We start from the raw sequence: 288,358 nt of genomic DNA, 5'->3' as shown, positions 1-288,358 counted from the left end.
CACGGGTCTATATTTAGAGGACTGGGAAATTCTGTCCCTATTAAAGCCAGGCAAAGTACGATCTAGCAGCTCTTCTCAGAAAATATGCTCCGTAAGATCTGATTTCTTTTTGGATTTTACGTGAGTTTATTGTATTAGGTGAAAACAAACAACAGCTTTTTCTTTCTGTTTGTGTATCCACATGCCCTTTACATGGTATCTGAATGATGGAGGAGTCTGGGCTGTGTTGTCCCCTCCCTGACAAGAAGCTCCAGTGCTACCAAGGTGCAGTCACAACAAGAAGACATAACAGAGAGGAACATATGCAGGATGGAACTGTGTGCCTAGGGTGAAACATGAAACCAAACAGGGCATCAACAGATGAAACCATCCATCCAGTTCAGCAGCTGCTTCTAATCGGTGGTGGCATGCTGCAGATCGCTGTTGCTGTCTGGCTACTGATACAGAGCTCCTTTGCAGAAGGTGCTGATGTGAAATCAGCCTGTGAGACATGGCTCGAGGACAAAGGTCGAAGGAATGCAAATTTTATGGAAAAGCCTGATTTGGACACGATGGGGCCTGATAAGCACTAAGCAAGGATTTTATACGCTACGCTTTGCGTCCAGCTCTGAAAAATGCACTGTTGCTTACCTCTCATTTGTATGCAGAGTGCTCTGCTCTGTGCTGCACTTCTCGGCCCTTACTCCCTTAAATGCAGATCCAGCTTCCCTTCTGGTCATTCCAGCTGAAAACATTAGCAAGGGAGGTCTGCATTAACACTCGGTATCTGCTGCCAGTCTCCACCTGGTGTACGACCATGCCCATGCCCCTTTCTTGCTCCTCCAGCAAGCTCTGGCTGCCGTCCCGCACTGCTTCCCTGCCCGCCTGTGAGGAGGCTCCTCTCCCCCTGCTGCAGTGCCCTCACCCGCAGGGCTGCTGCTCCTTGCCCTTGCTCTGCACCTCTCCTGCAATCTGCTCTACTCACACCTCCCTGCACATTGAGGGCAACAGGAAAAGCCCTGCCATTGACCAGACATCAAAACATATCCCCTGTATCAGAAACGAGGATGTTGAACAACCAAAATATTTCGTGATATTCTGCCTGTGTTTCACAGCTCTGCTCCTTCATAGAAACATCACAGAAAGGTTTGGGTTGGAAAGGACCTTATAGATCATCTAGTTCCAACCCACCTGCCACGGTCAGGGACACCTTCCATGCAATCAGGTTGCACAAAGCCCCATCCAGCCTGGCCTTGAACACTTCCCCCGGCACAGGGGCATCCACAGCTTCTCTGGGCAGCCTGTGCCAGTGCCTTACCACCCTCACAGTGAAGTGTTTCTTTCTTATGTCTCATCTAAATTTACCGTCTTTCATTTTGAAGCCATTAACCCTTTTTCTGTCACTACATGCCCTTGTAAGAAGTCCCTGTCCAGCTTTCTTGCAGGCCCCTTCAGGTACTGCAAGGTTGCAGCAAAGTCTCCCTGGAGCCTTCTCTTCACGAGGCTGAACAGCCCCAATTCTCTCAGCCTTTTCTCATAGGAGAGGTGTTCCAGCCCTCGGAACATTTTTGTGGCCCTCCTCTGGACCCGCTCAAACAGGTCCATATCTTTCCTGTGCTGAGGGCTCCAGAGCTGGATGCAGGACTCTGGGTAGGGTCTCACCAGAGCAGAGCAGAGGGACAGAATTACCTCTCTTGACCTGCTGGTCATGATTCTTTTGATACAGCCCAGGATATGGTTGACTTTCTGGGCTGTGAGCGCACATTGCTCTGTCATTTTGAGTTTCTCATCAACCAGCACCCCCAAGTCCTCCTCAGGGCTACTCTCAACCGCTTCATCCCCCAGTTTGTATTTGTGCTTGGGATTTCCCTTACCTGTGTGCAGGACCTCGCACTTGGCTTTGCTGAACTTCATGACGTTTGCGTGGGCCCACCTCTCAAGCCTGTCAAGATCCCTCTGGATGACATCCCTTCCTTCCAGCGTGTTGACCTCGCCACTCAGCTTGGTGTCACTGTCAAACTTACTGAGTGTGTACTCAATCCCACCGTCCATGCCACCAACAAAGATGTTAAACAGCACTGGTCCCAGTACTGACCCCTGCAGAATGCCACTCATCACTGGTCTCCACTTGGACACCGAGCCACTGATGGCAACTCTTTGAGTGCAATCATCCAGCCAATTCCTTACCCACCAAGTGGTCTGTCCATGAAATCCATGTCCTTCCAATTTAGAGACAAGGATGTCATGCGGGACATTGTCACATGCTTTGCTCATCAAGTCCAGGTAGATGACATCTGCTGCTCTTCCCCTATCCACCAATACAGTAACCCCATTGTAGAAGGCCACCGAATTTGTCAGACGTGATTCACCCTTAGTGAAGTGATATTGTCTGTCACCAATCACCTCTTTATTTTCCATGTGCCTTAGCATAGTTTCCAGGAGGATCTGCTCTATGATCTTGCCAGGCACAGAGGTGAGACTGACTGGCCCTTGGTCTTCCTTTTTACTCTTTTTAAAAATGGGAGTTATGTTTCCCCTTTTCCAGTCAGTAGGAACTTCACCAGACTGCCATGACTGCTCAAATATGATGGATAGTGGCTTAGCAACTTCATCCGCCAGTTCCCTCAGGGCCCTCAGATGCATCCTTGGCCGCGGGTGTTTTACCAGCCATTACCCTGTCCGCAGATTGCAACAGGTATGTGCTTACGTGTGTACTTTAACAGCTCAGTGTTTAATTTGGTTTAGTAAGCAAATATGCTCATCCTGTTTTAAATTAAAAACTTGGCTCAAAAAAAGTTAACTGCATGAATATAGCAAAATCTTACACAGTATTCCAGGGCGCTCTACCTGCAGCACGAAGATGAAGAGCATGTACACTAAACAGATGAAGTACTGGCTCACCATCGGGCTGCGAGGGGCAGCAGGGAGTGGTCATGGCATGGGCTGCACATGGTGGGACGCTCCCCAGGCTGGCACTGCACCCAATGCACCGCAATGTTTTTGCCAGTGTTCTCAGAGCAAGCCTAAAGTGACTGACAATAAAAAAGTTGCAGGTGAGGCTGGTGTGACACGGAGTAGTGGTAAGAGATGGGCAGCCATTTAGAGCAACCTGGAGCATTTGGGTCTGTTCAGGGAGAATTATTTTCCCTTGCTCCTGTGCAGGACTGACCTTTGAGGCTGGCTGTGAGGCTGAAAGCATGGTCAGCCCACATGGCTGAGGTAGCTGCATCTGCTTGGAGCAGGCTTGGGAAGGCCAGGTGGGTATTCACTGTGCTGCGAGTCCTGTCTACCTCCTGGATGCTGCAGAGCGTGGAAAGATAACATCACGTGGATGCTATCAAGCAGGTGGGATGGCCTGGGTTTCATCCTAGAAGGTGCCATCAAGAAGAAATTTTTGCTGAGATGCTGCAGGAGCAGAGAGGATTTGTAGACAACCAGCATTTAATACCCATTTGAGTTGTCCGTGAGGGAAACACGGAAGTGAGATGGTGGTGATATGGAATACTTCACGACTGAACAGGGCCACGGTTCTCACACCAAACCCACAGGATGGGAGACTGCAGCAGGCACTCAAGAAAGCATTGTGGTGACACAGGGGTTCAGTGTCACCCTGTCTGAGACGCTTTGAGAAAAAATGCATTTTCTGTGTGCCTCAAGAGAGGTAATAAGCAACACTGGGCCCATGATTTTATCTCTGTATGCACAGCATGGGGAGACCACACTGAGGACCCTGGAATGGTTCAGGGGAGGGATTTAGGTGACTAGAAGCAAACACATCCGTCTGAGCTCTCCGGCCTTCCTGTTAGTCATTAGAGGTGCTTTTGGGGAGTGACACATTGCATCCTAACGTGGGCTTTATACAGGATGTAGAAAGACTGCTGAAGACATAGAAAAGATTCCAAAAAAGGATGTAATGTATAGAGAAAATGCCGAAATATGTGAGATTCAAAGGGTTCAGACTGCCGGAAATAAAACTGAAACATCATTTGATTGTGATGTGGAAAACCTTGAGAGGAACAAAATACCAGTTAGTAGATGGCTTTGTAAGCTCAAGGCAGAGGAAGGTATAATGAGATCCAGTGGCTGGGTGCTGAAGATGGAAAATGTAAGTGATGAAAAATAATGCACTAATATTAACTTGGCAGGAGTAACTATTACAGCAGGTGGTCAGGGAAGGAGCCTGCTCTCTGCCTCCTGAGGACTCCCAGCAACAGGAGCACGCTTCTCTGGAAGACAGCCTTTGACTGTGGCCAAGCACGATTGTTAGGCTCAAGGAGGAACACAGGAATATCGCGTAGTAGCTGTGACGCCTGCGGTGAGGTGAGGGAACCCGCTGTTCCTTAAGGGGCTTAAACTCTGTGGAACAATGAGCGAAATGATTAGAACTCAATTCGTCTTGCAGCAGCCATCGACTGTTTTTTGAAAGTCCCCAATTTAGATGTGCGCGTCAAGCAGAGCGGCATTCAAAAAGGCTGGTTAGTTACACTGCACTGAGCTGGACTCCTATGGGAGTTACATAAATGCAAAATCTAGTTATTAAATTAAATCAGTCCCACCGAGGTGTCAATAGACAGAGTGGTCCAGTTTTTCAAAAGGAAGACTTGCTGTCAGAGCTGCCATTTTCCAGTAAAAATAACTGTCATGTGCCAAGTATGCCTTTTGCAGACACTCGTCCAAAAAATACCTGCTCATATGAAATAATGGTTTGAGTGGGAGATGTAGAAATTAGGGCAGCCTAATCAGAGGTAAGCTGAAATCCGGGTTACCATACCATATTCCAGGTTAAGATAAAAAACAGGTGTTTTCTGAGACATGAATACAACATTTTTAGCATGCAGCTGACGCAGAGGATGCTGGTGTTCTACAAACATTTGTAGCCTGTTTGTGGTGCCTCTCCTACCCCTGCCTGCTGTCCCCAGCCCTGAGACTCTCTGTGCAGAGGTCTGTGCCATGCCTTGCGAGGGAGGTCGGCAGGGATTTACAGGAAGGACACAGAAACACTCACAGCATCTGAGACTTTACATTTGCAGTCTCAGCCTCACCTCAGCATTAACCTGTACCCTAGTTGAATAAACTAATTTCAGCTTTATGCCAGTGGTTCCTCTGCAAGACGAAATCCAGATAAGGACTTAAATTGTGTATATGAAGAGACAAATCCATGCATTCAGACATTCATTTTATGCTTGCCTTAGTTTTCCCACTGACAAGATGTATGCAATAATTTAACAAATAAATATCTAAATTTGTAGGGCCATAATGAACTAACTCTTTTGAAACTGGCTGAGACTCTCTGGTGAAAAGCTACGTTTTCTGTTTATGTTTTAAAGAAAATCAGCTAAAGTTTTTGGGTGACCCAAGCCGCAAGTTCAGAAAATAATCTGCCAGTGTTATGCTGAACTGATCTATTAGTATGGGTGCCAAGAGGCACTCTGCTCATAAGTTACACAGAGAAAGAATGACTTCACATGCTGATGCCCTCTCTGCATTGTGTCCTACAAATGGAGTCAGAACAGCATCTTGCAGTCTTGCTTGGATGCTTGCAATTGTAGACAATTAGACATACACAATGCAGAATTACAGCAGAAATCTGCACTAAATCCTCATCCTTGCCACCTGAGAAAAGGGTGGGTTTTGAAAGAAGATCCCAAATCATCACTGAGCGCAGCAGCCCCTGGAAGATGCAATATCTTCATGCTGAATCATATTATTTCCATATGGGTTCACCTCAATTTGAAAGAACATTTTAAGAAGACAGAACAGTTCCTCAGTAATTACAGATACACCAGCTTAACTTACAAACTCCTATAAATCTGATGATGCATGGTAATAGTGGTATTTAATCATGGTTGTGATATCAGATTTCTACTGCTTCAGTACACTTGGTGCCTTTCATTGCTAAATTCATCCTAAGCACCTTTCCTTTTTCAAAGATGGACGAAAGAAAAAATTATCTGAGACTTGACTGTCTGGAACTGCACCATGATGCAGGTTTCCTTCTCCTGGGTGAGTGAAATTGTTGTGTCAAAAGCTCTGTATTTTCCAACAGCTTTGCATTTTAGGAAATGCTGAAGAGAGGTATTTTAGAAAATACAAAGCGAAGGGAAGGGAAGGGAAGGGAAGGGAAGGGAAGGGAAGGGAAGGGAAGGGAAGGGAAGGGAAGGGAAGGGAAGGGAAGGGAAGGGAAGGGAAGGGAAGGGAAGGGAAGGGAAGGGAAGGGAAGGGAAGGGAAGGGAAGGGAAGGGAAGGGGAGGGAGTTGAGGGGAGGGGAAGGGAGGGGAAGGGAGGGGAGGAGAGGGGAGAGGAGGGGAGGAGAGGGGAGAGGAGAAGAGAAGAGAAGAGAAGAGAAGAGAAGAGAAGAGAAGAGAAGAGAAGAGAAGAGAAGAGAAGAGAAGAGAAGAGAAGAGAAGAGAAGAGAAGAGAAGAGAAGAGAAGAGAAGAGAAGAGAAGAGAAGAGAAGAGAAGGCAAAGAAGCCACTTTGACTGACAACTGCTAAGGAACTTAGACTGCTCATAAAATGCCAAGCTTGGCTGTACAAAAACATAGACTCTCTGACTGCAGCGATCCAGAAGGGAGTTAGCCATTCTTAGATACCCTTGAGAATCTGGGCCTGAAATTCTGATTTGAGAAACAAAAAAATGAAAACTCAGACTTTCTTTTGCATCGGCTTGCCCATGGGGGAACCACCAGATGCACTTTTGAGAGTAACAGAGGGCAGGCAGATCTCTCAGCACTAAGTGAGAGCCATAAGTCAATCACATCTGTTTTTGATGTTGTAGTTATTCAACACATTCTTCAAATTATTCACCAATTCCCCCCAAATAGATCAAATTAAAATCTCTAAATCTCAAGCCCTAAATACGTTTGTTTTTAAAAAACCATCTATCATCACCACGCAGAGTTCCTCTCCCTCCTCCAAGCAACAATTGCTTTAGCAAGAGGTGTAATCAGGCAAAGTGTACATGGCAGTGCTGTCCATGATGAAAACATTAGCTAGCTCCGAGTGCCCACAGAGCCCTGCTGGGGCCATGGGCAATGCTGGGCCTCAGACAGGTAAGCCTGATGGTCGGGTGAGTTTGGGTCTCCAGGATGCACAGGGAGCTCCAGGACCAGGCAGGAGGCAGGAGCAGGAGCGGGTAGTTGCATGTGTGGCTCATCCCTGGGGTGCCTGCTGCTCCCCCAGACCTGCTCCAGGCAAACTCATCCCTGGCATGGTGTCGAGGGGAGCCTGGTCATAGCTGTATGTCCGCACGGCTCCTGCGCCCATTGCCAGATGCAGGAGTCAGAGGTCTCTACCCACACCCTTGCGCTGGAGTTGGGGTAGTGAAACCTTGCTAGGAGCAATAGGAACAACAAAGGAAAATATCATGTACCTGAGAAATTAGCTACAAGGTCTGAAATATTTTGAATACAATTAAATTTCACTTGGAGCTTTCCCTCACATCAGCCAAGCCAGCTACTAAATATCTTTTACATGAACCTTAGGAAGATTTGATGCTATAAACCAATAAATCCAAATATTATAATATTTTTCCCCCCATGCTCAGTATGAACATCTTATCCATTGTGCTGCACCCACCGCAAGCTATTTCTGCCTTAGTGTTTTTGTCCAGTGCCCTAAACTACTGCAATCCATCTACTACTTAAATTTCCTTTAATGGATTGTAAGAAGTTCTCTGTGCAGCATGCTGAGTGAGTGATCAGAAGAATTGGATTTTTTCCTACCTTTTCAACATTTTCATGCATTATCTTTAGTGACTCATGTGCTTCATTTTTTTCCAGGTGTGCTTCAGGGGAAAATGAAAATAACCCACCTCCAGCATACACTCAGCATCTCAGGAGAAACTGTAAGTTTTTGTTACTATTCTAAACAAGTGGAAGATCCACTTAGAGCCGTTCTTGTTCCCTGTATCCTCTGGGCAGGAAGTCTCTTCTCAGACTGTTAATGGCTTGCTATTTTTTTCCTATGGAAAAACAATAAACAAACAAACAAACAAAGGACCATCATCAGCAAAGCTGTTCATATTACAGGTTCGGTTGCCAGAGGAAATATATAGATTTTCATACAAAATTTTCTCTGTAAACCTATAGGTAATTACATAGATTTTCATTCCTGTCAGCATAGCCATTTGCAGATCTGCGTTAAACAATGAATTTCAATGCTGGTGCTATAAAAGTGTCAGTCAGCAGCTCTGTTGCTTCTGGGTCTGATGGTAACAGATTGACTAAGAAATCTGGACACGTTCATTTTGCCAAGGGATCGTGTGCTGCTGGAGGTAATGCACATCAGATGAGATGTCACACTCTCAGAAGAAGTGCAGAGGCGTTAAGACAAGCCAAATTCTGGGCTGTTTATATCCTCCTTTACCAATCAGGATGTCAGGATGGGGACTGAATTTATAAATACTGGAACGGGGTTTGTTGCATGACAGAAGCTCCTGGAGAAAAGAAATAGGTTAGACTTTTTGCCTTGTTATGTCCAAAAAAACCCTGATTATCTGTGTTCACAGTTAAAATTAAATAAATATATCTGGACATGGAACGACAGAGAGATTTCAGAAAAAAAGTTCTTCAAATATCACATGCTGAGGATTGTGAGGAGGAAAGCAGAAAAGAGCAGCCAGCTCCGTTTTGTGCTGCACAGTTTTCTAAATGGTTTAGAACAGCCCTGTGAAATTTTGCAAGTGCTTTAGAAACAACTGTCTCCAATTAGCACTAGTTCTTGGCTCACATTTGAAAGCTGGTTTCAGGTCAGTGGTAACTTCCCTGAAGAAGGAGTGAGGGGGAAAAAAATCTCTGCTGGGGAATTAGTGAGAGCCAGAGACATTGCTGTGATTTCATTGCAGCTGTGGAGGCGCGAGTAGAGCAGGGAGGGAGGACTGTGGCGGGATGTTGTTTTGGGTTTAACTGTGGAGAGCGTGTGTAGCAGCGAGAACATACAGTCTAAAGTGCATCTTGTTAGCTTTTTGCTTTTCACTCTTTTTACCTATCATGATTTGACTAATCCTTTAAATATATTTTGTGTTCATTTCTCAAATAACCAGCAGACATATGGTGCTAATGAGAACTAGAGTGGGTTTGTTTTTTTAATGAACAAGAGCAGCTGGTAAGCAGAATATAAAATTAAAAATGGAGGGAAAAAAATAAGCCCAGGGGGATAGATACGGTTATTAATCTCAGCAGAATTCCTCAGCTTGCTCTTCTGATGAGAAGAATCAGGTGGAATGGGACACTGGTGACCTTGAGACAAGTATGTGACAGCCTGTTGGACTAGGTGAAAGCTCACAGCTTTCTTTAAATGAAACCCACTTCATTTTCTGCTATTTAAAATGTCTTCCTAACCAACACGGAAGAATAAGAGAGAGTTCCTGGGATGCACTGACTGAGAGGCTGGAAAGGCAGTCACTTTCCTAACACAAACCACCGTTCTGCCCAGTAGACCAGAGTTTCTGCTGCACTACAATGCTATTTTTTTTTAATCAAGCTTATTTCATTTAATGACTTGAGGCAGACAGAGCCCAACTAATGGCTTTTGTGCTAACTTACCTTCACTGTGAAATATATACTTTTCAAGATAGCTGTGAATCACTGTGCCCCTTCCACTCAACAGAACTTGTCCGCAATGCATTAAAGCCTGTTCCTGCTAGAAACCTCCTGCTCACATGTTTACCGTCAGCCTACAGTCAAGGTACCTCATACACTCTCCTAGACAACACCCGAGTCAGGACTAAGGTTACTACAGACATGACTCATCCTGCGATGCAGGGAGCCCCAGGTTTTTGGGTGCCCTGAGCACTTTTGGCTGCACTGATGGGGTTGTCCCCATCTATCAGACCCTGCAGTCTTTGTCAGACAAACCCGCTATGTTTGTAGGTGTGGCTAAGCATGAAGACAAGTCAGGTTGTCCTCTGGTCTTTGCACATGTCTGGCCATAAAAGATAGAAATTATCTGGCCTGGTTTTAGGTGTCCATATGTGAGCCAGTCCATAGGTTTCTCCTGTAGTCGAAGGACAGAGAAAAGAGGTGTGACTTGTCTCCACCTGATACAGACATGATACCCTGTACGGGCTAGTAGCTTTAGAAATCTTTCCCTACTGTGGACACATCAAGGACAAAGGAAGGTCCCACCGCTCCGTGTGCTTACTGGACTACCCTTCTATCCCAGTAACTGTGGGGCAGAATGATTGTGGTCCCGCTTCCCTTCTCCCCTAGGCGGGCTGAGGACATTTAGCAATGCTGGTGGCACTTTCAGAGGACAGTACCGGTCCTTTCGTTGCTGGGAATGGTGAGGAAGGACAGCCATGGTCAAGTCAATCCTTTAGGTGACCTTTATTTGAAAGGATCCAGTTCATATCCACTGAGACCCAGTTCATGATATAAATTAAAGTGCAGAAAAGGGGTGGCTGCAATGTGTGTTCTTGATCTGAACTGAAGCACCAGTGTAGATGCACCTTAAGAGCATTTAACAGACTGCAGCATGAGCACTACCCGTTGCTTGCTTCTGTGGCTCTATCGATCTCACAGTTCTTGTGCTGAGAGATAGTGATGATTTACACTACACAAAAGCAGCCTTCTTTCCAAAAAGCATCTTCTTTGGCAAGTTCCTAATCCCTCTAACTTGGTCCTGTTCATGACTTTAATTTCTGGAGTCAAATGGATGCTGCAGTAAAGTGGCTGCTCTGAGAAGGAGTCCGTGCCATGTCTTTTCCTCCTTGAACAGTGCAGGCACCTTTTCTTCCTCTGAGGTTCACTGAAGGTTGATGTTTCTTATTATTTTAGTAAAATGTACCTTTTTCTAGCTGCCAGGGCAGCAGACCAGTCATTGTAACAAAGGATTGTGATTTCTTTACAAGGAAATAAGAATCTGGCTATATGGGAGAAAGCCCTTGTTTGAACATGTTATTTGCACCAGCAGCAGAGAGCATCCTCACAGCTGAATGACAGTAAGTGGATTTTTCTGTTTAGCGAAATATAAAAAAATATCTCTAGATGAGCTGGATGAGTAATGGAAGTGCTCAAGCCCTCTAGGGACACTCTTGCTGTCATGCAGAATCGGGCTCCTTCTGCATCTGGGAAAGGAAAAATTGAAAAGATAACAGTGGGACAAGATTGCTGCTGGTAACAGCAGTGAAGAATGAGTGCAGCTGTGCTGGGTTTTGCCCCCTGCATGGTAACAACCTTTCTAGGAACAAAGAGATGCTGTGTGCCATGGGATTTGATGGAAAAGCAGGGGGTGTGAAACTTCAGGGGCATAGCTGAAGATGCTAGGTTCAGAGAGGGAAGGAAACTATTCCAAATCCATTTGCTTCTTATGTCGACCTGGAAAGCCTTTGGTGGACATAAGCATCAGGCATGCTGTGGCAGCCCAGCTTTGTGCCTAGAAAATATGCTCGGCACCAGCAGTCTCTTCAAGAAAAGGCTCCACATGGCACTCTCACACCAGGGCTGCAAAGTACTATTTGCACTGTGTGTGCTGCGAGATTCCTGCTAGCCCATTGTGGAGGATGCAGATTTTTCAAGATCTGGCTAAGGCAGCTCTATCTTATTCACTGCCCTATGGTGATTATAACGATATTTTTTGCTGCATACTGTGCTGAGAGAGAAAGTGTGCCTGAGTGTCGCACAGTGCAACGCAACACGGTGCTCCCTCCCACCTCTCCCAGACCCCCCATCAATCTCTCTGCAGGGAGAAAAAAAGCTCACGTAAAAGGGATGTTTACAGTGATGTTATTCAAATGAGCAACGTACAAATAAAATGATATTTAGGCATTGCCTTTGCTTCTCTATAAGTTTCTCCAGGCAAAATTACCCACAATGGTACTTAAGCCTCCTCGGGGAGTCCATAGCTGTTGGCAGTATTTTCTTTCCTGCCTGCTACAGACTAAGGAGAAAAAAATATTCCTTACTCTACTAGCAAAGTCCACAAACTTGCTGAGGCCTAGATGTGAACCACTTGTCTTAACAAAAGCCAGAAGGAAGAAGAAACCTGAAAAGCAGCAAAAATCATGCAAAGGGAGACATTTACAATTGTACAAAGTTCATCCCCCTGATTCAAATATTTCCATAACTTATTACAAAATTCAGCATTTGTAAGTAAGAATAAACACTCACTGTATTGAACAGTTTCTGGATAACATGTTTGTGCAGAACAGAAATATTCTAGGGCCAAAAATCAATACTCAGAGGGGACTGCATGGCTCAAACTATGGGTGAGTATATGGAGGCTGCTATGAAGATCTTAGCACTTTGAAATTCACACAGGTCAGCAGAAATGGAAATTAATTTCCTACTAATGCCTTTTCTGAGGCCATTAGCTAGAACCTGCCCTGTTAATATGACCTCTCTTTCCAATTTGAAGAGGGCAAATGCTTGTATTTCGTGTTTACGGGGTGTTTGTCACTGGAGCAAAAAGCAGTCTTAGCTACTAGACTGAAAAAACCCCTAGCCACAGAAACAGAAACAGTTCCTCCATGGCAGAGCAATTGCATACTGATGGCAGAAATGGAAAGGAAATGTGCACAGCAATGAATCACCCACTGGAGAACAGTGTCAAGTGTAGTCAAACTTCTGTGAGCTTAAGCGGGTACAGGGTTTGGTCTGCTTTGTGTGAGGGTCAAAGGAGTAAATGAGACGTGTCACAAAGCATGATCAGGAGAGAGGTTGCCTATTTTGATTTCGTATCCACTTTGATGTGGGGGACCCAGAAAAGGTCTCCAGCCTCACCACTTAAGCAAAGGACAGCACAGGCATTGAGTGTAGGTGACTGATTTGATTGATTATGGGATAGAAAGGCAGGAGAATAATACTGACAAAAGGGGTTTTAAGGAAATTAGATGATCCCAGAAGAGCTTCACTTTTTCTGATTAAAAACCCAAGTGCTGCTGAGCAGGGACCTACCCCAAATCGCATAGTCATTGTTCCAGCGTAGTCAGAGGTTGAACTCTTCAAAGAAAAAAACCCTCCATTAAACCCAGACTGTAGATTTGATGACAATTGTAATCTATCAGCCACTGACAGTTTCAGCTGGAGCCAGGGGATTTTATCTAATCCTAATTGGAAGCTGACAGGTGGTCAGCAGGTCTGTCTTTGCCTGCTGGAGAAAAGCTCCATTCTGTCCTGTTGCAGAATGATTAATTCACCCCCTCCCTCCACCCAAAACAATACCTTCTGCTCAGAAGACCAGATGGAAAGTGTTGGTTGGGAGCAAATCCTTAGATCTGCAGGTCAGCTATGTTATTGTCCGGGCAAGTTAGAAAAGCCAGAAACAGCAGAATTACAGAAGTGACCCAGCGGGCGATGTTTTGGGAGGAAGCCCATTGCAGGAGGGCTGGCCAGCTGTCAGCCCCCGTGACCTGGAGTACTGTTGGGAATGGGAAGGATGAAAGATCCCGCTCCGAGTTGCCCAGCTCCAGTGGGAAGATGTCCGTGCCAGGCACAGCTGAGCTTGCAGGAGGTGGGTAAGGTCACTGGCACGTCCTGGTCTGACGTGAGTGACCATGTCATTAGTTGTGAGGCACATGTACTGCAGAGCACAGAAACCTGTGAGACTGTACAAGACCTCGCTAGAGTATTTTCCTTCTCCTATGGAGACTCAAGCTCGTACTTTCAGACCCAACAAGAGATTTTTACACATTGGGTCACTTGGTTTCTCTATAAATAGATGAGTATAAACATATTGAACTCTCTTCATGTGCCCCACTCAGGAGAATACCACAACCAGACACTTCCAGGATCTATAAAGATTTAGAGATAGCAGTTGCTGTTTCTCTTTGCCTGCTGGGAAGGTGCTTACATTTCTGTAGCGCTCTTGTTGCCTCGAGCCTGACCTGACCGAGACAGTGGGCAGTCTATTCTGTAGCTGTTACTTGAGCCTCTTCATAGGGCTTTGTCGTTTACTTTTGCACACAGGAACTTCAAATCTTAGTGACCTACTTTCAGCTCTGTTTATCTGCAGCGGACGAGGAGTGGCCCATACCCCTTGTGCTTCTGCTCTTCTCTGGCTGGGATGAAGTCCGGCAGGCGTGCTGCGGTGCAAGGGGCTGTGCTCCCCGAGGGACCCCCGGCTGGCTGGCAGCTCCCCTCTTCTCCTGGGGGGAGCTGGCACCGCCGCCACCACAGCACGGTTCCCTGGCAAAGCACAGCCTGTACAGGGTGAGGCTAACATCAGCTGGCTGCAGGAGTTCCTTTCCTGAGCACTGAGGAAAAAATACCTTCCTTTCTTTGCAAGCTGACTGTATGTGCTGTAGATTATATCCATCATATTCTTGTCTGTATTACCTGCATTAATCTAGTACAGCGTGGGATGAAAATGTGCCCCTGAGACTAAACATGTACGTAACTTTAACTACCAGCTGCCAGCACGGATGTAAAGTTATCTCTTCAAACTACGCATAAAACCCTGTGGATAGTGACATTAAGTAGCTATCGTGTATGCAATGCAGGCATTACATTTGTGTTAGTGTGTTGACACATCATTATATTTCTCAACAACGTAAATTAGATCAATGATATGAAATTTTGTCTTGAGAGCATGAGGATTTCTCATGGTTCTGGGAACCAGCGTTAAGACAGACTGTAAAATGGGGTGTAAATATTATAATGGTGAGTTATTCCTTCCTGCTTGCTAAGAAGCAACAGACATCACTGGTAGAAGCCAGCACATCCCATATGGATTACTTGCATTATATTTTAACAACTGCTTCATGTACTGATTTCTTTCAGTTCATAGGGACCAAAGATAATGTTGCAAATACTCAAAGGAAAACTTACTTTTCGTAAACAGCAGCCATGGCTAACCATCTCCTCAGCTGCCTCCTTTATCCTGCTCTTGCTGTGAAGACACCCATGCTGGATCTTCATTTTCTTTGTTGTTTTTTCTTTTTTCTGCCACCAGTTTTGATATCCCTGTGAACATGTCCAATAAATCTTGACACACTTGTTTCAGGGTCTAGCTGTGTGGCTCCCTGTGCTATAGGTGCCTACGAGGATGGGTTCCCTGTGTCCTTCAGATTGCTGCACAGATGGTGTGTGCTGCCTGAGTCATTGTGGTACAACCTTGGGCCTGCAGAACCCTTCCTCCTCCTCAACCCCAAGAGCTGAGGGCACCATTTTGTCTGTAGCACCACAGCCTTTATCAGGAAAGAGGACTGGAATCCGGGAGAACTGCAGCCACCAGGCCACGTCACCGTTTTTGGGCACCACCTCTCCCTGCTAGTGCTGTCTTCAGCCCATCTACTCCAATAAGCCAACAGGTATCCCGACTGACTTACTATAAAACACCCCGCAGAAAGGACATTTCCACATGAAGGCTGAACAAGCAAATATAGAACTTAATACTCCACAGGATCCCTTCTTCCCCATGCAGATACCTACTTGTTTTCCCCTCTTCTTGTTTTCAGAGGCATACTTAAATTCGAAAATAATTAGGGCTAGGCCTCCTGAGACCTCGTCCTGCAAAGTCACTGTTATGGATATTCATAGTCTCAGTGGCTTCCAAGTTGCTGGACGTTGGCATCTGCTTGGCCTGTGTCCCACCTCCCAGTCAGGGGAAGGGGTGGGTGAGCACGACTGTGCCCTGATTTTCATATGGAGAAAGCCTGACTGCAACAGCAGGGCACAATGCTGGGTGCTCTGTGCTCACACAGGAAGCAACTGGGCAGTATCATAGAATTATAAAATGGTTTGGGTTGGAGGGACCTTTAAAGGTCATCTAGTCCAATCCCCCTGCAATGACCAGGGACATATTCAACTAGGCCAGGTTGCTCAGGGCCCCGTCCAACCTGGCCTTGAATGTTTACAAGGATGGGGCATCTAGCGCCTCTCTGGGCAACCTGTGCCAATGATTCACCACCCCTGTTGTAAAAAGTTTCTTCCTTATATCCAGTCTAAATCTGCTCTCCTTTAGTCTAAAACCATTACCCCTTGTCCTATTGCATCAGGCCCTGCTAAAAAGTTTGTCCCCATCTTTCTTATAAACCCCCTTTAAGTACTGAAAGGCTGCTATAAAGTCTCCACAGAGCCTTCTCTTCTCCAGGCTGAACAGCCTCAACTCTCTCAGCCTTTCCTCCTAGGAGAGGTGCTCCATCCCTCTGATTATTTTCTCATTGTCTCCTTACATATATTTAATAACATATACATTTAGCATTAGTTGCTGTTCATTAAGTATTACTGATACCTGATCCAACCTTCTGCATACTGCAGGAGTCATCATCCTGCTTTGCACCCAGCAGTTTGTGTTTGATCACAGTAAGACTTGTATATTTTCACAAAGAATGTTACAAAAAGTCATGCAGTCTTCATGTGAAACCACAAAGGGGGAGAGAACATATCATTTTCCTCCTTTGTTTGTCCTGTTGGTTAACCATCTTTGTTTTTATAATTGTATGCTTTATTTCTAATTTAAATTACTCTGACTTTAGTTTCTAGCTGCTGCAACTCATTTTTTCTCTGCAAGACAAAGAAGGCATGTGCCAATGAACATCTTCTCTGCAGTCAGGTCATGCTCCAGGCTCCTCCTTTGATAAGGGAACTACAATGACTGCTTTAAGCCTTATGAGGTATTTTCCCTAGCCCTCAAAGTATTCTAATTAATCTTTTTAAAAAATCTCTGATTTTTTTTCAGATCCTTGGGTTGAGCAAATTCTTCCAGTAGCAATTTCTGTGAATGGAAGTAAGCTGAGCTGCAACTGCTGCCTGCTTCCCTGTGCTGCTCCTGTCACACGCAGTGAGACCTCGCTGCTCTCCAGCTTGTCCACTTTGACTCTTTGTCCCTTGTGTTTCAGAAATCATGAAGACTGCATCTCTTGCTCCTAGATACAGACCTTTATGTCTGACTGATTCCGACACTAAATTTTGTATTTCACTTGCTGATAGTTTAAGGTAAAACCAGACAAATAGCTGGAGGATAATGCCTCAAAATCCAGGTTTCTCTTCATGTCCTCTACCCCTTTTACTAAGCTGCAAAGGCTCCTCTTTGTTCATTTGCTTTCTGATTCTTCACCTCTGCCCTCAAAACTGGGAGGACATAGTCACAAAGAGGAGTAAGAAGTGATTGTGTGGCAGCCCTGATACCATTACAGGAATTTGGGTACTCGGGCAAGCGGGGATGCAGTCCAAACTCACCCAGTCCAAGGAGGGATTGAATTTGTGTCTTCCCCTTCTTGCGTGATTGCTCTGACCACCAGCCTTTTCTATCACCTTCAGCTTAAAAATGAGGACTGAGGCAGTGTCATGTACCCAACAGAAAGGTGACAACCTGGGAGCAGAAGCCTGTTTCTCAAGCACCCTGGAAGAGAGGCAACAGGCTTAAATCTGTTTCAGACCAGACCTTAGCATCTGCAAAGAAAACATGGGCTTTCCAAACCCCTATTGCAGGTGCTTTCCTCTCCTCATTCTCTGCAGAGGAGTCTCGGGAGGTGAGTCCAGGTGCGTAACCTGACCCAGGCAGCCAGTGGTGCTATTTAAGCCCTTTCACGCAGCTGAAATCAAGATTCCCGGTTTAACACCTGATTCCTTCTGTAAAACAGACCTGGCAATGTTTCCCCACCGCAAAGGAATGTTGTGTTGAAAGATGTGCAGATATGGTGGGGTGAGTGGCAGCTATGTTTCTTGAACAGAATTTCCTTCATATATGGAGAACTTATCAGCAACAATATCAAATTGTACTTAAATCCCCACAAAGCAGCAAGTATCTTCTCACTTAATACCATTATTGGTGGTAATAAATCCTTAATTAATGGTAAGTATAACTGCAAATCCAACACTAAATTCTCCTCTTATGTGCATCTGTGTAGCTCTGGGGAGTAAAATGGTAGTTTAGTGCTGTGAATGAACAAAATTTGGCTCATAGTTATTTCAGCTTGGGTTTGAAATGTCTTCTTTGATCTTTTGTTAGTTATTTCTTTGAGAGACAGGCAACCGCTCCAGAGGTGAAACTGGAAGGACACATGAGTGAACAAATAGTAGCCAATGGCACGCAGAATTCAAGCATTCATGCATGAAAGTATAACCATTGTGCACACTGCCATGTCTCATAAACACCTTTGGATAGAACTGCTAAGGCAGGTCACAGCAAACTCTGACAGCTGATCCATTTATATTGTGTGCTTTTTGCTTAAAAAACCTGGACTTGTATAATTTGATTGCATAACGCAACAGAGCTCTGAAGTTTTGGTTGCCGGACTGTGTTTTAGCAAAAACGACACAAAGAGAATGCAGACCTGATTTCTAGATCATAGGACATAAATGCATCAGATTCCAGCTGTGGATGTAGATTTTTTCTCCTAATGACCAGCTATCAGGAGAGGCTCAACAGGAACACCTTTCCTTTGAGTGCCAGCCGACATTTGGTTTCCGTGCCCTTATAGGTCTATGGAAATTAATATTTAATCTAGACAGTTAATATCAATGCATGAAATACTGGTTCCCTGTCTCTCTTTTAAAAACATTTTCTAGTGTTGTTCACATTTCTGACTCAGCCAAGCTCTTCTCAATGAGAAGCTAAAAGGAATCTGCACTGAATTAACGGGTCAGAAGCAGTCTGTAAGGTGTACACTAGAACTGTGATGTACACTGGGGCTGGTTATCAAAACCAGGTGAATGTGTGCCTGTTGTAAATGGGATTGCTTATAAGAATATGACTGGCCTGAATTAAGAAGTTTTATTTTATTTCAGGCACTGCAAGTTTTGTAGAAGAAAATGTTCAGATTCTTTCCATCATAGTTAAATGAAGCGTGTTGCTTGTATAGCTGCATTATTCTTTTCTTTGGAAGCAAAAAAATTAGATATTCTTGAGCATTTCCTTTACCTTCCAAACAGTACAATTGGACATTTAATGACCTGTAGACTATGGCCCACGACAAGGAAACAGTCACTGACACCTAAAATTTATAAGAATGCTTCTAACAGAAAAGCAGAATAGAAAGTTCCAGGTTTTATTTTGGATGTCTTGTAATTCTAGAATATCGATCTCACCATTTATGGTCTGTCTGGCTCTTCACTCCTGATAATTTCCTAAGTGCACACAGGGGCAGAGCTAAACGAAAGTAAAAGTCATTCCAAACAAAGAGATATTTGCCTTCAGCATTGCTTTTTCTTCTCCAAAATGAAAGCATTTAGTGAAAAATTCTCATTAATGCAAAGACAATACTTCTGTTTATCACTTGTCATCCAGATAAGAATTTCTTCAGCCCATTCCTACTGAAAGCCAGAAGAGTATATAAGGGTCACTGGATGCATATTGCTATTTCTGCTGTGTTAGTGGGACCAGATGGACCTTTGATCTGTTCTAGTGTGGAAGTTCTTGTATTTTTATTTAATCTAACGATGTATTGAACAGAAGACGAATTGTGGGGGGTTTTATTAGTTCTGCAGACTGAGGAGTGTATGTCCCTGCAGTTACATCTTTATACCTTCCATGAAACATGAACAAGAAATTGCTGTAGCATACTTTGCAACTGCAGCTAGCCTCACAGTCACAGGCCCTGGTTCTCATGGGGGACTTCAACCACCCTGACATCAGCTGGGAAGACCACGCAGCTAGGCAGGCGCAATCCAGGAGGTTCCTACAGAGCATCGATGATAACTTTCTGATGCAAGTGGTGGAGGAACCAACAAGGAAAGGCACTCTGTTGGACCTTGTATTAACAAAAAAGGAGGGACTGGTGGAGGATGTGAAGGTCAGAGGTAGACTCGGCTGCAGTGACCATGAAATGGTTGAGTTCAGGATCCTGCGTGGAGAAAGCAGGGTGATAAGTAGGATCAAAACCTTGGACCTCAGGAGGGCTGACTTTGGCCTCTTCAAGGAGCTACTGGGAAGAATCCCGTGGGCCAGGGCTCTCGAAGGCAGGGGGGTCCAAGAGTGCTGGTCGCTGTTTAAACGTCACTTCCTTCACGCTCAGGAGTGGTGTATCCCCCTGAACAAGACATCGAGCAAAGGAAGCAGGAGACCTGCATGGTTGAACAAGGAGCTTCTAGCGGAGATCAGGTGGAAGAGAAAGATAGATGGAATGTGGAAAGAGGGGCAGGCCACTTGTGAAGAATACAGGAATGTGGTCAGAGCATGCAGGGATGCGACGAGGAAGGCCAAGGCCCACCTGGAATTGAAGCTGGCAAGGGACGTCAAAAACAACAAGAAGGGCTTCTTCAGCTACATCAGCAGCAAAAGGAAGGCTAGGGACAATGTGGGGCCACTGCTGAATGAGGCGGGTGTCCTGGTGACAGAGGATGCAGAGAAGGCAGAGCTACTGAATGCCTTCTTTGCTTCAGTCTTCAGTGCCAAGGCAGGACCTCAGGAATCCCTGGCTCCGGAGGTAAGAGAAGAAGTTTACAGAGAGGATGACTTTCCCTTGGTCGAGGAGGACCGTGTGAGGGATCGCTTAAGTGTTCTGAATGCCCACAAATCCATGGGCCCCGGTGGAATGCACCCACGAGTGCTGAGGGAGCTGGCGGATGTCATTGCTGAGCCACTCTCCATCATCTTTGAGAGGTCCTGGAGGACAGGAGAGGTGCCCGAGGACTGGAGAAAGGCCAGTGTCACTCCAATCTTGAAAAAGGGCAAGAAGGAGGACCTAGGAAACTACAGGCCGGTCAGCCTCACCTCCATCCCGGGAAAGGGGATGGAGCAGCTCATCCTGGAGGTCATCATCAAGCAAGTGGAGGAAAAGAAGGTTATCAGGAGTAGTCAGCATGGATTCACTAAGGGGAAATCATGCCTGACCAATCTGATAGCTTTCTACGATGACATGACTGGCTGGGTAGATGAGGGGAGAGCTGTGGATGTTGTCTACCTAGACTTCAGCAAGGCTTTCGACACAGTCTCCCATAACATCCTCCTAGGGAAGCTCAGGAAGTGTGGGCTGGATGAGTGGACAGTGAGGTGGATTGAGAACTGGCTGAATGGCAGAGCTCAGAGGGTTGTCATCAGCGGCGCTGAGTCTAGTTGGAAGCCTGTAACTAGTGGTGTCCCCCAGGGGTCAGTACTGGTCCCAGTCTTGTTTAACTTCTTCATCAATGACCTGGATGAAGAGTTAGAGTGTACCCTCAGCAAGTTTGCTGATGACACAAAACTAGGAGGTGTGGTAGACACACCAGAAGTCTGTGCTGCCATTCAGCGTGACCTGGATAGGCTGGGAAGCTGAGCAGAGAGGAACCTGATGAAGTTCAACAAGGGCAAGTGCAGGGTCCTGCACCTGGAGAGGAACAACCCCATGCACCAGTACAGGCTTGGGGCGGACCCGTTGGAGAGCAGCTCTGCAGAGAGGGACCTGGGTGTCCTATGAGGAGAGGTTGAGGGAGGTGGGCTTGTTCAGCCTGAAGAAGAGAAGGCTGAGAGGGGACCTAATAAATGCTTATAAATATCTTAAGGGTGGGTGTCAGGAGGATGGGGCCAGACTCTTTTCAGTGGTGTCCAGGGACAGGACAAGGGGCAACGGGCACAAACTGAAGCATAGAAAGTTCCATCTGAATATGAGGAAGAACTTCTTCACTCTGAGGGTGACGGAGCACTGGAACAGGTTGCCCAGGGAGGTTGTGGAGTCTCCTTCTCTGGAGATATTCAAGACCTGCCTGGACAAGGTCCTATGCAGCCTGCTGTAGGTGACCTTGCTTTGGCAGGGGAGTTGGACTAGATGACCCACAGAGTTCCCTTCCAACCCCGAACATTCTGTGATTCTGTGATTCTATGATTCTTTGATTCTGTGATTCTGTGATTCTGTGTAAAGAACTTATATGCATGTCCTTTGTACCTTATATAAAAACAAGAACATCTATGCCTGACAAGAGCATTTGGTTTTTGTACCCGTTAGTCACTTCATCATTTTCCTCCCATTGTGTCATGCAGAGAGTGTGGCTGGTATCACCTGACCTACATGGTCAATCGCACAGTCCAAAAATCCATTGGCACATATCACAGATGATCAGCCGGCTAAAAATGACTCAGAAGTAATGGATTATATGGATTGCTTTACAAAACCACAAACTGAGATAAGGGCCAGATTCATCAGGAACATTTACTTATTGGTGTTGAAAAATCAACTGGGGATTTTTGTGTTTTAAAATCATCATGCCTGTGGAAATCTGCCCCACCTACTGTATTTGGGTCACAGCAAACTGGATCCATATTCTCTTTACTTTTTCCTCATTTGATTGGACCGTAGCTAATTTGCTCCTTTTGGCTTCTCTGCCCGAAATAGACTCTTTGACTCCTTCTCATGAGATGAGGGTTTGCAGCCCAGCAGCCCCAGACCGCCTGTACTGAAGCTGTCTCTTCAGATTGATAGCATAGCATTTTAAATCAATTTTTTTTCCAAGACATTCCACCATGAGCCGTTTGAATTTACAATTTTCTCTCCAGGGACAGCCGCATAAGAGCAAACTCTGCCCAGCTTCATGAGATCTTTGAAAAAAACAGCCCTACTTTCAACTCAGAGTTGTACAGATTGAGACTCTGGTATAAAACACCTGTAGATAATTCAGACCCTTATTTCTCTCCTTGTTCATGAGTCCTCTGGGGAACACAATTCACTTCTGCACAAGGCTTCTCCTTCAAGTCACACGCGTGTCTCTTGCAGCCCATCTCCTTGCTCCTTAGCTGTTTCTACAGTGAAAATGACCTAATTTCTGCAAAAGTGGATCCCTCAGCTCTTCTCTGCTACTCAAGCTTCCTTGACAAGTTCAAGACCCTACAAGTTACTATTTGTTGAGGACTCCTTTGATTTGTCTCATCAAGCGACCAGGCCCTTACCAGGACAATCAGTTAGTCATTGAATAGTTAGAGACAAACCCACCCATGGGATTATACCCTGAACCATGGCTTTTTTTGCGGCAGTCTCCAAAATTCATTGGTCCTCTGCTGGTCCTAGCTATGTGCAATCCCTTCTTCTGCCATTCTGAGGATTTGCCTCTGTGTGAAGCACCCAATGGAGAACACATGGCATCCCCTGAAGATGTTACAGCTGTAAAATGCCCAGAATTCAGAAAACTGTTTAGTTTTTGTAACTTTAGTGCACTATGTGTAGACCCACAGTGTGTTTTAAGCAGCTGATTAAGACCCAGTACTTCAAGACTGGTCAAAGTACGAATTTGTTTAAAGCTCGGTGTTTCTGAGGAGGAATAGCAGCACTTATCAATTTTCAATCTCTGTGACAGTTTTCAGTGAAATCAGTGTGAGTGTGGCTTTGGCTTTTCCTAATCTGCCTTCACTCCTCCTTCAGCAAACACATGCTAAGAGCAACTCAGGTGGGTCTTGATACAACATTTATTTTTCTTCATTTACTTGTAACAGGACCAATGGCTCTAACTTTCTGGATTTGCTCATGACTACCAAAATTTGCTCTGTGAAAGGAAAGATCTGGCCAAAAGACACCTTTCCACCTTCCCACTGGCAACCTTGGTCACCAGATACCCGCGTGTTTTGCATATGCCAGGTTAATTTGTTGTAGAAGTACCACTTTGCTTCTAAATCCTGAGCGAATACCAGTTTCTTTTACTAAACAGGCATATTTCTCCCATGCTTCAGCCTCAGCCTTGGGCAAATGCTAAATAGATAAATAAATAAATAAATACTTAAAAAAAAAAAAACATGCGGAAAAGTAAACAGTGTAGGAATGGGTGTCATTCCCCAGCAATCTTAGCTTTTTCATACCACACAGACTTTCCTGTTTTTTTCCCAAGTCAACTGTCAGAACTATTTCAGACAGATGCCCTAGTAACCTTTGATATTCCCTACAGATGTTTCCTTGTCATAAAGAATCCAAAAGCTGTACTCTCAAAGAAATCAGAAATCTTGTTTTCTGCAAAAGCTCACTTCTTGATCTTCTCCAAGGGAATAGAGTATAACTGTAAGTCTATTCCAGATACAGCAAAGGGCAGCCACTGTGACTAGAAGGTACCACATAAAATAAACTTATTTTCTGTACCACCTAATTTTATTTCTGTATCAGTATATTTATAAATCCTTCTTTGTTAGTATCTGAACAATGTAAAAAGTGAATAAAAGTGACATAAGCTCTATCTTGTTCTTGTCACATTCGACTCCGGGAAAAATGTGTGAGACATCATGGTTCACCCAATGAAAGATGAACAAGAGACTTGGATTCGCTTGGATGTCTGCCAGTGGACATAGTTTGATTCACTTTGGACAACTCACATAAACAACTTCCTTCTTGCAGCAAGTGCTTTGAGACTGCTGATAACCACAAAGTGGTCAGGACCTCAGCTATGCACCTCTTCTGAAGGGCGGTCGCTGGTGCCACATGGTAACTTCAAATGCTGTGTGGAAGCATTGGTTCATAGTGCCACCTACAGAGTCAACACTTCCACTTGATGATGAGTTAAAGGCACAACACATGGATTGCCTCTCTTTCCTTTCTTTTTTAGGACTCTAACTTCATTTAACATTATCAAGAAGTCCTGAAACAAAGCCCTCAAACTTGAAGTGTTAAATTAACAAAGATTTTCAAGAGAGCAATGATACAGTGCACCTGGGTATTTTAAGCATCTATCTTCAATCTAGGCTGTGCTGAGAACATTCCTACTCTGGAAAGAAGAATAAAACTGAGCAAAAATTGAAGGTGGAAGGAAGGAAGATCTAGGACGTTAATAAAAGGATAAATCTTAAGAGTGATGTGCAGACATTGAAAGACAATCCAGCAACGTGCTCTCGCAGCCCAACCATATCCTGGGCTCCATCAAAAGTAGCATGGCCATCAGGTCGACGAAGGGGATTCTGCCCCTGTACTCCCATACCTGGAGTACTGTGTTCAGCTCTGAAGCTGGACTCCTCTCCTACGAGGAAAGGCTGAGACAGTTGGAGTTGTTCAGCCTGGAGAAGAGAAGGCTCCAGGGAGATCTTATTGTGGCGTTTCAGTACCTGAAGGGGCCTGCAAGAAAGCTGGACACGGACTTCTTACAAGGGCATGTAGTGATAGAACAAGGGGTAATGGCTTCAAACTGAAGGAGGGTAGATTTAGATTAGACATAAGGAAGACATTCTTTACTATGAGGGTGAAGAGGCAATGTCACAGGATGCCCAGAGAAGCTGTGGATGCCCCCTCCCTGGAAGTGTTCAATGCCAGGTTGGATGGGGCTTTGAGCAGCCTGGTCTGGTGGAAGGCTTCCCTGCCCATGAAAGGGGGGTTCGAACTAGATGATTTTTAATGTCCCTTCCAACTCAAACCATTCTATGATTCTATGACATACAAAAATGCGTGTAACTTATTAGGTCTTGTTTTGGTTAGGCCTGGATAAATACCAGATAAATACCACAAAAACCACTCTATCACTCCCCATCCTCAGCTGGACAGGGGAGAGGAAATGTGATGAAAGGCTTAAGGGTCGAGACAAGGACTGGGAGAGATCACTCACCAATTGCTGTCACGGACAAAACAATTTGAACTTGGAGACAAAAGGAAGTTTAATTCATCACCAATCGAATCAGAGTAGGATAATGAGAGAATAAACTAAATCTTAAAACACCTTCCCCCCACCCTTCTTCCCAGGCTCAACTTCACTCACGTTTCTGTCCTTCCTCCCCCTGAGCAGCACAGGTGGATGGGGAATGGGGGTTACGGTCAGTTCATCACACGTTATCTCTGCCGCTCCATCCTCCTCAGGGGGAGAACTCCTCACACTCTGATCCTGCTCCAGTGTGAGGTCCCTCTCACAGGAGACAGTTCTCCACAAACTTCTCCAACGTGAGTCCTTCCCATGGGCTGCAGCTCTTCACAAACTGCCCCAGCGTGGGTCCCTTCCACGGGGTGCAGTCCTTCAAGAACAGGCTTCTCCAGCATGAGACCCCCACGGGGTCACAAGTCCTGCCAGCAAACCTGCTCCAGCTTGGGCTTCTCTCTTCATGGGTCCGCAGGTCCTGCCAGGAGCCCACTCCAGCATGGGTTCCCCACGGGGTCACAGCCTCTTTCAGGCATCCACCTGCTCCGGCGTGGGGTCCCTTCCATGGGCTGCAGGTGGAGATCTGCTCCACCATGGACCTCCATGGGCTGCAGGGGGACAGCCTGCCTTACCATGGTCCTCATCACAGGCTGCAAGGGAAGACTCTCTGCTCTGGTATCTCAAGCACCTCCTCCCTCTCCTTCTTCACTGACCTTGGTGTCTGCAGAGTTGTTTCTCTCACATTGTCTCACTCCTCTCTCTCTACTGCCATTTTCTCCCTGCAGTTTTTTTTTCCTCTTCTTAAATATGTTGTCACAGAGGCTGATTGGGTAGGCCTTGGCCAGAAGTGGGTCCGTCTTAGAGCCGACTGGCACTGTCTTTATCAGACATGGGGGAAGCTTGTGGCAGCTTCTCACAGAAGCTACCGCTATAGCCCCCACGCTACCAAAACCTTGCCATGCAAACCCGTAACAGGCCCAAAAATATGGAATTTACTTTCTATATTGAAGGCAATCTTAATTTTAAAAATATAAACTTGATATCCATCTGTCTCAAGGACATTTGCTAACTTCTAGTGCTTATGAATGTACAGAGCCCTGGGAAAACTAATTGACTACCTCTAAAGAGGACTAGCTGAAAACAACTACATGTGGAGTCATAGCATATAAGAGCTTGAGAGTCCCTGTTCCACCAAATGTTAGAGTTGAAGAACATTTTAACGTGATTGTGGAAGATCTAGCGGTGAATTAATCAGTGTATGACTGCTTCCCCCACAGAGTGTAGTACTTGAGTGGGAAACTATTTAAAACAGGCAGAATAAAATAGATGTTATCAGTGTGACTGTCATTCTGTTCGGTTTGGGGAATCTTACTGTTCTCTAAGGAAAGACAAATGACATTGCTTGACTCACACTGTGCTGGTACGGGGTGGTATGTTCAAATTACTGGAAACACATGTTGTATTGGACAGATAGCAGGGAGAAGGAAGAGCTCCCTTAATTAACATCCCACTTTCTTAGGTAGGTATTGGTACAAGCTGGGCTGAAAATGTCTGAAATAGGAAACAAAGAGCAAAGAACTGGGAGAGATAACTTTCTCATCCCCTCTGTGAGTAGCTACAAGCTACCTTTCTACTGGGTTATCAATTCTTGCACCTTTTATGTGTGACATTTGTAATAATAAAGGCCAAGATCAGTTCCTTTGTGGTGACCTACTTGGCTTAATATATGACAAAATGCAAAATCAAAACACAGAAGGAAAGGTGGAATTAAAAAATCTCCTGTGATTCCTATAAAATGGAGTGCAGTTGTATATCTCTTCTCATGTTTGCCCTTTAGTTTTTGATGCTCTTTAGATTTATGGTGGAGTGCTGAGTGAAAATGATAAATGGGATATAGATACTGGAAAATTGAAATGTTGCTTTTCAGACTGCATAATATGAGCAGCCACTCAGTCAGTGGAAGCAATTCCAGGTTTAAATGATGCTACACCTTTTCTTTCATGCCTTTTCCTGAGATACTATCTTACCATGAGATACTTGCTCTGTATTTATGTCTATATGTTAAAGAAAATATCTTTCTGCCTGGTAGTAAGGTCTGCTGAGCTTGTATTTGACTTGACGTGGAAACACGCACTTTGACCTTTCACCAATGAAAGTGGCACCTTACTTTTATACACCATTCCTAGTAGAACTGCAAAAAGTGTTTAAAAGAGCCTTTTCGTATTAAAAGGGTGTGCAAAAGTACATAAAGGGTCTCAGTTTTGTCCTGGCTAAAAATGAGGCATTACACTATGGGAAATGTCACCCAAATAATTCATATGTTTGAAACCTATCAGTCATCTTATTCTCATCACTAAAGACAAACAAACATAAACACACTTAAGCAGTGTATTTTCTTCCTGATAATATATGGGATAGATTGGAGAGAAGTTGCTAAACTACCCTGTTTGGATTTTGGATTGTAACTTTTCCTGTTTCTTTAGTACATAAGCTAACAATTGTAGACAGATACCTAACTGTGATTTTTTTCTTGGACAGTCCTACATCGGGTAGCATTCGTGTGAAAAATTGGCCACCCTCTCAAGTCTCCCCTAGCACCCCAGCCTAGCTACAGGGAAAAGGCTTTCCATATCTGCAGTCTGATTTGCCATGGCTGGCCAGCAACAGGACAAGAACTGTTACAAACTAAACTCACCAGGAGCAGCTGAGAGACCACACCTTGGAGACTTGCAGGTGTAAACATGATTGGTGTAAAAGTGACTGGTGTGAAGGTGACCAGTGCAAGGTGATTTGTGCAAACTAATCACCCCAGATCGACTTGGATATAAAAGGACACTCTTTGAGACTGGGTGTGGGTGTGCGCCCACCACCCACTACTGAGAGACTGCTGCAGAGTCATCAGTGAAGGACCCACGGGAAGCCGAGGGATCCAGTGTGGTGACTATCCCTCTTTCCTTTTCCAGTACTAATTCTCTCTCTCTCTCTTCTCTCTTTTCTCTTTGTTTCCTTCCTTCTTCCTCTCCTTCATGCTGCTTATGTTAGACCATCACTTCCAGAGCTGTTGTGAATAAAGGTTGGTTGGTTACCATCATTGTGCCTCGGCTGTGCTTTGTCCGAACTCAAGGATCATGAATCTATTTTATTATCAGTTGGAGTTCAGGAGGGAGTACTCTATCCGCAGGTGGGTAGAGCACTCCGTTGTGTTCTGTGGGCGGGCTCCGAGAGGGGCTGATGGAATTTTGGTTTCACAGGCGGGCTCCGTGAGGGGCTGACTGCGTAGTTTTCCAAGTTAATGTTGTATGACTGTGTGTGAATGAGATGTACAAACAAGTATGAAGCGAATGTGGAGTTCTGATCCACTGTTCTGCTCTCCCACGAGGGAAGCAGTTGGAGACAAATGAAGCGTAAGAAAGGAGTGACTGTTGATCTTTTAATTAATTATCACTTTGTTGTTCAAAACCAAATATTGGAACCCGACACCTGGGACGTCTAAAATGGTAGCTGGCATCTATGTTTAGGCCTTTATCTCATTTGATTATAGAGAGAGAGTGCAGTCAAAAAGTAGAAACAGACATCTTTATCGAGGACAGTCTTTTGTGTGATCACCCTTGAAGAAGTCCAAACACATGGAGTTTCTTTCTTGTCGTTTCAGTGACTGTTTAAAACACTGATCATCTCTCCCGATTATCTCTATTTGCTAGACCTTCCCCTCTACACTGCCCTGGTGAGGCCTCATCTAGAGTACTGTGTCCAGTTCTGGGCTCCCCAGTTCAAGAAAGATGAAGAGCTACTGGAGAGAGTCCAGCGGAGGGCTACGAGGATGATGAGGGGACTGGAACATCTCCCCTACGAGGAGAGGTTGAGGGAACTGGGCTTGTTCAGTCTGAAGAAGAGAAGGCTGCGAGGGGACCTTATAAATGCCTACAAATATCTGAAGGGTGGGTGTCAGGAGGATGGGGCCAAGCTCTTTTCAGTGGTGCCCAGTGACAGGACAAGGGGCAATGGGCACAAACTGAGGCACAGGAAGTTCCGTCTGAACATGAGGAAGAACCTCTTCCCTCTGAGGGTGACGGAGCACTGGAACAGGCTGCCCAGGGAGGTTGTGGAGTCTCCTTCTCTGGAGATATTCATGACCCGCCTGGACAAGGTCCTGTGCAGCTTGCTGTAGGTGACCCTGCTTCGGCAGGAGGGTTGGACTAGATGACCCACAGAGGTCCCTTCCAACCCCTACTATTCTGTGATTCTGTGATTCTGTGACCTGGTAACATCTGCTGGTCTTGATGCTGCAGTGAAAATCTGATTGCTCTTACTGAGATGGAGCCTGTTATATAAAGTGTGCTGAGGGGCAGACATGAACTGTGTTGGGTTGTGGACAGCCAGTAGGTGGAACACCTTGGCAAAGTGATGTGGAAAGGTACCTGGGAAGGCTGGAGAAGCCAACTTTATTCCTGTCAAAAAGCGGTAGAGACCCAACTGCCATGGGCCAGAGGAGACTGACTCAAGACAAGTGCCTGAGTAAACGTAAGTCTGCACATGGGTACAGCTATAGTACAGGCATAGAAGTGATACAGGAGACCCTTTGTTTTCCCTAATGGGCTCAGTTTATCAAGACATTTCAGACCAGGTTGTGATAGATCATGTCTGTTAACATCATCAGAATTGCATCCTATATAAAATTCAGCAGCAGACAGTATTTCTTTCTGTATCAAGGAATGGCTTTCACTTATGGAATTGCTTACTGCATAGATCTTTTGCTCGTGGTGAAGGAGGCAGAAGGGATCACGCTGAGAGAGATTCAATCTGCCTTTTCCCCTTGACAGGCTCTCACTACCAGACCATAAGCTCAGTTGCGAAAATTACTTTCCATTGCTCTCTGCAGATGTATACCTCTCTATAGGAAACCACTGCAACTTAATTGGATCAAAACCTTGAAGAATGAACGTAAGGATGGCTTTGTTGTTAAATAGTCAGCTCATTAATACAGAGAGGAGTCCTGAGTTATGGTTTTTCTGGACTAAGGCATGTTTGTGCAATTTACCTAGTAACTGGGTAAATGCAGTAACTGAGTAAATGCATACTAATGTAATATAAACTAAAAACTCCCTGGTGCAAAGGTCAGAACTCACATTCCTCCAGTCCTAGGTTAACTCCCCTGAAGCTTTGGAGTTATGGAAATAAAAATTGGAAATGAAATTCAAACATATGTCATGTAGGAATGGAGTGCCCTGATATGACAAGGATGGCCATGACTTGGAGTGAGGCTTGAGCCTGGACTCAAGTCTCCCTTCTGTTTGAGCCAGAACACAGTTGCAGTGAAGGTCAACCACATCCTTAGGACATGTTATAAGTGTCAGAATCGGGGGTGGATTTTTCTCATCTGTTCTGGTGAGGCTGTTCAAATTTATGTCAGTACTTAAATGCTTCTGGGGTCAGAGAACAAACAAGAACATCCAAATCTCTAAACTTCATAGATAGGGCACTCAGACTGTGGGAAAGGGAATAGTAACTTGTATTCACCCTCTATTCCAAGGGATCTGTCTATACACAAGACAGAACATCCCACAACATCTGTTGTTGAACAACCCATAACGTCTGTCTTCAGAAAGCTGATTCTCAGTGTAGCTTTTTCTCACAATTCATGATTGAAGAAGCCTGGTGCTAATCTCAGCCAACAAGAAAGAGTTGGATCAGTTATTCAGATAATAATATCCCAAATTTCCTGTGCGTTGTAGATTCCAAAGGTCCTGAAATGTGAGGGTGTTTGTGAAAATACAGGCATTATGAAAGGATGCTTTTCCTTTTTTGAAAAAAAAGTCCCAACTATTAAATCTCAGCTAGTGGTCAGTTACTAACACATTCCTGAAAACCTGAAATGTTTAATTTAAAAAATGCCATTTCCATAATACTGTAATTTCCAAAATATTTTCTTTCATTTTTAGGGAAAAGAGGGCATGTAGAGGGGAGGAAAATGTGAAGAAAATTCCACCCCACCCTAAGGCTGCATAAGTCCATGTAGATGAAACCACAAAACTGCAATTTTGTTAAGTAACCTACTTATAGCCCTCCTTCTTCCCTCCCTTCCTCACTGAAGCTAAAGAACTGCACAGACTTATAGACAATGTTAGAAGATTATAATCAGAAATGCCAAACTAGACCTAAAAATACTGACATGAATTGCAATTAGTGCTTAATGGATTCCTCTTCTTTGCCTTGAGGTTTACTTTTGTGAGTTTCTTTACAAAGAACTTCTCTTTGCTGGGACTGAGTTGACCAACGGCTCTTCAGATCCCTTAAGAGCAGCCCCAGCACTTAAGCTGATAGAGAATTTTCATTATCTCTCTCTCAAAATACCATGGTGATGAGCACTGGGGAAATGACTATTAATCATTTGTCAGCAGCAGCAATAGAATTTGGTTTTTTTTCCAGGCATTTAACCATACGATGACAAAAACACCAAAGTACCTGGAAAGACTGCTCAGTCTTTCACACTGTTTCTCCCATGAATGTCTTGTGTGGTCACTGCTCTGACACAGTAAAATTTGCTCACTGGTGGCAGTTGTGCCTGTGTGCAAGGTGGGTTAGGACTAAGAAGTGTTGACGTTGGTGTGAGGATGGTACCTGTGGAATGAGTGTGGCATGACCTCTGCTTTCCAGGGGAAGACAGGAGGAGACCAGCTGGATGGCTGGAGGACAGTAGGGATGAATTGTTTGGGAGACCATTGGCAATACAAATCCTAAGCAGAGGACTAAACCTCCTCCAAAACAAAGAGGGGGAAAAAAAGGCAATTTGAATACCAGAGGAAGCCAGTGATAAAGGCTGATGTTAACATGGCAATTCTTAGTAAACTTGAAAGAAGTATGGCAGGGATGAAGGGGGGGAAGGAAAGACCTGAGAAGAATGACCAACTGTATCCTACAACAGTTATCTTCACAACTTTCAGTTTGGAGGGCTGGCACCCCTACAGCTTCACCCAAATCCCTGTCTGGACTCCATTTCTCATGCATCAACACAGTCTCCCCCCTCTGCTCATGAGAATAGCCGAGTTCCTTGTGATTCATGACCTCCCTGGTCCACCCATATATAATATACCTGCAAATATCCCTGAGCTGGTGATATTTCTCAGGTTATTTTCCACCATGAAACTTTCAAAAATTACATATTTCTTGTGTGACTTGATTTTCTTCAAAACTCGATCAAACCTTTGTAGAGAAGACTGAGGTAGAGCTGCACTGAGTAAAACTGCATGCTCTGTCCAGACCACGTAATTGGTAGGAATAGGGATTTCTGCAGTGGTAGTTCACTGAGCTCATGAGGAGAAGGATGTATACCCAAACTGCTCTCCTAATATATTTCTGGCCACTTGGAGCACCAAGCCAAGACATTTCTTGAAAATGATTTTTTGTTCAGAAATTATTATTTCCTACAGGCAGAAGAGTAACTCCTTTTAGTAGCAGCCCTTACTGTTGTTTCACATGAATGGTCTTCTGCTCATGTTTCCTTGAGGGCCTGCAGAATTGTAAGCATCTCCATTGGATATTTCTGAGTGGGATGCAACACCTCTCATGTCCCCTGAGCAGCAGCACTGTGACACAGTCAGAAAAAATAGCACTCTAGGGAAAGCCGAGAGGCCATCTGCTCCAGCCTCCTGCCCCAATGCATGTCTAGCTGTGCCTAAACACCACCTGGCTGCTGGACTTCCAACCTACCTTTAAAAATCTTCCCTTAAGGACACCCGAGAGTCTCCCTAGATAGCCTGTTCCAGTGCTTAACTAGACTTAAGCATTCCTCATCTTGCTTTAGCAAGAGAGCCTGCCCACTCTCCCATCTACCCAGGCATGGTGGAGCAGCCCTTGGTGCTGGCACCTAGCGCTGGGTTTCCAGCCATAGCTGCTTGACCAGTCATGGTTTTGTGATATGGGAGTCTAAGGCTTTTAAAATGACAGTTCAAAGACTCCTAGTCTTCCTCTCTGAACAAATTAGCAGTCCAAGTGAGTTGCTTAGCTGCCGTGAGCTCTGTCACCTCATTCCAGCATGGATGACTAAGGAAGGAGTAAGGCAAAAATGTGTACATACGAGAACACATTTGTGCCCTAATGTAGGCATGAGCTCACTGTGATTTCCAGCCCATGAGCAGCCACTCACATTGGGTCAAGATGCATTAACACTATTATTAACCATGGTGCTTTGTCTTTTCTGCGTTTGCATGGGAATGATCTGCAAGTTTAACGTCAGACCCTCTCTCTCACATGGGCTGAGCTCACCTTGTTGCAGACCTGACTAATGCCAGGCTTGTCAGTGACTGCAAGGCATTACTTTTTTCCTTTTTTCAGCTCCTTGCTGTCTTTAAACTTGATCCTTACAGCAAATCATTCACTTATGCCAAATTACCAGTAAATTAATTTATATGCAGACATCATAAATCACCTTTTACAGTATTTTATTAGTCAAAATATGATTAATTAGGTTTGAGTTCTTTTATTTCCGAATAGCTTAAATCCTTATGAACTAAAATTTAAATAATTATAGCCTTCTTAGAATATTTTTAAGATCTATCAAGTATAAAGTTGAATTTTCAATGCCTCATTTAGCATGCTGCAAAAAGGAAAAAGAAAGATATTAAAATATTTTGTACTGGAGGTTTAGAATTGAAAAGAGAGACCTAGAATTCTGATTACTAATTAAGTTCACATTTAATGCAAATAAAACACGCAGGGTTGTAAGAAAGTTTGACAAAAATAAGCCTACAGAGATCCATACTTTTTGTGCTATAATTATATCAGTATTTTTATATTATTATAGTTATTATCTTGCCAATACCCATGACAAAAAACCACTATTAAGTCCTCTGAAGTTGATAGTGGTTGTGTATGTATGTCTGTGTATGTGTAAAAATGTGAAGAGCTGTAAAAATATTGAACCATGTTCTGATTTCACGTAGTCCCAAATCCTTCAACCACTTGACTGTAGCTACTGCAGCACAAGTTTCACCCTGTGTCTGCGAGCAATTCAACAGAGGAGAGCTTGAAAAGAACCTCACTCAAGTCATGCACGGCTACTTACCCTTCAGCTTGCAGGACTTCCACTGAAGTCATCTGCCAAGAGCAGGCAGGAGAATTATCAGTTGCAAACCCAAAGCCTGATATACATATTGAGTGCTGTAGTACTGTAAGGACGTTGGCTTGGCTTACAGCCTTCCACCCACCAACTGTGAGCAATGTGTCTTCTGAGAGACACATCTCTTGGCTGCAGGAAATGAGCAAGAGAGAATGAGGCTGGAAGAGCAAAGTCTGATATTGCTCACCGTTCCTTGCTTGCAAAACGTGTGCAAGCATGGGCTGGTGAAGCCTGGGGATTGCAAAAACAGCCTAGCCATATCCTAGCTGATTCCAACAGTGGTCTTCCAAGGTTACCTTGATTCAGCTGAGGTAAGAACTGACACCAGTGTATCTTATGTGTTGCTATTCAACAGTCTCCATCATTCTTGTTCTTGTTGAACTTGTTAACACAGAAATGTTGAATTTACTGAAGAGGATAATATTGATTCTGAGGCAAGCCACGTCACCATTTTTCAGAATGGACTAACAGCAATTCTTAGCAAATACACTTGGATTTTCCTAGAAAGGCCATTTATCTACTCCCATTTAGGTGGCAATATTAAAGTTCTTACTGACAATATCATCATGCTTTTACAAAGAAGCAATGACATGAATTAGGGATGAGGAAAACCTAAACAGCATGAGTTGAATAGTGTTGATCAATTATTTGAACTGAAGTTAAAGTCTAACTGGAATCTGGAGATTAATTTGGAAATGGTATATGTATTCTATTTTCAGGCACATTTATGCATTTGAAGTATGAATAAACATAGGCCAATCAAGAGGGAAAGCAGAGGATTGGGGAAGATGACTCTTTATGATGTTATAATGTTAGTATTATGCTTTCAGAATGAAGCTTCCATATAGTGTATGCAAACCTGGTGGGATTTAATTAAAGACTTTGTACATTCAGGTCAAGCCAGGTTTGATTTACAGAAGATCTTCAACAGTTTCAGGCTTCATTTACCAAAATTGCAGAAGCAACTCCACCTTTGCAAACTCACTCTATCAGTTAGATGAAGAAGCCAGCCAAGCTCTTTCTGCACATCAGGAAAGCAGGGAAGACGCATAGCGAGGAGCCAATCAGAGTTAAAGGAACACAGTGTTCAATATTTCTGTTGCTTTTAAAATGTAATTTCTTGGCAGCTAGGTCTCTAGAAGTAATTTACAAAATAAGCAAGACTATGCTAATGGACAGTAATATTCCAGTTCTTTCAGTGATGAGGGCTGTCCTTTAGAGCCTGCACGTACTTTTATGCCTGTTTTGCAAAAAAAAGGGAGAGAGTTCAGAAAGCTCTGAGTAAGCAATGGGAGAAGCGGTGCCTACAACAGAGTGTTTGCCTAGTCTGCTTTTCACTAATGGCCCAGAAACAGCAGTTCAGACTATGTCCTGGGAATAATCCTTTCATGGGATATGGGAATAGATGTTTTTTAAAGTATCTCAGCTCCTGCTTACCTATGGCTTTCTGCAAATCTTCTGTCCTCCATACTTAGGCCCTTCTCTGTTTTGTCTCAGGTGCTTAGAGTTTGGTGGGAAGAAGTGTGTGGAAGATGCTGAGCCAGCTGGTTGGGTAGGCTGGAGCTGCAGTGTTGTAGTAGCCATATATGTGTTTTCCTGGGCTGTGTTTGCCAGCTCAGGGAATTGGCATTGCCTTTAGGAGGGCTTTGTGGCCATACACTGGTCCTGGAGAGCATGGAGAGAGCAGTCTAGATCACAGCTGTGGTACAGACACTCAAAATTGGATTAGTTTCCAAATAAAAGCATCTAAATGAATCTCAGCTGGTACTAGGTGCCTATGTTTGGATGAATCAATTGTCCTAGAGTGATTTAGAGTGTGATTCAGTTCCCTGAACACAGGCAATTCAAATAACTGAAGAGAAATCTACAAGGCCAACAGGTTCATCGTATCCTTGTAGCAATGGGTAGTGAAGGGGTAACTCACTCCAAATGAGCAGGTCTTGTTTGGTTGTGGGGGAAGTCCTTGCACAGGCTCTGTCCCTGCTGCTGCTATAATTATAGACATAGGGCATGCCAGCCTGCCTAAGAATGAGAGTCATCCTTACCCCCCAGAGGGGCTGTCCTGTCTCAGGGCAGGAGCTCCAGGGGCTTTATGGAGCTACCATGAACCCAAAAGCCGTATTTCTGCACTTTGCTCATTTCCCTCTGGACTATGTGCTCTTGCATAGTGTGCTCTACCCTTCTGCCTTCACGCATGTCCCTTCTAAGTCTCCATATGTCCCTAGCTTGTGGTCACTCCTGGCCCTTACAACAACACCACAACTAACTGTGTGCCCATAAGGGACATCACCTAAACCTGATGATCTGACATAACACATTAAAAATATCAGTACAACTTGACCAGGAGGTAGACTAAAGCCTTGTGGGATATCAGAGGAGATAGCATTTTGGCATAGACTATGTATTACAGTTAGCCACAGATTCAAAATAAGTAATAGTGTGAGCAGAAGGATAGAGGAAAGCTGACTTCTCACAAATCTGTGCTCTTTAGTAATGAACAAGCCCCAGCGCTCCCATCTCCTCGGTCAAGGCACCAGCAAAGTCTCCCTGCTTTACCAAACTGCCTTTCCCATGACATCTTTGTGCCCATTCCATTTCCTATGTGCCTAAAATTGGCCAATGGTTTCAGAGGTCGCTGGGGAGACTTAGGGAGATTCAAACCCTCATGGACACAGTGCAATAGTATATGCCACACCTTCCTTGAAAACAAGGGTAATAAAAGTGTTATTGCTCTAACAAGCAAGGCTCTCAGATAGGTTTCCAGAAGGAATATTCTAGTTTAAGACTTTTTCTTTCTTAGTGCTCACATGAACGATTCCTGCAGCATGGTCTGTTTCCCAAGGTGCGAGAATTCCTGGCAGCTTATTGTTCTAAATGTGTTTGCTACAGCCTGCTACCCACCTGCTATTAAGATTTACTCGGAAGGAGAGACCAACCCTCATAGCATGTCTGCTCACTCATCCATCTGTTTCAAACACTGCTCAGGGGATGAACACTTGAGGTGTTGGGCTTTCTGGTCTTGGGAAACCCAGAATAAACTATCTTTGTCCAAGTAATGTGCTTGGAAACAACATTCCTGGTCTTGCAGCAGTAGTAAACAGAAAATAAGGGTGTAAGACATATTGGAGTCACATGTAGCTAGCAGTTCGTTGATACCTTCCCTTTGAAATCATAGAATCATAGAAACAATAAAGTTTGGAAAAGATCTCTAAGATCATCAGGTCCAACCGTCAATTCAACAACACCATGCCTACTAAACCATATCCTGAAGTGCCATATCTACACATTTTTTACACCTCCAGGGATGGGGACTCAACCACCTCCCTGGACAGCCTGTTCCAATGCCTGACCACTCTTTCAGTAAAGAAATTTTTCCTCATACCTAATCTAAACCTCCCCGATGCAACTCGAGGCCATTGCCTCTTGTCCTATCGCTAGTTACCTGGGAGAAGAGACCAACACCTGCCTCATTACAACCTCCTCTCAGGTACCTGTAGAGAGCAATAAGGTCCCCCCTCAGCCTCCTCTTCTCCAGACTAAACAGCCCCAGTTCCCTCAGCCACTCCTCGTAAGACACGTTCTCTAGACCCCTCACCAGCCTCCTTGCCCTTCTCTGGACATGCTCCAGCACCTCAATGTCCTTCTTGTAGTGAGGGGCCCAAAACTGAACACAATACTCCAGGTGTGGCCTCACCAGTGCTGAGTATGGGGGCACGATCACCTCCCTACTCCTGCTGGCCACACTATTCCTGATACAAGCCAGGATGCCGTTGGCCTTCTTGTCCACCTGGGCACACTGCTGGCTCATGTTCAGCCGGCTGTCGAGCAACACCCCAAGGTCCTTTTCTGCCAGGCATCTTTCCAGCCACTCCTCCCCAAGCCTGTTGCATGGAGTTGTTGTGACTCAGTGCAGGACCCGGCATTTGGCCTTGTTGAACCTCATACAGTTGACCTCGGCCCATCCATCCAGTCTGTCCAGATCTCTCTGCAGAGCCTTCCTACCCTCAAGCAGATCGACACTTCCACCCATCTTGGTGTCATCTGCAGATTTACTGAGGGAGCACTCAATCCCCTCATCAAGATCATTGATAAAGATGTTAAACAAGACCGGACCCAAAACTGAGCCCTGGGGAATACGACTTGTGCCCGGCTGCCAGATAGATTTAACTCCATTCACCACCTTTCTTTGGACTTGGCCATTCAGCCAGTTTTTTATCCAGAGAAGAGTACACCCATCCAAACCATGAGCAGCATCCACAGGGTCTGTCTTCTAGTCTGATTTAATGAATCCACTCGAAGAGCCAGTGCCTGCCTGTCCATGAGGGCAGGTGGCCTTCTGTTGCACTGCCACTTTGGCCCATGACGTCTTTTCTCCTCTGTCTAAGCACCTCCTGCCCCAAGACTTCCTTTATGAAATGTTATTGCAGGGTGAATTAGCCACAGAGCAAATTCCCCACTGGTACCAGAGCTCTTCTCCTCTAGCACAGCAAGCATGTCCCCTCTTTGCTGTCATCCAGGTTTTGCTCACTTGTCAGCACAAAAGTCAGATAACAGCAGATGTCTGGGTACTTAAAACACCCACACATCAGAGAAAGGTGCCATTCTGGAGGCTAATCCATGGCTGCAGTCTCCATACGAGGAAAATTAGACTGAGAGGTGAATGCATGGTGCCATGCTGTCACTCATAAAGCACATTTTCCACCTGAAGGCCTCCTGGGGGGATCTTCACCAAAGCTATTAGCAGCAGAAAGGCACTGGCATTGCTTTGTCTCACCAAGATTGTCAGCACTTTTGGGTGGCAGGGTGGCTTGCCCCGCTCCCTGCAGACCTTGGCAGGCAGAGCCCTCCTTCCCCTGCCTCGGCAGCCTCTCTGCACCAGTGGACAGGGGCAAAGAGCCTAGGGTGATGGCAGGGAGCAGGGGAGTGACAGCAGGACTGCAGGACTTTGGGCAGGCAGCAGAGTCTGAGGTGGGAGGAGAGGGCAGGTGCGAGGGGGAGAGAAAATGAGCACAGGGAAGCCTGGGGGGATGCGACTGTGAAGAGGAACCACGCATGAGGAGGGAAAGGTGAACAGCTGGAAGGGAAAACCATGCTGGAGAGAACATTTCATTGCTTTTTGCCCAGGGAAAAAGAGCTCCCCTGGCACAGAGCAAAACTGGAACAAGCGTAACGAGGAGCAGCTTGTGTGTGGTGCTGACCCAGCCTGTGGCGCGGCCATGACCACCCGCTGGCTGGACCCTGTTCGGTCTCGTACTCTGTCAAATGAGATTTTAACTGTTTAGAGCAAGCCAGTGAATCATTAAAGGTTACCTGGGGGCTTTTCACACCCAGCTGTATGTACCGCACAGGGAAGAGCTCTGCTTTCACCTGGCATGCCCTTTCTCAAAAGCATGGCATCATCCTAATGCGTGGTTGTGAGCTGCAGGATATCTCCCTGAATATTAATGTCTCACTCAGTATTAATATACTTGCACTTCTTAGGTCATTGCCAGTAGAGTTTGCTGATTGCTGGTGGTGGCAGGTTTGCTTTTTTTTTTAATAATTCCATGACAGAAAACTAATACAGGTGAAAGCTGCTGTGCAGAAAGCAGCCACGCACAAAGGGGGAAAAAAATGGCATCTCTTCCCGGGGCCAGGGAGTTTCCCTGTATTCCTTGTGCTGCTGCTGGGCTCACAGCTCTCTGCTGTTTTTTTAACTGCTGCAGGCAAAAGCAAGATCAATCTGCTTTAGGTGTATGTTTTGTTGTCAGTATTCTGTGCTCTGTCACTCTCAAACACAGGGGACACTCACCCGGAGACAAACAGACGATGGCAATTCATGGTGTGCCAGATGGGAGTGTGTGATTCAATACTGAGTGGAACTGCTAACTAGAAAGGCCATCGAACAGCACAGTACCTACATTTTCCATATGATTACAGTCTGAGATCTCTGTCAGCCACAGATACCCACAAGCGTGACATCACTTGCATTTTAGAGCACTTCTCTGTCCAAGCAGGTACCATTTTACACCTGAGCAACAAAGGCAATAAAGCCTTAGCTGGGAACGTTATCTGGCACAATAGGAATAGCAGTAGATACACTAAGAGAAAATTATAGAAAAAATCCCAGGAAAATATTATTTCACCCTTCCAGTTCCTTTCAAGCTCTGTGGAAATAAAAGTATTGCTGTCAGTCAGTGGCTGGGGTTTTGTTTCTGATTCTTCCCTGCCCCTGGTCTGGAAAGTAAGACTCTTCTTTCCTCCTGAGGAGTAGCACTTCTATTTCCTGTTCTCCTGGCACCAATCTCCACTGATTTAATCTTACACAACTTGTCATGCAGCCAAATACTCCCATAGTCAGATTTTGTCCTCTTACTCATCAACCCTGCCTTCCCTTGTCTGTAAGTATTCCCTTGTTCCCATTGACACGAAGGCTGCTGCAGAACAAAGACTTGCTTCTTTAGATGTTTTTCTCTGCAGCTCCACGAAGGCTTCTTTGTGTGAGGGGAAATACCTGGCAGGATGGCTAACGTGAGCTAGGGATAAGGGCTGTTCCCCGACACAGCACCTTAGCTCAGGTGCTGGCATCCACCTGTGCTGAAGAAAGGGAAAGTAGCACCCTTTTCTCCCTTTATTTGCTAGTCTTTTGCTTGTATCCTTACCTGCGATCACCTGATACACCCTGCATCACCAGGATAAAAGAGTAAATGGCTCTTTCTCAGCTTAGTGGAAAACCTAGCAAAGAGCGTCTCTGCAACCAGAGAGATCTGTGGAGCTGCCTGGGAGAAGAGAAAAAAGATGGGACACTGAGGAATGACCTGTTTTGCCAGGCTGTGGTGGAGGTCACAGGGCCGGGAGCTATTCCAGCCTCAGCTGGCTATCCCCAGTGCCCCCAGCCCATGCACCACAGTGGGAGTCTGGCCAAGAGCAGCTCCTGGCGACTTCATCCCCCTGCCCACCTGCCCTGGGCAGTGTTGAGGGGCGATGGCAGTAACACCATGTGGAGGTCTCGGACTCCTTGAGAGCTCCTTTTCACCACAGGAAGGAACTTGTGCTGTGTCTTTTCGAAGCACATGAAATCAGCAGAAGAGAGCAGAAAATCTTGTCCCAGTAGCTGGCTGTGATACCCTGACTTTTCTAAAACAAGCTGTGTGGACCTCGGGCTGGCAAGACTGAATGGTGATGGTGATATTTTGCTCCAGAGATGCTACTTCCCACCATTTATTATCTGACGACAAAGCAGCCTCAGATCAGTTACTGATCTGCTTTAAAGCATTGTCATTACCAAGTGGTAACATTTGGACAAAAGGCTTTTTTCCCCAGTAGTTGTTAGATCTATAAAACAGTGAGGCCGCTGCTGCTCGAGTACCTTACACTTCAGTAAGCACAAACTGTAGCCGAGCACGGCAGCACTCCGACAGCCCTCCCTTTCATCTTGTTCATCAGCCTCTGTATTCAAGTGTCGCTGCTGAAATGCAACATCTACCAGTGGTCAAAATATTTTTCAATATTTTGTATTCTTAAAAAATGTCTTTGTTTTCACTCACACAGGATCTATACAGGATTGTGTGTCTATATATTGAGAGAGGAAATCTTATCCTCTCTCACTATCGACCACACTAATTCTGTGCATTTGTAGCGCTTAGATTAAACTCATTACAGGTGAATTATAGAGGCTTGGGTATTTATATTTGCATTGATCTGTAACATCTTCTCAGGCATTGCACTAATTTTTCAGATTCTACTTTAGTATCTGACTGCAGTAAATATAACTTCGTATTACCTAATAAACACACTTAATACAATCTATTTGGTAGAGGGGACCAAAATCCAGTCTGTGAACTGCAATAAGAATCCACAGAGGAGCTCTCACCATCTTCATGAGGGATGCATATAAAGATGAAGAAAAGGATCTTGTCTTTGCATAGTGGTTGAGGGCAGGATCATCTCATCTCATCTAATTGTAGCTACCTATGCTATAAGCATATACAATGAAACGAGTCACCCTAGGTTCCTTTCAGAGTCCATCGAGAGAAGTAAGTATTTTCAAGAAGTGATTCACTTGACCTATTTGTAGCCACCTATTTTCAGACTAACTGATTGCCCCCTCCCCCCCAGAGGTGCCTATTTCTGTGCATTGACTGTAAAGAGCAGTGAAGGTACTAGCTCAAAGGTAAATGCCTACATTGCAGGTTTTTGCTTTTGGCCAAATGAATAAGAGGATATTTAGATTTTATATTTACTTATTATTGGCTCAGACCCTCACATTATAGTAATGGGTGGTTTTGGGGCAATATGCCCACACCAAGGACTGCTCTGTTTCTGCCTGTTTAGTATCTGCCTTCCACATCTTTGTTTTCTATTTCTCTTTTCTTTTCCTCATCTTTGTATGACTCTTCCTTTTCTCTGCAGCAATTTCCAGTTGCTTCTTATTTTATTTCCTGAAATTGTTTTCAACAAAATAGCTAATACAAGTCCTTAAAATATTGTCAAGACTTTGAAGGTAGAATGCCAGTAGGAGTAAAGGGAAGCGGGGCAGTTCATAACTCTCAGAACTCCTGTGTTGGTCAGGTTTATGAGGTTACCTTCCCAGGCAGGAGGGATGGAAATATACACCGTAAAATAAAAGCTTAAACTGTTCATAGCCTGAGTGAGTTCTTTACGTTACACTAAATGTGCTGCATTCAGACAAGTGTATTCCAGGGAAGAGCTGCTTGGTGTGTTTGTGTGATAATGTTATATTCTCAGTTGTAGAACATCACATTTTGCTCTTGCATTTTTACAGTTGCCATAGTTTGGCTATGTTTATTCATTTCCCCTTTGCTGATCTGACTGATGAGGTTACCCTGGCCTTGCTGAAACCCCCGGGAGTCGATTCTGGACCTAGATTTTAGCTGCTCACTGCTTAGAGAGGACATATGCTTTTAAACTCTATGGGTATGGGCCACATCGTGCCTTGTGCTGTGATTTTCCTGACTGCTGAGGACTCTGGTCTGTGTGCTAGATAAGAGAGGGCAGAGGACACAGCAGAGGGAAGAGGATTTAGTGGGAACACATTTCATCAGATAAGCAGGGTGTGCCACAGCTGTGGTTCCTTTAGCCAGCGCAGGGCCATTTTACTAATGTAACTTGCAATCTCCTTCTCTTCTCAGGAAAGGTGAGATCTGAAAAAATTTCCTTTTCTGTCGAAATCAGTAATGCTGTCCCTGTAGGATCCTATACAGACATTACAGTCGTGGGTCTCACATTGCTGGGCAGCCCTCCTGGGAGAGGCGTGCAGTGTACAGGGTGTGAAATCGCCTGATAGACTCAAAGGTTCAGAAAAGCTGCTGAGCAGGGACGGGCAGAAGTCCCGCCGTTTTCCCTACCTCCCCCAGAGATACCCCTCCTTTCTCTCTGCTGCACTGTGCCTGGCAGCGTGAACCAGCCAGCAGGACATCTGCGGGCTGCAGCACCCATCAGGGCCTGGGCGGGTGGCTGGAAGGTGCTGGGTGCTGGGGCAGGCATGGCCGTGCTTGAGTCCCAGGAGGGCCAGGGAAGTGGGGACAATGGTACATCTCCCGCTGAGACCTGGCTCCAAACTGTCCCCAGCCCTGGGCCGCGATGCTGAGGTGAGCAGCCATGCTCCCTGACATTTTGGGAGTGGGGTCTCCTCTCTCCACCAACTCTACTCACTTCTCCAGGACCAATGATGAATATTGCTGCCTCTGTCTTTTTTCTTGCAATCATAGTGGATTGTTGCTCTTCTCATTTCCTCCAAGATTATGCAAAACCTCCACAGCATTACGATGTTTATCGCCTCACCTTTAAAAATCCTGTTGTTTTCATGTTTATGGTTCAGCTGTTCCCAGTAGAGCCTGATTTTCCTTCTGTTAGTCATCTTCATTTTCTTACTAGGAAAAAAAGCACTCAAGCCTCATAAATTCCAGTCCTCTAAAATAATAAAACTCTATTATTAGTATTTTCTTCAATGTAGAGCCTTATACATGCATTATGCACATTGTTCTCTCATCAACAGTAAAAGAACCCAAAAGATTCCAGAAGAAGAAAGGAAGAACACAAATCTTGTGGCCCTTTCTAAGCCAAATTCTCTTTTTATGTCAAAGAAACTTAAGGAAGAGCGTAAGAGCTGTAATGTTGATCGAAGTTTACTGTGACCTAGTTCTTGCCCAGAATTTGTTAGTAAAGTTAAGTTTTATACCACTAGATTTCTGAATGTGGGATTACAAACAGCTACTCAGCTTCTGGTCAGGCCCATAAAAGATGATGGGTTGTTTACAGGAAGTAGAGATTTCCTTGGAGTGACTTCTTATCTCATGTAAAGTCAGAATCTGGCATCTTCTGACAAAATCCAAAGAAGACATCAGAGGTTAACTCGAGATTGGCAAGTTTTCACTGGAAGAACTTTCTCCTTTGATAAGTCACGTACCTATATGTGAATCCTTTACCTATCCATTTCTAATTTGCCCCTTTTAACATCAAGTCTGTCTCTCTGTCTGTCTCTAACACCTGTGTTTCTGCTTTACCAAAGCTAAAATTTTGCTCAGCACAGAGACCCCTCACATGACCTTTCACACTATTTAAGATTCAATTACTCTGAAAAGTCTCTTCCCAGATATGGCTCAAGTGTTCACAGAATCACAGAATCACAGAATGGTAGGGGTTGGAAGGGACCTCTGTGGGTCATCTAGTCCAAGCCCCCTGCTGAAGCAGGGTCACCTACAGCAGGCTGCACAGGATCTTGTCCAGGCAGGTCTTGAATATCTCCAGAGAAGGAGACTCCACAACATCCCTGGGCAGCCTGTTCCAGTGCTCTGTCACCCTCAGAGGGAAGAAGTTCTTCCTCATGTTCAGACGGAACTTCCTGTGCTTCAATTTGTGCCCATTGCCCCTTGTCCTGTCGCTGGGCACCACTGAAAACAGTTTGGCCCCATCCTCCTGACATCCACCCTTCAGAAATTTATAAGCATTTATTAGGTGCCCTTGCAGCCTTTTATTCAGGCTGAACAAGCCCAGCTCCCTCAGTCTCTCCTCGTAGGAGAGATGCTCCAGTCCCCTCACCATCCTTGCAGCCCTCCGCTGGACTCTCTCCAGTAGCTCCTAATCTTCAGATTATGAAGAAATTGATTTGCTTGACAGTAACCAGTACACTTGCCTTACTAATAGGAGAATAAGAACTTTTGTTTCTGTTTTATATATCTGTACACTTATACAAGTGTGCTTGAACAGAAATGTTACTTTTTTAATATTGAATGATCTATATGTACACTTCTTATAAATAAAGGGGAGAAGAACAGAGCAGGAGAGGATGGGAAAGAAGAGAACAATGAATTTTGAGACTTGAAGCGTTTAAGAAATACTGGCAGCAGTGGACAGGGGGGAAGCTGCCATGGACAGTAGCACAGCGTTTCCATTACGTATTCCTGGATTTCTTTAAAAAAGTTGTTTACTTAGGAACTTGTTGGTTATAGCAGTTTTCGAACAACTCAGGTTCTTGATATTGATACAAATGGCAATAAAATCAGTGTTTCTCATTCATGTCTTTATAATTTGTCTTAATGTGATTCACTTTCCTCTTTCATTGTCAAATCTTGACTGCATTAAGACATTTTAATGCTTCTGTGGTCAACAAAAATTAATTTAATTAATATGATGAACTGCATAGGTTAACACTGCTATGCCATTAACTTTTTCCTGTTTTTCACCTGCATGAGTTCAAGTTGCTTCTCAAAATCTGGGGAAGTGTTCAGCATTTGAGGCAGTACAGATGTTTTCAATGTTAACCTGCTTCTTTCTGCTGCAAAGCATTTGCGTTGCATTGAGTTTGTATCCAACCAACAAGGAAATTGCTTTTTAACATTTTTGACACCTTGTTTGTGTTGAGTCATGCAAAGCATTAAACTATTGTCAGTGGATGGAAAATACAACACTCTTTGAAGACAAACCTCGTGCAAGAAGGAAAAACAATGTGGTCAATCTGAAATGATATAGGAGGCACACGTTTCACTTCATGGTGAAAACAGGGCGTGATATTTTTCAGGAGCTTTTTATTGTGCACAGATTAGTACTAAAAATAGCTCTAATCAACTATGTTAGCACTCTCAACTTTTTGTAATCAAATTCTCATTGCTTTACAGAAGGTATTTTAAACTTCTGTGGTTTAGCTTTCCTTTAGCAGAAAACGTTGGTAGCTAGAGTTTATTTTTACATTGCTACAAGCAGTCAGATTCCTATTATCGTGGTATGTACCTTGCCTGTGGATTTTTTTTTCCTTAAAGAAGATTTTGAGACTAACTTACCCAGGGCCAGATTCAGAGAAGTCCTGAGGATCCTCTGCAAGGTGCTGAGGATTCCAAGCAGTATCAGTACAGATGAAAATTACTGGATTTGGCTCGTGGTGCTTTTAAATCCACCATAAAATCGTGGTTGTTTTTGTTCAAGCTTATTCCCATTACAGACATTTGCTCTGTAATTGCTTGCAAATCACCTTGAGAAGTTTGGAATGAAATGTGCTACGAAAATGAAATATTGATGTTATGGCAAACACATGGCAACACCCCCAAGTGTGTGATTCCCTCACAGGAGCCTACCTTTGTCAGACCTTTTTGCATAAAATATGTTGACGTGAAAGAGGACTTGAGAATCAGTTCAGAATTTTTCACAGAGAAAAGGAATTAGCTTTTTTCCCTATATCCTATATTCGCCTTTTTCTGTTGTTTGTCTCCTCCATCTCACCCCACAATAGAACATTGTAGACACAGTCCAACCCAAATTCTGAAGCTGAAATTACATATATATATATTTGTTTCCAGTTGTGTTACCATTATAAAACGTATTTATTTAAACACTCTGAGTGTACAGCTTTTTCCATTAGTATTCACACTACTCTCTGCACAGAAATATTCCTCTGGGAACTGATGATCTGTTTTGCAAAGAACACGAGAAACCTTGGAACATGAAATGGTGATATCCTGATGCCGAGTAACATCAACAAGACTGAAAGTGCTCTGAGTAGCACAAGTGCTCATATTTGAAAGTTGTATTGCTTCACCAAAACAAAGTGACAGGAACTAAATGACAGGAAAATAATTTACCTTGGTATTTACCCGTAGCCTTGTTCTAAGGAGCCAAGTGAAAACGAAAAATGATGTAAAAAGAGCAATTAAGTTTTCAAGGACTAAAGACACAAGAGAAGAATGGAACAGAGAAGTAGATTCTGAACTGATGCTGAAACTTAAGTGACCATATTTTACAACCGTTGTAAAATTTTTTCTAGAATATTAGGATGCTTTCACACAAGTAGCCAGAGCATTAGCAGGTAAGATAGCTGAACATCTGGAAAGGTTCCTGGACACTGCTAAGTTCTTAAAACTGCTATACAACACTAAGCAGAGACAGGCTGAATTTCATTCTGAAGCTGCAACTGGTGAAAGAGGCCAGGACAATCATGCTGGCATTCTAAGGAGTTATGCATGTTTAGAAACCTGCTTGCAGAAATTGCTTTCACAGCAGAATTATTTGCCATCTCTGGGTGAAATAGATTTTATTACAATAGATTTTATCTAGAAGCTCAATAGGATCTTTCATTTGGACAACATTTTGGCTGACTCTGTGTTCAGTGAATAATATCCTGTAGGTAGATATTGTAGATATTTTTTATTTGCTCCGGTACTATCTTAATGGTTTCTTATTACCTACATCTATAGGTATGAGCACCTGCCCCCCTCTCTCTCTCTCCTGTTGCTGAAACATATAAGTAAAACCTCTTTATTCCTTTTTGTGCTTCATGGGAGCAAGTCCTTGCAGACAAATTGTTAATCAGTTCATCCATTACAGGATGTAAAGAAGCTTTGAAGAAAGTGTGTTTCCACTCGTTATACAATACGAGGTCTCAGTTTTAAACAAGTCTGAGTAAAATATTGTGTATTTCCTGCCATTAAGATAAAAAAGAAAAAGATAATCTAATCAGACCAGATGCCAGTGTGAGTTAACCTTAGTCCAGCTGGTGAGAGAACATTAATGACAGTGATTTATATTTTGGAATTTTTAAATTGGAAAACATCTGGTAGAAGATGCCAATTTGTGAAGTGATGAACTGTAATAAAAGCGTAACATTTGTGGAAAGGACCAGCTTGCTCAGATGACACTGAAGAAGATGCAGTATAACACCATGTACTAGGTACACCGGCTTGGCCTCTTTTGGTAGAACCTGCTGTCATGCTCCCAGCCAGGTCCTGGATGAGCTAGTCAAGAAAAATCTCCTCATACAAGCTCTGCTGCAGCTGGATGTCTCCCAGATGCTGTGCAGCCCTGCTTGCCTTGGCAAACTACTCCTCCATCAGGTCAGGTTCAAGCCTGGTAAAACCTGATCAGCACCTTGTCACTGCCCTTATCTTCCCAGGACCTACCTCCTACCTCCCTGCCTTTGCTTCCAGAGCTGCTTCGACACTCTCCTGGACCATTCCCAGCCAATGAACATCACAGGGCTGCCCGGGAACTGTTCTGTGCTGTGCCAGAGATGCCCAGGGGAATGTCTAGCAGCAAGCCAGAGCATGGGGATGGGAGGACAGCCCTGTCTCACCGCATCAGCTCTGCCTTCCCGCAGCAGAGGAGGCAGGCCTAGCAGCTGTCTGGGAAAATGTGGGGCTTCTGGTTTAATTCAGTCCCTAGGACTGAGGACACAAGAAGCTTTTAAAGTCCTTGCTGTCTTGGATTCTTGTGCTGTATGAAGCGTGCGGGGAGCTGCTCCAGAAATCTGGAAAAATGTCTGTTTGATCCTCCACTACGATGCACAGGATGCCTGAAAGCAAACTGGCTTTAATCTCATATGTAGCTACCATTATATTTTCTTTGAATTAGCCTGGTTTATGACATTGACAGCCTTACAAAAACTGCTTATAGTGGGAAGTCTATCCAGGATAAATATGGTTGCAAGAGTGAAAACAAAGCGGCTTCTGTAGAGAGCTGTTCTCCTATAAATAGTGGCTTGACTCAGCTGCCGAGAGTGCTGGGGTGAGGTAGCTCTAGACCAGCATCTAGATGCCCATCAGCATCTTCTTGTTTTGATGTTTTAATAAATTTGGATGGGGTTTATAGGTAACTCTGAGGCAGAACTCATGGGGCCTCAGTTACCTGTTAAATACTCAGGACACATAAGAAGTGCTGATCAAGAAGAGGTTCAATTTACCTCACGCAGTGTTGAATTCAGTAAATCTGTCTCTCTGTGAAAGCCAAATGAAAATAAGAGGTTTTGAGTGCTCTGTTATATTTTTTCTTTTACAATTGATAAATTTTTAAGCCTGAATTTTTACCCAGCTGTGTGTTCCTTCTAGACAATTAGTTGAAGCTGTATGCCATCAGAAGCTCTCCCCGAGACCTGCAATCTCAGTTTGATCTAATCATCTGAGTAAAAGCACTGCTATTTGGGCAGTCCTGTTTCTGTTCAATCCCTCAGCAGCTTCCTCTGCCATTTTTTTTGTAAAATATGGTGATGTCAGTGTTACACATCTCCTTCCACAGCCCTGACATCTTGTTTTGATCCTTCTTTGGCAAGCCGATATAGTGAAATCCCTGGAATTACGAATGGATCTGATGCTGGCCTTTCATGTTTCAAGCGAATTGATTCTGAATAAAGTTGTCTTGAAGTTAGATTAGGCAACAGTTCTGCTATTGATCTGCTGTGTAGTGTGAGACTCATGATATCAGTCACCGGTGCTTTGCCTTTCTCATCTACAAGAACAAAACTCTTAAAAGTGTGCTGAGGGTCACTGATTAAAGACATTTTACAAGCACTAAAACCCAGATTCTGCTGGCTTCATTATCCGTGCAACATGATGGACTCAAACCTCACCTGATTACTAGAACACCAACCTTGGCTGACACGACTCTGCTGTATCTTACACATAAACTTTATTTCTGAGTAGCTGAAACATAAAATTGATCTGTTCTTTAAGCCAGTCGTAATTCAACAGATCTTTAATGACAAATGGCAGAATGCCCCAGCCATCCTTCTAGGCAATACTCCAGATGGAAGCCGTTGGATAAAGAACAGGAAGGTTTGGCAGAATGTGAAAAAAGAATAAATTTGCTACACATCACTCATTTTGCCTGACTGCAATAAAGTAATTGTAATAGAATGTTGTCACAGGATAATGGTCTCCTGCTGCTTTAGAAATGCTTTGCAAAGCAGATGTTTACTTTCTCTGTGGGAGACATTGATCCCGGGACAACAGCCTTTTCTATTAAAGGAAAATTAAGTACTTCTAGGTCCAGCGGTACTATAAAAAGTTTATTATAAAAAGCCATACAATGTAATAGGTGAAATGACATGAACTATATATGTGATGTGTGTGATATATGCGAGTAATCCCTAAGTGGGATTAATTCAAATAGCTTCTTCCAGCAGCTCGGTGACTAACGTTTTCTCAATGAATGCAGATAGGACAATGCAATGCACTATGATAAAGTTGTTTTTGTTACTTTAATCTTCCAAGGCTCTGTGCACTGCAGAAAAACAACATTTGTAAATAAAAATAATAACATCAAAACTGCAGCATACAATGTCTGATGAGAAATGATTAGTTAATAACAAATAGATAAAAATCACGAATAAATAACAATAAAGTAACATGTTGTCATTAATGGAAATTAAAGACCACGCATTTGGGCAGGGCTGAACTCGGTATTGTGAGTTTTCCTTACTAGAACCAAGGCAAAAATTTGAAAACAGATAAAAATTTATAAAACATTTGTGCATTTCAAAATAATTTTCTTAGAAGAGCAATGATACATTAGGGATTGTAAAAGAATTCAAAATATTCATGTTTTTCTCTGAACTGTCCGCAGTACATGTGGGATACATAAATTGCACACTGTTGTAGCACGACAGAAGTGTTACATAGGCACTGTTTTGGTGAACCTTATACATTTTACAGACACTTCTGCTATTCATCCAATACTAAGCCAACTGCGAATTTGGGCTGATGAGAAATGTATGAAAGAAGAACGTTTGTTCTCTTACGTGCTGTAACTGTCTATGTCTATCTGCTGTCACAGGCATTTGACTGTCAGATGAAGCAACCCTCTGTGGTATTTAGCTTTTGCCAAGGTAGTATCTGGATCAGGAGGAATAAAATGAGACTAATTAACCAGGGACTGAAAGACTTGTTGGCTTACCAGCCTCACCCTCAGGACCTGCATCGTCTTGGATCTTCTGCTGTCCATTTCTATTTCGCTCAAGACATCTTGTGATGATCCTTGGTACTTTTCCAGCTGGTGCCTCTATCCAGTTCCATGTATTTTGTATCATGAAACCCAGAGTTGCAGATGCAGACTACCAACATCTTTGTGACTGGTCCAGGCAGGTATCAGGCTTGCTTTCACAAGTTTTATAGGTTGTCGCAGAGCAGAATAGCCAGTGAATAGCGACACTGAGCCCAGGTTCACTCAAAGAGCTTCTTCAGCTGCAGCAGCAAATGACTTGCAGTCCTAACTGCATGTTTCACTCCAAGTGGCAAGCTTCATTATCCAGCTGCTGAAGGAAAATGTCTTTAACATTCTTGAGAAGAGTTGGTTTGGTGTACGAGTGCATTCAGTTGTAATAATCCTGACCTCAGGAACAGTCACTGAAGCACAGAATTTCCCTTCCCACTTCATGGTCACCACATTACACACAGAAAAGGAATAGGGCCATGAGGGGCATGAAGAAAGGAGTTTTTAATGCTGCAAGGGTAACTCAAGAGTGCTGTCAAATGCTAATGACAAGTTGCATTGGGAAGTGCTACTTTAAACTTTAAGAAAAAGAGGAAACTGAAGACATAAAAAGTGTCAGTTTTGTCATCTTGAAACCATTTTTTCCTACTGCTGAACGAAATGCAAATATGCCCACAAGCAAGTTGCTTACCCTGCAGCTGAAGTACTGCACGTGGAACCAGTTGACACTTCGGAATTTTAGCAGTTTAGACTTATAAATATGTATTTGCATTTTCCGTGTTAAACTATGTGGCTCTTACCCAGTTTTCACTGTCACAGCATCAGCCAGGCAACCAGTGGAAGTTTGCTGTGCTGAGGACTGTATCATAAGGTGTAGAAGAAGAAAGTTTCTTTAATGCAAACTGAAGCATGTGAAGAAAGTTCACACCTTAACACAAAGTACCCCATGCTAGGGACAGTGTTTAGCACCAAAGGACACCTTCCAGACCCCTTAACTCCTGACTCTCCTCAACGGCAGGAGCTTGGCCTGAGGGCAGGCAGGGGCTTGTGCAGCAAGTCTCAAAGAATCTATTAAGATGAGGATTTCTTTAGCGGGCAGAAGGAAAAGGTAACTGTCTCGTCTCTCTGCACTCAGATGCTGATGAATATTCTTATTCCCTAGAGGAGGAAAGACAGAGGAGGACAACGGATCTGGAAGTTCACGTGTGAGTTAACTCTCAGGTGAAGTCATGTCTGATTCCTGCCCTAGAGCTGCTGAGGGCATCACCAGGACTGCAAAATGTCTCTGCATCCCAAGTGTAATATTTAATAAGGCAACAGGAGGTAGTATGGACCACTCTGGCTTTGTTATACATCCTTTCAAGCCACAGGATTCAAGCCCCAGAAATTTTAATAGTATGGCAATGTGAAAGGAGATTCATGGCTTCTCTTGCTCCATATGTGTTTTTCTAGGGGAAAAAAAAAAGGAAATAGAAACTGGGTGAGCCCAGAGAAACAGGGATGATGACACTGGAAGCAATGCCCTGGCAAGGGCTGTCGTGCCGTAGTTAAAAGCAGCGTGCCCAGCCACAGAACCGTGCCCCTTCCGAAAGCAGGCACACGGTTTGTGCTGCCCAGGGCCGTGCTCAGCAGCTCCCTCACACCTGTGGAAATCTTCCCAGTCTCTCCGGTGGGTTCTTGCTTAGGCTGCACCCACACATCTAACAGGGTAAGGTTCTAAAAGACGTGTTCTATCGGTAGGGTCAACAGAACCACGATAGGTTCTAATACAGCGGGAAGGCAGGACGAAAGCTGTCTTAAAACCGTTGCCTTTTGAAAGTTTTGCTTAAAAGAAGGCAAAGTAACGACAAGCTGTCTTCCTCGACGGCAGGACGCACTGCGATAGCCGAGACCGCGCTTCCCGGCGAGGCGGGGTGACCGCTGCTGCCGTGCGGCTCTCGGGGTGTCCTTACACCGACCGACCGGGCAGGGAGAGCCGGGCGGGAGGCACCCCGCGCCCTCCGCCCCGCTCCTCTGCCCCCTCGCCAGGCTGCGGCGCAGGGCCGGCCGCCGGGACCGCATCCAGTCTCTCCGTCACCGGACACGACCCGCACCGCCAGCCCCGCCGCCTGCACACAGGCGGGAGGAACCTCCTCCTCCCGGGGCCGGCGGCCGGCTCCAGCCCCCAGCCGCCCCCCCCGCCCCGGGAGCTGTCCAGCACCGAGGCGCCCGGACGGCGGCGGCGCGGGGCCGGGGCCGGGGCCGAGCGGCCGCACCGGGAGGGCCCCGGGGAGACCCCAGCCCCCGCACGGGGTCAGCCGCTCCCCGCGGAGCCGTGCGGAGGTACCGGCCCCGCTCCCCCCGCTCCCCCCTCGCCCGGCTCCGAAGCGCAGGGGGCACAGCGGAGCGCGCCCTGCCCGCACCGGCCCCCCCCCCCCGCGCCCGGCAGCGGCGAGGTGGCGGCGTCCCCCCGGCGCGGGGCAGCGGGGCCAGGAGGCGGCTGCGGGCCTCGGCGAGCGGGGCGGGGGAAGGCGGGAGGAGGAGGAGGAGGGGGAAAGGGCTCCAAACAACACGTGATTCCCGCGGAGCAGCGAGGGAGCCGGGGGAGGGGAGAGGGAGGGCGGGCGGCCGAGGCGGGGGGGTGGCAGCCGCCGCCGCCGCCGCTTTAAAGCCTCCCGGCGCGGCGCCGCGCAGCACCCGCGCTCCCCGGCCGGGCGCGGCTCAGCGCGGAGCCGGGCAGCGGCGCCGAGGGGCAGGCAGGGCCTCGGCGCCTCCGCCGCCTCCCGCCCAGGGGCACCCGCGGCCATGCCAGGCGGCCGCCCCCGCCCGCCGCCGCCGCCGGCCGCCCCTCGCTGAGCCGAGCCGCCGCCGCCGCCGCCCCCACGGCACCATGTCCCGGCGCAAGATCTCCTCGGAGTCCTTCAGCTCGCTGGGCTCGGACTGCCCGGAGACCAGCCCCGAGGAGGAGGGCGAGTGTCCCCTGTCCCGCCTCTGCTGGAACGGCAGCCGCAGCCCCCCCGGCCCCGCCGAGCCCCCCTCCGCCGCCGCCGCCAGCGCCGGTGCGCGCCGCGCTCCCCGCCGCCGCCGGGTCAACCTGGACTCGCTGGGCGAGAGCATCCGCCGGCTGACGGCCCCCGCGGTGAGTGACGGCACCCCCGCCCGCCGCGCAGACACCAGCGGCTCCGCGGGGCCGGGACCGGGCCGGGGAGGAGGCGGCGGCGGTGCCCGCGGGGCCGCCGGAGCCCCCCGCCCCGCCGTGCCCGCCCCGCTGCGGGGCCGGCTGCGGGAGCGCGGGTCTCGGCGGCCCGGCGCTGGCGGGCGGGTCGGGAGGCAGCGGTACGCGCGTTTCGGCCGGGTCCCTCTCCCAGTTAAAATCCTGAGGTGCTGGTCGCTGTCTGGTGCCAGCAGCGGGGTGTTCTGCGTGAGGAGTTGCGCCCGTGTGGTGCGCGGCGGGCGCGTCCTGCCTGGGGCGCAGGGGAGGCGACAGGGCTCTTCCCTGCCGAACGAGGTAAAAATAGAGAAAGTTTCCGCTTTCTGTTCAGAAATATTTCGGCAACAGACTTCCCCGCGCCTCCCAGGTGCGCCGGCATTCCCGAGAGATCAGTTTATCTCCGAAGCGTGCTTCGCAGTCCGTGCCTCGGGGTAGCCACTCCTGTAGGTGGGAGTCACCGAAGCGCGGTGTGCGCCAAAATGAGCGGCGAATTTGGGCAGAGCCCGTAGCGCGGGTACCGCGTTGTAAGGCTGCGGTCAGTGGCTCGGGAGTTCCGGCAGACTCGTGTGGAGTGGAAAGGTTCTTCTCCAGCCTTGCTGTTGCGAGCGTGCCGCGCTCCAGTAAATACCTCTGGGACCATAGCTACGCTTTCCTCCCAGAGTTTCAGCTGCGACCGACTGCTCCTTTGGTCTCTGAGATATTTTAACGTGCTAAGGTCTGAAACATTAACTGCAACAAGTAGTCTGAATCTGTAAGACAACTGTATCGGCCGTTCTGGCATTGGGTCATCTTTTTGCACATTGTTATCCAGCTTTGGAAATTACTGACGAGTCTCATCACCGTCAGCTGTCAGGTTGCTTTGGTTTTAATACGCTCTCTGCTGTTCGATGTTTCTTGACCTGGCTGGGTGGGAGCAGACACGCTGCTTGATGGGAGAAGTTAGCGCTGCCTCACAGAGCTTGTAGCCGTTCAGTTTCGGTTAAGACTTTGCTTTCCCATTGATTTTTTTTTTGCCCCCTCTCCACTGAGAATCTGGGCTTGTAATGCCGACAGTAATAGATGATATCTCAGGTGACCTGTCTTGTTTTAGTACAAAAAAAAAAAAAGTAGCTATTTAATTTGATAATAGCACAATGGTATAATTAGAGCATGTGTTACCCAGAATATTTGAAGTATTCTGAAGTAGCTCAGTGCAGTATTTTTAGATCACCTTAGTATTTGTATTTTCTCAGCTTTGACTGTTACCTCCTATATTGACTTGCTACAAAAGACAATTACAGTTTTACAGCTTTGATCAGTTGAATTTGTTTTTAAAATAAGCATGTTCTTTTAATTAAGAGATGAGGGAACTTTGATGGATCTTATAGTCCTCTTTCCATCCTGCTCTCAGAGCAATTTCATTTGCGAACGCACAAATTTCATCCAGCCTGGTTTTCATGTCCCAAACAACAGCTTCCATGGCTTCCTGGGGAGATAACTGTAGCAACCCTTATTGCTGAAAAACTATAGTTTTTTTTAAATTTTAATATGTGATACTTATTGCTTAACATTTCCCTTTTTATCTTGGCTTCGTAACTAGTGCTTCACTCCCATCTTACACGTTTTGGCATAAATTAATGAGATTAAGTCTAAAAAGTCATGTTGCCACAATTATGCTATAAGAAGAGAATCAGGTCCCCTGTCTTTTTATTTTTCACTCTGAGAAGTCACTGTTCAGGTGCGTTGTTATTTTGGTGCTTTCTTTTCTTATTGAGAATCTGTTCCGTGATACTGAATAGATGCCTTCTTGCAACAAGTCAGGTTGCCATATGTCTAACACTTTGATTATTTTCACACATCTGCTAATACGAATCAGGAATAACTTTTATTAGAAGTAAAAAAAAAATACTTTGCCAGTAAAGCTGGTGTCAGATAGGACTCATTTCCATTGTCCGTAAAATTAAAAGGCAAGTCTGAAGGGTGCATTGACATATGTTCTTTCCGAACAAAAAGCTTTAACGCTTTTCTTATAGACGTAGATATATCTTCACTCCATGATACTGTAGGTACGAGTCTCTGTTAAGTGAATAATCATATATTTACGTACATACGAGTGTGTGTGAATGTGTACACTGTATATATTGCCTGCAGTGGCTTAATGTTTTCCTTTCCAACATGAATACAGCAGCAATTTGTCCCCACCCTGATGCTGAACACTTTCAAAGTTGAAGGATGCTACAGGTTCCCGACGTTTCTACTTAGCCTCAATTTTGTGCTTTCCTTTGGTGACGGCTAGGACTGAAATACAGAGTAAAGTATTTTTTTTGTGTTTTCACTGAGGAAAAAAATCTGTGTGTGTGTTTAATACTGCTGTGGCATGCAGAGAAACCCCTGAGGTGATGTTGTTTGGATGTGACAGTAGCAGGGGCTGCCAAGAGCTGCTCTGGGGCTGTGGAGATCCTGGAGCTGAGCAGGAAGGAGCATCCAAGGGCTGAAGGAGCTGAGCAAGAGCTCTGTCCGTGAGGCAGAGCGGCAAGAAGGCTGTGCAAGCAGGCTAGGTCCTATGAGTGGTAATGGAAAAATGTGTGTGAAAATAGTATCTCCTGTGCAATGTATTCCTGAGTTAGTGCAACTGTACTAACTGTCAGTGGAAAGAGATTCTGTAAATTAAAATGCAGTAATTGAGTACTTGAGATATTTTATACTAAAATACAGTGAAAAGAAGGTACTGCATTTTGTATCGCTTCTAACCTTGGTCTCAAGTTTAGCTGAGTGTGCCTTTGCACAAATACTGCTTTTTGTGGACCTGTGGGAAAAATGAAAAAGTGAACATTCCTGTGTTGCAGCGTTTAATCCAACCCCTTCTGCTTGCTCCTGGAGAACAGCTTCTAGTACCTTCCGGCACACATGATTTTCCAACTTTTCTCTTAAACGTGCTTTTAGAGACTTTTCCTGCAGCTGTTATACTAGAGGATGTAGGGGCCAGATCCTCAATCAGCACAGGGTCATTTTATGTTCCTGTGGGTTCGGGCATGTTTCCCAACATGTCTGGATGGCTGAAGGATGGACGCTGTTCATCTGGAACTTGCTTCCCCCAAACCCTCTCTTTTAACAACCAGAAGCAGGAAGATGATAGGGCTCGACTCCCACCAAAACAGCTGCATATTTTGGAGAAAAGTATGCGATGATGAGGAAGACGAGCAGACCTCCATCCATACCCTGCCATTGGCATTCATGAGTAGGGTGTGCTGGCGAAGGTCAGGGGAGCGGGGTGCACCAGGGAGGCAGAGCAGTGGCGATGCGAGAAGAGAGGCAGCTTCTTGTCACAGCTGCGCTCAGCGAACAACTGTGCGTATACTAAACAGCACTTCAAGCTGCTGCCCTGTTGCCCCCCGAAGTGCTGCTTTGCTGAGTACGCAGGAGCACTGGCAGCAGGAGGGCTGAGGCTCTCCCAGCAGCCAGGCACAGCCGAGCGCCGTGGACCTAAGAGCCGGGGGACCGTGCCCCGCTGGGGCTCTGCTCAGCGCCTGAGCATGAAGGTGATGTTTTGTGGGACCAAACTTAGCTGCTCAGTGCAATAAACCCTGGGCATTGCACACATGCAGCTCTTGTGACTCCTTTATCTCACGAGATCATGGCCAACAGTGCTCTGTGCTTACTGTCCCACGTCTGGCTCTCGCAGCCCTCACTCCTGTGATGTCCCCACAAAGCTGAGCCCGTAATTGTGTAGGCAGCTCCTATCCACTCTAATGTGTCGATGTTCCTGACTGGACACAGGTGTCCCTTTTGTCCTCCTTTTGAAGCACCATCAAAGGGTCTTTGGTTACCTACTCTATCAGAGAGATTTGGAGCTAGATCTGGCTGCTGTCAAAACGAATAGGTGCTCTTCCCAATGGGCTGAGTTCCAGTTTTTGGAGATAAATACTAAAATGCTAGGAACCTAGCAGGCACATTGATTTATCACCTTGTTTTTAAGAAATCAACTGCAATAATTACATGTACGTCACAAGCAAATTTAACAATATATTTTTCTCCTGATTCCAGCTTTGTTGTTGTGTTACATTTTAAAGGATGAATTTTACACCCACAATAATGTCAATTTTGGTTAATTATAACTAGAGATGATGATACTATATGCTATTAATTATCAATATATATTTTTCTGCCTTTAAGAGCTCTGCTATATGGGAATGATATCCTGGCACCAGTGCACAAAATTTTATTCTGTAGAAATGCCGTTTAGTGTCTTACTGAATTCCAGTTCCTTGCAGCCATTTTCACATTTGCTCCAGTTCTATCTTGACTTGTATCCAATCCAGGCTGAAAATAGAATCAAAATCGGAAAAAAAAATTGTCACTGATTTGAAAAGTCAAATAGTCTGCTCCCATCTAAGGGGCATGGACTGCCCTGAAGGAGCTGAGAGTGACTGGGCATGCATTCAGAGGAGACTGCGTACCCCCAAGCGCTGTACTGATCTTTCTGGAAAGAGAATTACAGCATGACACAGCATCAAACTGACTTACGTTTCCGTTTGATTTTATTTTCTGAATGGCCTATGTAATGCGTCTCTTGAACTATAAGCATTATTAAGTGAAAATCACTTCTGTTGTACTTTTCTGTTCATTCAGAATTATTCCTGGTATTCTTTAAAGGCCCAGCTGAAGGCACATTAAATTAAGAACGTTTTTTTCCTGTTTAAGTTAGGAAGCTACTACTGGCTGCTGCCAAGTATTTGGAATTTAAGAGTTGTCTTTTCGAGTAGAGCCTTTTTCCTGAAAGTGGGAGAAAAGTGAAACTGAAGACTGTTATTTAGGCTATTACTTATGTCACAGAACTGCTGTGGCTTCAAATTGCTTAATTGCAAGTGAATCCTCCAGTGAGTGGAGGTAGGGTTTTGGCGGAGAAGTTGCAATACAGCAGGTGAAATTGAAACTGGCTCCATCATGAACTTTTACCATTTAGTCTCAAGGAATAGCTACTCTTTTTAGTAGCAATAACAAGTTGTTACCACTAGCAGGAGAGGTAAGAAGCTGATTTTTACATGAGATTTTGAAAAAATTTTGCACAAGTACTCTGAGCGCCTTATGACTCACATTAACCCATCAGGTATGTATAAGCTCTACTGTTGTAAGAATAATTTATGCCTATCTTTCTGAATGAAGTAAGATAATGTCAAATGATATCCATATCGTCGGTGTGATGAGCTTATTCACTTAATAGCTCAGGCTGGATGAGCTTTAGGTGAGTAACATCCTCCTCAGGAATAAAGGTGTGCAGGAAAAAAAAGCACGAAAGTGGTGAAGAAAGGCACATCCCATGAGAAACCACTAATTTCTAATTCCAACAGGCAACAGGATTAATTTTTTTAAGGTATAATAAAATCAGACTTTTGCCTGGTATCTTTTAACTTAACAGAGAGAAAAGCCATTTATACGGAAGGTCACATGAGCAGTCTGTAGCCAGTCAGTCTGCTGTTTCATAGTGTGGAACAGAGCTGAGATGTCTTCAATAGGAACATTCTGGAAAATATTATTAATATGAGAATCACGGTGGGTATTGTTGGTTTGTTTTATTCAGTAGTTCAACACCTCATGCAAGGGAACTTCAGCCTGAGCCAACAAAATATAAAAAAAAATCAGTATAGCTGCACCTGAGCCTGCAGCATTGTGTTGACCTTGATGAATTTTTATTTAGGGTGAGTTTGGATATTTGACGTCTAGTAATTAGACTGATTGTGCTTTCTTAATGTTTGTATAGTTCCAGCCTGAAATTTTGACTTCCCTACAGTGCTTGGAAAGGAAATGTGTCTCAGAAACATTCATACATTGCAGGCGTCTTTGCTGCCTGGAAGCAGAGAGCATATCTCCGCTGGGGATCAGGGCTGCCCACAGGCAGATCTCAGCTGCTGGCCAACAGACCAGAGCGGAGCAGCGGAGCAGCGCTGGTGTTAATCCCACCAAATTGATCTCAATTGTTTTGCACTTCTCTGGCTCTCCCCTGGACAAAGTGCCCAGATGCAAAAAATAGAGAAAGAGGTTGTGAAGTACAAGGAAACGTTATGATCACCGGTATATGCCCCTGAGCAGCAGTGTGCAGTCATGGCTACATCTGAATGAGGGTGAATGTCCTTCATTTCCAACCGCTTGAGCAGAGACGGTTAGGACTTCACAGCAGTTACTTAGAATGTTAACACAGAGAGAAGTCCTCTCTTCCCTTCTACCTCTTGTGCTAATACTAAGGCTGTTGTAAAATACTTTCAGTAGAATAAATCATTCCATCTCATATCCAAATTCTTTCTAAATGTGTCTGCTTGCTAACTCTCAAACTCAGTTTCAAAATGAAGACAAGAAAAATCTGTGGTTTGTCTATAGGTCTCAAAGGGATAAGCATCCTTGCAGCTCTGCGTATAAAATTAGGTCCAGTTATACTGAGGAAATTGGGTTTATTCTATCCCAGCAGAAGAAATTCATTGAGAAAGACTGATGTGCAAAGACTTTCGTTTCCTATCTGTCTGCTGGAGTAGCACTGATGATTTTATGTAGTATATGTGAGTTGCATTAAGAGATGAACAGGTAGCGTTAGCGGTAGATCACCTGTTGTATTCTCACCTACTGAATACTTTCTTTCTGCAGCACAGAATGTATCTTCTATCCATTCCAGACATGGCTGAAATTCCAAGACGAACAAAGGGATGCTAGCCAGTATTATAATGGATAGTACCCTGAGATACTTATCCTTCACTGTCGAGGAGTTAGACTGGATGATCTAATAGGCAATTTCCATCCGTAATGTCTGTGATTCTTCTAACTGAAAGGCAGCTTGGGATGCGGCAGTTACAATTTCTAATTATTATTTAGCTCTGCTTTATTTCTTCAGAGTGTTTGCATTGTTGTTGCCATGAAATAGTATGGAGTAAAATTCTTAGTCTGAATGTTATTTATTAAATCAGGGCATTTTATGTGATGCGGACAAGTATTTCTCTGTGAATAGTAATCCAGTTTGCATGAACTGTGGAGCAGAATGGTCTCAGGTTTAGGTGCAAGGTGGTGCTGAGCTCAGGCGCTGGGCTCGTGCCTGGTCCTGGCAGGATCATCGTGAGCTGTTGCAAGGCAGCTTGTTTTGCCTTCAGCTGTCAGTCATCCCACTCTGGATCCCCAGACAGTCACCTCCTGGGGATTCTGCATCTTCCCGTCTTGATACCAAATCTGGTGGTAGTCATGGAGGTCTGCAAGCATTTGGTGCCTTTGTCTAAAGCACAGACCTCTGGAATCACGAAGCTGGTTTTCATGAAGAAAAAACACATTTTTAGCTTGTACAATTACAGAGAAAAAAATGGGTGCACCCTAAAGATTCAGAAGCTAGAGAGTAAAAATTTTTTTTCCTGATTATGTAATCCAAAGCACTATTAAACCCTGAAAGATTTTTTTTTTTTTTTTAATTTTCAAATAGTTGCTTATGTTTGGCCCTCTGCTTCTCTGTTTCTTATTTCTGTCTGTGCCCTTTCATTCCATTTTTTGGCTACTGGGAAGGGGACAGGGAGGGATCCTGGCTGTGCAAGACCTGCAAGGACCTGTTAGGGAGCCTTCCTCCTTTCTACGTCATCAGTAAATTGTGGGATGCCAAAGGAGCCTTTCTTTTAGTTTTCAGTTCTTCTTTTCCCTAGCTGCAGCAATTTCAGTGCTTATCTCCCCACTTCTGGCATTTGGGAATGCTGATAAATGTTTGTCTTCAGCTGGAGCCTTGAATCTGTGTTTATGGCCTCTTTAACATCAGTATTCTGGTGACCAGAAGGACAGGGAAAGAACAGTTTTCCACTGCTTTCATGATCATGGGGTAAATATTAAAAAAACCCAGACTGGATGTGAAAATTACTTTTTTCCTGTTTGTTTCCTTCCAGATGGGCCAGGTGCATGCCTGCTCATGTGTTCTTAAGAGATCTGTAATCACCTATGCACAAAGACTTGACTAAAATTGGTTCTGAAACATGAAAAAAGAAGTGTTTTTCATTAATGAACGATCACCAGCAGTGAGGCCGACAATTAAAGTCATACACATCTGCTGAGTTACTGATTGAACACTCCAAATCTGAAGCATGTAAAACTTTCAACATCAAAGTGCTGATTTGGCTGAGGTCTGTGGTAGCTTGCCTCTGCCGTGTGCAGAAGTGCAGATTCCTCTAGGAAGGACTTCGCAGCTCCCCAGGGCACGAGAGTCTGGAGGAGCCCCCTGACCCGACAGACTTCCTTGAAGAAATTCTGATAGAAGCAAAGTGGTTTCTAGCTGAGCCTATTATGCTCTTCAGTGCTTCAACTTTCATGTTTAAAATTTTAAGCACTCAAGTTTTTTAAGAGCATGACTGCTGAAGCACTTCTGAGGCTCAGCTAGAAGCCACTTAGCTTTTGCCAGGAGGAATCTTTGAAGCATTGTTAGGGTTAAGCAGAAACTATACCTGGCTGCTCTCTTTGCTTGGACCTCCCTGTTTCCACACAGTCCCTGTCTTCTCTAATTCTGTCTGGTTGTCTCAGGATGCAGAAGGAATCACATGGAGAATTTGAAACTGCATTCATATAAATTTAGACCGAGTCATTTGGGATACTGTGTGCAGTTCTGTCACCTCAGGGTGGGGTTTGTCTGTCCTTAAACATTTAAAAGATGTCGAAGTCTAAAGCAATCACTCACTATCTTTTCTAGACAGAAGAAAGAAATAAGTATTTCTAAAGACTGAGTCCTCAGGCATGTATCAGATGCCAACTGTAGGATGAAATGAATCACTTTGGGTGCCTACAGTTGGGCAGATGAGCCCTACTGTTTATTTCTGAAGGTGTTGCAATCAATTGAAAGACATTTCAGAGGCAACAGAAAATGGCTAGGGAATAGGCTAAAGTCTCTTTCCTCTGAGAGGAGATTGGATAGCTTACATTTGATTGCCTTAGGAAAGACATTTATAACAAGGGATGCAATTAAAGTGGAAGTCCTCTCCCCTTTGCCTCCAAAACCGGAGGCAATGAAGTTAAAAGAAGGCAAAATTAAATTCAGAAAAAAAGTGCAATTTTGGACACAATCTTTAAACTGGAATTCTTTTTCAAAGGAAGTTGTCTGAGATAAAAACCATGGAATACTTAAAAATCATTTAGACAAATGTCTCCATAAAGATTTTCTCCAGTTAGTCTTAAAAGTGCTTTTGAAGAGTGATTACTCCTCTAGCTTCAGGTCTTGAACCAGCTTCGCACTACTAGAGAGCCAAGTGAGGTCTAGCAAGAAGGGCAGATTTCTCTACAAGTGCATCCTGCAAACAGTGGTGGCTGGCAGAGTCACAGCAGCTGTCATGGCAGGGCTGCTGTGGCCAGGATCGCTGCCTGCTGCTGTACAACGGCAGTGGGCTTTGGTTGCAGCGCTGGGTTGCCAGATGGAAGAGCTGTAGGAGACAGTGAGCAGGCTGTATGCATCAGGCAGGATGGACAGGTCTTTCCAGAGGCGCCTGCAGAGCCAGGAACCTGGGCCTGGTGTTGCAAGGATGGAGGGGAAAATAGAGATAACCCTTGAGGGTCAAGGGTGGAAACTCCTCAGGTGGAGGAGGCTGGAGGTTTGTTACTTCTGACAACACAAGTAAGGCCCCTTTTCCACTTAAGGTTCAGCAGTTACAGAGCAGATACAGTGCCCTGGGAAAAGGTGGGATGAGGCATCAGAGCCAGCTGAGCCTCAACCCTTAGAGGCTTCAAGAAAAGGAGGATGGTAGGTGTCAGAAGCTCTCTCCTGAGGAGACAGAGGCACACATCTGCCAGCCTGCCTTGCTGCCTCAGGAGGTTTGCTGCTTGCTAAGAGCCTGGACATGGTGTTGCAAAGAGGCTGCCAAAGCTCTTTTGTCTGTTGGACTATGACCCCTGCTGCTCATCCATGTAGGCACCAACCATACAACCCGGGGACACCTTGAGTATATCAGGGGTGACTACACAGCTCTGAGTGCAAAGGGTGTGGGTGCCGAACTGGTGTCTCAATCCTGCTGGTGAGGGGAAAGTCTCTGGTTGGAGCGGACACGTCTAGTGAGGACAGCCCCTGGCTGTGCGGCTGGTGTTGCTGGCAGGGCTGGGGTCTCCATGGTGCACTCTCTGAGGAGCAAGGATTGCTGCGCACGAATGGCATTCACCTGACAAAGTGAGGTGAGGATGTCTTTGCTAACAGGCTTCACAACCTTGTGAGGAGGGCTTTGAACTATGCTTGTCAGGGAGGGGGTATCATTCTCTGAAGGGAAGGGGGAGCGGTGAAGAAGTATCATAGGAGCAACAAGATGGAAGAGGCTCTTATGCTCACCTCATGAAAGCACCACAACCGGGAGCCCATCTCAAGTGCCTGTGCCCAAATGCAGTCAGCATGGGGAGCAACCAGGTGGCATTAGACAGTCCACTGAGCTTGGACCTCCTGTGGGATTGCACACATCCTTGTGTGGAATGGCTTTCAGGATGGGTGTGCTGCACGAGATGGACACAGGCTCTTCAGGAAGGACAGGCTGGGAAGGTGAGGAGCAGGAGCTTCACTCTATGCAAAGATGTGACAGCAGTGTGTAGGCAGTTGCCTTTGGACGGACCAAGCTGGCCCAGAATGTGAGGGTGAGGAACAGAGGGCAGATGAGCAGGGGTGGTGTGGTGGTACATCTGCTACACACTGGCTGATCAAGAAGTGAAAGCAGAGGAAACCTTTAGACAGGTGGATGAAGCCTCAAAATGGCAGGTCTTCGTACTCATGGGGGACTTCAGCCAACCCAAAATCTACTAGAAGGGCAATAGGTCTGAGCACAAGCAATGCAGGAGATTTTTTTGGAGTGTGCTGAAAACAATTTCTTAATGCAGGTGATCAATGAACTGACAAGGGGGGGGATACTCTGCTGGAGCTATTGTGCACAAACAAGGAAGAACTGGTTGAAGGTATGAAGGCTGAGGGCAGCCCTGGGTACAGTGATTATGAGGTGCTGGAGTTCAAAACACTGAGAGAAGTGGGAAAGACAAATAAGTGGAATCACAACCTCACACTTCCGGAGAGAGGATTTTGGCTTCTTCATAGATCGTCTTGGCAGGATCCAGTGGGCAACTAGCCTGTGGGTTAAATCGACACAAGAAGCTTTGACCTTCTGACCCTTTGACAGCCTCCTCAAAGTGTAAGAACAGTTCATTATGATATGCAGAAAGTCAAGCAAGCATGGAAGAAGGATAGTATGGTTGAACAGGGACCTCAGCACAGAGCTCAAATGCAAAAAGAAGCTGGAAGCAGGGATGGGATGCCCTGGAGGGCTATTGACGCATTACCTGAGTATGCAGGGATGGAGACAGGAAAGTCTCCCAGTTATGGCAATCAGGGTAGGTACTCGATGACTAAAAAAAGGCAAATGTCGCACTCAGCATCAAGAAGGACAAGGAGGATCCAGGGAACTACAGACCAGTCAGCCTGACCTCAGTACTTGGGCAGGTTATGGAGCAAATCCTTCTGGAAGTCTTTTCTTAGCACAAAAAATGTGATCTCTTCTACCTTATATTTCACCATTCCAGATGGAGCTTGCATATGAACTGATATGACAATTCTTGGATTAATTTACAGTTAACAATAGTAATACTGACATTTCTTAATTTGAGTTGCCCTGAGAAACGTGAACTGATGTGATTATTCCTTTTGGAATGCGTACCAAATATTAGTAAATCATTGTAATAAAAATAAATTGTTAAAATTTACTATTTTAGGTAATAATTGCTATTTTACATTCATATTAAATCTTTCATTCTAAGTGGTCATGAAGCTTTTAAACCTCTGCAGTACAGAAGTGGCACTGGGTACCTGCATGACATAGATATACATTGTGGTAGAAGAGGTTTATTGTTACAGACTATCTCCCCGAATGGCAGAAGCTGTGTTTCGTGGAGATGCTACTAGAAGAAGGTTTAGCTGTTTTGCCTCCATCCAGTCTTGCCACTGGATGCAGAATAGAGGTGGAAATGTTTTCCTGCCCACTCTCTCTCTCTCACAGGCACTGCATGGTCAGTAGTGGAAGAAGTGGCGCACCGTGCTGCCCTTGTAGGTAGCTGTAGGCTGGTGTCGTATCTCTTCTCTCCATTTTGTTTAGTCATGGCCATAGTTACAGAATTACGTCTATAGGAAAATGACATTCCCCAGTGATGAAAGACAGCAAACTGAGACGGTGAGCACAATGGCTTTTTAACCATGCATGGTGACATGCCGTAATAATTCTTGTCAGAAATGAAGAAAGACTTTGTGACTCCTCAGGTCAGTTTTCATACTGGCTATGAGCACATTACACAGAGCTCTGTTCATGACCAGTGTTTTAACCATAAATCCTGGGTTTTGTCTGTACTTAATTTCTAAGATTTTTTAGGAGATGCCAGGGAAAATGAGTACGAGTTCATGGGATTGTATAAAATTTTCTGACAACGGCTAGGCAGATGATTTAGCTTTCAGAAGAGAGAGTTAACAGTACATGAGCTTTTTTTTTTTTCCCTTTTTCCATTCAGTACTGCAGGAGGAGGGAGGTGTATTGATGAAATAAGTTCAGGACTTGGAGATTTCTTATATGGTCACATCCTGAAGTATTCAGAAGGATTTTTCCCTGGGTAAGGAGCACAACATCTGTGTGTTAGGCGTAAGAAAGCCAAAGCCAATCCATGGAGGACTGCTCAGGTGTCATAAGCTGCAAAACTTCCTGAGAAGATAAAAAGCTGCTTTCGTTCATCTCTGCTGTGATACCAGGCATTGCTGCCTTCCATACACTTGCTGTGAAAACACTTTTGGAGAACCGGAAGGGTGATTTAATTTAACAATCAGACATTTCTACCATTCCCCACTTCATGTCAAAGGAGGTTGCTGGTGGAGTACGGGTCTTCTGTGTGTAAGGAGTGAGGCTGAGGGAAACACTCTGGAGGTGGGAGGTGGCAGCTGTCTGGACCTCTTTGCTTGAAGCCATTTTGCTTTGCCTAGTTGCTAGAGTGGGAAAATACATCTTTTCTGTATGAGAAGAATGGATTTTTCTGCCTGCTGAGCGTGGAAGGCCTCTAAATCTCTGTGAGAATATGCTACGCAATATATTTGTAGCCCATCAGGCCTAAAGAGTTCAACACCTGCTGTACCAATGAGAATGTTTTTTGTATATGTGATGGTTTCATTTATTGTGTTTTGCAAAAGAACATATAACTTTTAATGCCTTTTAGCACAGTAAACTTAGCTCCCACATAGTAGAAATTACCTGATACAGAATTAAAAAAAAAACCCCTTCTTTCAAGGTTTACGTCTATTTTGAGCTTATTTTTGTATAAGTGTATGCATTTCTCCACATTTGTATTCAAAAGGGTAGACACATTCTTATAGTTTGGTATTAAAAAAGAAATTTTTACAATTGCAAAAACCTAGTGTAGTTTGGTATAGACTTTTTCATGCCTGCCGTCATCAAAACAGATACCTCCTTCTGCAAACTCATGGGCAGCAGTAGGAAGAAAATGCAGCTCTTGAACTGCTAAATCTGTACAGCATTAAGCAAAATCTGAGACTTTCAAAGATGATGGTGGTTTTAGAATGCAGTTCCTCCAATTAAGGGACATTGGAACTATTACTTTCCAAAACAATTAGATGTCTTTTCCAGAAGGTAGGGAAATACCAAATATCTCTAAAATATGAGTGTTTGCTACTGCAAGCCTGATCAAAATATCCCTGTGTGCTGCTGATGCAGAAGGAAGTCTTATAAATCCCAGTTGTGTACCTTTGACTGGCCTCTGGCACCAGGACAGAATGGACAGGTGAAAAACCTCAGATTTGGTACAAACCAGTCATTATGGAAGAATGATGTTTTGCCATAAGTGACTTGGAAAATTCCAAAGACAGTGACGTGGACTCCACCTTTGCTTTATTTACCCAAAGTGTTCTCATCAATTAATTCAAAATAATAGAATAGCAGCAACAGCAGTAGTAGTGAGGAAAATAAACATAAATATGTACATGTGTATTTTGGTGAACACTGTAGTATTAGTAATAAAGCTAATAAACATATACACTTACGTAGTTTGGTGAACTGCTGTTAAAATGAAATAGCATATAAACTCTTGAAACATATGATTTTCTTTTGACGAATTTGAGTTTCCTGCTAATTTTAAAGATGACTGTAGAGTCATAGCTTGTCAGGAAAGTAAGACAAAATAAATTGTGTCTTTATAATATTCTTTAGTACAAAATGCTCTAAGGAGCATACAAAGTTTAAAAACCCAATGCCTTCTTCTGGTGATACTTTAACCACAAAATAATAGCATTTTCTTGCAACTATTTTAAATTAAGTATTTCAAAATAATGTGATAAGTAGTGGGTGATATCTTTTTTGAGAGCTAGTAGTGAAGTGGCTCCTTTGCTATGCACAACTAGTCTTGTAAGCAGTATTAATTATGACACATTATAAAATTCCTTCCTATTTAAATGGTGAAGTAAGATATAAGGAATGGATAATATTTCATAGCCATTGCTATGATGGGCACCTAGCAGGTAGGAGATGAGTAGGAGTAAAACTGGTGAAAAATAGTGTGTTAAAAGAGAATGTTAATTAAACTGTACTTTCCTAATCTTATGATTTTTTTTTTATTATTATTCTTCCATAGCCTCAGACCATTCGGCAAACTCTTCAAAGGACACTGCAGTATTTTGAGCACCAAGTTATTGGGTAAGTGTTAATCTGAGGTAGTGCAAGGTACACGGTAATGTTTTTTGCTATGCTTCCCAAGTCACAGCCTTGTTTGACAAGTGTCTTGATTTTTCTCACAAATTCTTAGAGATGCTCTGAAGTAACTATATGTACTACGGACATTAATGATAAACAGATGTCCTGCTTCCATGCTATTCCATCACAGTATGACTACTCCGTTAGCAGTAATGTTTCCTATATAAGGAGAACAGGGAATCTTTTTGGGAAAGTATAAGATCTATTCCAATTTGCTTTTCACAGAGCCAAGAATGCTGGCAAAGTTATTTATGCTATGACCTGAGGTCCAAATCTTGCATCTTGCATCAGTGCTTGTTACATACACACACTGTTACATACTTGCAGGTTTTTGCAGAAGCAGAGCTGAAAGTGACCTCCTAAGAGTTCATTGCGAAACTTAATAGATCTCTGAGGAATGAAGAGAAAGTAATAGCGACTATCATCATGAAAACCTAAGACATTCTCCCACTGATTAAAATAATGCCCTTTCAAACTTTTCCTTACCTGCACTAGTATTTTCCTTAGCTGTGCAAGTATTTTATTGTCGCAGATGACTTACTTTTCCTAAGAGAGTCATAATACAATGACTGCATGTCTATAGCCATTAAATGGCTGTGCCATATGACAAATGAAAGATGCTTTCTTCTGAATTTAATTACACAGATGTAAGGGAAATTTTTTTCAAGCTGTGTTGAGGGTCTTTTTAGAATTTATGACATAGTTTCCAAGCTGGGTGCACTGGAGGGAATTGTCCTTGCCTATTTCTCAACATTTGGTTGAAATTCAGAGGGAGCGCTAGCTTGGCGAGGGATACGTGCAGTACCAGCAGTGTGACTGGCCCTGAGGGCAGCGACGGGGCCAGGCTCGGCAGGTAGCTGTGATGTCCGCCGCGGGGCGGGCAGGGGGAAGAAGCCTTCTGGCTGCTGATTTTTTCAGTTGCTGAAAAAATTGCTTGAAGTCTCATGTTAGGAGACTTCAGAGGATGAGACAGTGCCTTGAGGAAAACATGTGCAAATAATAATGCCACTTTTTATTTATGGCCACATGTGGCTTAGATGTGCTTTTTTTTAACAGACAAAGTTTAAAACAAGGACACTCTGAAAACCTGTCGTTCCTGTGACTTGTGGTACACCGAGTCAGTTTTTTGAACATCAGTATGAGTTTGTTGAAGTACCATCTGTCTCAAGCGGATGTCCTATGATTGTCCTGCCCCATGATGTCTACTGTCAGTGCACACTGTGGTGGGCTGCCAGACCCCCACCCAGCCGCTCCGCTCTCTCGCTTCGCCCCCTCAACAGGACGGGGTGGAAATAGGATGAACAAAGTGGGTCGAGATAAAAGATGCTCGTGACTCCTCTACCTCCTTTTGCCCCAAGCAGCACAGAGGGATGGGAGTGGAGGTTGTGGCCAGTCCATCACAGCTCCTCTCGGCTGCTCCTTCCTCCTCACGCTTTTCCCCTGCTCTTTGTGGGCTGTCCATGGGCTGCAGCTTCCTTCAGGGCATGTCTCGCTCCACTGTGGTCCTCCATGGACACCCTGCTTCCCCATGGTCTTCTCCATGGGCTGCAGGGGAATTTCCGCTGCAGGGAAATTTCCACTGCAGCATCTGGAGCATCTGCTCCCCCTTTGCTGACCTTGATGTTCGCAGGGCTGTTTCTCTCACTCCTCCTCACCCCTCACACGACCATGAGGTGTTTTGCCCTTTCTCCAATACATTTTTCCAGAGGTACCACCCACTTGGCTGCAGGGCGCAGCCATGCCCTGCTGTGGGAGCGTCCGAGCCGACTGGAACCGGCTGTGGAGTCGTCTTCTCACAGCGTCCCCAGCCCTCCCCCGCCAGCACCTGGGTGCTGACACCCAACATAATATAAATGTTCATTAAATCTCCCGTCCCAGGCAAGATAAGAGGTGAGCAGCGGCTGCGGTGTCATTCAGGGAGTCGGTGACACTGGCTGGTGGTGGGGTTGGGCCGTGACTGGGTTCTGGGCTGGTGCATGGCCTGGCATCGCTGGAGACCTGGAAAGCCACAGAGAGCATGCAGCTCACTGTGTGCACCAGCAGCCCCTTCCAGTGGGGCTTCCTTGTCTAGTATGAACCCACTCTTCCCAACGTGCTTTACTCCACGTGGAGAACCAGCTTCCCTCTTGGGGGTAACCTGGTGTGCGGCTCTGAGTCCTCTGCAGTCCTTTTCCACAGGTGCTGGGATTTTGCAGGCACTAAGCAGATGCAGAGTCCAATCCCTAAAACAGCTATTCGTGATTTATGAAGTATAAACAAAGTACGAAAGCATAACAAAGCTATTAATGAAATACTCATTAGATGAGCTTTTCTCTGCGCCTTGACATAAATCGTGTATTTTGCCAAGTCTGTTATCACTCTGCTGCAATATTTTCTTCACTTGTATTCCCCCTTCTGTCGTCATTATCACCAGCATAAAGCTTTGTTTTAAACATAGTTTGAGCTTCTGTTTTGTTTCTGTTGCGTTAAGAAAAAACAATCCAGCAAAGCTAAATCAAATAGAATAATTTAGGTGGTAGCTGTTTTCTTGCTGGTCGGACCATAGCTCTGTGCATTTCGTCATTGATGGGATCCTTTTAAAGTTTTCTTTAACAGGTTATAGCACAAACTTAAATCTTGATAACATAATGAGTTGCAGCTGGACATCCTTCTTACTGCTGAGATCTTTTCAGAAGATAATCCACAGAGAAAGCTAGGTTTTATACTTGCAGTGCTAATGTAATGTGCTGTGGAAGATTTGTTCTTCTTATTAGATACTCACCATTGCCTCATAAACATCTTGCTTGGAGTTTACTGTACAACTTTGTTATAGACAACACCCCAGTGGGAATGATGTATAAGAGTTACGTCTGATACCCTTTCTTATGCCTCAGCCCTTTGGTACTATTTTTTTTCTTATGTCTTCATTTTCATTACAGTTAATACTCCAGATGCTGGTATAGTACTTGAGATACCCAGGCTACTAATGCGGTGTCATCTATGTGTCATAATGCATGAGTGGAAAGAGGGTGATGGAGGGGAGAAGAGGGAAGAGACAAAGGAGGCTAAAGGCATCCTTTACCACCACTTCTGAAAGGCACTTGTCAACCTTGCATTTGTATAAGGATATACTATAATGTTTTTATTTTTTTTACTGTAGTTACAGGGATGCAGAGAAGAACTTTCACAATATATCAAAAAGATGCTCCTACACAGACTGCTCTGGCAATGAAGAAACTGAAGATGTCTCAGGAATTCTCCAGTGTACGGCTAATGTACTTGGTATGTATTTTTTCAAGGGAATTTGTTTCCGTTAGTTGGAAGGAAAGTTTACTGACCATTTTAATACCAACAATGAACTAAGGAATTTTTGCTCCAACAAAGGATGTAGGCAGCTACATATCAGTGCACTGTTACTACATTTGTCTTCTTTTCTAAATATATTTTGCGCCTTTGAGACAATGCAGACTGATTTTTCAGTGGAGTCAGTGGAGGTGTGTTGTGTAATACTCAGGTTGATGCCAGTGATTAGAGAAGTTTCAGAGGATTTGAGTCCAAATGGACTTGCATCTGTGCAGGCCTTGGTCTTGGAATTATCTCAAGTGGTTTCATAGGGGTTCTACAGAACAACAGATACCTTTATCGTCTATGGGCCTGGTGTATAGAGGGTCTGAGAAACACAGAACAGGATGTACGTGAGACATGCAACATTCTGGAAACTTCGATTCATATTGAAGAATGCTTGCTGCAGTAAACCTACAGGAATGTTACACGTCAAGATGGTGTCATCCATCTCTGAAGTGCAATTGTCTTAATAGGTGTCAAAATTTAGATAGCTGACTATTTGCATCTGTTCATGTGATTTATCCAGCTTATTCTCCTTCCCAGGTTGTTGGTAAGCTTTACTGCTTTTTAGTCAGACCTGTGCTGTGATATAAATCTATCATAAAAGGGAAAAAAAAAAGGTGCAGATCTTAACACTAAGAACTTAATATTTTGACTGGGAGTTTTTAACTATTTCACTTCTGTGAAACTGATGATCTTCCTTGTTTTAGAGTAAACGTTACAGATTGAGCTTTAACCATTGGGCAGTTGTCTGCATTTTACAGGGAACTGTAAGGGTGAATTAGTAGCTGCTTTTAAAGATAATTGTTTTAAAGCAGTAATTCCTGATATATGTGTGATAGTCATCTGCGGTGTAGCAAAGCTGATGTTACACAGCTCTACTTCCAAGACAGTAACAACTGACAATAACTCTTGAAGTATGTTCTAAGACATGAAGTGTTCTTATATATCAATTATATGCAATTATGCCATCTACTAGCAAGAAAGTAATACCAAAGTGGTCATGTTGGTTGGTGTGAGTTTATTATGTGTATTTGGGCTCAGACCTGAGGTCAAGTAACCACAGCTCACCCACTTGCAGCACAGTGGCTGAACTGTTGCAGCTGTCCATGTTCCTGCTGCTATCTGGCATTGGCTGTGGAGCACTGTCATTTGCCATCTGCTGCTTGCATGGAAGTCTGCAAATGGAGAGTTGTTGCAGTCATTTCTCTGTGGGAAAGGCCTTGGGGGGTGGCCAGCAAGAGGGACATGGGCCATCGGCGAGTCCTGGCAGCAAAGGTGGCCGGTGGCAGCCTGGGCTGTGTGAACAGGAGCAGAGATACAAATTGAAGGGACTCATTATCCTCTTCTACTCAGTACTTGTTAGACGATATCTGGATTACTGAGTCCAATGTTGGGAGCCCAAAACCACAGGGAAGTTGATAGACTGGAGGAACCTCTGTTGAGGACACCAAGATGATGGGGTCTGGAGCATCTGCCCTGTGAGGAGAGGCTGGGGTAGCTGGGCTTGCTCAGCCTGGAGCAGAGATGGCTTCTCCGAGGCTGTACTTTTTCTAATGTCTAAACCCTCCTTGCTCTTCCGTTGGAGGTCTCAATATACTGCTGAAGTTGGAATGGTAGGCACAAAGGATGGCATTCTGGTTCATAATAAGTTCCCTTTGAGCTGGTGATGTAAAGGATAAACTTGTGACATTTTTGTGGGGTTATGCAGTTAGAGAGGCTTCCTTCAACAACACTGAAATCTGACCTTGTATGATAATACAAGATATGATTTACCTTCCATGTCAGGCAAATATGGGAAGGTGATATTATGCCCACATTGTGGTCTGGACCATTGTATCCTGCTGCCTTAAAATCCTTCTGAATGTGTATGCATTGTATGTCTGTCTTTTCTATCTCAGACTGTTAAACAGACTTGGTATGCCCAGTGAAACAGCTAACATTCTAGTTGAGAGATGACTGTGTTTCACTGACATTAAAAACATTTTTTTTGTGTGTCAGGTGCCTTATTCTGCAAGATGCTAGGCGCTGTCAGGGAGGTGCCTTTAACTGCTGCTGGGAAGAGATGGTACTTGGCACTTTTGGTTATGGAGAAAATTTAGAACAAATTAAATTGTAAATATGTCCAGTATTAGTTAGAACATTTTTTTTTGTTTGCTTTTTTTAGTAGTTGAGTGCAAACTCTCAGAAAAAAATGCCGTGAGTGATAAGGCAGGACTCATGCAAAATAAGGAGTTCTCATGTTATCATGTGCATACTAATATTATAAAAAAACCCCAAATTAGATATTCAGTACTTATTTCACCCTGACACAAATTATGTGGTTTGAGAAATAGTAATGAATACTTTTTCATCTTCAGAGCGCTTTTAAATCGATGTGTTAGTCCTGGTCTGTTAGCACCGCTGAGCAATGTGCGGCCGGTTTCCTCAGTGGTGTCTTCACAGTGTACGTGTGTCAGGGGCAGATAGGATTGTTGGGATTGCAGTCTACGGGTAAAGTCTAGATGTTAGTGTACTGGGGAATTATTAAAGTGGACTTTGTTGAAAGTAAGTGTGCAGAGACTTAGTCTTGGAAAAGCTCATCTTTTGAAGAATGAATGTGAGTTCATAGAATAAAAAGAATTTCAGTGTGAGTAAAACACTGAGATAATTTAAAAGCAGTACTTCTTTCCTTCTTCTTATCTGAGACAGGGACATAAGAGAATGAGCAGTAAAACCAGATTCTTCACTTTAACTATAGCTCCTATCACAACAGGTAACTAATTAATGGAGGCTGTGTAATTAATTCCCACATATGCAGTTATTTTTCTGGTCGAATAACGGTTAGTGAGAGCCGCTTCTGTGCAAGAAGGATGTAAGCACTGGGGTGTGTACCTAGAGCAATTGGCATTGCTGAGACAGGAGATGAGAATGAATTTGACCATGATGGAGACTGGAGAAGCTGTTGAACCAGATCTGTCTTTCACTTTATTTGTATGAGCGGTAACAGGGACTTGCTGTCTAGGGCTGGAAGAAAGGTGCTTGGAAGCAACCTTCTGCTCTCTTACCTTAGATAATGCCAACACAATTCACCTCTCCTGACCCTCTAACTGCCTCTAGAATAGTCATTTGGCATCCCTTATTCAGCAGAAGACAGCAAATGCTGAGATCATTAGTCAGCTTGGAAGACTGTGAGCAGATGCTTTGCGCCGTGGTCCTGGTGCTTACACTGCTCACAGCAAAATGCTGACTGCAAGCTGTACGCTCAGCTCGGTGCATGTGATTTTTCTTGTATGAATACTGGAATTTTCCTCCTGTCAAGTCTGTACTAAAATGTAACACCATCTTCCTGCAATGGAAGGACTTGATTCTTCTCATCTCCTCGCTGAGTTGCTCTTGCTAAAAGTCTAGACATCAATAGAGCTGTTCCTGCTTTAATCCAGTGTAATTAAGGGAGCCGGGTCCACCACGTTCACATGCTGTAAACCATGTTTGATACCAGATCAATGGCACAGCTTTCCTTTGTGGTGACAGCTTCTGAGGCTGGACTATTTAATTTAGCTTTGTATCCTTTTCAAAATAGTCCAGGCAGCATTATGATGGACTCTGCTTTCTTTAATTGTGGGTGCACACTTTCACAGTGTCCTTCATAAGCATATCATCCAAAGGAAAAACAAGTGACAATATATTAAAGTTGGGAAAAAGAGAAGAGAAATCCTAGCTTCTAAAGGGAGCCTTTAGAAAGTTCCTAGTTGAAAATAAAATATTGCAAAGAATAAGCACTTGTATGTTTTATCCTGTTGACGCAGATAATGCTTTTAGCTGGCTAGCTCAACAGTGTTCAGAGCAGACTTGTGTTGTTAGTTTGAACTTATTTTAGAAATAAGGACAAGAAAAAGATTCATATGATGAAGTATACTATGTGGATGACTCCCCCATTTCTTTATTAGGTGACTATAAATTTATGCTGAGGTATGTTAGAGAGAAAGATTGTATTTGGAAAGATTTCTTATTTGACCTTGGATGAGTTTTTATTCTTTCTGTGCCTCAGTTTCCCGTCTGTAAATGTAGATAAAAGGTTTTGGTTTTTTTTTAATCCTTTAAACCATATGTCAGTGCTGTTCAGATTTTAACCTTCTCAAAGCAAAGACATTTTCATACCGTTTGTACATTCAGCATTTTGAGAATGACAGCCAAATCTTGCTTGAGACTGCTTTTAATTTAAAATAATTTAAAATAACTTGATTTCAATTGAGATGAGAGTGGCTACTTTGACTGAATTGCAGCTAGTCAGAATAAAGCAGCAGACTTCCTGGTAGTTCCAAATTAGAACTTTGGCAACAGGAAAATAAGGATGAAAACTTTTTTTAACTGTTAGCCTGTAATTTCTGCTGTAAAGAATTTATCTGAGGACATAAAGCCTTCATGACCTGTCTCCTGTTTATCTAGTGGGCAGATATTCCGAGCAGGTCTGTGCTACTGAGCTTTACAAAACAGCAAAGAAATGCCTAGCTTTCATTTTTCAACCCTATAGTGTACTTCTGATATACCACATGATGTTTTGCACATCCTAAATGCACAGACTAGATAAAAATTGTATAGCATTCACCTCATATCCTCCAAACACTCTTTTCAAACACTGCACACAATCACTGTAGTCTTTGTGGACGTGAGCTGTTTTTCACTCTTACTTTAATCCTTCACAAAACAAAGAAAGGGACTTTCATGAAGGGAGTTACCTGTTTTCTTTTAAATGCCATGGGTATTTCCCTTGGAGCCTCTTTGCATCTTGCTAAGGAACTCTGTAATCTGGCATAATTTTGATCATAAAACTAATGAAAAGTAACTTAAATTCATAAATATCTATAAAAAAATCGTTTGTACAAAATTTGCAAAGCAGAAGTAGATGTTCTTACCCAGTCGTTAACAACATGGAAGAATGTTGTCTTTGAAAGCCTATTTTAGACTACAATATCTAAATTGTATGAACTGCAGCACCACGCAAGGTACAGTGCATAAATAACATTTGCAACACCTTGGGTACACAGCATGAAGTTACAAATGCATTTGTATCAGATAGTTGTTTCAACAAGGAGGCCTGGAGCAATAATTGTATCTGCCTGACTTTCTGTTGCTTAAGATACAGAAAAACATTCTTCTCCATTTTTTTATTCAAGAAATTAATTTATACAGTAGAATTCTTTTTCATCGGCTATAAAGTTTTGACTCCTAAAATTTCACTACAATTACCTCATTTTCCTTAAAAAATGCTCAGCACATGTCACTGCTGCTAAGTCAGCTCTGCATGTGGACTTAAATGTTTTGCAAGAATTTTTCCTGGTGAGCATTCTTAATTTATGGGTTAATGATAATGCTCGTGCTATTGATTTTGCTTCTGAGAGTGGTGTGAGAACTTTGCTTCTCTGTCATTTCTAAGTGAGTATCTTTCTGGGCATCTTCCATTTGGAGGATGATATCCCACAGTGTTGAGGATTCCCAAATCCCCCAGTGATAAGTTATGGGGAATCCCAGCCCAAAGCCCTGTCCCGCCAGAGAGGTAAATCATGCTTCTGGATTCAGCCTCCCCAGGACACTGAGGAGGAGGTGGAATCCATCATTGGTGTAGGGGTTTAGACAGCTCTTGTTCTGGGTGGCATTTGCTTGTCACCACTGAAGAAGAGATGTGCTGTAGGCTGCTTTATACAGAGCAAATCACTTCATGCCTAAATATGTCTTGCAGGGTTGTTCCTTCGTTTAGTGCAAAGGGCATAATCCTATAAAAGTCATTTGTTCTCTGTACATTTGTCAAAGAGGAAGATCTGTGTTTCCTTTATGAAACTAAGAAAATCTCAACTCTTACCCGTATTCTGTAGTTAAAGAGGAATAAATTCGGAATTGTTCTGGTGACTATTAAATAATAACAGTCAATCATTGTTGAGAAATACTACATCTGAAGAGGCAGGAAATGTGCTGGAAAGCAGATATCAGGACAGATCTTAGCCTACAGTGAGATTAGACCAGGTGATGTAATGGAAAAGATGGACAAGGTTTCGCAGACTGACTGCTTGTCAGGTGTCTGAAAACTGTAAATGCTTATATATTTAAAGTACATAAATTACTATCACTTTCCTTTTCCTTTGAGCTAAGAACTGCAGAAAGTCATTAGGATGCAACTAATTTAGGATACACAGCCTAATTTATAATTAAAGTTGTTGGTTTACAAATGTGTAAAAGGAAATGTTCCATGGCCCAGAGGACTGGCAATGCTAATGGATTTAAATAATACTTGGAACTCTGTCCTGGGGGGTCTAAGCTAATACACACAGGACTTCTATTATTTAGCAGATGTTACAGTGCACTGGTGATACAAAAGTAATGTAAACAAAAATCACATAATTCATGTGATTTCAAAACTGAGATGAATACATCTAAATTAGGAAAGGACAACTGTTTATATCAAATGGCCTTAGACATCCCACTATTCTCTGATCAGAGCTATTTATTATTAGAAGGCAGATGAACTACCAGTATTTAGTGAGCTGTTTGGAGTTATGATGTACAATAACATCTTGTAGAAGTATATTTATAAAGTAGAAGACATTCCAGGCATGATTCATTGGCTAAATGTAGGTGTTTGCCATTATTTTAGATGCTGTGGGGTATCTTGTGCGGCCTCTGTCAAACCTTCAGAAGTGTGTAGGTCTCCCTTAAGTCCCATATCCTGGCAGGTGTAACTACCTGTTAGCCCTTTTGTAGATGTCTTGATGCCTTATGAAGACTCAAGTAGCATTAGATTTCTATACTTAGTCAGCTGAATTGAGCCCTTTATGTATGTGAGGAATTATGAAAGATGATTTTGCATTTCATAGGAAAAGCTTTTATATTTCATTACAATTTTATTCTCTTCAGGAAGTGAAGTTCTGCTCGCTGTGTCAATTCAAAGACATATATGCTTAGTTTTAATGCAAAAGCAAATTAAAAAACTCTGTTCTTATTGCTGCTTGATCTCTAGAGTTAACATGAAGCAAACTGGATCTGCCTTATTTTTAGGAATCATGAACCCTAGTCACTGTAGTTTTCATGTAATAAACCCTGTGCAAATCTACGAAGTGCGGTTTTGAAGATGTGATGGGGGACACAAAATGATAGTCTTGCTTCAGACAGCTTGGCTTTGCCTGTGGAATTGGCTGCTACTGAAAGTGCTAAAAGGGGAAAAAACCAGAAGTTTGCTTGTTCCCAATAGGTCAGCTGAGCTTCCTGTCAGTAGTTTGGAGCAGAATCTTTTACACATCTGCTGAGCACAGGTTATTAGGTCCTCACCAAGAGGTGGTAATTACAGTATTTCTAAGCATCATTTGTCAGAGGAGACTCTCGCTTTAACGAGGAAAGAAAATGCCTCATTAAAATTGTATAAAACAAGTATTATAGGTGAACAAGTGTGAGGAACTCTTTTTAAGAGCAATTCTCATTTTTATTTTATGAAATCTTGAAAGATATGCAGGCCCTGCATGGCACTGGAAGAGAAATGTAGTACAAATTTTACAGTTGTGTCAAACCATATATAAAGGCATAAAATTATGTTATTGTATTTATATAAAAACCACAAAAAATGCTAATATAGAAATACTGTCTGTATTCCTGAGATGATATAAATTCACCGTCAGAATGATGTAAGATCAAAGTCCTTTATACAGTAATTAGATCCTGTATAGGCTCACTTACAAGCCAAATGATTCATCTGATATGCCTTCAGCATTAGCCTGTACACATCAAAACCTTTTTTATTGAGAGAATAAATGTTGCTTTCCATACCATCTTAAATTATGCTTTGGAATTCTGAGCTGCCACCTGGCTTTCTGTCCAAAAGACTGTTTAAGGAAAAGATACTATTCATGCCAAGAATCTGCTAATCCAAAAATATTTGAGAGATAATTGCTATAATTGAAGGTGGCAAATTCTGCTGCTGTCCGCAGTATGAGTTCTGGAATTGCATATTGGATTGTCCCATCTCCTTAATATTTAGCATTTACAGATTCTTAATGGGTATCCCAGAACAAAAGGTATTTTTCTATGCCAAAGGAATCAGATGCTAGCCATTCTACAAACATTGTCGCCATGATTTACTTTAAGGAAGAACTGGATGGCTTGTAACTGCTTCTGCCTGCTCTACAAATTAATAGATTACTTTGCTGTTTTTGCCACATCGTTCACCTTCTGTTTGTTTCTGAAGAGCCTATGATTTGTGATTTTCTTTATGATAACAGATTCCTATCTCATTTCTCCACTTAGTAATGTGCAAAATACTTAGAAATACTGTATTGATTCCTTGATATTTTGTAGTGGGTTTGCAGTTTACAGGAACTGTTGAAAAGAAAATGAAGAAGGACCTTTTACTAGCCTGTTATTACAGAATGAAGTAATCTATTTCTGCTCCACTTCAGTGAAATACTTAATTTGTGCTTTGAGCCTATGCTTAAAGACTTCGGTAATTTTGAATCTGGCTCACAAGTATAGGATCTCTTCTCTAAGTGTCTTGGAGACTCATTTTCGAAGGATAATAACAGACATACGTAGTACTTATATAGCATTTTTGTCATAGATCCTGAAGTGCTTTGTGATGGAGGCCCATACCAGTATCTGCATTCTGTGGTTGCTTTCCTCAGTTTCTTTCTACAATGTGCATATTTAATTTCTCTCTGATATGGACTAGAATAAAAATGACCATTGTAAGAAAAAGCAACAACAACAACAAAACCTACTAAGGAAAAAAACTTATTAGAGTTAAGGCATGTGATTTGTCCTCTTGAAGAAGTGGATTAAGTGGCAGGAACACAGCAGATCACTTTCCAAGAGGAAAGTAAATTGAGACTGATGTATTTTTTAGAATTTCATTTGGTATATTGGTAGAAGGTTGGTAAATAGCAGAAGCTCAAAATAAAAAATGGCTTCACTTGGGCAACAGCAGAGAGTGTTGGGATGAATTCTGGCTTATTGTGTATCACTAATGTTCAGTGAAGTGTCTTGGTGAAGGAGGAAGCAGTTCTGTGCCACCTGGACACTATCAAGTCTATGGGGCTGGATGGGATCTACCCAAGAGTGCTGAGGGAACTGGCAGAGGAGCTGGCCAAGCCACTCTCCATCAGCTATCAGCAGTCATGGCTAACGGGAGGTCCCAGATGACTGGAGGATCACCAGTGTAACACCCATCTACAAGAAGGGCTGGAAGGAGCATCCCGGGAACTACAGGCCTGTCAGCCTGACCTTGGTACTGGGGAAGATTATGGAGTAATTCATCCTGAGTGCGCTCACCGGGTATGTGAAGGACAACCAGGGGATCAGGCCCAGCCAGCATGGGTTCATGAAAGGCAGGTCCTGCTTGACCAACCTGATCTCCTTCTATGACCAGGTGACACGCCTAGTGAATGAGGGAAAGGCTGTGGATGTCATCTACCTGGACTTTAGTAAGGCCTTTGACACTGTTCCCCACAGCATCCTCCTGGAGAAACTGACTGCCCATGGTTTGGATGGGTATACTCTTCACTGGATAAAGAACTGGCTGAATGGCTGAGCGCAGAGAGTGGTGGTGAATGGAGTTCAATCCAGCTGGCGGCCGGGCACAAGTGGTGTTCCCCAGGGCTCAGTTTTGGGTCTGGTCTTGTTTAACATCTTTATCAATGATCTGGATGAGCGGATTGAGTGCTCCCTCAGTAAGTTTGCAGATGACACTAAGCTGGGCGGGAGTGTCAGTCTGCTTGAGGGTGGGAAGTCTCTGCAGAGGGATCTGGACAAACTGGATTGATGGGCCGAGGTCAGTTGAATGAGTTTCAACAAGACCAAAGGCCGGGTCCTGCACTGGGTCACAACAACCCCATGCAACGCTACAGGGTTGGGGAGGAGTGGCTGGAAAGCTGCCCAGTGGAAAAGAACCTGGAGATGTTGGTGGACAGCCACCTGAACATGAGCCAGCAGTGTGCCCAGGTGGCCAAGAAGACCAATGGCATCCTGGCTTGTATCAGGAATAGTGTGGCCAGCAGGATTAGGGAGGTGATCATGCCCCTGTACTCGGCACTGGTGAGGCTGCACCTGGAGTTGTGTGTTCAGGTTTGGGCCCCTCACTACAAGAAGGACATTGAGGTGCTGGAGTGTGTCCAGAGAAGGGCAAGGAGGCTGGTGAGGGGTCTAGAGAACGTGTCTTACGAGGAGTGGCTGAGGGAACTGGGGCTGTTTAGTCTGGAGAAGAGGAGGCTGAGGGGGAACCTTATTGCTCTCTACAGGTACCTGAAAGGAGGTTGCAGTGAGGCCGGTGTTGGTCTCTTCTCCCAGATAACTAGCCATAGGACAAGAGGCAACGGCTTCAAGTTGTGTCAGGGGAGGTTTAGATTAGATATTAGGAAAAATTTCTTTACTGAAAGAGTGGTCGGGCATTGGAATAGGCTGCCCAGGGAGGTGGTTGAGTCACCATCCCTGGAGGTGTTCAAAAAGCGTGTAGATGTGTCACTTGGGATATGGTTTAGCAGGCATGATGGTGTTGGGTGGATGGTTGGACTTGATGATCTTAGAGGTCTTTTCCAACCTATGATTCTATGATTCTGTTCATCATTTGTTTCACTAGGAGAGGCATGAATAAGTCAGTAAAAATACAGATTAAGTATTTTGTGCAACTTCATACAAGCACATCACTGAAGCCAAGAGCTTTGTAGAAATACAAAAAAATCAGTTTGTGTGTGTTTGTGTAATAGGAATTTAGAGAAATATTTTTGTGTTAAAGAAAAACCGTCACTCTTCAAGCCAAAATTGACCTCTTGTCGTTGAGGCTTAGGAAGAAAATTCCCCAATAGGTACATTATAATTGTTTGTTTTAGAAGGTTGTTTGACTTTGTATAATATTCTCAGTATCTCATAGTGTCTTTTATTAGAGAGAAAATTCCCAACTAAGACAGACTAGCAGTTTGGTCAAGCTTGGGCATATCCATTTTTCTGTTCTGAGATAATGTAATTTTCTGCTGGTACTGTGTGTAAGTCAACTCGAAGCTAAAATGTTTTTAAAAGTAGTGGCACATCCTCAAGCCAGGTCATAGACCTGAATTTCATAGCATAATTCGTGTTGCCTAGGGTCAGTACGTTGTGTCCACATTGAACAGCCAGTCCTCCAGGGCGGATGACAAGACCAATTGAAGGCAATCATCAAAACCTGAGGCTGACTACTAAGATACAACTCCAGTTAACGGTAATGAGACGAGGCTTACATATGTAGCAGTAAAGTATACAAGTCTTCAGCTCTGCATACCCTGTTTTCAGTTAATGGTGCCAGGGCAACTGCCTGCTTTGCTGTAATTGTCATACACGTTAGAGATAGCTCATCTATGCTGTCGTTTTGGGCAGCTTTGTGGGATGTTACATGGTTCTGTAACTGTATTTGGCCATTTGCACAAATAGCCATGGGGTTGCTGATACTGTCCTGTTCCCGTACGTTCAGGGCCTCTGCAGTGCTACAGCCTTGGGTGCCCCTGTGAGACTGCTCACATTTACACACACACTTCTTCTAAAGCTACTCACAGTTCACTCTACAGAACAATGAGATTTTAAAGTCTGCATATGTGTTTCTGTATACATATAGAATCACAGAATCACAGAATGGTAGGGGTTGGAAGGGACCTCTTTGGGTCATCTATTCCAACCCTCCTGCTGAAGCAGGGTCACCTACAGTAGGCTGTAGAGGAATATCTAATTATGACAATGTTATTCGCACGAGTTAAAATTTAATTCTTTTTGGGTTGTGGTGAGTATTTTTGTGGAAGATGTGACAATACTATGTTATGCAGACGTAGTGGTAATGAGTCAGGAATTGGCACACTGTCCTCTGAGTCAGGATATTAGGGGGCATTGTGTACCAGAGGTACTTTCTTTGGCTTAGCCTCAGATCTGACCATCTGTGGTCATAAAAGATCCTGGGAATATTTTTGTAATAACCTAGTTTAGTGACCAAATTTGATTATGAGTAATGGCATTTGAATGAACTTTCCAAGATTATTGCTATTACTTCTTTCATAAAATATGCTCTATCATGTTGTTATGTTGTCCTGTTTATATATGTAATTTTATGTTTTTTGATCTGCTATTAATCACATCCAAGGTCAAAAAAAACCAATCATGGCAGATAGCTTGCAAAGCTGTGGAACACTCAAATCCCTTGTGAATATTGATCGTTGAAACTATGCCTGTGTACATAGGCAGTTCAGACGGTGCCTTGAGATGATCAAAGGTTATTGTCTGCAAACAACAGATGCATGACCTCTTCTGCCCCGTTATACTTTTTGGGCATGAAAGTCACTAATCACACTGTTTGTCAGAATTTAAAAGCCTACAGGCAATCTAGACAAACAATGAGAAGTTGTGGTCCACTGGGATCGGATGAATGTTATAAAGCATGCTGAATGCATATTAAAATAAAGGGCCTGCTGTGCTCCGAGGAAATTAATAACTGCCCTTAATTTTCTGTTAGAATTCAAGATAAATTTTAAGGTGTTTGACTAGTTGACTGAAATGTGATTTGATTTGATTTCAGTACACTGGAGGAACTTTAATTAGTTAATACAGATAATTCCTAGACTAATTTCCTTTGAAAACACTTGCTGGATATTTGTAATTTGCATACAGCTGATTCGTACTTCTCTTTTTTTTTGTTACAGGTTAGAACAATACAGATATTTCTGATTAATGTTCTAAGTCAAATATGTGATATAGGGATTAAAGACATATGAAACTTAACAGAGCATGTCTTCCCTAAAATAAGACAGAGGAAAATGTTTAATAACCATCTCAAAATTTTTTTTTCTGGGTTATCCTTAAAATGGTAAATAACAAACTGGAGTAGTATTTGATATTTATATCCAGGAGCTTCTGTCACTGATATTTTTTCATCCCTTCAGCAATATCAGCCTTATCACCTCTGTAAATCAAAACCTTTTGCATTTCTGTGATGGAGACCTGAAATGACATTGTGAGATATCACAGAGTTGTCCCACCTGCTAGCAGTTTAGATCACTCTTAAGAGGCGGGGGTTTTTTTAAAGATCGGTGAGTGTAGAAGCCTGGAATAGAAAGGCTTTTCTTTCCTTTGCAAGCCACAAACAAGAAGTAATTATTTCTTTGTTATCTTCTGGCAGTGCCCAATAGCTATAATGAGAAATGTATTTTGTCTGAAAACAACCCCAAAACCCACAACCCTCCTCCCCCAGCTACTAAAGTGTCATCTGACTGCAGGGCTTTACGCTGCTTATTGAAAGCCAAAAGCCTGGCTTTGAGTCCAGTGGCTTGTTCTTCAGGCTGGTTAGAGCTGGACCCCTCACAGCGGCAGTGAACAGAGGGGCAGTAGAAGCAGAAGCCTCCGTTGGTGGTTGGGTCGACAAAGGAAGGGATGCATCTGTGGCTGGGTGCATTCACATGGCAGACTGCATGCGACGTGCAGAAGTCAAGGAAATTATAACGTGTTCTGGCTTCCTGCAGGAAAAAGGAGATAGGCAAGTGTAAATCCCACAAGTGGCTGGCTGGGACAGCGAGCTGAAAGCATGAGACCCTAAAATGACAGGCAAAAATGACTTCTAGGGCTATTCACAGCCACCAGAGGAAACAGGAGTCCTAGGGTAGGTATCCAGTGAAGAAGCCACCCTCACTGACTTGGAAGAATACTGGGCAGACAGAGAACAAAGGGAAAATGTGATGCCTTAGTGATACTATGTTGTTGATATCAGTGTCTTATTGTCCTTTAGGTTTGAAGTTTGAGGAAATGCAAGAAAAGTTTGGGGAGGAATTCTTCAATGTCTGCTTTGATGAGAATGAAAGAGTTCTTCGAGCTGTAGGTGGGACCCTTCAAGACTTCTTCAATGGCTTTGATGCTTTGCTGGAGCACATTAGGACTTCATTTGGAAGACAAGCCACCCTGGAATCCCCTTCTTTCCTATGCAAAGAGCTCCCTGAAGGCAATCTCATGCTTCATTACTTTCACCCACATCAGATTGTGGGATTCGCAATGATGGGAATGATAAAGGCAGCAGCAAAGAAGATTTACCGCTTGGAAGTGGAAGTAGAACAGGTCACTAATGATAAGTTATGCTCAGAGGGGACGAACCCGGGTAACTGCAGCTGTCTGACTTTCCTTATCAAAGAACACGAAAATGCAAATATCACAAAAACACTTCCGCCGGGAACTTCCCAGTCTCCGTTAGACCTGAGGATTAGCATTAGCACCTTCTGCAGAGCTTTCCCCTTTCACCTGATGTTTGATCCAAACATGCTGGTTCTCCAGCTTGGAGAAGGTCTTAGGAAGCAGCTCAGATGTGACACTCATAAAACTCTGAAATTCCAAGACTGCTTCCACATAGTATCTCCTAAAATCAGTGCCACATTTGAACGAGTTCTCCTGAGATTATCTACTCCCTTTGTCATTCGGACCAAACTTGAGGATTCTGGCTCTGAAAATAAAGATAAGGTAAGGACATTAATTTTCAAGGATGTGTGTATGTGTGTGCGATGGGACAGGATTATTTATTCAGACAGAAGCAGCTCAAGTCCTGTGTACTCTGGACAGCTCAACTCTGCCTTGCAAAGAGGGGCGAAGCTGTATTCCCCAGCCAAGCGCATATTTTCCAAAATTATTTATTAGCTTTGCCTGTGATGTAGCAAATGGTGCCATTGCCATTCAGAAAATTCTGCGTTGTGGAGCTGAATAATGCATCTTAAATCAAAAGGTTGAGGAATTTTACAAAATGCCCAGATCTAATCCTGAATTTCACTCTAGCTATATTATGATAACAATAATAGTTATTAAGCCATTTACTAGGGAATAGCTTTCAGTATGTTTTCTGAAAGACTCTCACTGCAGGGTTCACGCTGCCACTTTGTTATGTCCTGCTTCCCTACTTTGAAACGCTGCTTTCCTTTGTTTCTTCTTATCTCTCACCCTGCAATCAAAGGAACCAGAGGTGTAAGTGGTATCAAGTATTGCTCATGCCAGTTTTAATGCGTTCTAGTCATTTAAATAGGCACTTGTCCTCCTACGCTGCCTCTTCCCTCAGTGTTTTAGAACAGAGCTACCTTAACTAGTGAGCGCTGTGTTGGGTTCAGTGCATCCCAGGTGAGTTAGGTGACAACGTGCCTTCTATATTGGACCTCTCCAGAGGCTGGGTGGAGTTTGTCTCATTGCATATCCTCGAATTATGGGAAAGCTTTTTGGTGTGAAGTTAGGTTCCAGCTTTATGCACCAGCATACTTGTACTTAATGATTACATTGAAAGCCTGTGGGTGGGTGCCTTGGAAATACTACTGCCGTAGGCGAAGGAATTACTGATTTTCAGATGTTTTAAGAGATAGCACCCAAGAATAGTCAATCACACTCGTTACTTAGACACCTAAGTTCTGCCCATGGATGCCACATTTACAGTTTAGGTGGTCTGGATATAGCTGGAGAAACTCCACCTCTGTTTTGCTACCTACACTGGGCCAGAGTTTCAGAAAGACTCCCGTGGTAACTGCATATCAGGTTCTGGGTTCTTTTCAAAATATAGCCACTTCTGACATCAGCAATGTTTCCAGCTCCTCTGTGGCACCAATAAACATATTTCTGCTGCATTTTCCCCTGTAAACAACACGTTCCCCCAGGAGAAGCAAACTAGTGCTTCTCATTTCGTATGAATTGATGTAGTTCAACCTCTTTAAAACCAAAAGGGAGGGTTTTTTCAGAATCTGTCCTCAAAGTCACACTAGCCTTTAGTTATGAAAGGGAAACATCATGTGAAAAGTTTGAAGTCATTGGCTCTGAGCTACCTTTTGTTTCTCCTTTGAAAGAGGCTTGTATCGTGCTCCTTACCCCCTCGGAGCCTGCCCTTCCCACTCAGGCACCTTCCCATGGCTTGGGACAGAGTGACAGCCCTTCGACCATCTTCCGCTTTTCATGAATCAGCTGTAAATCACTATAAAGAGGAAGAAGGTTTTGGGGAAGGAGTATGGGGTGTGTTAAAACTTTTTTTCCTATCCAGTTACAAGTTAAACAAACAAATAAACAAAACATTCTCTTATCTTATGCTTGTGGCTTAGAGGTGGCAGGGAGTGGAGCTTGCAATGGAAGCAGGTTTTAGCAGCCAGCTTGGGAAATAACTGATTGCGGAAGCTTGTTCTGTACCATCAAGCTGTGCAGCTTTGAGTGCGTCCGTGCATCATTGCTGTGGTTTGTACCATGTGTCATTACAGGTTGGTAATGAATTGAATCAGCGGTGGGCCCAGCTACCACCTGAGAGAGTAACCATCTCTGTCTTAAAGTCATGTGTAGAGTCAGACCCTGAACATCAAGTGTCAGCACTAGCACTGTAGTGGCAATTCATATTTTCTTGAGAAGCAGGTGAAAGGGAATAGCAGTAAAGGAAATCCTTTGTCTGCCAGCAGTTAGGAGAAAAATTGTGTCTTGAACAGTAAGGTGTGAATGAGAGAGAAAAGGGTGGCTGTGAGGTACAGGGGACCTGAGGTAAATACTGTGCTGCAGGCATGGGAATTAATTTGAGAATGTCAGTTTAGCTGAAGAGATATTTTATTCTGACTCACCCATTTTATAAGCACTTTCCAAAAGTTTCTATTTGTGAGTAGTTAAATGAAGCACAGCATGTGATACATTTTGCTAGATATTCCCTTTTTTTTCCAAAACGAAAACGGAACTGGACTTTGTGGTTGTCTTGCTTACATAGATTTTGAGAGGAGCGACATGTCAATACTGTTATGTCATGCTCAAGTCCTTAATATCTCCTGGATAAAAAAACTAGACAGAGCCTTGGGAACTGCATACTGCATTATTTTCCCAGAGCTCATGTGACTCATGTAGCTCACTTTGGAATTCTTTTCAATTTTCCAGCACTTGTTTGGAAGATGAGTGTTGGGCAGGTAGATCAGTGCTGTAAGTATGACCCCGATTAATGTTGGCAGTAACCGACTTAGGTATTTCCCCGTTTCTCTGTCACACACCTCTATTCAGTTCATACTGAAATTGCATCCCACTTTGCTATTGATCTTCTTTTTTAGAAAATTGTGACTCTGAAATAACCTGAACATTCTTCAGACTTGGTTACTTTAAATGGCAGTTGAAGGGATGTGTCCCAGATAACTCTGCTGAAGTTCTGAAACCGTTCAGATGTCTCAGAGGTTCCTGAAGAAGTAAAAGATGTTTTAAAAGACTTTGCGATGAACAGAGGACCTTTCAGCCTCTCTTCAAAGCACTTTTATCTTCATTTGAATACATAAATCAGGTCTTTTTTCAGGCTTGCAGCGAGAAAGACAGAATACAAAACAGTTTTCATTTAGTCCTGACACCAGCTCTGCATTCAGATGAAAGTAAGTCACAAATGATCTTTCCCTAACTCAGCACCCAGAAGCAAATTAAAAAAAACACCTGTCCTGACTTTCAGGGTGCTTAGTGCTTGTCCCGTTTATGCAAAAGCTCATTTGTGTGCTTCAATTTACTGAGAATTGAATCACTGAAATAAATGGCTTGGCTTTGTAACGCTATCCTACATTGCAGACGTAAGGCCTATGAGGTCTCGGTGAGAGGTAGCACTTCCTGCAGAGATGTATGTATGCCTTTGCAGAAGCACAGCCTCATGTGTCAATGCATCAATACCTCAGCAAAGTTTTGTTTAGTTTATATGTCAACAGCTGTTCCTTGGAGCTCTAAGCATTTACAGGATCCCATTGTTGTAGGCACCAAACAGAAAGAACAACTTGCTCTCTGAAGAACGTGGACTCTGTAGCTTGAATTTCAGTTTTCAACACCATCCATACTCCTGGGTCAGAATCTAATGTTTTGATGTTTGCCTAGCTGATATTTCAGTCTGCATTATGCAATGGACACATGTGGACAATGCAACCATTTATTCCGCAAAACAGTAAGCAATTGTATAAATTTATTAGGTCAGCAGTCTCACTGACTTTACCTGAATTTAGTGTAAGTTTGCAACTAAACACATTTGTAAGTCTGTGGAGAATAAGAACCAAATTGTACGAACTAATCCAGAACAAGACAGGATGTGATGGTTTAGTTCTTTCTTCCCTCCCTACTTCTGTCCTTCCATTTTATTTTCTGCAGTGATCAAGTTATCTGCACTGATGTTTTGGGTTTTTTCTTGGTTATTCTGAACATTCAAAATTATCTGTATGAACAATTATGACTGTCTTTAGATCAGATTTCCTAGTATACATACAGCTCTTTAGATGTGTAAAAGCTGAATGTGATCGACCTCTGAGGTTTCCAGTTTTCCCATACAGCTAAATTCTTGTTATTGTTTGTAGTTTATAGTAGGGTACTACCCAGATGCTCAAGGGAGTATTAGGGCCCTGTTGCTGTACTTCTTGTACGAACATTCTGTTGTCTTTCACATTTCACACTAATTTTTATTCAGAGGGGTTTTTTTTTCTGTGTTTAACTGGAGAGCTTCACTTGAATGCAAGCATATTTTCCAAGTTTTGAGTATTATATCTAAATAACAAGATCACAGATATTGCTGTTTCGCTTCTCTAAGGAAGCTCATTCTACACCTTTCTGTCTGGGAGCAATTATTTATTGCAACAATCAAAACCACATTTATCGTAGCAATTATCTATTTGGGATAGATTGCTGATAGCTTCACACATGGTTAATACAACTGTACTCCACAAGAGTTCAATGAAAGTTAGTGGAGTCACATATAGAATAAGATATGATAGGGCAAGGGGGAATGTCTGTGAATTAAAAGAGGACAGATTTAGATTAGATATTAGGAAGAAATTCTTCACCATGAGGGTGGTGAAACACTGGAACAGGTTGCCCGGAGAAGCTGTGGATGCCCCCTCCCTGGAAGTGTTCAAGGCCAGGTTGGATGGAGCTCTGAGCAACCTGGTCTAGTGGAAGATGTCCCTGCTCATGGCAGGGGGGTTGGAACTAGATGATCTTTAAGGTGCCTTCCAACCCTTACCATTCTATGATTCTATGATTCTGTATAATCAAATTGAGAGGACTGGGTCTGAAGTTGTCTGCTGGAGTCCTGTGAAGCCCCTGTCAAGCCCATCCACTGAGGTTTCCTCTCCGTGAAGGTGCTAGCGTGTGAGGGAGCTGATGGCTGTGCACTGCCAATGCAGTGGAGCTGGAGCGGCCTTCCTGTGGGCACCTTGCAGTCCTCGGTGGTGGGTTCTCCTGGCCAAGCACCCAGCTGGGGAGCATCACCACTCCCTCCCTGGCAGCCCTCCAGGTGTTTGCCCAAAGCCAGTGGGGTGTTTGCACCCATGTCTCTCCCTGGCTCTAACCTGTGCACAGAGTGTGTTGACATGACTGTTCCCACGTTTTACTTGTGAGCACTACTTAGGCATGTGCAGTGTCAGCACTGCTGCCTCCCATCTGAGCTTCTGCAGGACTTCCACTTGCATACTTTCTAAATAGAAGCCAACTCCTCATCTCTGTGAGTCAACACAATTTTTAAGGCAGATCGTCTTTTATCATGTCTTTTTGCACATGGTATTTGTTTTCACAGAGCTCCTTGATGGATTTTACCTGATTGTGCAGCCTCAATGACTTAGTCTTTCTCAAGCATCCTGGTAACTTCCCCCTCACCTTAATGGTGAGATCTTGAGTGTATCTTTCTTTTAGTTGCCACCAAGGCCACATTTCAAGTTTTAATGGAAAGTGCATCATAGGAGTTTTCCACTCGGTCTTTTTGTGCAAAGAATGAGACAAAATGCAGCTGATGACCCAGCTGTAAGGTGCGTGTGTAGCATTAGTGCAGGTGGGCAGCCCTCCCACCATTTCTTGACCAGACAAGGGCTGGAATCTCCTGATAGGTACTTCATGAGTGCAGTCATTTTCTGACTATACTAATGAATAAGGCCATCTGTGACCTGATGTAAATACTGACCTCCTTCACACTACAGTGAGACGACTGGAGCTGCTTCACATTTTGGCAGTATGGGAAGATAAGGACTGACTCTCCTGGTTTTCCTCTCCTGGCTAACATCCTCCTCATGTGCCACTGCTGTGCCATCAGTGCTGGGCAGACTGAGAGGAGACAGGGCTGCCCTCGCAGGGACCCACTGCATCCCTGGGGCCTTGATCCAGACCCAGTCCTCCTGGTGCACAGATTGACAGGACGAGCCCTGCCAGAACTGGTTTGTGGGTGCCTTTCTGAGACTGTGACTTGGCATACAGTTGGCAAGAAAGTTGTAAGTGAATCATGAAAGAAATTATTTGATTCCCTGCCAGATACTGTGCAGCTGTATTTTCCCTGTACTGCTCCTCTCCTCCTCAGACTAACAGCCCTTTTCCACCATTGAAATAAATCAGTTTTTACAAGGACACTCACTGGCCTTTGACTTACTTTTAGGCCTGCAAACATTTTAATTTAGAGAACTTGTCTAAGAATAAAGCTAGCACCTAAAATTTCATTAATAAAGGGGGCCAGAATTTTTCTGGTGGAGTGTTTTCTCTTTGAAAATGCCATTTTATTAAAATCACAACTTCCCCAATAGTTCATCAAATATCTGAAAAATAATTTACTTTTATTGTGTTAAAATGTTTTGTTCAATAATTTTAAATAGAAAATACTTCTTATTAGGAAAAAGTTTTACATTACAAATTTTAATGAAGCATTTAAAAAATATGAAGCATTGGGTTTGACAAAAAGAATCCTCTTGAAAATTTTGTATTTCAAGAAGTTCCAAATACCACATATAATTCAGATTTTCAAGAAACATCAACTCTGTAATGATAAAATGTCCAGCAAAATGGTAGTGTCGGTTTTTTACAGCTCTACTGATTGTGCAGGCTGTCGGAGCCAGCGCCTCAGCTGTTGTCAGTGGGGAGGAGAGGTTTGTGGTAGATGAGCTAGACTGCACCAGCAGGAATTTGTCCCAGTGTTCTGATTTAGAGAGATGCATAAATAAATAAAAAGAAACCAGTCCAGAGCCAACACTAAAAAAAACAGTATCTGGAAAGTTAGATTCTAAAGTGTCTAGATAGACATGTAGTAAATGGCCAGATTTTTTAAAATGCTGAGTAGTCAACAAGTGTTCATTTTAAAAAGTAGGCGGATTCAGTGGAAGCTGGTGGGAATTTCCCCTGTTCATTTCCATTATTTTCTTTATCTGTGTAGTTCTTAGTCTAGTCCTTCTTCTGTGGTATAAGGAAGTGCCATCTCTAAGTCAAATCCTTCCTTTCAGTCACTCAGCTGTGTATTTGCCCTGTATGATCAGATCGAAAGTCCATCCAGTTCAGCATGCTGACTCTCACAGTGACCATCATTCCTTAATGAAAAACGTAAGAAAAAGTTTAAGCCTGCAGTGTTCTTGTCTGTAATATACCCTCCCAGGTTTTAGCTCTCCCAGGATGAAAGCCTCATCCAGAATGCTGCACCTGGTAGCCCCCACTGGACCACTCCTCCATAATTTTCTCCAGCACCTTTTGAACCAGAGGAAGTTCATACTGTTGGCTTCTGTGGCATCTTGTGGACATAAGGTCCACTGTTCACTAGAAACTGTGAAGATGAGACCTCTCTGGTTGGTGGCACTTTCAGCCACTTTCGGCCAGGTCTGTGGGGACATGGTGCGCAGAGTGGAGCAGCTGGTGAGGAAGCCCACTTACCCATTGCTTCAGCAGAGCATGTTCCCATTGTGTTTGCTGACCACAGGAAACTATAAAAATAGTGCTTTTTAAATCCGGGAAGTACATTGTCTCCTTTTTTATATTGAGAGACTATTCTTTATCTGCTATTTTTAATTTTTATTCTGGACCAACTGGATGCAACAAGCAGTCCTGACACTGGCAGACTAGTTTAAAACCCACCACACACAATCTTGAAGTGTTTTCCTTTTGCTCTGTAACTGTGTTTTTCCTCCTCTCCTAATAAAACTCAAATGAAGGGGCCTGAAAGTCATTCTAGCATTAGGGACATCTGTCATGTATGAGCTAAAAATTCTAATTTTTCACAAAGCTGATTTATTCACAGTCAGTCAGCCTTTGACACTAAGCTCCCGTTGCTTTGCAGGCTCCTGGAGCTGTCAGAATCAAATTGTGTCTTCTGTTTCTGCTAATGCTAATATCCCACCCGTTTGCTTGTCAAAATGTGTTTGGACTTTGATGGTTTTCAAGATGAATTGGACTGGCTGGCTTGACTGCTTCTAGAGACAGTGATGGGTTATAAGAAACAGTAGATGACATGACTTTCGCATCTCACTAGCAATTGTGCATCGGAGAACTCTAGTAACACTGTGAAAGTGGCCCAGAATTTTTAATATTTCTTCTTTAAGATGGGCCAATGAAAATGTCATTTTTAAAATGTTTTCAGTGATAGGAATGAAGAAAAAGTGCAACAATTAAAGATAAAGTACTTCCTTCTCTTTTTCATTAGCTGAAAACCAAAGAAGCTGTTTGGAAGTGATTTTGTTGAGTCAAGTGGCTATTAAAACAATTTGACTCCATGGTGAACTCTCCTCTCTTATGAGTTGTATAATTTTTTATGATAAGGAAGCTGCTTGCACATGAAAATGTCCATCTTTCTCTAATTGACTGAAAGCTTTTGAATGGGTTTCTAAATTGCACTGTGTCATAACCAGAACAAATAAAGCATTTCATTAATTTTTACATTACATGAGAACACTCAGGCACAACTCAGTTGTATTCTCAGGAATGCATTTTTTTCTGCCTTTCTCTTCTAGTGACTAAAATTAAGTATCGGTTATTTGCAATATATTTTTATCCTTTTCCTCATTTGCTCCTGTGAGTTCTTGAATGACTGCTTTTCATGGCATCAGAGTCCTCTAATCTGAACAGGTGTGATTTTCCTTGGGATGGCTGAATTAAAGGAGGAATATTCAGTCACTCTTCTCCTTCCTCCCTCCTGTCCTGGCACTTGCAACTGGGCAATGCGCACAGTCAAGCTGAGGCTTCTTTTCTGTGTCTCCTTGTGGAGGCTGATGTGGCTGCAGAAAGAAGGGGGAAAGCCCGAGTGTGTCCTCATGGGTTGAGCGTGTTTTGTGCATGAGCTCCGTGAAGTGCATGTGTGGGAAGTTGAAGGCTGTGGGAACACGTGGTTGTGCATCTCAGCACAAACACAGCACGTGTCGCTCTGAGTGACAACGAGTGCCAGGCCTGGTGCTGTCTGTCTGGGCAGCTTTCCATTGTAAGGTCACTTCTACCTGGCAAACACCTCTTTCTGACCTTGCTCCTAGATCCTGCTTCTTGCCTGGGAGCACCCTGAGCGACTCCACGTTATCCACAGAGTACCCTGCATGGCCAAAGAGCCCAGGGACTGCAAAGGAAGCTTTCCGCTTTTTGTTTCCACATTAAATTTTGTCTTGAAACTGCAAATTAAGACCATGGGTTTCCTTTCCTACTTGGTCTTGCACCGGTACAGGCTTGGGGCTGACCTGCTGGAGAGCAGCTCTGTGGAGAGGGACCTGGGTGTCCTGGTGAATGACAAGTTGACCATGAGCCAGCAGTGTGCCCTGGTTGCCAAGAAGGCCAATGGGATCCTGGGATGCATTAAGAGGAGTGTGGCCGGCAGGTCGAGGGAGGTTCTCCTCCCCCTCTACTCTGCCCTTGTGAGGCTCCATCTGGAGTACTGCATCCAGTACTACTAGCAGTAGTATGAAAGAGTAAGATAATAGTGATTTGCAAAAATCGAGACTTACAAAAGTGACCTGCAAAAGCCAGGTGCTGATTTGCTAATACTTAGGTACAGTGTTTCTGTTATCTTTGAGCAGCAATGGATGCAGACTGGAAAATGGCGTGATGTGAAGGAGTTTGGCTAGGTAACGTTTTGCTGCCTTGTAGTCTTGCCAAGGATGTGCAATATTTGCCCTGCTCTTCTCTCGAGAGTCTTCCATGGGCAGTGACTGACAGTCTCAATAACGGCAGATCACCTATTGGCAGGCAGGTGGTCCATGCCAGCATTTCTAATCATCATTTTAGCACGTGTTTTGCAATGATGAAATGGCATGGTGAGGAGCCAGGGGTACTTGCTCAGGAAGGATGAGCCTTTCCCTTGCAGTTCTTCATACTGCTGAGGATGGAGCCATGATTCTAGTGTATAGCCCAGCCAGGCAGACCAGTGGTTGGATAACTGTGGATTTGCTGCTCTGGGGATATTCCTTTGTCATGTGCGTTTTCAGGACGTGCTGAGACAGAATTTATCTCAGTAACCAACATGTCAGATGTAGGAGTTACATAAACCACAAAAGTACTGCTTAGAGGGAACACAGCGTTGTGTCCAGGTTCTTCTGCCTGTACTAAGCCATCATAGGGAAAAAAAGCAATCCAGAGTTTTGTAATGTATTGTCTTGAGGATTCCTTAAAATTTTGTGGCCTCGTTCGTCGTTTTTTTGAACATGCCTCTTATGACTGTATATACTCACATTCTTCCCAACTAAAACTGTCTATGATACGGTTCCTTTTAAAAAGTATGTAACACCTCACTCATATCATGATTAAAGAAAATGAAATGAATTAAGACATAAAATGATATTTATATTATCTGTTCCTGTCACTAACCTTTGGCTTTTATAAGTGAGGACTTAGAATGAATATCTGAAAGAGAATTAAATGTTCTTTTTCCACAGACCTGGGACAGGCATGTAAGATGTTCCTAACACACGATTTTCCTCCTGTATTGTTTCAAAACAGAATGAACTTGTTCCTCTGCAGATTGCAAACAAATAATAAACATTTGGTACTTTGACACCTCCGAAAGAGGTAAATATTTTAAAATTCAGTCCTAGATGAAGACACATTTAAATATTTTGAGCATTTTGATGAATGCTGTTTCTATCTGCCTTGTGAGTTTTATATATTTTGTGATACATGATGCTTGTTACTCTTTCTTTCTGAGAACTGAAATTGATCTTGTTCACACTGGATAGCAGCGTTTTCTGTAATGATTCTCACTCGGCTGTGGGACTACTAGCAGAGCAGGATCTATGCAACTCTATCAGGAATATAAGCATATTTCATTTTTGTTTTAGCATGACCATTCTTCTTTGAAAATTTAGATACTGAATCCTTTTTGCTCTACCTATAGGTCCAAAGATGTTGTGCCTAGAAGGGACTCTAATGAACTTATAGTATCATCTGCATAAACAAGGATTTTAGCTATTGCTATGTCTTTCTGACAGCATCTTCCTAGGAATATTCCAGTGCTTTGGTGGATTGCTGTTGTGGCTGGAGTTGGTGGGACCTGAATATGTCATGTCGCAGTACTTCAGTCTATTACTTCCCTCCTCAAATGTTGAACTGTTAACTTTAAAAACATCTGTTCTGATGAAAATGTTCATCTAGGGTATCCTCCATAAGACAATACAGATAATATTATCAAAGTGTTTAAAAAGGTGGCTTATGATGACAGATTACAAAGATAACTTCTTCTGAAAATTCATAATATAAAAGCTTAGAGCATAAAAATGTTTGATCTGTGCTGTGTTTGGGAGAATTTGAAGAATGATCCAAATATGCAAACAATCTATTAGTAAATCCATTTCCTAAGCAGGTTTTCTAATGGGCAAAGATACTCAGATTGGGATCACTTCAGAGGCTGTCAGTCGTGGCTGTTGAAGGGCCAATACGTCTGTCACAAAACAAAAGCTGGTTCTATTTGAGAAGGGAAGATTGTTGAGACTGAGACATGGACCCCAGACAAGACATGAGGTGTGAATCAGGGTACTCAGTTATGTCCCATCCTTCCACTGATGCAAAGGATCTTTGTAGCTTAAATTAAGCTTTTAATCCTTCACCCCAGAAAGAGTGTTGGATGATTTCAGTCATCAAGTAGCTTCTCCTTATCTGCATGACTTTTTGCTTAGAAAGGGATGATATTAAAACTGATCTTACAAGGTAGAGCGCAGACTGTTTTCTTGTATTAGCATAAAACTTTCATGGAGAATGCCCAGTGAATTCTAAATTAATTATATTTTAAATGTTTTACTTAAATATAAAGGATTGCTGCAGTTTTTTTGTAAAACCCTTGGCGCTTTCTGCTTTGTTACCTCAAAGGCATCTAGCAGGAGGAATGTTTTGATGGATTAACAAAGCCTGGGGATAATTCTTGGCTGTGCTTGCTGTGGCTCTGAGTTCTTTGCAGTGCAGGCTTTCTGCTGTGAAAGCACTTTCTGCCTCCGTGGGCATTGCACCTGGCAGAAGTCAGGCAAAAGGAATGAAGATATCCCCTATTCCCAGAGTTCTGTTATGTCAATAAAGGAGAGCTACCAAGACAAGAAGAGGCTATGTTTATTTCAGAGCAGCTGAAACCCAAGGGGAAAAATACCAGTGCTTGGCAAATAGTAAAGGAGATACTTCATATTGAAAGAACTGATTTTTCAGCTTCATTGGATTGTATTTCATTGAATTGTATTAATTTTAAAGGAAAAATATGCTCTAAAAATACTAACTACAGCAAAGAAGTGAGTGCTGTGCAGACAGGCAGAGTTTTTTAATTTTTGTGTGAAAGAAGCATGGAACATAACATTAAAAGGGCATCAAATTTTCTCACTCATCTCAATGGACTGCTGATGCAGTCTATTTCCTCTTTGCTCAGGAAGGCTTCAAATTTGGTTATTGGATAACTTCTGTTCTGTGTCTTGAACATTCAGTTTCTGGCATTTGTTCCTGGGAATATGGGGATAAAATAGCTGAGAATATTTTCTGCCAGCCAAAAATGCAGAAACATCTCAGAGTTTTCCTAGCTATGTTCAGCAGTATCAGAGGGTCCTGAAAGGCTTTTGCAGCCATTTTGGGTGATGGGGAACTCCACAGAGAGTTCTGGGGACATGGGAATAACACCAACAAATCCATAAACAGTATTTAAAAATAACTGACTTATTTACTCAGATTCTGTTTTTTCCCATGGTGTCATATAGTTGTATATGGGCTCACTGAATGTGATGAACACACCAGGGTACTGTACTGGACTAGCAGGACTTGAAGGACGATCTTAGCAGCCCACTGCTTGCACTGTACAGAAATTCCAATTTTTTCTTAGTAGAATATTCTATGAAACAACTGTAACAATAATAAAAAATTTGTTCTGTGAGTATTGGTGTAGTGAGATGTGCCTGAGAGTATAAAAGCAAAGAGAAGTGACAGCGGGTGCGGTCAGAATCTCCTGACCCCTAACTGGTAACATAAATCAAGTTACAATTCTAAACTAAGTATATCATCCTGATACTGTGGGACCAAAACCTGGTACCTTTGCTCAGGATAAATAAGATGTTACTTCTTGATTCGTCTTAGTAGTTATCATCAGCCCAGTTTCAACAGAATTGCTTTGGGAGAAAGGTACTTATTTTGAGTAAGGAGAGCAGAATAAAGTCTAATTTGACATTAAATGCAGAAAATATATTTGGTGACGGCTCCTACAAATGTCTTGAGCATGGAACTCTTTTGGTAACAGAAGATGTCCATATGGCGTGTTCAGGGAATTAGAGTTTTATTTCTAAATAGGAGTCGTTAACTTCGTCAATACGGTATTGCTTTATTTTTTTAGCTTAAAAGAGAGGCAATTGTAAATAATTATTTTCTCTTCTTTTTAGAAAAAAGATCTTTTTTCTCTATAAAATTAATTTGCCATTCAACAAATTGTGACTTAAAAGATTGTATAAGCTTTGTCTTTTTGTATGTGTTAATTTGATTGACATTTTAAAACTTGTTTCTGTAGTCACTCTAGAAGGAGAGATGGTAGTATTCATTGTGGGAAAAGTCCACAAAATTGCCAATGAATTAACAAGAAGTGACTAACACATTGTTTTCCACCTATGTTAAAGTAAAGTTCTAAAAAATGATGAGGTGAAAAAACTGATTGATCGCCCACTCAAGTGTTTATTTCTGGATATGTTTTCAGCTACAGATGGCTATTTTTAGGCCAAACCATAGACTTCTTTCACTGACAGAGCTTACAATGAAATCGTCAGATGCTAATCTGAGTTACTACTGGGTAAGAATATAAATTCTGTGTGAAGTCAAGGAGAATTTGACCAAGAAATGCCTTAACTATGAAAATAGGAGAGATCCAAGATTTTGTCTTAAGATGTTTTAATCAAAATAGATATATTAAAATTAATGTTAATATTATCTTAGTGCAGGTGTTATTTAACAAAATCATAATATACAGGGAATTAACCTGCAATCTGCCACGGGAAGCAACACCTGAGTGAGGTGTCTGAGATGCAATGACAATATCTTGCAGAAAGTTTGATGTGTTGTTTTTTTTTGCGGCACAGACAAAAATGTCCTCTGCAAAATACTTTATCACCAAAAGCTCTTGGTGTTGAAAGAAGGTGTCTATATGGGAATAATCTTGCTGGGTGAAACTTGGAAGGACACGTTAGTCCTTTGCTCCTGTTTATTGAACTCTGCATTGGCAGGACTGGCCAGAAACATAGTGGACGCATGGAAACTTTAAAATACCCTGTGGCACATTTTGCTGGAAAACGTGGATGAGCTCCACCTCTAGACTGGTCCAGCCGGGCCAGCTGTGAGTGAGCAGCCAAGTCACCACTGCTAGCGCAAGACGATGCCCGAGTGCGTTTGGCTGAGCAGCCCTGTAGCTTTCCCCTGGAGTGGGTCAACAGCCTATGCAGTATCAGCAGGAAAGCAACCTGCCAAGGGTTCCTGGGGCATGGAAATTATCTGAAATTCTCCCAGAGTGTAAGCGGCTGGTTAAGAGCTAATGACCTTACAGAAGTGTTGCTGCCTCCAGACTGATTGTGTTGAGGAAAGGATGTTGCAGATTGGGTGAGCTCTTGTTTTTCAGCTGACAGTTCCGTTTCAGAGCTCAGGCTTCTTTGGTATCTCAGCTGAGTGAGGACCACTGCTGCATGCCTGAGTCTTGCAGCAATGCTGTTGCTTTTTTAAATTGTTATATAGATGCTTTTGTTCACTTCAGCTGTTCCCAGCCTTGTTGCAGCTGAGCATCACTGAGGCAAATCATACTCTGCATCAGCAAACTGCTAACACTAGTTTCTCTCAAGAGAAAGAACTGTGATGGAGAATAAATATAAGACTTTAAATAATATTATAAATGAACTGTATCAATCAGTAAATGAGATGACTATATGCAAAGCAAACAGCATGTCTGTCTTGTCCCCTGAAGGGACCTTGTGCCCTCTCTCTCACTGATTTTCCTGCTCTCCTCTCCCGCATGATCACCTCTCTAAACCAGGACCCTGACTTCACTAGCTGTCTGCTCACACCTGTTCCACTGCAACCCCATTCCTAGGTCCACAGCTGGAGTGTGGAGGTCACACCACATTATCACTGACCATGAGTGGACTAGTGACCTGAGCGTTGCCAGGAAACATATGGAGGTTCTGTGAAGCAATCATTTGTACTGTCAAATGGTGGGATGCTCCTTGACATCATTTTGGCGAGGACCAGTTAGTAATCTCCCAAACATTGCCTGGCCCAGGATCAAGAGTTTCCCGGGGGGAATCTGGATGTGACCACTCTGGGAGGGTGAAGGAGGTCAGTCATGTGGACCCACACCATTTCTTGCAAGTTGATTGCCATGCCAGAGAACAGTCCTGGACATCTTTACTTTATTTACAGAGTTCAGAATGCAGGAATTCCTGCAGAAGCAGGAGGTAGTCACCCCAGAAGACTATGATCTGCAGCTTCCTCTGTGCTCCTGCAGATGCAATAGGCAACTTGCCCTTGTGCAGGTACAGATGCCTTTCCCACATGCCTGCCTCCCTGCCTGCATGTTGTTCTGTGCCCCTGGCAATGTATCTGCTGGGGACAACTGATACAGTGACTTACTGTCTCTCCCAGACATCACTTTTAGCTACCACACCGGGTGACTGTTGGTCTTGCTGCATTTCATATTCTAACCCCTCTCTCCCCAAACCGTCCCAGCTTGGTGCCTGTGCTGCAGGTAGGCAGTGCTGGTTCTCATCCAGAATTACAGAAGTCCATTATGCTCCGTAGCACCGTTTTCCTATTACGGTACTATGTTTCTTCCTAACAAAGTTTTAAAAGCACATCAAATGTTGTTTGTTTGTGGACTTGTGTCCTGTTGTGGATCCAACAGGAGGTTGTAGTAAGGCAGGTGTTGGTCTCTTCTCCCAGGTAACTAGCGATAGGATGGGAGGCAATGGCCTCAAGTTGCATCAGGGGAGACTGGATATTAGGAGAAATTTCTTTACTGAGAGAGTGGCCAGACATTGGAACAGGCTGCCCAGGCAGGTGGTTGAGTCCCCATCCCTGGAGGCATTTAAAAAATGTGTAGATATGGCACTTTGGGACATGGTTTAGTAGGAATGGTGGTGTTGGGTTGATGGTTGGACATGATGATCTTAGAGGTCTTTTCCAAACTATGATTCTATGATTCTATGATACTTTTCTCTATTACTAAAGTCAACAATGAAACACCCTTAGATAATTCGTGGCATTCTCCAGGAGCTGACTGATTAGTCTCAGACAGTCTCTGTGTTGGAAACATTGTCTAAGATAAAGTTTCCAGTTAGAAATTGTGGTCTGAATGTGAGATCCTTAGTGTGCATGCAAGTGGATGTGATGTTTTCTGGGAGGCCTGAACAGTCCTCCAGCTAAGGTCCCCTACATATCTTTTCTATTTGCCTTTTTAATTATACTTAAGCATTACCCCAAAGGGTCTATAGTTCATGCCTGTATGTAGATATGTAGGGTGGCACAGTCTCTGCATCATATGGCTCAGTTTCTAAGCAGATAGATACTATGTAGGAAAAAATACAAGAACATCCTAATATCTCATGGTTGAGCATGGATGTATGTTCGGTTTGCGGTTTAAGCACAGTTTGCTACAATCCTGTATATAACATAGCCATTTGTGATTCAGTTTATGACATGCAACCTGCTCTGTTACTCTGTTATCTTGTTTTAAAGAATGCCACTGTCCTTACTTTCCTAGTAATTTCTACCTGATTTTGTCTGTGAGAGAAACTTCCAGAACTTATGGCTGAGCCACCTTGCTCCTTCCTGATGCTTACCTCTGTACTGAAGAAGCCTATAAGATGTATGTCCTCTGGGCTTGTAGTTTAATGCCTTTAGCAAGGAAGTGGCAGAAGTACAAGGAACATCATCACAAGAATTTCTCAAGACGAGGACTTTCTTTTTGATATCACTTACGACTACTGGAAATTTTGGAACAAAATATTCTAGGATGTGGTCTGCCCACCTTCTAATCTCTTTGTCTATAACTGCCTCTGGCTTGTCCGTGTTTCATGAGTGGGTTTGGGGGTGGGGCAGAGTCCTCCTCCTGACTCTATGGGCAAGGCTTTCTTGTGCAGTGTGGTTCTTGAAAAAGCACAGCTGTGGTTCTTCAGGGTCTCCAGGTTCTTGCGTGGTGAAACCCACTGAGAAGCCTCAACCCTTTACCTGTGTTAGCCTTGGTATTTGAAAACAATTGTGGCAGTGAGTCATCCAAATTAATGGACACACCACTGCAAATTTTTACCCCCATGAATAGTGTTCACAGTAGCAGATACTCAGGAGGCTTCTTTAAGCAGACACATGGCTGTTTTCCTACTTGAGGTCCTTTTCAGAAAAGGACACATTATTGTAGCACTTTTCCTGGCTATGGAATATTCAAACTTATGTCAGAAATAGCTAGCTGCCAGATTAGAGATGGCCTTCTGCTTCCCTCTGTTAATTGCTTTTTACAGTGTATTGTACAGCAAGCGGTAGTGGTTGCTGTTCAAACAGAGTTTTCGCACATGACTGGGGAAGCAGAAGGATTATACGGGGAGGGAAAACAATTTCCATTTTTAAGAAGTTGAAGAGTTATTAACATTTTTAGGGTATCTGCGTATGTTTTGGAATTGTGTCTGCTGAAGAGAAAATTGTACAGATGATCAGTATTCGATAACATGTTAGGGAATTAGAAAAAAGAGAGAGTTTCTGGTCCCTGAGTAGATTAAAAAGCATGAAGCTTACTTCTTTGAAAGAAGCGCTGTATGAATCATAAAAAAAACCACCTTGGGAGTTTAAGCTTAACAGATCTTTCCCTGTCTAATTCTTCAAGCATTTTTATTTGTAGATAGTAATCTACCTAAAGGCTGCCTAGTGCTTTCCCACTTGAGTTAGAGAAAATGAACAGAAATAAGGCATTCTACTGAGCAGGACTGATATCCCACAGCAGATTATAAAGGACTTGAGTAAACCTGTCTTCCCTTTAGCAGAAGTAAGACTGAGAAATGAGTTTAATTTGTAGGTTTATTCCCTTTGAAGAAATGTATTAGTAAAGGATATTTTCTATCTGCTACCGCAGATCTGTGAGAAGAATCTAGTAGTATAACTCTCTGTTCTTGTTCACGAAAATGATCTAGATTTAAAATAACCTCTCCCAGAGGAGTGGGAGGGGAAGGTTTGTTTTAAACTGGGATCAGAAACATGCTGAAACATTTGCCTGAGTGGCCTAGTTACTAGGACCCATTTACTGTGAATATGTTTGTTACAGGTGTATTTTTGTAAAATGCTGGGATTTGGGAAGAGCTAAAAAGCTACAGGAAACAAATGAGTTCTTAAATAGACAAGAGGATGAGATAGCCAGACAGAATCTTGTACCTGACACCGCACCTGCCCAAGAGCTTGATGCACAAATGTTTAACTAACACTGATCTTCGTTGGAAGACAAGTTCTGCTTCCACTAAATTCAACAGGATTTGTGCAAATTACTATAAAAGCGTCAGGATTTTAGCTAAGGTGAAGACACAAAAATGTATTCCTTCAGGTGGCCTATTTCTGAAATGACAGAAGCACCATACTGTAAAACTAAAATCAAATTATAATTCAGAAAGTTTAATTTTCTGTTATCTTGCATTTTGTTTAAGAAATTAAAAACAGTTAGATGGTAGCCTTTCTTACCTGTTTTGCACAGGAGTCTTTGACGAAGAAATGTCTTTCTACTTAGACAATGTAGTGCTGTTGAAAATCCACCAATCTACTTACTATTAACAGTACCAGGTTGCTTGATTTTCTTTTTTATTTCTCATTGAAGGATTTTAATTTTCTACTTTAAAGATTTCTGCGAAGAAAGTAGGAACACATGAATAAAGTCATCAGTACATATTTTGATTATATCACTGTTGATATTTGGAAATCCAGAATTTTCGTACTTTTGAATATCTTGATAATATTAAGAATATAATATTTTTAAATGATCCTTTAATTGATTTAAAATATGGCATGTGACCATGTTTACTTTTAGAAAAGCATAATATCTGTAATCACTGTTTATACTATTCTCTTTAGGTAATCATAACATGTACACCACAACACAGTGCACCTTCTGTAGATATTCTGATAATACATGGACAAACTGCACACTATACTGTGAGACCATATATACAATTATTTATGTATGCTTGTATTAGGAAAAGCACTGATAAATGAAAAATAAATTATTTTAGGAGTTCACATTACAAGGGTGTGTAATGTACCTGTGTCCTGTTAGACATTTGCAAAATTTTATGTTTGAAGTTTTTACTTGTCAGTGTCAAATGAAACGGTTTCTTTCTCTGAATCCATCTTGCTAAATAAAACATTATTTATTTCCTGTACATTTAGAACATGAAAAGCAATATGAGATACATTGCATTAAAAATGTCCTTTAGATGAAAGGAGATATTACCTCCGAGTAATTTAGACGTTTGTTCAGGACAGTAGACCTTGGAGGAAGCATCCTTTAAGAGTAGAATTGTTCTTGAAGTTCCATCGTTACCTGGTGAATGAGTTTGGTTTGTAATGCTGTTATTATTGGCTGGCAAATTTCCGCAATGCTTTTACTATCTGGTTTTAATTAGCGATGTAAAATGTTTTCTTGTCTGTTATTTTTGAAAATACAAGTCTCTTGAGTCACATATGTATTCCATTTGGAAAGCTGCCTGATGGAAATGGACCTTGGGGTGCTGGTCGACAGCCGACTGAACATGAGCCAGCAGTGTGTCCAGGGGGCCAAGAAGACCAATGGCATCCTGGCTTGTACCAGGAATAGTGTGGGCAGCAGGAGTAGGGAAGTGATCGTGCCCCTGTATTGGGCACTGGTGAGGCAGCACCTGGAGCACTGTGTTCAGTTTTGGGCCCCTCACTACAATAAGGACACTGAGGTGCTGGAGCGTGTCCAGAGAAGGGCAAGGAGGCTGGTGAGGGGTCTAGAGAACAAGTCTTATGAAGAATGACTGAAGGAGCTGGGATTGTTTAGTGTGGAGAAGAGGAGGCTGAGCGGGGAGACCTTACTGCTCTCTCCAACTACCTGAAAGGAGGTTGTGGTGAGGCAGGTGTTGATCTCTTCTCCCAAGTAACTATCGAGAGGACGAGAGGCAATGCGTTGCGTGAGGGGAGGTTTAGATTAGGTGTTAGGAAAACTTTCTTTAGTGAAAGAGTGGTCAGGCATTGGAATAGGCTGCCCAGGGAGGTGGTGGAGTCACTATCCCTGGAGGTGTTCGAAAAGCATGTAGATGTGGCACTTCAGGATATGGTATAGTAGGCATGGTGATGTTGGGTGGATGGTTGGACTTGATAATCTTAGAGGTCTTTTCCAACCTATGATTCTACGATTGTATGATTCTATGATTTAGTGTGTGATTTTCTTGTAAAATGAAGTGTGCAAAATCTTCATAGAATTATGTGTAAATCAGTAAGAAGCTGTGTGTATTGGGCCCTGGGCAGTACTAGGTAGAGTGGAACTATTCTGAATCTATCTTCAAATCTAAACCAAGATATAAACAAATGTTGTTTGTATGGAAAGCAAGTCCTGAATCGTTTAAATACATCTGGGTGGCAATCCTGCCATCTTCTGAACGTGGACTGGTGAGAGAAGAGCTGTAGCCCTTTGGGCTGGCTGCTGAAGCTTAGTGTTGAGCTCCTTGGGGGGTTCCCTGTGCTTCCAGGCAGCAGGTGTGATGCCTTGTTGAGGTTTCAGTGATACTTTAGCCTGCAGGGCTATGAGCACCTGCTAGTGTGGCACAGATTGGAAAGCTGAGGCTTTTGAATGTGAAATGTTTTTCTTTTTGCTTCTTTATGTCCGTATTAAAGGTCTGCCACAAGCTGCCTCATTGTGCTATGTGTCTTAGAAATTTCACTGACCTCTTTAAGTAACAAATTCATTGATGTTGTAAGTAGGAAGGGAAAAAGAAACAGATAAAAATTATTTTTAAAAGACAAAGTTTTTCTCATGTAACTTGATGACTGGAGTGAAATGATAACATCTGACATTTTATGTGTTTTTTCAATTATGATGTGACTGTCGAAGTATTATTTGTTTATTAATAGAGTCTTTCACAGGGAAGATAAGGTATAGTAATAAATATGTTACCAGAGTTTGAGCAAGTTGATATATTTGGCCATTTCAGATACCCAATAAGAACAAAATGTTTTCTTTGTTTTGGTATGAAATTGTTGGCTAAATACAACATCACATGATAAGCCATGCTATGTGTTGACATAAGGCCGAGCCAGCAGTCCTGATATCATTTTCACAGTCCAAACCATTTATAGTTTGTTCTCAGATCCAGTCAAAAAGGCCTTGAACTGAATCCATCCTCTGGGACAACAGAAAGCCCTTACAATAAAAAGCCCTTAAGACTATCTAAGAAAATACTATCATATTAAACCCAGTAAGATTTATTCTTTTTTTTTTTTAAATCTATAACACTTAATGACAAATGAGTATCAGAAAAAAAACAACCCGTTGTAAGACAATGCTAGAACTAAGAAGCACAAGTGTAAAGCGGTAACACATAGAGAAGCGCTTCAGCCAAAGACAGACGCGGCGATGGCAGCATGCGTTTTGAACAGTAAGTGTAGCAGTGGCAGCTGTCCAGAATCATTCTTTAGAGCTGAATCTGTCAAAGGAAAAGGCAATAGAACACTAAATAAAAATGTATCACACAATCAAATCTAATGTTTTCAAAATCCAGAGCAGAAACCGTCTCTATATTTTGCATTTGAAGGTTTGCCTACAAGAGCAAGCCTTTAAACCAGAAATGGCATCTGAAATCACAGTCAGCATAGCAGTGTGCTACGCTGTGTTCTTGCATGACTGTTAGCTCAAGAGTGAGGCACTGAATATGTAGAGTAGCACAGATGTGCATCTTTTTTTGTCCCCTTTGACAATTTAGTTCGTAATCCACTGTCTAGATTTACCCAGTCTAGATTTATCATTTGTGCAGTATAAAACTGTTATCTTAACTCATGCTTACCTTATCTGGATCTTGCAATTTTCTTACAATATCATATCTTTTGATGGGGATGAAGAAGGTGAGGAAACCTATAACTTTTTTCTCATGGATGAAGGTAGCTCAGCTTCCAGTTTATGCTGAGGATGCAAAGGGTGTGGGCTAATTCCAGCTCCTTGCAAGCTTTATGGGAAAGGACCTGCTGAGATACAGCCCCCATCTGCTCCTCCTCAGGTGGGTCTGTGTTGTTCTCACAGTGAAGTTGAGTGTTAGAGGCACAAAACCAAATTCTGCTTTTAGCTATTGCCAGGGTCTGAAGTATTGGAAGCGATCTGAAGTACCAGTCTGAAGTGCTGCAACTGGAGTCTCTCCTTTAATCTTTGTTCAAGTTGAATCGCTTTAATGAAACAAAGAATTATTTGTGAAAGATAATTAATGACTGCATGGAGCATGATCCATTTCAAACAGAATACAAAGGAACAAAAGGAATTTAACATAGAAGTTTGACCTTCATACTTAACAGAGGAAAAAGACTCTTAATATAGACTTTATATTGTTTGAGGCAGGATCACGTTTTTTCTCTGTTATATGGCACAACAAAGTACCGGTCTAATTAATTAGTTTCCTAGGCACACTAAAACATTCAAACTAATAGACTTAATGGATAAAACCACATCTCTACCAGAATTGAGGAAGGTTTCATCCACAGACTTTGTTCTTCAGAATTTCCATCCTTATACCAAAATGTGTAAATACTAGCAACGCAAGCTGTTTCTTGACTTCTGGTATCAGGAAGCAGCATTCTGGGGTGCTGAATGTCTTACTGTTCCTGCTCATCCCTTCACATTCTCAGAGTACTACCTTGCTCTTAGTAATGTCAATTGATGTAGTGTTTTCCCTCACTTCTTTCCAGGAGGTAAAACACTCAGCACCCTTTCCATGGAAATCTTTATGATTTAAACTGTATTTAATGTTTGAGTAATGTCACTGCATTTCTCTTTTTAAGGGAGAAAAAGCAGCTTTTTGAAAAACTTAGAACTAATAATACTTCCTTTTCAAATCTGAAGTTTTGGTTTAGAGTCTTTCTGTAGCAAATTAAAGACTGATGGGACACATTAGAGACATTAGCTACTTTTCCAGTCAACTCTGTCTAGTAAAAGAGGCATTAGACCTATTTGTATTTAACAAGAGAAGTTATTTGGAAAGAGTAGATTAGCTGCTCACAGCTATGAGGTAAGTAACATCTTTAAAAGATTATAGCACTGTGTTCAGTTCATTTCTTCATCTTTTTGGCTATGTTCAACTGTTTCAGTACCTTCGTATACTCTTCCTATTACATCAATCTGTAATTTACTCATTCTTCAGCATTCTAGATCTTTTGATTTTCCATTTCATACTCTGTAACAATTCTTTCTGTTTCTTCAGTACTTCTGTCTTCGCTAAAATGAATTTTTCCTTTTTGTGTTGACTGTTTTTCATTATAATCGCAGTAACAGTGCAGATTTTTAGGACCCTAAAGGGTCCAGTTTCCTGTGATTGCAGACAACTTTTGCATAAAATGATGAAGTGCCATTTTAAATTGGTTAGATTTTATTTTGCCACCAGTTCTCCTATTTGTAAGACTTCCTCAATACTTTACTCCCCTGATGGTTGGAGATATTCTCTAATTTGCTGTTCAAATGTATTTGTTGTTAGCTTGTGTGCGCTTAGTGTTGTACAGAGTGTTGAAGGTACTCCTAAGCCACAGCAATCTGGGTCCTGATGGTTAGAGAACTCTTACGAGATATGAAATATGAATGGCTATGCCCTAGGCAGAGGAAGAGTTCATTAATGTAAAAGACTGTCAGATGACATATGAGGCCAATGGGAAAGGTGGGGATTTTTCTCCCCTTCTGTTTAATCATTGCTTAGCCTATACTGTTTTTATATCACAACCCATTAAGCCTGTTGAAAGCACAAAGCTTTGCAATGACCTGTGTGGAAGGTGGGGTTCACTGCATGAGTTTGCCTTTCTAGATGCTTCTAAGTATGTGACTGATTATGTTGTTTCTTTGGCTGCTGCCACTGTGTTCTTTAAAAGCCATATTCCATGCATAGCTTTTTTTATTAACAGGAGTTAGCTTTAACATTTTGTCCTGACATTTCAAGACTATGAGATGCAGGGTAGCTCAGAACCAAAAAGATTTGATTCCACCTCCCGTATATAGCTGCTGAAAATCCCAGTTTGGATTTATGATATAATTATCCACTAAATTTAAGGATCGGAATAGACCCAGTTTCAAAAGCAAATAATAATGAAAATAAATCTTTGTGAATAAAACTTATTCCATATTTACAATCTGAAGAAAAAGTTTTTGATTTTTGTTTATTGTATACCAGAGTGACTCTGCTCATTCCCAAACAATTACTCTAGTTTACATAAAATGTACATAATACTAAGATCAAGCCTTTAATATAGGTCCTACTACTGTCTCAGAAAATACTGCTGACTGAAAGTCACATAACTTTTGTTTTGATGCTTCCAAGGAAACACAGCTTGCTTCCACTGCCAGTTGGCTTCACCATGTGTGAAAGATATGTATTTTTACTCATTGTGTAGTCCTCTGAATTGCTTTAAAATTTCATTCTGTGATGACTGCATATTTCACTCTGCATCTGCAGTGTCTTTGCATTGATTTGAACCATGCTTTCATTCTAATCTTCATTTACCCATGTATCAGGCACCACACAGATTCAGCTGTCTTCCAGTCATAGTACATTGTAGCTGATTTTACACTTTAGGTTTTTGTTACTGGTTGGGTTTTTTCTTCAGTAAATGCTTCCATCACTCAGGCTCATTCGCTCCTACACGCTTCTGCAAAATGGTTCCTATGGTGACACTGCTAAATATCTTTCTGTGCCTTGGATTGCCCTCTGTCATCTCTGCCTTCAGAATAAAAGGTGGTATCATGACATCCCATCCACACTGCTTTTATAATAAGGCTAAACCAACTCTTTTGGTATATATTTGCTTTACAGAGCATTTTTATTACATTTTGAACTTATAGGGGGTCTTAATTAAATAGCAGTATGCATGAATTTTGAATTCTTGTTCAGTTTCTGTTGCTCTGCCCATATTTCTTCACCTGTGTAGAACTTGCTTTCATAACTGTGCTCTGCCTGCAATGCCTGACACCTACAATGCAAAGGGCACCCTCTAGAAGATGGCGATGCTCTTGACTTTTAAAGTGCTGTCAAGGCTTTATTACAATTTGAGTAAATGGCTTCATGTTTGTGAGTGTTGCACTCATGCATATTTATGTCACTTTAGAGACCATCGTAAAAAGGTGCAAGGATCAGCTACATGATGCCACGAATCAACTTTGCGAAAATGTTTCCATAAGGCAGCCAGTATTATTTACAGGGCATACACTATGCCAGCCTAACACTTCACCTGCATACTGTTACTCTCTGGGAAATGTAAAGTAGCTTGGACAGCTTTTGCTGAGTGTGATGCCTTAGAATTAATGCAAGGTAAAACATGTCCTGCAGTGTCGGTTATGGCATGTCAGGTACCGTCTTCATGGTAATTTTTTATTGTAGCCATTCCTATACCTGACTTGCCTCCTAATCTAATGCTTCTAAGACTTCATATGCATTTAAAAAGAAAGAATGAATATTCCTCCAGTAGGATAAGATACCAGTTTTGTCTACCTAGAGAATGTTAAATACAAGTGTGCCATAGCCCTGTGAAGTATTATCAACTACTCTGGTTTCTCGCGTGGAAAAGTGAATCTTTGCTGTGTTTATACCAATTTGAGATTTGCTATTTTCTTTTCATTCATTCTTTTCAAAGCAAAATATTCTGGCAAGGTCTTATTAGCCATATTTCTTAAATGATTTCTGCTGAAGTTATATTGTGGTGCTAATAGCATTGCACATATAAATCGTTATTCCTGCTGACTCCTGCATAATAGTTTTGAAATAGCTTAAGTGCAGCACAGTTAACTTTTCCATGAAAATTCTGTCTTGATTTGCAGTTGAGAGGAATTTTCTTCAGGTTGTTTTTGTGTGTGTTTGTTGAAACTCAATATAGTAGATGAAATATGGAACACAATCTTTAAAAGTAATGTGCAGGTTATGCATTATAGAAATGAGTGATTAAATTATGGTCTAATTGGAAGAAGAGGCTCTGCACGAATACTGCTCCAGGAGTTTTGAACTGCTAGTGGCTTTCATAGATCAGTTAGAAAAGGTGACTTCCTATCTCACTACATAACTGTCACTTTTGCAATCAATGTAAGGCTGATATTTTCTATTATTCCTGTGGTTCAGGAGTGAGATTTTAGTACAAAGAGGCACACTGTCTGTCTGTAACACAGGCAATATTGTCTCCAATAATACAGAGAAGTTCTCAAAATTCTCAGATTGTCATTGATTTGGTGTTTTCAGATGGATCTTTGCCGTAAATAAAGTCTATTAACCTAACTTTCCTGAAAATTGGAGTCAAAAACTTGAAATGAACATAGGTCCTTACTACATCTTCAGAAATATTCTTAACAGTTCTTAATTTTTAACTTTATGCTGCTAATAAATCTTGCAGATTTTTACCTATAAAGGTTACCAATAAATGAGTCTGGAGTGCTTTTGTCTGTGATGTGGTAGAAATTTGAAAGCTAGAGCACTGAGTGGTTAACTGCCAAAAACATAAATAATGTTTACATATTGTAATAACAGTAGCTTGCTGGTGAGCAAATCCAACTTAACTATGCTCCCTACAAGTTAGAAATACATCTAAAAATACCTCCTTGGGGAGAGGTAGATTTTTTCTTATCTGTATAATGACAAAACAGATTCTGGTTGCATTTTGTCTCTTTTTTTGTCCAGAATGGTGGGTAATGGTGGTACAAGGTAAGCGATCTTCTCACACTCCCTTTGTGTGTTTTCACCCAGCTGTGCTTGTGGTGCTCCGGATCTGGAATGGCAGAAAAACGTCTGTTTAGCCCTGGACTATAGCACACACAGGGCATATATCTGCTGAAATCTGCTACCAGCTGTCTGATAAACACATTTTAAAGGGTCTCTGCATTTGTTAATTTGGATAAGTTGACAGAATGGCATAACCATATGCCTGCTACAGATGCTAAATTTCAAATTCATCCTTTTATGCACAAAAGTACTAGAAACCACCAATGCAAGGGTTGTTATTTTCTGTTTTATTAGGATTGATTTGCTTTAGCCATGGGGACTTTTTATTAGTTTGGCATTTTTTTTAAGTTGCCCCAAACCATTTTGGTGCAAATCTCTAATGCCATGACAGCCTGAGGGTGACACTGGAAGTGGAGAATTTCAGCCTGAATGGTTCAAATATGACAAAGTTAAGAGCAACGGAAAATGAGGTCTGTTGATGGGAAATGTTTGTCACCTTTAGTAGTAAAAGAGGCTTGTGATATTGCTTATGATGCAGACAGAACAGCTCTTAGTCACAGTGTTTTTTAACTTTCTCAGGATGTGAAGAGTAATGCAACTGAAATGCTTAGGTGGTACTGGCTTATGACAGTGAACAGTTCTTTACAGGTGTAATTAATAAAGTAGATCATGGCCTTTACCATCTGCTTAAGTTACATTTATGAGAAAAACACTTTTCCCATGGTGTGGGGACACAGGTAATTATGTTTTGATGGCTCAATTACCTGTGAACATTCATACTTAAAATTCCTCAGTTCCAAAAAAAAAAAAAGTCACCAACAAAGCAGTATATGCATGTATATGTACTATATTTACTGGAATGCCTTAATTCTCTGAAGATAGTCAGTGAGCCCCATACCTGAGCCTGTGGTAGCTTTGTCAGTGCTTCTGACCTTAGCTTAAAATATCTATCCGGGATGGGAAAAATGGCTTAGAAGGTGATACTGAGGAAAAAAGGAAAAAAAAAAATTGAGGCCAAAGGTGATGACTCCATCCCCATTGCTCTCTTACAGTGGCACTGTTTTTAGGAAAGATCCAAGCACCAGAAAGTCTTTTGTCTAATGCTAAGCAGTGTTATGGTGTGCCTGGTGTGAGGTGGGATGCACGTTCTTTGGGCCTCTCTGAACTACACCGCTATCACACAGGTCTCTGTGGTTGTGAGGTCTGGATTCCTGACAGTCTTTTCCAATCTGAGGTTCCTGGGATTCCTCCCCTCCCAATAAGGGTGACGCCAAAGCTGCCTTAAACCTGTCTTGTAACTACCAAGAAGATGCCTGAAGATGTCTGAGTTACTGGAACATAAAGATTACCATGCATTTATATTTTCAGGTTACATTACCCATTTTTCAGGGGAATATAATGGTCTGAAGAACAGCAAGAGGTGTATTTCTGAATGATTTGTCTATATCATATAACTGATTGATTTAATCCAGGATTTTGTCTCTCTCCATGACTGGCAGAATATAACTGAAGGCAGTTAAAAGGTGGAATGCACACTAAAATATTTGGGGGGGGGGTACTTTTTCCAACTTTCTATGAAGTGTGAGGTGTGAAGGCTATCTTTTATAGATTAATTTTGGATGTTTTCATTATCCATATAAAGAACTAAATGTTTTCTAACTCTTACTAAATCCTTTGCCTGGATGAGTCTTTTCAATAGCTGAACAGGGTTATTTTTCGGTGTTAAATAAAAATAATATTCCCTCTCCTGCTTTTAATTCTCTTTCTTCTTGTATTGAATGTTGCCTTCCTCCTTCATTACGAGAGAGGATCATTAAACTTACAAGCTCATTACATTTAATGGCTGTATTACAGATGCCCTCCAGCCTTTCTGGCTGCTTACTTTATACCTGTTAACTACAAGTTTTGCCACCTCAGTATCACTGGGGGGGTTTTGGTGGTTTTTTTTAGATCATTAAGGAAAAACCAAATGCAATTACTTTAAATATCCTCATCTTACCAGCCCTCTTTTGCAAAACCGATCATTCTCTTCTCCATTCCTTCCCTTACCCTGCTTCTGAACTGACAGAATATTATCCTGTCCAACAATTATATTTCTGTATTATCTTCTTATGGAAAACTTTACCAAGGGCTTTCTAAATGTTATACATGCTCTCGCCTTTTGCTGAGTGTTCCTTTCCAAAGGATTCCATTTTCCTTTGGAAAAGTTGTCCTGTTTGCTTTCTATTATGACTCTCAAGGTGTGCAATAGTTCTATTTCAATCACTCCATTATGAATGAACTGGTTAGTACTAAGTGAAAGTTCTACTCACCTACAATTCATATGGGCAAACATGAAGCTTTTTAGCTGACTGAGCTGCTAACAAAAAAGGAAAAAAATTATGCATTGTCTTCTTGAGCTCAGCTGAAAGTTGGTACCTTAAGAGCTTACAAACCCCTTGACTGAGGACCTTCCCAGGCTGCTGGCTGTGGCTACTTAAGCACCCATTTGTTTCCAGTGCCAGCTCTTCTGATGTACCTTTCTCAGACAGTGCCTCTTTAAACAGAGCTTCTTAGCACCCTTTGTGTGAGCAAGATTACTACAAAGACATCATCTCACCTCCCTGAAAATGCCGTTACTCTCTTTAGTGAAGAGTTTTGTATGTTTTACACCACATGCTGGTGTGGTAGACCTACAAATTCATTGCTCCTTCCACAAATAGAAGTGTGAAAGGATGAAGAAAGCCACCTGGGTGATTTGGAAAGCTGCCTACCATCTGGTGTGGGCATATCTGGCTGTTGGTGTGATGGTGGCAAGAACCCTTATCATGTCTGAGCTTGCCTGGCTCTCCTGTGGGGCTGCAGCAGGTGGAGCTGACATGCAGCATGTGTTCAAAAAGCAAACTAACTGCTTCAAAAATGGAAATTCATACTTTTAGGAAAATGAACTATGTGATGTGATAGTCTCCAGCAGCAGGGAACTGGGAAAAATTAAGTGGCAGATGCTTAATGATCTGTGAAGCATACTAATGAAAGGGACTGAAAAGTGCACAAAATGCCATGAGCATTTTATATCCATTCTGCCTTAGTGAAATGCACAGTGACGATTAGACTGTCTTGTTTTAAGTCGGAGTCTTCATAACTGTGCAAAAAAGCATACGTAACTGATGAGTTATAACTTCTGTTCTAGAAATAAATTTTTAAAAAGTTAGATAGATTACAGTTACTGAAAAATAAACCTGTATGTGATCTGGAAAAAATACTCTGTGTTCAAACCTAATGCCTTGCCAAAGAGCTGAAATATTAAATACTGAATGCCAGTTTTATAATGGACTTCAATATAATTCAGGAATTGCAGAGTTAGCTGGCTTTGAGGAGATAATGCAAGCTACTTTTATTATTTGCAGCCATAGAACATGGTATGACAAATCGATACTTGAGGTAAGGACCAAAACCTACGTGCTGTATGGCAATGCAACAGCATGCTCAGAAGCTGTTAAGAACAAAGACTGAACTGATGTTTAATACGACTTGTAGTCCTAAACAGTTTAGATGGTTTTGAAAATCCTACCTGTAGCCTATGTTGTAAAACAAACAGAAATCTGTTATCACAGAAACGGATTGTTTTCTGAAGCAGTTAACATATTTGTGATAGATAAGCAGCACTTTCTGATGGCAACTGACAACGTGATTGTTTGACAAATGGAAATGATGCAGGGCCTGATTCTTTACTGGTGCAGATCACTCATGGACGTTCAAACCTGGGTAAACTGACATTCGGTCTATGAGGAGTATGCTGCATTCATTTAGCATTTAAATGAGATGACTGCTTGAGTTTTTAGGCAAGGAAGAATTGGGGTCATAACAATTTCATAGCTGGTTTCCAAGTTTAGCTTTACGTACATATGCTATCAGGTCAGCATAAATTTAACTGGCATAACTCAGGAGCCCTAAATTGCATGCCAAAAAGGGCATGTCAGACAGATTGGCATACATGAAATTAGGTAGTTGGAGTTGTTCAACCTGGAGAAGAGAAGGCTCTGGGGAGACCATATTGTGGCCTTTCAGTACTTAGAGGGCACTTATAAGAAAGATGGGGGCAAACTTTTTAGCAGGGCCTGTTACGGTAATGCTTTTAAACTAAGGGAGGGTAGATTTAGACTGGATATAAGGAGGACACTTTTCACAGTGAGGGTGGTGAAACACTGGAACAGGTTGCCCAGAGAGGTGGTAGATGCCTCATCCCTAGAAATATTCATGGTCAGATTGGACATGGCTCTGAGCAACCTGCTCTAGTTGAAGATGTCCCTGCTTATTGCAGGGGTTTTGGACTAGATGGACTGTAAAGGTCCCTTCCAACCCAAATCATTCTCTGATTCTCAGCTTCTATGATTATTTGACCGTGGACAGACTCTAGTCTGGTCGTGTGAGCTGGCTGCCCTTTGGAACATCGAGTTCAACAGGGAAAGTCCTGGAGAGCAGTCTGCTCTCTAAGGCTGCTTTGTCAGGCTTTGATTCTGAAGTGCGATCCTGTTCCAAATTAAAACACTATAATAGACACGTCTCATCTAAGTCTACTATTTTACTTAAGCAATTAAATGATTTAATCATTTTACACTTTATTATTGTGCTATGAGCTGTATGAACCTTTCATTTCTGTGCAGGCTCCAATGTCAGTGTGAAAGGTGCAGAAAGTTAGTTCAAATGAACCCTGATCTTCAAATAAAAATTGTGAGTAGTTGGTTTTGAATCCTGAACACACCTTGCTGGAGTGTCTGCAAATAGGAGAAATCTTAAATCCCAGATATATCACTGTTCCTAGCAACCTGACTATATGCTGAACATACAGGGTTTTCAACTACATTCCTGAGGCATGCACATCTCACCAGGTACTATACAGGAAAACAGGCACCCAGGGCTTGATTCAGTTGTCCACACTGTGTCATCGGGTATCACTGAGATGCCCTAAAGCACAGGAGACGCCCTCACAGGGCTAGCAGGAGGTGTGGGAGACCTATGCTCTTTCGGAGCAGCAGTAGGAAGCCAAGAGTGATACCACAGGGCACCTCAAATGCTATTAATGTCAGTATGTCAGCCAGTGAATTTAATACCTACATTTTATGCTATGTGGCACCATGCTTATTACACGTATAATCCTTATTTACATGTAACTCCAAAATTCATACAATTAGTAATGCTGAAAACAGTGATGCTCCACTGTGAAATAATAAGACGGCACACCTCTGTAACACAGAATAACACTTCATGATGATGATGGTTCCCTGTGCATTTGAATGAATGACTAGCAGGGATTTGTCATATTCATGACTGTTGAAGTGTCTGTTTTACTTACTCCTGTTTCGTCCTCTTTTGGTGGCCGTGAGCAGGTTTGGTTTTTTTTTAAAAAAAAAAGGATATCTCTTCTCCTTCAGTTTGTTTTCCCTTCACTAAGTTATAAGTTTACAAAGTCACAGTAGCATAGTTTTAGTGCAAGATTCTGAGTCTCATCTACACCTTTTTTTTTTTTTGCGGGTTGACAGCAGTTTAGTGTTTCAAGAAAAGGGTTTATTCCATTATAAATCTATTTTTTAACATAATAACATTAGTATTCTGTTAAAATTAGAGTAGGTTTGTTCCCTGACATTTGTTTCGTAATTCAACCAATAAGGTACCAAGTACCTTTTCAATGTTTGTGATCATCTAAAATTCAAGTATGAACGTAAATAAATTTGAAGACTTCCTTGATGCCCTTTGGATAGACATTAGTGACAGAAGAAGGCTGCACAAAGTTTTTTAATGTGGTGGATCTTTAAAATGTATTTTCTGACAATAAAACATCCATTCATTTGCTTCAATTGGCTTTTCCTCAGTCTAGTATTGATCTTAGTCAAGTACTGCTACCCATCAGTATACCAGTCAGATTTAAGTCCATTCTTGAAGCTTGGCATATTAAATTGTTCTCTGAAAGAGGATGAATTGTCATGAATGCACTAAAACTCAAAGATTTGACCACTGATAATTCTGTTTCCTCTCCAAAGATACATTTAGTACAGAAAGGAGGTGTGTTGACTCTTTCATGAACTGGACAGATCAGAACATGTTTAAATTATTTCCTACATAAAAGATAATACAATTTTTGTTATTATGAGTAGCAAATGATAGGCTCAAATCACTAGTTAATCTTTGTTATTAATGACAAAATTGTATAGTGCAGCATGTTTGGAAAGTGTCAGCCTAGCATGTTTCATTTTCTGTAAAGAGCAAATAGAATGAGACGCTTATTTGCAGCATACTTCACTTCCGCAGCAAATCCTAATAACGGTGACATTTAAAAAATATATTTTTTGTAATAAAACCATTACAAAACCATGTAGGCTTGATATAAGTAGCAGAGGTCATAATGAATCCTTATGTTTATCTGTGGGAATATCAGATTTCTTTTAGAGGAGCTAAACTGAAATACATTTGTTAAATGTACCATAAAAGCACTGTTACCCAAGGTTTTTAATTTTCCATTGTAACAGCCCAGTTTGATAAATTGTCCTGATTAGCTCTGGAGAAATTCATATTAAAATCAGGTGGGACTCAAACAGATAAAAATAGTGACATGCTCGGGAGTCATCCTCGATTCATATGAGGAATCAGCAGATCTATCAGCTAGGAACAGGTATCATTTATTTGTTCTATTTTATTTACCTCACACCCAGGATCGTGATAACTGTCTCATCAGTGAGATTAAAAAGGGCATGTCTTTGCCAAAGAGACATGGTGACCCAGGTCTCTGCCGCTGTGTTGCGTGTCCCATGCTCGCGGTCCGTTTCTCCACCGTGAGAGCAGAGCCAGCACCCAGAGCCAGCTGCCTGGCACCCGGCAATGCCCGGCAAGAGCGAGGGCTGGCTGCCCACGCACCGAGACTGCACAGCCCTGAGCTGCCGGGCAGGACGAAACACCCACGCCGGATCTGAAGAGAGAAACCGGCAGTAAAACACCAAACTTCTAGGTAATACATCCCTCTCGTCTCAGAGAGGACTGAGAACAGCCCTGGGAGAGGTGCCCGGGCTCTCAGGTAGAGGAGACAGAGAGCAGTCCGAAACGAGCCCCTCGCTGCAGGGCTGCAAAGGAGTAGGAAATGCAGACCGCAAGGGCATCGCTGGAAATGCCCCATCTTTCTTTAACTGAAGGCAAAAATCAGGAAAAGAAGAGAAGAGCCAGAGCCTAACTAGGACCTAGAAACCAGAATCCTCTCCCACGGGCAGATGTGAACTGAATGCCAGTGAGAGCTGGGGCCCACATCTGTTCTTCTGGCAAGTGTACTTACAGCCAGACTGCTATGTCAACCACTGCGGAACAACCTCCTCTGCTACCTTTTTACATAGGGCTGTCTGTGGGTGAGAAATCAGTGCTGTCCGTGATGGCAGGGGCAGTCGAAGAGCTCCCTCCCCATGGGGCTGTAGGGATGGAAGCCTCGCTGCTTTGTAGCCTTCTGCTGTGCCATCGGCGGGAGGCTGTGTGCCAGCAACCCCGCTGCAGCACCGCGGGGACATGCAGGCAGGCACCTGCAGCGGGACGCGGAGTGACCTGACATGCCCCTGGCCCTGAAGCGAGGCCTTCCAGGTTGCAGCTTAGGACTCGGGCTGGAAGGCTGCTGAAGGCCTGTTTTAGGTGTCTAAATCCTTTCTTTGGAGGTGGCTCTTAGTTCTCTGGCTAATCAGCAATAATAATTGAGATAAAAGAGGTAATGATTTTGTGTAGATCACTTCTCAAGCTACGCTCTTTGTAGAATGGAAGGAAAACGTATGCTGATGAAAACTAACGTCCTGGTCCAGTTCTGTAAATCAGTAGCAACAGAATAACTAAAGGATGTTGCAGCAAAATCAGAATGTACTTTTTAATATAGTTCCCTTCATGCAGTCTGTACTATAAATGCCAGGATACTAAAAGACTTTCTCCATGTTGTCACGCATTTTAACTGCCTAATTTGGCTATTCAGTTTGAACTACACATGCAACAGTCTCTGGATTTTTAAACCTCTTGGCTAATGGAATAGATGGCTTCAGCGTTGTCCTAGGAGAAAAAAACATGCTATAGGCTGTGTCAAATTAACTTCACTTCTTTAATTTAAGGGGCGTACACTTGCTGCTGGATAAAAACTACTGTGAAGTTGGACATGGTTGGCTAACAGTAATGATATAATTTCTCATTTTTTCTCTATTATGTCTGCTAAGTACAAATTTACCTTCAGAGTTCAGTCAAGAGAAAAATATTGACAATATTAGCATGCGACGGAAAGTATATTTGTTCTTTTAGCAGTTCTTTTTCGTCATTACTCATTTTTTAGAGACACTTAGTTTAAAGAAAATTAATAGTTCCTTTTCTGTGGCTGCAGAGATTATATTTTATAATGTTCCTTTGAACATTTATAATCTTTTAATACCTTTTTTTTTCCAGACAACATGACAATAATTGCTAGATTAAAAAAAGAGCAGTTTGATCAAGCTTGAATGCTGGCTTGATCCTATTTCCATTGAAGTCAGAGAGACTTCTTCAGTAAGAAGAGAATTGGAATTTGCTTTGTGATTGTTTCTTTTCTCCTGCCAAATCCTCTTCCACTCATCCAAGACAGAGAAGAATTCTGCTTTCAGTCACAGTGCTGTAAATCTGGTGTAGCTGTGTTGACTCAATGGGCTTACTTTTGTAGAGATCGGTATAAAGGAGAGAAGGATTTATCCCGGTTGGATTCATGCTTTTTGTTAGTGAGGCAATGTACTATATAATTGGCTCTATCAATAAGACTTTCCCAGTGTTAACTTTTTCTTCAGTCTATGTATGGAAACAGAAGGAATATATCATAGTATGTAATAGACACAAAAGGTACAGTATCCCCCCCCCACCCCCCCCATTTTTATTTGGCTGTGCCTTTTCATCTTTAATCTTTAAATTTAAAAATAGCAACAAAGTGACATATACTGCTATCCATTGCTTATTTTTTGTTGGTTAACTGTCCTAGATATTGTGACTGCTGACAGAATCATAACTGTTTGAAGGGTTGGAACCAAAAGTGAGAAGAACGCAGGGTGCTGTTTATTATTTATAGCACCCACAAGGTGCTATAGATAGAAGATTTAGAAACACATAATTTGAATCTTAGACAACTCATGGTTAATGAAGGTGAAGAATATGAAGATAGCAGATCAAAGAAAGGCAAAATATGACAAAAATCACACGGTCATAGTTGCATTGAGGGTGGCATTTTAGTTTGAAAAAGTTGTAGTTGAGATAACATGTTCTCTACTGTAGTTATAGGAAAACAAGAAGAGAGAGGGTCTTTTGTAGACAGAGGGGAGAGTCTTAATACAAAATCTTGGAAGCATCCTTTATATTGTTCAGCTTTGTGGAAACCAGTTTTGAGTGGATGGTGTGATAATCTGGAAGCTCTCAGGCAATCTGAGTTATTACATTTTAGAGCCAAGAACTTACTTGGCATGGATTTTTTATATGACCCTTGACATATTTATTTTTGCTGCAGTTTTTCCAAACAAGAAGAGACCATGCTTAGACTGTCCTTGGAAATCAGGAATATATTCAAACAATAAAAGAGGGAAGAAGATAATTGTGTTCTGATGAGTTCTGATATGCAAAATAGCTGAAGGTGGCACTGATTTATGTGCTTGGCTCCTCCTTTATATTTTGGCAGATTTTTTTTATATATATATATATATATATATATATATTTTAGCTGTCTCTTTTTCACATGTGTACTTGTGTTCCAAGAATTCATGCAACATAAAATAAGCATGTACATCCTGTCTGGTGTGTTATTTGTGAGGCAAGAGCCATTACACTTGTCATTTAGAGATTATAACACTTTGAGGAAGTTTAAATTATTCATCTTCACAAAAGGAATACAAAATTTAATTCTGATGTGAGCATGCCATTTCAAACCACCTTGGTTCTCATTAGAGTTCTGATAATCTAATGTTAGATTCATTACCATCTAAAATTATTGCAATCTGCTGCCTTTTGTTTTGATTCAAAGTCCATAATTGTGCCACATGATGTCAGTAATTACTGAGGCTGCTTTAGAAAGATACGCAAAGATATGGCAAGAAAAGATGATCAAGCCGAGTTTAGATTTGTTATGTGGTTGTACATGTGCGTCAGAAACCACATTTTAGTAGTGTTATCTGTTTACACTTGATATTGCATAGGTTCCAGAAAAGGAGGAATTACGCTGGAAGATTAGGAAAACAAATTGAATATAGTCTTGAATCATCGAAGATTGAAAGGAAAGGACTCCTAGCCACACAGGGATGAAGCTTCTATTGTATTTAATACTTTTTTACTCCAATTTCTTTTTAAAGACAATATATGCTCTTCTCTTTTTAGAACCTGTTCCTCTTCCATGCAAAACAGAATAAAACACCCATAGCTGCTAAAAATGAATAAATGTTACTGACTCCAAATTGCGTTACAGAGTATATAAACACATAAAAAAATTTACTCTTTCTAAATAGTAATCCACTTTATTAATTTTGTCTTCTCTTTGCAAATGAATAAGGCAGTCTTTCCACCCCAAGTGGAAGGATGAAGTGAATTTCATGTCTAGTGTTTGTTTTCCTATACTTTATTATGAACATTTCACTAATGAAATTAGATTCTACAAAGAATATAAACATGAAATACACATCCAGAGTAGTTTACTGTAATAATGTAACATTACATCACAATTTGATCCATCATTAAAAAAACTGTGGCTTTTAGGCAGCCTGAATCTGCCACTGGGACACAACATTGTGGATAATGCTGTGTCTCTATTGTTTTTCGTAATTTGAAAAGAAGTGGATATGAGAACTAAGATATGCGGTTGTGGTGGTGGGTGCTGAACATGAAGTACTTGAAAGGCTCTAAGTTTCATCCTGTGAAATTTTATTTCTCTTAAAAAGTTCCAATCTTGGTGGCCAGAAGCAGTTGCTTTTGAGAATTTTGGTAATTTTCTCACTTTAGATTTTATTTTTTTGCATTTGAGTACTCATGACCAGCTTTTTTTAGAAGCTTGTGTTCTTCTGGAATCAGATGAGACTTTTTTTAGAGTAAATGAAAACAGAATCTCTGGCTAGAGAAGCAATAGATCTTGTGTGTTTTAGTTTCTGGTCTATCAAATTAAAGGACTTCCCATGTTCTGCGATTGGAAATAGAAAAAAGTAGAAGAATCCTGTAAAATGCCGGAGTTCTGAAATACATCTATATTCATTGGAGCACTTAAAATTTGGAAAGCTTAAGGAAAATCAAACAGAAACTTCGCAAAAAAAACTTTTCCTTTTGTCTTTTGCATGAAGAAAGGAAGAAACTTCAGGTTTGATGGCAGTTAACAGAGTCAGTTTGTGGAAGCAATGTAAATTTAAGTGCTGCTTTATTACACTGCTGCACAGTTGGAATTCAGTTCAACTGAATTACTGCAATGGGCTTTATTTTAAATTTGTACTACTGCAAATGAGAACGTGATGTTTCCTGAAATCACTAGCCAAAGTTTAGGAGGAAAGCCAGAGTTTAGTAAGAAGAAAAAAAGTAAGAGGAAAAAATCATGTTTAAATCAAATGCCAAGGGATTACAGTAGATAGGCTAGGATTACTAGTCTTATTTAGTCTTATTTTGTTAGTGCTGCCATTTATTGTGAATAACATGTAAGAAGGAAAAAAGAATCAAAGCAAAGCAGGCTGGAGACACATATGATAACTGAACTGCATTAGAAAAACAAGGTCCCTTTCCAGATTAAAGATGTTTTTGCCAGATGATGCAGACAGCAGATTGTTGTTGATTACCAGTATAATGGGAGAGGAGATATTTGGAAATTGGCCTCAGATCACTTGCAGAATTCAGTAACCAAAGAGATGAAACTATGATGATTCTCTGAAGGCATTGGGAAACCCCTGATGCTATAGGCCAGAGTAAAAACTTGTTACTTCCACTATTGAACAAAGACCAACAACACTAATCCCATCGAAGAGTTCTCCATCTGGTTTCGTAAGAAGGGGAAAGCAATTAGTGGCTAAATCATTTGCATTGAAGCAAAGCTGAGAACCTTTCACAGCAAAGCTGCTTAATTAGAAGAGAAGTTCTGGTTTTGCTGTCTCAGAACTCCCATTGTGACTTTGTCATTAGCATCCCAAATGGGGTATTTGGATTTCTTGCTAGGTCATTTTGAAGTCCTGATCTCTTCCTCCTCACCCCAAGCAGCAGCTTTTTAGACGTCCTGAAGATAGCTCTTAGCAAAAAAACCCCAACCAAACCAACCTAAAAAACCACCTCCAAAACCCCCCTATAAAACCAAGCAACTCTCCTCACCCACAAAATGCATCGGCAGCTCCAGTGACTTACTCTGGGCTGTCTGGTGTTGGTCAATAGCAGAGAGAGGACAGGAGAGTAGATGGACCATGGATTACTCTAATACAGCAAATTTAGTGCTGTAATTGTAGTGTTATCACAGTGCCAGTACAGAAGTACGTTATCATCCTTGTATTCCAAGGCTGATGCGTGAATAAGCATAGCAAATTCATTACTTCTGTGTTAGCAATTCAGCCTGGCTCGTCAGAAAGCGTGTGAGTCTGATGCAGCTTGCCAGAGACAGGCTGTTCCTGGAACTGGCTCTTTAATGGGAGTAATAGCGGCGCAGCAGCATCACCATGAGAAAGCGTGGCGTGTGACATTTGCTGGTCTAACTAAGAAAAATATGGTCTAATGTTACCTGTGTAGGTGTACAGCGATCAAAATGAAGATAAAGAGGGGGAAGTCACTTCGGTGTTGCGCCGTACAGCCAAAGCAAGTGAATCGGTTTCTGTTAGCAGTATGGCAATTAGGTTTGATGAAGAATATCCAGTGGAAAGGTGTACCACAATTCATCTGAGATGAATTTTTAGAAGTCTGCTGTGCTGCATCAGGAAAGAAATATTTCATCAAGAAATGTCACAAAGTGAGATATGATTTAAGTATTTCAATCGGATAGTATTGATATATCTGAAAATACGGTTTTCTTAGCCTGCATGTAGTGAGAGATATGACTTCAAGTAATACAACATTACCACCTTTTTTTGACTATAACTGCTGAAGAGGAAGCTGTTTCTATTAACTACAGCTCAGGGTATAGTGCCCTGCAGAGACAATATGCTCTTTTAATTACCTGTCTTTATTAGAAATAATCAAAACTTCAGCTTCCTTAACCTGAAAGAATTCTGACATGTCACATTTTTTTTCTTCAAAAATTAAAACTGTAACTTGTTTTTCAAAGTATTGAGCCAAACACAGATTTTAGAATATAGCGTTCTTCTTTTAATGAGATTGAAAGTGTTTGTTTCAATAAAGTTAAAGCCATTAATTTCATATTTTATCACTGTATTTATGCTCATGATGGAATTGAAGAGTTTTGAATTTGAGTCCATGTAGGTACATACTTTGTTTTATCCTTTGATTTAATTAATGTATATCCATAATATATTTTGCTTTCCTTGAATCATCATCTCCTGACACAAAAAGATATTTTGCCAGGGTATTTGTGACCAACTACTGTCACTGTTGTCTCTAAGTATTAAGGATACATCTACCAGTCTTTTCTCAGAATGGGACTGTACTTGAGGGTGACTGAAGAGCTTGCTGAAGTCGGCATTGTTGGAGCTGTGTGGCTACAACAGCTTTGAATATGAAACTCACCAAATATGAAAAAAAGTGAAGTTTAAAATTACCTCTCAGATATGTTGCCAAATTTCAGTTCTCACTACAGAAGAATTAATTTGCAGATTGTTTTACTAATTAACTTCAACATTAGAGTTATTTCTGGAAGATACATTCTGTTACAAACTAAAATATTTGGAACAATGTTGCATCTCTAAAATTTTTTATTTCTTGTGCGATCTGATTTTAATACAAACTCAGGAATTTTAACTTGTGTAACAAGAATGTCCTGATATAACAGGTTAAATGTTTAGGCACTGTGAGACAGTGATGCTGTTGTCATTTATTCTTGTGTGAGTCCAAGACAGTTCTCTTTCCTTCGGTGACTGGCACATGTGAAACTCTGAGGTTTGACTGAGCTCTGCAGAATTTAGGCTTCTGGTGATCTGAAGTGAGCAAGACAGCTCAGGGCATATGGAAGCTGATCTCTGGAAAGCTTTCACAGAATAAGCTTTGATCTAATTTTTCTGTTGACTTCAGTTGCTAACTGCTCTTGTGAAATACAAGCATTAAGATGTTTTGAGCCTTTGCAATAAGCAGAGACAGCGCATTTTATAGATGGTTGTCAGTGTTCAAATAGTATATAATTTCGTAGCATAGAAAAGAAACTGCACCGGAGTTCTCTACATAGTAAAGTTGTCTGTTTAGCCATTTATTTCACTAGGTCAGGATTTTTACTCTGGGGACTTAAATGTAGTTGAACTACCTTGGTAATCTGTGGTCATTTAACATATTTCAGTTGGGTTATTGTGTGTGAAATATTAAGGTGTTTTGGACTGACTGAGAGGCTATCAACCAAAGCAGAAAGGAAACAAAGAGATTTCATTCATCCGCCTTTTCACAAGTCACTAATGCATCAAAATGAGTTTTGGTAAACAATTGCCGTATTCTCTTGCCTGCTGAGCGAAGGGTGTTATTTCCTTTCACAAACATATGTGGGAAGAAATTGGGGAAAATGGCTAGTTACACTGTTTAGCTATGACTGACAAACCAAAAATGTCATCAGAGAGTTGTTTATGCCAGGCTGTTCCATTTGTTATAATAAACCGACACAATGTATACTTCTAGTATATGTTGGTAGATACAACCTAGAATCTTTTGTTTCCTCCTGTAAAAGATGAATGCGTTTTGATCAATTGAGAAAGGAGGGATTTTCCACTCATTTGCAACCCTCTGTCACAGAGTGTGCTGCTGTCAGAAACAGCCTCCACGCTACCTACGAAGTTCTTCAGATTAGGCGTTTTCATTGCTACAGCTCAGGAGCATCCCTCCTGGACAGACATGCATTTTTAAAGCAGTTGGAAAACTTCTCTAAACAAAAGGTAACATACTGTCTTGTGAGAGAATTTGTGCCTTAACACAGAAATAGGCAGTCATCGGTCTGCTTTTCCATACCTTTTCCTCTTACCTGAAGCTGGGTAATCATTTTCTCTCGTTTCCTCAGCAAATACAAGAATAGTTTCTCCTTTTAAAGAAATCAACGGATCTGTGAATAATCCCATTGATTTAAATCAAAAGACTGTGGCGGTGTGATTAAGAACTGCTAAATTTTACTGCCCCCTTTTTTTGGTGATTATTCTCCTGATGGAATACTGTACAAGAATAGATTATTTAGGAGAATTGGCTTATTTTTACTGATTTTTACTTTATAACTTAATAATATAACCACACATGAGAAGCTGGGCTCCTGTATTCTGTATTCCCAGCACATCAACCAGTGCCATTCTGAGGGTTAGATATTTATTTCATAGCATCATCACCTTGATAGTGTAATAAGATGAAATATTCCTTAAAGTGCTCTGTATACTCCTAATACTTTAGTAAGACATTATGAAAAATAATAAAATAATAAAATTAGACATTCTAGAGGACACCATGTCTAGGCAAATTTTGCAAGTTGTATTTCAAAACTAGTGAAAGATTTCTATTTATTGTGTTTGTGTTAGTTTGAGTACCATGAAACATAAACGGATAATGCTCAGAACAGAGGATGGGATTTCCAGCATAAATGTGTAGGAAAAATCTGCTTATTACAGTGTACTACAGCACTCTAGCAATATCTAGTATCCATGCTAAATAATTTAAGACAAAACTGTGTCTTACTAGGTCCAACATTGGCCTCATTGCTTGTTGAATCCAAGTAGATCATGACTTGTGCTGAAGGAGGTGAGTGTTTATGAGTGTGTCTGTGCATTTAAATGAAATAAGTCTATACCATGTAAGCTTACATGGGTCAATGACAGACCATGTAAATCAAAACCCAAATAAATAATGAAAATGCAGTGCAGCTAATGAAAACACATGTGCCGGAGGAGGTAGGTACTACAGATGCCCAGTAAAACAGCCTTGTGATGAATCATCACCACAGAAGGCTGCAGATTTCCAGGTAGAAACCGGAAAAATTAAGGTAAATTAATTTCTGTGAAAAGAGTCCATTTTCTTTTAGGCACTTCTCATAGGTTCTTCTTCATAAGAGATTCTGGGCAGGGTCCTTTTTCTTTCAGGAAGGAGTGAAGGAAGACCATCAAGGAGCCCCTGCTCCTGTGACCAAGGGTCAGGCAGGGTTCTTAATAACCCCATCAGGGACCGAGAAGAGGAGGGGACAGCCCCTGGGGGAAGCTTGCTGGTGACACTGCAAAACACGCACTGCTGGATTACAGCTAAGGACAGTGTTAGGAGTCTGTATTTCTACAGTATCACCCTTGGATGCGGTGCCGGTTTCAAACAGTGTGAAGAGTGGGAGGCTCATTAGCCTCTTCCATTTGCAGCAAGAGCACCACATCTAGCCTGGGTATGTCCGGAAAACCTTTGTCAGAGTCTCTTCCTGGCTAGTCCATGCCGTGTAACTATCCACTGCCTTTGCAAACAGAGCACACAGCTGATTGTTTCTATCAGAAAGCACAGAGGACTGTTAGTGGGCTTTAGTCGCCTTTGCTGAGATGTGATGCAAAATGAGGCTAGTGAACATGGAGCAGTAACATCATCAGTGCCCTGCTCTCAGCAGTGACAGGATCACTTCAGCTCCTGGAGAAATTCCTTTCTGATTTTTCATACACTGAGACTCAGAAGGATCTTCTTACAATGTTCCTAATGTTTCCCCCCCCCCCCCCCCTTTTTTTTTTTCCTTTATGTTATATTTACAACAAAATGCTCCAGGAACTGTTTAAAAACTTCCCAGTCAATAGTGTGGGGGACTCGGCAGTCATGAATGAGAAGGAAAGTGCTTCTGACTCTTCTGAAACCAGCAGGTACACAAAGCATGAAAATTTGAAAGGCATCTAGATTTTATTCATAGCACTGACTTTTGAAATCAGGATTTTAGCCTTAAAGGCTTTAATACTCAGAGAATCATAGAGTCAAAATGCTGAAAATTGGTGAGCTCAATTAAGTGCTCTGCCCTTTAGAGAATTCACAGCTCTCAATTAGCTGCAGGTCAGTATTTGCATAAATCAGATGGAGTTAGTCCTGTAAGTGTTTGTATGGACAGCTTTTCATTAGCTCTGCTCTCAGCCTCTCACGGGTAAGTTGGCCGTGATCCAAAAGCCAGGTAGCCGTGTTAGTATCGTGCTGTGCCTGAGCAAATATTTTCCGTTTCTCAGCAGGGTGCTTCGCCCGAGGCAGAGCGCTGTGCTAGGGCGGTCCTGTGGCTCCTGGCCCTGGGCTGGCTCGTAGTCTGCCTGCCCACAGCAAGGACTGGGCAGTTTCGCAAACCTCCCTAGAGGTATCTGAGGACAGAAATCTGCAAGCTGAGTGCGGAGCTTCCTAGGGCAGCAGTTCTCAGCATTTTTAGACTGATCTTGTTCTTCTTCACTGTAGCAGCTGGGTCTCCCATTTGCATCCACACTCACGCTTGCCCCACACCTTTGTGTTTGAAGGACCAACCTTCCTCCAGGCTTGGGTGGCCCCTAGGCAGGAATGCTCAGCAGCTAAGACCTTGGGGGCAACTTCATGTTTCTCTCTTGTTGTCAGTCTTCATCATAGAAGCAATTTGCTTTAACTGCTTGCTTCAATTTGTGCTGGAATAATCAAGGCAACGGAGATCGTGTTTTGGTTTTAAAATACCACCTTCTAGCGAATTCTTTTAATTTCATTTGTTATCATTTCAAAGAAAAATGAATTAATTGCAATGAAGAAAATGGAAGCTAAACATATTTTAACACATACGGAAATGTGATATTCACGGCATCTGGCTGTTCCTTCTCACACTCTATATATGATCGATTTGGAATTAAGTTAAAGGCATTTTGATATTTTTGTTTGCTTTTCATTTCTTGATGCATTGTAAAATAAATACATTGTGGATTTTGTTAGAAATGACACCCTTAACCTGGGACTACTAAACTAGGCCAGTGCATTCTTCCCAAATTCAGATTTTTAAAGTGGCCTGTAAGAGACTCAACATGAAGATTGTCTTTTATGGATACGTGTCAAATATGGTAGCTAATAGAAAGTTATGGATGAATGGTCTCCTAAAGCTGTAATGTACTGTGTTGAACATTCCAAAAGAAATTCAACCCTTTTAAGAAAACTACAGAAAATTTAATTTGAAAGGGCTGGTACAGTTCCCACTAAAACCAGCTGGATATATTTACAATTACTTTGATGAAAGGTAGAATGGCTTTCTAATTATATCTAACTTAAAAATGATTGGATTGGGAAAAGAGGAAATTTCTTCTCCTGGTGTTCTGAAAATTTCTACTGCACCAAGAGATCAGAATTGATTAATCTTGATACCAAATTGTAATGATAGCCTTTTATCAAAGCTGCAAAAGTACTTGATATATGGGATAATAAAGAGAAAAACAAAGTAAAAATACCTACAGAGGACTCCACATCTAATCAGTTTCCGTAGTATGGTGCTGGCAGAAGTTTGGAGCAGATTTATGTGCTTGAGATGAAATAGGGAAAGAATTCGAATGTGTAAGTCCTAAAGGAGGAAAAAGTCTGCAAGCTAGTTAGTGCATGGGCTAAGAGATCTTTAATCACAGGAATTTTAAGATACCTAGGTTGGTAATGAACTGTCACATCTCCTAATGGTTGCTATATATATCTGTTCTGCACAGATCAAAGGGAAAAGCTGCTTCTACTGCTCATTGCCTGCTGTTCTCATGAATAAACATATATTCTGATTTAACCATTTCTTTGCATTTTGATAAAAACAGTTTCCTCAAAGAAACAAACAAACCTGGATCTGGGAAAGAAAAATATTCAGCAAGAAATATAACGGAATGATGAAGAGTACTATCTGCTAGCAGGTCATCTCAGGCAGCTGGGATGGATCATGTTCAAACCAGAAGCTTTTGCAAAGAGCTGAATACTGCTAGTGGAAGGATTAGGTACAGGACTGATTTGTGCACCTGCACAAATCTTGCAATGAATAGAGTAGGAACTAATCCAGAAAGCAACATTACTGTGGAAAAAGGGAGCCTTTCCACTGCCTTTGATGTAACAGCACATTCCTTCGTAATCTTGCTTGGTTGACATTGATAGAAGTAAATAAAGTTACCTGTCTTTAACAAACTAAAAAATAATATTTGTCAATTATTAACATATTTACAGGCATGAGATAGAGTTTTCATCATGTGAATGTATGTTGCATTTATTTTTAACCAGATAGATAATCTTGGTGATCACATTTGCGTCTTTATCCTGAGTGTTAAGTCAAGAATGCTGCAGTGTAAGCTGAGTAGAAAAGCAAAGATGTGATTTGGTGTGTTTGCACAACATATAGCAATAAAAGGCTCAGTTCAGAGCAGGGTCTCCAGAGGAGTTTCATCCCCTGGTAATTTTTTTCCCCTAGCATGACTGCAAATTGGTGGCTGCACCACCAAAAAAAAAGAGAAAGGTCTAGATGTACGGAACAGGGTGAATTTTAATCTATAGGAAGGATTGAGCTCATCCTTTAATGCCTTTCATTCAGCTACTACTGTTTTGCATGACTGAACTGTTCTTAAAATTTTTATTAAGGAAATCGAGGCAGCCTGAAAGATCTTTGATGCTGGGTTTTTGATGTAAACAAAAGGTAAAAATAAAACGATGTGCTTGTTTTAAAAGAACAAGATATTGTAACTGAAAGGTAATCCTAAATTATTCTTGTTAATTTACATTAGACTTACAACATAAAAAAATTTCCCTGCAGATGCTTTGACTTTTTGTAAAATCGGGTCTAGTGGAGTGTGCTGAGCATTACCTTGCTCTGGGTGCTCATCATTATGCTCTTTTGTAAGATAATTTCCAAAAAGGAAAAAGAGAGACAAGGTTTCAAAGAGGCAGTTGGGCAGACAAAGGTACTTAATGATGCTACATTATCTTCTATTCAGAAGTGGAATCCTCTGCTTGTAATTCAGCATGTTCAGAGCTGTCTGTGTGAATGCTAACGTGGTAAGGACCAGCCTGGCCACAATTAAAGCCAGTGGTGAGACAGACTCACCGTTAAGTGTGTTGAGCTTCCCCAGGACACGCATCCAGCTGGGGGCCGGGCTGTGGACAGACCCTCGGATCTACTTTTGGGCCAGGAGCTCTGGGCTCATTGCATACTTTTGAGGAGCCAAGAACGTGACCTGGACAGGCTGGAAAGTTGGACAGAGAGGAACCTGATGAGGTTCAACAAGGCTAAGTGCAGGGTCTTGTACCTGGGGAGGAACAAATCCATGCATCAGTACAGGCTTGGGGCAGACCTGCTGGAGAGCAGCTCTGCAGAGAGGGACCTGGGTGTCCTGATGGATGACAAGTTGACCATGAGCCAGTAGTGTGCCCTGGCTGCCAAGAAAGCTAATGGGATCCTGGGATGCATCAAGAGGAGTGTGGCCAGCAGGTCAAGGGAGGTTCTCCTTCCCCTCTACACTGCCCTAGTGAGGCTCCATGTGGAGTCCTGTGTCCAGTTCTGGGCTCCCCAGTTCAAGAAAGATGAGCAGCTACTGGAGAGAGTCCAGTGGAGGGCTACAAGGATGATGAGTGGACTGGAGCATCTCTCCTATGAGAAGAGGCTGAGGGAGCTGGGCTTGTTCAGCCTGAAGAAGAGAAGGCTGCGAGGGGACCTAATAAATGTTTGTAAATATCTGAAGGGTGGGTGTCAGGAGAATGGAGCCAGACTCTTTTCAGTGGTGCCCAGCAACAGGACAAGGGGCAATAGGCACAAACTGAAGCACAGGAAGTTCCGTCTGAACATGAGGAAGAACTTCTTCCCTCTGAGGGTGACGGAGCACTGGAACAGGCTGCCCAGGGAGGTTGTGGAGTCTCCTTCTCTGGAGATATTGAAGACCCGCCTGGACAAGGTCCTGTGCAGCCTGCTGTAGGCGATCCTGCTTCGGCAGGAGGGTTGGACTAGATGACCCACAGAGGTCCCTTCCAACCCCTAACATTCTGTGATTCTGTGAAACCAGAGTTTCATTTTTTCACAGATTCTTTCTTCCCACTGCCCCCACCAGGTTATGAGGCTCATAACTTTGCTACAAGATTGACAAGATTTTCCTTTGACTAACTACATTGTAAGAGTCATGCACAGAAGAAGCATTTGGAAGTCAAGGAATGACTGTTATAAATGATTTTATAAAAGATAATGCATGTGAATATTCTTAAAATACAAGCGGGTGCAGAAAAAGACATGATAAGCATTGTTTTAGGGTCTATACCTATTAATTTGGCATAATGATGTCAGGTAACTTAATTGTAACAAGCCTAATTTTTACCTCTGTGAAGTCAGCAAACTGAATGCTCATTTGTGTCACCCTCCACCTCACTGCCTTATCAGGTTAATGGAGATTCGTTTGAACCGAAGAGCCAACTTTTCAGAGAGCTTTAATGACTTTCTCAAATGTTACATTCTTGTTTTCTCCATCCCTTTTTTAAAATGGAAAGAAAAATACAACAAAAAGAATTAATTTATTTTTTCCAGGAACGACTTAAAATAAGAACTAGTGTTTAGCATAAATTTGTTGGAAATGTAGTGCACTTCTCTTCCATTTGTCTTACATAAACACAGAGACAATATGAAATAGGAGAAGTTTCCCTTACACTTTGATTGATTTGTTGTAATCAAATTGTGATGGGGTCCTAAGTACAAAAAATACATTTTGCTTTGGTTGAAATGCAAAATTAATACAAGTGTGTGCCTTGAGGACCTCCTGTTTGGAGCATGCTTATTACTACCACCGTTCTCACAGCTGCTGTCAAGCAGCAGGGCTTCTGGTTTTCAGGATTTTTTTAAAAAGGCTCCTGGTTGACTCAAAGTTGTGTGAAAAATGGTGAAAAATCTCATAAGTTGGAATCTCCCCAGAATCTGCATCTTCTCAGAGCAGTTAATCCTCCTGTCCATTTTAAACTTTCTGTCAAGAATATAAATCTCACTGAGAAGTTGCATGGTGCTCCTACAGTTTGTCACTTCAGGCACTGTGTACTGGTCTGAGAGCAGAAGTCCTCTGTTTTCAAACCCCGCCATCCATGAAGAGCCAGGCCAGCTCCACCCGACAGCCAGCGGCAAGCTCATCAGAGCATCGGAGAGGAAGATCGTAGGCTAAGCAAATGGGCATTTCCCCGACACTTGCTTTCACTGCTCCGCTTCTGACCAATAGAAACAGATTTTTTTAACCCTGGTGCTGTAAATTTGTAGCTTTGTGTTGTTGAAGTAAGGTGGATAGCTCTATAACTGCATAGGGTATCCTGACTTCTAATAAAGCAGCAGAGATGTATTATTGATACCTAAAAATCTACCACACTAATCGAAGTGTGTGTGACATGAAAGCAGTCTCAAGGGATTAAATAGATATTGCAGTGAAAGGAAAAACATAGAATCATAAAATATCTCGAGTTGGAAGGGATGCGTAGGGATCATTGAGTCCAACTCCCTGCTTCTCGCAAGACTACCTAAAACTGAACAATGTGACTGTAAGAGCGTCAGCCAGACGGTCCTTGAATGCTGACAGGCGTTTTAGGTAAAATCTTGCCCTGGATGCTGTCAGGGTACAGCGGGTCCAGGGCTCCATGGGTGCCGGGAGCCGTGAGGTCCCCAGGGTGGGCGGGCAGGGCCTGACAGCCAGGGCCTGTCCCAGTCGCCCAAGCCAGGAGCAGGGATGCCTGGGGGCAGCCCCAGCCCCGGGTGGTGGCACCTCCCTGGGGATGGGGATGGGCCGGGACTGGGCTGGACACTGGGCTCGCAGGTGAGCCCGGCCCAGTGGGGCCGGCGGCTGGGCAGGGCAGGGCTGTGGGAGCTGGAGACCAGCCCCGCTGTGGGGGCTGATGGGGGGTCCTGGGCCCTGAGCAGGTAGGGGGAGCCCTGGGGGCCTGGGCAGGGGCCGTCAGTACTGAGTACTGTGTCCAGTTCTGGGCTCCCCAGTTCAAGAAAGATGAGGAGCTACTGGAGAGAGTCCAGCGGAGGGCTACAAGGATGGTGAGGGGACTGGAGCGTCTCTCCCACGAGGAAAGGCTGAGGGAGCTGGGCTTGTTCAGCCTGAAGAAGAGAAGGCTGAGCGGGGACCTTATAAATGCTTACAAATATCTGAAGGGTGGGTGTCAGGAGGATGGGGCCAAACTCTTTTCACTGGTGCCCAGTGACAGGACAAGGGGCAATGGGCACAAACTGAAGCACAGGAAGTTCCGTCTGAACATGAGGAAGGATTTCTTCCCTCTGAGGGTGACGGAGCACTGGAACAGGTTGCCCAGAGAGGCTGTGGAGTCTCCTTCTCTGGAGATATTGAAGACCCGCCTGGACAAGGTCCTGTTCAGCCTGCTGTAGGTGACCCTGCTTCGGCAGGGGGGTTGGACTAGATGACCCACAGAGGTCCCTTCCAACCCCTACTATTCTGTGATTCTGTGACCCTGACAGATCGTTTTTAAGTATATGAAGTTATTCATTAATGAAACAAAATCCAATCTAATCTCAGCGTCTTGACTTTAAAAGGCATTTTGAAATGATCTTGAACCACTGGTGAGTTTCTTCCTCTTGTTTTAGCAACGGCCTTTTTTTCCTCCATGTCACGCTGCCTGGCACCAGCACCTTGCCAGGCTGCTCTGTCTGCCTGCCATGTTGAGTTCACCCACTCCTCTGCTTGGGAGCATCTGTGAAGGGAAGTGACTCAGGCACACGCAGGGCTGAGTTATGACTCTGTGCTACCTTGTGAAGAAAGGCATTCCTTCAAAGGAGTCATTTTCCCATGATTTTTATGCCTCAGCGCTAGATTTATCTTGGACTTACCCAAGGAGCACTCTGGAGTACCATTACAAAAGCAATTTCTGTGTCTTGAAGCAAGAAAGGAGAAATTGGAAATCATCACAATTTTTCCAGGTGTAATCCACTGTTTGCTTTTGTTTATGTAGTTGCTTTGACAAACTAGTGTGTTTAAACCAAGGGAGAATAGATTTAGACTGGATATAAGGAAGAATTTTTTTACAGTGAGGGTGGTGAAACACTGGAACGGGTTGCCTGGAGAGGTGGTAGATGCCCCATCCCTGGAAACATTCAAGGTCAGATTGGACAGGGCTCTGAGCAACCTGATCGAGTGAAAGGTGTTCCTGCTCACTGCAGGGCGGCTGGACTAGATGACCTCTAAAGGTCCCTTTCAACCCAAAGCATTCTGTGATTCTATGATTCTATGATTCTATGAATCTATGCAAAGGATAGAGCCATCTCCTTTGCCTCTTCCCCTTTCACGTTTACTTACAGATGGCTCCATGCTTTGATTTTCAATGTGTACCTATGCTTCGTGTGGAGAAGGTCCTATCTAACTCTGTTTTGTTTGCTTTTAATCTGCCACACTCTTATTCTTTTTATATCAAGAAATTGTTTTGGAGGTCCAAGTTTACAACTGAAGGATTTTAATTGTTCTTTCATTATCACTGTCTCTCTTTTATGTTATAGAACATGGATGTATTCCCACCAAAGTTTTGGATTTCCTATAGGTGCCTTCCTTGCGATATTCATGCTGCCATTCTATGTTCATGAGGTATCTATGACATACAGAAAATGTTAAATTTTCTCACTTTGGTCAGGAGACTGTTGCACATAATGTAACACCCCAGGGATTTCTATAAATAACAGGAAACTTGTAACAGTCACTTTACTACTGTGTGGAATAATGTTCTTTTGACAATGCATTGAGCTGGAAACCCAAACTTGTAAGCAAATGCTGAGAGTTATACTTTTGCAAGAACCTGAGCACGTCCTGAATTGTGCTGAGCAAACGCTGACTAGTTTATTCAATTGCATTAGGCATCAATTGAAAAGACATTTTTTCATTTCTGTGGAGATGATATATATTTCTCTTAGCTTTTTCAATGAAACGTAGGTGTAATAGAAACTGGTGTTTTGTTATAATTTTTATATTGAATTTCGATGTGATTTTTTTTGTCGATAGATAAGAGCAAATCAGGGCTTCATTTAAATGTGAATTTTTCTTATTTACATGAATCTTTCTACAGAGTTAGTTCTGCTGTCTGTGGCTCTGACTTACCCCACTCTACAAGCAGAGATGGAGTATTGAAGAGATTGTCATGGCTGTTTCTTTTTCTCTTTTTAAGGTCAGAGTGGCTTTCCACCTGCATTGGTTGTCAGACAACCACAGAGCAGAGTTAACTTTACAGGCATATCAAGTTTTTGTTTTAACTAATTGAATTGAGATTTTGAGCATTTAAAAGAGAAATCTGTTAGACCAAGAGAGGACTTGTACTTCCCTCAGTATACTTACATACGGGCATTTAGGTGTCATTAAATACACAGGAATATCTTTACTACAGTGAAGTAAGTTTATTCTGATAGTGGGTACACTCGTCTGACCGTTGTAGACATCTGTGTCCAAGCCTTGTGCTCCCTTTGCAACAGATCAGTGTAGGTATTACTACACATGGGAAACGATTCATTTGACCCTGACTTAGATGTCTCACATAGGTCACATGAATATTATTCTAGAAGCACCTGTTTCTGTTGTAGCCTGTAGAAAGAGGAGTGACTAGTTTAGTTGCAAACTGAGTGAAGCAAAGAATTTCACACTATCTACACTTGCATTACATTAATTACCCAAGAAATAAGTTGTGTGGGTTTTGTTTTATGTCAAAATGATACCCTCCTATCTCTCTCCTTCCTGTTTCCACCTAGATCTCTGTGAAGTTATTGGTTCATCTCTGCTTCCCAGCAAGACTGATCATCTTTGCCAGATCTCACGAATCTCCAGTAATGGAGAATCCAGCTCCTCACCACTTGGTGTTTCCATTCTCACTATCCGTAGGAAAAGAAGAATATCCCACATGAAACTATTTTTTTTCTAATTTGAGCCTTTCACTTCTTGTTCATTTCACAGTCACAGAAGGTTGGGGTTGGAAGGCACCTCTGGAGGTCATCTGGTTCAACTCCCTGCTCAAACAGGGCCACCTAGAGCCAGTTGCCCAGGACCGTGTATGGAAGGCTTTTGAATATTTCCAAAGATGGAGACTCCACAACCTCCATTGGCAACCTGTGCCAGTGCTTGGTCACCCTCAGTAAAAGAGGTGTTTCCTCATATTCAGAGGGAACCTCCTGTGTTTCAATTTGTACCCATTATCTTTTGTCCTGTCACTGGGCACCACTGTAAAGAGTCTTGCCCTATCATCTTTGCACCCTCCTTTCAGGTATTTATATGGATGGATAAGATCCCCCTGAGCCTTCTTATCTCCAGGCTAAACAGTCCCAACTCTCTCAGCCTTTCTTCGTAGGAGAGATGCCCCAGTCCCTTAATCAAATTTGTGGCCCTTTGCTGGATACTCTCCAGTATGTCCATGTCTCTCTTGTACTGAGGAGGTCAGTACTGGACACAGCACTCCAGGTGTGGGCTCACCAGAGGGAAAGAAACCCCTCTGTTGACCTGCAGCAGCATTCCTCCCAGTAGAGTCAAGTAGTGTTCACCTTTGACGCAAGGGCCTGTTGATGGCTCATGTTCAATTTGGTGTCCACCAGGACCTCTGGGTCCTTTTCTGCAAAGCTTTTCCCACTGGATTTGTAGATCATTGTGACCTCTTTGCATCAGCTCTTAGTGTATTTGAAGAGTTTCATATCCTCACCCTAAGATTTTTCCTCTTTGGGGTAAACCATCAAATTTTTTCAAACTGTTTCATAGGTCATATTTTCTAGACCTTTGTCACATTCATTGTTCTTCACCAGACTCTCCAATTGATTCACATCTTTGTTATACCAAACAGGAACAGATTTGCCCATCTGAGGCCTGAACACTGGTGGTCTGAGCAGGATTACTTCCTGTGTTTTGCAAGCTGTATTTTTGTTTACATAGTCCTGTATAGTGTTTTCTTTCTTAATACAGCATGACTTCTTGGCTTGCATTCATCTGTTCCATTCTGTGAACTCTGGGCTATCTTCCTAGGAACTGTTAGCCTGCCTGTATTTTTTGCATTTCAGTGTTTCTGCGTAAGCACATTCATTGTCCCCGTTTTGAATTCTGGTTTTAGCCTAGTTCTCCAATTTAAGAGATATTTTTTAATTCCAGTGTTGTCCATCATACTTGCAGCCCTTTGTCTAGATGTGTCACCTGGAAACATGACAAACAGAGTCATTATATTTCTTTTGGCAAGTGCCCTGCTGCCTTGTCTGGTGCTGACAAAGGCCCCTAAGCCCCTAACCGCTCAAAGACTTTGCAATATCTTGCTGTAAATGCCCCTGAGACAATGCCATGTATCCTACAGGATGTTCAGAGAAGTGAATCGGGCTGTTTTAAAATTTAGGCTAGCAGCTGGCTCACCTTTCTAAAAGTCATTCTATACTCTCATTCTCAGTGTACATTTTTTTTCTGAGCTTATGTGATTTTCTTTGTACCTTGAAGTGATGATGGTGTCCAGGTGGATTTGTCATAAACTGATTTTCCCCCAGTCTTCCCAGTCCTCTAAATAATTATGGGCTTGTGAAAGAAGCAGCTTTGTTTATTCTCATTTAATTTGTTCATTGTATCAAGTCAAGCATGCATATATAACTGTTTACAAAAGTGTGGCCTAGCACTGTAAGTTTCGTAACTTACTCCCAATAAAAAACCCTTAAAAAAGAAGCCTATAATCACAGTTGAGGAGGGATTATGTACTGATAAAAGTCAAAGCAACAGCTCCATTAAAATTTGTGGATTGCAGAAGCTGCAGAATACATGGCCTGGCCTAATGATGAAGAATATTATTTTTTAAACCCCCAATTCTTTCTCAAAAATATCATCGTGTATTTCTTGTATTATTTTCCAGAAGGTGTGTACACCTTCTCTAATCATGATTCCAAAATGCCTGTCTTTGTACAGAGAAATATTGTCTTCCATCAGTGCAACAAATGAGGCTTTTCCCCATGCTTTTCCTTAAAGACTAGGCAGTGGAGTTGGCATTTGATTCATAAGCCTTTGATCCATACTTAATCCATGGGTGGCATGCATCCAGAGCACGCAGAGCATTGGATATTGTGTACCTAGTGAAGGAGCTGTTGGTGCACAGCACAGTAGGAGACTCTCTCATGTTCTCAAACAGCAGCTTTAGAGTTTGTCAGTGTTCCCTGGGTGGGTCTTTGGGGAGAGGCTGAAAGAGTTCCTGAGAAGCTGGGCCTCTTCTGTTTTCTCCCCTTTCTTTGCAGGGGGATTGCTGTGAAAGTAAAATTCAGCATTAGGCTCTTTGTTTTTCATCCTAGAGCTACTTAGGCTGCACCATCGTGCCACAGCAATATAATCCTGTAAACTACAATATGCAATTGCTCATTTCAAAACGTTCTCTTATTCCACTGTAGATCAGGAGAATATCCTCTGAAAAAAGTAGGATTAGTCTCATTTTATTCAGTGAGAATGTAATTAAAGAGACAGGAGAACATTGAAATGTAGCAGTAATGAAATACAACTCATGACAGAAATGTTTCATTCTTTTCCTGCTTACAAGAAAGATAGATGATGTAATCCTGATTGCCTCTAGGCTTACAGTCCAAGCGTAAAACAGTCCAGCTCTGGGGAGATGCCCAGAAGTCTGACTTGCTGAGGCAAACTTCAGGCGAATCTGATGCCCCATTTCATTCAGTTGTACTTTACGATACAGAGAAGGATGTGAGAGGCAAGAAAGTCCAAAGAAAAGAAGTGGAGGTTATGCTGGATCACAGCTGCAGACCGAAGTCCTCTAGAAGGAGTCTGAATCATCTCAGAACCTTCTTTGGAAAGGAAAGTGCTTTGCAAAAACAGAGGAGAGCGATGCAGTCTTAGCTCTTCTCTACTTTTGTGCTTTACAAGACCTGAGTGTTTCTCTGCAGGCAAGCTGGGGCAGCTTTGCTTCTGCTCTCTGATTCCCTGATTTGGCAACTTAAGAGACTAGCAGGCCTTTTTCTGAAAAAAAAAACCAACCCTCAGTCATCAAGACAGAGCAGTGCATCAGAATGACTAATGTAATATGAAAGGAGCGATAGGAAAAATCAACAATCCCTGTTAAGCACAGCAATTGATAATAATATTCAGAGGATAAAGTCAAAATAGCACTGAACCTTTGAAACTTTCAGGAAACTGAGCAGTTGTGCAGGGAGAATATCTTTGTAAATGTTTCTAATATTGCTCCAGAAACCTTCAACCTTGTTAAAGAAGGGGCTAAGCTCACTTGGGCAGAAGAACAGGTTATTATTAGTTAGGTGTTTTACAGGATTGTCTGTCTTACATTGCTTCTCACACATAAGTCTTGAAGTGTGTTATAGGGTAGTCAATACTATTGTTCCTGCTGTGCTGAAAGACAAAATAAGCACTCAGAGTTGATAATTTGCCTGGGGTTACCCAGAAGCAGAGCAGAGGACTCCAGAGTGCCTGTTTAGTACATTATTCACTCCATCGGTGTTTCCTGAGAAGAATCCACCTGGGGAAGGAAGGTTGACACACTGTATTCACACGGACAGAGATCACATCAAAGAGTTAACACCTCAAATTGACAAAGGTGAAGCAGGAGCACAGAGGGATGCAGTAATTTCCTTCTAGTCTCACAGCAGGTGAACAGGAGGAGCACAGCTCCAGGCCAGGTGCCTTGCCTTGCTGACAAGCAGCCCACCCTCAGGCCAGGCTGGCTCAGCCAGGGTCTGTGGTCACACTCTCTCCTCCTGAGCTGACACCCTATTTCCACCTGGAGGTGGAAGAGAGAAGTGATAATATGAGATGATACATTTATTTTGCACACCCGTGAAGCTCTAGGAGCAGAAAACAGAAAAACTCACTGGAAAAGGGGAACAAAACAAGCAGAGAATTTAGAAATGCCATACCATGTAAGTCACATTTGGCAATTTGTACTTCAGAGTTAAAACAATTTTGTATGTGCCCTTTGAAAGTGTGAGACTGCGTGCATGAAGAAAGCACCTATTTCCTTTGTGTTTTCAGCAGGGAACCGTACGTTTTTAAAATTAAAAAAAACAATTAGTCTTGGAGCATTAAATCTGCCCATCTAGGTAGCTGACTAGCTTTCTCACAGAGGTGACTGTCCCAGAACGAAGGGAAACATGGAAACAAGGCTTATGAATGTAAATATTAATAGAAGCAAGAGAATACAAATTAGGAAAATTGATAATTTAAATTACTTTCATTTTCTTTCATTTGCTGAGTTCCTAGGCTGACATCAGAAGTTATGTCTGTCGGGTTGCTAGCAGGGTGGGGTATGGAGGCAGAGGGGCATGGGGACAGGATAGTCTCAGTCCCCATATTGACAGTAGGATCTGCAGTGACAGCATGTTATCTGATGTAAGGAATCCCTGTTAGAAGCAGGAGCTTCCCAGCATCTCCCCCAAACATGGAAAGTGCCATGTAGGGGTGGCTGTCAGCTCAGCAGGAGCTTCCAGGTCTCTGGACACTTAAATCACACCATTATTACAGATACCTCTGGATTCCCTGATTGAGGTTTTCCTGTTTTGCTTGGGAGGATTATGGATGGAAGGTGGATTAAATGATAAAGTGAATCATGTGAGACTGAGAGAATGCCTACATGATGTAAAAAAGTGTGACTGGAGGAGACCTTTTCATTTCAGTGTATTGTGTGGAATAGAAAAATACAAATTTTAGGCATTATGGTGCCTAACACTGTGCTTAGATGCACACGGTTTGTGTGTTGTGCCTGTTTTGACTATGAGATCCTTGGGGTAAGGACTGTGAGTTTTTTAGATCTCCTAGCACAGTATTGCCCTGGTCCTTGTGCAGTCTTGGAATGAAAACATTAGCGATTATTGTTTTTCATGACAGAGACTATGGTAGGCTGTATTTACAAAGATGTCCAGTTTATCCTGTTTAGTTATTTGCTGCTTAAACAAAACATATTCTTGTTAGTTTTTGTTTATTTTGTTTTGTTTTTTAAATACAAAATTCAGGTGAGAAATGTCTCTTTACAGTATTTGACAGTTACTTTTGTGTGACCCAAGTAAGTTAATAAAAATCAGAATGTATGTAGCACCGTATGTCAAATGTATGATTACAGTTGGTTTTCAATGTCCGTTTCAGTCTGGTAGTTTTGTGCTTGACTGCCATCATGGAGCAAGAGGTAACAAGCTAGGGTCTCCTTGGTATCTACCACTGGACGGCACTCAAAACATCTAGTCATTTAACAGGCAAATGCAAAATCTGTAAACCAGTGTGACATATCACCTGCTACTCCTTTCCTACTGTTCCTTCTTCTGTTCTGCACATATGAATTGCATGAATCTATACCACCAAGAAATCTGTAGACTCTTAACAGAACGTCAGCCTTCAACTCTGCTTCATGTATGAGAAGCCAAATAGGAAATAGGAGCACTAGTACGCTTTTTCCATGACGTTCATAATTTTACGGAGTTCTTTCTCATGTGTATTCTTATTTGATTAGTCTATACATGGCCACATTTGACTTAATAGCTGTTTTGCTGAAAAAGAAGGGAAGCTACTTCACCATTTCACTAACCTGCTTTCAGATGTAATTTCCCTTTAATTTTGTGCTTTTTATAATTTATAGCTAAGTAACGGAGAAGGAACTACTCTGGAATTTGCTTTTAAGGCCAGGTACATTCCAGGAGCAAAATTTAGAAGCATTATTTACACACCATTCTGAAAAATAGATGTTATTGTCATTGCTTTCTTATTTAGTTGGGTTGAAATAGAATCCAATACCTGATATGGGAATACTTTTGTGTCAGTATAGGCTATTTTCTGACTCACCTTGGTGAGTGGACTATGTCAGTCTCATTACTTGAATACATGAATGTAAGAGGCTTCTGTATAAAGGGCTGCATTTTATGTTTATTGTTTTCACTGAAGAGGAAGGATGGGGAAAGTAGAATGGGGATCCACACCTATCAGCTAATTTTTCCTTTTCTAAACTCTATTTTTACTTTGTAGGTGATGGAAATTAAAGGACAAATGATTCATGTGCCAGAATCAAATTCAATTTTGTTTCTGGGTTCCCCCTGTGTGGACAAGCTGGATGAACTGATGGGCCGAGGCCTCCATCTTTCGGACATACCTATCCATGATGCTACTCGCGATGTCATATTGGTTGGGGAGCAAGCAAAGGCCCAGGATGGCTTGAAAAAACGAATGGATAAGCTGAAGGCAACGCTAGAATGCACACACCAAGCCCTGGAAGAGGAGAAAAAGAAAACAGTAGATCTCCTTATTTCTATTTTCCCTGAAGAAGTGGCTCAGCAGTTGTGGCAGGGGCAGCAGGTTCAGGCCAGGAAGTTTGATGATGTCACCATGCTCTTCTCAGACATTGTTGGCTTCACTGCCATCTGTGCACAGTGCACGCCCATGCAGGTCATCAGCATGCTGAATGAGCTATACACACGGTTTGACCATCAGTGTGGATTCCTGGACATCTACAAGGTAATAGCTGAAGTCCTAAGTCAACAACATCTAATTAAAACTAAGATAGAAAAAGATCTTAGTAGCCATCTTCCTAACTACAGAGCTTCCATATAAAATGGAAAGGTGATAATTTTGTTTCATGTGAAAAAAGTAAATCTGAAATATGCCCATTGTAAATCAAATATTTTGATGCTGAGCTGTCATCGTGGTTCCCCGTGGGAATATATGCCTCATATTCTCATTTTCCTATAGGAGTGTACACCTTCTGTATTATAGCCTGGTTTCCTTTAGGTAACACATCAGCCACAGTGTCCTAAGGGTGATTAAGTGCAGTGGTGGTCTTAGCCCAAGCTGCAGCTCCTGGAAGGCACTCAAACACTTTCTGTTTCAGCTGAAACTTGAACAGCTTGGGATTTAGACACTTACCTTTCCCCTGAAAGAATTCAAATTTTCCATAAAGAGCAAAGCATTCATTAAAAAAAGTGCTAGAAGAAATCTAAATTTCCACTGAAAAACAGGAAGAGGACAGCAAATGTCCATTCACAGTCAATGGGATGACTGGGACATGGCACTGGGGTGTCATGCTCCTTTAATGCTCTGCAGAAAAGGAGATGTCGCATGTGTTCGTCCTGTTACAGACTTCATCACCTTCACTTCTCTTTAGTGGCTTTGGTGTCCAGTATGTATTTGAGAGAAAAAAGAGGGGAGGTAGAATTTAATAAGTGCAGTTAAGGTATTATCTGTGCAATTATCCTGTGAAATCTACAGAGCATATATTTTGTATATGGAACACCTTTAATTTTGTGATAGGAAAAGCAGAGCAATTTCTTTCTGTAACTGAATGTGCCAAAGAAGAAAAATGTAGTTGTAAAATTATATATTGACTTTGTTTTCTGTCTGAGTCTTGCAAACTAAATCACTGGTTTTCAAACTGTTGCCCCTTCAAAAAGGGCAAGAAGGAGGACCCAGGGAACTACAGGCCGGTCAGCCTCACCTCCATCCCAGGAAAGGGGATGGAGCAGCTTATCCTGGAGGCCATCAACAAGCAAGTGGAGGAAAAGAACGTTGTCAGGAGTAGTCAGCATGGATTCACTAAGGGGAAATCATGCCTGACCAATCTGATAGCTTTCTACGATGACATGACTGGCTGGGTATATGAAGGGAGAGCCGTGGCTGTTGTCTACCTAGACTTCAGCAAGGCTTTTGACACAGTCTCCCATAATATCCTCCTAGGGAAGCTCAGGAAGTGTGGGCTGGATGAGTGGTCGGTGAAGTGGATAGAGAACTGGCTGAATGGCCGAACTCAGAGGGTTGTCATCAGCAGCGCTGAGTCTAGTTGGAGGCTGATAACTAGTGGTGTCCCCCAGGGGTCAGAACTTGGCCAAGTCTTGTTCATCTTCTTCATCAATGACCTGGATGAAGAGTTAGAATGTACCCTCAGCAAGTTTGCTGATGACACCAAGCTGGGAGGTGTGGTAGATACACCAGAAGGCTGTGCTGCCATTCAGCGTGACCTGGACAGGCTGGAAAGTTGGGCAGAGAGGAACCTGATGAGGTTCAACAAAGGCAAATGCAGGGTCCTGCACCTGGGGAGGAACAACCCCATGCATCAGTACAGGCTTGGGATGGACCTGCTGGAGAGCAGCTCTGCGGAGAGGGACCTGGGTGTCCTGGTGGAAGACAGGTTAACCATGAGCCAGCAGTGTGCCCTGGCTGCCAAGAAAGCCAATGGGATCCTGGGGTGCATCAAGAAGAGTGTGGCCAGCAGGTCGAGGGAGGTTCTCCTTCCCTTCTACACTGCCCTAGTGAGTCCCCATCTGGAGTACTGTGTCCAGTTCTGGGCTCCCCAATTCAAGAAAGATGAGGAGCTACTGGAGAGAGTCCAGCGGAGGGCTACAAGGATGGTGAGGGGACTGGAGCGTCTCTCCCACGAGGAAAGGCTGAGGGAGCTGGGCTTGTTCAGCCTGAAGAAGAGAAGGCTGCGAGGGGACCTAATATATATTTACAAATATCTGAAGGGTGGGTGTCAGGAGGATGGGGCCAGACTCTTTTCAGTGGTGCCCAGCAACAGGACAAGGGGCAATAGGCACAAACTGAAGCACAGGAAGTTCCGTCTGAACATGAGGAAGGATTTCTTCCCTCTGAGGGTGACAGAGCACTGGAACAGGCTGCCCAGGGAGGTAGTCGAGTCTCCGTCTCTGGAGATATTCAAGACCCGCCTGGACAAGGTCCTGTTCAGCCTGCTGTAGGTGACCCTGCTTCGGCAGGAGGGTTGGACTAGATGACCCACAGAGGTCCCTTCCAACCCCTACCATTCTGTGATTCTGTATTTCTTCATAGGGTATGGAGAAAAGGTCTTCACAAGAGTGCTGTCCCTTTCATTTTTAGCCTCTAATACACTTTAAAAAGCATGCAAAAATATTAATTACCCACCTTATAATTGTGGCTGAAAAGTTACAATACATACCACAAATAGAACAGAACATGGTATAGGTAGAGGCCAGTAGGACAATATACCAAAGTAAAGGATCACATCATAAATAAGTTTTGTGTTCCTCGGCTAGGGGTTTGTATTACTAATGCTCAGAAGCCAAAGGTCATGTTGGGAGAGGACAACAATGGAAAGTACCAATCCTCATTTGAAAATTGTTGCGGTGATACAGTCAGAAAAGATTGGAATTTTGATCATGGTTTGTATTAATCTGATGGTGCTGCACTGGACCTTGAGCCAGCTCTGAGAACAGGACTTGAGGAACTTCTGACCCAGAGTCAAGAGTGATATCTGGTGACCCTGTTTCACATGCTGTATTGGGTACATGGATGTACTTAGTGTTTTCCCAGATGATTAATTTTAGTTAGCTGTTTTGAGGCATGCAGAACATTCTTTATTGAAAACTATGATTGCATGGGAATAGGAAATAAAGTATGTAAAACTCTATGACCTGTTTGGAAGGAAGGTTGGTTGAGTCCTATGAGAACACTAAGAAGGAATATTTATACATAGGTCATGAATATGATATCATTCAGACCATGGCTTTCTGCGTTTCACCTAGCTTTGCGCCACTTTAGATAGAAAGATGTTACTGTATGGAAATAGTGTCCTTACCAGTGAAATAACATGATGGCTGCTGAGACAGGCAAGATAAGATTTGTGCATTCAGAAAAGGAATAAACACTCCAAGAAGTGAAGACCCCCATGTAATTCTATGAGTAGAGGAATAAACAAAACCTCTGTTTCTATGGAAGGATGTCTTACACCTCTAACACCCTTTCTCCACTGTTACTGCCTTAATATAACCAGTTCTTTTTCAGATCCTTTTGTCCTGGGTTTTTCTCCATCTTCCTACTCCCCTGTGTCCCCTAAGTTTCCCTACCCGTCTCCTGCTTCCCTCCACAGCCCTTCCATGAGCAAGGCAGCGTGCCTTGTGGCTATTTTGGAGCTGTATGTATCTTTTTTTCTCCCCTCCCTCCCCCCCCCCCAATCTTGTTTTCATTTGTGTTTTAAACAGCAGTCTAAAAAGGATACTGTAGGGCTAGGTGAAAATGACTCAGCTGAGCATTGTAGAAAGACAAAACTCAGGCAATGAACACTTTTGCTTAGATAATCAGGCTTAAAATAAAATGACAATTCTTTTGAAAATGCATTTGCATTTTAAAATAAAAAAAAGCTCCTGTGTTTATATGTTTTTCTTTTGTTTCAGATGATCACCACCACAACAACTATAATTTTAGAATTTATTGTCAGGCAGTGAATTTTAAATATGTAATCACCAGTATTTGTACCCACAGCCTGCCTCGAAGATATACTCCTGTAACTAGGCTACAGAAATTTATCATGTGACCTATATGTAAATCAAAACAGATCAATTTTCAAATTTGCTTGTTTTTAAGCAACATGGCAAGAATAATTTTCAAAGATTATTTCGTGAGTACTTCTGAATACCAAATTCACCATTTTGTAAACAGAAAATTAAGGAAAATTCATTAAATAAATTCCGTGCTGTGAATTATACCCAGCTTTACTGTTACAGCACTTTGAATTCAGAACCTCAGTGCTTCTAATCTTGGACTCAGACAATGAATGTAAAATTTTCAATTGTCTCATACTATTCATTCAGGGATGTTTACAGAGAAGTATGTCACAGAAAGAAGAACAAAGATACTCACATTTAACAAGTCAGACATAGAGGACAAGCATAATGAACTGTTGGATACAGAATAATAAATTCTTTGAGCAGGGTGAAAGGGGATGAATTAGACTTTGAAATTTCTTGGAAATGAACGTAGGTAGCTATAACTGATGAGGTAGGGAAAGGATATCCAATGGATGGGTGCATAGTTAAGAATGACACAGGCAGATGATGGGCTCAGACAGTGAGCTTCACAGGAGCATTTTGAATGGATACCAAAGATGGCAGATAACATTTGTCCAGGCTGAGGGAGAACAATGCAGTAACTGAGATGCACAGTGAGGTGAACTTGGGTGACGGTTTAAGCAATCTGGAAGAATCTGTGTTTTAAAGAGTGAAACTTTAGAAAGAATCTGCTTACATACAGCCTTGATGAAAAGATCAAGAGGGATACTCTTGGGGTAATCACAGAAGGGAGAAGATGTGAGAGAACTGAGACCTGGCAATGCATTTGGAAACTGGTACTGCTGACTGTCTGAGCTAATTATATTTGGCTTGGAACTGAGGAATGGGAGAAAGAGGGAGTGCAAATCAAAGCAATGCAGATGCAGATACTTGGCAAGTTAGTGTCTGTGGACATGCAAGTAGAAACATGGAATCCAGGAGCAGAAGTAATGAGAGAGAAGATATCAGTAAGTTTTGAAAGCAGCTGCTTTGAGTATAATACTGGTTGGCCTGACTGTTTGTATCTTTGTTTTTACCTGTTTTAATCTGTCTGTTCCTGTTGTTTATCAGCCAAGTGCTGGAAAAGTGCTCCAGCTAAACCCTGTCTTTATCAAATAAGTTATTCAGATATGTTGCAGCCGTAGCTTTGGCACTTAAAATTTAACCCTACAGACTGAAATCTTGCATGCTTAGGATTCCTGCAGCTTCTGTTTCTCCCTCAAAGTAGTTTGTCTTTGACATAGGATCATTTTATATGTTTTTTTTTTGTTGAGTCCATTTGCCTGTGTAGGCCTGCTTTCTCAGCTCTTTTCCCCTCGGTTTCCTTTCTGAAACAACCTCATTTCCTGCCCTTGCCCTGTAACTACTGCACGGAGTAAAGGCAGTATGTGTTGTGGCTGGTTTTATGGTCATGCATGCACTGGCTGGGTGGCTGTGTATGATGGCTGGTTAACACCAAACCAAATAGAGCAGAACCAGACCTGCTTTTGCAGTTTTTAGTTTCTTTGTCCTTTCTCTGGACAGTGCAGCGTTTGTCCTTGACGACATTTGCAGAATTTCCCCTAACTGTAAACTTCACTTTCTATGAAGTGCTGAGTGCCACTTTCCATGTGTGAGCAGAGAGTCCTCAATGTTTCTGACAACGAACTATTGCCAGCTGCCAAAATTTCTTTGCTGTACATCTTTGTTGTCAACATTTTAATTGAAAATTTATTGAATATTTATTGAATAAGAATAAATAAATCCACAGGTTAATTTTATAGTTAGAATTCACATCTTTATTACTTAAATTTCTGCTTTATTTTTGGTTTCATTATTTGGCTAAACTGACACTCTCACTGAGTGGTGCCACACACGTGCCTCAGTCCTTTACCAGCTTCCTTGCAGTTCTTTTTGGCTATTATTCCTGGCAATATCATTTCACTCATTTTACACTCAATTATATTATTTTATTTTTCTAAATGATATAGTTAGTATGTCAGATCTTTGTTTTCTAATTTTATACACCTAACTCTGGCTGCAGCCTTAATTTTTGCTTGTTGTAAAGACCTGAGACTAAAAAAGGGTCAGAAGTCTGGACTACTCTGCAATCATTCGAGACCGATACTCACCAGTTCTGAAAAATGTGGTTTATATTGAGGATGTGTTATAATGTTTTTAGGAACCTACCTTTAAACTCACATTTTCTAAAAATATCACTTTACAGTTTTATACTGGTAGTTGAAGTTGCAGAATCAGTATTCATTTTACAGAAAATACCAGTGCTTTCTCAGTGCCATTACTATCCTTCCTTAAGAACCGGTATTTGCACATATTCATATGTATGTTCTTAAGCTTAATGTCGGTGCCATAATGACTGAAGAATACGGTAAAGACAAGAGTCATGAGCTTCTGAGTATTCTGAGGTTTTCCAAGCTCTATGTTTCATAAGTTAAAAGCCATAGTCTTCAAGTTTTCATGTAAAATCTATGGCAACTGTTTTTGTCTTCTTTCCATCACTTCTGCAGTTTTAACCTTTTAGGTTTGTTGCAATTACATGATCATTTTGAGAAGGTTTCAAATTCCTTTAGCTTCAGCTTGGGCATCTGCAGAATGAAGACGGTTATGAAATTCAATTAAAATACGTAAACAATACCAATACTCTTATATGATCAATATGCTATGCATAAAATACTGTAATATACTTTTTTTAAGACTAATAGATGCAGCTGGGGGGATTACCGGCGTACTAGGTATTGCTTCTTCCTGTTAGTTTAAAGTTGGTGGGATTTAAATGTGTAGTAGAAGAAAATAGGTAATAGAAGGAAATTTCTGTTGTGCAAAAGCACTTTCTCTCTCTCTATGGTGCCACCTAGCCTGGTAGAGCTGCTCTTCAGCATGCTGCTCTGTCCAGGTCCCATCGCAGAAGGGTTCTGGACCTTCTTCCTTTTCTTGCTCTGAGCAGGCTATAGCACTGACTTGAACTCTCTGGCTGTGCATGGACTTACTTGCTGGCACACAGGTGTGTCTCGCTCCAGTGTGAAGTCAGGGCAAAGCTGGGGCACCTTTTTTGGGGGGGAATTCAGAAGTGTTCTTGGGTTAAGAAAACCAGAACCACGAAAGATTCATTGGATTTTCCCTGCAGATCTGGTGTATCACCACCCTAGAGCTCCAGGATATTTTAAGACTTCCCATTACTTTAAGCATGTATTTTTCCGCAGCCTTGTGGAAGATTTACACTTTTTGTCTTCAGGGAGATGTGCAAATGAAACAAACAGACACGCTGGCTCCAGAAGAGTTATTCTTTACTTTATAGAGACCTGCACAAAGCACGAAAACATCAGTGCATGTTCCCCTGCTTTAGGCAATTCATCGCACAAGAATCCTCTAAAGAGTCTAGGACTTCTGTTTCTGTATATAATTTCGTCTTCAGGATTACCATGCTTATATATATATTTCCTTCTCTTTTTCTCTTTTGTCTCTCTCCTTCCACTTTTCCCATATCTGAAAAGCACACACTTGTTTGTAGGTGTCCTGCTCCATTTCTCTCAAGCTGCTTGGGAGCCTTACAGCCTGTGCCCAACTTACAGGTCCTGAAAGCGCTTCCCAAGCCCTTCAGGAAGATGTTGTTGTTCAGCAGTAGTTTTAATACCGGGAGCACCTATAGCAAATTAAGTCCACTCTTACATCTGGAGAAGGGCAGTCACATTAAACTGAGATGTGTGTCTTAAGTTATGCATGATTTTAATACTTGCTTATTTTGTTAAACAGTTCTTTACTTTGACAGTGCAATTCCTCACCTAAGGCAGAATGCCAGCCAGAACATTTTCTTTTCATCAGACATATTTGGTGTGATTTTTACAATTTCATACTTGCCTACAGAAGAGAGAAATCATTTATGCACTATGACTTTTGCATTCCATGACTGTTGTGTGCAAACTTAATATTGACATAATGTAAACTGTACGTCTTCTAGCATGCCTCAATTTTAACTAGTGAATAAAAACCCTTTTAAAATAAGATAATAAGCCTACACAGATACTACTATTTGTCTCTTTTCATTTCGTAAAGAAAACAACACTCTGAATTAACGTGCAAATGAAAGAGTTCCTCCATATATTGGAGACTGAAAGATTTATGCTTAAGACTGCTAAGTAGATGCTACAGAAAGAGTTCGAATACAGCTCTTCCTGAAAAATGCTCCTGAACTTGCCAGCATGTAGCATCATTAAACTCACTAAAAATAAAATGCCCTCAGGCCTGGTAAGAGCAATTGCTTCATAATTAGGCTCTCAGGAATGGAGCTGGGTTTTATAGTAAGACATTTCTTTTAAAAAATGAGCTTTACCAGATGAACAGATATCTAAACTTCATAGGTGGACACTTGGAATCCATTCCTGCTCACATGGGCAGGGTTTTCTATGCACTGAACTATTTCCAAAAGCAGAATGCAGTGTTGTAAAAGCATTGCAGAGTTACTGTAAAATTTAGGCACAAGATTTCACTGCTTAGGAGATAATTTTCAAAAGTTGAGAGACAGAAGCTGAGAACCAAACACTAAGGTAGAAACAGAAGGAGATTCTTGAGTGCATTTGAAGACAGTCTTATTCTTAAATCCTGTCTTGACTACTTTTAAAACCTTTAAAATACAGGACGTTTTTTGTAGTATCTCAGAGATTTTGGGAATCTATACATAATATTGTATCCAACATAGAATTAATTTCTAGCAAAAAACCCCAGACCTAAGTGTTTTAAGCTGACAGATGTTAAGCTTCACAGTGTTGCACAATTTGACTGGGTTTCAAAGCTTTTCTGCCAAATCTGTGCAGTGGAAAAACATATAGAATGCTTCAAAATGCAAACAGAACTAGGCTTCAATTTGTATTCACACAACATCAAGAAAACAAATGGGTTTCAATTAATTTGAAAAAGGTCAGTATTCACTCTTTGTTACGTAGGCGGAAAGGTGGCTTTAGAAGCTACCTCAGGATCAGTATACTTAGGCCATGCTCAGTGGAGGTTTTTCTGAACAGCACTTACACCACCTCCAGAGAAAGCACACACACCCCTCACCTCTCAGTGGAGTAACCGATCTAGTTTCTCTCCAGCAGGTTTCTTTGGCGTTTTCTTCCTTAGAATCTGTATTTTAGATTAAGTGACTTGTTCAAGTCTTTCTATCATAAGCTGCCCAAAGTACTTCACATCTGCCTTGCCTCCCTCCCACTTAGTGATTAGTAACATCCCTGACCTGTATGCCAAAATATGAATGCCAAGATACAGGATTTTCTGAGCTAAACAGGATCTTGGTATTGTGCTGACAAACAGACTCTTAGCACTAACAGTCAACACATTCATGCAATCTTTCTCCCGTTTTGGAGTACTTCATGGGAGCAGGCACATGCACACTGTCAAAGGCACGGGGTGAGTCATGTGTGAGAAGGTAACTGCTTGCCTAGAGTTTTCTAGTAGTTTCACAAGCTAAGCCTTCCCGTCTGTGGCATTTGTGTCCCACATAAACCAGATTTTCAGGCATTTCTCAGAAAAAGCATGCTGGTGACAACATGGTAGGGGTCTTGCGTATCAAATGGCAGTCTGGGCATGGAAGCAGGCAATTAAGGAAAGATACAGACTTTTGGGTCCTGCTGAAGTAAATGGGTAAAAGAATGAGTTTTCCAGAATTCAGGATGGAATACATCATGCCCTGGAAGTTAATTTTTCTCTTCAGTGACTATAGAAAGAGTATAGACAATTAGCTTAAACTGAAGGCTTAATTTTTGTGTGACTGACACTGGGTAGTGTGGGTCGCATCCTGAATGACAATTTGTAAGATTATTACTGATTTGCAGAGATATATTTGGAGAAGGATTTGGATAGAAGGAAAGATAGATGTCAGTGACATCTTGAGGTAGAATGTGGATATCAAGTACATTGTTCCTTGTGATGAGTGCTGAGATTGCTTACTTAAAACTAGAATAGAGAGAATCTCCTTTTTCTTCAGTCTTTGTCTCATATCTCTTAAAAAGGTATCCTGTTTGCTGCTGCACTAGGAGTCACGGACAGGCATAATGAAGCCCAAATAATGTCTGAAGCACCAGTTTGCCATATACCGTGGCCTTTTCCTAATTTTCCTGCTGTACAACTTAGGGCAGAAAACAGATGAAAGAACAGCCCATTGGGGGATACTAATAACTTCAAAGGTTTCTTATAGAGTTGTACTTGCAAGAATTTCATCTTAAGGATGAGTTTTGCTGTCTTCCATTAGAGGGAAGACGATTCAGCTTTCATAAAAGAATTGTATAGTGTTGAGGTACTATGTACTTCAGTCTTCAGGAATGAAATATGGATAAACAGGATAACGAAAATTTTGGGAAAGCGTAGGTCTTTACTGCAGTACCTGAGATTACATCCCAGCTTCCAGTTCCAGGTGCATTCCCATCCTGAATCCTGGCTTCATGCTTGGATGAGACTTAAGAAACCACCATCTCATGTATTTGTATGCTCCCATGGAAATGCAACCTAGGTGTGCAGGAAGCTAAGAAGTGCTCCAGAAAGTCCAGGCTAAGGAATACATATGGAACTTCTTAAGAGACAGCCAGGGACGTACCCTGACTTTGCTCCTGAAGAAACTATTTCCAGATCTTCAGAGCAAATATTTTGTTGTTAATGTAATCACGGGAATCACTTAAATTTCATGTACTCCAATAAATTGTGTTCAGAGCCTTGATTTATCTCTAAGAATGGAAAGGGAACTGACATATGGAGTGTGGAAAGGTTTTTCACTGGTTCATCTGTCAGTCTAGAGATTAGCTTTTGTGAAGGACTGTTGATTTCCCAGAACTTGCCCTGTCCTGCTTCTGAAATTCACCTGACTCTGTGAACTTCCATGTTCAGTCTGCCCTTCTGCCTTTTCACATGGTCTTGTTATTTCTTCTAGTTCTGTAGTTCTGAGACAGAGGTGAAACTGTACTGTTTATAACGTAGAACTAGTCATCTAGACTATCCTCACAGTCAACAGAGAAAAGTATGATTTTGTGGGGTAAAAGTGAATATTTTTTAGTATGAAATTAATCTTTTCCTGAAGAAGATGCTTATCACAGGTCAGGTGACTGCTAGAGTTCTCATTTCAGTTCATTGATTATAAAGAGAATGGAGAGTGAATAACTCATATTATTATATTAGAGATGTCTCTGGTTGGGTGAGCTGAATCTCACCCGTGTAGCGTACATCTTGTCATCTTGCAGCCTATGTGGTTGAAATACTGCTTCTTCCCTGCTTGTGCCATCTACTTTTCATTTGCTTTATTTTACAGTTATTTAGTCATGTTGTGTAGTTTAATGCCATGTTATGTTGTTTAGTGAAAGGATTGCATTTTGGTTAAATAAAATGAAATTTCGCTACATTTTAATTTCTCTCATACAATCAGCATCAAACCCAAGTTATTTCTTTCTGAATTTCATTGCTTTTTGTTATATTGGCACTGGAAAAACTCCCATCACCACCAAGCATGAGAATTTTGCTGTGTCTCAATAGGGTCCTTTAGAATACTTTACTGATTAATTCAAAGCTTGACTTTCCATGACTTTTGCAAATGAATATGATGATCTTCATCCAAAGAACTATGTATTGCTCAGTCCCATTGAAACAATCAGTAGCATGTGGGATTGACTGTAAGAGGCAATGCAGTATTCAAGAGTCCTTGACATTAGTGCTAATTCTATTCACTTTTAGCTAAGAAGACATATATTAACAGCATTTCATCAACCAAGGAAACTGAGGTGGTAATTTTACTGGCGATCATTAGAGAAAGATAAAGAAATGCTGACATTCTGGAAGATGCTAATCTGCTGGTGATCACCAGGGAAACTGTAGTGTTGCAGCTCCAAACAATGCAAGTCTGTGACTCAACTGAGCAGTAGAGTTATGTATAATAAAATATACAGAAAAAGGACTTTTTTTCAAAATTTGTTTCCTTCCTTCCTGCCTTCCTTCCTTCTTTCTTTCTCCCTCTCCTTGCCTCTCCTCGCCTCTCTCTTCTCTTCCCCCCTTCCCTCCCCTTCACAGGAATATAGATCACAAATCAGAAAAAAACAAGTTCATTATTGCCAATGGAGGTAAAATAATAATAGTAAGAATAATAACAATTAAAATTGCCATTACTTTAATGTTTCCTTGGTCAGTTTAAATATTACTTCATGAAAAGTTCAGAAAGTGTGGATAATTTTCAGCTTTAATTTTTCCACTGTAATTTGTACAGCATATTTTTCTTCTTGGAATTAAATAATAGAGTATTAGAGGGGAAAATTAGTGGCTGCAGTGTAACCTCAATTACCTACATGTCAGGGGAGGGAGACAGAAAACATTTGGACAACTGAAATTTCAGGTAATTATCAATATAGCTAATAGATATATTGAGGGACAGGGCATACCATATAGTTAAAGTTTGGATTAAAGTAGAAACTGCCCTAACCTGTGCCTTGTAATGGTCCATGTTCGACGGTACTGAACATGGCTACTTGAAGAAGTACGAGAAGTCCCATGAGCCACTTACAAAATGTCAGCTACATATGGCAGACTTCATTCTAGCATTTTCATTTTGAGATTTATGCCCTAAAATACAAAGATTATGTTCTTTATCACTGTGTTTGATGAAGCATGTATTAAAACCCTCAATGTCTGCAGAACTGTTTGATTGTTCTTTAAAAGATTTGCAAAAGTCTTTTTATCTGAGTAAGAACTTGTGGTCAATAAGTTTCACAGGCTTCCCTCTTTCCTAATCCATAAGGACGCTGATGTCATTCTTGTCTCTTTCCCTCCCATGCTGCAGCCCTGTGAAGTGCCCACCTCCGTTTCCTCGAGGACCTCCCACAGGCACTGGGGGCTGCTCTTAGGTCCCTCTGAAGCCATCTCTGCTCCAGGCTGAGCAAGCCCAGCTCCCCCAGCCTCTTCTCACAGGGCAGGTGCTCCACCCCTCATCATCTTGGTGGCCTCCCACTGAGCTGTATCCAGTTTGTTGATGTCTGTCTTGTACTGAGAGGCCCAAAATTGGACACAGTAGTATCTACATGTGGTCTAATAAGTGCTGAGTGGAGGGTGATAACGACTTCCCCATGTCTTTTCATGGAGCCCAGCCTGTCATTGACCGTATTTACTCCCAGGACTTGCTGTTGCCCCAAGCCTCTTGCTGTGCACCAGGACTCCTGGGGTCTTGCCGTCAGAGCTGCTCCTCAGGAAGTTGTCCCAGGCTGTATTGGGTCCAGTGAAATTCCTTCCCAAGGACAGGACTTTTTATATGTCTTTATTGAGTTTCATGAGTTTCCTGCCAGCCAATTCGTTCCGCCTGTCCACATCTCTCAGGATGGCAGCTCTGCCCTAGAGCAAATTGACTGGTCTCTCCAGTTTGGTGTCAACTGCAGGCTTAATGAGAGTGCAAATAATGTTATTATCAGGAAAAGAAGCACAGGTTTTGTCAGAAAAGGCAGATATATTTACTTAGTAAAATTCTAGATTTTTTTTTTTGTATTGTATTTTGAAATGTGTTAACTAATTAGTTCATGTTGCATGCACCTAGAACAATGTGTTTGTATTTGGGTAGCACAGGGAAAAGATGCATAGGCAACAGCTGAAAGGAGAGGTGGGTATTTGGGTAGGAGAGGGAAAATATGCATAGGCAATGGCTGAAAGGAGAGGTGGGTATTTTAAGGTGGACAGTAATGCTGTTTTTTGCAGGGAAAAAACCCACACCTGAACCAGATAAGTTAGTTTTCTCAGTGAGAAAAGTTAAGTGAGGAAGGCGCAGAGCATTAGCTAAGCCATTACCCCTTTCCCTGCTGCTTATTTCCATTCTTTTTTCTCTCAAGCTCTTTAAGAGGAAACTGATATCACTGCAACTACTTTTTGTTCATATTTCAATATTATAAAATGAAATTTTATAGAATATCTCCCAGGAGTAGGAGAGTTTCAGGCTATTGGCAGATTGCTCATAAGTGATAAGAAACAGTTTAGTAATAAGCTTCTCTTCAGCTAAATATAGCGTATACACTTTATATACCATGGCTGTAAACAGGGTAGGGAGCGTAGAGAAACTGTTTAATATTCCAAGTTTTCCTGCCAACTTAAAATGACAATGATTATGAACATATACTTACTTAAGCAGAATAAATATTACTGGTGATTATAATAACAGAAACACACGAGACCATGAGCAGGATTTGAAGCATTTGGAAACTCAGCCAAATTTGAAGAAATATTTGTTACTCTATTAAAGGAGGATAAGAAATCAAGACATGAAAGGGCTGAGGAATAGCTATGTTTAGTTACTGTATCTAAAGTCTGTATGTGTGATATATAGATAATCTATATATGTTCATATAATAAACCAGTTAAACTTTGAACAGCATAATGTACTTTTGCTTATACAAGTAGCACTGAAAGGTTTTCTTCTCTCAAGGAAGAGCATCCTTGAGCGAAGGCTGGTTATGCTATACTTATGTGTTTACTTTCCAAAGTGATCCTGTATTCACTTGATCACCTGTGTGCAATATCAAGCTGTCCGGAAATGTCCTGCAGTTCTTCACCCTGAATTGCACTGTAATTTTTTTTCAAGTGCTTTGTGAGAAAAAATTATCTGGTCTTTCTCTCTCTCTCTCTATATATATATATATATAGGGAAGGTGCTGAAGGATAAAAATCCCTTGGATGGATTTGGCTTGAGAAGGGCTCCATTAGCACTTAATTTTATCTCAGTGGGGTAGCCAACTCAAAACTCAAATCACTAGTGCAATCTGCATTAAGGGCTTTTATTTATGGATGACACTTTGAATTAGAGACAATACTGTATTCATCTCTGTAGTGAAGGCAAGGCAACATTTTATTTCCAATTTTTTTATTTATTTTGCAAAAGAGCGTTGAACAGTCCATAGAGACAGTGGCATAGACTATCAAGGTGAATTGGTGCTAAATATTATAACCCTTAGGAGTGAGATAGTAAATACCTGCGCAGCCTTGTGAGTATTTAGGGGACCAGAATGGTAGTACACAAGTACTCTTCAGAGGAAGGTGAAGGGTTGAAAAGGGACATACTGTAAAGGGTAGATTTTCTTCCTGAAAGATGACAGCAATTTTTGAATTTTCAGACCCATTCTTTTGTATCCAGTTTGTTTTAAGCAAAGAAGCCTTCTTGATATGAATATAATTAAGCCACTGGAAAAGGAACAAACCACATACACTTATTTATGGCTCTTGCATGAAAAAAAATAGTGATGAGTACTCCACTGTAACAGTTATAATACAAACTGTCTATTAGGTTTTTACAGGAAACCTGCTGAGAGAGACAGGGCTAAAACTAGAGCCAATTCTCTCTCCAGCTACTTCTTTGAGTGGTTTTAATATTTCTGATTGCTGTAGGAATTTCAGATTAGAATTGCCAAAAGAATGACCCTCATGATTACATTTTTTATGTTTATTTGAAGCTGTGCTTTGAAAAAGGTGCTAGTAAGATTCCTTAGAGTGTTGGGATTCCTGAATATTAAAGATTAAAATCTTGAAACTTGCCTTTACAGGTTTCACTTACAAAATTGTATTTCCTCCTGTCTGTATAAGGCTGTGAAAAGAAGTGTGACACTTCAGTTCCTTCATTACTTCTAGAAGTTAATATGCATGATGACTGATGCACATTCATGCATTCAGGAGGAATAATACAAAAGCAGGGCTGTTACTTCAAGAAACTACATTTTCCCTTCTGAACTGTCACTGAATAAACATACTGACTTCATACCTGGGGAACATCATTCAGCTACAACTTCCAGTTTTTCAGTTAGGTAACAACACAGCACAAGGTTTAGCTATTGGTAGTTAGAAGAGACCTATTGAGGCTGCCCAGGGCACAGTCTATTAGCCTCTGTTCTCTAGACACAATGGAAGTGGAGAATTCGTATTGTGTCTGCTGGGCTACCAGATTCATCTACAAGCCATACCCCACCTAAAACTGGCAGGAATTAAGAACAGGTGACTGTAAGACAATTACTGTAGAGCTCAACTTGTATAAAAAGTACTGTTCATGTCTAAAGCAGACATACTGTATCTACCAAGGACAAAAAGAAGCTGGGTACATAGAAAATGAGTTCCCAAAAAGTAGAAAACATTTTTGTTTGCTTCCTGTTGCAAGACTTATGTATTGTCACTCTACAGCATTCAGCAGTCTCAAGATACCTACCAAGAAGTTTTTTCTGAATTGTAGACTACACACAACTACTTTAATTAACTATGAATCATAATCTTTGGTTTGTAGAGGGCCTGACTGAAAATCTTTTGGACATTTCCAATGACTTGATGTGGAGTTATAAGAAGGCTTTAGAGAAGGATTTTGTATAGCAGTGTAAGTAGGTGCAATGAGTCCTAACTTGTTTGTTAATTAAGAATAAAAGTTATATCCTACATTTTTAAAGAATGGTCTAATTTAGAATTCTGAGTTGAACCTCTCTTATCTGGTATGTAGTTCTCAGTTGAAGAAAGTTCCAGTGAAGATGACCACAGTGAGTGTAAATCAGTAAAAAGGGATGAAAAATAAAGAAGAGTAGGTCGGGCTGACAGTGAATGTCATATTATATATATATATGTAAATATTAAGAGTAGTAAGAAACAATTATTTAAATAGGAAAATAATTTAAGTAGTGAGAAATAATTCTTTAAATAGAACAAAAATGTACTAAATCATAATAGAGGTGAAACTGTTAATTATATGCAAAAAATGGCTGAAATATTCAAAACAGAATATATTTTGTTTTTTAGAAGAAGCAGGATAATGTATTCCAGTCTTACAGTGATAGCAAAATACCTTTTCATGCATCTGTATCTAGGAAGGATATAAATATCAAATATACTTCTAATAATTCACTATAATATTCACATTACAAAACAAAAAAATCAGAAGTTAGTTTATCACAAGGTAGAGATTTCCTCTGAAGTTTCATTACTGTATATCATCATCTTGAATAGCATCAAACATTGCTGAGTGCTGCTATTTTTAGCCACCTTGAGTAGTACCTTCCTTTTCTCTTAATCCTATTGACGTTTACTTGAATGTTTATGGAGTAAGTCGCTCTCTGGTGTGCACAGCGATTCCAAGATGTACATAGCAGGTAGTTTGGAGTGAGATATGAGCAATGCTTTATTTTTCTGGTCCCATTCTTGCTCCTTAGCTGAGATAAGAGAAATCTCCTTCCCCATGCACATCTGACTCACTGATGGGCCCACCCTGAAATTCTGAAGTGCAATGAATCGCTCTCATTGCAGTTTCTGTTTTGATGTTCTCATGTAACCTTATGAAGTTGAACAAGGCCAAGTCTAAGATCTTGCACCTGGGTCAGGGCAATCCCTAGTATCAATAGAGACTGGAGGAAGAATTGGTTGACAATGGCCCTGCAGAAAAGGAGTTGAGGATACTGGTGGATGAAGAATTGGACATGAGCCGGCAATGTGTGCTTGCAGCTGAGAAAGCCAACCATAACTTGGGCTGCATCAAAAGAAGTGTGGCCAGAAGGTCGAGGGAGGTAATTCTTCCCTTCTAATCTCTGTTTTTGTGGTCAAGGGTGGTAATTCTTCCCCTCTACTCTCTGCTTTTCTGAGACCCCACCTGGAGTCCTGCATCCAGTTCTGGGACCCCCGGTACAAGAAAGACATGGACATGTTAGAGCAGGTTCAGAGGAGGGCCACGAAAATGATAGAGAGCTGGAACACCTCTCTTGTGGAGAAGGCTGAAAGAGTTGTGGTTGTTCAGCCTGGAGAGAAGAAGGCTCTGGGGAGTCTTGATTGCAGCCTTTTGGAGAGAGACATTTTACCAAGGCCTGTGGTGGCAGGACAAGGGGCAACAGTTTTAAACTGAAAGAAGGTAGGTTTAGACTAGATACAAGGAGAATATTTTTTATGATGAGAGTGGTGAGACACTGGACCAAGTTGCCCAGAGAAGTTGTGAATGCCCCATCGTTGGAAATGTTCAAGGTCAGGTTGGACAGGGCTCTTAGCAACCTAATCTAGGGAAAGATGCCCCTGCCCATGGCAGGGGGGTTGGACTAGATGATCGTTGAAGGTCCCTTCCAACCAAATCCATTTTATGGTGCTGGAACTATATGAGAGGACCAAATCAAAGTGCTATGAAGAACCTGAATTTGGGAACTGTAAAGAACTGGAGCTTTTAAAAAAAAAAAGATTACAGAAAAAGGTAATAGGAAAATTTGCCAAATCTGATTTTGAAGACAGACTGAACCAAGGTTAAAGTTTGATGGAGATACTCAGCATGGAAATTTCAGCTTAAATGCTTAGTTAGGGAAAATCTTAGTAGTGACTGAAAACAGTGTCACAGAATGATAAATCATTAGACAACCTTATCAGTACTCATCACATCCAGTTTCAACTACCAGATCAATCTCAACAGCCCTAATCATTCCCCTGGTTCTCCAGTGTTACCATCAGAGGAGCTTCAGAGGGAGAAGCACTTTAAAGGGTATCCTACAGTGATGGCAGTGTAATTTCTATTTTCAGAAAAAGATTGACATGCAACAACTTCAGTCCCATTTTTCTGGTAGTACACAGAGATGTGCAATGCAACTCTGATGCTGCTGCTCATTCAGTGAGTGCAGTTTAGCTGTTAGTTTACACAGTCATGGAAATTTCCAAAGGGGAAGATGCTAACAAAATAAGTACGCTTGCCTGAACATTGCAGGAACAGTATATGGTCCCAGATCTAGACTTGCTTACAGTGGTGCAATGCAACTAACTTTAGTGGAAAAGTAATTCTGAAATTAAGTCATTCAACAAAGAGCAGAATTTGTGTTTCATTTTTCTATTTGACATCATAGACTCAGCTCTTTTTTTAGTAACCCGTTTATTTCTATTCGAACTGGTTATATTCATCCACAGTTTTTAAGAATGACGATGTGTAGTTGTTTGGATTTCTGATAATTCTTCCTTCTGATTTAGAAATTTTTTTACCATCTATTTCTTATACATCTGGAATGTCTTTTTAACTTCAGAAATCTTTCTCACTATGCTCATGTGTTTTCTTCCCTAGTTTCTACATTTTTCACCAGCCATTGAAATACAATTGCCCATCCATTTGTCTTTGAAAAGACAACCTCCTAAACTGCAGGGAGCTGGTAGTCTCTTCTTCTTCTGGACAGAGATCCTGAGACATGGCTTAGGTAAAACTATTAGGAGCTTCCAAAAATTACAAGGGAGTTCTAAAAGCTGTCTCAGCTCTCAGCTCGCGAGGAACCCTCAGCTTCTTCTGTATGTCCTCCTGCAGAATCAGCAGGAAAGGCTAAGGAGCCAAACCTGGCAGTGGGCCTGTAGCATCCTCTGTAATTTTGGTGGTGGGAAGTATTTTCTCGTACTGCTGTCCTAGATTCATGCTCTGGGTACATTTACATGTAATGCTTACTTTTTGAGATACTATTTCCAATTCTGTTTATCAGGACTGGAAACTAATCTGAGAAGGTCCAGGTCTACTTTTATTAGTAGAATACCTGCAGAGAGAAGAATCAGCTGTGTTCACTCCCTGAAGAGCTCCTTGCTCAGTGCATGCTTTCCTCTCACCCCAGTCTTTGCTGAAGCCTGTTCTGGCATTTCTGTAGTGTTGTGGGCAGGGTGAAAGCCAGATTAGTTATGTAGCAAAAACCAGACTAATCCTTGAGGGCTGAGTCTGCTTGGGCACGTATTAACGGACTGTGTGCAGAGCATGTTGCAGATGTGTGGGCAAGAAGACTGCAAAACACAATGCTGTCAATAAAGCTGCAGAACTTGAGGGCTTCAGTGTTTCTCAGGCTGCCTTTATCCAGAGCCACAGGGCTTCTGCGATTATTTTGCTCCTGCTTCCTCCTGAGGGACAGCTTTCTTTAAAGAAAATCAGGGATAAGAGAGAGGTAAGACCTGTCTGAAGAGACCAGAGGGATCAGTCTGCTGAACTTGATGCCTGAAGGTAGGGAATTCACAGTCAGGTACACAGTAGAGAGAGGCAACAATTCTTATTTGAGAATGACAGACAGGCACAGTCAAAAACTGTAGCAATAACATCGATTTGTAAATTCTCCCTATACCAGAAAGAGCTACCGCCTAATGAGGTTGTAGGCTCTTCACTGTTTTTTTACGGTTATGTTTTGCTTTTTCTAATTCTCTGCCTGATATACTTCTATAGAGGAATAAATAATAATTATTAATTATAATCATGTAGCACTATTCTTGCCCAACAGCAAACTCAGCCAGGATAGTGTCAAAGAAACCTGCAAGCAATTTCTCATTTTGGAAAATAGAGTTTTCTGTATTACTGCTATAGGAAAATATTGTCATATGTCAGCTGGTGGCATACACTGTTCTGGATGTAATGATCTTCTTTGGTTGTAATGGTGATGAATCACTATGCAATCGTGTATCAGGTTTTGACTGCACCTGTTTGCAAACTCAGGTAATTATGCTCCGTTGTCTAACTGCGTATTTTATGACTGTTTTGCTCACATGTTTCTAAGCAATGCTGTTTGATTGCAGATAAGTAATGGTAGGGATCTCTTCTCATTATCCTACTTTAACGTTTGATTTGTCTGATTGCTGCAGGTGGAAACAATCGGTGATGCATACTGCGTTGCAGCAGGTCTCCATAAGAAAAGCCTTAGTCATGCTAAAGCCATTGCCCTGATGGCACTGAAGATGATGGAGCTTTCAGAAGAGGTTCTCACTCCAGATGGGAGCCCTATTAAGGTAACCCCTTTGCTCTTTATTCTCAGCTACTCAGTGGTACATGGGCCTGATTCATTCCACCATGTTCTTTCAGTAGAAATTGTTTATTGCTAGGAGAGTTTAAAATAGCATTAATACATCACAGTCTTCTTTATGGACATACATTTCATTGCTGCCCATCAATAGTCACTTACGTTATGCCTTACTTTAGTGAACTCAGTAGCGGCTATCTGTCTCCTTGTCATATGCACTGAATGTCTGTTTGTGGCTGGAGGGCATTAGGTGCACTCCTGGAGTTCTTCTTCTAATTCACTTTAAGGTGAGAAGAAGACAGTTCACATGATCCAGGACTGTCCTGTGCTACAAGCCAAATCACGGTATGAGATGGCAAATGGGAAATTCGTTTTGGAAGTAGGCTCCCGATCTGAACTTCTGCACTAGTGTAGAGGCACTCAGAGAGTTCTGCGGCTCTAAAGGGTGACATGTCACTTTTCTAAATTGTTACTGACCTGTGTAAAAGAAGAATGTGTAGACTGCCTGCTCTTCCTCAGTGTTAGTGTGCTTCCTTCCCATGCAGCTCCAGTTCCTTCTCCTAGATTGATACAGGAGGGAGAAGGAGGTGGAAAACCACATGTTCTTTTGTACCATTTTAAAGTTCCACTGCTGTTCTGCTTCCGTGGATCTTATACCAACCTTGTACCTGCTGGCATTAGCAGTTGGCAATGTTTATGTAGAAGACGGAGATTCAGGAGGAAAGAAAAACCATGGAGATTATGTACTTGCCTTTCTTTTTCAAGGGCCAGAGCACACACTGTTTTCATTATGTGTACTCACTCCTGTTCCTAGTTAAATTGTTTCTTCCCATAATACAAACCCTTTGTTTTCAAAGAAAATGGGGGGATTATGTAGAACAATTATTCAACTGTCTAAAGCCTGTAACAAAAGCCATATGTAGCTCTATGAGAAGGCCAGACAGACCTTCCATGGGAAGGTTTGCATTATGGTGGAAATGCACTTCATAAACTGCAGTTGCTCATCTCTGTTAAAAAATGAGGGTTTCATCCAAAATGCTTCTTTTTAGAAAAATAAAATTTAAAGACCCTTTCTGAAGGTTTAAAACTTGACCAAATGAGGTAAAATTTTTAAAAATGTATTCAGCAATAAATTTATAGATTTTCTCTACCTATTACTTCGGTCATATCTTGAACTATATTCCTTGAAGTCTTTGTGTATGGTGAATGAAGAGAGATTTAATCCAAATCCATTCTGCCCAGAAAGGAGAATATGGATGCAAAGCAGCCAAGCTAGAAATTCCATGAAATATGGCAATACAATAGTCAAATGAAAATATATGGAGTTGTGGATGAAATATTTTTTTTAGGTATTGAGGCTGCTGGTGTATTTTTTTAAATGTCAAAATAAAATATTTATTTGATTATTGGAAAATGTCCACATGTTCAATACAATAACTTTCTGAAAAAATATCTTGGACTGCGGATTCTGAAGAAGATTTTTGTAAAGCTTCATGTGGATGTTCATTGAACACACAGTAAGCATTAAAAGACAAATGTTGTCTGAAAATATCAGAACACATAGCATTTTCGGTTTTGATAGAAGACTGTTTCAAACAGGTATTAATTTAATCCTATTAAAATATTTTTTCTAGAATGTTTGATGATTTCTCTACTTTTCTGATGACTATAGCTGAGTAATACATTCTAGCTACAATGTCACATGCTGGGAGAGCTGTCTTGCAGATTCTTTCCATCTTTTTGCTTTCTTCTGAGTGATTGCTGCAATTGTAGGGAAATTTTGAAGGTGTATATTTTACTCTGAGAATCACAATTTGCGACTGTTTTCATTACCGCTGTCATTATTTTTCAGAAAATTCCTCATGATTTCAGTGGATGCATAGCAAAATCTACAAAAGAAAGACTATAAAGACAGTGCAGAGTAAAAATACTTGCATAGAATAAAAGGCTAGGAATAATTAAATATTTTCCAAAAGTGCTAATAAACCTCCTTTAGAATTCAGAAGAAAAAAGTCAGTTTATCATACTTAAACTGAAAGTAGAGACACTGAGAAGCTCCTCAGTGGGTGTTAGTTGTCCTGTCTTCAGTTTTAGGACAGGAGGGATGTTGATAGCAACTAATCTCACCTACTGACAAAAGTGGTAGAATGTTGTTGTTACTTTTGTACCTAACCTGGTAAATCATGTTTAAAAACGCTTATTTCATAAAGGTATTTTGTTTTGGTTTTACGTACGTTAAGGTTAGGTTTCCTCTCACATGGATGTCTACCCTGTAAAACTACTGAAAAAAATACTTTTGGAGAAGTGTACTGTAATTTGTCCTAGTTTAGGTGTCTACTCTAGGATGAGATGAATCATGCCCTAAAAATGTGTATTTTCTCAGTTGTCTGTAAGGGAAGTCTATAGACTTTGCCTAAATGTGGATGTCTACACCGTAAGCTTCTACACTCTGTCAGATGAATCCTCCTACAAATAGCAAAGAACACATAGTTTTTCTTAGTGATTATGTCAATGATCGTCACAGTTAAAGACATATGCATTATTTCTAAATTGAGTTGGCATGACTTTACCTTCCAGCCAATGCTGAATTGGCTAGAGTGATCCCTATTTTTGTTAGCTGCCAGTTTTTCACTTAAAAAAATGTGAAGGTGCCTATCATGCCACAGATTCCCATTAACAAATTTTCCGTGTGCGTAATAATGTCTTAAAGCTGCATCAGGTGCAGTTAAGATTGGATATTAGGGAAAAGTGGTCAAGCAGTGGAACAAGCTCCGAGGAAAGTGGTCACCCCAAGCCTGTCAGTGTTCAAGTGTTTGGACAATGCTCTTAGATACATGGTTTAACTTTTAGGATGTGTGGAGTCAGGAGTTGAACTTGATGACCCTCGTGGGTCCGTTCCAGCTCAGGATTCTATGGTTCTGTGATCTACCTGAAGTTTAAGAAACCCCTAGGTATGTGTAATAGTTACTGTGGACTCAGCTCAGAACCAGTAATAGGACATTTACTGTGTGATACATTTTACAATTAAGCTTTGCTATTAAAATATTTAAATATTCATTAATGTTAGGTACAAAATATACAATGTAGGCTATAAGACATTTGTAAGTGGCTTGACTTCTAAATAGTGAATTGAATTGTACTATAATGTGGTTACTTTGAGCTGGTCCTGTTGATATGGATGGCAAAACAAGTGCAGTATTTTGACTATGTTTTGACCTTAATTCTTATCCGTGATTCAGGTTATCAGGCACAAGTCACATTTCCTGAGTCCTTGCCAAGTGTGTTGAATATACAATGCTGACGCAGCTTTTGTTTTCTTGTATCGAAAAACCTACATTAGTATTTGGAATTTGAAAAGGTTTGAAATCAGAGGGCAGTTATTTCCTTATGTCCAACTTCTGATATCTTTGACAGCTTTCGTGAGTTGCTGTGACTAAACTGTGACTTTATTCTTCAGGATAGTCTAATAGCTATTTTAAAAAAGTAAGACAGTTACTTCACTAAGTCCGAGACAGTTTTTCAAAAAACAGTTCCTAAAAGTAAGGGACTTTCTGATCTCAGGAGTAAGCAACAATGTTCTGTTTTCACCCCCCCAAACCAGGCTGATAAGTCTTGATGAAATCAGAAGAAATTATTCTCAGCCACTTTATATAACAGATGACAGTACAATTATTTGAAGTTCAATTTCAGTTAGTAGGCTAACAATTACAGCACAGCTGTTCTGATTGTGCTTTCTAGTAAGAAGCAAACATGCTAAAGTCTCCTTGGTGTTTGCAGGGGATTTCTTTTCCAGAGGCATATCTTTTTTTTAAGCTCTCTGAGGTCATCGGTGGAAACCATGAGTTCAGAAATTACTGCCAAGGTTTGTGGGGTGTGACTGATATGATGCACACTTAAGAGGCTAATTACTTAGGGGTGACATTTTGTGAATCTCTTTGTGCTGTCCTGGTTGCAGAGATTTCAGCTCCAGGGAAACCTAACTGCAATTATGAAATGTAGTGCTTTTTATTTGACAATTGTGCAATTAGAAGTGGCTGACTTTATGGTTATGGTTTATGGAATATATATATTTTCTAAGTTACTTTGATGGATATGTTTTGTTTTCATCTGAGCACCAAATTCACCAGAATGCAAATGTTTACTTTTCGTACTGCTTGAAATGTTCATCAGTGTGGTAGCAGTGGATATCTTATTGAATAACACTAACAGAGTCTCAGACATAGGCTCAGGTAGTTAGGAACAAAAAACTAAATGGATGAATGAAAAAATAGCATATCACGTAAGTGGGAATTTACGATAAGATTTTCACCTGCAAAGTTCATTAGCAGACAATCAAATGAAGTTTGTTACCTGGGTACATAGTTATAATTTGAAAGTATTAATTGCCATAATCACAGAAATACCTTGTTTGTACAGCCATGTGCACTTCGTGAAAAATCTACCCCTGAGAGCAGTGCTCGAGTGGTCAGTGAACAGTGATGGACCTCAGGATGGTGACCAGGTGTGTGAACCAGGTCTCATTTGTATCCAGATGATGCTCCCACCACTGAGTCAGAGCTCATAGCATGCTGGTGAGAGCACCGTGGTTTGCAGCTGACACGTACTCGGGCATTTGACACTTCCAGCAGAGCCAAAGGCTGCAGAAATACTTAAGCAGAATGGAGATCCAGAGCCTGCACTCCTTATACCTGCGCGGATAGCCTGTGATTTGCAGTGTAATGAAAAAATGTTTTGCAGAAAGAGAGAGCGAGCTGTATTATAGCAGCCTCCACAAATCTTATCATCAATGTTGTAACACAGTCTGATCTTTTCAAAAGAAATATTTGTAACAGAAAATGGGCTGATGGTTCTCCTGCGAGTGATGGAGAAAGCTTCAGGTCCATGTATGTTTTTTTTTTACCTCAGTTCTATTTGAGGCAAAATCCCATTACTTTAGCATGAGCTGAGGTCTTAGTACAAATGAAGGACTTTTGCATGTGGAATCGGGTGTACATGTATATCATTTCAGCAAAACACTTTTTAGTCCAGAAGCACTCGTTTGATTTAGGTTCTATATGACTAATTATACATGGTGCCCTATGGCTGTAGTTTGAAAATATTGATTTAAAATTGCCTCTTACATTAATTGAATGTTACTTGAATTTGGGATATGCTTCATATTTTGCTAAAAATTTTTTTTTAGATAAAGTGAAAGTATATTAATTTTAATAGCTAGAGATAATGCTGTAAGAAGAATTATCCAGAGCATTGACCTTTAGAGATAAAGGTCACAATGAAGATCTCATTTGATGTGTTAAAACCCGTAAGATATTATCAGTGGCATCACTTTTTATCATGCTTCAAATCTTGCCTAATTAATTAATGTGCAGTGTATATCCCAAAGAAACAGAAAGGCTTCCTTTTCAGTTTGCTGTTAAAAGGGCTGTTCTGGCAGAACATACCTAGTTTTGACTAATGAGATTTCCCAAGAGGTTATTCTCTAAGATGATTTGCTTATTTTTATAGTGTATGAAAGTGGTCCTAATAGGGTTGTGAAGAGATACAGAACTGGGAACACAAAGAGGGAAAGTAGACGATTTACGTGAAGCTGTTGACATTAACTACAATTATGTAGATTTGTTGTGTGCAGGTGTTCCTGTCTAAAACATAAAGATTGGGCCCTAACACAGTAATTCAAAACATATTTTAAAATAAGTTCCTCTACAGCAGAAAAATGTCATGTATCTTTCAAATTATTAGGTTACAATAACATAACAATTAGGCCTGTAAATGCTGTAATAACAAACTGAAGCAAATAAATACATACTCTCAGCTTTCTTTTTGCTCACCTGCTAATAACTTGAAATAATAAAGTTCTTGAAATAATCTAAATAAAGCAGTGCAGAAAATTTTCTAGCTGATATTGGCTTCAATTCAATGAATTTCTTCTCAGGTGGGGTAGATGGGACCTTGTATTTGCAAGGGATATAGTCAGGCCCTTGGCTCAGTTGTTTCTCTATTACCAAGGCAGAGTGCTTGATGCACTTGCAGCTTCTAACTTTTAGATGTGTGTTGCCAAATGTGGTTTCTTATTGGATGTATAAGCTGCACTCAAACAGTGCAGTCTGACGTTAGCGCTATCAACACAAGAGCCTGTCTTCATCTATCAACGAGAGAAAAAGGAACAGCGTGTCAGAGGAAAAAGAACAGTGTGTCAGAGGGACCATTTCATGTGGAGGGTGGGATTAGCCTCATCTAATTTCAAACACTGGCAGTGTGAGCAGCTACGTCTAAACTTGTTACTGTAGCTACCTCTTTAAATGGAGAGAGTAAAGCTATTGCACTCTGTATTCATCTGACATGCTTTCAGTGTTTAGTTTTTAATGAAATATATGAATGAATATTTGTCAGGTAAGTCCTCCCTCAAGGGTGAACAGACTAATGCGCTCTCAGAAGGATGGACAATCCGGTTGGAAGGAGCTGGACTGAAATACAGATTCAAATCTTTGTTCAGTCACAGCCTTTCCATTTAAGTTTTAGATGTTATCCAGACTTTCTATACTTCAACTTCCCATGTATACAATGTGGGTCACAAACAATGTTTTACAAGTAGAACCATTTCTGTAGCATATCTAAGCTTGTGACTACATAGCAGTGCAGCTGCCTTAGTTGTGGTTTGTGTTGTCTATTTAAATACCTGTGGTGGTGATGACTGGAACAGTGAAAGCCTGAGTGTGCTAAACCTCTAATCTCTGCTTGCCAAGTGTTAAATTTTAATAAGCACGATCGCTGCCTCATGAGTAAGGGTGCAGAAGATACAAAAGGGCTTTGTGGATTGTAATGGCTCATGTGAGAGTGACACACTTTTCTAAATAACATGGAAATGGGCAATAAATTTTAGTGTGCGTAGCGTCTTCTTCTGACTCATGAAGTATTCCCCTTTGCATTTCGGTGATATGGCACTTGGGCCCAGAACACAAGTAGAGTGAAAGTGCCAACATTTGCTTGAATATATGCTTTTTTTTAGTTTCTAAATGAAGCGGCCGTTCCCAAACGTATAATGAGGCAGAGTAGTTTAGTGAGTGTTGTCTGTGTAATCCTTTTCAGTGTTTCTTGCCTTGCTTTTAATTTACATTGTGATGTACTAGTTTTATAACAATTTAGTGGTCCTCACCAAATGTGCATCTTTACGTAAGCAGTAAAAGGTTGTCTGTTTTGTTCTGAACGGTGAAAGGCTGACTGCTGGTGCAGGCCTTCTCCTCAGCCCTGTGTGAAAAGCTGCTGCGTTACTGCAATGATCCTTGCTCCATCTGTGGTCTCCTAGCAACATTCCCTTGTACCTAATGTCTACATCAGACTCTGGAAGGTATATAATATCCTATTTCAGGCTGGATAACTTCAAATTAGAAATTTCCTTGTTTTAAAAGAAAAAATCAGAAACAGTTCTACAAAACAAGCACTTGCATTAAGACATTTTATTACTAAAAATTACCGACGAGCCAGTACAAAAGTTCTTAGTTTCCCAGGCTTTCCAACATTAGGGCAACACGACTCCTTTGAGGAGCATTCAGAACATTCAAGCATCTCAGGGAGAAGCTTGGTACTTGAGAGTATGCGTGGGAGATGGTGAGCTGAAGTCAGCTCTGATGACAGTTCCCTGGTCTTGGGGAGAGGTCATGATGCCATGCCTCAGTATGGCACAGTGCCTTTGCAAATGCAAAATGAGGGGAGCTGATCTCTGTTGAAGCACATCTCCCCAGGCATCTGAGAACTTGCAAGTTGTTAGGCTACCCTACTAGAACATTCACTTTCCTCAGCCCTCCAGTCATTTTCATTCAAGTGCTTCCTTTATTCTGATTTTAGTAATTATCGATTGCTTTAAAAAAACCCACCACACTTATTATTTGCAACTTCTATTCTTTTGAAGGGTCTTTGTCATGTCCAGTTATATTTTACACCCACCGTATTACAGTGTTACGGCATATGTGTTGCAGTAACAAGGGTGAATGGGGCTTAATATGACTAGTGGGTGCATAACAGCAGCTTTGTGGAAGATGCTAGTCTGAGAAGCTAGATTAATATTTATTCTACTGAAGAAGGACGTTTCCCAAAGGGTTGGTTTTCCTTTCAGCTAACATGCATTTCTTATTTTAATCAAGAACTTAGATAAAGTCTGCGGTAGATGGTAAAGGCAGATTTTCAAAACTACCAGGGCTTGATCCTGCACAACATAAAGATCAGCCTGCTGTGCATTCAATTGCAGGGCAGAGGCATATCAGGATTGGCAACTCAGTGTAAGCCCAACTTGAATTAATTAATTAGAAGGCTATGAAGATATTGTTTTTCTGACTGTTGTGAGTGAGGCACCTGTCATCCAATCTTCAGAAAGGACAAGAAGGAGGACACAGGGAATTACAGGCCGGTCAGCCTCACCTCCATCCCGGGAAAAGTGATGGAGCAGCTTATCCTGGAGGTCATCAACAAGCAAGTGGAGGAAAAGAAGGTTATCAGGAGTAGTCAGCATGGATTCACTAAGGGGAAATCATGCCTGACCAATCTGATAGCTTTCTACAATGACATGACTGGCTGGGTAGATGAAGGGAGAGCCGTGGCTGTTGTCTACCTAGACTTCAGCAAGGCTTTCGACACGGTCTCCCATAATATCCTCCTAGGGAAGCTCAGGAAGTGTGGGCTGGATGAGTGGTTGGTGAAGTGGATTGAGAACTGGCTGAATGGCCGAACTCAGAGGGTTGTCATCAGCGGCGCTGAGTCTAGTTGGAGGCCGGTAACTAGTGGTGTCCCCCAGGGGTCAGTACTGGGCCCAGCCTTGTTTGACTTCTTCATCAACGACCTGGATGAAGAGTTAGAATGTACCCTCAGCAAGTTTGCTGATGACACAAAACTGGGAGGTGTGGTAGATACACCGGAAGGATGTGCTGCCATTCAGCGTAACGTGGACAGGCTGGAAAGTTGGGCAGAGAGGAACATGATGAGGTTCAACAAAGGCAAATGCAAGGTCCTGCACCTGGGGAGGAACAACCCCATGCACCAGTACAGGCTTGGGGTGGACCTGCTGGAGCGCAGCTCTGCGGAGAGGGACCTGGGTGTCCTAGTGGACGACAGGTTAACCATGAGCCAGCAGTGTGCCCTGTCTGCCAAGAAGGCCAGTGACATTCTGGGGTGCATTAGGAGGAGTGTGGCCAGCAGGTCGAGGGAGGTTCTCCTTCCCTTCTACACTGCCCTGGTGAGTCCTCATCTGGAGTCCTGTGTCCAGTTCTGGGCTCCCCAATTCAAGAAAGATGAAGAGCTACTGGAGAGAGTCCAGCGGAGGGCTACAAGGATAGTGAAGGGACTGGAGCATCTCTCCTATGAGGAGAGGCTGAGGGAGCTGGGCTTGTTCAGCCTGAAGAAGAGAAGGCTGCGAGGGGACCTAATATATATTTACAAATATCTGAAGGGTGGGTGTCAGGAGGATGGGGCCAAGCTCTTTTCAGTAGTGCCCAACGACAGGAGAAGGGGCAATGGGCACAAACTGAGGCACAGGAAGTTCCGTCTGAACATGAGGAAAAACTTCTTCCCTCTGAGGGTGATGGAGCCCTGGAGCAGGCTGCCCAGAGAGGTTATGGAGTCTCCTTCTCTGGATATATTGAAGACCCGCCTGGACAAGGTCCTCTACAGCCTGCTGCAGGTGACCCTGCTTCGGCAGGGGGGTTGGACTAGATGACCCCCAGAGGTGCCTTCCAACCCCTACCATTCTGTGATTCTGTGAAAGATGAGCAGAGAGCTAGTTAGTAAGGATCACTGAGAAGAGGTTTTGCCTTTGGACCTGGCCATTCTCCTCTCATGCCATGCTTTCTCTGACATTATTGTCCTGGCAGTAAGATGCACACGCACCTTGCTCTCTATACTTGTCTCCATGGCAAAGATAAATTGTACTCATAGAGACTAGTGTAGGTACCCAGGGCACCTTGTGGACTTTTCCATTGTTTATTAATTTGCAGTGACTACCACATGTTCACTACTGTTTGTGACTCACAGTGTTTAGATTTAACTGTGTATAGAAATGCCTCTGTGATTCAGTCATATGTCGTGTTCCCGAAGGCAGACAAAACCTTACTATGATGGCTGCACCTAGCGCGTAACTTTGTCCTAGTGGCTCACAGTGAGCAGACACTTTCATTTCTTTCTCCAGGTGATATGAGTACATGCACAGGGAAAACCAGCCAAGGTTTCTAGATTCATATTCCCACATGTGATTTGTGGCCACAGGATGTGCAGCTGGGTTGTGGGGTTAGGTGTAAGGTCACGGTGTGACATCTCTTACTGGTCTGATTCTCACGGTTTAGCAGTTGTTCCAGACACAAACTCCTCCAAGTAATACTCCAGATGTCTGGCTAGCAGTAGAGCTGGTTGGGAATTTTCCATGGAAAACATCTTTGGCTGAGAACACTGAATGATCAAAACCAAAAACTTCCATAGAAATGTCTTGCCATGTTTTCACCTGGCAAATTTACTAGATTGTGGTAAATTCTGATCAGAGAAATCTTGCTCCGGAATAGTAAACAGAATAGTGACTAGGACAATCAGCTGGAAAAAAAGACTTTAAACAGAGTGAAGCGTTGAAGTTGTGTCCTTTATAAAAAAATGCATTCTTGTTTATCTAGGATCAAAGATATCCTACAATACTGTCTTGCCACTGGGCTTGGATTTGGACACTTTGTGCAGCTGCCAAAACTTCACATTCTGGTTTTGACTGGGAAAGTCAGTGGAGAACTTCCATGCTGAACATGAAATTTTCTAGTGTTGTTGTCATTGACTCTTTATTCAGACAAAAAGAAAGCAATGACCACAAAACCAACAGTAACGCAACCCATCAGGTGAATAAATAAAGCTGTGGTGTACAGAGGACTTTCAGGATTTTGAGGTTGTTACATCTTTAGAAAGGGAAAAATGGACAAAAATCCCTAGAAAATGAGAATTGTCATGTGTATAGTGATGTTATATATTCATATAAAAAGAAAAAAACCCCATATAATTTGAAGAACTGGGCTAGGCAACACAGAGTAGCTGAGTGCTGAACTTTTATTTCTCCTAAATCCTAAATATCTGTTCTCTTCTCCCCTCCCTGGATCCTCCTGTCATATAAAAATTAAAAGTCAGGTTTCCACTGGCAACTACAAGACTATTTTTCTTATTTTCTGAGGTGGAGAAGAGATGATGGAAAATATTATACAAAAACTAAATAAATGTCGTGATATGAAACAATAGACAAACCTTCAAAGACTTACAGAAGATAAGCAGTAATACACTGAGAAACAAGCACAGATTTTGCATTAAAATAGCACTTTATTGGCTTTTATGCAGTCCGACCACATAAGCATGAACAGGAATAGGCTTGAAGTGTCCCCTCACAGAGTGAAGGGGCGCGGGTGATCCCAGAGGCATCTGAGTGGGTTGTAGAGGGGAGAATCATAGAGTTGTTAAGGTTGGAAAAGAGCATCAAGTCCAATGCCTCGCCCTTTGCAGCTGTAGAGGTGGTTGCTACCTGAGTGTCTGTGTTTCCAGCGGCTGAGATGCTGTCAGGCAGCTGCTGCCCTGTGCTGCATTGCTACCGCATCTGCCTCTGCCTTCAGTGACCGAGCTGTCTGCTTTGTGGCTGCCAGCTTTAAAATGATGGAAGCCTCTTCTGGTCAGTCCTAGTGATATTTATTTATTACTGTCATCTCAATTATGTACATTGTCTTCTCTGCATGAGGCAATATTTTTGTTTCAGAACCACCATTGCATCACTGGTTTCCCTTCATTTTCTGTCTCACATCCAAGGGTCCAAACAGTGAAGTCCCTTGATCCAAATGTTTTACTTTATCTTGGATGATAATGTGCCATAAATTGCAGTTTTTAGCAGTGAATAGGGCAAATCTGCCTCCTTCTTTGATGTGACCTCCCCTAGAAGCAAGAGGTGGTGTTATGGCTCCAGGAGCTCTGCAGTTTGCAGAAGTAATGCATGCCCCTGGATGAAGCAACTCAAGCATTCGTGCGCTCGGTGACAGTGCTAGTGTAGCTCCCTCTTCTTTCACCCTGACACAATCTAGAGAAGATTCAAGAAAGGGACTCGTTCCATCTCCTTCTCCCTTCTCCTTTGTCTGCTATTGCATGAATAGCTTTGGATAAGGTGCACTGGAAACAAAAAAACAAAAAATGTTGCTGAGCTGCATGCACTTTTTTATACTGTACACCTTCTGTTATGCATTTAAAGGGCATAGCTCTCCTCTCCACAGCCTACTAGTTATCTTGCCCCTTTAATATAATTTTGCTGGGAGGATTATGCTTGCTGCAGGGAAGAGCCCCCCTGACACAAAGCTTTTTCATGTTGCAATGAAGAGCACCTCAGTAGTCCTTGTCTTTTCTGACCCTGGATTGCAAGCAGAGCTGTGCACAGAGTCCCAGAAGAGCTGCCTGCGGGTTGTCTTGTGGACAACAGTGTTTTTCTCAGCCCCACTGGGTAATCCTGTAGATATGTTAACCTTTATGCAGATCTGGCTCCATACTCTGGCATCTGCAGTTACGACATTTTTAGAAACAGCTGCCAGCATCATCTCTGCAAGACTAAGAAGAAGAAAGTGTATTTGTCAATGCAAATTCTCTACTTTTCTTCCCCCATTCCCTCCAGCATGCAGACTTCTGAGAAGAAAAGTCAAAGTCTGCAGTTTCAAGCATCAGTTAAAAAACTGTCCCATAGCTGTTGTCATTATTCTGTGCTAAACATTGAGTCATTACACTGTGCTATATCTGAGTGAACAGTTCAGATGGGGGGTGGATGCTGGAAGATTATACTTGGCCTTCTTTTTGAGGCTGATGCGTTCAGCAACATTGTTCAACTGTTGCAGAATAGTTTAGTTTAGTTCCCTAAGGAAGAATGTATTTCCTGTCATAAATAAATCCATAAACTAAATGTTTAGTGGTATTTTAGCTTCCTTTCATATGAGACACAGAGTATTTTGAAAAAAATGCCAATGTTTCAGAGGAAGTTGAGACTGCTTCTTCTATTAAATATCTTCCTTAAATTTAAACCAGGGTAAAAGTCATTCAATATAAGTAATCATCTTCAGAGACTTTATATAAAATAACCTGAACATTTTTTTTTTTTTAATTAAAACAATCTCCATATTTTGGTGTATCTCATACTTGGGTTTTGGTTTTGCTCTAATATTTTAGAAAGCGAGGAAAGGAAAGACAAAAATACTAGTTTTGGATGGAGAAGAAGGAAAAACAAGGCACAAATAATCTAAGGATGTTCAGTTAATTAAAGGGCTCTTTGGCTTCTTCCTATCATGTGACCTATGTGACCTATTTGATTAGGTCAATAAAAAGAAGGGGAAAGGTGGTATAAACAAAAGTGGATTGGGATGTACTGGGATTTCTCCCACCTGGCAGAACTTGGAGGGGCTCAGGTGATAGTTATCGTGAAGGAAGATCTGATTTGTGTCTGGGTTTTAAGCTTTGTTACAGGACAAAGGCTTAACCCTGAGGAGCAAGATGGGAAGTGATGTATTTCTGAGATCCTATTTTTCCTTCCTGCGAAATCTCCACACCAGCAAACACAAGGCCCTGGGTAATTTCTTACTGAGATATAGTTTTCCTGGAGTGAGCAAGATAATTCTTGACATTTAGCTAAATATTCTAATATGGGTTAAAGCCTTTACCATTATCTTAAAATCTAAAATGACAAAACCTGATTAAGACAAAGCTTATCAAAAATCATAGAATCAAAGAACAGCCTGGGTTGGAGGGGACCTTGAAGGATGAGCTAGTCTGAGTTTTTGTGGGAGAGGAAGCCTAGATGAGATGATGTAGCACCCTGTCCAATTGCGTCTGGAAAACATCCTGCAATGGGGACTCCACCACGTCCCTGGGAAGGTTGTTCCATTGATTGATTGTTCTCGTTGTAAAAAATTTCTTTCTTATTTTGAGGTGAAATCTCTCTTGCTGCAAATTGTACCTGTTGCCCTTTGTCATCTTCGTGTGGCTCCTTGTGAGGGGAGAGCCTCTGTTCTCTTTGTAGCTGCCCTGTAGGTACTGGAATACTGAGATGAGGGGGGGGTGTGTGTGTGTGTGTCTGCTTCTCTTCTCCAGGGGGAAAAGACCTAACTCCTTCATCCTTTCCTCACAGGGCAGGTTCTCCAGCCCTTTCATCACCTTCATGGCCCTCCGTTGGACCCTCTCCGGTCTATCTGCATCTTTCTGAAATGCAGGGGCTAGCCCTGGACTCAGTGTTCCAGGCGTGGCCTGAGAAGTGCTGTATAGAGTGGTAGGGCCACGTCTCTGTCCCTGCTAGTGATGCCCCTGCGGATGCAGCCCAGGATCTGATTTGCCTTTGTGGCAGCAGCAGTGTGGTGCTGGCCCCCGGGCAGCTTGTTGTCCCCCAGGACCAGTGCCGGCAAGGCTGCTCCGCAGCCACACACATCCCGGCCTGTACCGGGCTCTTGGGTTATTCTGTCCCAGGTAATGTGGTGATGCATTTGCATTCTTAAAATCTGATGTTCGTCTGGGAGACATAACATCTTCCTTACACAAGAGTCATATTTCAGTTGTCTGTGGAAGTAGTGACTCCTCTTACATTAATTTTAATGGAAAATGAGTAAATAAGTCCCTGTGTGCCTTTTAAAAAACGTATCTTTTCTGTCATCATTGTGTAAAATAACTGTTTTGCTTTCCGTGACATCTTACTTCATAGTAGCTCCATTTGTGCTACATCTAGAAAATAGATGGAAAAAAGTGATTAATACCTGTACCAGAAGAACAAGTATCCCCAAAATAGGGAGATTTTAAACTACGATTTAGTTCTAAAGTTCTATGGGAAAGGAACTAACTTCTGTTGTTACTACTTTACTGCTGTTATTTCTGCAGGGCGGTCCTTTAGGAATCACTTTGTAGCCACAAACAACACTTCACAGAATTAGTGTTGTCATTTCTGTTGGGAGCATCAATGTGTCCTACTTAAAAGAAGGCTGTTACTGAATAATACTTCCAAGAAGTCTTTTCTGATTTTTGACTGATCTGTGACAGTGATAAATGTAGAATACAAAATGACACAAGTATTTCCCTGCTATTCCAGTATGTATTTCTGTGTTTTTCTGAAAAAAATTCCATGATCTGAAGGTGGCCTGATTGTCCCAAAATAATTGAGCTTTGTGGTCTGCAAATCAGGCATCTGTGGGTCATCTCAAGTGGGACGATTGAAATCACTACTCACTCCAGACTTTGAAGTAGGTAGTCTATTCAGAAAGTTGTTTTCATGGTCTCTGGTTATAGGAGTTTGATCTTTTATTTATTTGTGATTTCCATTTGCATCTTGCGTTTGTATTTTTTCCAGTTTACAGAGCCGGTTGTATAGGCCATCTTCAGTAACTGGTTATTGCACTTTCTTTCCAACATTATGAAAAGATCATCTCACAACACATTGGTTGCTTCAAGTTGGAAAACAACATCATTATTGAAATGTGTTTTTGACCAAAAGTCCTATACATTCAATCAAAAACAGTCCAGGGTTTGTGGATAACGGAAACATTTCAAACTTGCTTAGCTGACTGTACATTTGCGCAAGTAAGTGGTTTGGGAGCTGAGCCCAAGCCCTTTGACTTAAGTAGAAAATCTTTTGCATTTAGCTATCTTTGTTCAGCCTTTGATTTTCTGAGGTGAAACTGCCATTACCAACTATCAGTTTGCATATAATGGGAGGGGTATTCTATAGAAAGATTGAACAGTTTCTTCTCTATATTACAAGTATATCTGTCTTCAAGAATTTGCTCAAAGTGGTATGACTGTACCATCTTGTGAAACCACAGGCATGTGGAATGTCTCTGAGGCATTAAAATCAATATGAGCTGTAATTGCTCAGCAGCTCTCTGCATTTCTCTTTTTATATGTTTTACTTCCATGGAATGAATTTGCTGAAGAATGGAAGGCTCTGAAGGTCTAATCTGATCTGTGAGAATTTTTTTTCACAGGACATGTGAGTTCCTGTAGTATTAAGTATGTTTTAAAAAATAAATTTTGTTTAAGTAGCAGCTTTTTCTTCAACTATTAATGCATGTAAAGAATCTGTCATATAAGAACTGGATCTACCTTAGTAGTGTTAAATCACAAAGTGAAGGACCTGCACCTACCAAATTACTGCAGACCTTCAAATTTCTGTACTTTCAGCTGATGCTCACAAACCCTAAATTGGTCTCATTTTGACTGTCTAGAAAACTGTATCTGTGTGGTCTTACTGAAGTAAATATGAACAACTATTCACCTTAGAAAATTAGTTAATAGCCGAGTTCACGCCCCCCCCATTATATTTAGGTTCAAACAATAGTAACAAAACCTCTGAATCATCAGAACAAACTGAAATAATTCCTTAAATATACATAAATATTCCATATATAGAGCATTTGTGTGCATTGTGTATACACAGACATATTTTTTGTGAAAGGCCAGATTCAGCAAACCCATGCGTGACTGATCTGCAGACACATGAATGATTTGGAGCCTTACAGACTACTGTGATGACTAAAGGTAAGAATGATCACTGAGTGCGTCATTATGCCATTTTTCAATAGTTTGGGTGTTTCGTGATTAAAAGATAGTTATAAAATAAGTGAAGTTCAAAATATGTTAGTGGAGCTACTTTTTTGAAAGAAGAACCAATAACATAAATGCTCAAGAGAATACGAGTTCAGGTAGTGATTTTTTTTTTTTTTTTTCGACCTAGCTTTTGCAATAATCACAGTTTCAACTTTAGAGCCTGTGGAAGCATAACAAATCCATACAATTTCTGTAAATACACTGACGGGTGTTTTCTAAGGATGTCACTTTAAATTCTTAGCTTATATGCACCAAGACAACATGAAAATGTCTCCCAAGTTAATGACTGAGTCTTTCCCTTTTCCTATGTAAAATCTCAAACACTACTTAATGTAATTTCAACACATAATAATTTTGACATGGACAAGGTATTGTAAGCGCTGAAATTTTGTAGTTGGAAGAATACCATTCCATTATTTCTAACTCCAAAATATCAGTCTCCATTTCACCGGGCTATCTGTGAACAAGAACTTTCTCAAAGGTAAAAATTAAAAGAAGATGATGTGGAGTTCAAACTTAGATTTTTTATTTCTGTATGTTTTTACCACAAAACCTCACATCTCCTAGGAAGCTACTTGATATTCAAATTTACAGTCTCTTCTTAAACTTTCAGGGAGAACAAAGCAAGATGACATTCTGTTTGGCACTGTCTGAAACCGTTTCTTTGCTGTAATTAGAATAAAGTTTTCATAGGTTTCAGGGAGTCCTTGATTTAACCCCGTTTGTCTCCAGGGTACCATCCCTTGCATGCTGGGCTCTGTCTTCAAGCGTTTTATCTCCTTTCAGGGCCACAGTACTGGACTAGGTGGTCATCTGGTCTGATACAGTACAATTGTTCTTACATTCTTATCTAATTTATTGCCTGCTCCTAGTCAAAGACCTCTGCAGCTAAATGTCAACTTCTTTTTCTGAAGGAATGGCTTATTTAATAGCTAGGATAGCTCAGATAACCAAAACAACAAAAGAGAGTTCAAAAATTCTGTCTGCTGTGACTGAGGTCATGGTATCTATTTCAGTCTGGTTACCCTACAATGTTTTATGGTTGCTTATACACTGCCATTTCCTCCCCAATGGACTCATAGGGAGCTTGTGAGATTGCTAATTATAAACATATTGAGGAGACTATAAAGCATCCTTCTTGTGTTCTCAGAGCTTTCATTGTTTCTGAGCATTTGCCAAAGTATTTTTAACTTTTTTGTTTTTCATGAGCTCTTCCTTGATTTTTGCCATTTTTTGAATTGTGTGTGTTGGTTACCTAAATTATGTGACATTCTTGCTCCCTGGACAGAGGAAAAACTTTCAGTGCATGAGAATGAACGGCAAATAGCTAAATAATAAAGCCTACTCTTGTTCACACATGAAGACTATTGTTTTCGGGAGATGAGGTTAGTTTTGCAAAGATCTGTTCCCCAGTGAAGACAGTGAGTAAGTTTTTTGGTCTGATTGTTCATGGCTAGAAACAAATGAGTAGCCATGCAGAATCAAAATGGTTGCTCACAAACATATCTTTGCAGAACGGAGAGAGGTTATTCTCGTAGTAGAACTGGCTCTCCAGTTATGTCTACACAAACTTACAGAGCCACACTCTACAAATTGCAAACTGTAAGACAGTGCAGAGTTTCCAGTCAAGTTTTCAGTGAGGCTAACCATGGCGTTCCTGGATAGTAGTTGTACAGGGCTCAACTTACCTCAGCTGAGAAAAGTGAGTCAGGTATATCATCCTTTTTCTGGTTTTGACAGTTCTGTAAGTAAAGCCATCTGAGATTTCTTTTTTTCCTTTGTTTTTGGTGAAATGTTTGGCACACGTGAAAACATAGATTGTTTTAAACCAGAATTTCTTTTGAAATGCATTAGTTTTAATGATCTTTTGAAAGAACAAAAAGTTGGATTTGGGATTTGATGGTACCTTCTGTTTTAAATCCCATTGGAGTGGCCTGAGGTGACACCAGAAGCACCACATGTGACCTCCACAGAAATGGAACAATATCAAAACTTTTACTTTTAGAAGTCATTTTTGGGGAGGGTTGCCAGATGTCTCCACACTAAGCAGAACTGATTCCATTCCTATGAAAAATACTTAAAAATCCATTTTATGCCAATTTTCTGATGGATTACTTTGTTTAAACAAAGTCAAGGATATGCAGAGGGGAGCAGGGACTCTTGCTGCTGAGTCAGAGACCAGTTTTATGATCGCCTTGACCTTACAGCCAGGATGGCAGACCAAGGAAAAAGGAGCTGCAGTCAAGTAAGCTGTAATTAATCAGTGCTCGAGGGTTACAAGAAAAGCTTCTCCTTAGTCCAATGAACGCTTGAGGAACCCACCCTCTGCATAGCTTTGAAAAACCTAGCAAAGAAAGAAGACCAGAAATATGCTGTCAATTCAGGGAGAGGCAAATACTGGAATTCCCTGTTCCAGGTTTACACCAGTTAGTTTGAGCAGCCGTAACAGCCTAGTGAGGGCATCATAGGACACGGGGCTCAGCAGTTGCTGTTGGATCTTTCACCTCAGAAGACCAGAGTCACAACTGGTTGGAAGCAAGGAAAGGTGGAAAGGTGTCACTCTGCACTTGTCAAGTTCTAATAATTTTTCATAGGTGTTGACAACTGCCATGGTTGAAGTCAGGACAGGAGTCCTCATGACCCCTTGGGCTGACCCAGTAGCAGTGCTGTGCCTCTGTGGCTATACTGGATGAGATCTGAACTAGCTCATCTTAGCATAGCTTGGAGTCTGTATGTCTCACTGAAACACACAGTGAAGCTAATAGCTTTGAAGATATTTCAAACAGAAAAATAGCCTTTCTTGGTTTGGCAAAAAATAGAGATACAAAGAACTTGTGTTTTCTTGGCAACAGTTCCTCATGATTAATGTGAAATTGTACGTCCTTGTTAACAGATTCTTCACACATTGACATAATTTTTAAAAAATGTACATGCCTTTTGAGATACACTGTTCTATGATTTAGACAGATATTAATAAAAGGTATACTTTAAAGGAGAAGATTTGCTTCCCTTTGCTCAAATTTGCTTATTAAGTTTAGCTACATGAATTTGGACAGTTGCTGATGTGAGGAAAGCCCCTGTTTATAGAAAATAATTAATTGACTTCAGAGAAGAGGGAAGGAGTTTTCATTACTCTTCCCACATTTCTGCAATGGGGAATGGTGTCTGTGACACACATAGTCTGAACATTGTTCATCTTTCCCATGGGGACTATTAGAAGTGCATTAGGATTCTCTGAATTTGCTTACAAACCAAGATCAATTTCTAAGTAAGACTAAATGAAGAAGAATTGTGGTGAGTTGTCAGACGCAGTCCACTGTAGTGGCTGCTTTATAATGAGCTTTGAGACACCATAATGCAGTCTATTGTTGCAAGTATCTTTTGTATGCACACTGCCTACCTTTTATGAAGTAATTGGAATTTAACATGCTACAGCTTTGAAGTGTATGAATCCAAAACCTTAATGTGGGAAGCTTCTGGGATTAAACAGTTTTGCAATGAGAAATCTTAAGTGTGTTTTGACTAATTTCATTCAAGGTTCATCTACAAGGTTTTTACGTAAGTGAATCTCTTAATTTTATGGGCCATACCACTCTAATTAAAGATGTCATTGTTTTCATTTTACATTACTGTCCTGAACATTTCTAATACAGCCATAGTGTTTATAATTAGGAATTAATTTATTGTTATAAAATGTCAGTTGCTGATTAGAATTTTAGAAAGCAAATACTGAAATGTGTGATCACAGGCTTGGCTGGCTAATGTTAGGTGATTAGCTTTGCTCTCTTGCCCCTGTCAATGATGATCCAATAGGTGTACCTGCTCTTCAAGTAGATGAGTGCAACAGAAAAGTGGACTGATGGAGTTTGTGCAGAGGTCCTTGCATCTATGCTCATTGCATTTTGAGGTTTTTCACTTGGACTGATTTTGTTCCTTGGACTGAATGCCTTTATCATATGTGATCTGAGGGACCAAATGTTGCTTTGGACCCTGATATGCCCAGAGGTTCTGTCTTGACTTTGGTGTACATCTTGAGCACAGATACTACTTTATTGTCCTCTGACAGGGGTCCAATTCATGCAGACCAAAACCACTTTGTAAAAGGAAGTAATGTAGAGTAAGTAGGGATAATTGGGGCATGTACTTCAAAACTGCTCAGTTTCTTTGAACCAAAATCACTGTAGGACATAACCTCATTTTACTTTGGAGGTTGCTGCCCTTTAATGAGGTGATCCTTCCTCTCATCCTCATGGAGGCTGAATGTACAACTGCCAGAATATTTCCTGTGCAAAAGTTTATTTTGATAGTTATCCGTATGAAGCTTAATGGTGATCATCTGTGATGAGGAACAGACCAATGCCAAAATAACATGACTAGTTCAGTGTATGATTGCAGTGTATTAACAGAACTGACAGTCCAGTTCCTGAAGGATGATTGTCTGAAAAAATTTTGTATTACTTTTTCTGTCAAAATTGCACTGATTTGCTGTTCATGGTGTAGTCAGTACTGCAAAGTGTATTGTTAGACACAGATCATCGTGTTATTATTAAAAAAAAAAAGTTTAAAAAACAAATTATATTGCAAGTAAAATTGGTTCAACATAGTTGCTGTACTTTCCATTTTCATCTCTAGTAACTAGATTAATCTTATACTCTGATCTGATCAGAAGTTTTCTGTCAAAACAGATTTTTGAGTCCATGACACCAAAGATGTTTTCCAGAAGTGCAGGTTTCAAGAACTATAATGACAGCTTGCTTGATGACCAGTGGAGATCACATGGTTTCTGGGATTTCACACCCTTTAATCATCCCCATTTCACTTATCAGATCTGGAAACTACAAATCCTCTGTTCTTATGAGGAGATTTTGTGCCTTGAGTCTCCCTGCTGTGCTCCAAGGTTCTTAGACCCAGCTCAGATCATAGAAATCATAGAATCATAGAAAGTTTTGGGTTGGAAGGGACCCCCAGAGATCATCTAGTCCAGCCCCCCCGCAGCGAGCAGGGACACCACTAACTAGATCAGGTTGCTCAGAGCCCTGTCCAACCTGGCCTTGAATGTTTCCAGGGATGAGGCCTCCACTACCTCTCTGGGCAACCCACTCCAGTGTTTCACAACCCTCATTGTAAAGAATTTCTTCCTTATATCTAGCCTAAACCTACCCTGTTTTAGTTTAAAACCATTACCCCTCGTCCTGTCACTGCTGTCTCTACTAAAAAGATTGTCCCCATCTTTCCTATAGGCTCCCTTTAAGTACTGAAATGCTGCAATCAGGTCTCCCTGCAGCCTTCTCTTCTCCAGGCTGAACAAGCCCAACTCTCTCAGCCTGTCCTCATAGGAGAGGTGCTCCAGCCCTCGGATCATTTTTGTAGCCCTCCTTTAGACCCGCTCCAACAGTTCCATGTCCTTCTTGTGCTGAGGGCTCCAGAGCTGAACGCAGTACTCCAGGTGAGGTCTCACCAGAGCAGAGTAGAGGGGCAGAATCACCTCTCTCGACCTGCTGGCCACGCTTCTCTTGATGCAGCCCAGGACACGGTTGGCCCTCTGGGCTGCCAGTGCACATTGCCGGCTCATGTCCAGCCTTTCGTCTATCAGTACCCCCAAGTCCCTCTCAGCAGAGCTGCTCTTAATCCTTTCATCCCCCAGCCTGTATTGATACTGGGGATTACCCCGACCCAGGTGTAGGACCTTGCACTTGGCCTTGTTGAACCTCATGAGGTTCACACAGGCCCACCTCTCCAGCTTGTCCAGGTCCCTCTGGATGGCATCCCGTCCTTCTGGTGTCTCGACCGTACCACTCAGCTTGGTGTCATCTGCAAACTTGCTGAGGGTACACTCGATGTCGCTGTCCATGTCATTGATAAATATATGTACATATAGATGTACCCTGCTGTGTCTGGAGCCACCCCTTTTGCCCAGTGAGGACCTGAGAACGTACAAAACTTGTGAGGCCTGATTCTGCTGAACCTTCTGAGTTTGGGATCCTGGTCTCATCTGCTTTCCAAAGTACTTAAATCTCAAAAGGAATGTGTTACTTTTCTTATTCTCACACCTGCTTTAACCATAGAAATGAAAGTTCCAATATTGGACATAACTTTGTATCTCAGTGACTGTTTTCAATTACTTTAGAGTGTTGCTTGTACGAGGTGCAGAGTACTAACTTCTTTTTACATAGATTTGTTCAAGGACATAAAGCAGATTCTCAAAGTTTCTTTAGATCTCTTTTCAAAAGAGAATGTGAAACAAATTACACTTAATTTCAAACTAAAGTTCAAAATTCTGTTTCTTAAAGTGGTTTCAGGATTTTAAAAAATATGTCTTCTACCCCATCTGTTATTAAGGTTGACAGGAAGACTTTTTAGCAGTCATTTGAAATGCTCAAATGTATCACCACTTTCTAATTAGTTGTCCTTAAATGCAGTATGATGTTAGAGTTAAAAAAGACATACATATATTAATACATCCTGCCCATCTTCCTGTCAGCATCCTGACAAGTATTTTCAGGTGTTTTACTAGTGCCTTAAAGAAAAGACCTGTATGATGTAGCCTAGCACACTTGCCTCAGGAGTCTGTTGCTACCATTAATATAGTATGTTTAGACCTGGGGAAGCTGGGTATTCACCTGTGTCTTCATTTCCATTTTATTATTTCTAGTTGTGCCCCCCTTTGATGTCTCCCTCTTTGACATTAACAGCTTTTAGATATTTGTCGATGATTATCATGTTCTCGCTGTTGAGTAATACTTAACCAAGATGTGAATGTTTTAGGGTTTTTTTTTTTTCCCCTTTAAACAAATTCTTTCAAGGATCTGAACAGACTGTTGATCTTTTCAGAAATCACTGCTGTTGACACTACGTAGGTTTTAACTTTGTATTGTTGGTACAGTTGAACTAGAATTCTGTAGGAAGGAACTATTTTGAGTGTCATATGACGTTCATAGCCCCAAAGTACTTTTTTTATGTGACCAGATTACTTGTTAACTCAACTTCATTTTGGTCTTACCTTACACAGAATTTTCCAGTTTTCTCTCTTCAATTGTGTATTTTTAGTTTGGAGTATATTTCTAGATGCATTCAGTTTGTGTGATCAGTTAACCTCGTATGTGTGTTGTTTACTGCAGATCATTAATGAACACAGTGCATAAAATTCAGCATAATTTATTTTTATTTACTAGGCACAAGTACAAGCGAGATGAGGTTCAGGCGTATTTCATGTACTTTGTTTCATTTATCCACTTAATTTCAGCTCAAGTTAAATACAAATAAAAATGATTAAACTGATGTGATTTAATCTTCACAAAATGACAGCCAGAGTCTCTGAAATGTCTAATCATTTCTTCCTCTCCAACTGTTTTGCCTTAATTTATTAAGGCTAAAAGATAGACTTTGAAGCAAGAATATCAAGAATAATTTTCCTTTTTTTATCCTGTAGATAATCATAGCTATATTTAACTTTCCAGTGTCATTTCTGTTGTTTACAGATTTTAAAAGAACTGTTATTTTATTAGCGAAGGTTGGTAGCAGATTTGTTTGCTTGTCTTGGCTTCAAGCTCTCCACGGATGACCTACTAAATAAAAGCTATCTTACAAAAAAGTCCATATTAATGTCAGAAATGTAAATGTTCATTTTAACAAACACATTAATGTAAAGATCACTTTCCACTCATCGTTTTTCCCTCTGTTTTCCTACTGTGGGGATAACACTTTATTTCAGGTGATTTGAATGGTTGCGGCTTTTTTCTGCTTTTCTCACATTGACATGATTATGTATTATCTGATAAAAGTTGAAAGACAAACATGTTTTATTTTTGGTTAGCAATCTAAGGGAGAAGAATTGTTGAGTTGGCTGCTCTTTGTGGGAGAAGAATTTGTATATATTACTCCTGTTTTTCAGTTACACCAGTTCATATATTACATGTACTTAGGGTATGAAAAATATAGTGCAACAGAGACTAAAGGGACTCTCCATGAAAGCACATCTTGCATGCATTTGCGGGAAAAAGAGTAAAGAATGGGACTAAAAGGAGTTGTCAGCTACAAAGGATGACCCAGTAAAGATAGCTTTGGGTGAAGAAGTTGACTGGAAAAGTTCCAAATAAAGCACAATCAGACAAGAGCAACAGCAAGAAGGAAGCAAGCAATGATAATGCTGGGTAAGCAAAATCCAGAGCTAGGCATCTGTGTCCTTCAGCTGCCAAATTCACCCAATTAACAGCATTAAAGGTTTGGCTGGGCAGCAGTCACAAACAATGAAGTTATAGATATGCCATGCTATCATCTGCTACTACACCCAAAGCTAAATTAGTGTTAAATTTGTTGAGTAATTTTCAAAAGAACCTGCAAGGATAATTGAGGTTTAAAGTCTCTTTCTCTTTTTTGGTCTTTCTCACTCACAGAAATATAAGCACAAACACGCTTTTATTTGTGGGTATATTTTTGTGGATTATAGGAAAATAAATTAGTTGATAAAAGCCTGTGAAGATGGGCAGAGGTCATCTTGACTAGGCATATTAACATGTTTGAATTTTTGTATTGGCAAAATGCATAATATATATTAAAGGAATTATTGTAATATATGTATTATGTTTTTTTACAGAATGCACAAGCTAAAAACAGATGTTTGTGTCCCCATGCTTTGTTCTTTATCAATGTGTCTCGGAGGGGGAGAGGAGTGTGAGATACATAGGGGGAGATCAGTGAATGAAGTAAAGGGAAGTCATTAGACTGAACATTGAAATCTTTCCTTCCCGTAAGTGATCAGCCTTCATCTGAGAGCAGTTTCTCTCCATCTGTTTGGATTTTGTCATATTCTTGACATCATTGGGTCTTTGTTTGCTAACTGCTTTGAAAATAAGGTTGAAATCTTTCTAGTCAAGGAAATCCTGGAAGATTCAAATTTGTCCTAAATATTCTACTTAACATTGCAGTGCAGTTGACCATTTTATCTGAAGCAGCTGAAACAAACAGTAAAATAGTGTCTCATTTCCATTGGTGACACACCTGACGTGTAATAATCATCAGACATTGCTTGTAGATTTGCAGCTTATATCTAGGAATAGAAAATGTTACATTTTACATGAGTTACAGAGTCCATAAAGGAGGAGAGGAATTAATCATTTTTTTGTCTTGATGATGTGTGCCTTGGTGCTGACAGCAAGAAGCTGGGGGATCCGGTAGAAACACTGAAAATGCAAGTTAAAAATGTAAGTTAAAATGTTATTGTGCAAAAACTGTTAAAACACTTTGCAGTGGTAAAGGTTTAAATGACACAGGCAACAATTTGGGTCTCTTTAACAATTTGGGTCTCTTTAACAGTATAGAAGCCTTTGGGAAGAATCTTGATACAGATACAGTATTATTGTACATAGGCTAGATAAAGTTGCTTCTAATAGTAAAATTGTAAGATTCTTACACGTCAATGGTTTCTGAAGATTTTAAAGCTGTTGTATGGCAGATCCTTGTTGGTTAGTTCCAAGCTCTTCCTAAAGCAGATCAACATGAATTTCATCTATGCATAAAAGCACGTACTATAATCAAAAGATGAAGCATGACTTTTTCATTGAAAGGTCATTTCATTTTACAATTTCAAAGATTGCAGGCTAGACTCAAAGACCGTTACGTTAAAATATCTGAATAAATTTATGTGGTTCTACAAATAGAATGATCTTGTTGTGCGATCCTATCTATCAACATCTGCTTCTTTGATCATTTATGCATGTAGCTCATTTTAAGAAAAGACTGAAATGTGTCGACTTTCCCAGTGTGATGTTTGGATTTATCTCACCTATCTTCAGCTGTCTGTGCATTAGGTGTCCAGGCTAAACTTACCATTAAATGTCCCTCTTTGTTCCACCAAGAGAGCTAGACACATTCAGGAGTGATTGACCCAGCCCTTCCTAGGTGCCAGTTTTGGAAAGTGAAGAATTGCAGCCTTGAGGTGATTTACCTCCTTGGTAAATCACCTCAAGGCTGAATGATGATGAAAGAGTCTAGGAATTGAACTTAAATGAGCTGCCTAACTTCTAGGTGGTTGAAATTAGGTGAAATCCACCTTAAATGACTAAATTAGCAAAAGTATCAAAGACTATTTCTTAAGGTTAAAACCCGTATGCCCAACTTTTTTTTTAGCATACAGTTTTTTGTTCCCTTAAATATTTTGAGCGTGTGTCATTTATCCTTGTTAAAATATCACCCAATCCATTCAGTATATGTCATATGATGGCACTGTGAGACAAAGATGTCCTCCTACACTAAGGATCAAACAGAACTTTCTGATGAATTTTTTTCTTTTTTGGGTGTCAGTGGAGAGGAGGCTGGGAAAAATCCTCCACTGCTGTGTGGGCTTGCTTGAATGATTAGCTCTTTTTTAAGTGCCTGAACACTCAGATTCACATAGTAATTAAATTCCTGCTGTGGAAATTACTGTTCAAAGAAAACAATAAAAAATGTTTTTGATTAAATGCTATATCAGCAATGAAATGCAACATTTTGTTGGTGAGAGAGAAGCAGCTTATGAATAAGCATGTTAATATTAATGTCTCTTCTTTGGAATGTTAGGGGAAGGATATAGGACTTTTTTGTTCAGCAACTCTAGATGTTCTCATTTACACGGTTTATATGCCCCCCTCCTCCCCAGTGAATAATTTCAGGTCAGATGTTTTCTTGCAGATGACCCACAGCTGCTTCTAACCTAGACTCTGAGCAATGCCATAGTGAATTCATGTAATGCCTCAGGACAGAATTTGGCGGCAAAACTTTGCCCCAGTACAAATTTTTGTTTGCTGCTAGAACTAATGAGTCCCCCAAACTAGTCCGAATCTTTGGTTTTGAGTTTTACTTCATGTAATTCTACTTCATTCTGCTGATGAAGACTCGTAGGGTATAATTTTTCATCATAGGGTACGAAATATAGAATCATGTAATAAAGGAAGTTGCCAGGAACTTCTGGATGTCATCTAATCCAACCACTATTCAAAGCAGGGCTAATTTAGATCACAGTGGAAGAACTGAAGTGGAAAGAAAAAAGGAAATTATTCCTTCAAGTCCGGGGCTTCTTTGTGTAGAAATGCTTCATGTCTCCTTGTTCCACATTCAGCAGGGATGACTCTATGCCAAGACCATAGTCCAGGCATGTAGATATGTAATGTGCATCACATTGCTTGCAATTTAATTGTATGTCTTTTACACAAACCACATGAATGCTTTATCCAATAACTATTTTAAACGGATTTATTGATCCCAAGGAATTCAAGCATTGTTATTTTATTGTCATATTTTTCATTGTCTTTGTATAATTTTCTGTGTCTTTTGCTTCAAATGGGTTGAATAATTCTAAGTCTATGAGTAAGAAATCTAGGAAATTCTCATTAGAAAAAAGCTGTGTTCGTCTCTCCAAATATTGTTCAAATATGAGGGAAATATATCCTGTAGTTTAGTTCCATAGGACACCTTGTGAAATTCAAAGTGATCTAAATATTCCTCTGAGCAGGTCTGTTCCTTGGCAACAATTCTGTAGTGAGCTGTACTGTCATATGTCCCTTTCCAGAAAGACACTGTGATATTTATAAATCTATCTAAGAATACAGATAACCCACACACTAAAGCATATGTCAGGGCATAGCTGTCAGTCCTGTCAACTTGCAGTTCTTTGAAGGAGCAGAAAGGCACATTGACTCACCAGTGTGTGGCCCTGATTTTAGAGCTCTGAACTCTGTAGGGTCTATTTTATGTTAATATGTTTTACAAATAAATGTCCCTGCATAAGCCTATGTTGAGATTCAGAGATAGCACTGTTATGGAAGCTGCTACAAAATATTAGAGCAGAGAACGTCTTACAAAATTTGTCATATGCTGTTTGAAAGGATCTGGCAGTGTGACGGACTAATAGCTATGAAGTTCTGTGAGAGGTGACTTTCTCCTTTCTGAAGGGGACTACAATAACAGAAGGGAGAAGGGCCTTACTGAAACCCAGGGTATCACTCAGTATGTTAGAGCGGAAAGTGCTTCATTTGTCTGAGAAATGGTAGTGTACAGATATCCACTTATGTTATTGAAACTGATGTCCAAAGTCCTGATCTAGCAGAACATTTCTGTTGTATTTAGTTTGCTGGCTTGGGTCATCCATGTGCCTGCAAATATTTCCATACAGCCACTGTCTTGTATCAGCTCAGAGCTCTGCTACCAGCTCAGCACAAAGTCTTGAGCAGCTACCAGTCAGTCATGCTATTAAGGTTTGAAATGCTCCAGGCTGGCTGAGTGGGGGATTACTTCTGCCCGTGGTTGCTTCCCAAACTCTGTCGCCTGCTTCCCAGCCTGCCCTCATTTCTTCAGCCTAGGGACTAAGGCAGGCAGTTCTATGAAAATGAATACTGAGTCCTTTTGGATGCAGTTAACCTGTGAGGCAATCTAAGACTTCTCTTTGTAGCATGGGAGTATGTTTTCAGAGCGTGAGAACTGTTTATTAAGGTCCTTCTCTCTGTGTGCGGTGGGAAGAATGTGTACAGCTACCACTCCCATGAAATATTATTGTAGTTCGTATTTGAGGAGGAGCTGTGAACAACGAACACCTTTCCTCTACGATAAGGATTTCTTTTGGCTCAGGAAATCCCTGAACTAAAAATTACTGGTTGTGGAGAGAGATTTGGGAATGAGCATGTATTTTTTCCCTGTGCTTATCCGAAGACAGGTTACATGTACGTTTGGTTTGAATTGGAAAGTCTACTTGCATGTTAAAACATCAGCTACTCTTTACTGGCAGACAAAAAGAAAGGTACCCACGGACTCTCTCCTACTCTGCCTCTCAAAACTGTCCACAAAGAGCCTTTTCTTTTCAACTCAGAAATCATTCTTCACTGTCATGCCCTTATACAATTCTTCATGCTGTCACCTGTCAGGAAAGATGTCTCCTTTCTTTTCTTCTGAACTAAGCACGGGTTATGCTTTTTAAAATAGATTCGTAAGGCCTTAACCAAGATTGCAGATGCGTTTGCACAGCACCATGTACATAAGAAGCTTGAAGAATAATTAAAAAATCAGTAGATTTTCCTTTCAGGAATCATTACAGCTTGAACCATTGTTTTGTGGTCCAATTAATAAAGGAAGTATTTTTAAGTATACAGTGTCTCAGTTTTGACTGAAGGAAAATATGGTTTTTAGCATGTTCTCTTGGTTGTCATATATTGGGCAAAATCTTAGATATGAGGAGGTTTTATAAAATGTTCTTGAGGAGACAAGTACTACTTCTCAGACTGTAAAATGGTGTCTGAATTTTAATGTCAGAGTTTTTTCCTCAAAAATTATGTGGGGAAATGAGAAGAGAGAGAGCAGAATGCACTTTTCAACAGAGTTTCAAAAGAGAATAACCTCAAGAGCTTTGAACATAAAGCAAATTACTGGATTCGCTTATTGTGAATGTACTGATTAACAGAAAAAGCTATTAAAGAACAGATTAGCAATGATGAAATTTACTTCAGGCATGCCACTGCACTCCTTTGCTCTTGATAAAATATTTGTGCCTCTTCACTATAAAGTGAGGGTAGATGAGCTGTGAGTTTTCAATGTTGCATTTACTTTGACCTCACTTGAAATAGGCTTTATTTTGATGGAAGAATAGTTTTCAGAATGGTGTCTGAGAAGGCATTTGGGCTGTTGGAAGTCATGGAAACTGCACAGGAGATGAAAAACCGAACCAAACTGTAACTCCGCGCTTTTACGTATGAGAAATCATGCTTTGGCAACAAGGAGATGCGAAGGGGTAACATACAACTCTTAAGTTTCAATAAGTCAGAAAAGCACGTTAACAGAATTTTCAGTTCAGAACATATTTTTATGTTGATCATTCCTGTTCCTGTTTGTTCTTGACTTTTCTCTCTCAGTCCAATCTGTACTATCAGTTCTCATTGATAACTGCTTATGGCACGTTCCCACATCAGATGATGACCATAGCTCCAGTGGTCTTTATCTTTCCTTATGAACCTTCATTATGTATCAGTATTATACAAAACCACTGTTCTACCTGTCACGCAGGTATTAGCCTTTTCTGCTCCCTGTGCCTTATCCTGTAGGCAATATCCAAATGCTGCTGCATTTTTTTCAGAATTTTTGGAAGCTTCTTTTGCTTTCCACATAGCTATATCTTTCCTCTTGTCCCTCATCAATCAATGCATGCTGCTTTTCTTTTACATCTCTGACACTCACATCAGCTTTTCTCCACCTCACTATTACCACGGCTGCTGCAAAGATCAAATTAATTAATCTGTCTTTTCCCTGTCATTTTCCACTCTAAATCTTTCCAATGCAGCCAGTTGAAGTTGTTTGTCCTTATCTAAAAAGCCTTTCACAGGACTCTTGCTCTTTTTCACACCTTTTCATGTTTCATTCCACATTGTGCCTTCCAATATTCTGCTCTAGAAATGTCTTCGGCCTCTGTCCGTTTCTTCATTGTTCCTTAACTATGGGGGTCTGGTATTTTCTGGCTGTTTTTTTTTTTTCACGACTGTCTTTTTCTGTGATAGTTTCCCAAGAGCTGTCTTTCTGTTTGTATACATAATGCCTCTGAACTTTCAGTCTCGGTTGCCTTTTTATCATTAGCCAAATAATTAAGGACAGACAAAGGAGCAGTCAGCACAGATGAAGAGCATGCATTTTACTAGAAATGCTCACTTTAAGTATAAGATAGTTAATAGGCAATATATATTACACATGTATTTAAAGGACATAAATTAATAAATATAGATATGATAGACAATGAATCCTAGTGCTGCCACATAATTTGCATTTCATATGTTATTAATCTTTAATGGTAACTTCTGCAAAAGCACTGATAAAGGCTGCATATACAATATAGCTTGGGAACTATAACTATAAAGCTATTATTATTGTTCTAAGTCAGCCAGCGTGGCTTCACCAAGGGCAAGTCCTGCTTGACCAACCTAGTGGCCCTCTGTAGTGGAGTGACTAAATCAGTGGACAAGGGAAGAGCTATGAATGTCATCTATCTGGACTTCCGTAAGGCCTTTGACACAGTCCCCCACAACATCCTTCTCTCCAAATTGGAGAGACAGGAATTTGGTGAGTGGACTGTTCGGTGGGTGAGGAATTGGTTGGAAGGTCGCATCCAGAGGGTAGTGGTCAACGACTCAATGTCCAGATGCACGTTAGTGACAAGTCGTGTCCCTCAGGGGTACATATTTGGACCAGTACTGTTTAATATCTTCATCAATGACATAGACAGCGAGACTGAGTGCACCCTCACCATGACTGCAGATGACACCATGCTGAGTGGTGCGGTTGACATGCCTGAGAGATGGGATGCCATCCAGAGGGACCTGGGCAAGCTTGAGAGGTGGGCATGTGTGAACATCATGAGGTTGAATAAAGCTAAGTGCAAGGTCATGCGCCTGGGTCAGGGCAACCCCTGGTATCAGTACAGGCTGGGCGATGAAGGGCTTGAGAGCAGCCCTGCCGAGAAGGACTTTGGAGTGCTGGTTGATGAAAAGCATGACATGACCCAGCAAAGTGTGCTCGCAGCACAGAAGGCCAACTGTATCCTGGGCTGCATCAAAAGCAGTGTGGCCAGTAGGTCAAGGGAGGTGATTCTGCCCTACCCTCTGCTCTGGTGAGACCCCACCTGGAGTCCTGCATCCAGCTCTGGAGCCCTCAGCACAGGAAAGACATGGATCTGTTGGATCAGTGTCACGTTAAAGGGTTAGACAGTTTCAAGGAGTCTGATAAGCAGCAAGGGGGAAAGCTCTCCTGTTGAGTCATGAGATTTAGAGTGGAGCACCTTGCTTTCTAAATTCCTTCTCAGAGAGAGGAGCCTAGGTGTGGCTGAAACCACTCCTAGTCCCAGACTTCGTCAATGTTTTATGTCTAAGGGGTTAGATAAGTAGCCACTTACCAGAGCCAAAGTTCTCCTGTCAGAGCCCTCCTTTCACTGGGGCAGTTTCACAAAGTTGAAAGAACAGGTCATTTATTCAAGCAACAGGTGTCACAGATTCGGGATTGCCATTGATAAATGCACTGTCCACAAAAATGTAGCTCAAGTTAATAGTTCAATGCCATAGTTCATCATATTTTCCTGGGGATACATCCGACAAAGTTGGAGGTGTGACTCTTGCCAAAAAGTTGTCTCTTCTTGGGGGAGAAAGAGAGGTTCAGGCCTGTCGACCTGTCCATCAGGTAAGGTTTTCGCTTGGCTTCTCCTCCAAAAGAGGGTTTTTAAGTGCCAGTTTTCATACTTTTGATAAATCTTTGGCAGATCTTGGTGAGGTGGGACTAAGTCAATTATTACGTGTCGACTGGCTCTTGACATAGCATATTGTGTTGTCAGAAGCGGGACTCAGTGGTTTGGCGTGCCCTTGGGGCGGGGAGCTTAGTAGGTGCTTACAGAGGGCCTTCTGTTTTTTAACTGAAGCCACATCTGGCTGTGCACCCTTCGTAGCACCCCAGGTGTCACTCACTTCAGAGTTTTGGGCCAGCACACATTACTTCGGTCTGATAAGAGAAGAGAAGCTTGTTATTGAAGTGGAACCGCTCCCTTTTGTTAACTCTTCGGCGCTTGACACATGAGTCTGAGCAAGTCTGTCTTTGGCATCGACAAGTTCAGGAAGGCCAATAACAGAATCACAGAATCACAGAATGGTAGGGGTTGGAAGGGACCTCTGTGGGTCATCTAGTCCAACCCCGCTGCTGAAGCAGGGTCACCTACAGCAGGCTGCACAGGCTTGCATCCAGGTGGGTTTTGAATATCCCCAGAGAAGGAGAATCCATAACCTCTCTGGGCAGCCTGTTCCAGTGCTCCGTCACCCTCAGAGGGAAGAAGTTCTTCCTCATGTTCAGACGGAACTTCCTGTGCTTCAGTTTGTGCCCATTGCCCCTTGTCCTCTCATTGGGCACCACTGAAAAGAGTTTGGCCCCATCTTCCTGACACCCATCCTTCAGATATTTATAAGCATTTATTAGGTCCTCTCGCAGCCTTCTCTTCTTCAGGCTGAATAAGCCCAGCTCCCTCAGCCTCTCCTCGTAGGAGAGATGCTCCAGTCCCCTCACCATCCTCGTAGCCCTCCACTGGACTCTCTCCAGTAGCTCCTCATCTTTCTTGAAGTGGGGAGCCCAGAACTGGACACAGGACTCCAGATGGGGCCTCACTAGGGCAGAGCAGAGGGGAAAGAGAACCTCCCTCGACCTGCTGGCCACACTCCTCCTAATGCATCCCAGGATCCCATTGGCTTTCTTGGCAGCCAGGGCACACTGCTGGCTCATGGTAAACCTGTCTTCCACCAGGACACCCAGGTCCCTCTCTGCAGAGCTGCTCTCCAGCAGGTCCACCGCAAGCCTGTACTGATGCATGGGGTTGTTCCTCCCCAGGTGCAGGACCTTGCACTTGCCCTTGTTGAACCTCATCAGGTTCCTCTCTGCCCAACTTTCCAGCCTGTCCACGTTACGCTGAATGGCAGCACATCCTTCCGGTGTATCTACCACACCTCCCAGTTTTGTGTCATCAGCAAACTTGCTGAGGGTACATTCTAACTCTTCATCCAGGTCGTTGATGAAGAAGTTAAACAAGACTGGGCCCAGTACTGACCTCTGGGGGCACCACTAGTTACAGGCCTCCAACTAGACTCAGCGTCACTGATGACAACCCTCTGAGTTCGGCCATTCAGCCAGTTCTCAATCCACTTCACCGACCACTCATCCAGCCCACACTTCCTGAGCTTCCCTAGGAGCATGTTATGGGAGACAGTGTCGAAAGCCTTGCTGAAGTCTAGGTAGACAACAGCCACGGCTCTCCCTTCATCTACCCAGCCAGTCATGTCATCGTAGAAAGCTATTAGATTGGTCAGGCATGATTTCCCCTTGGTGAATCCATGCTGACTACTCCTGATAACCTTCTTTTCCTCCACTTGCTTGTTGATGACCTCCAGGATAAGCTGCTCCATCACTTTTCCCGGGATGGAGGTGAGGCTGACCGGCCTGTAGTTCCCTGGGTCCTCCTTCTTGCCGTTTTTGAAGATTGGAGTGACATTGGCCTTTCTCCAGTCCTCGGGCACCTCTCCTGTCCTCCAGGACCTCTCAAAGATGATGGAGAGTGGCTCAGCAATGATATCCACCAGCTCCCTCAGCACTCGTGGGTACATTCGATCGGGGCCCATGGATTTGTGGGCGTTTAGATCGCATAAGCAATCAATCACGCAGTCCTTGACAAGGGAAAGTCATCCTCTCTGTGGGGTTCTTCTCTTACCTCCGGGGCCTGGGATTCCTGAGGGCCTGCCTTGGCACTGAAGACTGAAGCAAAGAAGGCATTCAGTAGCTCTGCCCTCTCTGCATCCTCCATCACCAGGACACCCGCCTCATTCAGCAGTGGCCCCACATTGTCCCTAGCCTTCCTTTTGCTGCTGATGTAGTTGAAGAAGCCCTTCTTGTTGTTTTTGACATCCCTTGCCAGCTTCAATTCCAGGTGGGCCTTGGCCTTCCTCGTTGTATACCTGCATGCTCTGACCACATTCCTGTATTCTTCCCAAGAGGCCTGTCCCTCTTTCCACATTCCATGTACCTAACTCTGGACCCACAAGTGGGTCCAGAGGAGGGCCACAAAAAGGATCAGAGAGTTGGAATACCTCTCCTATGAGGAAAGGCTGAGAGAGTTGGGGTTTTTCCGCCTGGAGAAGAGAAGGCTGTGGGGAGACCAAATTGTGGCCTTTCAGTACTTAATGGGGGATTCTAAGAAAGATGGGGACAAACTTTTTAGCAGAGGCTGTTGTGGTAGGACAAATGGTGATGGTTTTAAACTAAAAGAGGGTAGATTTAGACTGAATATAAAGAAGAAATTTTTTATAAGAAGGATGATGAAGACACCGGACCAGGTTGCCCAGAGAGGTGGTAGATGCCCCATCCCTGGAAACATTTGACGTCAGGTTGGACGTGGCTCTGAGCAACCTGATCGAGTTGAAGATGTCCCTGTTCATTGCAGGAGGACTTGGACTAGATTACCTTTGAAGGTCCTTTCCAACCCAAACTGTTCTATGATTATATGATTTTCTTTTGCTGCAAAGTTAATGTGTGAGCTTGATGTGCCCCAATAAGTATCTTGTTGCTGATAATTTGATCACCCATTTTCTTCCTTTGTAAAAAAAGAAGCCTTAAACTGTTGACACAACACTTTTAAACTCAGTGAGGTAAAAGCTAGAATAGCTTACCTGCAAATGAAATGAAATCTTGAAAAGACATTTTTATGAAAAGCGTTTTTCACTAATAAGTAATATATGACCAATATAATGGTTATTCTTGATATAAGAAGGCACACTAAGGAATACTTCATGGCAACAGCATCAGTGTTGCATGCTTTTTCTTTTAGAGGACCACATAATGAAGCAGAAGTGGAGCTTTACTACAAGCCATTCTTGATGTGTTTTTGTCTTGTATCGGGCATTTCTGTGTATGGTTTAATGAGAAAACCCACATTAACTTTCTTGCACCCAATGAAAACTTCAGTTTTTGACACTCTCATTGGTAGCTCTGTGTAGTTTAACCTGTGTTTGTGAGAACATCTACCTTTTTTATTGTAGGAGCATGCTTTGTAAAAAAATCAACGATATGACAGAATACAAAAGGTTGCATACTCAGCCAAAGCAAGGGGTTTAAAAATCTCTTTAGATACACTCTAGGGTAAACAGAAAAGCTGTTTCCTTTCTTCTTCTGTCTCATCCATTCTGAACGTCAAGCAGTTCACAGGAGATCTAACCTATGTACTCCTGAGTGAAATTTTAAATATCCATTTATTTTTGCTCCCAGCCTCAGTTTTTCCATGCAAGTTGGCATGGCTTTAGCTTTATTCACCTAACCTTGCAAAGGAAAATACTTGACATTAAGGGTGGTATATCAGCTTCTGTGTTTTCAGCAAGTCTGACAGTGTAACATCTGCAACTGGTTTCCTTGACACATGCAGAGAAGTCATAACCACAAAGACTGTATCCCAGTGTGGTTTTGAGACAATCATGAGAAAAGATCTTGAAAGCATTTAGTGTGTGATTGAGTTTTGGGTTCTTCAAGAGAGCCTAAACTTTTGCTACTGAGGATTGGAGAATCCTGATGGATTTGGAAATCCCTTGGACGTTCTCTGTCACTCAAGCACTGAATGATAGAAAACTATGTGGACACATAAAAGGAAGCACTTCAAGAGCAGAAGCAGAAAATCAAACAACAACTTTAGTTTTCACTGCATATATTGCAAAAGTAAATTTTATTTTCTTAGTAGTACTTTTTTTGTCACTGGGTTTTCCTTCCACTTTAATGTATACTCTCATCTCCACTTTCCAACCGCAAAACAAAGCTAGTGCTTTTTTCTTATAGTTTCAATCTAGCCTTCACATGTGTTTGAATGTACCCTAGGAGAGGTCACAGTAACTGGTTGGCTTGTGATTCTTAAATAAATATGCAGAGTGGTAATGGAACAAATAGGTAGCATCAGCTCTGTTCCTTAAATTGTGTACAAAATAACTAACCCTTCTCCCACCTCACAAAAATGATACATTGTAAATAAGTAATTTATTATTTATTGAAGGCTGACAGCATTTATGCTGTTGTGTGAACAAGACTTTCTGCTTGTAGTCTTTTGTTGAGTGCAGGTACTGACCACACTAATACACAGAAGGGCTTTTTGCTCACTTCTGGAGTGCAGGAGCACGTTTTTCACTGGAAATGAACAATGGAGTTTAAATGTATGCTGTGGCAAAAGCAGGAAATCTTCATACCCCAAAATATGACCAAAATAATGTGAGTGTGATATGTTTATACAGATGTTCACAGCCAAAGCCTGTTTGTGGGTCCTTCCCAGCCCGCTAGGGTAGAGTATTGGAAGGATTTCAGTACCTTCCTTCCAAACTGTATTAAAGGTTTGAAAGTTCTATTTAACTGGAGTGTTATTTATTCACAGATATTTTTATTAACTCCTAGTCTGTAATTAACAGCATTATTGTGAGGATTGAAGGTTTTATGTTGCCTGTGGGAATGTTTAAAGTAGTATTACACTGAATGCAGAACGACATGTTCTAAGGTTACACGTGCGATTATGTATAGCAGATATAATGCTATACTCATTGTCTGTGACATAGAAGAGAGGAACAAAATAAAAAGAGTTCTTAGCTGCATGGTAAAAGTCTTGGACATATGGGAAGAACTATAGTCAGTGAAATAATGTGGGGTCACACATGTTCATAGAACTTCGTGGACACCGAGGTTATAAATTGCTGGCATTTGTCTTAACATAAAATATTCTAACAAATTTTTTTTATTTGTATTTGAGTAAATAATTATTGTGTTATTAAAAAAATAGGGATTGACAGACAAAAGCACAGTGCGATAACTGTGAATTGAGTAAGTCAAAGGACCATATGGAGTACAGTATTAGTTAAGTCATTCATTCAGACCCCATCAGACCCTCTGTTTTAGTAGCTGCTATTTATTTTCTTCACATTATCTCATGTTTTGCAGAAGTCCAGGTGCTATGAGTAAGAGTATCCTTACAAGACATAAATACAAATTTTCTTTTTTTTCTTAGGTCATAAAGTTAACAAGAGAAAAAGAATTTCCTGTTTGTAAAAATTATTTTCTTGGCAAACACAATTGGTTGCTAAAATGTATGCAGAATAAATCTTCTCCTGATTATTCACTCTGAAAGAAACTTGGATGGTGACTCCAAGCTTTACAGATCAATGTAACCACCACATCTCAGACAATTACAGGGGATGATTACTAGAATAGTCACATGGGTTTTTTTTTAATTTGCTGGGGATTTATTCCTCCTTATTTTGGGGGGGATACAAATTTTTTTTAAATCATTGGTGCCTTAATCTTCAGCATCTTCACTGTTGCAATATCTCTCATTCTCACAAAGATCTTACACGTTGAGGAATCTGGAAGAAAAAAATATGAAGAACATGAAAGTATCTTATTCATTCACTCCACTTTACTGCTTTTTCTGCCAGTTTAAGAAAGCTGGAGTCTTACTTTAGAGCTAGTCTTAGAAGTGATGGCGAAAATAAGCCTCTGTAATGTATCAATTTGTGTAATTAGATGGCTGATATTACAGTAACTCTTGGTCTTCCCATCATATTCTGTTCGTGATTCCTGTTTTGACTGCTGTAGTCTCTAGCAAACGTGCACAGAAGAAGAAAATAGCTTTAGTAAAAAGATAACCATGTTTCTGTTCTTTTTTTAACTGCATCTGATTTAAGTTAGAGAGATGGGGCAGCCTGTTTTCTTCCACTTCACTTTTCTTCGGTTTCTATTTCTTTGAAAGGGTTGCTGTGACTGACTTGTAAATAAGTGCTAGGACATTACCGTGGGCAGCACAAGAGAGGCAGACTGACACGGATCTCATGTTTTTCCAGATGAGGATAGGCATTCACTCAGGATCAGTGCTGGCTGGCGTCGTTGGTGTAAGAATGCCACGTTATTGTCTCTTTGGGAACAATGTCACCCTTGCAAGCAAGTTCGAGTCAGGAAGTCACCCACGCCGCATCAATGTCAGTCCAACCACGTACCAGTAAGTCCTCTTAACCTTTTTGTACTGTTTTTACTTCAGCCTGTTTGGAGTTTGATCTTGTAACGTGCTCTGTCCTCAAGACATGAACTGCAACAGAAAGTTGACAGGGCATCAGGACAACTAGAAAGAGGTGTTGCATGGGGCTGTTAGTCTTTCATTTGCTATCAGAACATAAAAAGAAGTCAGGCAGTGGAGGCATGGAAGCAGAACAGGAGGGCCAACCATTCCTACCTAAAATAATGCGTAACAGAAGTGGGAGATGTCTTGCAAAACACCAAAATGTTATGCACTATTACAGCTTTAGGCTAAGGATTTGAGTTCCACCCACTAGACACAGTTCATAGAGAGAAGCACATTCCCATTGGCTCAGAAGAAGGTCTTTAGTTTTGCCACCAAGGCCAAGCTTTCAAAGAGTTTTTATGCCTTGTTGAAAACAAAATTTCTTATGTAGCACTGTAAAGAGACACTTGACAGAAACATTTTCTTAATGTGAGAAAAAAAGATTGAAAATGGCAAAACATTATCCTTAGCTCTTTGAAGAAATTATGCAAATAGAGAGAAGGCTTGATTAAATCTGGTTGGGAGGAACAGCTCCTAAATAAAAGAGGTGTTCCTTATTGTTCGAATTTGACAGCTTGACTATTAGAAATTCTGCTGCTTGGATTACTACTGAAGTACTCACTTTTTTGGCAGGAGATCTCAATCTTACTCTTTTTCCGACATTCTGATTCTGTATCTGAAGTAATTTTCTGAAGTATGCTTTTGCTCACGTTTTGGGACTGTTTGTCTGGGGTAAATCAATGCAATTGCTCAAACAGTGCTGCTTTTCTTTCTTTTTTTGTCTTATGCAGAACTGTGAATCTCAATATTTATTTTTTTCCCATACATATCTATGTAAATTAAAGATTTAAATGAAATTTCTTCATCCAAGAACTGAAGTGTCTGATATGCTAAAATATAAATCAGTCAGAAATTAAAGTTTAAAAGTAATTAAAACTAGTGAATAGTGACATTCATCTGAAGGACCGATTCACTCAAGATCAGATATACAGAATGGAGCAAGTGTAGCTAATTGAACAAGAGGCAGAAAAACTGAATAGACTTTTGATCATAAAGTGCATGGAAGCAAGTTCATACAGTCGTCTGGTAACATGCAAGAGAAGCACAGATCTAACACTGTTGGGTATAGAAAATCTGTTCATTTAAATAAAGAAAATAAAATCAGTAAATACGTAGGAAATTTCTGTTTGGAACCTTATGTCACCTGAAAAGAAATTGTCTTTGGGACCTTCCAGGTACAATGTTCTACTGGCTTTGGTTCTTGGTCTTCCACTGTGGGATGGAAGAAACCCTCTAAGACATTGTTTGAAAAGTGAACATGAGGTTGTTCACCAAGTGTGTTCTGGTTTTGAAAACTTATGCAGTAGCAGGACCTTTGGTGCTAAGTTTACATAAATGGAGGCAAGTGATTCTGGGAAAATGCAACCAAGGCCCTGTGACAGGGACTTGAACTTTTCTTCTACAGGAACAGTTCTCATAAATGGATGTTCTCCAACCTGAGAAGATCTTTGAGATATTCTGAAAGTACAGTCCATACTTTTTCAGAAGAGACATCTTAGTGCTTCAGAAATGTTCTTCAGGGCTACGGTGTTACTCAGGTTCGTGTCCCTGAGAGCAGAAATGGAGAGCTAGACAGTTTCACATTATTTTAAGAAAAATATATTTGGAAATATAGGTAGTGAGTTTTTGTGTGGTCAATGATTCACAGGACTATTTGTGGAGCCAATGATGCACAAAACTGATTTCTTGGCATGCTGAAGCCAGAGTCACTGTCACTGTGCCAGTGCCAGTTCTGATGGTTTTGGTTATGAGAGTGAAATGGCATATTTTCTGTGAGACAACAGATTTGTGGTCGTTGCTGAGAAATCTGATCTAGTTGAAGATGTCCCATCGCAGGGGTGTTGGACTAAATGACCTTGAAAGGTCCCTTCCAACTCAAGATTCTGTCATTCTATGACTATATATTTTCTTTTCATCACATTGCTGGTAAAAAGTCTGTTCTGGAAGCCAGTTTGAGGGCTTGTATATGGAGTTTTCTAGAAATCTATGCTTTTATGCTGCCATTTATCTGACTTCAAGTACATTCTCGCACAGAGATCGCTTCTGTATGTCTGTGTCTCACCTCCACCTGGCTGCCATTGGTCATACCATACAGTAACAAGTCAAATGTGGATAACTGGGAGACCTAGCTAGCATAATGTGAGTCAGATTCTTTCACCCTGTACATCTTCTAGGTTGTATCAAAAAAGGGGCTACAATTTTTTTCCTTTCCTTTAATCCTAGAAATCCAGTAGGAATATGATAATTTGTTTCAGGATGGCCAAACTTTCACCTTATATGTTCATCATGTCTGGGCTTATCTTCCAGAAAGTTACAAGTTTAGGCTGTTGCTTACAAAAAAGGAAGATAGTAGAAAAGTGACTGATGATGCAGTTATGTTACAGCATAAAGTTTCAGAACAAAACACAACAAAATACAGAATTATTGGTGTTTTTCATCTGCGTTACTCTACTGTGTAAAAAATATGCTGCTACGTGCTGAACAAATTTAGTGATCGATGCAGAGAACTTCAAGTAACAGGCTGGACACATGGTTACAGGTAAAAAAAGTAGAAGTGGCAGAAAATATACATTTGAAGGAGAGGCGGTTATCATTGAGGATGAATGGCTAAAAGTAATGATGAAAAGGCTAGGAACTAGTTTATTTTACACGCTTCAGAAATTATATGAGAAAATAAAATGAATGTGCATGGGGCCACTTAGTAAGGCTGTTTCAAACCATACCTTCTGGTGTGGTTGAAAGCATGAGAACAGACATGGAAGAAGTTAAGAAATGACATTGCTGACACAGTGGCCAGGAGAGAATGCAATTATGAAATACTCTATAGGGCAGAATTATTCAGAGTTTCTGATGATGATCTAGGAGGTATGAACATAATATGCTGTTACTATCCAAATGAACAAGTAGTAATCTCATGCATCTGTATATTACTTTTCTTAAATATAATCTGCACGAGTATATAATTTGCCGTGTAAAAATAAAGTGATTCATCGCAAACTGAAGTGTCTTTATAGTTGACCTTACATTCCACCAAATGCTTCTATTTGATCATACTGTGCTGCTGTGTACTGTTAATATTTTTATTATCTAAGAAGCAATGTTTTCCAAAGTAGATAATTCAGCAATCAGTATGAAAATAACAGGATTTTCAAATAATTAAAACTGCTGGCACTTATCATTACGTGTTTGCATCCACCACGCCCCCTGATGAAAATTCTGATACAAATTTTGTGCTTACAGAGCATGCAGATACTGGAAACATGTCTAATACTTACCAGCTTTCATTTTACAGGACAGTTTGTGCATTAGAAAGCGTCATCAGCATTCAAATTATAATCACACTTCAGCAGACCTGTTATTGGTTTCAGACGCTTCGCTGTGAGCCCAAAATATGCCTATGTAAGAATCAGAGTCTGAAATTATAAATATAAGATGTGGTGTTGCCTAGCAGCAGAGAACCTGGGGCGGCCTTGCTCCAGTTACACCTGCCTGGGCAGAGCTCTGCGGTGTGAAATGGCACCTTGTACAAAGGTGGCCTTTGAATCTGTTGGGGATAAGAGCTTGCTTCTGTTCAGAATATCTTGTTCTTTTGACTCACGCAGGTCTTTTGGCTGAAAGATTACGGAGCTGCATTTCATTTGATTTGAATCACTGAGTGTTGTGAAATGGAAGCACTAGAACAGCACTGGTAAAACTTCCAGTGAAACATATGGAAACTGGAGAAGGAGCAGAGGATCCCGGACTGGTCCATGTCTAAACATGTGTCCAGGAAGGAACAGAAGAAGAATAATACATTGTCTGTTCCTTTACTAAACTGGCAAATTCAGCTCAAGGTTTATTTAATTCTTCTACGTTATTCTGAACTGAATAAAATGACTGTATTTTCCATACTCAGGAAGGAAGCACAATAAGATTTATGAGACTCTACTTCGGCACAGAAGAGATACTAAATATTTTTTAATTCTTTGTTTCAGCCTTGAATAATGATGTTTATCAGATATTAATATAATATACCTACATTCATCCTGTTTCCCTAATAGCATTACAATGTAATGCCTTGGGATCTCTAAGCAGTTATCAAAAGCAGGTAAATGTAATTGTTGCTATTTGTCCAGTAACTGCATTTAAGAATAAATTCTCGTTTTCCTCTTCTTTCCATCTCTGGTCTTTTCCAGCACGTATTTCCCTTATGGAGAAGGTGCTTCTGGCATCAAGTGTTGGGTACGGATGCTTTCCATTATCACATGCTGGGCAATACGTCTGGGACCTGAGCCTAGGCAAAGATGAACAGCCTGTATCCCACATCCTTATCTGATTTAGGAGAGAAAGCAACCAAGCGTACCTCCTTATTGAGCTGGGTGAGATCACTGCTGGTGCACCTGCCTAAATTGCCCCTCAGCCTTTAAAAGTGATTAAAAACTACAGGATTTGGATAGGGTTTTAGCAGTTATCTCACAGCGTGTTGCATGGAAGGAGTTTTAGTTAATTAAGAAAGGTGTCTATACATCTCTATTGGGATTTTAAATTAAAACTATGCATTTCTGTAAACTTACAGGTTTTTATTTTCATCAAATTCTTTTTCCTACCAGTTATATCTCTATATATAATGTTTTTCTTATAGGTTACAGCTTTATCTATATCTATATGTATATTTTTCTGTTTCATATGGACAAACAAATGGATTTGCTCTCCAAGAGCCTTTTCAGATTATTTTAAATTTTATTTCTGAGCATCCTTTAAAAAACTGTTTCTTTTTATATTGGTCAATCCATCGTATATGCTTTCATGAGACATATTGGTGGATAGGCAATGTACTTATGAACAGAAAGGGAACACAGCTTATACATGGACACAAAAAAATCATTGTTAGTCCAAATAAAGTATTAAAGTCTAGTCAAAATGGACTGGTTTATTCTTGTTTTTCAGTTCCTGGTGTCATCTGCCTCCATGAGGCTGCACCCCCTTAGTCACTGTGATTTATGATTACGGTCCTGGGGCCTCTGCTCTCCACCCATGCTTGTGCTTCGTGGCACTACATGTTATTCAAGGTTCATAGGTAGTTCACTCTGCACAGAGTAACTCCACTTTAGATCACTATCAAATAGCGAACAGTATATATTACACCACAGGTCCACTCAGATAAAGTGAAGTTAATACATATTTGGGCAATAGTCATCTGTCTGCTAGACAACTGCTAAAACTTCAAAAATCTCAAGCTAGACAAATGCAGACAAGTCCTGAGGCCAGCAATGTTAGATCAATGCAGAGCCTGGGGTCCTTTACTAGCAACAGTGCAATCCCCTTCACTGAGCCGAATTCTTTCATGTCCCAAAAAGAAAGCAGAGACCCAGTATTCTTTCTGCTTAGATGGGTGAGAAATGAAAGTATTAAAGGTCAGTGACAGACACTCACCATGCTGAGCTGCACGTGATATACAATATATTGCATTGAAAAAGCATGGCAGATCCTTTCATAATCTTATTACAATTGACCTGTATGAAGGAAAAACACCAATACATGAACTCCTGTAGTATAAAAAAGAATAATATACAATATGAAGTGAAATAGGTCCAACATAATCAGGTTTTTTTCAGTCTCCTGGTCTTCCTAGCATGTATAGAAACTGAGGGAGAAATTCAAAGCCACTAGAATTTAGGACCAAGTGCACTGATTTTTGGCATTACAATAGCAAGTTCATATCTACGCAGCATATTTTATGAGCAGCCTACCAGTATTTCTAATGAGTGCCATAATTATTTATCATCTAAATTCATATGGAAACAAGTGAGCTGGCATATGTTATCACACGAGATACCCAGCTGGTGAAGTGACCAACACTTGTTGCCACAGAGGAAGGGCTCAGCAATCTGGCAGGACCTTCTCATAACCCATCTGGGAAGCCATTAGTTAAAATTTTCCTAATGGTACCAGTTAATAGGTGGATGTGAACAAAGTTAATTACAGTTTTTACAGCTCCTTAAGAGTTAGGGAAGAATGAACCTTTTCTTTTGTTGATAGCTGAGCCTGTGAAAGGTAACATTTGTGGAAGACTGACCTGACGACCTTGCTTTTCTTGGTGCATATGATATTTAGGAAAGCAGTGCATATTCTTAGTTATTGTAGTGCATTTTATTTTCTTTAGAAATATTGTTCAAATTTGGTCTATATAAAATAATTTTCCTAAAAGAGATTTACGCTGAAGTTCAGTTTTGAGTGGGTGCCTTTTTTTACTCTGAGTCAGCAAATTGCCAAATCCTATCATAACATGACTTTTATTTAGGGTATGTGGAAATTCATTATACAGAGGTTAAAATGTATATATATGCAAAAAAAAGCTGAATAAATATTTGGCTGTTGTTAATACCTTACTTGAATATTACATTCCTGTTACATAGTTTATTGAAGCAGCAAATCCTATGACTAGTTTCATATCTAATTAGATATGAGCAGGTGTTTCAAGGTTATTACATAATACATCTTTTATATATATATATATATCAGTTTATGGCACTTATCTCAGGAACTGTAATGTAAGCTATATCCACTGTACCTTTTATGAAGGACCTGAGGAAGACAGAGGGGGCAAACTGTGAAGGCGAGTGGAGGCCCTGTACTTTGTTCTGGGGAGGCTGATACTCCTGAACTGCTCCTGCGTTCAGGGGACAGCAAGTGGCAAGCTTGGAAAGCGGAGGAGGAACCTGCCTGAGGATGGGCTGCATCACCACTGGGATTGCTTGCTTGCTCCTTGCTGTCTGTTGACTCTGGAAGGATTTGGCCTGACTGCATGGCCTGAAGGTGGCTTTGAAGACAAGCCTGGTATAAAGGGGAAGAGACAAGACAGGCCCCTGAGCACTACAAATTGCAGTGTGCTGGGCTCCTACAGCTGAACAAACCTGCTGGCATTTGCTGGGATTTGCAAAGTTTGCTGGAATGTGGCAACCTGTGCTAGCCATGTCCAGCACGCACTAGTCACAGCAGCGGGGAGGAGGTTTCAAAGGTTTCCAGGCACTCTATAGGCAATGCTTCCTCTGAAGCCCTCATGGTGGAACTCAAAGTATCAGAGCATGCTGAAGCTGGGTGAGTGCTTCCTCAGCACTGCTGTTTCTCAAAGCAGCTGGAGTTGAGTTAGCACATGTGGTTATCATTTATTCCTTTAGCTGTGGAAATACAGCTCTCAAGGAAGATCGTCTTTTTGATTTCCAGAGGAGCTGCTCTTTCATATTTCCAAAGAGGTTGCTATTCCAGGCTGCTAAGTGACTGCTCCTCTTACCATCTTATTCCTCCCTTTGGATAGATCCTTCAGGTCGTGACTGTATCTGGTTTGGGAAGCAATGGAGCACACTAGCCCACTTGTCACAAAAGAATCATAAAAGATTTGCAGCCATCCTTCCTGCTGAGTCTGAGGGCAAGCAGAGGTACTTTTTTTGTATGAGTATTAATTAATCTTCACAGCATCCAGTGATAAGTACAAAGGTCTGATATCTCTGAGAGATGGAGAGATATAGAGGTGAAATTGCTTTCCAGTGGGCATGGAGAGAATAAGAAACACTGTGGAAGGCATGCGCTCAGCAGAGAGAGCCTTGCAGCAAATAATTTTGTAGGAACAAATCTTTATAAGTTCATTTTCTGAATATAGGAACTCAATGATGAAGATGTGACTGTTTCTTGCCAAAATAGTTTGAAATACAATTACCCTACCATTCAATCTGTGCAAAAAAGAGCTACAGCTTTTAAAAGCTTCCTCAAGGTTCCCACTAAGTATGATCCCAAGTTTCATTCACACACACAGACCTCCTAAACTTGAAACATTTCGTTTCCACTAGGAAATAACCAGATTTTTTTTCCATACTGACACCATGCTTTTTTCTTTTTTTTAAATGTGAAGGCACTGAAAGTAAAAAAATAAATGGGGTAATTCTCAGATACCATATCTTTTTGTCTGAAAGCAACAGCGTTTCCACCAGGGAAGGGACAGAACAAGAATTTAAACAGTTCTGGAAGATTTCAGGTTAGGAAGGGAAGCTGTCAAAGTTAATCAGCTACAAATCAGTGTTAAAGAAATTCTTCCTGCCGTGATACATCAATAAAGAAGACAAGCTGAGGGCAGACCTAGTTCCAGGCAATAGGAATGCTTGAGTATCACAGAATCACAGAATCACAGAATGGTAGGGGTTGGAAGGGACCTCTGTGGGTCATCTAGTCCAACCCTCCTGCCGAAGCAGGGTCACCTGCAGTAGGTTGTAGAGGACCTTGTCCAGGCGGGTCTTGAATATCTCCAGAGAAGGAGACTCCACAACCTCTCTGGGCAGCCTGTTCCAGTGCTCCATCACCCTCAGAGGGAAGAAATTTATCCTCATGTTCAGGCGGAACTTCCTGTGCTTCAGTTTGTGCCCATTGCCCCTTGTCCTGTCACTGGACACCACTGAGAAGAGCTTGGCCCCATCCTCTTGACACCCACCCTTCAGATATTTATAAGCATTTATTAGGTCCCCTTGTAGCCCTCCGCTGGACTCTACTCATCTTTCTTGAAGTGGGGAGCCCAGAACTGGACACAGGACTCCAGATGGGGCCTCACTAGGGCAGTGTAGAAGGGAAGGAGACCCTCCCTCGACCTGCTGGCCACACTCCTCCTAATGCACCCCAGAATGCCACTGGCCTTCTTGGCAGACAGGGCACACTGCTGGCTCATGGTTAACCTGTCGTCCACTAGGACACCCAGGTCCCTCTCCGCAGATCTGCTCTCCACCAGGTCCGCCCCAAGCCTGTACTGGTGCATGGGGTTGTTCCTCCCCAGGTGCAGGACCCTGCATTTGCCCTTGTTGAACCTCATCAGGTTCCTCTCTGCCCAACTTTCCAGCCTGTCCAGGTCATGCTGAATGACAGCACATCCTTCCGGTGTATCCACTACTCCTCCCAGTTTTGTGTCATCAGCAAACTTGCTGAGGGTACATTCTAACTCTTCATCCAGGTCGTTGATGAAGAAGATGAACAAGGCTGGGCCCAGTACTGACCCCTGGGGGACACCACTAGTTACCGGCCTCCAACTAGACTCAGCGCTTCTGATGACAACCCTCTGAGTTCGGCCATTCAGCCAGTTCTTAATCCACCCCACCGACCACTTATCCAGCCCACACTTCCTGAGCTTCCCTAGGAGGATATTACGGGAGACAGTGTCGAAAGCTTTGCTGAAGTCTAGGTAGATAACATCTACGGCTCTCCCTTCATCTACCCAGCCAGTCATGCCATCATAGAAAGCTATCAGATTGGTCAGGCATGATTTCCCCTTGGTGAATCCATGCTGACTACTCCTGATAACCTTCTTTTCTTCCACTTGCTTGATGATGGCCTCCAGGATAAGCTGCTCCATCACCTTTCCCGGGATGGAGGTGAGGCTGACCGGCCTGTAGTTCCCTGGGTCCTCCTTCTTGCCCTTTTTGAAGATTTGAGTGACACTGGCCTTTCTCCAGTCCTCGGGCACCTCTCCTGTCCTCCAGGACCTCTCAAAGATGATGGAGAGTGGCTCAGCAATGACATCCGCCAGCTCCCTCAGCACTCGTGGGTGCATTCCATCGGGGCCCATGGTCCTGTGCAGCCTGCTGTAGGTGACCCTGCTTCGGCAGGAGTTTTGGACTAGATGACCCACAGAGGTCCCTTCCAACCCCTACCATTCTGTGATTCTGTGATTCTGTGATTTGTGGACATCCAGATCGCTTAAGCGATCCCTCACACAGTCCTCCTTGACCAAGGGAAAGTCGTCCTCTCTGTAGACTCCTTCTCTTACCTCTGGGGTCTGAGATTCCTGAGGGCCAGTCTTAGCACTGAAGACTGAAGCAAAGAAGGCATTCAGTAGCTCTGCCTTCTCCGCATCCTCCGTCACCAGGACACCCACCTCATTCAGCAGCGGCCCCACATTGTCCCTAGCCTTCCTTTTGCTGGTGATGTAGCTGAAGAAGCCCTTCTTGTTGTTTTTGACATCCCTTGCCAGCTTCAATTCCAGGTGGGCCTTGGCCTTCCTCATTGCATCCCTGCACGCTGTGACCACATTCCTGTATTCTTCCCAAGTGGCCTGTCCCTCCTTCCACATTCCATGTACCTTTCTCTTCCCCCTGATCTCCGCTAGAAGCTCCTTGTTCAACAATGCAGGTTTCCTGCTTCCTTTGCTAAATTTCTTTCTCAGGGGGATGCACCGCTCCTGAGCATGGAGGAAGTGACGTTTAAAGAGTGACCAGCACTCTTGGACCCCCCTGCCTTCGAGAGCCCTGACCCATGGGATTCCTCCCAGTAACTCCTTGAAGAGGCCAAAGTCAGCCCTCCTCAGGTCCAAAGTTTTGATCTTTCTTATCGCCCTGCTTCCTCCACTCAGGATCCTGAACTCGACCATTTCATGGTCACTGCAGCCGAGTCTACCTCTGACCTTCACATCCTCCACCAGTCCCTCCTTGTTTGTTAATACAAGGTCCAGCTTTCCTTGTTGGTTCCTCCACCACTTGCATCAGAAAGTTATCATCGATGCTCTGTAAGAACCTCCTGGATTGTGCCTGCCTAGCTGTGTGGTCTTTCCAGCTGATGTCAGGGTGGCTGAAGTCCCCCATGAGAACCAGAGCCTGTGACTGTGAGGCTGCTTGTAGCTGCCTGTAGAAGTCCTCATCAACCTCCTCCTCCTGGTCAGGTGGCCTGTAGTACACACCCACTGTAATGTCACCCGTGTGAGCCTGTCCCTTAATTCTAACCCACAAGCTTTCAACTTGTTCCTCATTTGCCCTCAGGCCAAGCTCAATGCATTCCAGTTGCTCCCTCACATACAGAGCAACTCCCCCACCTCTCCTTGTTGGTCTGTCTTTCCTAAAGAGTCTGTAGCCATCTATGACAGCACGCCAGTCATGCGAGTTGTCCCACCACGTTTCTGTGATGGCGACCAAGTCGTAGCCGTCCTGCTGTATAATGGCTTCCAGCTCCTCCTGTTTATTGCCCATGCTACGTGCGTTGGTATAGACACACTTGAGCTGGGCTGTCAATCTCACCCCTGACCCTGGCACGCCAAGCCTGGGCTCGTCCCTAGTGAGCAGGGCGATGTCCCCTTCCCCCTTCGAACCTAGTTTAAAGTCCTCTCAATGAGCCCTGCCAGCTCGTGGCCGAGAATCTTTTTTCCCCTTTGAGATAGCTGCGATGAACCTGTTGCCAGCAGGCCCGGTGCTGTGTACACCTCCCCGTGATCAAAGAAGCCAAAATTTGACTGATGGCACCAGTCGCTGAGCCATCTGTTAACCAGGTGACTTTTTCTGCCCCTTTCAGTGCTGTTCCCTGCCACTGAAGGGATGGAGGAAAACACCACCTGCGCCCCTGATCCCTCAACCAGTCGCCCCAGTGCCCTGAAGTCCCTTTTGATGGCCTTGGGAATTCTCTCTGCGATCTCGTCCCCGCCAACTGCATTACCAAGAGGGGGTAATAATCAGAAGGCTGCACCAGATCAGGCAGTTTCTTAGCAACATCCCAGTAGCCTGACCCTCACAATTTAGGCGCGGAATTGTGAATTGTATAGCCAACCGTTTGAGTGGAAACCCAGAATTCTGTGTCTGTGAATAACTTACTATAAAAATGTCCTTTGCAATAGTGCTCGTAAGGGAAATACACAAAAGTGATGAAGCAAATACAGCTGAGATAAATGCTTTGGAGTATTTTCAGACTAGTTGTTATATGCATATTCCTGAGCTGCAGAGGCTGTTTAACTTTGACTTAATCTCTATGACTATGGGACAATGTGGGGACACTTTATGTAGAGTTTAAGCTGCCATATAGTTTTCTGAAGGTGAAGGATCGGTTGTGCTCTCAGGGTAGATTGTGCTCTCAAATTATCAGGACAGACAATCTGGCTTGATCACAACAAAATGCTCTGAAAGTGGTTTGAAAGGTGAAACAACCAACCAGAACTGGGTGCCACCACCCAGGAAACCTTCCAGACCACAAGGCTTTACACTGACTCTTCCCCTGACCCAGAAGAGAGATGTGAAAACTTTGCATGGTTTGGCCTTGCCCTTGCCGAGGACCTGCATTATTCATTTTGCTGCTTGGCAGAAGTATCTTTTGGGGTTCTGTTTACCCATGAAAAGGAAGACAGAAAACTTAGGAAGGGTTGTCAATCTGGGCCATGGCTATCAACTGCTGCTGGTTTCTTTTTAATATCACAGATGGCCTAAATATAGGAGGGAAGATTCCTGCAGAAAAATGTCCGAACTGATAAGCACAGAGGATTAGCAGATAACTATTTCTTTAGCGTATACAGAAAGCTATAAGAAATCAGAGGCAATTTCTGAAACATAATCTCATTCTTAGCCTGGGAAACAAAGTGTCAGGACCAATCTATTTAAGGAATCTGAAGAACCTGTTCTTTGGGTCCATGCTAACAAGAGGCCATTTTTGTCCTGATTAAAGTCTTCCTAATAGCATTATTGCAAGAGCCAGCAAATAATTTTTTTTTCTTAAAAGTATAAACTAAAGGAGGTAGGATAGAATGTGATCATAAGAAGCTTCCACTAGCATTTGGTAAATAAGTTTTCCTGCCATGCTTGTGTAGGAGCTGAAATGTTATCCCAATAAAGATTCTGAGGGTGAAAGTCTGATTCAAACAGTGCACCTAATATAGGGATGTGGAATCTATCAGAAGCCCCAGTAGTGGAGGTATTTCCAAAGGGCTAATTGGTTAGTCACCTGTCACTCCTGGCACCTTTGATATTCTCAGACCATTTAATTGCAACCAAATTACAATTCACAGAACAGGTGAAAATAAGGCCTTTAATTAATATCTTGCACTTTTGTTCTATGAGGAAAATAGTGTGAAATGGCAACTAAAGTCAGTGCCAGCCCTGAACTGAATCAAAGAGTGTATATATATATCTATTGCAGTTTCAGACTTGCAGAACTGTCATTACAATTAGATAATGTTAGGCTCTGAGAAGGAAACCATTGATTTTCAGCAAGGCCAGATGCCTCATAGTGAATAGTCATTTTGGGGAAGAATGACTGCAGTGAAAGCTTACAGATTTAACTCAGAAAGAGTTTAAATGTTGCTTGCAGAAATCTAGTTTGGGAAGCAGCAAGGAGTTATTTCATTGTATTAAGCCTGTAGTTTTAAAATGCAAAAATTTACCCCAAGCATTGCAGAGATGAAAAGAGAGAAGCTGCTCTTTAGAGGGCTCTGCAAACTCTCATGCAATTTAGAAAAGATTACAGTATTTTGATCATAAAATTGACAGTCTGGAAAATAGTTTATGACATTCAAACCACATGCTAAACAAAGACCACCACAGAAGTTCAAAGGCAAAAACATTGTTGGATTTATAACCAACTGATTATAAAAGCTGGGAAGAAAATGCCTTTATATTTAAGTGAGCTCACACAGATTTTCTGAGCCAAAACCCACGAAAAATACTCAGTAAAGGAAGTGCTATTACATGTGCTGAGAATCCTGGAAATTTCTCCTGGCAACAGGATTCATTCACTCACTTTTTTCCCCAAAATCAGCTTCAGACCCATTAAATAAAAAACCTATTACAAAATCCACTGAAGATAATAACGTTCTTCCCACTGATTTTTTTGAACTTCAAATAAGACTGACTGAGAGAAAGAATAAATATCTTGTTAGGGGAAAAGATGAAGACTGCTTTCATATATCCAACTATGCTCAGAATTTGCCATTACCTTAAAAATGCTCTTTTCAACGCTGTAAGGGACTGAGTACCCCTAACTTAATTTACTGGAAACAAAAAGAAAATGTATAAAGTTATTTTCATTTTATAAGTCCAACTACTTTCATGGAAGATGCTTGATAAAGAGGCCCTAAACTTTCAGATGCAGCCTGACACAAATTTCTCCCCTGTGGAGGAAGATGATAAATGGCAAAAGGCAGCATGGTCAGGTCTGTGATGTTGTAACACTTGTATGAGTATGCCTGGAGGATGACTTCATGGCTCCCGTGAACCTGTATTCCTTTTTGACCTCAACCACATGGCCCAGATTAAACCCATGAGTACCTTTGATGAATAATGTCAGATTTGATTCTGTTTTTTGTTGAATCTGGAATTGCTGTATTTGAACCTAATTTATGAAACCCAGTACTGCTGAGTATGAGAAGGGCACAAGCTGATGGCCTGTGAGAGCTCCCAAGCACTGTTGCCTTCATACCTACTTTCCAGCAGGAGATCTGGTAGTTGTCACTCTGAAATGTTCATTTCTGCACAACTGCCCAGACTGGAGCATTTGAAGTGAGCCAAATGATACGTAATGGATAATGATCATTATTCTGGTACATGACTTTCTGAATGCTGAAACTGATTTTCAGAGAATGTGTTTATATGGACCATCTCCTCATCTGATCTCAGTCAACAGAGCTCCTTGAAGTTGATGATGCTAAGTTAATATGTATCAGCTAAGGATCCTGGCTTAGGATTTATTCGACCTTACGTAGAATTTTAACTCTTTTTTCTTTGGGATCATGTAGGATCCATCTCTTCCAAGGAGATGTTTCTGGTCTGTGTTTTATATTTTTTTATATCCTTCTGTTTTGTTTTTTTCTAGGCTTCTGAAAAAGGAAGAAAATTTTATTTTTATCCCTCGTTCCCGTGAAGAGCTTCCAGAAAACTTTCCAAAGGAAATTCCTGGGATCTGTTACTTCCTTGAGGTCAGAAGTGGTCAGAAGCCGCCAAAACCATCCATCCCATCTGCCAGAGTGAGAAAGGTTTCTTACAACATTGGCACCATGTTCCTCCGGGAGACTAGCCTATGAGGCCTGCTGCAGATCAAAGACTCGTCAAAAAAGCACAAGCCCAGAACTGGGTCATGACAGGGGAGTTGGAGGTTCTTTCTATTTCACTGCCTTGTTCTGAACAAGCAGTAAAAGCTCTATGTAATGTCAGGCAATAATAATTTTTAAAGGTGGGTGACTGCTGTCAGTAAACAGAGTGGAGATAGGGAAAAAAAAAATTAAACAATGTACTTCCACTTCCAGAGGAATTTCTTTCATAAATTTCAGCCTGGCCCCTCTATGACATGAAAGACCAAACCGAACAAAAAACCCCTCAACTCTCAAATTAGAGGTTGGTTTTGTTTTGTGCAGAAAGGAAGATGGTTCTCTGTAGATTTGCACCAGCTAAGCAGAATTGAGAGTCAGTTCTGATTATGCATTCCTACATTTGATGTGTTCTTCTGTAATGATGTTTTTTAACTTTATGAACAAACATTTCATACATATACTGTAGACCTCTTGTAACCTTCCTGGCAGGAGGAATTATAATTCAGTACAAAATATTGTAGGAATTTTACCTATTTTTATACATATTTCACTTTCTGGATAATTACATTCCACATACTGTAAGCTGAGCTTAGATAGCTTTTCAGAAGAAGCTATTGTGTATTTCATACATTCTGCCTATCAAACCTTATTGTTATACACGTGGGAGGAAGTCACTTTTTGACTTTTTTGGCAACAAAAATATCGATATTTTACAGTAAAAAACACTTAGGTAAATGTCTTTACCTGATGTATGTGCTAAAGCTTTAGATGAGCATTGTCTTGCCTATGTAAAATAATGTTCAGTATTTGTCCTGTAGTGCTGTATGTCCAGTCCTTCTGGGACAGTGCAAACAAAGTGTACAAGATCAATGTGTTGACAAACAGAAAAGTTCTGTTCAGTGGAGCTTGTTTCCCACTAAATTATCAGTCAAACTGATTTTTTCTAGAAGTCCTGGACTTTTTAAAAAATTTAATCTTGTGAAAACTTGTTTGGAGAAATTCCAGCAGACACTGGAAGCTCTCTGGATACTGATTTTCTGCAATTTTTTATAATAGGACTTGTGCTCCTACTCCAGTTTGTTATTGAAATTCCTGTCTGTTATTAATGATGCCCATCTGGAAATTTCCTCTATTGCTGGGTTGGCTGAAAGGTCCCCTGCTTTGTCTAGTGTAGATGAAAAGAACACTGAAGACGGAAAGGCAATACTTTCCCCAGTTTAATGCAAATGACAGTTCAAGGTTTAGATGAGTTCGTGTCAATTTTTTTTAAAAAAGGCCAACTCTTTGCTGTTGAAAATTAATAGAGCTTTATTGTCTTCAATGCATCCAATTGGAACAAGATGTCAGTCTGTCCCCTAAGAGGCACATTTTCAGGCATTGTTTATTTCTTAGGTTTTCCTTTTCAAAAATAATGGCAGTCAACTTTCCTCTGTAGGTGTACTTCCTTTAGGGTCGTACTGAAGTGGGCTGGTGTTGTTCTGCTCATGCAGATTGTGAATTAAGACTTCTGCAGTGTGATTTGGAAGTGGCATAGCTTTATGTGGGCCAGATCAAAGCTCACTGAAATCAAAGACTCTCAGCAGCACTAGGAGTCATGAGAAGCTCTGCATTTTTACAATCCAGACAAGAAATTAGAGTTTACTTATGGATTAAGTTGTCATAACTTGAGGCACCTTTTGAAAATAAGTAAAAGTCAATAACTTTTTCCACATGTCTAAATTATCCAGCTAGGTCTTTCTGTGGAGGAAAATACAGTGCTGTGTTTCTCCCCTTTGACCAGTAGCCCGTGTTAGAGTTTGAACAAGTCAGCGTGGCACCACTAGCCTGTGCTGAACATGTTTCAAGCTTCCTTTCCATGAAGCCTTTCTGGATGAGAACCTATACAGACCTTGAACCTATACAGACGTATATAGATGTGGGTTTTTTCTTTCCTGAAGAGGGTAGATGCATGGGAATTAGCCCAGAAATTTACTTAAATGGAAATTCCCTCCCTTTCTAGAGGAACGCTGATGTTAATGATTTCTTCCATTGATATTAGAGCGTCCTTGAGATTCACAGAATCATAGATTAGTTTGAGTTGGAAAGGATCTTTACAGACCATCTAGTCCAACCCCCCTGCAATGAGCAGGGACATCTTCAACTAGATCAGGCAGCTCAGAGCCCTGTCCAATCTGACCTTGAACTTTTCCAGGAATGGGGCATCTACCACCTCTGGGCAATCTGTTCCAGTGTTTCACTACCGTCATTGTAAAACATCTCTTCCTTATATCCAGTCTAAATCTACCTTTGTTTAGTTTAAAGCCATTACCCCTGGTCCTGTAGCTACAGGTCCTGCTAAAAAGTCTGTCCCCATCTTTCTTACAAGCCCCCATTAAGTACTGAAAGGCCGCAATAACGTCTCCTCAGAGCCTTCTCTTCTCCAGGCTGAACAGCCCCAACTCTCTCAGCCTTTCTGCATAGGAGAGGTGCTGCAGCCCTCTCATTATTTTTGTGGCCTTCTCTGGACCTGCTCCAACAGGTCCATGTCCTTCTTGTGCTGGGGGCTCCAGAGCTGTATGCAGGACTCCAGGTGAGGTCTCACCAGAGTAGGGTGGAAGGGCAGAATCACCTCCCTCGACCTGCTGGCCACGCTGCTTTTGATGCAGCCCAGGATATGGTTGGCCTTCTGCTCTGCAAGCATGCACTGCCCGCTCATGTCTAGCTTTTCATCCACCAGTAGTCCTTCTCGGCAGAAGAATCAATCCCTTCCCTCTCCATCCCTTCATCCCTCAGCCTGCATTGATAGCAGGGGTTGCCCTGACCCATGTGCAGGACCTTGCGCTTCGCCTTGTTTAACCTCATGAGGACTGGAGGAGTTAATCTTTTATCTACCTTGATAAACAGCATCTGAAGCTCTGCTGCCTATCTGAAGAATGACTTAACGAAAACTGTTCGAGCTTGAGGTTGCAGAATCTCCACGCAAATGCAGATCTGAGAATTTACTGCATAGGATGACAAATTTTAGCGTACAGCCATCAGTTTGCACATACACAGGATGTAGCATGCATTTTTTACTCAGGATGTAGCATGCATTTTTTTTCCTGGGAACATCAGTGAGACGTGGTGAGAGAAGCTGATTTTTCACCACTGGAAGAGGAACACCACTTCCTAGCTAATAAAGCTGTGGTTTCGCTTACCTAGTTCCCTGAAGTGAAAATTTTTAAAATAGCTATCAATAGATTGAGATTTCATTCTGACTTTACTGGCACATCCTCATTGCTCAGTAGGTGCTAATGTCAGAGTACCAATCTCTCTGGCCAAACTTGTGCTTTTCTCACCACCCATAGTCCTCTGTGAAGAGAACAAACATAGTGATTCAGATCAAAAGCTTGTAGCTCAGTAACTTGTCTCTCACAGTTGCCAACAGGAAATGTCTAGGTTATATCCGTGGCTGATCTTGGTAGATCTATGGAAACATTTAAACGAGAAATGACAGGTAAACGCTAATTCTACTAGCAGTTTGGAGAAGCAATCTAAAAATTTTTGTATCATCACCATCCTCATCCTTTCAAGTGACTGTTTATTCTATAAGGAAATTTATAATTGCAGTGACCAGTGGAAAAACTAAAAACTGGTGTGAGCATCACCATGGAGACAATGACAGTGTTTGCAAATAAATCATCTAGCTCCCCAAATTAGAGTAGATTTACTGTATAAGAATATGCAGTCTCTGCTTTTTATAAGCTTGTGTAAAGGTAACTTGTCCAGAACTTCAGCACTGATGCTAAGTATTGTGTTATTTTTTTCTGTGTTAGAACAAAGCAAATCAATAAAAAAGTGTCATCTCTCTAGGGACATTTTTCTGTCTCAGTGTGACAAAAGTTTAAAACAAATTCTAAGTACTACTCTAACTTAGTAGTTGCATCTGCTGCCTGGAATATTAGGTTACAAGTTTTTTTTGTTGGACATCTTTACAAAGTGAAATGAAATTTATTACCAAGGTTGATGCTGTGAAGTATATTAGATGGTAGTCAGACCCAACATTTCTTCAACAACACTTTCTTTTACTCTTAGGGAAAACTTCCTTATTTGCCTAGTATTGTCTTCACAAATAAAAAGGTTCTCAGTTTTTATACCTTGGGATGATGAGGTGGATAGGACAGAGGTGCTGAAATGGATGCAGAAATCACATACTAGAGTTGGAATTTTATTCTAATAGTTTCCTTCCTATAAAATAGATGATCTTTTGTCGCTCTGATTAAGAATTTACACGCTTGCGTTTCTTCACACAGCTGCAAGTAGCAACATCTGCTGACTTGAGTTTCCGTATGAAACAAATCCACCCTCTCTGACAGTAGAGGGAGGAGATCTGCTGCATATTGCCTGTACAGGGCAAAGTAAGGATGATGTGAGGACCCTATCTGGGGTCATTGGTTGCTTGTGGCGAGCTTGTTCTGTGCAGCTTCCCTCCGCTCCAGGCTCAGAGGGACCAGAGACCACGGACTGATGGCAGAGGCAGACCCAGTGGCCAACTTCTTGTACAAAAGTCATGAGGCCTAAGTAAACAGAAGCAGCAGTCCTTCCCCCAGAACACTTTTTACAGATCTTATGTCAGATTTTTCCATCTGCTTGAAGCTCTGCATCATACATTCTCTTCTGTGATGCAGGGCAGATGATAGGTCAGGAACTCAGAGTAAGAAGGAAAAAGTGATGGAGGTGGCAGAGTGGTGGATAAATTTTGTTTTGCATCACTGGTAATATCTCCCATTCAAAAATGAAAGCCACTTCATGGGAGAACTGTTGCTAAGCCAGGACCTTCAAAGTGCGGTTTTCTTGCTGGATCCCACACAATATTTCTTTTTTAATTGCACAGAGCCAATGGTCATTAACTGTGGTTGTGGTTTTGGCTTCACTGCTCATTCCCACGTCCAGTTTCAGATCAGAGTCTGTTTCAAAAGGCATTTTGGAGCATGGAAACATGCTTCTGCAAACAGAAAACCAACACTTTAAAAATCTTGGAAACCTTGTATGGGAATTGCCTGTTCTGAAGAAGAAATCCCTCCAGTCGAGTCATTAGCAGGCCCTACTGCGATTCGTATGTGTGCATATGCCATTTCACAATGCTGTCTCCTGTGCTTACGGTGTTCCCTACCAAGCCTGGCAGTGGTATCAGTTGTATAACCACCTTTTCTCTGTTTTCTGTTAACATGCCTCTTTCATTTTTTTTCTGTACAAAGCAAAAAGTGCAGAACCACGACATGTTGCATACATTTAAAAGTTTCATAGTACAGCACTGAGGCTTAAACTTAGCTAACTGATTTCACGTTGTAGATTTCTTCTTCTGAATAGATCCTTCTCCCAGACAATTTAAAAATTAAGGAAAAAATAATATCACCCAAAACTGCTGGGTTGAATTGCAAATGAGTATGAAACCTGCATCCGTTGTTGGGGCAATATAACTGCTGGGCAGCTTTCAGATCCTTCAGCTGCCACAAGCTGTTACACTTGCATGCTTCATGCAGATGCTCCTGCCAAGAAGTCTGGAATCCAACAGCAGCATCACAATCTTATGGCATTTTCTGGGTTTTCCTCTTCCAGTCGCAGGCCACTGCCTCACCTCTGCTGAGTGCTTAGAGCTCACTGAGGAGAGCTAATTCCCTGTCTTAATGCAGCCTCAGAGCTTCTGGCTTATTTTTTGGGTTCTGGTGATCTTTTGGAAAATTATAGATGTGTAATATTGGAAATCGCAACATACTTAAATTAGCATTGAGACAAGAAGCATAAAATAGCTTGTCAAACTCAGAAACAGTGGGTTCCATTCCTTCAAGGTAATACATTATTCATAACAATTTACTGGGATTGAGGGTGCCAGTGACAGTAGGGGCTGTGGATGAACTGAAGATGCTGAGCGTGCAGGAGACTTGACAGGCAGATGTTGATCAGCTCCTGCTACTGTTCCTAATTCCATCACCTTGCATGCTATTTCCTACTCTCAGGCAGGATTCTGCTCTGCAAAAGACCTCCACTTTCCTTTCTTTAGCTCCCTATACGTGACATAGACAGTGAGTAATTCCTGTTATTGTTCTTATTAGCATCTGTTGTTGAGATGGCTGCTTATATCTAAAGAATAACTGGGATTAAAGGGCCGATCTTACGCTTCTTTGCAGCAGAGACAAAACTGCTACAGTGACACTGCAGGCGCTCACATTATTAAAGAGGGAGAAGACGGCATTACAAGTTGTCACTGGTGGATTCGGGTGGTGAAGTCGGTATATGAACAGTCCATGGCATGTTTCTAACTTTTCCAAGCACTAAATCTATCCCAGCAGCTATGAATTACTCCTTAACAACGCTACTAATTTGCAATGCATGAGCAGCCTTACAACAAAAATCTGTAAACAGTTTAACCTCATATACATGATTGATCTTTTGTGGCTTGGCTATTAATCACGCATGAAAGCAAGCAAACAAGTGAAACTGGGGAGTGTAACAATGCAGTCATAGGTGACAGATCATTCACCTCTGCAGATGCTTACTTGTTGCTTTGGCTTAGAGATATTGACCTCCAGTTATCTGTGGTCCAGGTTAGTATCACCATGTCACTATAGCAACAAAATGGCCTCTGAAAAACACCATGAGGCATCCCACTCCACTTCCCTGTGGGCTGGGGTTCACGTCAGAGAGGCCAATACAGTAAGTGATGCAAAGTGGCAACTTTCCTGGCAGCCGTAACAAAAGGATCAGTGGAGGCGGATGTTAAACCAGCTGTTTGCTCTTCGAATTTTAGTTTCCAAAGGCAGAGTGAGGCTGAATATGTTTTATTTTGGACAAAAAGAGAAGACAGGATTTCAGAGAAACAAGTGTCTTTCCTGCTTGATGGCTAGCAGGGAGCCAGGGGAGTGAAAGGGCGTCAAGAGAGACCCGCTGGCTGCCTTGGCTGCAGCAGTGCTCACTTCTGCCTTCACCTTTCTTCAGCTTTAGCATTCCAAGAATCAAGTTTCCTCTGAATACCAAAAGACAGGTAAGCGCTTTCAGGCACTTGTCCTTACTGCTCTAAACACAGCATGAGGCTGCCTAAATGCCTGAGTGTGCTTAACTTTCTCAGTGACCACAGATAGCAAACTTAGACTAGACATGTTTTTTTTGTTGGCCAAGATAAGTGGGATTGATCCCACTGAATTAAGCTCTTTCCAGCCCAAATGCTGTGTCTGAAATCTTTTAGTCTGTGCTGCTTTTCAGAGTTTTGCAATGGCCAAAATTAATTGGATCAAACTAAGTGGCAGAGGGATAGATAAGCAGATTCCAGGGTAAATAAAGGTTTGGTACGGTAGCCATGGTGACTGTCAAGAACAGGTGATATTGCAGTTCTGAAAATATTTGGTTCTGATATCTGAACCCTTTACATATGATATCAGCACTGCCAATCACATCTCCTGGATGCCATTAGGACTGTGATTTGGAAAAGCTTTTGAGCTTAGAGCTCCTAGCCCAATTATGCAAAACTTCTGTGCCATCTTCACCTGAGCTGCATGCCAGAATGCTTACATAAACCTTGTTAGTTATCTTGTAGTAAAGATGGTCATAAAATACATAAATTCTGAAAAGCAGAGAGATAGTTGCCGGGTTATCATTAACACACATTTTTTATGCTTTTATGATTTTGTAGGCCCAAAATTAACTTTCCATTAGCAGAAGGTCTCACACTGAGCTGTATGTTTTCTAGATAATTATTCCCTAGCAATACTCTCTAATGACTACTCTTGAAGCACTAAGTAAAGCCATGCTAATCTATTCTGTATAGATTCTTGTACAACACTGATCACATTAACAAATCACCTTTTAGCAGAACATTAAATGACAGAGTAACACCCTGTCATGTGTTGTTTGTCCTTCCATCCTCTTCCCCAGGGGAGAAGAGTATGTAGTCATCACATGATTTTGTGAGGTGTTGCCTTTTGTTGCCTATATGTTTCTACTTGCATAAGGAAGAACAAAATCAGAACTAAAGGTCAGGATTAGAAAAGCATTTTAGTTGTAGAATATTTTAGACTACCCACTGAGTAAGACTGGTATTCCATCCTAGAAACAACAGTACCAACAATACATGCAAGATATGCCCAGGCATGATGGATATGAGCAATAAAACAGGCAGGTAGATATAATGAATAGCTTCTGCATTATACACAACAGTAAATAGAAGCTAAAACTGATGAATACCAGAGGGGAGGAATACTGCTTAATCCATTTTGGCATTTGTTTATTACCACTATACCTCTAAGGTATTATTTTTTCCTTCCCTAATGAGACTGGAACCTACTGTTAAATCAATATCAGAGTTTCTGAGCTTATTGCAGAAGAACATTATTAGGAATGAAAAAATATTAAGGAGAGGTTTTTTTTTTTAAAGTGAGCTATTGCTTAAGAGAACAGATCATACGGAAAAGAGAAAATAAGTGTGGACATGTATATTTATTTTAAATGTTTCTATGGCATTTCTGATTTGTTAAAGTAATTCTGAAACTGTACACTTAAAGCACAGCTGCCTGCTTCAGGTTATTTGCATTTGCTAAGAAGGAGGAAGTAAAATTTTCAGTGTCCCACAAGGGACATAGATCTCAATCTCATTTTCTCTAAGTACAACCTCTTTCTGAAGGTTGAACCTACCTTACTGAATGATCCTGAGGTTCTGAATGCTTAAATAAGTTTTGGGAATGTTATAAATCTGTAATGTTTATGTTCCTTTGAAATGCTGTTCATAATGATGTGTGAAAGCAAATTCTAAATGTCAAACCAGCAGCAAGGCATATTTTCCTAGTGCTAACCTGTGCTGGATGACGAAATGTGGAATTGTTTCTAATCTATGCATTTTTTTACACCTTTTTTTCAAGGTGATGCTCCCTGGTATGTTACTGTGAGCATATGAATGCTCTGGTCTTCAGGGAGGAAGAGGCTTGTTACCCACTTTTACAATGTTCTGAGGGATCCTAAGGCAGAAATCATTTCCCAGCCAACTGCATCCAATTTAGCTCATTTACTGAGGGAGTGTCAAGCTGAGTCTAAGATTTACTTGCTCATTACATCTCTAAGTCAAGTTCCACGTGCTTGCCAGTGTTAAAGTGTGTAAGCATTTCTATCCAGAATCTTCTCACAAGCCCTGCGAAGTATATAGGCAAGAAGCCAACAGAGAGAAAGCAGCTGAAGAAAGTGAAGTATATGCGTAGGAGAGAGCTACTGCGCATAGATGTGCTGTTGATTCTCAGCTTCTGTATATTTGGAAGTTGGATGACCCAGAGAGTATCCTGGGTATGATGCAAAATGCAAGAAAGTGCTGTACACAATGTTATGAACTCTCAAGGCATTAGGATGAGTTTTAGGATCCATAATCCTTAGAATTTTAGTGGAATTGCATGAGAAGTGCACTGTCTTAGGAGGAGGGAAAGTTGTTTTGTATTTTAAAGAAGAGTTGAATCTTTAGTTGCAGAGAAAAATTGTGGGGGAAAAAGAAAGTCTAAAAATCCTAAATGCAAAATGCAAAGAAGAATCTTCCTATATGGTTTGACTTTTCTGGAGGTAGGACTCAGAATTCCTCTGTGAGTTCTGATACTGAAAGCAAAACTTCATGCAAAACATTACAAGTGTGGTGCTTTGCCAACTGGTAGAAATTTGGAGGTGATAGTGAGAAAGCCTTCTAAAAAGTATGTAGGGGTATGGTACTTTAAATGTTAGCACTTTAAAAAAGTGGAAGCTCTTCTGCTGTGTAAGTAAATATTGTTTAGAAATGCCTAAACTGAAAGAAAGCTTGGAAGACTGTTGTATCACAAAAAGATATACTATTTATCACAAAAAGATACAAAGTCTATGACATAATCTACAGTTCACACTATTCCTTCAGAAACAGTCCTATACATGGAGTTTTCAAAAGCACATTCAACCAATGGTGGTTTATAGTTAATTTCAAAGAGAGCAGTATTTCCCCGAGAACCTTCTGCAAAAATGCCAAGCAGATCATGTTAGGTAAGGCCTATATTTAACTCTGTTGGTTTGGAGTGTATTAAGAGATACACTGCACCTCAATGCAAGGCATTAAACGTGCTTCTTAACGTGTGTCAGCATAGTGTCTTTTACTGAAGTCTAAAGAAACTCCAATATAGACAGAATTCCCATCCCAATACATGTCATTTGTATTGCCTCGCTAGAAAACTAGCAGTTTACTAAGCTGCAGCCATTAATGTCTTTGATGCTGGAATATTGCTTATTATTCTTATGTCTCAGTCTGCCCAAGTTGCAATGGGACCCATTGTGCTCTAGTGCACCAAGGAATTTGGCAACCTAAAATTAGGTATTTTAAAAATATGTCTGGTCTGAGCTAGTCAAGTCAGCTCCCTCTACAGTCAGTGCAGACATTCTGGCATCTCAAAGAATAATTGTTCTTGGGTAGGGTGTTTAGGATGAGATAGTCACTGCCTCTCTCTGCAGTGACTACACTGTGGAGGTGGAGAACTAGTTCCAGGTAGCTGCCATACTGTAGGTGAGATGAATTGCACTGCTGATAAGAATGGGAGGATGTAATAGGACAGAACAGCAAATATACATAGAGAGAAAGACATCGGGGCAGGGGCCCGGATGCAACCAGAGATTCAAAGGGTTGTGGTGGTAAAATTATTAATATTTGAGATATGAGGGGTCAGATCTCTATCTATCCTAACTAAAAGAACATTAATTTCAACTGAAACCTGTCAGTCTGTGATTGTTTCCAATTCCCCACTTCTGAGCTAAGATAATACTGGTGTACCATTCCTATAGGCTTCACCAAGAGCCATCTCTCCGTATCATGATTTTATTTACTGCTTGATTCCTTCTTAGGAGAGTGGCAGTTAGCACACTCCTACTTAAGGAGTCCATCCCTCCCAGGGATGGAGGGATACCTGGTTTTGTTAACATTGAAATGATCGGTTTTCCTTACCTCTTTCTTTTTTCTGAAACAGTATGTAGGTTGGTCTGTACAATCACTTGGAAAGAACAGGGGAGCAGAGAGGGAGATGCTGGTTCAATTTTTTCTAACTACGATCACAGTTACTAAAGCTTCTGTCTGACCTGTCCTAAATTGTATTTGCATTATTATGCATTTGGGAGTCCCCGAATTCTCAGACAGGGTCTTGGGTCAGGCAGTGAACCAGAGGCAGGTGGGAAGGGCCAGGGCTGCCACTCTGCTACACTGCTCCCACACTTCTCTCTTCTGTTTGCAGTTGTCATTCTGATCCTTAGACATCTGTGGCCTCCCTGGTTAGGGAGACCGTGGGAAAGTTCTTCTTGGGAAGAAGCAAGAGTATGCAGTCCTCCACACTGTGAACTGTCGCTCCCTCCAGAGAAAAGGAATTAGAAATAGTATTGTCCTCAAGAGCTGAGAAAACTTGCAGATTTTCCATGTACAGTAAACAGTTTCTATAATTACCAAGAAAACAAAACAAAGAGGCAGAGTTGTGCAGCAGGGGCATCCCGTCTCACACACACTGCTGTGATAATGAAATCCAAACCCTGCGGAATTGCAGGCACATTATTTTCACTGGCTTTAAAGGTCAGCTAAGAAGCTAATTTCTCAAATGGGCTCATAGCTCTGAGACAGCGTAACACTAGTCGTTTCTTCCAGCAAATTGCAGTTGTCAGAGAAACTGGATTAGTAGCTCATGGAGCTAAAAATAGACATTATGCACTTGCCAGAGAAGTATGGACTCAGTAAGAGAGGTGAGGGCAAATCAAAATATCATAACATCTGGAGAAAAAGCAACAAAAAAATTTCTCAAAGCAAGTTATCTATAACATTGTCACGTTAATTTGGCAGAAAAATAAACCCCCTTGCTTTCTAATGCTCTTCACTGGGGTGAGAAGCTAGGTGCAGCGAGGTTTTAATTCTGAGTGATGTCCAATTTGTCACTACCAGTCCAGTCACATTTAATATGTATATTAAACTACCACGATTCTGGATACACTAATAGCAGTCTGCACCTTCAGTCCAGTCGCGCTCATGAACTAGCACGGCTGCATTTGGTCGCGTTCAGTGAGAAACTGTGACAACTGGCTACTTAAACAGTGCGGTTTTATTTGTGCAACAGATATATAGGTTTTTTGAATTGCCGTGCAAATACAAAATGCGTGAAAAGCTTATAAATAATACAGCCTGGCTATAAACATTAGGGAGTAACTATTCCCGAGAAAAACGCTTAGTTTAAGTCTCACCCAAGGCGTCCCAAGGGGGGGAGAAGCAAGGCTCAGCCCGTCGGCCAGGCCCGGCTGTCGGAGGCAGTCTGAGGTGGAGTTTCCCTGGACTTGCTCACGGTGTTATCTTGTCTTCCTCCGAAAAATCTACGGTGTTATCTTCTTCGCCGAAAATCCCCCATTTCCCTGGCTATTTTTATATTCTCTCTACCTTTAAGGTGGAGTTTGAGTGACTGTAGTCATACATACCTTTTATCATGATTGGTGTAAAATTCTCTTGCTTCACATTTAAAGGTATAGTTTACGAAAAATTGAGAGCGCAGACTCGAAGAGGGGTGGTCGCACTTCGGAGGTGGGTAGCCTTTGGGATGGAGGTGTGCTTTGGTATTAAAATGATATTAAAATGAGCAAAGTTCATGAAAGGGTAGCACTTTGGCAAAGTTTCGAAAACTTGTTGGCTCAGGGGGCCAGATGAGCTGCTTATCAGTTCTAGAGGACCATTTCTTCCCGCTTTATCATCACGGAGCATGGCCATGGAGTCTCCACTCCATTCCATCCTCTATGGTACATTGCAGGGAGTTGCTGTGTGAGTGGATTCCTCACATGCCTGCTGCAGCTGTGTCCCATCCTCAGAGCTCCTTTTGATTTCATGCTTTTCCTCAATGGGTGAACACTGCTATGTTTTTCATATAAACCTTAATTTTTAGATGTAAAACCTTAATTTTACTAATAATTCCACAAACATCACATAAAAAATAATCTGAATTACCAACTGGAAGAATGACAGGGTTTAGTCTTGATTCTGTTTTATTCATCTTTCAGATCCACCTTGCGGTTGCTGCTTTATCAGCTGAATCAGTTTGGCCACAGTCCTTTCAAAGTCACCTACCTCAAGTTACGCAGTGAAAGTCATGTTAAAGCCATTCTTTGAATACTGAAAAAGAAGAGGCTTTGGCTTAACATTTTTATCTTCTTTGGGGGGGAGATAATTTGTCACTAATCTTATTCAACTGAAAAATAAAAACTAAACTCCCAAAGCCCAAATCTAGTAAGAGAGCTACAGTGAAAGCAACTTCCCACTCCTCAGCATATCTTTACTAAAAAGTGGATAATTATTTTTCATTACATTCAACATCTGCATTTTGAAGAATTCTCTTTTATGCCATGATTTTGCAAATTTGTACTACTACTTAATTGGACTTAAAGAACCCCAAACAAACCACTCTTTATTCTCCATTATTCTTCAGTTATTTATTTTTCACAGCAGGGCAATTCCACCGTACTGTGTATGACCTTGCAGGAGCAGCAATCCACTGCAGACAGGGAACCTAAGCCTGTCTGGTAAGGGTGAAAAGTTCTGCTAGGTACAGGCTGGGTCTCAGCTGAAGACAAGGCTGTCAGTAGTTGCATGCAGTTTGTCCTATGACTTAAGTAATTTTTTTTACTTTTATACTCAGAAGCAGACATATGTATAGCTCAGGAATAATCTTTGCCACTTTCTTTAGAAATCTTTTATGTAGTACGTGTCTTTTCTGTGTACCTTTTATAAAATCCCTGCATTTCAGATCTGAGGCATTGACAAGTGTAGGGTATAAATAATAACTTAAATTGGCAAATCAAATCACTGTGAAAAATATTTGTAAAGTATTTATGCTTATTGTCTTTTAGATATCTTATAAGCTAGAGTCCTTTTTGCAAATTCTGTTCTTGCAGAAGCCTTTGGCCATCATTCTAAGAGACGTCAAGTGTAATCTTGATTTTGGGATTTAATTAGCGTCAATACCATTTAGTGTTAAAGTTTGGTTGTGAAACAGAAATGTCAGGACAAGAAGCACCGGCAGCTGTCTGCATTGCACATCCTACACACCATACACGCATTTCATGTCATACTTTGTATTTTATAGAACATAATATGACTGGTTAAATATGTAGAATAGTAGTTAGGAATAAAAAATACAAAATACAAGGACCACGCCATGTCTGATAGCTATCTTCAGATATTAAGAATATATTATTACCTACTCTTGAGATTGCTCTGAACCAAATCATGCATCTGGCATCCATCCTTGTTGCTTCAGTGGGAGACATGGTCATTATCATCCCTTTAGCTGTTAAAACTTGGTTACGTTAGAGCTCAGAGTTAATGACAGAGGAATTTTTCAGCAGAGTATTGTAAGAGAACTAATACTGTTTTTTTCTGAATATGGTGGGCTCCACTGCTATGACTAACTTTCTTCTTGATTTGATTTTCACCTTTCCCAGTTTATTAAAATTCTGTATTTCCTCTTTGCAGGATTCCATAGTGTTTTGAAGAGGCTGTATGTAGTCTGGTTGTGCAATCCACTGATGTAACACACAAATGTTAAGCTGTTTCAGACCACCATCCTGGAGAGTCCAACCAATGTTTCACAGCCACAAATAATACCCTTACTCTCTTTGCCACTTTGCTCTACCACTATGGCCAACTTTAGAGAAGGAACTGAATGCTACTAAAAATCTTCTGGTGGTTTATATTTGTTTCAGTGGGATAAATTCATAATTAGGAGAAACTTTTGCAAAACAAGACAGTGTTATTGGCATGAACTTCACAGCCTGAGCCCATCAAGTCATAGTTCAGTCTCTTCCCAAAGCCTTTGAGATCAAATTGAACTTTGCATGCAATATCTCACATAGAAGAACTGATAACAATTTTCCAGTTGTCTGTCACTGTGATCCTGACTCTTCCATCTGATGGAAAAGCCATGAAATTCGTGAAACCATGAATGGAAAAACTCATACTTCTGATACTTGCTTAAACCTTTCTTCCAGGAACCTGCTGCAATTCTGAAATTGGTGATTTAACTGGCAATTCCTCAGGCTCATCTTCATTTCCTCTGCAGGTAACTCTAGAGGAAGCTTAATCTTTGATGCCTTAGAGTTGTATCTTTTGACTTTTCCCTTTGATTTCAGTGTTACCAAAGTAAAATATGAGGGCTAATTCCATTCTAAGATGGTCACAAACAACTCTAACAACAACGCCAGACATTTGTGAAGGTAAGTTGTAGGTATGAGTAAAAAACTTGGATTATTGTAGGAAGACGGATGTTCACCTGAGTTCAAGATGCTCAGTTTTAGGATGGGAATTGTTAGTAAGAGTTGCGAGCCACGTATTGGTGGTCTCTCATTTACTGAGAGCAGAACAAAGGAAAGGAGCAGTTCAGTGCAGTGAAGTTTTAGTCTCTGCTTCATGAATGCTGAGAATTGCTGCTTGTCTTGTTTCAAACTTCTCTGTTTTGCAAGCTGGATAAAAATACTTGGTACTCCTAAAATGTGAAGATTGACCACCTCAAAGTGTGCACTCCGGTGGAAATGGACCAGTCTCCCCTGGGTGCAAATGCTTTCTGTGTAGTTCTGTAATACTGTTTTAATGTGTCCTGTAAAGTTTCTCTGAAGAGCCTTCTACTTCAATTGTACAAGCAGTCTGCACTAAGTAATATGAGATTACAACCTTTCACTATCAACAAAGGTTGCTTAGCATTAAAATAATACTGGATGTCATTAAATAATACTAGAGCTCTATCAGGGTTTAGAGCACTGTGATGTTGTGAACTAAAGCAGTTTGTATAAAATTTCTTACAGACACAAGGATGATCTAATTAATGACAGTGTTTCCATTTTAGTAATAAGCAGAGGAGGCAAGGTGGTGGTGTTAGACATTTCTGTCAACTTAATGGTTAAGAAATTAATTTTAGTACGATGTAAATCTGAACATTATTTTAAAACACCAGCCTGCAATCTACTGGGAAGGGATGTGGCAGGTTAGAGTTTTACTGTGAGCTAGCCGGGACAGAAAAGCTCAGCAAAGCACACAAGCCAAGATCTTCCCACACTGAAACCAAGGGAGTAATTGCAAATTTGAGTCTGGTTACTTGTCCTGGCTGTTCAGCAAAGGAATCCACCTGCCAGCAAAAGCAGAATCCATACAAACTATTACATGCTGCATTTCAGGTTTTTTTATTGGGATCCATTTGGCAGTCTTAGTGGTCTGGAAGCTACAGCAAGTACCTCTTGAAAATCACTATTTCAGTTATGATTGCTTCCCCAAACCAACTGAATTCATTACTAACCAAAGACTTCTCTACTTGAAAACAAAACAGTAAACTTTGGTTCTGTCGTTTATGTCTTTGACTGCGAGCAGTTGAAGTGCATAATATATGTACTAACCAGGCCTGTGTTGTGTCATTGAGCAAGAGTTATTCAAGGCCGCAGCACCAGTACAACACAGCAGAATTCAGTATTAATCCCTCTATGGGAACATAAGTCTGTGTAATAAATTGATGTGCCATATGTATAGGCCATGGGAAAATTGTGTGTGCAGTGAACTATATATGGTCTTAAAAGCTTTAACATTTGTACTGCTCTTCCTATAACAGAATGTATATCTTGATAGCTGTGACCCTATGAGCTTCTGAAAAAAAATGTTATCTAAAGTTTATTCTTCTTGTTTTAAAATCACTGTTTTGTGAGTTACTGTTTACACAGGCCTCTATACAGTGTGGGTCCTTTCTCCATGTGTTGCTGGGAAATGGAAAAGCAGATGCTATCTGTAAGTCTTGCAGGCTAGAGAGATCAGTGAATGCCTTTCCTGAATCTCCTCCTGATAAGCTGGTTCTTTTTTCTAGCAATGCAAACAGTGCCAATAGCCTGGGCCTTCTTTAGGAGAAAGAAGTCATTTGTTAAATTGCTTTGTTCTGTTCAGCTTCTGTTGATACTTCTTAATTTTCTCTTTCTGCCTCCTTTTGAGTAGGCTTTGGTGATGTGATTCTTGCATAGTGCAACGGAGGGCAGGCAGTTCATCTTTTTTAGCCTTCCTTTTTCCAAAGCCACTGAAGGCCTCAGACAAGAAGAAGAAACTTTACTAAACTCATGCAGGCATGTTGTTAACAAATAGCAGAAGGATAAAACAGCCTTCTAAGGGTACCCCAAATTACCTTTTAATGGCATGCCTGCACTGTGTTGTGGCTTCACATCTTGCTTTCATAGTGTGACCTGCTATAACGGTGTTTGTTACAATGGGGTCCTTTTAGTTTGTCCTGAAAAATTTTACTTGTTTGTCACCATATTAGAAATGTAAGGTAAACTCTATAAGAAAAGCAATATACAGTGTACTATACGTCTTCTATTACAATGCCTCTAGTTTTAGGCTAGTATTCATATACATGTTTATAATAAAAATACAGGTTTTATTGTTCTTCACAGGACCAAGCAAAGAAGTTTTGCCTTGTCTAAATACTAACAGTTGTCTAAATACTAACAGTAACATTTATATTCAACAAATACTCTTTTCTCATGCTTCTGGTTAACTTGTGGTGAGCTCCATCCTAGCCTAACTCCCCATTAATGCATTTGGAAGGGAACGGTAATGAGCTATTTTAGTGCATGACCTTTGCGCAGTACCTGATTCATAAAGATGAATAGATCCAGAAATCTCATTTATGGGTTATTAGTGACCAGCAAAACAACAAAACCCCTTTGAAGTTTAGCTAAGTTCTGAAGATCTTGCATTGCTTACTCAGTTTCTCAGTTTCTTGAGTCATTATAGCAGACGCATTTGATGAAGCCTTTGCCATGGACAATGGCACCAGCCCTCATCAAAGGTTTTTCTATTTTCTGCTTCCCATTTTATCTGGAATTTTACTGTAGTGGAGAAATTATCTACATTTAAAAAATAAATATCATACAGGTTTCCTTCAAGTCAGTTCTCACCTTATTTGATGAAGTCATTTGGTAGATAGCTCACGTTAACTAATTTTTGTCATATTAGTAGCACAACATCCAGAAAAAAGTATTTCTCCAGAGAAACTCCACTGAAGAACATTTTGTTCCTAATTGTGATCGGGACACCTCTGCCACATATTTCAGAGCTAAGTCACTGAAGATCAAAGAACACAGAATATTAAGACAAATCCAGAAATATTATGCACAAGAAATGTATGTACTTAATTAAAAAAGATGGTACATAGGGAAGTTCCTAAGTTCTTTTTTTCTCATTAAACTTTGCTGATACGCATAACAGTTGCTCATAAAATACTTGTTTCTTCCCCCACATACTCTCGTATGAAGTCAAAAGAGCTTCAAATCAAATGAAGTTACATTGTCACAAAGGTAGCTAATTCGCTGTTTCATTGACAGCGCTTGGTTTTCTAAGCACTGCAGTAAAATGAAAAGTACAAGTTCAGTCACACTGCCAGGTGCTCAAGATACCATCCAGACTGTATTTATTATTATTCTCCCATCCTTTAAAATGTCAAAAAATTAGTTTAAGTCTGTGTCTTTGCATTATTCGAGTTCCCATATGTCACGACTGCATCCAGTAGTATGTTGCAAACTTGCCTTCCCATGCTACCACATGAAAGAGTAGTTGCTTCATCACTAGTGTGATACCTTTTTCTGTCTGTTCGTCTGGAATTTTTTAACATCCATTCAACCAAGACAACATCTCCGACTGGGCTGCCCACTGTCTGGAAATGCTGGATAAAAGGCCATGCTAAACATGCAGAACAATTCTGTATCTCAGGCGAGAAGAGTTTTGTTGGGTTTACTGCTGGGGGCAGACCAGCTTTGCAAGTGCGCTGGACGCGTCTCACACTTCAGAGCTGATGTGTATGGGCACAGCACATGTTGACTCATTGCTCAGCTCGTGCAGACACATGGTCATGCATTTCAACCTGGCAAACACTAAGGAAAAAATGTGGAAGTTGCAGCATTTGGAATTTCAGATGTTGGCAGGAGTATTTAATTGGTACCACCTACTCTGTCATTTCACGAAAACTATCTGGAACAATAAGAAAAGAAGAAAAAAAAAAAAAGCAAAGTGAGGGGGATTGTGAGGTAGAGCTCATTTGTAAAACTTCATATTCTCTTAAATCTGCTTTGCAATCTCCACATGTGGAACTAACACCACGCAAATGCAGTGGCCAACACTGATCATCTGTCTCACAAGAGTCGTATCCGAGTTTCCATGGGTAAATTCTATACTGAGTCGCTATAATACTGCCATGGGGCAGGAGGTGACTGTCCTTTTTAACAACTATTGGTTAAAGATTTGTTGCTGAAATGGTCAATACCCAAATACCCTGTTGGGACTTGACAAGTAGGGCTCACTTTCCAGCAAAGTTCTGTGGTAGGAACTTTGAATGCTGGTGTGAATCAGGAGTGATCTGTGGCAGTCCTAAGCCTTCACAAATGAAGCAGATTATTACAGCACAGTCAAAACCTTGGCCAGTACTGCCATGCCAGAAACACAGTGTTCTGAACAATTGCATGCTTCCTACCTCCTGATGATCGTTGCAGAGCAAAACCAAATGACTCCCATTATGGCTAATATGAGTTTTTGTTTGGCTTAAAAGTCTGCAAAGAGCATTGAAACCGTATCCCACACTCCTTGCTGTACAAAACCATCAGCGGTCTGATTCTGTAAGTGTTATATTTGCTGGGTAACGCTCAGTCTGTAAACAGAATCATAGTCCGGCATGTCAATGTTTAACACATTCCATGTAGGAACAAGTCAGCACTTTCCCCTGACCTGCGTTTGGACTTAAAACTTAGCTACGTGGGCCGTTTGGGCTGTGGTCCTGTGTGTGCTCAAGTGAACAGGTGACTTAGGGGACGCGGGGGCCTTGTGCAAAGTGTGCTTTGGCCAGGCCTTCTGTGAACGTTGTGAGCAGGGCTGGCGGGGCTGCGGCCATACCTCATCGGGTGGTTGTAGGTGGGAGTCGCACACCCAGTATCTAATGCAGCATTTAAGGACTTACTTTTCCACACATTCTACACACATTCCTGCATATTTTATGAATCAGGTCTGTGGTCAATGTTTTGAATAATTTGTTTGCTGCGGTTTCGTGGGGTTACTATCTCTTTGGTTTGCAATGTAAATAATATTGTACATCTGCTATTTTATGATACAAATGCCATGTGAATTGCTTATTTTTAAAATGTTATAGCTCTGTTATGATTTATTTACAATGCCATCTTACAGTATTGATTTAATAGACAATGTATCTTTATGGCATGAATTAAATTACTTACATTTTACAATGTCAAATATTTTATTTTTGTTTTCTAAAATGACTACATTTCATCCTATGCAGTTTCATAAATGTTTCTTAAGTGGTTCATTATGTCTGGAAATATTGCGTCCTCTCCAGTAGTGCAGGCATAACAACCAGTATTCCAGATCAAAATCATCAGATATATCATCTAGCAATTTCAGATCAGAAATATATGTACAAATATGTAAGCATTTATAGTTATTCAGAACATCTACTATATCTTCCTTGCTTTTCATGTAATGATACATTTTAATCATTTTGTATACTTTTTATTTGCAATTATTTGTGAGTCATACACAGTGTAAATAACATGTTTCATTATGCAAGATTTCTAGGTATTCAAGATTACAAAAAAGGTGAATTTGTATATGAAAAGAAATTGACAGTAGAATGGAATGACATAAAGTGGTGATAGCTGTGTTCTATTTATACTGTTCATTTCCAAATTGTCTGTTAAAGAAAAAATTATTTCATTTGCCCTTTAATGTCCAACCAGTTATTTACAGTATATTTACATCAATAAATCATGCAAAAGTCTATTAAAAGTCATGATGAATCATTGAAATTTTCTCTTTTTCTGTTGACAGCTTACCTATGGATAGCAGAATTAAAATGTACTACAACCCAAATCGATAGAAACAGTCCAAAAAGTCAATGAAGATATTTGTGGTAAAGAACCTCTTTTCACTCTGAGCTCTCAAACTTGACTTTATACCACAAATCCAAATGTACTGTTAAACAGTAAACTAGTAAAGTACATTACAACAAAGTGCTAGTTGCTTAAATACACATTGTATATATCCCTTGATGTGTAAGCTTTGGTTTTCATGGACATTGCCATGTAAAAACCTTCCTAAAGCCTTTGTTCTTGACTGAACTTTTGGAATTTTGAAACCTAGTTGCTTAAGAAATTTAACAGATTATTGGAAAGCAAATGTCAGGTGACACTATAATGGCTAATTTCTTCCATTGATTGTTCAGTTCTCCGTTCTGTAGAACAACAGAGCAGAACCAGGATTCAGTCCAGAGTTTGAAAACAAGTGACATCACTACAATGGAATATCGACACTAGCTCATTGCTACCAATGCAAGAGCAAAGGAAGCTGGCACGCTGTAACATCAGCAGCCTTACAAATGCTGCTCATGTTGCCCATTTTTTCATTCCTTCTTCATCTTTTCTCTATCCCCAACTGAGAACATGACTCATTCTGCTCTGCTATTTTTTGCAGAAGACCATTAACTAGAATTGGTTGCAATATTTTTTTTGTGGAATGTGTTACTGGGAGAAAAAGGAATTTCAATTAATTCAAAATGTTGGCAAGGGAGTTTGATTCTGACATTGCAGAACCAAATGTACTTGGCTTTTCTGTGGCTAAAGCTAAAGCTAAGGAAGGTCTAACCTATCCTAAAATTTCAAGGATTTTTGCTGTTGTCACAGCTGGCTTTAAGCCTGGTGAATATTTTCCATGAAAGAGACTGATAATTTGCTTATCCCTGTCTTTAAAATTATGCCATAAAAATATTCTGGAATGTTTAGATGGGAATTTGAATAACTCTGGTATGTGGGAGTCAGTTCTGATCTACAGTTGATTTGGGAATACTATGTGTCAACCAGGAAATTACGAGAAAGACAAGTCTCAAAGTCTTTTCAGCTGGGAGGGTTACTCTTGTATTAACACGACACTACATTTTGAGATCTCACTTTGTCCAGTACAGCTCATTTATGCAACTGCACACCCATATGCAGTCCAGATAATTCCAGTTCAGAAGGATACAATAGGAATAAAAAAAGGTACAGAAAAGGACAACAACAGTTATGAAAGCTGTTGCATATCTTACAAAAATTAAATAGGCAAGAATTTCCCAGGTTTGAAAAGACATGACTGTGATAAAGATCTCTGAATATTACAGTGAAAGAGAATAGAAAATGATTATTCTGTGTTTCTTACAATGCCAGAATTAGAGAGCGTTTAATGAGGTTACAGGCAGCAGATTAAAAACAAGTAACGCAAGAGAAAATACTTTTTTTCACAGAGTGTGTAATCAAATTGTGTCTCTCAGTGCCAACAGAACATTTCAGAGACTAGAATAGAAGCAATTAGAAAAGCTGATGGAGGGTAAATTCATCAGCTGATTTTAAACACGTTGAACTGCATGCTATAGTCAGCTCTGGAAGCCACTCACCCTTTGCTGCAGGAGTCTGGAAGAGTGTACCAACCTGAGGTCTTGTAACACGTTTTTGTGCTCTCCCTTGTGTAGCATTCCCTAGGGATTTTGTTGCAGACAAGTTGTTGGTGTGGTGGGTTGACCCTGACGGGACGCCAGGTGCCCACCAAAGCTGCTCCATCACTCCGCTCCTCAGTTGGACAGGGGAGAGAAAAAACATAATCAAGGGCTCTTGGGTCGAGATAAGAACAGGGAGAGATTGCTCACCAATTACTGTCACGGACAAACCAGGATCGATTTGGGGAAAAAATTAATTAATTTGTTACCAGTCAAACCAGAGTAGGATAATAAAAACTAAAACTGAATCTCAAAACACCTTCCCTCCACCCCTCCCTTCTTCCCAGACTCAAATTGACTCCCAATTTTCTCTCCCTTCTCCCCCCGAGCAGCACAGGGGAATGGGGAATGGGGGTTGCGATCAGTTTATTAAGGTTGTCTCTGCCGCTCCTTCCTCCTCAGGGAGAGGACTCCTCACACTCTGCCCCTGCTCCAGCATGGGGTCCCTCCCATGGGAGACAGTTCTCCACAAACTGCTCCAGTGTGGGTCCTTCCCATGGGCTGCAGTTCTTCACAAACTGCCCCAGCGTGGGTCCTTCCCACAGGCTGCAGTCCTTCAGGAACAGGCTGCTCCAGCATGGGTCCGCCATGAGGTCACAAGTCCTGCCAGCAAACCTGCTCCGGTGTGGGCTCCTCTCTCCACGGGTCCACAGGTCCTGGCAGGAGCCTGCTCCGGCACGGGCTTCCACGGGGTCACAGCTTCCTTTGGGCATCCACCTGCTCTGGTGTGGGGTCCTCCATGGGCTGCAGGTGGAGATCTGCTCCACCATGGACCTTCATGGGCTGCAGGTGGACAGCCTGCCTCACCATGGTCATCTCCACAGGCTTCAGGGGAACCTCTGCTCCGGCACCTGGAGCACCTCCTCACCCTCCTTCTTCACTGACCTTGGTGTCTCACATTTTCTCACTCCTCTCTCCTGCTGCAATTGCTGTTGCACAGGGGTTTTCCCCCTTCTTAACTCTGTTATCCCAGAGGTGCTACGGCCGTTGCTGGTGGGCTTGGCCTTGGCCAGCGGTGGGTCTGTCTTGGAGCCAGCTGGCATTGGCTCTGTTGGACACAGAGAAGCTTCTGGAAGCTTCCCACAGAAGCCACCCCTGTAGTCCCCCCCTATGAAAACCTTGCCATGCAAACTCAGTACAGTTGTGTAGATAGAAGTTTCAGGAAAAAGTCTGATTTTATATTATATGGGAAACACTGGAAGAAGAGGTCCAAGATGATCTGCAGGCTGAGCGGGAGGAAAAGTCATACCAGCACCAGCAGGAGACAGCATAATGTACTGGAAACTTACTGTTAAAAGCAATACACAGTCTGAACGTCAGAGCTGATCTCGGGGAAAAGAGGTGGGCTGTCTTCTGGGAGCAAGTACACAAGGTAAGGATTTTAGACTGAAAAGGATATTGGCTGGAGCTGGAAAGGCCGTCCAGTGATTCTTTATTGGGGGACAAATCAAAAAGGTAGATTTCTGTGGAAATGTCTCAGCATGAACAAGTTTTGTGTGATCTTTCACAGAATTTCCCTATTCTTGAGGAAAAAAGAGCGTGTGGATCAAGGAGATAAAAGAGGAGTCAGTTATGGGCCAAGATTAGTGTTATAAGAAAAACTTGGGGGGTCTTTCATCATCTTCATGAGGAAAACACTCTGTTATGTGTTGACTCTACCTGAGTGCCTGGAGCACAAGCATTGTGGGATGAAGTCTGAGACGTTGTTAATAATAGCTTTAAGCAAAAATAATTGTCAAAGTTTTCTTACAAGTAAGAAAACTTTTCTTACATGGTTTTTGTACAGAGGCAGAGAAAATTAGATAATAGTACTGAATAAAGGAGCTGTTCCTATAGATCTACACAGAAAAATTATTTTCTCCACTTTGTATATAGGAGCATATCACGTACTTTAATTCTGTTTTACTAGCTTCCAAAGATGTAGGCATGCGTGAGATGCACAGGCTAAGTGGAACAGACACTGAAGCTGAGGACCACTTTGATTCAATATTTTCATTAAAGATCTTAGTACAGAGGAGAAGAAATGATATCTGTTGATGGCACAGATCTGGGAGTTGTTATCAACACAGAAAGAGCCAAATGAAATAAGGGAAGAACGGAGTGGCCTTCATACATCATAAAATAGAAGTAGGATGAAAGGATAAGTAATGTGTGCCAGGATTAATTGCAGGTATTTCTGTAATAACTGGAAGCTCATAATTTAGAAATGACAGAAGAAGAAAAAGAGAAGTGTACTGACTGAGAAGTATGATTATAGCCACTGTCATATGACAAAATCAAATGTAACCACAAGAGAGATGTTTCTGATAGGTACAGGAAAATGTCATTGCATAAGGTAAATGTGGGATCGGATCTGAAATACTGTGTGTAATTCTGATTATTTGCGTTCAGGAAATTAGTGTATTCCTGTGACTAACAGCAAGGTAAAGCCTGAAGGAAATACAATTAATTAATTAACCTGTTTCTCTTCCAGTGGACCACGCATCTTTTAAAGAGCATATATGAAAAACATTTTAGGTGTGCCTGATGCAATAGAAAGTCTTTGAGTTGAGAATACAACACCATCAAAAATGTTCAAAGTGCTCACATTGCTTGCTGCTCCGTCAGGCTAAGGAGGCAGAAAGTGATGTAGCTGAAGAACACAGCCAAGAGATAGAAGAGGCAGAGTTGCCACCTAGTGTATTGCTAGACAGATCCAGGTTGTGATTCTCTGTACCTTTTCTTGGTTTATGTGGTGCTAGAATCAACCTTCAGCCATCACCTGCACTCCTGACTTTTCTTAAAAATATGAGAAAGTGAAGTATCAGTATTTGTACAAGGGATCTTGGTTCAGCTTCCTAAACACAGACTCTGCTGCAGTAGAGAAGCCCTAGTTCACCTTGCTTGGCCTCTAGCTCCTAAGTGGCCAAAGCACATCTGTAGATCCTGGGCCATATTTACCACTGCCATGTCGATTACTTCGATGCCATAAACTGACATGGTATTCAGGCAACTGAGTTAGTTACATCATGCTGAGGCTATCATTGATTTCCAGACAAAAACATCACATGGTTTGAAGGGAAGGCTAGCTAACCACACTAAGATCGGAGGTCTTTTTTTTTATCAGTGTATAAGATGACTTTTACCAAAGTATATTCACAAATGATAAATTGAAATTTTATCTATGTTCCAGAGAAACAGTAAAAAAAATTTTACTAATATACCTAATACAGTAATATAATTATTTGAGTACTTGTGCTAGTGAGTAAAACAGAACTGTGATTTGATTTATTTCATTTGACCCTGAAAATGTCTTTTCTGAGTCCATGGAGATACACGTAATATGATATAATTTGCATTTTTTCCTCCCATCTCTGTTATTTCTGCTAATAGTAGTCCCTTGCTCTGGCTGTTATTTCTTGTGTAACATGCTTTATTGTAATTACTTTCAGAAAATCAGTGTAGTCCTACAGTGCACAGATCCACATAGACTGCTTGTCCTGTGGTGGCAGTGAAAGAACAAATACTCCTTTTATTTCAGTTGTCTGTCTGGAGCTGTTGGAGTTGATTACGCAGCACATGAAAATGGTGGTGTTCAGAAACCCTTGCAGCAGTACAGGAAGCCGAGTGCAAAGCTCTTCAGCCAAAAAGACTCTTGATTGTGTTATTGGCAATCTTCAATTTTCTGTCACAAAGTCCTGTGATTGGCAGCGTGTGGCTGGTCAGCTCTGAGTTTCATAAACCTAAGATGGTCCCTCTGCAGTGGCAGCAGCCTGGTAATGCGTCAGTTAAGAAATAGACTTGGTGTCGCACCTGAGTCGTTACAGGGTTACAGGGTGGGTTACACACATTATTTACTTGTTCCAATACACCTATAAATACTTATTCCCAGTTTTAGGACTGAATATTACATATTTCTTTCTTTTTTTTTCTTTCCTTTCAGATATTTGCCTTGGGAATAAGGCAAGCTGGATAATGAGTTATGACAAATTGCTTAGCTTCATTTCTCACCTCTCTTTCTTGAGTGCTGGATGCATTTTCAGTTTCTGACCCTATCAGTTCTTTCAGGTCTGAAGACACCAGAGTGTTAGAGAAGTTGATCTGATTTTCCATGTACGTTACTATGCACTCTATTACCAGAATACCTACGAGACATCTTGTGCTAGGTATCCCAGACTTGAATAGATTCTTCCCCCAGACAGACTCAGAGCTTCTCCAGCTCTCTCACTAACACACAGAAACATTCAAAAATGCTTAATGCAATGGGAAAATGCTATGAAATTTCACACTGCTTCATATCCGACAACAGAAATGTCACCATCTGAGATGAGAGAGCCCAATTTGGAGTCAGCGCCGCATCTTCCTCTATATTACTACCTTTATAGTTTGCAGGCTGATCCTCCCTTCCACATTCTGAGTTGCCTTCTTCATTACAAACTTCTCAGCTGGCAGAATTTGTAGAGGATGTTTTGCAAGAACTTCATATATTGCCCCCGGCTATTATGATGAAAAAGAGACTTCCCATTGAGATCTTAGTTTATGTGTTCAAAACTGCAGCTGTCAGTTTTGGATGACATGGACACTTGCATTATTATAGGTTATGTCAAGCCTTTGTTTTTGTAAGCATGTTATCAAGGTGAGCTGTATTTTGCTCTTGCTCTGTGTTATTTCAACAGCATCATTTCCAAATGAGATATTCCTACAAGTGGTTCATATGCAGTAAGTTCTCCATGAAAGAGTTTTAGGTCTTCATTTCTAAAACCTTTAGTATACCAAAAGCAGTAGGCAGTACAAATACTAAATATCACCATTTCGAAGGGCTTTAGAAACACTGGATTGGCTGAAGTCTTTGAGAAGCCTACACAGTAAACCCTAGCTATGCACTGCAAACATGCAAATGTGTCAAATTTAAGTTTGTGTGTGTGTGTGCATTGCATCACAGACAAGGTTTGCTTTATTGCTGATTATGTCTGTGTACAAAGCAGTACACAGCTGAGTAATGATGTCTTTCAAAAATGATGCATGAAATCAGGCTTAAGCTAGAATCTAGAACTGAGTTCAAACTGAAATGAGCACAAATCTATTTGAAATAGCAGTCTAGAAAAAAATAGAAGATGGAAGGAGAAGGAGTATAAGCTAGGACTTCCTAAGAGCAAAAGAAGAGAGATGTTGCTGTTGCCTGTAGAAACCATTCAGAAATCTATTATCAGGAGGTGCTGAGCTTCTGTTTAAATCATGAAAGAATAATATTGCAGCCCATTATATAAATCCGCTGCTGAAAACCCATCAAGATCAGTAATAATAATCTTGAATTCCAGGATAAGCGGAGGTTTAAAATTAGCTTGAGCATTGGAGACAGTAGTTTATAAGGAGAAAAGAATTATCTCTTCATGTCTGTGCTGGCATTGAAGGGAGGGAGACATTTTTTTCTGCCAGTAAAGAGAAGATTATTGGTAGAAAAAGGAAGGATTGTTCTTCACTTTAGGCTCAGATTTATTTTATATTGGAAACAAGTAAAGTTCTTCTCTATCTCAGAAAAAGCTATGAATTTCTCAGGTACTCTGGAAAATCAAGACCTAATCAATTTTAATTGTATATAGCAAATCACTACATCCAGTAAGTTTAACATAGATTAACTGTGAAACTTGACTGAGTATTTGCTGCGTGCTCCAGGTCAAAAGGAGTCTGTGTTTTAAATGTTAGCGGTATAACTGATTTGTGACACTGGAAGTGTGTGATAAATCAATATTGTATTAATCGCAGTTTCTTGAGGCAAATATATACTAGTCAGAGAAGGATGGCATATGTAGCTTCAGCATAATTTATAAAAGCTTAACTAGTTCATTTATGAATTCATTGTCTGCAAATCATTAAAAGAAACACTCAAGGTTTTCCCATACTACTGCTCTAACTAGGACGTTCCTGGTGGAGGCGGCGGAATGGGCTTTGGTCAGACCCACAAATCACCATGCGTGTTCGTACTGCAGCGGCTCAGAGAGGTCACGGCATTGGGGTTCGCCATTCCCATAGAGCACCCAGCAGTCACGAGCCGGAGGAGGGCACAGGGGTGAGCACTGCTGGTTTGCATAGGGTTATCTCCCCTCCTCTGGGCCGTTGGAGTCTGTCTCTGTGGCAACCACTGTTCATCATCACAAGCCACATTAAAGCAATGAACGAATTGCAATGGTTTCACAATGTGATTTGGAAGCAGAGAAAGCAACGCTTTTTGCACCACCTGAACCGTTTTCCTGACCACGAGTAACGTGTCGATACGGGGCAGACAGTGCTGCTCCAGCTCTGCAGTGCCCGGAGCCAGCCGACTGCTGAGGCAGCACCATCATGGGGAGGGCGATGAGCCCATGAGCCTCCTGCCCAGGGCCTCAGAACAGGAGTGGCTGAAGAAACACAGCAGATGTAGTGTGACCACAGGAAGGTTTTTGCACTGACGCTTATGCCAAGGGCTGGCGTGAGGGCAGACAGTTGCAAAGCAATATGAGCAGCTGCCTTCAGCCAAGTCTTCACAACATGAACAGTGTCGTGTTCCCTTTTCTAAAACAGGCAATGCCAAGCCTCTTCTAGCTTTGTAGCACCTGGCAACGCTGTTTGATCTATATCCACATCCCTGAAGACATCACAGTTTCCTTCCAGAAAGAAGACTGCAAGAGAAAATGCTTGTTGAATCTTAAAAATGGCCAGCTAATTGCCAACAGGAGCCTTCATTAATGGCCACACACAGCGTTTACCTGCTGATGGGTGGCTTCAGTGCACATTGCCGTACACTTACGTGGCAGGGGAGGTTGCTCTGTGCGGCACAGGGAACTGGGAGGTGGCCAGGAGTAGGAGAAGGTGAAAGAGTGATCAGTGTCAAAGAAGAAAAGTCCCCCTATGGACTGTCGAAGTCAATGACGTGGGTATAACTGCACCACAGAGAGGGGGTAGGCAGCGGGCTGTGGTAGTCCTGACTCCTGCTCTCGTCACTCTGTGGCAGCTGTGGGCGGCGACTTGTGCGTGTTTCTCCAACAGGGGAGCTACAGCTAGATTTATTTTTTTATTCTTTATTTATCTGGTTTAGGGCTCTTTATAATTTTTTTGAGGTGTGGAACAGCCCCAAAAGAGAGAATTTAACATTCTTGAACCAGGAGAGTAATAACATCCCATTCACTTTAAAAGTAAGTTTGATACTTCCGTTAAGAGAGTTTTCATTGCCACAGCTGCTGTTGCTTCCTATGATTTTCTAAACACTACATGAAGGGTGCTGAGACTGGTTACTGCTTCATCTCGCCTTTCCATTTTGATACCTCTTCCTGGGCATTATAGGGAAGGTCATGTATCACGGAAACAAGTCAGGACAGGCATGTGCTTGCATAAAACACTGATTTTTCTCTTTCAAACCCTACTCTGCTGTGCACACAACGTGTCTCCCAATAGGTTAGAAGTCTGCATGAACCTTCAGGCTAACCCAGCAAAGCTGTTCATACGTGTGTGCCCAGAAAGCCCAGCAAGGATCCGAGCCCCACCAGCCGCTGAGAGCTGCTGAGGCTTTGGAGGGACCCCAGAGGCATTGCAACCCGTACCAACAGCACAGGTGAGTAAGGCAGAAAGAGCAGTGGCAGCGCGATGGCTTGCCTGCTCCCAGGCAGAGCTCAGCCATGCTGTTCCTCCCTGGTATGGAACAAACACAGACCTAAAGCCAAACTTTTTCTTTCTGAAGGGTGAGTGCCAAGAGGAGGGGGCCAGACTCTTTTCAGTGGTGCCCAGCGACAGGACAAGGGGCAACGGGCACATATTGAAGCGTAGTGAAAGAACTGCTTTACTTTGAGGGTGATGGAGCACTGGAACAGGCTGCTGCAGAGAGGTTGTGGAGTCTCCTTCTCTGGAGATATTCAAAACCCACCTGGACGTGATCCTGTGCAGCCTGCTGTAGGTGACCCTGCTTTGGCAGGGGGATTGGACTAGATAATCCCCAGAGGTCCCTTCCAACCTCTAACATTCTGTGATTCTGTGATTCTGTGAAAGACACTTCTCACTTCACTGTCCCTCCTCTCTAATAAATGATTAATGTTACAGCATTTGTTTGATTAAAGAGGATTCAAGGAGCTGCTCCTCAGAGGACACTGCAAAATACCATGGTGGATTTCACTGCTATTCATGCATGAACGATGCAAGATATTCTTTACTATCTCCATTGCTAATGAGAGCAGGCAGCTCAGCTCACTGCTCATCTCTCTGCCCAGTGAGAACTCCTCTGCCTTTAGCAGTACGATCACTCATTTTCTTCCCTTATGTAAATAATTAATGCCATGAAAATGCATTCCTTCTTTAAGCTGTGTGCCGCAATTTTCAATGTCACTCCATACAGTTAGGATCTTAATTCCTTAATTAGGCTCCAGCGTACTCAATTTTGAAAAATGTGGGATCTCGCTCAGAAATGAATAGACTAAAGGAATGACTCACTGATTGCAATTTAGGCATGCTTGCTAATTCCTCCTCCCTCCCCACATACCTCAGTAGATGGGGTGGTGTAAATGGAGAAACGGACCTGGAAGAAAATGGTCTTAAAAGGAGAAATGTGGTAGAGAATTGCAGTAAGAAGTAAATATTTATGTAAAGGTTAGGAAAACAAAATAGCTGGGAAAAAAGAGGAGAGAAGGACCAAATTAACCAAGGCTAAAGTATACAGAACTATTCAGAACTATTTTAATAGCCTCTACTGCAGAGGTTAGGAAAGCAAACAGGTGACAATGAGAAGCAGAGGCTGTAAGTGAGGAGCAGCCTCTTCCACGACGAGACTATTCCACAGTCACATCGGACTGAGCAAAAGTAATGGGGAGGATGACAGGAAGACAGGGAAGGCTGCCCTTCTGGTGAAAGGAAAGCGGTGCTTTTTTCTTTTGTGCAGCTTCATTATTTTTAATGCAGCTTCATTAGCCATTCCACACAGAAAAATGCTGTTCTTAATTTAACTATTTTTCTTTTTTTTTTCTGTGTATGGTCCTGATTGGGTTGAGCTGAATGTTTTTCAAATTTCTCTGTAGCAACTTCCACCAAATATGTACATTATTTTTATTATTATTTAATTGTTGACTGCTTGATTACTTACTGAACAGTCAGACCAAGACAGTCCCTGATTTGTTGTTACATGGCTCATGACTGCAGACTTTTTCAGTTTTACAAATTTGGTGACCATTTCTTCTACAAAGAAAGTTTGCCATAGGTAATTAATTTTTCAAGTGTTGAAAACATAAAGATTCTTTTATTGACATGCTCAGAGAAAAAAAAAAGAATGCAGGGGAAGTACTTGGGTGAAATGAAAAAAGAAGTAGAGAATGAGGTCCAAACAGACAGTTTCAGCCAGTGAAAGATGCAAGAGTAGTATCCCCCCCACCCAGGGAATAATAGAGCAATGAGGAGCAAATCCCATCAGTACATGAAGAGAAAACAAGGACAACAGAATTCCCAACAGAACTGGCTGCTTTCAAAATGGTATTGCCGTGGAGATGCCAAAGATGCAGTCAGTTTAAAAGCTTTCTGTATGATCTGGAGAGTTCGATGCAGCTTTTCGTGAAATCTTGTCCCAAGAGCTGACTTGCATAATGGCAAAATATCCTAAGCAAAGTAAGGGCCAGGATATGAATTCACTTGCTAACGTATAGTAAGAGGTGTCGGAAGTTTTGGTGCCCTGGGCACAGACTCATTTTTCCCTCTGGCTTTGCCAGTAGGCCAGCTGGGACGTTACCTGCTGTGGGAACCGTGTCTGGGCTCTTTGTAGCTCCTTTACCCTGCCTGTTTACTGCCTGCTCCTTGCCCAGAGGCGGGAATGCAGCCCTGGCAGGCTGGGTGGCTGCAGCAGCAGGGCATGTGAACACAGCCCAAAGACAGCACATGCTTTGACATCCTCATTGATCCTTGCCCCAGGAGAATCCATATCACTTAGTCTGATCTTCATAACTCTGTACAAAAATCCTTATCTAATAATTTTTCATCAAGACCATATTTCTCTTCTCAGTAGAAAACACCTTACAGAAAGAGATCCAGGCTGTTGACATGGACCTCTGCAGGTTCAATTTCATTTTTCTAGAAAGCACCCTCATAAACACGCTAATCCAAAACCTGTAGTCCAACGGGATAATTTCTGCACTAGCTTGGCTGCAAGATGACATTGGATGTTTAAGGGGAAAAAAAAAAAGATAAAATGTAGCCAGTCTGGGGTCTCAACATGCGGAATAGCGCTCAGGTCTGTCAAGTATTAATGTGGAACATTTAATCGTCCTTCACCGCAGGGCTGGAGTAAACCCAGGCACACCCTGAAGCCCTGGTAGGGAAATGATGTTTTGGGCTTTTTACTGCAAAAAACTAAACCAATAAATAACGGAATATTAAAACCATGTACCAGGCACTATTACATTAGCAGGTTTAATAACTTTCCTCAGATATTACTTTGTTGTATTTCGTAAAATGACCATGACCACATCAGCAGCGCGGGTGACTACTGTGTTGGTGAGATATAGTTATTGCAGTGCACATTTGCTGTCACTGTGGGCTCACAGATAATAAACATAATTACCTCTGTGGTACCAGACAGTGCTTCTCCTCACATAAATTACTTTGCAATAGTGTGTCCTCTCCTCATGTGGTGTGCTGTGCCGGTATTGTATGTCGTGATGCTATTTCAGCATGGTGTTAGCTGCACTGTATTAAAGCTGTGGAACTGTTGAACGCAGCTGCTAGAAGATTTCAGCCATTTATTGAATTCCAAAAAAGGAAAGATTAATTTCTTAACTGAGCTTCAAGAGGGTCTTTGGGGTTTTGCCGTGGTAATGTTGTGTAATTTTTCCCTATACCAAATTGCATAGGCATGCTTATGGAAGCTGATTTACACTTCTAGATTTACACATATATCTGATTTACACTTCCACTCCTCTCCTAGGACAGTCTAGACAGCTTTACAGGATTGATAGACAGGAGAGTATCTCAAAGGCTGCACTTTCCTGTCCAAAGCTGCTCAGATATTTGACACCCTTTGGCAATAGCCCTGAATCTGAGGGAATAAGCTGGGTTCTTTGAGATGGCAAGAGCTGTTGGAGAAACAGTGCTGTGTAAACATACTCAGCTGGAAGCTGAAGAGTGTGGTCTTGCACACAATGGTTAATATCAGCAAGCTGTTAGGCAAATTTCAGGTTAGCTGATCTCTGGGAGCACAGCTGCTTTTTGGAGCATCCTTTCTTCCCTGCTTCTTAGTATTATTTCCCCGCTTCAGACCCCTCCTACCCAAGTACCAACGGCAATATCATTTTCCATAGCTGAGATGGGCAGATGCACCCCTGTATTCAGTCTGGGGTGAAGCCTGTTTCTAGAAATATAATGCCTTATTTCTAGAAAGAAAACAGAGGGTATAAAATAATATATAATAATATATACAAGAAATAATAAAGGGAAGGTAATAGCACATGTCTGACTTTTTATAGCTATGTAATATTAGCTCTTTGGAGAGATTGCAGGGCTCTTGCCTTGTTCATTCTCTGTCAGCAAGTGATCCTTCTCCTTTCAACCTCCAGCCTGACAACCACCCATTTCCTACCAGTATCACTGGGTGTGCACCAGCACTTACTTGCCAGTGGCATGAGATGCGCACAAAGTTTGTCTTCCATGCCTGGATGTCAATTGCCTTCCTGAAGAACTGCTACCAGGCGTCTTGGTAGGATCAGGCCAGGAAGGTTTGCAGTCACCCGTGCTGTGCCTGACTGGGCACCAACTCTGTGCAGTACACAGACTTGAGCAGAGAAAACAAATATCGTACTTACACTTCAAGGACTTCTAGGAAGAGCTCTTTGTTTCACACTGCCTGGTATTCATCATGCTCACAGTTCATACTTCTCTAGTGAATTAAATTCTTTTTACTCTTCTTCTTATCTCTTGTGGGGTTTTATACACTTGATTTTTGCTTTGTGAGTCTTTTAAGATTATTATTAAGAGTACAAGTCTTCTCAGCAGGCTGCAAAATGGAAAACTCTGCTGCATAAACAGCCCAGGCCCGTTCAGTTGAGCCTGTGAAATGGCTGCCTGCATGTTTCTTTGAGTGGTCTGTCTTTATTGTTTAAATTGATAAGCAAAATCCTAGTTTTCAGAAAATACGCAGGTATGAAATTGTGCACGAGCTATAGAACAAAAGAAACAAAGCAAATAAAAGTGGAGGAGGAAGCAGCAGTGGTTTACTATGCAGGGAAATAAATAGCATTTTAAATTGTCATGTAAATGGTGAGATATTTATTTGAATTTCCTTTGCATCAGCATAAGCAAATACGTATTCTCTGACCAGCAGCAACTGGCTTATGGTGGGGTCACAGCTTTTCTGCATTTGATCATGACAAAAAGTAAACCTGAAGAGAGCCTGAGACATCAAAGCATCCTGAGGGGAACTGAACACTATTGTAGTACTGAAGTGTGAAATTTCTACCTTAACTACAGTAATTTAGAAGATTGTGTCCGACAAAAGACTCAGATATTGATCTCAGTCGTTTCTTTGAAGTTCTGGTTACCAAATATATCTGCTGTGGCAAGGGTTACAGGATTTAACCAGTAAGTCTGATATAAAAGTGAAATTGGAGTCTGCCCTGCAGTTATAAATGTGACAGCCGGGATTTGCCTGCGTACACTCCCTGTGCACTTAGTCACTTGTTCCCCGTGGAGGAGGGGTGGTGGTGTCAGGAACTCCCCAGCCAGTCCCTGCATTGATGAGACATGGTCTGGTTTGGTTTGATAGGCTGATGTGCAACCAAGGGCTCGGCTGATCTCCTGCTTGCTTCGTTACAAAGCATTTGACCAGTTTTGACAGCTGCTCTCCGGGGGGTAGATTTTGGACAGCCCTGCGGATTCCCCCTGGGCAGCTCCTGCTTCGCATAGACCAGCTGAGAGATGCGGCGGCTTTGCGTCACAGTGCTGAGCGACATCCCAGGTGGCAACGTTGGCCTTCCCAGAGACCCCTCAAGGCCGTTCCTGCAGCAGAATTGACCAGACTGTACAAAAATGGGACACCTCTATGGTCAGTAGAAACAGTTTCTGCAGGTGCAGGAATGGTCACATAGGAAAATCCTTTGTACAGACTTAAGACAGGAAAAGCTTTTATGTGGTTGAAGAAAATCAGTAGCAATGGATCTTGCTTGTTTGGGTGTGATCATGTAGGACCATAGCCTAGAAGGATGTGAAAAATCCCCATGGCTACAATTTGGGGTGTCTCAGCTGATTCAGCTGAAGATGCTGCTGCAATGACTCTTTCAGACCCCCATCACCAACCAGACAACAGCTGATCATCCTGTCTGAGAGATTAAATTTCCTGTGTGAGTATTATCCTATGTAGGGATCTCAGTAAATCAGTTTATCTAGCAAACATTCTCTGTAAGAGTCTGCACCACTGTGGCAGAAGCCTTATCTCTACATGTAGAAAACTAATAAAGTCTTTCCGGTGGAGCCCTAAAAATAACTGATGTCTTTCAGAGATGCAATAATCATCTCAAAATAATTCATTTTAAAAGCCTTAGTAAACAATAGTGGACATTTTCCTTCTTCACAGGTTGTTAAGCAATCCTGTGGAGTTTTACAACACAGATATAGTTCCCTAATAAGTCTAACTATTAACGATATGTTCTCTATAATTCTCTATAATTTCTTCTCACACTTCTCCTCATACTTTTCTACTGTATCTTCCCATGCAGTTGGGGTGAAATTCATATGCTACCATTCTTTTAACGCTCAGGAAACTTCTACTACTTTAAAGTTTGGCACCTCTTCAGCTGAGGAAAGGCCAGAGACCTGACCACGATGGAGAAAATGAGTTTGTTTGCAAATAGTACAGTAGATATTAGCAGTTGTGACACAGATATACGTTGTTTTAGATTATTTCTGTATTAGTAGCAATAAACATTGGCATACTGCACTAATGTCTTAGAATCTCACCAGCTGGAACAATGCTAAGGGAAGAGGCATACTGTATTTAAAAATACACAATAGGTGTTAATTTAGAAGAAGGCGGAAATAAAAGAGAACTGGCATGGAATCAACTGTGAAAATTCTTCTATATGATACATTTGCACAATTTTAATGTACAGACAGTCTTAATAGATGTGAAGAAGCTTTACAGGCTTTTCCAGTGAAAAGGGGCTCACAAAAGCCCATAGTGCTGTGCTGCCGTTTCCTCTCCCGAGCAGAACTGGAGACACAGATCTGCCAGTCCAGGTTATTCACAGCTGCTGTGGACAGTCTGTGAAGAATTACACTGCACTTTGATGTCTTCAGGAAAGAAGACATTCAAAGCTTTTTAAAGTATTTCTCTAAAGTGAGGAGTTTGCCCTCAGCTTTCTGACATTTCTCCCACACCTTCGTGTGGCTTGGTGTAAAATAGGTCAGTTACCAACTCAGCCTTATATTTACAGAGTCACCACTGCATTTCAGTTGCATCGGAGGTTTTCTCAGCTAAAAAGCTGGTTCCTGTAATACTATCTTAAGACAAAATGTTATTTATCCAAACAACATACACTACTTCCCCCCCCAGCTCCCTTCCTGACTTAATCTGATGATCTCAAACACTGTGGGTGATCAGAGTGTCCTGTAAGTGCAATTTCTACCCACATGGGTCATACCTGGAGCCTGAGGAAGAATGTTCCAGAAATGCAGAGCCTTCCTAGCATAGCAGGGCACCAAGTACATGATTGTTGTCAAATAGCCCAAGGCAAATCTGTGAGCAAGTCTGAATCACTGGTGCCAGACTTTGGTATCATAATCATCTAAAAGCTTTTAGTAGCGGGCACTGTTTTTCCTCCTTCTGTGGTGAGTTATTGTGATTTTTCAGGAGATGAGAGAAAATCTGCATTGCTAGGATCTGGGGCCTGGGGGTTTGGCTTGCCCTTCTTGAGCATGCACACAAGCTTTCTGGTTATTGCTCCATGCCAGGCCTGCCCTGCCCCGTTGCTTTGGTACTGCACTCCGCTTGAGGGCAAACCCTCCAGGGCTTGATGCACTACCCAGGGAGACGCTGTGTCTGTCGTGGTGCCGTGGCAGCTAGGCACATGGGAGTGATGCCAGGAGCACCCACAGTGCCCTTCACCTACACCATCTCCCTGTTTGGGTGACACACCAGATCCACCACTCTATTTCCCACAAAGCAGCATGATGCAGCTTGCCTTGCCCCATGCCCTTATCCCATGCCCTGTACAACGTGTTTATTGAAAACCAATTCCACATACAAGTAGCAGATACAGCCCTTTCAGTCTATGTAACCCACAGCTGATGGTATAGATACAGCTGGATGGTACAGTCTGATGTACCGTCTGACCAAATTAGTGGCTTTTTATGATGGAGTGACTAGATCAGTGGACAATGGAAGAACTATGGATGTGATCTGTCTGGACTTCTGTAAAGCCTTTGACACAGTCCCCCATGACATCCTTCTCTCTTAATTGGAGAAATATGCATTTGATGGGTGGACTGTTCGGTGGATAAGGAATTGGTTGGAAGGTCACAGCAACCAACAGCTTGATGTCCAAATGAACGCTGGTGACAAGTGGTGTCCCTCAGGGATCCATACTGGGATCTGGTGCTGTTTAACATTTTCATCAATGACTTAGAGAGCAAGATCAAGTGCACCTTCAGCAAGTCTGCAGATTGACACCAAGCTGAGTGGTGCAGTTGACATACCAGAAGGACGCGATGCCATCCACAAGGACCTGGACAAACTTGAGAAATGGGTCTGTATGAACCTGATAGGCCAAGTGTAAGGTCCTGCACATGTGTTGAGGCAACCCCTGTTATCAATACAGGCTGGGAGACGAAGGGATTGAAAGCAGCCATGCCGAGGACTCGAGGGTACTGTTGGATGAAAAGCTGGACATGAGCCAGCAATGTGCGCTCGCAGCCCAGGCAGCCAACCGTATCCTGGGCTGCATCAAAAGCAGCGTGGCCAGCCGGTCGAGGGAGGTGATTCTGCCCCTCTACTCTGCTCTGGTGAGACCTCACCTGGAGTCCTGCATCCAGCTCTGGAGCCCCCAGCACAAGAAGCACGTGGAGCTGTTGGTGCAGGTCCAGTGGAGGGTGACAATGATGATCTGAGGGTTGGAGCACCTCTCCTATGAGGAAAAGCTGAGAGGGTTGGTGCTGTTCAGCCTGGAGAAGAGAAGGCTGCGGGGAGACCTTATTGTGGCCTTCCAGTACCCGAAGGGGGCCTACAGCAAAGATGGGGAAAATATTTTCAGCAGGGCTTGTTGTGATAGGACAAGGAGTAATGGCTTTAAACTAAGGGAGGGTAGATATAAGGAAGAAATTTTTTACCATGAGAGTGGTGAAACACTGGAACAGATTGTCCAGAGAAGTACTGGTGGTCTCATCCCTGGAAACATTCAAGGCCAGGTTGGATGGAACTCTGATCAACCTGGTCTAGTTGAAGATATCCCTGCTCACTGCAGGGGGTTGGGCTACATGACCTCTAAAAGTTCCTTCCAACCCAAAGCATTCTATGATTCTGTTATTCTATTCTATGTGGGATGGAAGTGTGTGTGTTTGTCCTCATCAGAGCAAATTATGCACAGGAACACAGGTTTGGAAAAGCCACCCACAAATGACACACTTTTGGGCGGTCACTGACCAGATTAACCAGCAAAGCCAGAGCTGGAAGTACACCACAGGCTTCTGACAGCTGAAACAACTGAAAGGGATATATGAGTTTTCCTGTCCCTGGTTTGTGGCTTGGCAGACATCCTTGCTGCTTTAAAATATATGTGGGTTTTAAAATATTGTGGTAAGAAGGATGTTTGCTATCTCATATACTCCTCATATTGAGAGAGATACTCTGTGTTGTTAGACAGATAAAATAAAGAAACCTCAGGGGCCAGCAGAGCAGGACCGTACCAGCATCAGCTCTAAATGCAGAAGGAAAGTATGGGGTTTAGCTATAGTAATAACCAGGCCACAGTGAGGTGCCTCTTTTGGCTCAGAAACCTCTTTCTCTGTCCTGCCTGATATTTGGTGGCCACCCTTACAAGTTTTATTTTGCACATATTCTGTAAAGACCCAAACCAGTGTTGTTTGGCAGTTGCAACTATGAGACAAATCTAAGTTTCTGTGTCAAATTAGACAGAAGTGATATGATCTCTGACTCGAGACTAACAAGTGGAGTGTCATAGAGTCTTCCTAGGACTCGTCTGATTAAAGACATTTATCAGTAACCTGGAGGATTACAGAGTGAGATCTCATCAAGTTTGCTGATGTCACCATATTGGGAGGACCAGTCAATTTACATGGGAGAATGGCCTCAAATTGCATCAGGGGAGATTTAGATTACATATTAGTGAAAATTTCTTTACTGAAAGAGTGGTCAGGCATTAGAATAGGCTGCCCAGGGAGGTGGTTGAGTCACCATCCCTGGAGATGTTTAAAAAACGTGTAGATGTGGCACTTCGGGATATGGTTTAGTAGTAATGGTGGTGTTGGGTGGATGGTTGGACTTGATGATCTTAGAGGTCTTTTCCAACCTATGATTCTATGATTCTATGATTCTATCTAGAGGGACATGGACAAGGTGGAGGAATGGGCCAACGGGAACCTTAAGAGGTTTGTCAAGGACAAATACCAGCCACTGCTCCAGAGAAGGAAGAGTCCACTGCAGTAATACAGGCTGGGACAACTGCTTGGGGAGTAGCTCTGCAGAAAAGGGTCCAGTGGGCAACAAGTGGGACATGAGCCAAGGCAAGCCCCAGGCTCATGGAATGGTTGAGTTTGGAAGGGACCTGTTCTGGTCATCTGGTCCAACCCCCCTGCACAAGCAAAGCCACCTAAAGCCAGTTGCTCATTGCCATGTCAAGATAGCTTTTGAATATCTCCAAGACGAGTGACCTCGATACACATTGATAAGATCCCCCTGAGCCTTCTCTTTGCTAGGCTAAACAGTCTTGGCTCTCTCAGCAATTCCTCATATGTCAGAAGCTCCAGTCCCTTAATCATCTTAGAGGTCCTTCATTTGACTGTTTCCAGTAGGTCCATATCTCTCTTGTACTGAGAAGACCAGAACTGGACACAGCACTCCAGGTGTGGCCTCACCAGCACTGAATAACAGGGGAAGGATCAGCTCCTTCCTGGGAATATTTTGTCTAATGCAGCTGAGGACAACATTTGACTTCTTTGCAGCAAAGGCCTATTTCTGGCTCATGTTCGACCTGCTGTCCATCAGAACCTGCAATGCTTTTTCTGCAAAGCTGCTCTCCAGGTAGGTCTAACCCAGTGTATATAAGAGCCATGGGATTGTTCCTCTTCAAGTGCAGGATTTTGCCCTTCTCCTTGTTGAACTTCATGAGGTTCCTGTCAGCCCATATCTCCAGCCTGTTGAGGTCCCTCTTGATGGCAGCACAACTCTCTGGAATATCAGACACTTCTCTGAGCTTTGTGTCGCCAGAAAACTTGTTGAGGGTACATGCTGCCCCACCATGTGGATTGTTAATGAAGATGTTAAACAAGACTGGACCCATTGTTGACCCCTGGGGTACACCGCTGGTTACTGGCATCTAACAAGACTTCATGCCACTGATTACCACTCTCTGGGCCCAGACGTTCAGCCAGTTTTCAGTGCACTTCACTGTGTGTTTGTCCAGCCCATCAGCTGCTTCTCTGTGAGGATCTTGTGGGAGACAGTGTCAAAGGTCTTACTGAAGTCCAAGTAGACAATATCCATTGTGCTTCTCTAATCTGCCAAACCAGTCATTTCATCACGTAAGTTTATCAAGTTGGTTAAACATGAACTCCCCTTCATGAGGCCATGCTGAGTCCTGACAGCAAAGACAACCAACAAGACCCTGGGCTGCGTGAACAGGGACAGAACCAGAGACTGAGCGGGGTCATAATCCCCCCTACTCAGTGCTTTTTAGATGACATCCAGAATACTGAATCCAGTGTTGGATCTCCCAATACAAGACAAACTGAAAAGCTGGATGGAGTTCCAGGGAGGTCACTAGGATGGTGGGGACTGGAGCACATGGCCTGTAAGGAAAGTCTGGGGGAGCTGGGCTTGTTCAGTCTGGAGCAGAGATGGCTTTGGGGGGTCCTAACAGCACCCCACCATTTGTACAAGGAGGTCATTGAGGAGATGGAGCCAGGCTCTTCACAGTGGTGCATGGTGGGAGGCTGACAGACAACGGGCATAAAGTGAAATAGGAGAAGGTCAGAACGGATCTAGGAATACATTTCTTCCCCGTGAGAACAGTTGAGTCAGTGACACAGGTTGCCCAGAGAGGCTGTGTGTCCTCTGTTCTGAGAGGCTTTTAAGTCCCAACTGGATGAAGACCTGAGCAGCCTGGTCTGAGCTCAGAGCTGACCTGCTGTGAGCAGGAGGTTGGACCAGACATCCCTGAGGTTCCTCCCTGCCTGAATCTTCTTGTGGTCCTGTGGTCCTCTAAGATCGGTGGCTAACCTCTGCCTGGCTGCTGTCTGTCTCATCAGAACCCTTTTCTCATTCCTTAATTTAACAACCTTTTCTTCTTGTAATCCCTTTACCATAATCCAGTGTTGCACTCTTGTGTCAACTTGGGTATTCTGAGTTACACCTGCTTGACAGAGCACTTGCTAAATTGGAGAGTGGTTAATGGTGGGCTGAAACCTTAGTTTTATCAATATAGAGGACTCTGCTGTAATTTTTTTCACTATAAGGATATACATAGAAGTTTGTAGAGCTTGATGTTCATACAAATGCATTTACCTGTGGGAGGGGAATGACTCATCTCTGGATTTTGAAAATGGGAGTGATGACTGGATTGTTTTTTGGAGATAGGCTTTTACACCATCTGCAATACTGTCATGTTACTGTGAACAGACCCAAAATGCAGTTGCAACAATGCTGTAAAATAGACTTATGTGAGAAATTCCATTTGACATACTGTGAGAATCTTACTAATAGCAGTAAGAAATGCAGTTTATACGAAAAAGAAATAAACCTGGTACTGAGAGTGTTCTACCTATTCCTGGAAGTTAGAGACTGGGTTTAGCCCTGAAAACTGAAGCTTTATCTTCTTTCTGACATTCTTGCTGGCATTAATTCATGTAACCATTCAAATTTCATTCAGCCTTGCATAATCCTTGACCTCGATTGCACATCTATCAATGCGTTTGCTCCACAGTCCAATTATCTGCTGTTGGGAAAGGATTTTGTTAGTTTCATTCTGCCAGCTTTTGGTTTTGTTAGCATATCTTCTTGTTCTTGCATTGCAAGAGAAAGGAAACAGAAGTTCCCAATCTACCTTTTCTATCACATTTCTTTATTTAGTATAGTTATTTCTCACCTCCTCTTATTAATCTCCTTTCTAAAGGAAACAATTCCACTCTTTTCGATCTCCCTTTAAATGTTTTTCTGTGTTCTTAGTAATTATGCCCTTCTCTCAAGCCCTCTATAATTCTGTGCAATTTTTCTCAGAAAATAGTGCCTGGTATTGTAGAACTAGCAACACAATTGCATTACTTTTGCAGTATTTTTTCCCAGCCCATTTTTTTATGTAGTTTGACATATAATTTGCTTTTTTGCATCACTGTGATGCATTAAGTAGAGTTTCCAGTCATCTATCTGTAATGATATGCAGCTTCTTTTCCTTAGGTGGTACAGCCAACAGACTTCTAATTCAACTGCTGAAGGAGAAGTAGTGTTACGGGGTTTTTTTGTACTTACGAACTTTACATTTCCCTTGTCCGTATGCTGTCTGTTCTGCATTCTGAAGTTCTTTCTCCTATTTTCATGTTCTGAATAGTCTAAATAACTTTATCAGATTTCAGATTTTGTGGACAGGTTCTGTCGGTAGAATTCTGCCAGTTCTTTTCTATCGGTCTTGTTCTGTGATAATGCTTTTCTCTTATGCATAATGACACTTCAGTTTTGGTTTTCTTGTGGTGGGAATGTTATGTTCCTCCTGAAGCAAGAAGACTCACCAACTTCCTTCGGTTCCTATTTTCTACAGATTCACCCACAAATAATACAACCCACAGATGGAGAAAGGAGTAAAGGAAAGGAGCTAAATGGATTCCCAACTCAGTCCCCTGCATTTTAAGATTATCATGTAGAAGACATTAATTCAGGAGTTGTCTATACAAGCATCTGTTCTCCATTCCTTATCACACCCCATCACATAGAAAACCAGCAGAGACCAAATTCAAGTTTGTAAAGCTTTTTAAAGTTGGGAATTTTACCTGCAGTATAAATAAAAGTTCTGAAAAACATTCAGATAGTGAGCAGCCCTCTTCAAAGGCATTGCTAGCACACTGGGATATTAATAATTTCAAAGTACAACTTACAAAGTAAAAAAAAAAAATTTTTTTAATTTATAGCTGTAGTTCACTAGAAAAAGAAACAAGAACTCACATCCTAGTAGTGAAGGGTTCCTGCTCCACATGCCTACTAATATGGGAGAAGATTTACTGAGAAACTTCCTTTTCTTCCTTCTCTCATGCTCATAGATCAAAATACCCATAAGATCAGAAATATATGGCAAAGTGGCAGTGTATTATTTTGATAATAGAACTAGCTCATTACTGAAAGCAGGACAATGGCATTAATGCAGCCTTCCTCTCAGACTGGGAAGCACAGCCTGATATCAAAACATCACACTACCTTGGCTCTACCATTTCTCACATCTAAGTTAGTGTATATAGGGAAAATGCCTAAAAGATACTGTGTGGCACTATGCAGACATCACTGCAAAACTGGAGTCCAGAAACTCCAGCCTGGGGGAGTCTGGGCTCCCTTTAAACTCACACAGTGTGTCCCAATCCTGCTGCAATAAGCACTGTAGTGTCTCTTCTAGCAGACATGTTGTAGCTAGCTTTCAGAAAAAAACATGTGTTCACCATGTTTGTGGTCCTCTGTACAGAAGGAGGCTTGAAGTAAACGGGGAGCCACAATGCTGTCCTGAACATGTAGGCAACACCAGGTGCAAGTTAGGTCTGAAGATCTTGCACTCATTGCGGAAAATTTCTTAAGCATCGTGTGCAACTGTTTATGCTTTCTGTCTCGTTCGTCCATGGTACAGCATAAGCCCGTCAATATGGCCTTAAGAGAAGGAGGGAAAGAAAAAAGAGCAATTATTTTTGAAACACTTAGTAGTTACATGTATGAGGATTATGTATGTAGTACTATTCAGTATTCTAAGATTATAAAACTGCAGATGTATATTTTTTAGTAAAAAAATGGTGAAGAGGTTTTGAAATTGCCCCTTAGAGGTTAATGGTGGAGCAGATCTCCACCTGCAGCCTGTGGAGGGCCCCACGCCAGAACAGATGGATGCCTGAAGGAGGCTGTAACACCATGGGGACCCCGCACTGGAGCAGTTTTGCTTGCAGGACTTGTGACCTGTTGTTAATTCGTAATAAATTAAATTAATTTCTCCAAACTGAGTCTGGTTTGCCTATGAACGTAAGCTTTTCTCATCTGTTTTCTCATCCTGTCCTGTTGAGGAGGGGAGTGATAGAGCAGCTGGGTGGGGGTCTGGCAGCCAGCCATGGTCAAACCCACTGCAGGCCCCTGCTCTGTAACCTCAACAAACTTGACATCTACCAAACATGTGCTTGCCAACAGACAATATTTTTTACAATATCCATGGTCTCCAGTTCACTCAATGATTATATTCAAATGCAAAATCACGGTGCATAGTGTCTTCCACAGCCAAAGGCGTAATTTTCCTTAAAATTGTATTTTGCGTCTGAGTGCCCAGTGCCTGATGCTAGGTATCACAGGCCTTTGTGTAGAGACATTATAAAAAGTTTCTAGTCATGGATATACTGCAGGAGGCAAGACGGCTTTATCTTTTGATACGACTCATGTGTCATGTGCAGTTGTGCAACCATTTCTATTTCAAAGTTGTGTCTGTCCCAGAAGCTGCCAACCCACAAAAATGGCAGAAGCAGAGGTCTGAATGACTGGGCCTGTTAGTCAGTCTGAAAGAAACTTAAATTTCAAGGCTCCTGGATGTGACTCTCATAAAGCAAATATTATAGAAAGACTTTTCTTTCGTTGCTCAGGCAGATGAATTCCGTCTGAAAATGACTGCTACTACACTTACCTGATGATGATACTCAGTTTAGGATTTTTAACAACCTCTAGAAGTACCTTTCATATATATATATATAAACTATGATCAGACTGTTTAAGAAGCTCCAGACACTGAAGAGGTCAGGGAGCTCAGAATGCTGATTTAGGAAAATGTCTTTGCTTTGCCCTCGTTTATGTAGACAAGTTGACAGAGCTGAAAGCATGCTTTCAGTAATAAATACTAAAACCTGAGCATGGAGACTTGACCCTTCTGTAAGGCACAGAGGCTCCATCTCTTCTGCCTTAAAAAGGTATGAACCGGCAATTTGGGATACAAATGTTTGGAAGTCCTGAGTTCCTCTGTTGCCCTTTTTGCTCATATTCATTTTGTCAAAGCCCCTTTGAAAGCCACAAAGCAGCCTGGCAGAATCGATTTTGCACCAAGAGAACCTGACATTACATTAGACCAACTACAAAGAAGAGTGGTAAAGCAGAGGAAATCATATCACAGAGATCTGTCTGAGAAAGAGGCAATGTGTGGTGTGAAGTGTAGACAGCTAGCAGAACAAAAAGGGCATTCTGACTGAAAACAAAACCTGTAAGGCATGTAGAACCTGTGATTGCTGCTGAAGCAGCTACGTTATACTGGTACTGAAAGAAGGAGATAAAAAATGTAGTAAAACAGCCAAGACTGATGGCAGTAAGCAGTGAAGAGGAAAATCACTTTCTAAGCTGTAAGTTGCTGAGAAAAACCTGAAAGCAAGGCCAGGGAAAGAAGGAAAGAGTTTAGACTAGTTTCCTAGGATATATTTCTTTCTAAGTGAAATGTTAACAGTGGAGAAGATATATGAACCATCCTGCAATGGCTGTTCACATTGAAAAAACTGGTGTGAAGATTTTATTAGGCTGTCACTCGAAAATAACATTATTTTTTTCTTTTACACGTATTACATAAATTAGATTCCAGCTTCTGAGCCACAAAAAGCAAAAACCTGTTTAATATCATACTTGCTCTGAGAGGAACAAGCCTCCTGCCATATTGTATAGCAAGCAGGAGACTAGTGGAATGTGTAATTACAACACGGAGGAAATCTTGAGATAACTGAGAAGCTTTCCACATGTGACTGAATTTGCCTCTTTGTCCGCTCTACGTATACTTAATCTCTGAAGGAACTTTAAACTATAGAAAGGTTTGTTTTCCACTTAATAGCAAACATTTTATAAAGATTGACTGTGTTGCATAGAGACACACCTCATAATCTCTTTCCTCACCTTCAGGAAAAATTTATCTTTCTATACCAGACCCCAAAAGTCACTCTCACTGTGCTGGAAAGTATTTGGGGATATTTAAAGTAGAGATGACTTTAGCTAACAAAGAATGTAGAAGCTCTACACAATTTTCCTATTTGGAGGACAAATCTGGCTTCAGATCTGTACATACGAGGTTCCCAGCATGCCTACAGTTATGGCCATCTGTTGAGTGGCACTGTGCCCATTCTCAGACACATAATACAATTTTCAAGGAGGAACAGGCACCAGCCAAAGTGGAGCTGACAAGGATAGCCTTCACATCAGAAGACAGCCTTTCCAACAAGCTGTGTCCGGGCACTAGTGGGCACCTCCCTCCAATGACTTCTGATGATGCCTTCTGAACTAGTTTCTCTCAGGTGCCCCACTATGCCCTGTTTTCTCTTGGATATCTTGTAAACAGCAGAGAAATTGGTGAAAACCTGTTTTTATTGGAAATAAGAAAGCTGCAGCCTGCTTTGTTGTAACTTTTTGCTCTTGAGTTACTTCTGAATTCCTCTTAAGACTCCCTACCTAACAACCAGCCTATGGCAACACTTACAGAATGAATACAGAATCACAGAATCACAGAATCACAGAATGGTAGGGGTTGGAAGGGACCTCTGTGGGTCATCTAGTCCAACCCTCCTGCCGAAGCAGGGTCATCTACAGCAGGCTGCACAGGACCTTGTCCAGGGGGGTCTTGAATATCTCCAGAGAAGGAGACTCCACCACCTCCCTGGGCAGCCTGTTCCAGTGCTCCGTCACCCTCAGAGGGAAGAAGTTCTTCCTCATGTTCAGACGGAACTTCCTGTGCCTCAGTTTGTGCCCATTGCCCCTTGTCCTGTCACTGGGCACCACTGAAAAGAGTTAAAAAAAGATACTGTTTCGTACATGTGGAAAGGCAACTTGATTCCCTAAAATTTATAAAGAAGAACAAAAGAGTCATGCTTTAGGAACCTTTTGAGTTGGCTACCAGTGACAGAGCTGCCTCCTGCGTAGCTCACACACAGGAGACACAAGTTGCACACTTGGGAGGCTGCCTGCCTAAGGGTTTACTGGGAAGGAAATTCCAACTGACTGAACCCTGAGGTTACTCCAGAATAATGAATGTGGATTATTGTGAAAATGGCAAACTCCATGTTGTGGAAAGGACACTGGATGACAGAGGTCCAGCTACATCAGCTGAGAAATCAGCTTTTCTTTAATAATTAAGCATTATTGTTTTGTTTACTTAATTTTTGCTGTGAAAAATTTACCTTAATTTGGGTGATGACATTGACCTTACCTAGACTGGAAAAGCTCTGGGGAAATAAATATTACAATTTATATGGTAATGAGAGTAAACTTTTTGATGGCTGCATGGGTTTTTTATGACATGGAGGTTATGGACTCAGTAAAATTGGAAGTGACGATACGAGAAGGTTTGTCTTTCTAAAGATAAAGAAAGTTTGGCAATGGCTCGGTAACATGAAGCTCAGGCAACTTATTCATTTGAGTTTAGATGTTGATGCTTCTGAGTGCTTATCCCAGCGATTTGAAACTTACAGATCTGCTGAGCTGGGAGGACTTTTTGCTCTGACTCCTGGGATTTTCTGGTTCTGTCTTGTTTGATATTGTGTGAGAACAGTTTCCTGATTTGTATGTGTTCTTCTGTTAGAAAGAGAAAGCTGCGAGGGGACCTAATATATACTTACAAATATCTGAAGGGTGGGTGTCAGGAGGATGGGGCCAAGCTCTTTTCAGTAGTGCCCAGCGACAAGACAAAGGGCAATGGGCACAAACTGAAGCACAGGAAGTTCCATCTGAATATGAGGAAGAACTTCTTCCCTCTGAGGGTGACGGAGCACTGGAACAGGCTGCCCAGGGAGGTTGTGGTGTCTCCTTCTCTGGAGATATTCAAGACCCACCTGGACAAGGTCCTCTGCAGCCTGCTGTAGGTGACCCTGCTTCGGCAGAAGAGTTGGACTAGATGACCCACAGAGGTTCCTTCTAACCCCGACCATTCTGTGATTCTGTGATTCTGTTACTGGGAGGAACACAGAAGACAGGCATATAAAGTAAGACACAGTAAAATACCCTTTGAATTGAGTTTTCGTGATAGCATTCATGCTTTCAATGTAGTTGCACTTGATGGCACTTTTTTTTCCAAAGTATTTCCTTTGATTTTCAAAATAGGGTAGTTTTAGATCCAGAAGTATCAGTCAAAAGGTCCAAGTATTTCTGTGATTCTCTTTGATTCTGATTTGCTGCATGAACCCAGGAATGAAACTACTTTCAGGGAGTAATTTCTTGACTCTCATGTGGCAAACCATGGACTCCAATGGCCTGATTTGTTTCTGAGCAGAGAGATTTCTGCTATCATACTGACTTTCAAACCTTTGGTATGTAAACTGGACCTTGATCTCACTGTGTTGTTATTAAAAACACAAATGCTAAATAAATAATTTCCTGCTTCACTCCAGAGTTGTTGCAAAGCTACCCCTCTCTATCTCAAAAAAAAAAATACTAGAAATAATCTTCTGAAACTTCTTCAGGTATCTGTTTGAACAAGAAAGAAAAGATGTTCTGGTTAGTGAAAAAAACTTGACAAAATTCAACTTGATATGCCAGGAGGTCCTTTCCCTCAAATAACAATACTTTTTTTAGTATTCCATTTGACATGATCACAATTACGTCACATCTGTGATGTACCGTGTTCACTACCATGTGGTATCCCATCATCTGATTTTATTCACATACTTGGTTATGTATCTCACAGTGGCAAAACTCTGATGACCAGCATGTTTTTTGATGAAGCTGGGCCTGACTCCAACAGCACACAGCTTGTGATGGGCTGGGGAGAAGACTGACGCTTAAAGCCTTGTGTTTTCACACCAGTTATAAATACTTAGAGCCCACCACACTCATATATTCTACTTTTTGACAAATTAATGTTCTCAATTGCTCACACCTGATTAACATACAGTGCCTACTGGAGCACTAACCCTTTTAGGGAGAAAGGAAGAAAAAAAAATCATGAGCTGCCAGAACTAACAATGCACTTATGAATTTGTAATTGAAATGATGAAAGGTATCAAAAAAGAGTTTTCAATTATTTACTAATAATTTCAGCTAGAAAAATAATTATAGCAATTTATTGAAGGTTTCTTTAAAGCAGAGATTGCTTTAAAAAAGTTTTCCATTTGACTTAGAGTTACTTGAAAGAAATTCACAGCAGTCTGCATTACAATTAAGGAAAGAGACACTCTACAGCATGGCAAAAATGGACTGTTCTGGGTTGCTTTAGTAGCGTTTCTGAAGTGGTCTGCAGCTGGACTGGCATTGTGTGTGCTTTTTGTGTCTGGTTTACATGTATGCTTTTGCTGAGCTCTAATCAAACTATGCTGTCAGTCAAACCTGTGACTAATCAGCAAAATTGTGCCAGTTACTAGTGTCTTGTGGTATTGACAGCTTCATACCAGGTCCTGGTTAGGAGACACATATGAAAATGGAGAAAACTGGAGATCTAAAAAAAAAACCAAAATCCACACAGAAGGATAATTTTGCCTTACCAAGTCTGATGATAGCCTTGGTTCTAGAAAGGTCTTTCTTTTTCATAATTCATTTTCCCTTTCCCCTTCTCCTTTTGCCAGAAGTCCTTATTGTTAGCCGCTTAGAATAGCAACGTAGAATATTCTAGTTCTGTCACATATGATGGCTTTAATTATAGTGGGAAGACTGCTATTAACACCTTTAACCTCTGAGCCAGGCATCTAAGCAACCATTATAATCAAGGGAGATTTACTCAAGTCAGCCAACAGAGTATAGAGAGCTATTTACCTGACCAAAGGTAGGTGTTTGCTTTTAGAGGAGACAAATAGCCTTCCAGAGTCCGCATCTGTACTGGCCAGATCTTCACTGGCTACCATCAAAGGTTAAATTTCTGGCTCATGCAGTTACCGAAATTCAGGTGCGTAATGCTGCACATAAATTGGCTGAATTTGATAACCTGCAAAGTGTTCGACATTCATTTATACAATAGACATGCTGATATAAAATATTCTAAAAATCACTTTTCCCTGCAGTATGCACGATTTTTTCTGAGCGTAGGTAAAGGGGTTTTTTGGTAACACCAGAGTCCCAGGCAGAGTATGTAAGCTGTTGTGCTCAGCAACGTTTGTAGACACTACGGAAGAGTTCCAGTTTCAGACAGCTGTCACCTACATAAACCAGTGCTGTAAGTAAATCTGTATATATGCAAAACTGAAGAGTCAACAAAAAAAGAGGAACAAATCTTAGATGTTTCTTTCATACTTGTAAAATTTCATTAATTCTTTGCACTTGTATTTATCTGAACAGCCTGCTGTCTTGTGACTTTTTAAAGGTGGCAAGATGTACATTTGTGGAAATATCCTGCTTTGCCTCTGTTCTTCCCCCGGTGCTCTTCTTCCACAGGTAAATAAATCGTGTGCTTGCCCATTTCTTAATTTCATCCTTTCTGCCTTCCAATTGTAGAGCATTCAGTCACTTCATTTTCTATTTTCCTCTTTATCCTGATTCTCAGAGGTCTGATCCTTGGTCTCTTTTTTTCCCATCCACCCACAAGGCTCACTTTGCTTCTCCCAAAAGCAGAAGGGTATCAGTTTGAATGCAAACAGCTATTACCTAAAGATGAACTTTGTTTACCCTCACAGATTTGGGATGCATCTAAATTTCTTTTCTTTTAGAAAGCTAAAATTTCCACTGTGTTTTTAAAAACAATGTCTGCATTATGTGCGGAAAAGCAATGCAGGTTTTTCCTAGGCTGCCACCTTGTATTTTCAGCTCCTTGTTGTAATAATTCTTTTGTATTGGATTGCAGTTTAATTGTTCCTCACTGCTACAGTGAAATGTGAAAGCATAATCATCCCGTTGACATTTCTTCTTGGGATGTTTATTAAATAATAAAGTGAAATGTTGGTAATATTATGCAACATGTCTATTACAGTTAAGGACACTTAAATACATGACAACAAAAAGAATAAGTGCAACCTTGTAAAACTCTGAAGAACACTGTAACAGATATTATTGCTCAAATGCCTGAAGAAGCACATTGTCTTGCACATCTGCAGAAATAACATTGTCAAATATGTATTGAACTTACACTGAAACACTGGAACATTTTCCTAGGCATTACATGAGTACATGATCAGATTTATGTGTTTATTTTCCAAAGAGCTCAGTAAACCTGATCAGACATGACTGGTTTGCTAAGTCCCTAGGAAATTACACCTCCCTGAGTTCAGTTTTTTGCTTAGCTGCACGTATCTACTGGGGAGAATGGCTGCAGCCCTGTGCCTTTCTCTGGCAGGAGGAAAAGAGGCTGAAGGGGGATGATATTATGTTGGCCATCAAGCTAGACAAGTGTAACTCTTCTTTAGCCAGCTTGGATGTAATGTCTCCAAGATGAAAGAAAGCTGTAGACCCTAATGAAACAGACATTCAAAATTAAAAGACACAAAGAAGCACAGTTCAGCTAGCAAAATTGTCTGATTCGTCAGACATCATAAATGTGCAGAATACTTTTCTGAAAGCAGAGATATACTTCCTTTTTTAAAGGGAAAATCTGTTTTGCTGAACCTTTGTTCATACAAGCAGCCTTCTTCATTTGAGTATTCCCGCTGGAATCAGTGCAGCTTTTATCAATAGTGAGCAGAGCTGGTTTTAGATTTGACAGCTGCAAGCAGAGCTGGCAGCCAAGAAAAAAGAAGGTGGAAACCACTGTGGTCTCAGTCTGGCAGTGGTCTTCAGAGTGTGATGGACTTAATATTTATGCACAACCCTGAGACAAATTTTATGCCTCACTATGTGCTTATGGCCAGGGATGTTATCGCATCCTCAGCTAACAAAACCTTAGTTAACACAGCCTTAGTTATCTTAGTGACCGGCTCAACTTTAACTCAGCTAAGTTCTTTCTCACACAGTATTTCAGAACCAACCTTTGCTGATTATGTCACAGTCGTCTGTTTCAGAAAATGATAGTCAAATTGGTAGCCCTTTTCAGAGGGAAAGGAGACAAATGACCATTAGACCATGTTTTATAAGACTTTATAAGTCTTTTGAAGCTTTTGTTAGTTAAACTATTTGCAAGTCTGGAGGCCACTCGTAGTCTGCCTGCTCTAAGTGTGGGAGGCTGAAGGGAGTTTGCTTCATTCTGCAAAATGTTGTCTGTGAGTTAATATTTTAGAAGCTAGAAGGAGGCCATACAGCTCCTTGGACATGGCACTGCGATATCAGTTGAGGTAACAGTAAGAACTTGATATAAAGGAGCTGTCAGGTTTGTCATCTCCAGTGAGGTATGTGCTGAAAGTGAGTATGAGCTGAAAGCAGCACCCTAACCTGCCACCTTGCTGCATTTTTATAGCATTTTGATTATCTGCACCTCGGTGATACTGTAAGGTAGAGGTTGCCCTTCTGTACGGCTTTTCTTTCCCTCTCCCATCCACATAGAAGCTGTATCTGACTCTGGCAGAAAAAAAAAAAATTTAGCTGAAATAACACATTTATTTTATAGGTACTTCCCATGCATCAGCGCTAGAATAATGGACATGGACTGGGACAGATGATGCACTATCTTACAGGTCAGGTTTAGAGGGCAGAGTAATATGGGTGATGGTGGGGTGGAAATCCGCTGCAGACAGCCTGAATAAGAAGTAGATGGTGTCTCATGTTCACAGGGCCTGCTCCTCATGGGGGACTTCAAACACCCCAATATCTAATGGAGGGAGAACACCGCAGGGCACAAACAATCCAGGAAGTTGCTGGGCAGCATTGATGACCACTTCCTGACATGGGTTGTTGAGGAATCAACAAGAGGAGGTGGGCCTCACGCTTACAAACAATGCAGGACTGGTCAGGAATGTGAAGGTCGGAGGCAGCCTTGGCTGCAATGACCATGACTGGACTTCAGGATTCTGAGAGGAAGACACAAAGCAAATAGCGGAATCACAACCCTGGACTTCAGGAGAGCAGACTTTGGCCTGCTTGGAAGAATCCCACAGGATATGACCCTGGGGAGAAGACAGTCCTGAATAGCTGGTTGATTTTCAAAGATTGTTTTCTCCAGGCTCAAGTTGGGTTCATCCCAACGTGTACAAAGTCAAGTAAAGGCAGCAACGGGTCTGCATGCATGAACAGGGATCTCTGGACAAAACCCAAACACAAAAAAGAAAGCATACAAGATGTGGAAGCAGGAAGACGTGACCCAGAAGCTATGTAGAGACATCGTCCAAGCGTGCACAGATAAGGTTAGGAAAGCTCAAACCTTCCTGGACTTGAAACTGTAAGGGACATGAAGGTCAACAAGCAAAGTTTCTAAAGGTACCTCAGGAGCAAAAGGAAGATGAGGGAAAATGTGAGCCTGCTGCTGAATGGGGCAGAAGACCTGGTGTCAAAGGACATGAAAAATGCCAAGGCACTCAATGCCTTCTTTGCTTTGGTCTTTATTAGTAAGATTTGCCTTCAGGAATCCCAGACCCCTGAAGCCAATGGGAAGTCAGAAGCAAGATATCAAGCTGGGGAACATTTAAACAACACTGGACATAAGCAAGTCAGTAGGACATGATGGGATACATCCAAAGGTGCTGTGGGAGCTGGCTGATGTCATTGTGAGGCTGCTCTCAATTACCTTTGAAAGGTTGTGGTGATCAGGGGAGGGTTTTGGGGACAGGCAGAAAGGAAATGCCACTCCTACCTTCAAGAAAGGCAAGAAGGAGAATCCAGGGAATTACAGACTGACCAACCTCACCTGAACCCTGGAATAATCCTGGAAACTGTTTCCAAACATATGAAAGACAGAAAGGTTGTTGGGAGTAGTCAGAATGGAGACACATGAAACGTCAGGCCTTAGCAACGCCAGTGCCTCCTACAGTGAAATGCCTAGCTTGGTGGGTGAGGGAAAAGCAGTGGATGTTGTTTATCTTGACAATAGCTAGGCTTTTGTCTGTTTCCTGTGACACCCTCACAAACTGAATGATTCTGTGATATGTTTGGAATAGACAGATTTTGACCTTTAGGGAATGGAATTTGGTTTCTGTGCTTCTTACTGGATGTGTTCCCACTTAATGGTTCTCAGGCTAGGAAAAGATGTAACGCTTTCCTCTCTCTGATGAAAGGCAAAGGGATTAAACCAGGGTTTCATGTGTCATCATGTGCCAAATTAACTCAGGAAGGGATTCTGATCCCAAATCAGATGACATTCTTTGCATTAAATTCACAGATGTGAGGATCTGGAGTAGTCTGGATTTGCCAGCTCTTTTGAAAACTCATTCATTTGAGAAAATGATTAGTTACAGATTTCAGAGCCTAAATGTAGGCATGCATCTTTTTAGTGTTGGCCATGGATTAGGCTTCTGCTTCTGCTTAATTCTCCTTTCTCTCTTATAGTATTTTAAAGCATATGGCTGAAGTTATTCTGTGTCTTGCTATATGTGTCATCGAAGCAACTATGACATTTAAAATGTTATTCAGATGGTAGTCTTCTATTTGACAAGTAGGAATATGACATTGTGAAACTTTCAGTTTCTTAGATGCTGCTAAGTATATGCAAAGTATAGTGTTTTGATGGGAATTTTAATTTGCCATAACAGTGCATTGCGTGAGAAAATATAAAAAGATGGGTCACCTGGTGATAACTAGGAAGAAAATAACAAATAGGGGATTTATTCTACTTTTATAGAACTCTAACTGAGAGCAGAAACTGACTATTAAGGAATTTGCTATCAGTCTGAAGCCTAGCCAATTGCATTTTAGTTCCTGACTGTATGACGTACTGTGTGGATCAATACGTGGAGCTACCGAAACTCACTTCTCATAGATTGTGCCTTACATCTATCTCCACCTGCTCCCTCTGAGGTATCCCCAAGTTCTCTGTGTTCCCTGAATTCCCATGATATCATCTAGTTTATCACATGCCTAATATATCTCTTGCCTCCTTTACCCGCATAGCATTCCCTTACTACTGTATTCTGTATCCGATTTCTGTTTTCAAGCAAGAAACAATCATGTCCTGTAGCTAGGCTGGAATTACGAGTGTGCTGACTGGCCATCTGGTACTAATGGTCAGCTGTCTGTTACCTCTCAAAATGCATAAACACGGACTTCTTCTCTCCGTTTACTTGTTATCAGCCATCTGTTGATTCCACAAAACTTGTTGGTGCTGGGTTCTCATGTGATGTCTTCCAGTTTAAATGGTTGAAATCAGCCAACAAGTTTATAGGTTACAAGTAGAGTTGGATAAGGTATCGTATTCACACAGTACAAGGGATCCCATAAAGACGATTTCTGTGAGTAGAGAGGATAAGCAAAGCATAACAAAGCAAAGGAAAAAAGCAGAATAACTGATTTTGAATCTTAACTACTGGAAATTGTTCTTTTCAACGCAGAGAGCTAGAGAAAAAGTAGTATTTTTTGTTTGGGTCTTTATTCTTTTTCATTTTTGAATTTGTGTGGTGATAAGGAAGAAAAATGACCATTGGTAGGATTCTTGTCATCTGAATCAGATGTTTAAACTCATCTGTCTATGCCACTCCATAATCAGTGGAAAGAAGGATATTTGAAAGAAGATTCATTTTATTCCATGGTAGGTCAAACGAATCTTACATTGATGTTCAACTCTCACAGCGTAAATTAGCTAACAAGAATCCCATCAAGTAATTCTAAAGATAGTTCAACTGGATTTTTCCATTTAAACTTCAGAAAAAGCTTTTTTACTCTAAGGCTGATCGAACACTGGAACAGGCTTTCACAGAATCACAGAATGGTAGGGGTTGGAAGGGACCTCTGTGGGTCATCTAGTCCAACCCCCCTGCCAAAGCAGGGTCACCTACAGCAGGCTGCACAGGAACTTGCCCAGGCCGGTCTTGAATATCTCCAGAGAAGGAGACTCCACAGCCTCCCTGGGCAGCCTGTTCCAGTGCTCCGTCATCCTCAGAGGGAAGAAGTTCTTCCTCATGTTCAGATGGAACTTCCTGTGCTTCAGTTTGTGCCCGTTGCCCCTTGTCCTGTCACTGGGCACTACTGAAAAGAGTCTGGCCCCATCCTCCTGACACCCACTCTTGAGATATTTATAAGCATTTATTAGGTCCCCTCGCAGCCTTCTCTTCTTCAGGCTGAACAAGCCAGCGCCCTCAGCCTCTCCTCGTAGGAGATGTTCCAGTCCCCTCATCATCCTCGTAGCCCTCCACTGGACTCTTTGCAGTAGCTCCTCATCTTTCTTGAACTGGGGAGCCCAGAACTGGATACAGTACTCCAGATGGGGCCTCACTAGGACAGAGTAGAGGGGAAGGAGAACCTCCCTCAACCTACTGGCCACACTCCTCCTAATGCATCCCAGGATCCCATTGGCCTTCTTGGGACCCAGGGCACACTGCTGGCTCATGGTCAACTTATCATCCATCAGGACACTCAGGTCCCTCTCCACAGAGTTGCTCTCCAGCAGGTCCGCCCCAAGCCTGTACTGGTGTATGGGGTTGTTCCCCCTCAGGTGCAGGAGCCTGCACTTGCCCTTGTTGAACTTCATCAGGTTCCTCTGCACCCATCTCTCCAGTCTGTCCAGGTCTCACACAACTGCTTTCCACAGCAGTTGTGAAGTCTCCATGCTTGAACACATTCAAAATGGCACTGGACATAGCCCTGACCAACCTGCTCTAAGTGACCCTACTTTGAGCAAAGTGGTTGGACTAGATCATCTCCACAGGGGCCTTTCAATTTCAGCCATTCTGTGATTCTGTGATTTTGATGTCTTTTGCTACAAAATGTGTGTCTAATAAAGTGGATGATACTGAGGTACCTGCACTTTGCAATACTTCTTTCAATTTCATTATCTATTTTCCTGCCAGGCTTAGTGCTCAGGCAGTGAAAAATCTATACAATTTGCATGCATGAGCTAACACCATACAAATTTTATTGTCTTGAAAAGATGATGTTTACTGATAATTTCCTAAATGTTCCCACAACTAACAGGAATGTGTAGCAGAGCACACAAAAACCTTGCAGTAGACTTTTAAACAACTTTTTAAAGCTGAAGTACTCAATGTTTTCCTTGCCTCACCTTCTTCAAGGCCATCTGTAAAGGGGTTCAGGGAGGAAGAAAAAGACCAGCAGCAGATGAAGACTGAGTCAGGGAATGCTTGCAAGGACTTCACCCACATGGGTTCATTGGACTCAATAGACTGCATCCAAGGGTGCTGAGACAGCTGACAAAGTCCTTGCAACGCTGCTCTCTGTCATATCTGAGAGATCATGGAGATGGGACAAGGTTCCCCAATGACCAAAGGAAGGGAGATTTTGTGCTCATATTCAGAATAGGCCAGCAGATCAACCTCAGGATCTACAGGTTGGTCCGCCTCACTTCAGTCCATGGGAAAATCATAGAGCGAGCCCTCCTTGAGGACATTGCTGGGCACATGGAGGACAAGAAGATAACTGGGAACAGTCATCATGGATTTGCGAAGGACATATCAGGCCTAATGAATCAGGTTGCCTTCTACAGTAAAATCTATGATCGCTATGAAAACACAAGACCACAGCCTACTCTGCCAGCTGTAATAAAGTTGAGGTTCTGATTATTTATTTGCACAAATGTCAACTCAAATAAGAATGAAGCTGCTGATGAGTTTGTTGTCTATTAGAAGACACTTTTTGGAGCACATCTTTCTTTCATTATGGGATCTGTATCTTCACTTAACTATGACCTGAGACAGTCTGGTAAAAACTTACTATGTCTTTATTTTTTTTGGAGATTAACAGAGAGCACTGAACCCTGAGATGATGATCAGTCAGTGCAAGGAACAACAGATGAGAAGCAAATTGCCATAATCTAAACCCAGCAGATCTATTTCTCTTCCGATCTTCTGACATGCCCAAAAAGAGTGGGCTCTCACCGCTTCAGGTCAAAAGCTTGGAAGCAGAGAGAAAACTGTGTATTTACTCATCATGTCTCCTCTTCCTCCTCGTAAATAAGCATACCTAACCAGCTAAACCCAGATGAATTGCTTATCTACATTTTCCATTCTCTACAGAAGACTTCTGGTTGAGATGTACTTATACACTAAACACTTTCAAGACCCGTTCCTTGAGGGAAACAGACAGAATGGGATAACTTTTTTCCCATAGGCAGATTGGATTGACTTGCATGTAATGTAGCTTGAAGCCTTTCTCTAACGCTTAAACGAGAGCACTGAATTAAGCCTCTGATCTTTGCTTATCACATTAAGTCCATGTGTTCATCAAAAATGGACCAACTAATTTGTTCTTAATTCAATTTTATTTCCCCCTTAGATCTTTCTACAAGATCCATTACTCCATTTTCATTTTAGTATTATTTCTAGTGGGACTTAACGTGAAAGAAATTATTCCGAAATTTAAACCTCTGCAGCAAAACGAGTAGGGCAGTCAACACACTGGAGGGAAGGGATGCTATCCAGAGGGACCTGGACAGGCTTGAGAGGTGGGCCCATGCGAATCTTAAGTTCAGCAAGGCCAAGTGCAATGTCCTGCACATGGGTCAGGGCAATTCCAAGCACAAATACTGGGTGGAGGCGCAGTGGTAGGAAGACCATAGCACCAGGAAAAGGGGTGCTGTATACACACATGGAAATATGTGGATAGCAGTTGCAACTGCAATATTATTGTTACATCTTTTTTTTTGTTTTATAATAATATTGCTCTTTTTTAATTTATAGAAGTTATCCTTTTTGTTGGAACTTGCAGCCTATCATTTCACTAGTTTATATTAAGACAGGACAGCTCATCTAAACTCTCATCTGCAAAAATAGGAGACTAGATTCAGTGGTCCCCAAAGTCTAACCTAGTTCATTGTTCTCCTTTGTTTAATTTAATATAATGTTATGAAAGTATCTTCTAGGAGATGATGATTCATATCACTCAAAGTCTTTTGTGCAGAGAGTGAGCTTTAGTCAAACTCATTTGACAAAATCTCAGTATGGTGATGCCGTGGGCTCTGAAGCAAGCCATGGAAAACATAAACGATAGCCTTCCTCAGGCTTGATATCTGCATTTGATTCGCAAATGTTTAATTATTGTTTTACCACTCTTTTTAACAATTACCATTCCAGGAAAAGTGTATAACTCTAAATAAACTAGTTTGAATGAGAAATAAACTTCAGTGCTACCACTGCAGTGCCTTTGGGAACTCAATCCACACATAACTTAGTCCACATCTTAGCATGCTCACAACTACAGACCCGTGAATCCTTGGTACCTACACCATCAATCACTCTCTTATTATACGCTTACCACAGCGTATAAAGACCAAGCTATGGCATGCACCTTTAGGGCCATGTGAGAAAGGACTTTCGATGGTCTTGTTTGCCTGACAGCCATGTGATAAGGTGATGGAGGCAGATGGGCTATCTGGTGAACAGACTGAGCATAGTTGTCCCAGACAAACTCCGGGAGAGTACTTGCTTCTGTCCACATTAATGTCTAGTGCAGACCAAAGGTTTCTCTTCTAGTGTTTCTCAGACAGTATCTGGGTGCCTGAGCAAAGTTTGTGTCCCCATTGAAGCTGAGCAACATCTCTGGACTTCAGCATAGGCTGGGACTGAGAGTATATGTGTGCCTGATTTACCGATTTTTCCTGTAGTTGGACACTAACAGTTCAAGCCATGACATCTGCTGTGGGATGTCAGGGATAGCCTTCACCTTCAGCAAAGATTCTCTGCTTTGATTTCAGGAAAGAAGATCATAAGTCTAGATGGACAATTCTGTATACACTGTCTCATGTGCATTTCTTTGTTGCTTATGTCAGTTTTGCAGAAAAACGACCTTGGGAAAAAACTTACAATATTTCTTGGATGGAGTCAACTTTGTACTTTTAAGTGGCAGAAATGAGAATGATTTTATGTGTGAGTGGGATAGAAAGAGGATTGAAAACCAGCATGTTTCTAATGAATGAAGACACATTAGAACTAAAACTTCTGTGAAATAATACAGAAGTTGCATCTAGCATTTCTTTTAGACTGCAGACATAATCTGTGCCACTGAAAGATGGGACTCGGTAGTGTGAAGGAGCATAATTTCCTAGAGGGAATGAACTATGTGACATTTGTAATCTCTGTTGGGACTGATTTATGCAAATCATCCCACCTTCTCGCCAACATTTATTTATTTATTCATATGTCTGACATTATCACCTGCCAGCATGCTACATGGCAGGACTGTCAGTGTGGCTTTTTCCTCTGGTGTCTAGTACAGTAGCTCTTGTTTGTCTAGTACAGTAATCCTTGCTTAACTTTCCTGGCTACCATTAAAAACAGAAATAGTCACATATTATTTATAATAGGAGTTAGGAATCTTGAACAGTTGTAGTATTTAATTTTGACCAGCCACTGAACTAAACAATTTATGCCCTGACAAGTTACGATGTGGTGGTACAGATATTCAAGTGGGAGAAAAAAAGGTACAGAGACTGTAAACATCTGTTAGACCAACATATAAACAACAAAGGCCAAGGCTGGTTTTTTTCACTGCTGTTGAACACCATTTAAGAGAGAGAGTTATATTTTTCATAGGACAAATTCATCACATGGATTACACTGTAATGAGAGTGCCAGGCAGGTCTACTGTAAGAAATAAAATAATATTTCGTTATGTTGATCAGTTTGACCAGGGCTAAAGGATCAGTGTGTGATACTTAGAAGATGGTATGTGATATACAGGAAGTGGATATTGCAGGACCTATGTTTCTGTGAGGGTGCAGCCCTAGGTCTCTGCTCAGAGGCACGCCTCTAACTGTGCCTGTCTCATTCCGGGTCAAATTTCCTCCTATCGTTTGTGGATCATGATGTTACTTCACACGTTCATTGGTATCAAGATCAGACTTCCAAAAGAAGTCTTTTTTTGATAGCAAAAAAGCTCTTAGTGCCCTTCTACTTCCACCTAAAAGCAAATCTGACTTTTCCAGTCCTCAGCTTTTCTGGCAAATTCCTAAAAGCCTGCTTTCTTCTGCCTGGTGTAGGTGATTCCAAAAGGATCCAGCTCTTCAGCTATAATAAGCCCATATCTTATTAAAAGAGCTTGAGATGACTCTTACATTCTCCTTTTCCTTTTCCCTACTCTTCTCTTGGAGAGAAATTGAAGGGACTCAGGAATCTAACCCATCATCTCCAGTTGCCAAAATTCAGGCAGAGGTTTCAAGAGGTCGAACCTAAAGCAATGACACTTAATGTATTTTGAAACAGAAAGCTCCTTTCTGGCTAGAAAGAAGAAAAAGAATAAAAGTTCTCCCAGGCTTCACCCAATTATTTCTTGGTAAGCTGGAGCTAAAAGCATGGGTCAAAGGATAGGTGTCTAATCCCAGGGTAGAGCCCTGTGATTCACACCACAGGTTAGACTTTGAACCCATGTAGAAATAATTATCATTTATATGCTGGTGGTGGGTAAAGCTTTTCTTCTTTCTCTTGAATTCTTCCCTTGACACTGAAAAGTCCCTTGTATAGACATCTGGCAGCTAAAGCTATATAACAAAGCTACACTGAACCAGTATGACTCTATATGTGAAGGAGCAACTGGAATGCATTGAGCTTTGCCTGGGGGCAGATGAAGAAGGAATTGAGAGCTTGTGGGTTAGAATTAAGGGACTGGATCATATGGGTGATGTTATTGTGGGTGTGTACTACAGGCCACCTGACCAGGAGGAAGAAGTTGATGAGGCCTTGTACAGGCAGCTGCAAGCAGCCTCACAGTCACAGGCCCTGGTTCTCATGGGGGACTTCAACCACCCTGACATCAGCTGGGAAGACCACGCAGCTAGGCAGGCACAGTCCAGGAGGTTCCTACAGAGCATCAATGATAACTTTCTGATGCAAGTGGTGGAGGAACCAACAAGGAAAGGCACTCTTCTGGACCTTGTACTAACAAAAAAGGAGGGACTGGTGGAGGATGTGAAGGTTCAAGGTAGACTCGGCTGCAGTGTCGAGTGGTCGAGTTCAGGATCCTGCGTGGAGGAAGCAGGGCGATAAGAAGGATCAAAACCTTGGACCTCAGGAGGGCTAACTTTGGCCTCTTCAAGGAGCTACTGGGAGGAATCCCGTGGGCCAGGGCTCTAGAAGGTAGGGGAGTCCAAGAGAGCTGATCGCTGTTTAAACGACACTTCCTCCATGCTCAGGAGTGGTGCATCCCCCTGAGCAAGAAATCTAGCAAAGGGGGCAGAAGATCTGCATGGTTGAACAAGGAGCTTCTAGCGGAGATCAGGTGGAAGAGAAAGGTCCATGAAATGTGGAAAGAGGGACAGGCCACTTGGGAAGAATACAGGAATGTGGTCAGAGCATGCAGGGATACAACGAGGAAGGCCAAGGCCCACCTGGAATTGAAGCTGGCAAGGGATGTCAAAAACAACAAGAAGGGCTTCTTCAGCTACATCAGCAGCAAAAGGAAGGCTAGGGACAATGTGGGGCCGCTGCTGAATGAGGCGGGTGTCCTGGTGACGGAGGATGCGGAGAAGGCAGAGCTACTGAATGCCTTCTTTGCTTCAGTCTTCAGTGCCAAGGCAGGCCCTCAGGAATCCCAGGCCCTGGAGGTAAGAGAAGAAGCCCACTGTTATAGTTTGGTGCAGCCGGCAACAAAAGCGCCATGAGGCCGCCCCTCCCCCTGCTGGGGTGCGGAGGAGAATGGAATGTAACAGGCAGAAACCGGTGGGTCGGGATGAGGGCAGTTTAACAGAATAGCAAACAAAGGTAGCAGTGACAACGACGATACAGATAAGGACAAAAACACAACACAAACCGCACAACCCAGAGAGCCGCTCTCCACAACCGCCACCGCGAAATCCCTAGCCGAGAGTGAGTTTCTGCCACACAGCTCCCCCCCACCGGAACCCAGCATGATGGCACACGGCATGGAATACCCTGCTCTGCTTGGCCCTGTGGGGTCAGCCCCCCCGGTTGTGTCCCTTCCTGGATTCTGGTGAAAATTAACCCTGTCCTGGCCGAACCCAGGACACCCACAGAGAGGATGACTTTCCCTTGGTGAAGGAGGAATGTGTGAGGGATCGCTTACACAATCTGGATGCCCACAGTCCATGGGCCCCGATGGAATGCATCCACGAGTGCTGAGGGAGCTGGCGGATATCATTGCTGAGCCACTCTCCATCATCTTTGAGAGGTCCTGGAGGACAGGAGAGGTCCCCGAGGACTGGAGAAAGGCCAGTGTCACTCCAATCTTCAAAAAAGGCAAGAAGGAGGACCCAGGGAACTACAGGTCAGTCAGCCTCACCTCCATCTCAGGAAAGGTGATGGAGCAGCTTACCCTGGAAGTCATCATCAAGCAAGTGGAGGAAAAGAAGGTTATCAGGAGTAGTCAGCATGGATTCACTAAGGGGAAATGAAGCCTGAGCAATCTGATAGCTTTCTATGATGGCATGACTGGCTGGGTAGATGCGGGTAGAGCTGTGGATGTTGTCTACCTAGACTTCAGCAAGGCTTTCGACACAGTCTCCCATAACATCCTCCTAGGGAAGCTCAGGAAGTGTGGGCTGGATGAGTGGTCAGTGAGGTAAATTGAGAACTGGCTGAATGGCAGAACTCAGAGGGTTGTTGTCAATGGCGCTGAGTCTAGTTGGAAGCCTGTAACTAGTCGTGTCCCCCGGGGTCAGTACTGGGCCCAGTCTTGTTTAACTTCTTCATCAACGACCTGGATGAAGAGTTAGAGTGTACCCTCAGCAAGTTTGCTGATGACACAAAACTGGGAGGTGTGGTAGATACACCAGAAGGCTGTGCTGCCATTCAGCGAGACCTGGACAGGCTGGAAAGTTGGGCAGAGAGGAACCTGATGAGGTTCAACAAGGGCAAGTGCAGGGTCCTGCACCTGGAGAGGAACAACCCCATGCACCAGTACAGGCTTGGGGCGGACCTGCTGGAGAGCGGCTCTGTGGAGAGGGACCTGGGTGTGCTGGTGCATGATGAGTTGACCATCAGCCAGCAGTGTGCCCTGGCTGCCAAGAAAGCCAATGGGTTGGCCAGCAGGTCGAGGGAGGTTCTCCTTCCCTTCTACACTGCCCTGGTGAGGCCCCATCTGGAGTCCTGTGTTCAGTTCTGGGCTCCCCAGTTCAAGAAAGATGAGGAGCTACTGGAGAGAGTCCAGCGGAGGGCTACAAGGATGATGAGGGGACTGGAGCATCTCTCCTATGAGGAGAGGCTGAGGGAGCTGGGCTTGTTCAGCCTGAAGAAGAGAAGGCTGCGAGGGGACCTAATAAATGTTTGTAAATATCTGAAGGGTGGGTGTCAGGAGGATGGGGCCAGACTCTTTTCAGTGGTGCCCAACGACAGCACAAGGGGCAACGGGCACAAAGTGAAACATAGGAAGTTCCATCTGAACATGAGGAAGAACTTCTTCCCTCTGAGGATGACGGAGCACTGGAACAGGCTGCCCAGAGAGGTTGTGGAGTCTCCTTCTGTGGAGATATTCAAGACCCGCCTGGACAAGGTCCTGTGCAGCCTGCTGTAGGCGACCCTGCTTTGGCAGAGGGGTTGGACTAGATGATCCACAGAGGTCCCTTCCAACCCCGAACATTTTGTGATTCTGTGATTCTGTAATATGATAGGAGGCAAATGGTTTCCTTAGTAACTTCAAAGCAAATTTTAGAGCAATTTCTCCCCACTCTGTTCCATTTTAGTATAACATTCAGTACCTGCTACCTGGAAAACTCTATTTTTGGCCACTTGAACTGACTAGGCATGATCAGAAGAAAAAATAGATGTGACCCAAACTGACTTCTTCAGTCAACAAGCTCATGCGTGGAGGTTCCCCAGGCATAACCTTGAAGCTCCCTAATCTGCATTTCCCTGATGGTCTCCAATGAAGGCATTCCCAGACTGAAGTGATGACAAAACCCTCTGTCATGTCCTCAGTCATGTCTACAGTAGAAGAGATTTCTTGTCAGAATTTTGTGTTTGGTCATCTACTTCCTGAAAGTCAAAAGGAATTTAATTTAATGCAGCAGAAATTTCGTCATCTTCTGTCCATTTATCATAGATAAAATGTTAAAGTAAACTTAGCTAATAGCATTCCAGTAAAGATGTGAAGTGAGACGATCAAACCTTTATCTGCAACATTTGTAGGTAAAATGAAAGAATCATTTGGACTTCAAGGAGCTTTTCATGAAGCCTGGGATTCCAAAATTGCCCATACAGCCTGAATATATGTTTTGGTTTCGGCTGCCGCCGGCAACAAAAGCGCCACGCGGCCGCCCCTCCCCCCGCCGCGGTGCGGAGGAGAATGGAAAGAAAGAGGCAGAAACTGGTGGGTCGGGATAAGGGCAGTTTAACAGAACAGCAAACAGAGGGAAACAGGAACAACAACGATACAAATAAGGAGAAAACACAACCACGAACCGTAACGACCCAGACAGCCGCTCTCCCGAAACAGGACCGGCGCCGCGCCCCCCCAAGCCGCGAGTGCCTTCCCGCCGCGCCGCCCCCCCCCCACCGGAACCCAGCGTGACGTCACATGGTATGGAATACCGGGCTCTGTTTGGCCAGGTGGGGTCAGCCCCCAACCCCCGGCTGTGCCCCTTCCTGGATTCCGGTGAAAATTAACCCTGTTCTGGCCAAACCCAGGACAATATAAAATATGCTATGTCTTTGTTTCTAGGAAAAATATGGAACCATAGCCACTATGTGCATTTTGTATTGCCATGTCTGCAGGCATAGTAGCAAACCCACCTTCTCAGACATGAATTCGTACAATAACATAAAATGACGCTTGTCATGATTCTTGATAAGGTCAATAAAAGCTGTATACATAAAAAGTATGACACATGCATATCGATATTAATGAGATCAACAAGGAAATCGTCCTGTTGAAATTCTCTGCACAATGTTGCATTTAATATTGATATAATAACTTCTGAAGCCAGGAAATTATTAGGAAAGACACTTGTAAAGCACTAGCAACTTTCCTATTTGAAAGCATACAGCTATACATGATCATGGACATCCATTTTAGTTAAATATTTTAATTAACAAGAATTAAGTATTTATAATATAATTTATGCAACAAATATAATAATATTCCAACAAGATTTATTCCTTCCATTTTTACTCGATTAAAAAGTGTAAACCTGTGTAGTGTCAAGATCTCTTATTTACGTGCGAGAGAGAAATAGTCTGTATGATCTAGCATGGGAAATGAAGCCCATAGAAAAAGCTCTGCCCTGTGCATAAAGTAACCTTGTAAATAGTTCTCACTGCTGAAAAAAATATTTATAAATTCTTTAAAATATTCATTGCAATTTTTTGGTACTTTTCCTCAGGATTTCATTCTGTTTATCAGAATTTGACAGAATTGCATTAGAGAAAACAAACATCCACTGCTGCCAGGGCTGAGGTGC

The 288,358-nt window shown here is 41.9% G+C and overlaps 1 protein-coding gene across 2 annotated transcripts; it reads left to right on the top strand.

The window, feature by feature from the left end:
- Positions 1 to 54,494: 54,494 nt before the first annotated feature.
- On the top strand, positions 54,495 to 241,963 carry GUCY1A2 (guanylate cyclase 1 soluble subunit alpha 2). Of its 2 annotated transcripts, none has more exons than XM_075418253.1 (8): positions 54,495 to 54,786; positions 69,472 to 69,533; positions 72,730 to 72,851; positions 86,662 to 87,380; positions 146,008 to 146,493; positions 166,908 to 167,051; positions 206,056 to 206,210; positions 220,902 to 241,963. In XM_075418253.1, the coding sequence occupies exons 1-8, from the start codon at positions 54,538 to 54,540 to the stop codon at positions 221,107 to 221,109; spliced, it is 2,145 nt and encodes a 714-aa protein (XP_075274368.1). In that variant the 5' UTR covers positions 54,495 to 54,537; the 3' UTR covers positions 221,110 to 241,963. The 2 variants fall into 2 exon arrangements, with proteins under 2 accessions (XP_075274368.1, XP_075274378.1); XM_075418263.1 differs by lacking the exon at positions 220,902 to 241,963 and adding an exon at positions 209,933 to 210,054.
- Positions 241,964 to 288,358: the final 46,395 nt, after the last annotated feature.

Source organism: Opisthocomus hoazin, chromosome 1 (genome assembly GCF_030867145.1).
Source record: "Opisthocomus hoazin isolate bOpiHoa1 chromosome 1, bOpiHoa1.hap1, whole genome shotgun sequence".
Lineage (NCBI taxonomy): Eukaryota > Metazoa > Chordata > Aves > Opisthocomiformes > Opisthocomidae > Opisthocomus > Opisthocomus hoazin.
The sequence above is the reverse complement of the archived record's forward strand: the minus strand, read 5'-3'. Positions and strand labels throughout refer to the sequence as shown.

What these genes read in the sequence shown, in the direction of transcription:
- GUCY1A2 (XM_075418253.1), top strand. Translation starts at nt 54,538, where the DNA reads ATGTCCCGGCGCAAGATCTCCTCGGAGTCCTTCAGCTCGCTGGGCTCG. An exon ending in GCCGGCTGACGGCCCCCGCG is followed by an intron (nt 54,787 to 69,471) that starts GTGAGTGACGGC and finishes ATTCTTCCATAG; the next exon opens with CCTCAGACCATTCGGCAAAC. An exon ending in GTGTACGGCTAATGTACTTG is followed by an intron (nt 72,852 to 86,661) that starts GTATGTATTTTT and finishes ATTGTCCTTTAG; the next exon opens with GTTTGAAGTTTGAGGAAATG.